Source organism: Anomalospiza imberbis, chromosome 20 (genome assembly GCF_031753505.1).
Source record: "Anomalospiza imberbis isolate Cuckoo-Finch-1a 21T00152 chromosome 20, ASM3175350v1, whole genome shotgun sequence".
NCBI lineage: Eukaryota > Metazoa > Chordata > Aves > Passeriformes > Viduidae > Anomalospiza > Anomalospiza imberbis.
In genome coordinates this window covers 4,318,415-4,606,772 of record NC_089700.1, presented here as the reverse complement: position 1 = coordinate 4,606,772, position 288,358 = coordinate 4,318,415, and the positions used below count along the sequence as shown (strand labels likewise).

The window sequence follows — 288,358 nt, the reverse complement described above, 5'->3', positions numbered from 1 at the left end:
GCCTCTGACCAGAACCCCATGGAGATTTCCATGACATTATCTGCAATAATTGATGAAAGTTAGTTGAAAATGTAAGATTCATGTACAATATTTCTTTCCTTTACCAAGGTGGTTTTCTATGGCAGTACCCTAGTGGGTCTGAGAACTTTTGCAATATGCAAAATGAGAGAGACAGTCCTTTGAGTAAGAACTTCCAAATTAATTAAAACACACGTGGATGTAGCAGTCAATCAGAAGGAACAGAGGGTTAAGAGTTGTCCTGATGGTTTTGAGGTTAACATCACCCAAAGAGCTTGGGAAGAACAGTCAGGGGATCATATCAGAAGTGACTCAAACAACAGAATAAATGTAGCCTGCTGCCAAATAGGGCAGATCAAACAGTAGTGAAATCACAGCCATGAAATACGAACTTCTGATACTCCAGAACCCATGAAATGTTGTATTTCCCACCACTATCTGTAACAATATCCTGCATACAAAATCTGCAGCTTGCCACCCTGTGTCCAGATCTACATTCCTTGGATGCTGGAAGCCAATTGGAGTTTGGGGCAAATTAGGAATGCAGTATCACACTCCAAAATGAAGATGAGAGAGAAATATTTTATTTTTCCTTGATGGAAAAGGTCAACCTTGTCCCCACCCCCACTGCACTGCTAACATTAGACAATTGTTTTAGTTCATCACCACAACAGAGCATAATGTTTACTTATTAGACCCGAGGGTAATGTTGATCATTACAGAACAAACCATTAAATCAATTCTGTGGATGTCTTGGAGGTTTAACTTCTATTCATATGCTTCCAAAATGTAGACATTTGAAGTTTTGAAATAATTTTTCTGTTGGCTCATGCAGCCATTTCAATGTGACAGTTAATGCTAATAAATAATATTTCTCTGTATTAAAAAATCCTGGAATGTTTCTCTGCAAAACCAGCCATGCTGACCTTTTAATCAGAACTTCATTTTTATGTTCATGGAGTTAACATCCTTCTGGGGATTTTTATGTCTCTTCCCTCTGCGTGTTTTCACCTCTAGTCTGGAAATGACTCACTTAGTCCATGTGATGGTAGCTGGGATGGAGACTTCTAACCTTTCCAGAAGCTCCAGGAGTTTATAACTTACTTCCAAATTCAATGACAGACTTTGTTTGTCTGCATCATTATACCACACATAAAACCCTTCCCACAGCATGATGTCAAAAAGAGAAAAAGCTCCCAGTCCCAATCTCAGCTGGTGTAAACTGGGGCAGTGTTTGGAAAAGTTGGATGATTCAGTCCCAAATGCCACTCATGGGGCAGAGTGAGTCAGGCCAACACCAACTGTGCCTAATGCTGAGGCCAATGAAACTTTTCAGATTTGGGCCAAATGAAAATGGACCCAGGGGGATGGAAGAGGTCCCAGGCATGCTGGACTTTGGAGGTGTTTGGCTGAGCTAGAGATGATTCTCCCCGTAGCTGTAGAGCTCTGCTCCTTCCCACTCACCTGGTTTCCTCCAAGACAGCACTGTAGAAAGGGCAAACCCAGAGGAAAACCAAAAATGTCCCAGAGATTTCACAGATAATTTTTAAAAAGGCTTTTAAAATATCAGAATCCAACAAGGTATTTGTAACTGTAGAAGAAAATGATGTGAGCCAGGACAAAGGATAACATTTAGACCCCTAAGTCAAGGCAAATGGATTTTTTTTGGGGGGGAGGGGATTTGGTTTGGTTTTTGGGGTATTTTTTGAGAAGAAAATAAGATTTCTAAAGAAAACAAGATACAAAAAGAAAAAAAGTGCATAATTTCTGGCTTTGGAAATGGTGAGTGTTTGTTTCCCTATAAAATAAATAATGGAAACTGTGCATAGATCCTTTAGTCTGTCCTTCTTCCTTGTGAGTGTGCCAGAGCCTACTGGGCTGTGCATCAGAAGATTATAATTAGATATTTGATCTTTTCTTTTCCCCTAAATACTTTAAGCATGTGAATAGAAGACACACAGTGCCCAGATCTCTTTTTAATTCAGGCTTGTTTGTGATGAAGTTTATTTGTGACTTCTGACAAAACTGCTGTAAGTGCTTCCTTCTATTCACCAAGCTCCTTCCTGGATCACACTTCCTATTTGCATTTGCTAATGCTGTTTGTCCAGGGCATATATATCCAATGATCAATTTATGCTGAGGGGAATCATCTCTCTCCTCTTGCACCCACTGATCATTTGAGAATTCGCCTTCAAAAATGCAGTCACATACCAAAAGGCCAGAGGAACAGAATAGAAACAGAAACTTGAGACAAAGAGATGAAGAAACTTTGCTAACTACAGAGAATGGTGATGTAACACAGGAAAAATATACCAAATAGCTTAAGCTCTGTCTGTTCCCAAAGCTTGCACAGATATTTTCACACTTGTCATTGTGGGTAAGATCCTTAGTTATTGCCCAGAAACCTCTGTTTTCAATTTTTCCCTTTCTGGGCACTTTATACCAACAAGAGCTGCAAAAGTGTATGTGCCCCTGCCACAAACTGGGATGTGTAGCTTTTTCCTGGAAAGAAATATTTTTTCAGAGCTGTGACTGCCACTGTAGCTTTGCCACCCAAACTGCACTTTGGTGTGGGGGGCTTTTCTCATGTACCGTGTATGGGAGCAGAAAGGGAGGATTTACTGCTTTGCCTGAACATCTACTCCCACAGTAGGTGAATTTTGCTCCCCTGGAAGTGTTCCTGTTCAGGCATGATTTCTATTATAAATAGTTTTAAATATTCCCTTTAAAAAGCAGAAAGGGCTTCTTCCAGAAGAGATGCCACTCTCACTCTCCCCACAACAAATTCTTCAAAAAAGCAGCTTTTTTTCTCAAATCTACAAACCAAACCAGATTTCTATATTTGCCTCAGCCTTCGTTTTTGTACAACACACTGCTCACCTGTTATCACAGCTTTACAGTTTGTTTTACTGCTCCAGAACTGTGTCTGATAAGGTATAAATACATTTGGTAGGGACAAAAGGAGACAACTCTGCCTCTTCAGCGTGAATGAAAACTGTGAGATTAATAAAGGAATTCTTCTACAGGAAGAGGAAATTATTGGTGTTATTGAAGGGATGTTTATGTGAATATAAGTGAGTTTATACTGGTGGATGTTGCAGCACATGGTGCATGTGCTGCCCTCAGTACAGGAGTAACTGGGGGAGGTATAAAGACATTTTATGTACAGGGGTTAGAATAGAAAAAAAAAAATCTTCCTGGCTTTTATATTCACCTCTAAACTTAGGTAAAAAAAAAATTACATGCTCAACTGCCTTCCTACAATGGGTTTAAAACAGAGGGTAAATCAGCTGAGAGCCTGCTCCCAAAATATTCTCTTTGATGTAATTGCACGGGATGCAGATTGTGTGTGGGATAAGCTCCGTGTTACCGTTCTGTGACTCCAGATCAAGACAGTGCACCGTGAAACACACCAGGGCTCATGCAGCTCCACAGCTCCTCTGGGAATGGCTGCATGCAAATCAAGGATTCTCGGGTGATGACTCGCAGTAGCGGCTGGAGTTCTCTTTCAAGTCCTCCTTCTCATTTCATGCTCTGTTCCTTTCATCCTCAGATTTTACAGAAAATATTCCTCTCTTTTGGTTTTGTTAAGTGATCCAAACTTTAAGCAGCAAGTGAGGAAACCTACCATATTAGGTTAAGATAAGCATACAAAATTGCTGTATTTCAATTACAGTAATAACCTTAAACAATTTTAAACCTCTATAAAATGTCACAAAAGAGAAATAAGTTGGCAGAGCGAGGCATTGACACTGATGGGTGCCCACAGAAAATCTCTTACAATATGATGTAAGGATTAACAGCTCTAATTTATGCAGTCACACAGATTTTCTTTCATGCAACTTCAGGAGGAATCTTGCCATCTGAATTGTCATGTGCCATTATCACCCTTTAATCAGGTTATTTCGTTTTATTTGAACAGCATCAAAGAAATGCTCATGACACAGGCAGACCGGTTCAGTCAAGAAGAGGTAAGGAACTTTATTTAAAACAGGAATCCAGCTCCTGTTCAGCAGTAAAGTCCTTGCCCCTCTTTAAATGCATGAATTTAGCTGAAGTCCAGACTGAGAGGAGGTTGATGCCAGCTCTGGCAATTAGAAACAATTCATGCGTCTCTTCTGAAGAGCTCCATGGCTAAATCAAAGTCAGATAGATTCTTTGGACTCCCATCCAAGTGCAAGTGTGGCCTATCTCGTGCTGTTCTTCCCCATGGGCAGCTGGGCAGTGGATTTACTGGAGTCCAAGTGGATTTGGGTGGGGACTGTGCTCTGGTTTCCATTTCTGTGAGTTACTTGGTTTGAAATCTGAAACGAGGGACTGACTTGGTGGTTTGTGTGAGACTGAGCATGGATTCTGCTGGTTGGGAGGAATTTAAGGGGATTTTATTATCAGAAGAGGAGATGGAGTGGAGTTGGACTGTGGAAAGAACAGAGTGGACAGTCTGTTCCAGTCAGAACAGAGACTGGACTGTACATTTATCAGCCAGGGCTTACCTGGCTTTCAGGGAGAGCTCTTTTCAACAGGGAACTTGTGGGATTCTAGCAGGACTTCATTAACCAGTCATGTTCCAATTCTGGTTTCAACTTTACCAAGCCCAAGGAAAACTTTTCCATGGTGGTTAAAGTAGCAGGGCAGCAGGGAGCTGAGCTGGGTGTAAAATGAAAAGCTGTTCATGCTGCTGTCCCACAGCCTGTGACACCTCTCTGTTTGCTTGGCAGATCAACCAGATGTTTGCTGCTTTCCCTCCAGATGTCTCTGGGAACCTTGACTATAAGAACCTGTGCTATGTTATCACCCATGGTGAGGAGAAAGACTGAGAGCAAAGAGAGGAGCTTCTCCTGTGCTGATGCACCCAGTTATTTCATGATGCTCTTGTGTACAAGACAAAGGGCTAAGCATCCAAGGATGTGAAGCCGTGTGGTCATTGGAAGAGAACCAATAAAATAATTGAAAATAGATTAAAGTTATTTAATGCTCCTATTTTTATAAAATATCAAAATACCAATTTTGTGAGGGTTTTTTCCCCATTTTTTTTTCTTGTCAGTGGTTTAAAATGGAATTTTCTTGATGAACTGGTGCTTTTGTGATTTATTGACAAACCTAATGTTCACCAGATGGTCCATTGGTCACTGCAGTCTTATTTAACCTCTTGTCTTTTATACATAAGCTCCATGTATTAATTGAGAATTCCTCTAGCTTATTGCACCAGGAAGAGTGTCTGGCAAACAGAATTATGTTCCATTCCACAGCCCCTAGCAATGGAAGTGTAAATAAAACAGTCTTAGGTTCTTGTGAATATGGAATATGCCCTCCCCATCTCAGTGATGTGGCCAGTTCCTGAAACCACTTGACTCATTTGCTCTGGTGCAAAAGAGCAGAAATAGTGGAATATTGCCTGTTTTTCTCATAGTGAAGTTCACCTAGGTGCACTGAGAATGCAGGAATAATGAATTTCCTCCTTCAGAGACATCTTTATGATGTGGAGGAGGTTGTCCAAGACACAAGGGTAACCCCTGGTCTGTCACCTTTGGCCATCATCCTTGGGTTACAGGTGAGACACACACGTCAAGGACATGTTTGGCCAAAGATCATCAAGTCTAGGGACAAAGAGGACAATTTGGGAACTGCAGCCCATGAAAGCAGATTACCTCTCACTTTTCTATTCCAAGAGCAGCCTGGTTTTTAAATGGGCTACAGTTTCTTGTATTTGGACTTCTAGGAATGGGACATACTCTGCCTATGTGGAATATTGCATGAACACTTCCTGCGTGGGAGGCAGAAGGATGCTGCAGCCAAGGGAAAACAAGTTTCTGCTGTTTTAACAGCTCATGAAAATGCTTTCCTTGTGCATCAGTGCTGCTGGAGCCACAGTCCCACAGACACTGAGAGGAAGCAACAAGCCACTTATTTTCTGTTTCCATCTTCCTAGGCTTTGTAGGAAGAGAACTTGAGGGCAATGTGCTGAATTCTGCCCTCATCAAGAGGGGCAGAAATTCCACGAGAAAGCTCTAACATCTGCATGACTCAGGGATGTGACATTCACCCCTACCTGCACTTTCTGTTGTTCCAGCAAAATCCTGTACTCTGTGCGCTTGAGTAATAGAGAACAACTTGAGTGAGAAGGCTCTTAGCCCACAGAAAATTCATAAAATAAACTTCCCCTTGCCCCTGCATGCAGAAGCTGTGTGCACCAGCACTGCTTTTCCAGTATAACAAGTTGATTCCCAATTGTATCCAGTAGGTATTATCTCTTTTAAATATATCAGTGGACACAGCTGGGGCAAAAATTAGCTCATTTCCTGAAGGAATCTTGCTGGATATGTGTCCAAGGCTTTAGGACTTCTTGCCCCCTGGTCCTGTAAGAATTGAAGCAACATCCAAAACTGTCCCTCCCAACACAATGAGCAGCCTCACTCGGCTTTGGTGACTCAGAAATCTTCTTGCAAAGCAAGAGTCCACATGACCTGTCCTTCCACCTCCTGAGCTTTCCTGGACAAGCCCAGCTTTTACCAATGTTTCCCACAAATGGGTTTTTTCTCCCCAGAATGTTTTTCCTCACAGGTCTATGACCACTGCCTGTGGGACGGGGTTGTAGATTGGCAGCGGGAAGTCACGGAGGTTGCGGATTTTCTGTTGGCACAGTCAAAAAGGTGATTTATGTATGAGCTTCTGCTTTAGGCTCTTCTGCAGACCCAAGAAGTGACAGCTCCTCTCAGCAAAGAACTGAGCTGCTCATGGGGTGGATGTTTCATTTGCAGACCTAATTTGGAAATTTTTTGAGAGGTGGGTCTGTGAAATGCTCTTGTGTGGCACAAACACATGTACAAAGTGTAATGCTATCTTGTATAAGCCTCACAAAATCACATTCCCCACCAAATGAGTACTGAGCTGAAGTCACTCAGGCATCAGATGTCAGACAGTGCTTATGGTTTTCACACTGTGTAAAGATTTCAGAATGAAGCTGAAGACGAGATGAAACAGCACACAGACTTACCTTTGGCCTTCAATCTAGAGAGATTTACTTTTCCTCATGCAAGCTGGTAGGCAAAAACTTGGAGGATAATGCTCTTGAAAGATGAGGTCACACTTCTCCATCAAAGCACAGTTTTTGATGAGTTCTTTTTCATCTGTAGCTGTTGCATGACTTCTTCCATTGCAACTTCTGTGACTTCTCAGGCTGATGGGAGTCTGGTCTGAGCAGTTCCATGTTCTCCCCTTCCCCTGGCTGCATCCCCTCCCTCCCTCCCTCTCTCCAGTCAGCACTGGGTTCAAACACACACAGCAGGTGCTGACTGAGAAGAAACCTCTTTGCTCCCTAAATTGCCTTCCTGGGCTCTGGGAGCTGACATCCCTCTTTAGTTCTGCCTTGTTTGGATCTTGCTGAGGTCACTTTACCTTGTCCTGCTGCAGGCTCCCTCACACCTGCAGATGGGGCAGGAGCACGGAGCTGTGGGGAGGATGGAAAGCAGGACCACCTGAGCATGGATTAAGTCGAGCCAGGCTTTATCATGAGGAAAGGTTTAGTTTGGATTGCAATTTTGAACCAAATCACTTGATTGCTTTTACTTACCTTGAGCAACCTGGGTAACTTTTGGAGGAAGCTAAACCAGAGGCTCAGCTTAGAATTCAGTCCAAATTCCCTTTGGTTCCTGGTGGGACCAAACCAGGGTGCAGCTGTGATGCCCTGCAGCACCAAACAGTGAAGCACCACCAGGGTGCTCCCAACCAGCAGAGCTCTGGAGACCCTCTGAAGTGGTTTGTGGCTGTGCAAAGCCCCAGGTTCCATCTGACCCTGTGTGCCTTCAGGCTTTTTGCAGTTCTGCTCCTTCCTTGTTGCTGCACTTTTATCTTGGTTCAAAACCCATTTCTCACTTTTTTTTTTTCTGTCTCTTACCCCAGAATTATGGCACTTCAAGGGCAGTGCAGCTGAGGAGCCTGTTGCAGATTGCTTGAGGAGATCTTTGGGTAGGACTATGCCACAAATTTGGTTGTACCTTGGACCCTTGGACCACCATGAAAGACAATTTGAGGTTGTCATGCTTCCCCTTCTATAAAGGGGAAGGACAAATGTTCAGATAAGCATCATGAAAATATTCGAGATTTCAAAACAAGCCTGTATCAACCCAAATTTCATTTCAATCTCCACTTTCATAGGGGGACATAGGACTGTGCTCATGAGGTTTGGAGGCAGATTCAAATAACCAAAGGGAACAAAGAGCTTCGATTAATTCCACAAAACAGATTTTCACCAGGCATCATTAAAACAATCAGATGGGAAGTGAACTTGCATAAACCCTGGCAGTTGCTCTTCAGTGTCAGCCCTTTCACAAACTACTGCCATTTGGATGAGAAAAAACAAAGAAGCAGGGTAGAATTGATAATGTATTTTATTAACTCTTGAAAGTTTAATCCCATAAACCTTTCTGAAACCTTGTGAAAGGGGAGAGCAGCCTTTGAAATAGACTGCAGAGAAAACAGTCTTCTCATGAGTACCCCCAGTTTGTTGTTCTGCTTAGAGGCAGGATTGTTGTTACAAACGTTTGTCTGAACTGTCTAAACTCTATAGGTAGCCTCAAGTCCAAAACTAGCCTTAGATTTATGCATTTTTTCCCCCTAACCTAAATCTTTCTGTCTGCAAATTAAGCCAATTTCATCCTTTGCATCCTCTCTGTAATGACGTTAGCACAGTGGAAGTCTGTTTAGTTTTCTTTTTTCAGTAGTCTTTTTCCAATTTTTCCTCCCAGTAATCTTTTCTCCACTCCTAATTTTTCTTGCTCTCTTTAGGATTACCTTAAATTTGTGCATATTTTGTTTTTAAACATTGTATGCCAACTTGGACACAAAATTCCAGCACCAGCAAGATTGGAATAATTATTTCAGAGGTTGGTTGTCTGTAAAAAGCCAAACAAACCAATCCCCCCCCCACTGTGATTCAGCAGCACTGAAGGTTATGAATGTTCCTAGGCAATGTGGGTAGAAGTTTGTTCCAGACCTCTCTTCCTTAATAACTGCTTGTTTCTGATCCCCCTGTAGCTTCTTCTGTCTATCCCAGAAAGTTCCTCAGATCTGATTCCCTCCGCCTCTGTTACCTTGGTAATGTGCCAGCAGGGGTTATCTGAGGACATACCTTGAATTTTCACAAATGTTAATGAGCTGTAGATTGTCTGGAGCCTCCCTTTTCTATTTGAAAACAATGCCAAAAGCATTTAATATTTTTATCAATGAGCTGGGTGATGGGACTGAGTACAGCAAATCCATGCTCTTCCCAGCAGTGTCCATGCACAGGATGAGAGGCAATGGACATTTTGGAATACAGGAAAGCCCCTTTAAACTTTTGGACTGTGAACGTGATCAGATCTCAGAAGAGCCTGGCCAGATAGGTTGTGGAGCTCCCAAAATTTGCTGGAGGTATCCCAAACCCAGCTGGATTTGGCCCTGGGAATCCTGATGCTGCTCTGAGCAGGAGGTTTGGTCTGGACAATCCCCTGTGGTGCTTTCCCACTGCAAACCCCTGAGATGCTGATGTTACAGGTGTCAGCACTGTTAGCACAGCCCAGAGGACACTGCCCTTGCTCTGGGGTGGCACCTGATCCATCTGTGCTGCACTTTGAACCCCAGATCCTCTCCTGACCAATTACTCCTTGACTTTTACTTTCTTCTCACATATAACAACCTGCACTGATCTTTAATTCCATCTCGTTGGCTTTCTAGCTCCCCTTCAATTTAAAGCTGTTCTGAATTCTATCCCAGTCCTCCAAACTCCACATAAGCTGCTTTAGCTTATAGCCCGTCATCCAAAAAAATTCTGTCTTCTCTGTTTAACCCTCCAAAATGTTAATATTGAACAGTATCTGACCCTGGGACAGTCTCATCCTCCTCCTTTTCCTTCTCCCTTGTCATCTTGAAATGATTTTATCAATGACAATTCATGTTGGACATGTTTTAACTGTACTCAGGGGCACTGGTCTTTAACCTGTCTGCAGCTACAGAGAAAGTTCTGCACCTTTGGGCCTCACCTCATTTCCTCCTCAGTCTGTTTGAATTCAGGTGGTCACCAGCAGGATGTCCACGAGCCACATCTCTCTGAGGTGGTGAGACAATGCTTGTGCCCAAGGAGTGGGGATTTCCCACTGTGAATGGGGAAAAACCAACTTCAGTCCAGCTGGGTTATAGCAAGAATAAATCCACTTGGATTCCTGGAGGGGAGCCCATGGCTTGTATCAGAAAATCTCCAAATCCCACAGATTGTGAACCCAGGACATGAGCTCCCAGCTGATGGAGGAACACTCCTGGGATGCTGGTGCTGTGCAGAGCTGTCTGTCCAGCTGCAGCAGCTGAGGGCCCTTCCCTGCTATGGAACCCGTTCCAAACTCAGGAGTTTGGGAGCCATAGGAAGGAGCCAGAATCTGGATCCTTGAAGCACACGTGGGACAGTATTTGAAACAAGAGTTTCCTGACATACAAATCTGGGAAATTTTATCAGAATTATGGAGTTTGGGGGATCCTCACGTGTATTGACTTCACTTTGGCCACTTGGGATGTAGTGTATATTCAAGGAGGTTCCTCTCTGCAGGAGTTCTGAGGCTGAAGGGAGAGAGGTCCTTGAACAGGCATTTTGTGGCACTTGAGCTCCTCTCTCCTCTGATTCAGCCCCTGCAAGCATCTGTCCAGCCCCACTGGATGTAAAGCAGGAGCCCAGGAATGCTAACTCAGGTATTTAGAGTCAAGCATGGCAATACCTCCTTGACTCCTTATCTGGTGAACTGTTGCCATTTGTTACTGTACCTTTCAGTTTAAATAATTGCTTAATGTGCCTGTTGACCTGAGAAACATAAATTTTTTGCAGAATACATGAGCAACCTTGTGTTTGGTCAGCTGCTTCAGCAGGAATACAGATCTCAGATGCCAGGCCAGGCAGGAATTTTTTTTTTTTAATAATGATTAAAAGACAGAAGCCGTCCTTTTCTGAGGTAAGAGGACTTATGTAAAAGTGAGGGGAGATCCAAACAGCCTTGTCCCTTTAAGGTGCTGCAGGTACCACCACAGCTGTGATAAGAAGAAAATTCTTGACCAGAGAGTAGGGTGGGATGGGGAGAGCCTTCCTCTAACAGGCCAGAAAGAGATAAATCTCCATTAATTTTAAACCCTTTAAGATATCAATGTAAAAAGGATGCAGATTAAATAGCAGCCAGAAAGGGTTGTTGTGGGGTTTTTTGTTTTTTTTTTGTTTTTTTTTTTTTTTTTTTTTTTTGTTTTTTTTTGTTTTTTTTTTTTAGAACAGGCATTAGCCAGTTTCAGCAAGGATCTCAAGCAGGCTGAGAGTGCAAAGGCTGTGACAGAACTTAATGCTTGGAAAAATAATACTGGTGTGAACCAAGTGCTGAAGCAAGTACAAGTATCTGTATTTTGTCTGGAATTGCAAAAAGCCTTATGGAAATACCAGTGATTTCTTTTAAAATTGGTGTTACAGTTCACCCAGGTTTGTACAAACAGGTAATGCTGAAATACTGTGTGTTACTGCCCTGGAAAATCCAGTTTTGTTCCAAGGTGAAACACATATGTGGCATGTGGGCAGAGCCCTGGGGCTGTCACAGCCTGGCTGCTGGCAGGGACCCCCAGTGTCCTCTCTGCTGTGGCACCAAATGCCACCAGCATTGGTTTTACCTTTCCACACCGAGCTGCAGCCACCAGCTGAGGGCTCTGGCCAGGGCCCCCCCCCCTGTGGTGAATGTGAGCTTTTTCACCCGCATTTTTACATTAAACTGCAGCCTCATGAGTCCATGTGAAATATTTTCAGGTTTGCCAAATTCAACTCCCGATTTGTTAAATACTGTAATGCCTTCGAGCTGCTGCTGAGCACGACTGGCAAGCATTTCATGCACCACCGTGTTTGAAACCTCTTCCTTAGCTCCAGTGTTTCTGTACCTTGGGAGACAACACACGGGGAGGCACCAGGAGCTGTCCCACTCCTGGAGCTCCTCCAGCCCCACAGGTTAATTACCAGGGGGCTGTTAATGCCAAGGGGCTGCCCTGCCCCAAGGCAGCTGCCAGAGAGGATGAGGAGGGCTCATCCCAGGGCTGCTCCGTGTCCTGCCCTGCTGTCCCCGCTCCTGCACAGCCCAGGTGGAGCTGAGGCCTCGGCGTGCCAAGGTAAGCCGGTGGTTTTTTCCAAGGAGGATTTTAATTAGGGGGTTGGAGGCCTTGGAACAGCCCTGGGGTTGTGCCTGGGGAGCAGGTTCTTTGGGGAGGAGGGACGGGAAGGTTGTGGGGGTTTTGTTGTTTTGTCTTCCCTTGGCTGTGAGTGACTTTCAGTGCCCTGTTTAGTCAGCTGTGGCTGATTATATAAAGTAACCCCCTGGCTTTTCATATAACACAGAAAGCTTATCACCTTTTCCAGCCACTACAACACTCATTAAAGTCCCTGGAAAAACAACCACCTGCTTTTACTGCTAGGGATCTCCTGTATTTTGTGCCTGCTGCGATGGGTGAAGCCCTGTGTCCTTATGGCAGGACCTGCCCAGGCTGCCTGACCATGTACCTGGCTGAAGAAGGAGGAAAAAAAAAAATCCTTATTTTTATTCCAGATGGATCCCTTTAGTTATGTTTAAATCTCCAGGTAAAACCAGTGCAAAAAAATGGAGCTGAGCTCCTCAAAGCTCTGCTGTCATTGGTTTTCCATGTTAGGACTGGGAGGAAAAGAAGAGGCCTGGGCCAGTTTAACTGCTGTGGGTATTGGTGGCATTTTGTGGAAGGGCTGATGTGAGGAACAGGATTTTTGGTGCTTTTGTTGCATTCAGTGTAGCAAGGGACAGACCAGAGGCCACTTCAGACCTCTGAGGTGATGTGCTGGGTCTGAACGACTTCCTTGAAGAGGTCACCCCTCCTCTCATGACCACCATGTTGGTGGCTAAAGTCACCAAATAACTCGGGAACATTGAACATGTCCAGTCATTCAAAACTCCTATGGCATCACTCAGTGCTCCTTGCAAGTACCAAGGCATAGTTCTTGAACTTTGGGTTAAAAATAAAGCCCCAGCACTGTGTGGGAGCATGGAGGGCTCTGAGGAAGTGTCTCTCAGCCTTCCCTGTGACCTCCCACCAGCCCTGCTGGCTCCCTGTGGGCAGACAGGGGCAGGAATGGATTTGGGAACAGCTGATGGAGAAATGGCTGAGGCACAGCTTCAGCTGCTCTCACCAAGACAAGAGCAGATGTTCCCAATAAAACACTGACTCCTCAGATGTGGGTGCCTGGCTGATAGCAAACAGCAGGAGGGCCCTGTGCTATTAGACCACAATGAAGGCTGGGGTGGATTCTCTTGTGTCTCATAAACACTTGAGTTTGGTGGAGCCCTCGAGTGCATCTTTGTCCTTTACCCAGCTGCCTGCACTGTGAAACCCACAGGAACTTCATATCTTTGAAACCTCTCCCACTCTGTCAGGCTTGGCTGAAGTTTGCATGTGGTTATTAGAGCAGAGGACAGGCAAGTGCATGTTTTATTGTTCTCCATCCCCCCCCAGTGTGCTTTTTCATGTGTGTGCATATATCCTGCCGCTCCCAAATCAATTTGCTGTTGAATCCTTGATTTAGTGTAATTTAACTGGCAGGGTTGGGAACTTGGAGGTTTGCTTTTCTTTTTCTTCTGAGTTGTTTCCGTCTACTGTTTTATGAATATTCCATTGCTCAATAATGGGAAGTGGAAAATGAAATCCCAAGATCATCTTTTAAAGGATGTTAATGACCATGAATGTAACCAATAGAGTTAATAACAGTCCAGACAGAGATGGAAGACCACTCCCTTCTTTTGAGTAAGGGCCAACACAGCTTTCTGATTATCCCTACTAGAGAGGGATCTGGATATTAAAGGATAAGTCATGCTAAGTATTTCCTTCTTAGACTCCTTATTTATGCCTACTGGTTTTTGTTATCTTTAAAGGTGTTGTTTAGCCTGGTTTGAATTACTTTAAACCAAAAAGTTTTAAAAGACAGCTCTTGAACCCATGGAGATGTTTGCTAAATCCTTTTATTAAAGGGATGGTGCTTTTCATCTTTAAGCAACATTTGGAAACAAAAGTAAGAATTATTCTTAATTTGAAGTGGGAAAGGGAGGGATGAAGACTTCAGATTTCAGAAAGCTCTTGGTGGAAGGGGTAGCATGTGTTTGGTTTTCTTGTGCTTTTCAGAGTTAAAGATTGGGACACTCAGCAATGATGTACCGTGTCATGGATCCCAGCATGGAATTCTTAGGGGGAAAAAGAAAAAAATAATTGTTTCCTTTTCATAAAGCAAAAACCTGTAGAACCCCCCATATTTTATCCCTGGAGCAATGAGAAGATAAGGAAGTATTGGGCAGAGGGAGAAACAGAGCCCTTTGGCTAAAGAGGCTGTTGCCTCCAGGTTTCTCTCAGCTCCACCTCTTTCCTTTGTCCCTGTATTCCTCAGTCTCCTCCTCCAGCCTAGCTGCCTCTTAACCTCATTAATACTTTGCTTTGATGGTCTTAAGTTCTTGACAATTTATTCCAGATGTTTGCTACTTTGAGTGAAATAGATTTCCCAAATTTCCTGTTTACTCTTAATGTCTTTTGTCTTTTTCTCCTTTGAAAGTGTGACATTTTTTTTAACCTCTTAGCAATCCAGACATGTTAGTTCACTGTTCAACCCCCTCTTCCTCCTGGCATCTCCTAAAGTTTGTGGTGCTTTCCACGGAATGCACACTCCTTTTTTGTTGTCTTCTTGTGGGGCAATCTTGATCTTTTTCACCTTCCTTAATTTTGCACACATGAAAGTCTGACTCAAAAGTTTCTTAGGTACGTTTGGTGTTGCCTTTTTTCCATATGTGTGCACACCCAGAGGAGAGCAAGAAAGTTATGGAGAGAGAAAATAAAAAATCCTACCTTTTGACAGGCTCCAGACCAAATGTCCCTCAAACATGGGTCTTGCTTGTTCCTTCAGGTGCTTTCCATAAGTTATCTGGAGAACTTTGAGTAGACAGAGTGGGCTGGCACTGCTCCTTGAGCTGCTCAAGGTGTAGAAGTTGTGGCCGCTGTTAACAGGGTTGGCACAATTCCCTGCCCCAGGAGTGCAGTTGGAGCAGCACAGGTGACCTGGGAATGGCTGTGCTGTTGGAAGTTCCCATTATAGCAATAAAAATGTGTCCATTTTAAAGTGGTTGTATGCCTTTAATTATTCTGTTGTTTTCTTTAAAAATAAAACCAAAAACGAAACAAATCTTTAATTGAACCAGGTTTCCACGTACAAAAGCTGTGCCTAGACCAGGCCTTAGGCCTCAGTCTTGCAGACACTTTCACAGGTGCTTAACTTTACCATTCTGAGTAATCCTATTGATTTTCAACAGCACTGCTGAGGCAATAAAGAGTGGATTTGTATGATCTGGGGCTTACCATGGGGTATATCAGAAGTCACTTTTCTGAAATTAATGATTACATGGGTGTAAGAGGAGTGTCCAGCCCAGGATTTAGTTAAAATTAGTAAGACTTTTGCTTGTAGGCTTCCTTTGAAGTATTTAGCTGTCCTGTCTGCTCCTTTGAGTGCTGTATCTTGAAGGCCAGACATTTTTTTACTTTTGTTATGATAACCTTCAGAATAAATATTCAGGTAGGACTTGGTGTACTGTGACTTTCTATCTCTTGGCTGCTTGTAACTTTCCATGGAGGCTCTTCCAAGTGTCAGTGCCTTTATAATGTCATTTTTGTAGCGTCTGACACTGGTTAAGCTCACTCTGCACATTTCCAGCCTCTGGATCTCTCTTTTCCATCCAGTTGCCTGTTTTCATGAAACTTGTGGCAACGTGACAGCTCTGAAACGCCTGTCTCGCTCTCAAATTGGGCTGAAAGCAACCAACTCATTCAAAAGTTATTAGAGATGCATGCTCATGCACACCATGATCATATATATGCAGTATTTTTGAAGGAAGTCAGGCAGAAAAAATAAAAAGTGATTTGATTAGGGATAGATTCATTATAACGTTTCATGAGCTTGAAAAAAAATTACTTTTCTGTATGGCTGGTCTTACAAATATGCTTTACCCCAACTTATCTCTTACCCCTCTTAACAAAAACAGGCATAGGGCTGCTATTTATGCAAAATATTAGGGAAAGATTTGCCCCTTGAGGGTGCTGGGCATTGCCCAGGCTCCCCAGGGAATGGGCACGGCCCTGAGGCTGCCAGAGCTCCAGGAGAGTTCGGAAAATGCTCTCAGGGATGCCCAGGGTGAGGTTGTTGTGGTGTCTGTGCAAGGCCAGGGGCTGGGCTGGATGATCCCGTGGGTCCCTTCCAGCTCAGGCCATTCAATGTTTCTGTGAAGTAGAGATGGACAAGTCTTCTTGGAAGCCACAGAAGGAAAATTCCCCTTTTCAGTATTTTTCAACAATATAAATGTAGGCTTGGCACCAGGGCTGAGAGGGCTGTGCCAGTTGCCAACACGGTGGGTGAGTCATTTCTGCTCAGGTGTTTGCTGGAGAAGGAAATCTTTGAGTTCTTAGAGAAATACTTGGGGGGAAATGGCCCTGTTGTGTTAAAGCACCAGGAATCTGACATCCCAGCCAGCTTTGTCCCAGCTGCCTGTGCAGCAAATCACCAAAGGGAACAGGGATTTGACTCCATCCAGCCTGCCCTCCCTTTTAAAAGCACAATTTTAATTTAAGGAGTTTCAAAATATGAAGAGAAAACCAACAAAAACCCCTCCCAGGTACTGAGATCAGGAAGAGAACATCCAGCTTCAGCTGGAGCGTGCAGGGAAGGAACGTTCAGTGTGAGAGGGTTTATTCTGAATGGCTGCAGTGCCCTGTGCTGCACAGCACTGAGTGTTGCAATCCCAGCTCCCCAGCTGTGAGTGTTGTTTGTGCTGCAGTTCTGCAGGGAATGCCACAGCTCTGCCTGGCAAGAACCTCAGCTGCAAATTTTGCAGAAATTGTGGTGAATTTCCATTGAGCTCAGCAGGAGCAGGTGAGCACAGGCTCGGCTGGACTGTGCCCTTTGGCACTGTGGGATGCACTGGGGAACCAGGTGAAGATTAAGTGTCCCAAATTTTGCCACTGGCACAGTAAACTCTTGAACAAGTTGCTTTTGCACTTGCCCATCTGATTTTCTTTGGAATAATTGTGGCACTTTGTTAGGATTCCTGGCACTGTGCAAGTGGGTGCTTTGCAGGAGCCTTCAAGACCCCCAAGAACTGCCAAGTAGACACTGATAACTTGCACATATCCATTATTTTCCTGGCCTGTGTGGAATTGCCTTATCCAAATCCAACCTGCATTTAAGTTCACAGGACAAATGTCAAACATTCAAGCTCTGAAAATGCTGCTTCTTTCCTGCTGTTCAGCAGCATTTGCTGTTGGTGTCGTTGTTCTGCCTCTGTTTTGGAGACATCTGTGGGGCTTTGGAAGGGCATAAAGGTTACAGTTGGTTTTTCTCCCTCCTGTAGGTTGTAAGACCAGACTCCTGAGTGCTACCAGGAATCCTGTACCTTCCCCAGGGAGAAGGATGGGATTTCTAGGTCTTGGACAGCCCCAGGGGCTGCTGCCATTGCTTTAATCCTTCTAAGTATTGTTCTTGGGGCACTGCCACTGCTACTGCCAGGACTTGAGGCTCCAGCTCAGCCCTGCTGCTGCTGTTGCTGGCTCAGGTGCCTTTTGTTGCAGCTCTCTGGTCACACAGTTGTTCACTGCAAACCTGGGGCATGGGAGATTGGGCACTACTTGTCTTTATTTCTTTTCTCCTCTTCATTGGCTGTTTACCATTTTGGAGATGAGTATAAAGGGACACACACTGTGCAGAAATAATGTTTATTTTGGGGATGATCCGTGAGGTATTCTTTCAGGCATAGCCTTTGTTTAGATTAGGACTGAATAGTGTGTCCATGTGAGACCAAACCAAAGAATTTGGGTTTGAAGGCACCAACATCCTGTCAGAAGATCTGGTGAAATTGGAGGTTGGGGTAGAAAACTATTGGGTTGTTGGAGCTATGCAGCTGTTCTAGGATTTTGCTGTTAGCCTAAAAAATAATTAATTCCTTTTCCATCTCCAAGATGGCCCCCAGGTCCTGCCTGCAAGGAGTAGGATCAGCCAACATTCTCCATGCAGGACCTTCCTCTGTCCTGTGTCATTTGGCAAAACAACACGGTAGAATCTCCAGTGCTGGTTACAAAATACTCACAGTGGGCATGGAAACACACTGAATTTGCTAATATGTCTCTTCATAACTTTTATGTCTAGAAGCCCCAGCTGTGATCATGGCCTTGTTGTGTGAGATGTTATGCAAATACATATTTTGTACAAACAGAATGATGAAATCACATGGAAAACTTCATAATCAAAGCAGAAAAAGAGCAGCAGGGGAAAGAAAAAGACCACATGGAGTTGCTTCTTCAGGGCCATGTGGTGGGCCACTGGCAAAGGCAGGAACAGCAGTGGGTCTCCTGGGTTCCAGGCTGGTCCTTATCTGCCATGGCATCCTGCCTCTTCCCAACCACCCCTGTGCTTTCCCAGTGCTCCTTTAAACTCTGCTGCAGAGCTGCAACACTGAGGGGGTTCAGATAATTCAATTTACCCCTGGTTTGTCCATCTGCTCCCCTCCCCAGAGCCCTGTGGCTGCTCTGTGCTGCTGGGAACTGAGCTGGGCTTGTTTGGTTTCCAGAGAGGAGACAGAGCAGAGCTGGGATGCTGCAATAAACTGTGGAGATGGCATCCCAAAAACAACTTGTGGTCACATGCCAGGCTACCTAGCTTTAAATTGTGTCCAACTGCTTGAGCCAGGCAACTAAATACTTCTGAAGCTTAATTTAATAAATTAACCGGTTAGACCAAGGCAAATATACAAGGTACACAGGCCAAAGAAAGCATTGTGAGTGTAACCTTTTGAAGGAGAATTATAGTTGCTGCTGATCAGGCTGTTACAGTAAATGTGGTGTCAGTATTTCCATATTGGTCTCTTTTTTTTTTCTTCTTTTTTTTTTTTCCCTTTCTTTTTTCCCTGTGTGAAAAGGTTTGCACCTCATGAAAAGGTTTTCATGTGCTGTGAAATGCAACGTGAAACCACTGGATCTTTGTTACCCACAGAACCTGATCTTTGTTACCCAAAGAATCTGTGCTGTTTACACAGGGAAGGAGCAGCCTTTAAAATTGGGGTTTGAACTGGGATTTGATGTTTGATGCCAGCCACCCAAATGTTTGGGGGAGCTCAGCTCCCACTTGATTCTCCCTGTTGTGAAAAGTATTCCCTTTGGTTGTTGTTCAGCACTGGAGAGGTGACAAATCCCTGGGTCAGGTACACCAGCTTCAGCTCTGGGGACACAAACAGCTTTGCAGTGTTTGTGATTTGTTCTTGGTGTGGGGTGGCTGGGATGAGGGCAGGATGCTGCTGCATCCCCACAAAGGGCTCTGTTACTGGGCAGGCTCTGTCTCAGCCCACACAAACGTGCAGCACTTGATTAATCACCTTCATTATGGTCATATTCTCACCCAGCCGGGAGCAGGCCACTGTGCAGAACCAGCCTCCCTTTGTTTCCCCTGGAACTGCCAACCTGTTTCCCCAGGCCACACCTCCTTTCTAATTTGAGTGACAAAATTAGGGAAAAACTGGTTTGCATCTTGCTCTTCCATCCGCCTGGGCATGTCTGGGAATCCCTAAGAATGACTGAATTCAGTGGTTTAAACTATTTTCTTTTTTTTATTACACACCTCCCACAATAACTCTGAAGTAGCTTCATAAAGGAAATGCTGACACGACTGGATCGCCTCAGCCCCGGGAGTGTGTTCCACCTTCTATTGTTTGCCTTGGCCTCTGTAAATTGTGTATTGCCTCAGTTTAATTGGTTAATTTAATAAACTTCTGCAGTGCTGTATCAGTTGCCTGGCTTAGCTTTTATCCACCAGGCTGATGAAGAAAGTATAAGTTTCAAAAGCTTTCCTGTATGAAGTTAATCAAATAAAAGGTATCTCCTACTATACTTTGCATGTATGTCTTGGAAAGATGGCTTGAATTGACACATTTTTACAATTAAAGCATTTAACAAAACCCTCTAAAAATCTTTGTGTAGCTTAAAAAAAGGGAATATAGCACTTAAGACTGTGCAATGCTTCAGAAGCCACATCTGAATGATACTGTGATAGATTAGTAATGTGATGGCTGACTCTCACAATTAAAAGGCAAATATCATAAACCTTTTAAATTTTTGGAAGTGAGCATAATTTCTCACAATACCTTAGGCCAAATGGTATTTTAGATGGACAATTGGGACTGCAGAGGGGGGAGAAAAGTGGGGAAAACAACAGAAATGGTCGGAAGGTATTATGGAATGGAAGTCTTGCACTCCAGCCATGTGTGAGGCTTGGGTGACCTGCACTCATTTTCTGGTTCTGGCTGAAGCTCCTCACAGCCACAAGCAGATCCTTTTAACACCTCTGTGCTTTGTTCCCAGTTTTTCCCATTCTGAGAGTCTCATCAATTCCAGTTTTGAGATTTGGGGCTCGCATGCTGCAGTGGGGCTTTTCCTTTCCTGAGCTGGATAAACGAGGAGTCAGGAAGCTCAGTACCTTCCCTGTGGGTGCAGCAAAGCCTCTTGCAGGGAGGCAGAGAGCCCTGGAGAGGCCCCATGGGAGGGAGTGTTTGTCTGTGCTCAGCAGAGCCACAGAGCCCAACGCACGTGTAACACGAGCCCATCTTTATCTCTTTTAATCCGCAGCTCCAGCATCCCAAGGTTTAGGGGTATTCATCTATCAAGAGTGATTTAGATATACTTGATCGTGCCTCAGGGCAGGGGGACAGCCTAGGTTACTTCTTGATATCCCTTCCAGCCCTGTTTTTTTTATGACTCTATTAGATCTGACAACAACAGAGTCGTATACTTTGTTCCAAAGGCTCCGTCCATTAATTAGTACTTTGTGGTGCACAGCTCCTCTTCCCTTGAGGAGCTCTAAGAGGTTGACAAGTGCTAATTAAGTCCTACAAGAACTGGTGTGTTGGGTAATTATTATTTTACAGGTAGAGAAACTGAGGTGCAAATGTAACCCACAGGAAGTTTTGGGACAGAGTCTCACTTCAATGCTTAGCATTTTAGCTGCTTAAAATTCTGGCTGAGCTGTGCCTCTGGGCTGCTGTCCATGGAGAATAAGGTGGTGCTTCCCTCCTCCTGCCCACATCTGAGCCAGTCAAGGCTGTAATGGGCTCACCAGCCACGTTTGGGCTGCATCAGCATCAGAGGGGCACTGCTGGTAAAATGAGTCTGGCCTGTGAGCCAAAAATAAGTTTATTTTTTCTCTATTCAATGCTTCCTGGACTTGCAGAATTACACTGACTCTAAAGGGGAGCTGCCCCAGAGCCTTGAATCAGGCCTCTTGTACGAGAGGGAGGTGACCTCTTGCAGTCCACGCTATTTGAGTGTAATTTTCAATCAAACATTTGCCAGTGTAATTAGTCTGCTTCAGAGTTTTCTGGTGTGGAGTGATGCAGCCAAGTGGCATTTGAGAACCCTTGAAGAGGAAATGGTCTAATTAGTTTCGCTCTGGGTCAACAGCACCTCAGGAGCCAGACTGGGACTCTACCTGGGTTGCTGCTGTTTGAAGTTCTCTGCTCAGTCAGCAGTGCCTGGCTGAAGGAGGGTCTCTGGTGGTGTGGCTGGAAGGGTTTCATTTGTCCTGGTCATGGTCATCACCCATTCCTGTCTTTCCATCTGTGATATTGCATCCCTAAGAGATGCAATGTCCAAGGGACATTCTGGGTTCCGACATCAGAGATGACATCTGCTGATTTTTCCATGCTGCTTTTCCTGTGTCTTCTGCATCTCGCAACACCTGTTTGCAAGGTTAGGTTTTGTGTAGGATTCCAGGAAAAATCACTGATTCCAAAAATAATATTTAGTGTCCTTAATCAAATTCTGTCCTGAAGACTCAGTGATTCCATTGACTTCTTTGGGTCTGTGAAGTCTGTGCATAGGGATATGAATTTGATCAGCTGTGGATTCTGATGAAGCAAATTTCATTCCACCACACCAACCCTCAAACGTCCCATTTGTAAATTTTCCAGCTGAATTCCCACCTTAGGTCTGAGCTCACAATTAAAGATCAATTTTAGAAAAGCCCTTCCTGGCTCCACCTGAAACACGCATTAAATGTTGGCAAACCAGGAATGCAGACCTGAGAGTACAAATTCCAGGGTGGTAGCAAATTTATCCTTGATGTGCTGCAGAGGGGCTGGTTAGACAAGTTAAACTCCAATTAGCAGCTTTCGTGTGATGGCAATTTTGTCTTGCTGCCTCTGTCCAGCCCTGTCACGCTGCTGCACATCAATTCCCTCCCCTCCTCCAGGGTGTGGTTCCCATTAACGTTTGCACGCTGCAATTTGTGGTGCTGCTCAGTTTAACAGGACCCCATTTGCCAGTCTGAGCCGTGCCTTGGTGAGAGGGTGAGGTGCCTATTGCAGCCAGGAGGGCTTTTTCCATTCACACGCGGTCTCCGGTAATCCCACAAGCCGGGGTGTGATGCAGCTTTGCAGGGCAGCACAGGCTGGGAGGGAATGGGCTGGTTTATCAGGAGGGCAGGAGGAGGTGTGGGAACGAGCCCCAGAGATGTTTCTGCCTCATTTGTTCTCCCTGATGAAGAGGTTTTCTTGACTAGGACTCCACATTAGGGCTTAGCAAGTAATCTTGTCCCAAACTGTGCTGGACATGTAGGTGTGCCCTGTGCTGTGTGAGCACCTACACCATGACTGGACAGATCACACCCACAGTGCTGCACACTCCCTGTGCAGTGCCCATTTTTGGGGAATTCTGCAATTCCCCAAAATAGGGTTGCAAACCTTAGAAAAACTCTTTGTGTGGTTGGGAACATCTCTCCCTGTATGGGATGTTTCAGAAATGGGGCTCCTTTTCTTTCAGTGGTGGCTCTGCAGAATGCAGAAAGGAGACAGGCATCTCCCAACTCTTTCCAAGGAAGCAATCCCATCCTGTTCTGCTGGAGAGGGATGGAGAGGCACTGGGAGCAAGTAACAGCCCATGTTTTTCCCATAATATCAGGACAAAAAGGCTTGTGAATGGACATTAGCAATGAATCTTCCCCCTTCTCCACTCACTGAGGGCCAAACCTCCTAAACCTGTCCCACTCTGTCGTGTGCCCAAATCTGGAGCCTATTCCCACCAGCACAGGCTGCATTTTATGGCTCTGCAGGAGGATGGGCCCACTAAGGGAAGGTTCGGTGTTCAAGGGCCTGACTGAGCAGACTGGGCAGTCCCCAGCTGCTAAGAGAGCAAATCAGTGAGCAGAAATGTCCTTGAGCATGGCCAAAATGGCCAATGGATCCATATCCATGTCCTAGCAGAGCTGGGCATTTCAGCCTGAGCATTCATGTGAACTCAGAGGTGAAGGACTGGCAGGGGACAGCAGCAAAGCAGTGCAGGGGATGTCAAACACCCCCTCTCACTGCAGCCAGCCCCTCTGAGCACGTCCATGTCCATCTGGCAGGTAATTAGCTGGAGCTCTGGTGGAAGCACCAGTGAAGGGATCCCTCTTGCCACATCTCCTCGTAAAGTGACTACTCTAATTTTTGTGACATCCAGCTGGAGGGGCCCTGTATCTGTCATTACAGACCATTAAACTCCTTCAGATCCATCTATATATTTTAAGTAGTTTCTGACCTCTGGGTGACAGTGGCTGAGTGGGTTCTGATTTTAAATTTTTTTTTTAAGGAACATTTTCTTGGATGGGATAAGTCAAAAAGTTTTTGGCTAAGGAGGGTGCATGTTCACAAGCTCCTGTCCCAGCAGACTGGGCATGGGCAAAATCTGCCTTCCACAGCAGCTTTGTATTTCTCAGAATAAAACAAAATCTGTTGGATTGTCCCTGATCTTACCAGCAAATGGGACAGTTTTGTCTCCAGCAAGAATTCTTCTGGTTTCTTAATTACAGTGGTCTTGATACTGGTAGGCACAAATTTTCCTGGAAAAGGCAGTAAGGAGTTGAAATGCTACAGGGAATAAATAGGCAGAGCAGTCTGCTCCAAAAAGCTGCAAGGAAAATGTTTCTTAAAAAGCTCCTTGGATTCTGGAGGGATGGTGATAGTACTGAAAGGACCAAAAAGGGGAATTGGTTCAGGTTGGATCAAATGCTGTTTGACTCAATACATAATGCTTCCTTTCATTAAAGTGCCTGCAGTATTTTCTTGTTAATTGAAATTAATGTATTAATTTCAGTTTGAAAATGTGTAAGCACTTTCATGCTGATGACTTTTATTTTTTCAGCTGAAGTGACAAATCCAACATAAATTTGCAATTTACATACCTGTTTTCTTTGGGCTGGGATAAAAGTTTGAGCTGAGAAACTCCGCCTGCTTCTGATCTGGACAACACCTTCTGCCTAAGGATGCTTTCATTCATGAATAAAGGGATAAATAAGAGGAATCAAAGCCCAGGGAAGCAGTAGATGCTCTCTGAGGACTGAGGAATTCACACAAAGAAATAAAAATGGAAATAATTCAGCAGTCCAGATATGTTGAACAAAGTTTAGTGTGCCTATGAAAGGTGGTGTTATGATTTCTGTGATGGTCCTGCATCCCGAAGTGTCTGTAACAGTGGTGAGCTTCTGTAAGTTACCTGAGCTGGAGATTTGCATAAATAATAATATATATTTAGCAAAGTGTGGGACAGCAGAGGAGTAGGAGACATGACCACTCCAAACCACCATTTCCAGGCCAGCTTCATCCTTCACCTTCTAACCAATGGTAGGAATGAGATCCCAGTTGCTTAATAAGGAGCCTTCAACCCCAAAAATAGTGCCCAGCCTATTTTTTTTTTTTTTAGCTGAAATAAAGAGTCATTTTTTGCCCTTGTAGAACCTGGGATGAAAAGGTGAAGTATTCTTTAGTTGTCCATAACAACAATATTTTCTTCTTGCAAAAGGACAAGAAAAGTTTCCAACACTAATTGTCATGGAAGCAATTTTCTAAAAAGGGGGGACTGGGCTCAGCTGTTTAAATGTTTACTTGCTGGTGCTTGATTAAAAGCTAATTAGAGAAGTATGATTTTATGTAGTTTCTAAATCTGTGAAATCTGGTGTCACTCAAGGATTGAGCTTGTAATTATATACCATGTGTGGGAAAAGTCCTACTGACAGTCCTCACTGATGTCCAAAAAAACAGCTGGAGCCAGTGTAAACATGGGACTCTGTGGGAAGGATAACTCACTGGGGGCCTGTAGCAATTTTCTCTAATACATATTAAAATTTTATATAATAAGTATAGTGTATCAATAGATCATATTTGTAAGTTGCTATATAAACAAGTCTATAAATATATATTACCTATATATTAATTTGATTTCATAAACTAAACTAATGAGCTGAAACTTGAATTCCTGCTTCCCGAACTGCTTTTTCTCTGCTAGAAATCTGGAGGCTTTGGGGTCTCTCCTGAGAGAGGCAGAACATTTTTCTGGAAGATGTTCAGAACTCAAATGTAGATAACCAAATAAAAGTTGGATTATCAACAGCGTGTGTCATGTTTAGTATTTAATAACGCTGAGACTTTTCTGGAAGCTGCTGTTGTGGGGTGTCCAAGTGCAAGCCCAGCTCCAGAGCTCCAGCTCTGGTGCCATCCTGAGTCCGTGCAGGGAAACGCTTTTCCCAAGGGCTCTCCATGCAAGCCGTGGTTTGGAGCCTCTCTCCACAAAGAACTTGTGTTGCAAAGCTTCAGAAATGACTGAATGTGCATTTCTGCCGTGCTTTAAGACACTTCCTCCTGTCTGGAAATCTGCCACTAAGCCCCTAAAGGCACAGAATAAAAAAGAAGGTAAAAATCACTTCATGCAGGATGGAAAGGGAAGGGCAGAGGAAATAATATTCTGTAGGAAATCAAAATGCTCCGACGTTCTACGAATCCAGAGCAGGAGAACAGTTTGCCAGTGACTACCTAGTTTGGGAGAGTGATGGTACAATCACCAAACCCATTTTGAAATACATTTCTAAATAAAAAAGCGTTTTGTGCAGTTGCAGTAATTACTGGTTGCTCTCTTGCAATAGCCTGGAGAAAAGTAACTCATGCGTTTGACAGCAAACATGAATATGCTTGTAAAAGTGAGGGGAATGGTTAGGCTTGTGTGAGCTTGAGCTCTTAAGAACAGCCCAGGAAGCTGAACAGGCAGCAAGTCACGACTTAGAGCCTCGACTGGAGTCGAGGGGAGTTTGTTGGGATTAAATCCTACCGAGGGAAGACCCAGCTCATTTCCAACTTCCCCACTGCATGTGCACGTTACACCTGAGACCCCAAAAAGCACAGGGATGTTTTGAAGGACAATTGTCACAGCAGAGCAGCTGTGGTTCTTGGAAAAAGTGGATCTTGCTGTGGAAGATGGTGATTTGAGATTGTTGTCCACCTCTCTGGTTTGGGTTTGCCTCTGACTTGCACGAGGGCAATTTCTGTCCCATCCTGGAATTCCTGTAGGAGGAAACATGATTTATTCATGAGGGTGAAAAGAGGGAGGATTGGGACAAATCGTGCAAATAGTAAAAATTTTTAAAAAGCAAACAAAAAGGTGATTCAGTTTGCTTCTCACTTTGCATGTGCTTACCCTGATTATTCCATCCAGTGAATTTGCAGGCATGAATTTTCAGGAGTATTTATTGGAAAGGCTTATAAGGAAATATGGCAAAGCTTGCACAGGGAGTGAATTAATTTCAAGAAACTCTGTGTGTTGCTGATTTTCTTTTATACACCTGAGTAAGGGACAGAGACACATCGCGTGACCACCCAAAGATTCTACTTTGGCGACTTAAATATTTTAGATTTTGTTTGGGCACTGGGAAGTTACAAATAGCAAATATCAGTTTACAAATTCTTCCTAAACTGTGGAAAAATTCCTCAAGTGAAAACTGGGGAAAGAAGCCCTACTGATTTGCTGGAAGTCTGTTGACCCAAGGGGAAGATAACATGCCGACTTGTTGAAGATGAGGTGTATGAAGTCTACTGAGAATTATAATTCATGCTATAGAAATTAAACATCTGATCTCTCCCCATTTTTCATTTGCATCACGAAGTGCAAAACACAGGATTTTACAGCTCAAATATCCCAAACTTCCTAATTACTGGTCAATTTTAAATTTTCTATTTACAGGATGAGTGTTTCACTCCAGTTCTGGAGGAACAAGCAGGTTTTGCTTGTGTTTACAAAGACAGAAGCTCTGCTGCCTGTTGGACCTAGCCAGGTAGATAGAGAAGGACAGTGGGAGTGATAAATGAGCTCTTTTCTCCCTAGCAGGGCTGAGCAAAATCCTTTTGGAGCAGGATTTTCATCTTCTTTGTGTTTGTGCTCTCTAATGTTATTTCTAGCTGCCTCCTGCACTGTGTAGGATTGCTCAGTCCCTGGCATTACCTCAGTTATTAATATGACAATTTCCTGATAGATTGTTTATCAAAGCAAATATTATGTCAATAATGTCTAAAAGCTGTAGCAACCCTGCTCCCAGCCCCAAGATGTAAATACTCTGTTATCTCATGGCACAGCCTTAAATGACGCCACACATCTTGAAATAACATGTTCCAATGTGTCAGAGGAAGAGATTGTTAAAGCCTTTGCCTTATATTACGTGCCTGCTAGCAAATGGGTGGTGAGAGACCCAGAGTTTAATTTTTTTCTTTTTTTTTTCTTTTTTTTTTTCTTTTTTAATGTCTATTAGGCAGATCATGCAACTATCTAAACACAGTTCTGGAAAACCTGTTTGCTGGCTTACTCACAGCCCCAAATGGCTTTGAGTTGCAAGAGTGTGGTGCCTAACCCTTCGGGGGAAAAGAAAAACACAGCAAACCCAACCCAGTGCACCTTCTAGAACAACATCTTCCGAATTTGTGAAGACTGGGGGGGGAGGAGGGAAGGGAAAAATGGTCTGTGTGTGAAACCACGAATTATATTATGTCTGCCAAACCCCTTTGAGAATTGGACCAACTGTCGGTTCAAATGATTTGTGCTTATCCAAACTTTACTCATCAAAGGTTTTTATGAGTTCACTTTGGCAATGGCTGTGTTTTTCCATGTGGTGAAATCATACACCTGGAAAACATGCAGCCAAAATGGTGTGGAGCCTGAATAACTCCCCTTGTTCTCCAAATGCTCTTGAGTTTTAAGCATCATGGTAGTTAAAGTGTTTGTGGTCCTATAAAATTTGTACAACTTTACAGTAAACCTGACTCTTGCATAACCCCCTTGGCCAGATGATTGGCAGCTCGGTTGTGATCTTGTAACACAAAAGGGAACAAATATTAGGCTTTAGTTTTTACTGTACAAAGGGAAGAAAGCTGAAAATCTTTACCTTGGTACAAGCTGTGCATGGTGGCATGGAAAACATCCTGCAAAGGTGCAGCCTAGGAGTAATCCTGCTTTATGGTGTGGTTCACTAACAGTGTACAGAGCCCTGTCCAAAAGCAGTTCTGGGGTGGACAACTGCCACCAAGATGATTGCTCTTCCCAGAAGTGATGGGGAGAGGCTGATGGAAGATACCAGCAAAAAATCCAAGAGAAAGGGAACATCAACAGCAGATTGATGTTGACCTTGAAGTCACCTTAAGCAATCTGTCTGTTGTTTCACACAGCCTGCAGCAAAGCCAGTTATGTTGCCCTCATCATTTGCAAATTGGGCCCTCCTGGGACTTGTTTTGAGGCCAGCCTGCCTTTCCCGTGGGCAGGAGGGAGCAGCAGAGCTGGGGAGGAGTGGTGAGGAGCGGGAATGGTGGGATTGTTGTGGGTTGGCTGCTGTGCCTCATGCCTGTGCTGGCTCCAGACGTGGTTCAGGAGAACACCAGGCTGTAGGACTGGCAGCAGAGGGGAGGTCTCTGACCTGTGACTGAGCAAAGGTTCTAAGATCTTGGTGGCTATTTGTGGCTTTGGCAACCTCAGGGTTAATCCCATTGGCATTTTGGGCACTGAGGAGGGTCTCTCAGCATGGATGAAGATGTGCAACTCTTTCTGTTTAACTGGAGGGCGTCCTTCCCCAGCAGTGTAATGGGTTTTTTTTCCAGATGTAATTAAGCTGGAGTTGTCTAAGAAAAAGGGTGCAGCATAATTCTCAAAATGGCATAATGAAACAAAAGATACATTAAGGTGATGTAACAAATCTAGTGAAGTTGCAAAGAATTCAGGCTACAGTGAGCATCAGTTTCTTGCCTGCAATGCCCAGTCACTTGTCTTTCTGTTTACACAACAAAATAGCCTGAAGAGAGTTAATATGTTTAGAAAACGGCACTTGTGTGTTTTTCTAAAGGGAGAGGAAACTCAGCAAATTGATGTGACTCAACAAATTGAGGATACAGAGCCGACCACAGCTCTGATTAGGCCATGTGCAGATTGGTTTGAAGGGCACTGGCCTCTGGCCAGGGAGCTCCTTCTCCCTTGCAGGGAGCACAGGACACTGAGCTGATGCCTCTGTGTTGTGCTGAGGGATGGTGATCCTGGGCATGGAGCCTCCACCACACCAGCACTGCAGAGCTCTGCCACAGGGGCCTCGGAAATGGCAGGGATTAAAAATAATAGGGGCAGCCTAAAAAGGAATTTAAAAGAATGCGAATGGCTTAATGCAAAAGCCATGAATAATGGTGCCTAAAACACCCGAGCATTAGTTCACTTCCCAGCAGTGAACCTGGGCACAAACCTGGGCTGCTCCTGCCTGCTGCAATATAAAGGTCTTTGTTCTTGCCTTGATATAACACGACACCACCTAATATCCAGGCAGCCTTGCGTGTTTTACACACACATCTAATTTAGTTGTTAAATATTGCTCCAAAACTCACACGTACACCAAAGGAACCGTGTATTGTCAAACTGGTTTGAAATCCATAAAGAAGCGGTGCTTGGGAAGGGTTGAAAGCTGAAGAATTAAAGAGCATTTCTTTTTATTTAGTGGCCTTGTAATATGTTAGGAGGAGAAAAGAATGAGCCTGGTGGCTCACTGGGGTTTTGTTGACCGGGGGTGGGTGGAGCACCATGGTGAAGGTGTCCCCAAGCCCTGGAAAGAAGACCCTTGGGGTTTAACTTTGGGACAGAGTTGTTGGGTTCACCATCCAGGCTGTTTTCTCCATTTCAAATACATATTAGTTCTTCTTCCCTTGAGGCTTTAACCTCACAACCCTGAGGAAACCCTTCCTTGAAGGGTCTCACTGCTATGAGGTGTGGGACCCTTCCCGTGGTGGCTTTGGGAGGGTCAGGGGTCCCAGGGGTGATCCAGGGAAAGGGTTGGAACAGCTGTGAATTACCACAGAATCTCAAGAAGGCCAAAACCCTTGGGATGTCAGAAACCCGAGGGATTTCATGAATATCAGTGCTGGAATTACGACTTTTTAATTCTTTTTTCTTAGTGTCTCCTATTGCATTAGGGCAGGAATCCACAAAGAAAACCCCAAAGGCCCAGCCCTGAGGAGCCAGCAGACAAAGTTAAACAGTTCACACATGAGCTGCCCTGAAAGCAGAGGGGAGGGGAAGATGCTTTTTCATTTTGTGATGAGTTGTTAACTGGGAGTCACTTTGCCATGTGCTTGTGGGAAAGCCCAAGGAGGAGGCTTTGAGGACAGCCCGTGGAGTTCCCAGTGCTCCCCCTCCTAACCAGTCTTCAGCATGGAAAGCTGATCCTGCTGTGAAAGCACCACATGTTGGAAGTCTGCCACATTTTATGGGGAATTCTGAGGATAAATGCTCAGTCTGTGCCCTCATGTCCCTCTGCACTGAGGGGACAGCCACCGCTTCCCTTCCACATGGGGGCTTTTCAGGGATTATTCTCATTATTTTTTTAATCATTATTATTATTTCCTAGGTGTTTGGGATGCTGGAGTGATGGGAAAACCTGCCCCAACCCTGGGTGATGGGTACAGTGGGTTTGGGGAGGTCTTCCCCAGTGAGCAGAGGTTTCTCTGCCTGCTGTGGGGGTGTTCAGAATTACAAACTGCAGCTGTGTGGCTGTGGCCACCCCTAGGCTGGTTTAGCTCCTGCTGAAGTTGTGCTCTGTTCCTCACCTCCACATCCTCTCGCTGCCCAGCCAATTCCCCACAGAGCTTTTCCCAGAGGCTGCAGAAAAGTTACTCTGCAGCTTCAGTTCTCAGGTGCCCATTACAGATATGTTAAATACATAAATTAAAAACATCCTCCCTGCTCCTGTCCTCCCCCACGTCGTCTGGAGCGCCCATCACATGACCTCCCGCTGGCTGGGGCTGATGATGCAAGGATAGGGATTACTGCTGCTTGCAGGAATTGCATGGCAGCTCCAGCCATGTATTATAATTTTGTGCTGGTTGGCGCCAACACAGTAATCTCTCTGATAGCCTTAGGAGCAGCTTTGCCATGAGATCTTAAGAATGATATGTTGTCTCCCTGTGAAAGTGCTGAATTAAAAAAGTATTTGCAAATTTTCATTAATGTGAAATTCCATTCTTCCCCAAACAAAACTGGGGAGCTTTCTTGAATCTGTGGAAATGACAGATGTGGAGAAATCCCGTGGCTAAAGAGTCTGCCCTTTTAAAACACCCTGCCCTCTGTTACTTTTGTTTTGCTGGGAGTGATAATAGTTATAAAAATTCCAGCATTATGGTTCAATATGTTCTGAGGAGAAAGAATCTGTAAATCTTCTGTTATGAACCCAGGAATTTTGTTCTGTAGCGTATTAAAGGGGAGCACCTGCCCTGTGTTTTACTGAATGAAGGAGGTGAAGTTTATTAAGCCTGTCTTGTTGTTGACTTTATGACTTTGATGTCACCCAAATTATCAAGTTCTTTGTATTAACATGATAATTTCTACCTGTATTGATAGACAATTATAAATGCAACTGCACTATATCACATGATGCTAAATATGTGATTCATCCTTTGTTTCTTGTGAAAACCTGGATCTCCTGCCTTCCCAGGCTGTCTCTAATTTAGGGACTACAAGCTTAAGGCATCAAAATCTGCTCTACTCTATCTGTGGTTGTCATAAGGAAGTGGATTCTTCACCCACTCAGGCCAGTGAGGGGAAGAGCCTCCCTCCAACCTGTAGCTCCATTGGAGAGGTGCCACAGCCAGTCCTCCTGTACCTTTGGCTCTTGTGAGGACAGTGGGTACATTCTTCCATTTAATGTGTATTTAGAGCAGTGCTGCCTTAAGATCAAAAGAATTACTCTGGATTTGTACCAGGGTAGCTAAACATGGAATCATACATAATTCCCAAGCACATTTGTCTTGCAAGAGCCACACCTGATCTGCCTCCGAGCTCTTATTTACATAAGACATCCTCACTGTGTTGGGAACATCTGGGGTGGGGCTGCTCTCTGCCAGGGTGGGCAGAGCCTGGACCCCACCTCTCTATGCCCGTGGATCCCAGCTGCTCCCAGCCCTTCCTCAGACAGCAGGAACATCCCTCTGCTGGGCTCGTGCATTTCTGTGGTCGTAGTGCTAACCTATTTTATCCCTGAACACAATGGGCTAAAATCCTCCGCCAAGAAAGACATGTCTTGGATGTTTCCAGGATGTGTACATCAGTGATGCATGTGTAGTTTCTAGCACGGAGAGGATTAGAATAAATGCATTCTTAGTAGATACTGTTTTAATCTTCCAAGCTAAACTTAGATCTCGGACACCTGTCTCTGCAGCAGTCTGTCTCTTGAGCTCATGAATTTTGTGCACAGCTGTCAGTGCTGTATGTGGGGTTCTCTCTTTTCAGCTGGCTCTATTCCCAGTTGGCTGAAAAGTAGGAGCCTGTCTTAGAAAGAGAATTTCCACTCCTGCAAACTTTGATGGAAACAAGAAGATATAAAACAAGATTTAATGACCTAAGTTTTTTTTGAACCATTTATTAGCTGTTCTGTACATACTCAGTCTCTGGGGAACTAAGTTACATATTATGATAAGTATAGAGTGCCTGTTCCCTATGGACTTTGTTTCATGATTTATGTGGATAAAATAAAGCATATAAACCACATAAATTACCTTGGATAGCTTACTTTGAAATAGGACTCCGGGAAGTGCCAGGAGGTGGCCAGATGAAATGCTGACCTGAATCATTGGTGTTAAAATGGGTTCACCATCTCCTGGCCCTGCCAAGCCCTTTCTGTAGCTCTGAGATTGAAAGTTACAAAAGGAGGAGAATGCTTGTTCTTGGGAAAAACATCCACCTGTGTTGCCTTCATTCCTTGGGGACTGATGAGATGGGATATGTCACAAATGGAATGGCTTCACCAGGACCTTAGTGCCGAGAGGTGTCTGCAGAGTTTTGCAGTGTGGTTGGCTGGAATTGGACTCCAGTGGGTCCCTTCCAACTCCTTCTACGGTTCCGTGACTGCCTCCTTTTTTTCTCGGAGAAAGGGCCACCTGAGACTTTAAACCCCACCCTGCTCTACTCACCCTCTTCAGATGGGAACAAAAGCAAAGCTGCCCAAAATGAAGAGTTGCCTGGTCAGATCTGCAGTTTGTGTGGGCCTTGCTCTTGTCTGCCTTGGGTACCTTCAGCCCTCCAGGCCGGGTCACTTCACGTGTAGCTCCAGACAAAAGTCCAATTCAGCCATCTTAAAAGCAGGAGTAATTGTGTGTTCCTGCTCAGAGGGAAATCTTGCTCTCAGATTGTCTGCAGAATTTAAGAAGCCCGGTGCTTTATGAGGGAATCGTAAAAGCCAGGCCTTGTCCTTTGTGGGCAGTAACGGGGATGCATTTCCAGGGGAAGGCATTTCCAGGGAGAGGCTCATGTGGAGATCAGGTTTGCAGAGGTGCAAATAACTGAGATTTTTTACTGACGAGTCATCCTGTGAGGAGTAACAGGGAAGTGGAATCAGGGCCCAAAAGGTCCATTGCCACTTTCTGCACAGCATGAGCCAGGCTTGGAGGACGTGGCAAAGCTGGAAGGGTCGGCAGGTTTAGCTGTGCTGGGCTGTCTCTGGAAACTGAGATTTCGGTGCTGAGAAGAGATAACTGTTTTTCTCTCTTCTCTTTGCATGTTTTCTGTGATAACACCGTGGGCACAGCAACCCTTTTGGGGAAGCAGAAAGCAGGGCCTGCCCTGGGTGAGCACAAGTCCAGCTCCACGGGGAAGGTGCCGGCTCCAGCCCCGTTTCCTCCCTGGAAAAGAGAAGCAGCAACTGGAGGAATTTGGCTCGTGTTAGATGATCCACCTACAGCAGCAGATAATGATTTGATCAATCGGCAGCCTTGTCAGATCAGACCCCAGATAGGGTGGCTGCGTGCCAGGAGCTGGATCAGAGAGACTTTGTTTGATGTTATCAGAGCACAATTAGGTTACACGCTTTGTACCATGGCACAGGCCAAGTGCTGGCAACCAGGAGGTGAATTTACCTGCCCTCGGAGGCCTGGGCACACCTGGCACCTCTGGTCACCCTCTGCCATGGCTGGGAGTTGCAGAAGGGGCAGCAGGAGGGCACCCTACAGTTCCTGCCCGGGTTTTGGTTCCTGTCAGCCAGCAGATGAGAGAACAAGTAGATTCAGTTTCAGGAGACCTCGGGGCTTAGTAAAAAAGAAAGCTCAAAGGAATTACTCTGTAGAAGAGTAAAATACCAGGTGTAACATGCAGCTAATTATGCCACTGGTTTACAGGATGGATTTTAAATGTTTCTTTCTGAAAAGCCTGAAAGGAAAAAAAAATCAAAGGGGAAAGATTGAAAAACAAGTATGAGAAGATATAAAACAAGATTTATATCTAAATAATTTCCTCTAATTGCTGTTAGAAGACATTAATTTTCCTTTTGATGCTCCACTTTACCTTAGGCTTTGCTGTACCTGCCAGTATGGCAGGGAGTCAAAGAGGATTAGCTCAGCAGCTCTTTGCCTTAGTAGCCTCTGTAAAAGATTTAGCAATGAGTAGAATATACAGGTTTTTTTAAAAAAATCCTAATTTAAACAGGCCAACGTCAACCTTCGTTTATCCCGTGCAATCATGATGACTTCACCTGCATCCTATGGGTACAAATGAGGTAGAACCTGGGTTCAGAGTGCCAGGGAGGTGTGTGTTGCTTTTTTAAAATACAGAAGTACCAGGTGTACCTGTGGCTGCAGAGGTGTCAGTGGTGGTTTCGAAATAATTTCAGGTGGGAAACATTTTGTCCATACCGACAGCCAGCCTAAAGACCAGCACCAATTAAAGTCTGCCTAAATCTTGGTCTGGAAAAGACTTAAATAATGTAAAGCTCAGGGATGAGCTATCCCTTTGTCAAGAGGGGACTCTGCATGGGGAGAATCCAGACAGAAGCAATATGATACTATTTAATTTGCCCAGATTTTTATAAGCTTTTTGTTCTGGTTTGCACATGTGTGGGCCATCTCTCTGTATCTAAGGTGGCATTTGGGCTGTGATTCCCCTGTTGTGGCTTTTCCTGTCTCCTCCATCTGAAGATTGCACAATTTTCTCAACAGAGACTGGGAGTGCAGAGGTTGCAGCTCGCCTCAGAGTTTGCTCGCTGAGGCTGAGCCTGGCATCGCTGCCAGCTGGGTGGGTCAGATGCTTTTTCTTTCACCTCTTGTCAGAAATTTTCAGTCTAAGGGCACTTCTTGATCTCTGAGTGCACCTGAAACGCAGCATTGCTTTTGGTGGTTGTGGCAGCCACTTCCCAGCTTGACTCAGAGGCCCTGACAGCCGCTCGGTTTGACGGGAGTGGGAAAGTCCACATTCCTCAGGCTGTGCTGAATATCTCAGCCTGGAAGTGTTGTTTATCAAAACTTCTCTTAGATGAACCTTGCGGTAATTCTCCATTAATTTATTTCCTCCAGTTATTACAATGAGTTCTGCTCAGGGGTATCCTAGAAAACCACTTGGAAGCACCAGAGGAGAGAAATGAAGTGCGGTTGGCTGGAAGGAGCACCCTATGCCACATCACAAGACTTGATCTCTTATTTTCCCACTGCTTTAATCTATTCTGTTCTCTGTGTAGGGCTTAAACAAAAGTTACCTAAGAAGATCCTGTCTCTTTGTTTTTATCCTGCATATCATTTTGTAGGAGGCAGCAATTCCTGAACACAGCTCACAGCTCAGCAGTGGTGCAGATGGGCCTTCTGGGTGAACAATAAAACCAGTGCAGAAATAATGAGACTCAAAAGCTGCTTTTAAATTTCAGGTTGAAGTTATGAATAAATCTCCTCCTTCAGATGGAAATATAGAAATATATAGTGTGTATTAACTGTCCAGTTCGCTAAGGTCATGGTTTTCAAGAGAGTCATTCTCATTTAAGCACTAATAAATAGCCAGGCTGTCCAAAGGAGTTTTAAGTGTGTTGAAGACAGACACTGGTTGCTGAGCTCTTCTAAAAATCTGGTCCCACTAAATCAAGAGCAGACAGTCTATCTTATTCATCTCCTTGTCTGGTGGTGGTTAAACAAATGCTTTTGAGTCTGAGGAACATTAAAATTCTGCAGCTTCCATAAATGACTTTGATTTCGAGATGAACAACGAGATGTTCCAATCAAAACCAAAACCACTGCAGAATGCAGCATTTGAAGGAAGCTGTGCTAATTTCTTCAGAAACAAATGTAGAAGTCAGTAACATGAAACAGCTGACCACGAGCCAGATGCTGCAGAGTGATAACAAGGAGTGCAGGAAGCCCCCAATAGCTTTGGCTTTCCAGAGAACTTGAAGATCCATATGTGTACCTTTAGGGCTAGAACTCCTTCACGAAATGCATTGGTGCTCCAGACACAAAAATAGGAGCAGACTTTGCTTGCAGACACCAGGGAGTGAGCATCTTCTCCCTGTGGGGAGTAGTACATTTGTCCCTTTGAATATCAAATTAGGAATTCAGTTATTTTGCACAAAAAGCAGCTACAGAGTACAGTTGATAATAAGTAAAATACTTTCATCTGCTTTGATATGTTTCATGAACTCCACTTGCCGTCATATTTAGAATAAGCTCGCAAACCCCTACCAAAATTACAAAATTACAAAGGAAACGTGCTGCATTTTCAATGCTGCATTCTTGCTCAAGAAACTATTCAGTGCCCCCAAATATGACTGTGGCCTCTATTAAATCCATTGCATCTTGCCTGTATTCTGACCCATTGCACACTCTTTAATCACAATTCGACCAAATTTGACACTGAGTAATGGTGCAGACTGTGAACCAAGTAACAGTGGTTGGAATCTTAAGCAATACCAGAGTTACTGTGACTTTCTCATATCAGACATGTTCTTCTAAAGACGTCCTGTTCTGCTGTCAGGCTTTTCATTTTCAAAACAACAGATGAGTGTTTGGGAGTTGAGAGAAAGAAAACCAGTCTGCTACAGGAGATAAGATCTGATATAGAGACCTTGGAAAGAAAATACAGCTAAATTTATGGTTGCTGGAGTGGCTGCTCTGTATCTTATTTATCATTTTTTTACATTTATGCCAATGTATATTTATTGTTTCTCAAACAATTTTGTGCCACTAAAAAAGTTCTTTCCAGTGAATTCAAAGAATGATTTAAATATTATAAGAAACGGGCAGAATCTCATAGAAGCCTCTACCTGAGGTTTTATCTGTTGAGGCAGATGCTTTAAGTTGGTGATCTGTGATATTGAGGTTTCATTGCACTGGAGGGTGGTGGCTGCAAATCCATCTCTTGAGGGGCCTTGTTCAGGATGGGGGCCTGTACAAAACAAAGGGGATCATATCCACGAGCCCCTGGGAACTCACGGGGGCAGTGTGCTCTTGTGTCATGCCTGGGTTCACACACAAAGCCCTGGGCAAGGCAAAGGGCAGGAATTTGCCATTTTCTAGGGCTGCTCCGTGTCCTGTCCAGCTGCATGATGCACGAGCAACACTGAAGAGGCTCTGCTCATCGCAGACATCCTGTGTGACAGTGTCCCCTTTGCTGGGGGAGGGAGGGGTGCTGGACTGGGAGCACTGGGAGGAAGACCTCACATTCCAGTGAGCACATGTTCCTTTTTATCTTTTTTTTTTTCTTCTTTTTTTTTTTCCCCAGGAGGGGCAGCTGTCAATCTTCCTCAAAGCAAAACTCTCTGCAGGACTCACCTTCCTTCTCAGTTTTGAACATTATAACTATTATTTAATCTTTCAAAATAACACTGTAGTTGAAATCCCCACTCTCAGTATGCACTGCTTCTCAGTCTTTATTCAGCCTGCAGTATGGATCTTTTTTCCATGTTTTTATACCATAAAAATGCTGCGCTATCTCCATGCCTTTGAGTCCTTCTCTTTCAGAAATTTACCCCAGCTCCCCTCAGCTGGTGACTTTATCCAGAGCCATGAACACTCATGACCTTTCAAAGTCAGTCCCAGGCTCTCTGAGTGACAAAAAACAAATTAGGGAGTGATTTGGTTTTATTTTTAAGTAGAGGTTTATTTACTTGCCTGGGAGCCTGGGGCATAGCCAGGGAGAGACCCGAAGGTGTTCACAGCCCTGGTTGTGCCAGCTGTGCTAGACAGTGCTGCTGCCTTATATTAGAAAAACTTGATGATTAAAAAGAAACAGCTAGATATATCTAATTTAATAAGATACAACCCATGTGGATCATAAAAGGGAGATCATAGCTGATTAAAACTGCATGAATTGTTTTAAGTGCATTCCTCAATTTTTAGACTAGAACAAAGGAGATGACCTGATTTATCCTGGAATATGGAGATAGATAAGAGCAACTACCTCGACTAGACTTTTCCTGTGCCAATTCAGGATTGTATATTTAAAAACTAGTCTGGACAAACACTAGCTGTGTGCCAAGGAGCAATGTTTCCATCACTTCTCTTGGAAGATTATTCCATACACTAATAGATCTTGTTGTCAGGAGGCTTTTTCTTACAGCCTTAATCATTCACCTCAAAGCATTAAGGAACTCAGGCAAGAGTCTAATGGGCTGGGGTTTTTCCCTTGTGCCTTGCTCCTCTCTAGTGTCTCCAGGCTGTAGGCATAGCACATGGAGCTGATCTGAGCTGGATTACCAAGAGTTTGGGAAGAGACTGTATGAAACAGGCTGCTCTGAAAGTCTAGCCCAGAAACTAGTAAAAAATTGGCTTTTGGATAGAAAATAGAGGATGTCGCAACCAGGAAACAGATCAGGATGGGGAGGTGTGGCAAGGTTCACTTTTAGCTACACTTTTGTTTCCTTTTTACATTAAAATGGTCTTCACCCATTTTGGAGCTTGAAACAAATTGCTGTTGAGGCAAAAGGAGACCAGAGAGGAGGTTTTTCAGTAATATCAATAAGGTGTCTGTCCTTACCCCCAGTCAGTCCCTGTTGTGGTGCAGGACCATCAGCCTTACCTGCTGTGGGTTATCTGTAAATAAATACAACCAGAGCAGAAGTAGTTTGAATAAGCTGCCCTAATGTATTGGTCTGATAACAGATTTATGGGACTGTTTCCACTCCTGTGAATTGGCCCAGCTCCACTGACCGAATTAGGGCTGTGCACATTTGCACCAGCCGAGGATGTGGCTCATTGCGTTTAATATACCAGGAACTCTGGGGCCAAAAATAGCCATGGATACCTTGAAAGGAAATGCCATGTGAAATGCTGACTGAGAACAAGGCTGTTGGGAGGAGGAGGAGGAGGAGGAAGAGGGGAATGTTGGGGTGACTAATACTCTGCGGCCATCTGCACAAATTGGCAGCTGTAAAATAAAGCAGCAAGGTTATTGCAGTATATATGTGTATATATATATATGTATAGATAGATACAGATATTGAAGCATTAAGTAGAAAGCGTGTAGATATTCTGTACGGAAGCATTCAGCATTAATCAGTGGGGAATGTGAAATAAAACACGTAGGCCATTGTGTGAGGGTTTAGTTCCCTCATTACGGGGAGCATGGTGCATGTTGGAGTGTGTGGTAGGGGCAGCACGGGGCAACCAAAGTCATTCAGGGATTTGGGGAATGAATTCTAAAGAAAGATTAGCTAGGCTTGTCCTCTATAACTCTGAAACAAGAATTGTTGAGTTGAGCAGCTTGCTCAGGCACGGTGATACTGAATTGGGAGCTCAGGGAAATTATTCTTTATCTGAGCTCTTTGACAGACTTGCTGGAAGAGGCACCATGAAAGATTTGGAGGGTGAAGCTCCATCTCCCTGTGCTGAGGCTGACCCTGAATCCATGCGTGGGATTTGAGTGCAGGGGTAGATGAGAGAGCAGGGGGAGTTTAGGCACCTGAATTTCGTTCCACTTTTGCAGTTACAGGATGCTTTTCTGGCAGAGGAACAGAAAGAAGGTGAGACCGTGGCCTTGCTGAGGTTTGGTGGTGCTGGCTTTTCACCAAGGCACTCCACATTCCTGATTTTGTACTGGAGTCTGTCATTGGCTTTTCAGGATTTAAAAAGGGTGACCTTCAGGCCTGGCATCAGGTGTGTTTTTATTTTCAGCACATTGTAGCTTTCGTTGTGGTATTTCCAGCTGGGTTTTCTGGAAAGCTTTTTGGAGAAGCCATCCTGGTTTAGCCTTTCCATATTGAGGACCTACTTTCAGCCTACCCTTATTATCCCTGGGAATCACACCAGGACATTTAACCTGCCCATGACATCTCAGATCCTGTCTATACAGTGAGAACAGAGATGGGGCTACAGTGCTGTGCTGATCTGGATATTTGTGACCATCTCCACACGTGTGGAATTTGTGGCATAATGAACATCTGAAAAGGGATTTGAGGTCCTTGGGTTAAAGGCCCATCTCCTGTAAAACACCACATTGTGGTTATTATGTTCCTCCTCAGTGATGAGTTGTCAGAGTCATAGAGTCAGTGCCATTTGGCTGATGAAATGGCAGAACACCAGTGCCAGCACCACTCCATGGAGCAGCTTCCAGGAATCCTGCTGGGCACGGCTCCAGGAAGGGCCTGGCACCAACACAGGCAGTGATGCTGCTCATCCCAAGGCTCCAGAAGTGCTCTGCCCATCACTGTGGGCTCCAGAGCCACTCAGGAAACTCCAGGAGATCCTCATCCACCTGGTGGGAGTTCTGTCCCTAAGGCTGTATGGACAAGGCCTCTGTGATTTATTTGGTTTCCTGATTTCCATCTTGGCCATGATGGAAAATGCTGCACTGGTGCAAAATGATTCCACACGAAAGCCCAAGGCTGTGTCTGTTTTTCTGGGTAATTCCCACCACCTCCAGCCCTCTGCTGTCCCATCCAGCCCTAGGAAAGGCTCTTGCAGAATTGTGTGGATGTTTTGGGGATCTGTAATTGCAGTAATTCCTGTACCACCCCATGGACAGGCAGGAATAAGTGTTTAATAATAATGGAAATACAGCAGAGTCTGCACATGAATCACAACTTACTGTTTCCAAGGCTGGTGGAAAGGAAGTTGATCTGAAATGGAGCCAGAACACACTGTTGGTGTTTTAGCTGGGGACTCTCTGAAAAATATGCTCCTTTCTCAGGGCTGAAGGCTCCTGAGGAGCAGAAAGTGTGCTGCTGGCAGAGCCAAGCAGGAGTGAGCATGGGAGATGGTTTGGCATGAGCTGTTTTTCCTGGTGTGCCACTGGAAAGGAATTGATGGAGGCGCTGCTCTGTTGTATCCCACGGTAGCCAGTCCCACCTCCCCTCTCAGGGTGTCTCTTGCTGGTTTTATGTAGGGGGATGCAGACCACCCCTGTTAAGGTTATTTTATTTATTTATTTTCTTTACCTCAGAGTGGCCATTTCTTAATTCAGCAAAGCTTCTCTGCAATAAAGGGAAGCCCAGACAAACTTTGGGTTCTTCCTGTGAGGGGCAACCAGCAAACCCATGCCATGATCTTCTGGGGTTAGCACTGCATGGTGAACTTCAGCTGGTCTTTACCTGGTGTTGAGGGTTTTTTTCTGCTTTGTTTTAGTTTTATACTTTTTTTTTTTTTTTTTCCTTTAACCTCAGAAGAGTTCAAATGTGTTAATTACGCCAAGGTAAAGAGACATCTTTTAATGTGAAGGCTACCCCTGCACATGTGAAATATTTAACACTTGGTATGCTGAGACTTGCTCTTCAAAGCATTTTCATTAGCTCCGGGGGTAAATAATGTTTGGCAAGGATGATTTAGCAGGCACCAGAGGGAAGGTGCCACCGAACAAGGAAATCACTCAGACACCCCTCCAGTTTTCAAACTAATTTCAATACACCCCATGCACCTTGTTGTACTGAGCTGCTAAAACCTGGAAGGTGCAAAGGAGGGGCACACACTGTGTCCGTGGCAGGAATCTCATTTCATATTGTAAATTTTATTAGCATCCTTTAATATGTACCAAATATTCTATTGGCATTTGCAGAAAGAAACCCACTAGATTAGATTGTAGAGGCGTGATTTGGGATGTGCATATGGTTAAATCCCTGATGTTTTCTTTACAAACTAATTCCTGGCCAATTTGGCTACTTGAGTCAAAGCCTTAAAAGGCTCCCCAGCATTGAAACTTTGTGGAAAATGTTAAGTCTCCTTGATGAAAGGCTGTATCCACAACACAGAGATCTTCTGAATCTCGGTATAAGTGCAATGCTGAAGAGTTTGTTTCTTGAAAAAAAAAAAGAAAGAAATAAAGAAAAAACCCTAGAATTAATGCCATAATAAAGCAGACAATTTAAATGCAAAGTAAAAGGAAATTAATTTTGGGGGGATTTTTTTTTGATCTGCTGTTCCCAAGAAAAGTGCTTCTTTTATGGTTCAGAAATTCAAATACTGAAAAACTCAGGGGTTTGGCCAAAAATACTTTTGTTTTTAGGTATTTGGTTTTTCAGGAAAAATAGGACAAAAATTTTCCACACAAACCAACACTTTTCACAACCTTTCATGTTTCCTTGGAAATTTTCCTTCCAATTTGTTTTTGTTGGAGAAGTCGGGCTCCACCCGCCCCCGGGGAAGGATCCGCAGCCTACCTGACTGGAGTCCTCAAAAGCAGGTTAATGCAAAGTTCCTGCACTTAGCTGAGCTCTGTGGGCAGAGCAGGGTTATCCTTAGCACAAGTCACGGATATTCCTGGGTGTCCTTAACCCTTCTTTTCCCAAGGCTTTGCTGTGGCACCCTCCCTGTTATCCCTGCACAGCTGCCAGACGGTGACTGTGGGCATCCCATGGCAGCTGTGCAGGGCTTGCAGGAGTGCTGGGGCTCCTGCTTGGGAGCTCTCTCCTTGGCTCAGGCTTGGAGGGGACCCCCAGGAATTCCCAGGGAGCCTCCCAGAGTGGTGCTTCTCTCAGTCCTGTGCCCCAGGGCAAGGCTGGCTCAGTCCCTGAGAGGCGACAGGGTCTCAGCACAGGAGCTTTGCATTTCTGGAAGCTGGAGGGGAAAGGAGGAGCCAGGAAGGAATGCAGAGAGGATTGTTCTTCTGCTGGGAAAAGGTGTTCTGCAGGCAAAAAAAAAAAAAAAAAAAAAAAGGCAGTCCCCAAAAGCTTTAAAGCTGTGGTTTTCCTGGAGGAGTTTTGGCTCTGAGGAGTTTCTGCTGTCACTTGCAGTGCACAGAAAGTGTCATGCATGGAGATGTGCAGAAGGCAGCCCGTCCCCATGTGGGTTTGGTGACTGGAGAAGGGCTGTGGGGGTTCCCAGGTGGACTTACCTGCGAGCTGGGCAGCAGGAAGGACAGCATGTCCCTCATCCTGTGCTGTGAGCCTGCCTACAAGTGCCCCTCTCTCCCTTGTTCTCCATCCTTGTTACCTGGCCCTAACACTCAGCTTTCCATGCCTGGATTCGCTCTGTGCTCCTTTGGCTTTATCCTGTCAGGCTCCAGTTTCCAAAGTGTGTTCAGATGTTTGTCAGAAGCACCAAGATGTGCTATTTTTACAGAAAATCAATGGGGTTTAGCTATTAAGTGCTTTCATCTGAGTCTTTTGAACATGTCCCCCATCAATAACAAAACAAAAGCAGAACCCCATGTGTGAGTGGACTGGGGGTTTGCACATTGGCTTCGTGCACAGGCCTGGCCCCAAGGAGCCAGGAGGGGCACGAGGACATGGCTGCAGCAGGAGCTGCATTAGCAGTGCAGGGAGTTCCACCCAGAAAAGTTCACTCTGCTCTTAAAACGTTTATTCTCACAAAGTGAGGGTGCTGCAGAAGCAAAACACTCATCCTTTTAATGTCTTGTATAATTAAGGACCACTTTATTTTCTCTTTTTATTAATGACTTACCTTTAATGTTAGCCCGATGACACAGTTGTGTAATTTAATGTGAAATGTATTATTCAGCTTGCTGCTGCCTTACAGAAAGGTTTTGACAGGCTGGAATGGGTTTGGTTTCAGGACAATAAAGCATCTTTTTATTCCTGTTGGGAAGAAACTTGAAGGAAGTGAGGTGGTTCTTTCAGAAGTTTGATGGGATTAATTTTTTTAAAAGAAAGTGTAGCTGAAGGAGAAAAATCCAGTAAAGGCCCTATCACAGCAAAGGCCAATTAGTTGTTCAGTCCCCAAATCAGAGAAAGCATTTAGGCATATGCTTAAGTCTCACTGGGGACTTGCCTCAATGAAGCTTATGCTCTCTTGACTAAACACTGAGTTTAAGCAATTATTTACCCTTTGCATAGTGAAATTTGGAGAAAGAGATATAACATCTTTTATTAAACCAGTGTTCTGTAAGGTACACCATCATGGCCTCTGTCTTTGGAAATGCCACTTGGAGGCAGCTGAAGATTAGCACTTGCCTCAAGTTAAACAAATATAGGAATGTTCCTGTGATTTTGTTGAACTGGGGGGCAGAAACATTAATAATTAAATGGGCTACATGAAGAGGCTTCCTGTGGGAGCAGGCGATTTGATTCAGTGACCCAGTCCTAAATTCCATTTGCTGAAGCAAAAAATCGTATAGGGAAAAATGAGAAAGTTTGTTGCAGTCTTGTGCTTTAGACTCCCTTCCAATTGAGTGAAAATGTGGAATCTTTTTTCTGATGCCATTTCTCTTAGGAAACAGAGCCAGTGCAGTCATCCTGTGCTGCTCAGTGACTCTGGATCTGATGGCTGATTTCTTCCAAACTGGATGGAGGTTTTGGCAGAAAGCTGGTTCCTGTGGGATGAGGTGCCTGGGGAAAGGAGAATTCCCAGATCCAGGTCACAGTCTGCCATGGGAATGTCAGCCCTGAGACACCAGAGCACACCTGGGGCACAGAGCAGAGGACACCAGGCCCAGGGTGAAGCCCTGGTGGGGAGGAGCACTCAGGCCATGGCACACACCCTTTGTGCAGGGGCTCTCCCAGTTCATTTCACTGGTTTCAGGCTGCCTCAGCTGCTGGTCTTGATCTCTGACTTCTGTACAGGCATCAGACTTATCTGTACCTATGCAAAATCCGATTATTTTATATATCCCTGCCTGCATGACAGGGGCAGATTCCTGAAAGAGAGTGCTTAGGAGCAGTTTAAATGCAGATTTCTGTCCAAAACCCAAGTCTTTGGTACTGCATTGTCAATTCCTCCAGCACCTCAGCCCGGATGAAGGTAATTTGTATTTCCCTATAAACCTGGTCCTAGAGTATCCATCCATCCCTGGAGTGTTTCCTACCTGCACAGAGTGTCCATCCACCCCTGGAGTCTTCCCTACCTGCATTCCAGCAGCCTCAGCCAAGGGGAGGATGCATTATTGCTCTCGTGGTCAGACTAAAGGAGTGACCAAAGGTGCACAGAGGGATCACCTGAACCGAAACACCCCCAGCAGGAGGTTAACACCTAAACCACGAGGGTTTTTCTTCCTTCCTCCCTGCAAAAAGCAGATAATTTGGAGTCAAACACATAAAGGAGGGAAGAGATGTCTGCACTTAGGGCAGTGTTTGCTGCTGCCCTGCAGCACTCCCAGGCCCCTCCTGGAGCTGGATGCAGGTACAGAGAGAGGCTGTGGAAAGGAGCTGGTCTCACGTCCCATCTGCATTAGGCAGCACTGATATGCTTAAATTATGATCTTGCAATTAAAAACTGTATTAAAATCTTCTGCTGGTTCTGGAGTGGGAAGCTGTAGTAAATCAGATAGCTACATGGAGACTCTTAGACAAGTTACAAATTATTCATAACCAATTATGTAAATTCCTCTGGAGCTGTAATAGTAAAAAACATCCCAGAGCCCTGTACAAAAAGTGGGTTGGTTTGGGTACCCCCAGAGAAGGAGCAGCACTATTATTGTTTAAGTCTACTCTGTAAATGTGTTAATGGATCCACTCTGAAGTATCTGAGGGGAGAAAGAACAGACACAACCTATTAACTGCCCATGTCCTAGTAATCATCGAATAAATTGACTTTTATTGTATCCAAAAGTAAGAAATCTTCTGGGATAAAAAACCTTTTGCTACTTGGCTGCTGATAATTGGAATCAACAACTCAAGGAATTAAGGAGGCTAGATCAGCTACATGCTTTTAAAATTATTTGTAGTTGATGTATTGCCAGTTATGCACTCCATGGGCTAATCTCTAATTGTATTTTCATGTATAGCTCTGGACTGAGTGGGTGATTTATTTGACACATGGTTTGATCTACTCATCACCAGCCCTTAACATACAGGGTTTGCCATTCCAGATTGAGCTCTTTGTCCAACAAGTCCCATGCCCTGCCTTCAGCACTGGCTAAAAACACTCTTGCATGGCAAAGGGCTTGGCTGCTGCAAGAAGGGCTGGTGGCAGGGATGGCTCCTGGTGGCCCCATGGCTCTTCTCACTGATCAGACACCCTCTTGGGGCCTGACCTCTGTGTGACAGAGACCAGAGGCACATTCCAAGGCTGCTTCAGAGCCAGGAGTTGTTGCCTTTGTCAGTGGCTTGGGAGCCAAGAGGCAGCAGCAGGACCCTCCTGAGTGAGGAACCTGTGTGGGTTAGGCACCAGTTCAGAGGGCAGGGAACTTGCCGAGGTCTGCTGTGGGAGATATTGAATCACTCACTCTCTCTCTCTGAACTTGTTTCCACCCACTCCTTCTCTTGCATAATTAGTCTATAAGCTCTCCAGGGCAGGGACCATCTTTTTATAACCTGTTTTGTGTAACACCTAACACACAATGGGGTGCCAGTCTCACCTCAGGCCTGCAGGCACCACGCTGCTGTGGATAATTAGTATTTTTTTAGGCACCACTGTAGTACAAATAACCAGGGTGTTTTGTTGTTGTTATTTATTCTTGGCCAAGGCCTGGTGAAGGCAGCAGATCACAGAGGACTGTGGACAGGCTGAGTTTAGAGAAGAGCAGACACGTGAGCTCGTGGTGAAGATGGAATGGCTCTGCAGACCTCTGCTTTATTCCCAGCTCAGCTGCTTCTCAAGTTACTTTTAACTGTCCACTTCATTACTTCTCACCAAAGTTTCCTTGCTATGAAAAGTATAATTAAGGACCAGCTCTTTTGTGAAGGTCTGTTAGAGGTTTGGCTAGAGCAGAAAGAGTAAGAAATTAGACATGGCAAATTCCATTTAATTGTTCCTTGCCCTTGCTGGACCAGAGGATGTTCTTACAGCACTTCTGCAACATGTTTTGCAGTGGGTGGGCAAAAGCTAGGAGAAATCACAGAAGATCAAGTGCCAAAGTGTGTGTGTGTGCTCATCTGACCAGCTGGATGTTCATCACGTGTGTGAGAAATGCCTCTTTTTTTTCTTTTAATTCACAGAACTGCTCTTTGTTTCCTTAATCTCACCGTGGATGGCTTCCTCTCTGCGTGCCCATGCTGTAATTCCCCCAGTAGACATCTGTCAGGAATACACAAAAACGAGCACAGCTTTGATGCAACAACAGAATCCTGGAAACTAATCAAGAAAAAAAAATTGCCCTTGTAAAACTGGGTCTGTAATTATTATGGGAGCCAAGATATCGAGATAATAAGGAGACAGCCCTAAATAACTTGGGGGAATTACAGAAGGTAATAATGTACTGCACCACTGCCAGACAGGGTTAGACAGACAGAGTAGCTTTGGGTTTTGGCCTGGGTTCTGCATTGTGTTAAGGCTGCTCCAGCACTGCCAGACCGAAGGAGGAGTGTGAGGAGAGGGGCTGTGCAGGCTCCTGCCTTGGCCTGAGCCTTCCTGGGCGCCACTGGGGGATCTGCAGCTCCTCACCCCCCTCATCCTGCAGCCTGGGGAGGCTCCAGCCCTGCCACACACCCCAGAGCTGCTGCAGAGAGGCCTGAAACCTGCTCAGTTTGGGGGGATCAGCTTTTCCTTCCTACGGCAGCTTGGCCTTGACATCTCCTACCCACGAGATGCTCCACTCTGTGCCAGCCAACCTGCCCTGAGCACAGGAATCTCTGCAGCTGCCCCCCTGCAGTGTGATACCAGAGATGCAAAATAGGCAAAGGGTTACCAAAACCAAAAAAAAACCCAAGCAAAACTGTTGCTGTCTCTGAGGGAGGGAGTGTCAGCTCGGCTTTGCTGGTTATGGTAAACTGTTGTACACAAGCTCCTATCCTCAAACAGGAATCTCTGTGCCAGAAAGTCCATGTAGTCTTGGAAAACAGATGGTGTGGGAGCGAGCTAATCAGGAGTGGTTGCCCTGCTGCATTTGTGTGTTGCCAGAAGAGTCAAGCCAAGCTCACGTTGCTTTTTCACAGCCACCTTCAGCAGGGCAGGAGCAGCCCAAATTCTCCTGCCGAGGAAATGCCGGCGCTGCCGGAGCGAGGCTGCTTCCAGGTCTGAGAGCTCTGGCTTGGGCAGCTCAGCACTGTGGTGGAGACATATCCTTTGGGTGTAATAACAATAGAAAGATGAGATATGTCCTTTTCAGAGGGTTTGGAGCAACAGGGTGTTAAGATAATACAGGCAATCAAGCTGAAAATATATCTGGTGGTGGTTTCTAACCCTGCTGGTATTTCTCCTCGGGGTTCAGTGTGTTAGAAGAGATCAGGGGTGTGTTTTAAAGTATGCAGAACCCACAACCAGGAGTAAAGACTTCCAAGGATCTTAACACTCATTTAGGCAAACAGAAATCACTCCGTGCTACAAAGCTGCTCTGCAAACTGGGGGGCTGAACTCGTTTGGAAATTCAGCTTTTAGGTGCCCTCAATTTACTAATCATCAAGACAAGATCTCCGCATCTTTTACAGCAAAGAAAATGCTATTTAAAGACACAAATCCACACTTATATTATTAAACTTAATGTTTCTGTTTTGCAAGGATATTCCAGCTCCAGGATGGGGATGTAGAGCTGTTACCCCTTCGGGCTGACTTCAGTCCTCAAAACTGAATCTTAAACAACAACCTCTTCACTTCTCCACTTAATCTTGGAGATGCACTAAAATATTCTGTGCCTTCCTTAAACAGAAGAAGAAACCCCATGAGTTTCAGGTGTGTGAGCACTGAAAATCCCAGTGAATTCCACTGAAGAGTCCCCTGTATAGCAGCACTTTCCAGGGACACTTCCTACCTCTTCTTTAATGTCCTCGTACTCAGTACCTGGAGGAGCATAACATACTACTGGCTAAGTGCTTTTAAATTAGGATTTTTAAAATTCTCCTGTGGTTGCCCCTGTTGATTACAAATCTGGGTTCCCCCCCCCCCCCTTCCCAAGACCCAGTGTTTTGGCTCCAGCACCCTCATCAGTTCTAATTACTGTGCCCTTTTACATGGAAAATGTGATCAACTTCAGCTCCTCTGAGCTGCTTCATCCACCTGCACCTGTGGCTATGGAGGGAATGGCTCATGCTGGAAATTCTGACTCTATCAGAATAGCAATTATTAATCCTAGGAACTGCATTAAAAATACCTCCCTTTTTATTAGCACTATTAAGAGAAGTCTTATTCTTGATGATCTGCTAATCGCTTGTCATGTTAATTCCAATGTAAAGTATAAAAGCCCTTCTTTAGTTTGAGTCAAAATCATGTGTTTAAAGACACAGGAATATAGTTGATGAATTAATGTGGCTGACTGAGGGTAAATACGGCCAGGGTAGATCTTTTCACTCCCTGCTCTCTTTGAACCCTGTTTCATTCACACAGCAAAATGGCCATACACATTTTGGATTTCAGTGGGCTGTGCTGAGCACAAATGGTCTTTGCAAATCAAGAGTTTGAGCTGAGCTTGATGGGGTGTGGTATGGCACTCTGCTGGTATCAGCCAACTCTGCCTGCTCTGCATCCTGCCACAGCTCACAGCAGGGCTGGGATTCTGCTGTGGCTTCAGGTTCAACAAAAATCTCTCCTGATGAGACCAGGAGGAGCAACTCCAAAAGTATCCTGGTTTAAATACCTGCTTTTGGTACTTCAAATAAACCAAGGGTGAAAGGACAAAAGTTCATGGTGTCTATGCACAAAGAGGAGGGGGAGACAGGAGCAGTTCCCAGGTCCTGCAGCAGCCCTGTAAGGCACTGCATGTTTGTCCTCTTCTGCAGCACCAGCTCCAGAACCAGAGCCAGCGTTCCCTGGCCTAAGCCCTATGCTCAGGTTAAACCTGGCCAGGGAGCTGGGATGTCCAGATCAAGCACCACTTGTGACCTTGTTTCCATTCCCACTGCCCTGCCGTTTTCTGCTGGGCTATCCCAAGTCCCTGTGTGTGTCCCATGTCCCTGAGCCTCCAAACTCTGCTCGCATGGAGCAGAGGTGGGGCACAACAGCCCCTTTTGCAACCACCAGTTTTCCTGCCTCTGCTCCTGCCTGGGTGGCTCAGCAACCACAGCTCTCATCATTAGCAGCCACTGGTGGGTCCCAGATTTAGCCCTGACACCACAAACCCTCTCTTTTACTCCAGCTTTAGCAAGTGGCAACTCCCTTAATTACACATTTTTCTCTTCTCCACCCCAGCTACTGCACCCGGGGCTGGGGGAAGGCAGGGGAGAGCAAAAAGAAGGAATCAGAGGGGGAAAGTTAAATGAAGACACTGTGGTCTGCCCTGCTGGCTACAGCATAAACTGTTCCCTGCAGCACGAGTTTAGCAGGAGCCCTGGCCAAGTGTGTTTTCCACTGGGGCTGCAGCTGAGGGCTGGATTTTGGGGCTTCCCCCACCTCTGTCCTTTTCTTCCTGCTCAGGGAGGTTCATAGTGTGACTCCCCTTCTCTGGCCTGGTTTGGGGTGAACCCAGCTTTGCCCTAAGCCCACCACCATCTCCTCAGGCATCCTCCAGCCCTGGCTTTCCAGGTCCCTTGTTCCTCTTGCTCCTCTTTCTCTTTCCTTTGCTGCCCTCTATCCCCCAGCCTTGCTCTGCTGCCTGGCACATAAACCTCGAATTTGCTGCATAGGCATAAAATCCTTTTGCACATGGATAGGTCAAAAAGAAGTGTAGCAATTTGCTTGAACATGTGCACGGGCAGTATTAATGCAGATCAGTTGCAAGAAATAACGTAATACAGATTTGCCAACGTATGTATTGCATAAATGCTGACAGGTGCTGACAGAAGTGTGTGCGTAAACATTTAATAGCACTGTTAATTCTTAGCACAACAGTTGCTGTTGGCATGGTTTGGAATTTATTATATTTTTCTATTTATTCCTAGTCAGCTTGTTGTCCATCATCCTCCCAGATGGCATGTCTGCCGCGATTCCTTCCTCCTCACATTTGCATGATGCTTTTCCTGCGAGGAAGGCAGGGTGCCTGAGAGCTCAAGTTGTGCTTGCAGGCTCCAAAGCCTCCTTTCTTGTTCAATATAAGCCCACTCAGTAACTGTGAAGAGTTCCCCTAATCTCTTTATATCTTAATTGCTCTCTGTGAATCGGGGGAAATAAATATTTCATTCCCTTATAGATGTGTTTGCCTATTCTGTTTTTCTTTTCTAATCTGTTCAGATCACCGTGGTGAAAACCCGGCCCCACTGAATGCAAAGGCAAAACCACCACTGATTTCAGTCCATCAAAGATTCACCTTAACTGACTCTGCCTAAAAGTCCAAGATAATCATCAAGGCTCCTTTTACACTCCCTGTTGAAAGACACTGGCACCTCCAGCATCAATCCACCCTCCCTGTCTCAGACAGATACCTTGGGAAGGGATGAATGGCCCTCCAGAGGTGCCAGTTTCCCTCTCCATTCACCACAGCAGAAAGTCCAAACTCAAACTAACTTGTAGGTGGCTGTTTTTCAGTTAGGAGTGGCAGGGATGAGTTCTTGCATTGTTGTAGTCCTTCCTCTCTCCCAGAGTTGGGATGTTCCCTGCTGCAAGTATTTATAGCTGTATTGACACTTGTGTGAGATTCGTCCCTCAGCTACCCCCGTGGGAACAACACCCAGGTGGCCTTGGACAGTGCCTGGCTCTGGCTGCAGGCTGGCACCCCTGTCTTCATCCATGGCAGTTTTCAGAAGCAGCAGGAGGAGGTGTATGGATACACTGAGCAGCCTTTAGCTGGGTATTGCCAAGGGAAAAACTGAACCAGCCCGTAGGTTTCACATTTGGCTTTTCTCAGTGGAAAAACTGGACAATATCAAATGACAGGAACAGCTTTCCAAAAACATTTTCTTTCCAGCAGTGAGTGAGAGGAGCTTTTTCACTATTAATCTCCAAAGGTACACAGTAATTGGTCGTGTTTCAGGTGTGAGGGGCAGTAAATGGGGTCTCTGTGGGTCTGCTCATGGTGGTCTTCAGAAACATGGGAATAATGAGTGGCCATGTGTGACAGCCTCTAGGACGTGTTCCTCATTGTTTTCCCCCAAATTCAGGATGCTGCTTAGGAGGTGGCAATAACAAGGACAGTTTGATGGGATTAATTCCTTTAATTTCACCAGGAGCCCATGGGAACTGCAGTGTGGCCTGGTTGTGGCAGGGAGTGGTGCTGCCAGGCCAGGGTGGCCATAGGTGCTGAATCCCAGCCCTGAAAGCTGCTGGGGTGTCCTGCTGACAAGTGAGAGGGAGAGAAGTTTCTTGGCTTCAACAGTCACCACACAGGAAAAGTCAACATGGAGAAGAAAATAAAGCCCTTGTTCCTCTGAATTGTGAAAATTGTTTCCTCTGTGGGTGTAAATGGATGGGGGATATTCTGATTTATCAGGTAAGGATCTGCTCTAACGTGCAGTAAAAGCTTCAAGTTCTGGCTGTAAGTCAGGGGTTAGTCCTTTGGGTAGTCACAGAGGAGGTTTTGCAGGGGGATCAGAAGGTAGAGCCCTTGGGAACCCCAGGAAAAATAAACATAGCCCAAAAAGCTGTGAGAGATTGTGTGACAGCCTCTGGTGAATGAGAAGTGACTGAACACCAGGTTTTTCTCTTTCACAGCCATAAACCCAGGCTAAGGAGCCTGTCCATTACATCTCTGCTGTGGTATCACTCCCCGTGTTTGACACTGCTCACATGATCTACGAACTGGGGCCTGGTTTTGATTTAGCACTGTTTATTAACTGAGCAGTGCTGACATATTTTAGTGCAACATATAAAATCTAAGGCTTTTTCTTAAGCTGAGGAAATGAGGTTATGTGACATTGATCCAAAATGGAGGGGAGTATTTTAGGTTTCATGTTAACAGACAAGGGAGCAGAGACAGGGGAAATGCAGTTTTTCTCCTGTCCTCCCTGCCAAGTCCTCTGCAAATGGGGCAGAAACACCAGGTTTCAGTAAAGTCTGGTACATATTTAAAACCAGCTGCAAATGGCTTTTGATCATTTTGTCATGTGTGTGAAAGATTGTAAGAATCAGTTTAAAACCTAAATTGAGACAATAAGAAATGCAAAATAACGTCTGTTTGAGTTATTCAGCTCTGAAAAGTTGGACACGAATGTCCCGTGGCTACAGTGAAGGTACAAGATGTGGTCCCCATTAAATGGAAGAGGAAACTGAGGCCAGAAATAGGGGAATGGTGATTCAGTGGGTCGAGAAGAGGTTGGTCCTTCAGATTATAGGACCTTATGGAATCCCACCAGCGCAAGGAATGTCGGCTAAGGATAACTGATTAAGGAAATCTAGAGCTTACTGGCACAAAATAGTGATCTGCAAACAGGCAATGACAGGCCATTAATAGGCCTGGTAATATGGATTTGCATTAACTTTTTGAGGTGTTTTGTAAGGCCCTTGGCTGCCTGTCAAAGCACTGAAGCTGGTGCATTGTTCCAGCACTGGAGTTGCTGCTGTTGGTGTGAGTCCAGAGCTGCTGTGGTTGTGCAACGCTCCCAAGTCCTTGCTTTTCTCCTGATTACCTCCTGAATGGAAGTCCTTTCCTTGGTTTTGATAACAGCTATTAAATTTGGCTGCACCCACTCAACATTGCTGTGCTTCTCGGAAATAGGCCAGCGGTTGTGTAACTTCCATTCATCTGTCCATGCAGAGCAGTTAATTTCCATTATTGAGGTTTCCCAACATCATAAGAGAGTTGCATTAATGGGGCTTATCTGTGATAACCAGTGCAAACTAGTGCAGGAAAATCTGTGAACAGAGCCAGCCCTGTTTAATTCAGCCTGGTGAGTGAACATTACACCATTACCCTCCACCAGCATCTCTCAGCTTCCTGCTCCTCCCCACACCTCTTCTGACCTCTGTCATGGTGCTTGGAAACCCACTGGCTCTACTTTGGTCCCTATTTCAGCTGGAGCTGCCTGTAAGAGGTTCCCACCATCAGTTACTCTGGGATGTGAGCAAGCTGTGCTGTCATTCCACCAAATTCCCTCAATTCCCTCCAGGAGTGTGGGGTTGCCCATTTTCCTCCTGCAGCCAGCCCAGATCTCACTGGTGCATCTCCCCTGTCCCATCACTTCAGTCACCCCAAGAAGAAGGGCTGAAGGAGCTCACACGTTGCCCCATGCAATCTCACTGCTAGCTGACATTTCTCCTCCTCCTCCACTCATTTATCCCAAATCCCTTCCTTTTCAGATCCCTTCATTTCCTCCTGCTCTCGGTTTTTAAGCCTTCTCTTATGTGACTTAGTGTCTAGAACAGTTTCCTTCTGTACTTCTCTCCCCTTTCAAATCCTTCCTTAAACCACAGCCACTTCAGCAAGTCCTCCTTTTCAGAGCAGTAATCCCCAGTTATGCCAGAGCCCACAAACATTATCTGGTGTCATGTCAAGCCTGTGCACAGCCTCTGAGGAAGGCTGGGCAGGTTTCTGAGAGGGAGCAGAGCTTCTAAATCCCTTTGAAATGGAACACAAATTAGGCACCCCGTTCTCTTTGGTGTCAAAGCCCCGTTCTTGTCCCAGGGCAGGGTGTGGGTGTGGATTTGGGGACAGGATGCAGCAGCACCATCCAGAGTGTGAGAGGTTTGTGTGGAACCACAAATCATTTGGATGTGTGAGTTGAGGGCATGTCCCCAGTGCTAAGATGGGCTGGTTTAGATGTGTCTCGTGGGGCTGGTTCTTGCTCAGTTGCTCATTTCCAGATGTGAATTTTGTGAGAGAGCTCACGAGTGCTATCTCCTTTTAGGGATCCCCCCCACAGTCAGTCCCCATCTCTGTGTGAGTAACTGGGATTGCTCCCAATGGGAGCAGCAGCAGCAGGACTGTGGAAGCTTTGCTTTTTGGTCACCATCTGTGTAACAGGTTTGCTACCAGGAGCATTCCCTCTGCTGTGAGAGTCCTGTACAAAAGGTGACATTGAGCATCGTGGAAATGTCAGGAATACTTAGCCTGCTGTGCTTCTCAAAGGGAAAGACAATGGAGCTGGGATTTAAGATAAGGGTAGTGTAGTCAAAAAAGGGTTTAGGACTAGGACTGGGCATGGGTGTGACTATGGGGCAGCCTGTTGGTTGTTGTCTAGAGGGCAGAGCAGAGAAGTAATTCAGGTGATGGAGAGTCTGCTCCTCCATCCCCGAAAAGCAGGGTGTTACAGAGGCCCAGCAGTCCTGCACTGGGCTTGTGAAAACCCTGTGGTACAACCTCTTTGAGGGGGTTCTCAGGTCTCAAGTCCTAAACATGTTGTGAGCAATTCCATTTGTTCCTCACGCTGTGATTTAATTCCCAGCATTGTTAGGAGCAGCCTGTGAGTGGATGGGACTCCTGTGGCTGCTCCTGGTGCAGCTCCCAGGGGACTCTGCCTGATCAAAAGTGCTGCCCAAGATCATGTGAACTGTCAGTCATAGTCAGGCCTTAATGAGTGCTGGATTCAGCTCAGTTAGAAACCCACTCTAGGGGAGAAAAACCCCTCCCATGGCCCTGTCTGTCCAGTGGAGTAAAACACAAGTGTTCTGGGAAGGGGCTGTGCTCCACAAGCTGACAGCAGATCCCACACTTATGGGATACATTCTCCTCCTTTAGAAAGATGAAAGGTAAAAGAAGGAGAAAAGGCTATTCCTGACCAATTGCCAAAATCATAAAATGCAGAGAGAGAGAGAGAGAGGAAGAAACCAGCTGTAAATGTAAAAACCAGCGAAAAATCCAGCGAGTCCATGGTGGGGACTAAACCCAAGTCTGGGGATTAAACCCAAGTCTGCAGACTGCAGTCAGTTCCCGTGCCATGAGGCCACTTTGCCTCGTGTGCTGGCTCCCTGTGGTGGGGTGGCCAAGCTGGGGCTGTCAGCAGTGCCCTGGGAGCAGTGCAGGTCCTGGCAGCCCTGGGGGACTGCAGGGTCACATCTCCTGCTGCCACGGGGACTGGGAGCACCTCCGAGCTCCCCACGGAATCCCTGCCCTGGGCTGGGGTGGTGCAGGAGGAGGAGGAGGATGAGTGACTGGAGAGGATGAACACTGAGTGGGGACAGGTTTCCCATTCCAGCAGCTCTGGATTTATTTCTGTTCATTCACTGCAAGTCACAATCCATTCTCTTCATTTTCATTCTTCCATGCTGTGACACCCTTAAAATCCGTGGTACATTTAGCTTTTTATTTCCATTTAATGCCTCTTAAAGTGATCTAATGCAGACAGATTACAGACAGTGAGGGTTACTGTCCTTTGGTGGAAATACCATGTTTAATAAAATATTGAGAGACAGACTGGCCCCTCCATGCATTAAAAAAGAAAGATATACTACATTTAGATGCTGTGGTAGTAAAACTTTATAGACTTATCAATTTTGGACAGTCATATTCTCCTGAAGTTTTCAAATCACCTTGCAAAGGCAGCCAGCTCTCCTGGTTTGGAAATCAGAACCAGTTGTTTTTGCAGTTTGCAGTATTTAATGTAGATCTATGTAAATTGCTAGGGGAGGGGGAGGAGAAGAGTTTGATCTTGAAATATAATTTGGATTGTTCTCATCTTTTCTTGTAAAGGCTGTTTTGATCATTTGTTGCCACCTCCCAGTTTTCAAACATCTCAGTCTCAAAAAGTTCTGTTACTTTTAAAGATAAGGATCAAAATTTATGTATTTTGTCTCTTAGTTCTCATGCCTTTGACATTCAGGTTTGCAAACCTCCCCTATCAAAGGACTTTAACATCTTTCCTTTTCCTTTCCTTTTTTTTTTATTAATTTTAAATGAAAATTGACATTCTCATTTAATAATGTGACTCTAGGTGCCAAGATTTTCAGAAAAAATGCCAAATACCACAATACCTACGGGAATTTGCAACCGTATTATTAGGAATGGGCACCTCTTGCTTCTCTTCAAGCCTCCTGAGATTTTCTTGTTTCATCTAAATCTGCCCAAATTCTGTGATCTTTTAAAGCAGGAAGAGTGGAAAAGTACCTCCTCAAGAGAGGAACTGATTACAAAGCATGGATCTAATTTCCAGTTTGAAGCTCTTTAAACATCAAATATTTTCAGGTGTTGGTTGCCTGAAATGTTGTTTTTTCCCCACTTTTGTTTTTGCTTTGCTGGTAGAATGAAGGATTTGATTTAACGTTATATGCCTGGAAAAAATAAAGCATTTAATTTACATTTTACAAGGCAGTTATTGCAGGTTAATTAAATATCAATTGAGTGTTATAGGCCATATTAAGATTTATTAATAACCCAGCAGATAAATCTCCTTGGAATTCAATTAAATGAAAATCACATAAAAATATATGTGCAATTTTATTCATATAATACATAAAACTTGTGAATTATTGTGCAGCATTGTACAGTAAGTTGATTAATGGGAATTAATTGCTGAAATGGAGAAAAATCAATTTAAACTTCCTGTAGCAGCTATAAAAATCTTGGTATTCTTGTCCCACACCCTTGGCAAGCTGAGTGTGTCTGCACTTAGACTCTACCATAGGATGAGTCCTGGAATAAATGTGCTTCCTCTCCTCTCACCTGCTTTAGCTCAGCATTTTGGGCTCGGAGAAAGGACTTAGTCACTGTTGCCAGTGTGTTCTGTGGAGTTAATTGTGCCACTGGAGCTTTGAGGGGTGACAAAAGGAGCAGGAAGGTGACACTGGTGGGTGTCCCTGGCACTGAGAGCACCCCTGGGCTCGCTCCCCTAGTGTCACAGGCAGGTCCCTGCTGGCCCCCAGGAGCATGGGGAGCTCTGGGGCTGTTTGGGCCAGCAGATGTGGGAGCTTTTTGCCCTTTAGACGCTGTTCCCACTCTGTCCCAGAGCTCCCAAGACAGTTCTGCCAGCCAGGCTCTGGGCTCTGGGCAGAGCAGCCTGTGGGGCTTAAACCAGTCCCAAGCTGCGTCAAGGGAAATATGGGTTGGATATTAGGAAAAAGTTTTTTACAGAAAGGGTGATAAAGTGATAAAGTGCTGGCATGGTCTGCCCGGGGAGGTGGAGTCACCATCCCTGGACTGGATGTGGCGCTCGGTGCCAGGGTTCAGTTGAGGTGTTGGGGCTGGGCTGGACTCGATGATCTTGAAGGTCTCTTCCAACCCAGGGATTCTGTGATTCTGTGAATTCTGTGAACCAGGATTAGTGAGGGTCTCAAGGCCCTTCTGGGAAGCAAAGCTTCCAACATCTCAGATGAGGTCCAGGAGCTTGTGAGAAATGATACTCTCAAAAATTTAAAAGGTTTATTAAAACCTTATCAAAAATACAACCAAAGACTGAATAGAGAAAATATTACGGTGCTGGGAGCAGAGGATTTTTCCCACCATGTGCTCATCCACACAATGGAGGTTTTGCCTTTTAACCCTCTAGTCCCTCCCAAAGTTCTGTCCATGGACTCCTCCTTCACTGTCCAGTGGTGGAGATCACTTCCTTAAATCTTGACTGGAGGTCAGGTGCTGTCATAGTAACAAACTGACCCTCCCAAATGTCCCAAACCCAGGGCACCTCTGATAATGCAAGGGGGGTAAAACATAACTATAAATCCATAAAACTTCTCTTAACATATATACATGATATTTGCCATTTAATTGTGAGAGTCACCCTTCCCATTACTCATCTGTCACAAACTGGACTTGGAAAATATCTTTCCAATCCTCACAGGCCGATGGGGCCTGGCCTGGTGCCATCTGCTCCCTGTGCATCCTGAGTGAAACACTGTCAATATGAGATTATGTTCCAATTACAGGACCAGACCGACTGGTTTAACTCCTACCATGAATCTATTTTGCTTTATTACCATGCCCTGACTCTGTGACTGATGTACCAGACACCAAAAGAGATGGGCTCTGCCCAGAGGGCTTTGTCTCACAGGAACACGCCGGGAGAAGACCGAACGTGGCAGAAAATGCAGATGAATGAGTAACTCAGTTGAGATTTTCTTTTGAATTTGGGGATTCTTTGCTTGGTTTTGTGTTTGGCTTGAGTTTTAATATTGCTACATTTGCTTCCTTCAGACGTTGCACAAGAACAGAGACTTCCAGAGAAACTCAAACAGGGTTAGGCATGTGGCTCTTTGAAGTGTGCGTGTTGGGGGGTGAACACTCCTGAGCATGGAAAACGAAGGGACAACCTGCTCCAGCTCACACAACAGCTCCAGCTGAGCCATGGCCCGTCCTGGGGAAGTTTAGCCATGTTGAAAATACAAGCAGGTGTCAGTCCTTGCTCATCCTCCCTGCTCCTGCAGCAGAGACTGCCTGCATCTGTCTCCTCTGTGCTTCAGCTCTGCTTCTCCCTGCAATAGTTGTCAGGGATATTAGCATTAAATACTTACTGCCTGGCTTAACTAAGGGGTAAGATAGGATTTAATTTGTATGGCTGAAATCCAATTATATAATGGAGCCCCTGGGGGAAGCAGTTATACCTGCTGAATCTCTTGGATGAGTAATTGTGCACAAAGGCTCCTCTCCAGAAGTAGAAACAGATCTGAAATATTTTTTTTCTCTTTTTTTGCTGCTGCTGTTACATAATAAGGCTGAGACCCTGAAAAGAAAAGCCAATGACAACCCAATGCAGTAGAAAGAATTAAAGCATTGCCAGGGGAAAACAAGTTATAATCTGATAAAATCAAGGCTCTAACAGGAAGTCTGCAGCAGCATTAGCTTGGAGGAGCCAAAAGGCAGGGCAGCCAAAGGAAGCTTACTCATCTTTCTGGAAAATAGCACAGAGGCTTTGCTGTCTTTTCCCCCTATTTCTACCATGACCAGGGAAAGGGAATCCTCTGGTTGCTTTTGTCAAATCTTGGGAGGTGAGTAGGTATTAAAAAAGCTGAGCAGCCAGTTAATTCAGATACTTTTGAAAAATCCAGCACTTAACCACCTTTGAAAATCCCTTCTGCTTATCCTGCATGTCATCTGCACCCTGATAAGCATCAGAATCATAGGTGATGATGAGCAGGACAGGAACAAAAGCATGATGAAGTTCCCAGCAAGGTTTATGAAAGCAGGCAAGCTTGTAAGGCATTAATCTCTGGGGTAGTACTGGGGCTTGACAACTCTCCCATCTGATATCTGCAGCAGCTCCAAATCCCACAAAGGAATTACTGAGGGGCTGGGACTGAAGGCATCAGCCTGTTGTGCTTGTGCAAGGCTCCTCAGAGGTCATAGCACCAAAATTCATTCTATTTTTAAAAACAAAAAGCAAACTTTTATTCTTTTCTAATGAGCTCTGAGTGGAAAAAAATAATTTCCTCAGTGTCTTTGATTCCAGGGCTACATACAGATAAAATTGTGACTACTTCCAGCCAGGGGAGGGAAGGCCAGAATTCCCAGTGCCACAGACTGAGGACAGAGCCTCCAGCCTCGCTGCCTGGGCAGGGATTTCAGTCCTTGCAGAATGCAGCTAAATCCTGGTGAGGCTCCACGAGCAGGGACCTGTTCCCAGCCTCGCAGCTCCACCCAGTGGCTCTTTTTTGGCAGGATAAATCCATAATTTCAGGGGCACCAAAACCTGTTGAGGCCAACACTGATGCACTGTGGAGATGCTCTGGGATATGCATGAGGAATTGAGGGTGTGTTTGTTTGTCACATTCTTTGAGTTGTCAGCTGCCATTTGGATAATGGCAAAAAAAAAACAAAACTGCAAAGAGACTTGTAATGAATATAGAAAAATCAGAAATCTTATTATCCCCTTTCTTAACCCCTCCCAGCACAAGTGGAAGGGGGGAAATAGTAGGGAACTGGTAATTTACACACTTCACCTTTTCAAATTCTCTGTGAGCAGATTGCAACAGTTTGGGCCAAACTTATTGTTATATGAACCACCAAAACAACTGATTTCTGATCTGAAAGCTCATTTTGAAAAAGAATTCTCTTGTGAGTGTGAATTTAACTTGGCAGCTCTCACTGTATTGCTCCACTTTCCTTCCTGGGTAATTACCAGGACTAACAGGAAGCAAATTTTCATCATTTCTATCAAGGATGCCATGCTGAAACTTGCTGTTTCTAGGAGTATCAGGGCACTTGTAATTAAAATAAGCTTCTATTTGTGCATGTGCACACTTCTAATCCAAGAACAGTCAAGAGATGGGTACAGATTCACAGAGTACAGAAGTGTGATATTAACAGAGTTAATTTTTGATTTGAGCCAGTATTGTAAAAATATCCCATTCCTCCAAGCTCAAGTGAAAACTGACATCTCAGTTGTGCATAATGTAGATTTACCAGCCTCTCTGCAAGTCTTAAAAATAGAGAAGCTGATAAACTGATAGAAACCACAGTTTTGCTGTGAATCTCCTGGAAGTGCATGCCCCATCTGTGTGAGGAAAATATAATCTGTGAAATGCTGCTCCCAGATGGGCTGTGCAGATCCAGTGCCATGGAAGGAGTTGAAATGACCTCTTCTTCCTGGAGTTCAAACATTATTTAGCATAAATTCAGCCCCTAAGGCCTTCACTTGAAGTTGCTTTCTGCCAGCACAGCAGCTGAACATGGGCTTTAATCTGCTTTGTTTTGCCACTGGAGTGCTCTGTGGTAAGAGATTTGGAGTTACAAACTATGTGAATCCCACCTTTAAGCTTGTAGACATTAGCTCTCCCTCCATACAATTAAAGCTAAATCAGCCTGTGCCTTGTTAGGACATAAGATCAGAGGTTTTCCTTTTAGAGGGATAATATTTCAAAATAGATATTCAGTATTCCACATGTAAAAATAACAGGAAGCATCTTGCAAAAGGCAGTTTTGGAAAAGGGATTTTTTTTTTTCTTTTTATTAAAACCTAAATCAGAGCAAGAACCTGCTGGGTTTTACTTGTCCTCCCCAAAACCATCACTGAAGAGCCTTTCAGTGTCTGAGCCAGGTACAGCCACCCCACCAAATCTCCAAGACCATGGCTCCCAGGCTGTGGAACAAAACTGGTTCACTGATTTTACCGCAAAGGCATTTTCTGGGCACCAACTCCCAGCTGAGCTTGTTCTCTTTTGTTGCCACAAGTCACCTGTGCAGTGGTGGCACCATGGCAATAAGGGAGGCCACCAAGCCCCGTGTGTGTGCAGGGAAGGTTTCAAGTACCCATGGGACACAAAATAGCTGAGATTTTGGTGTGGCAAGGGTATCACAATTCTTTCTCCTTCTCTGCTTCTGTACCAGGATTCTGTGTTTGCAAAGCTCTTACCAAAGGTCTGTGCAGGTTGTGAAGCTCAGATGAAACCTGCTGCTGTGATAAGCAACCTCCTTACCCCAAAAGTGCTGTTCAGTTCTTCTTTTCATGCAGCTGGGGGGGTCTCAGGCTCCCTGCAGCTGCTTTCAGCCAGTGTGCAGTCCTGAGCCTGCCCTCCTTCCACGTAAATAGGGGCTGTGGCCTCCAGAAAGGGGACAGGATGACCCTGATGATCCTGTGCAGTTGTATCATCAACCACATCTTCCAGTAGGGGATGTGAGAGCCCAGCCTCACCGAGGGGTCTGCGCTGGACAGCAGCTGGTGCCTGACCAGGAAGCCCTTCCTGCTTGGGGCATCATCATAGCAATAATACACCCGTCCTGCCAGCAGGTCTGCCTTCAGCTGCAAGGACATGCATCCATGCCACATTCCCTGGAGAAATAAGAGAGGGAGAGAAACAGGCATTCCGGAGGAGCTCAGTTTCCCTGTTTACCATAGAATGAGTCCATTGGATCTGCCAGCTTCAGTGCTGGGAAGCAGGGAGGCACTCCTGTGTGCTCAGCTGTGCTGCAGAGAGACTGAGTAGTTAATCCAGGCCTCCAAGATCCTTCAAACCTTTGGTTTCCCCTTTGAGCTGGACAATTAATGTGCCTTGTGATCCTGGTTCACGTGAAGTGAAAGGGCAGTGTTTTGTAGAGAGAGCAGGATGAATAGGAGGCAGTGCTCCAGGGTTTTATCCCTGCCTCTGCTGTGAGCCTTTGAAGGAGTCACTTGATTTATCTGGGCTTGATTCTTCTCTAACAGCATTTTCAAAATCTGCACTTTTGGAAAAAGACATCTAAGTGTGCTGCACAGAAATCGCTGAATGTCTGTGTCATCTAATGGTGAATTACACCCCCCTGAAAGGCACCAAAACAAACTCTTCCTAAAGGTTTTGTGAGTAATTTCTTGTGCTTGCTAAAACTGGTTATGTAGTGCAGCCTTTTCTGTAAAGAACTTGACAGTAGTGGTAGTTTTATTATTTTTTCTAATGAAGAAGTGTCTTTTCCTAGCAAAAACATTTTAAAAACACAGCCAGAATTTCTCTCTGCCCCCCATATATCCCTGAAACACTTCTCAAAGGGAATAAAGAAACCCTTCCCAGGTAAATAGTAGTAATAAGCAACTGCTTTTAAAATCCTTTAGCCAGTCTAAGTTTTGTGGTTCCAAACCCATTTGTGCTCATTCACCATACTCATCTCTCTGTCTAGGGAGATTATGGCTAAGCTGACGTGTAAAATCCCCTGTGACTAAAGCTGGTAGCACCCATGCAAGGAGCTCAGCCCTCCACTCACCCACGTAGGTGTGATTCCGCTCGGTGTCTTCAGGCTCCAGGTAGTTGAGAACACCATTCCTGGCTCTGGCAAGCACATACAGCTCCTGCAGGAACGCTGCCTTCTCCCCATGCACGGTGTTGGCACGGAGGACACAGGTTCTGAGTGTGCCACCATTGCTCAGCTGTAAAATCAGGGAGGGACGTCAGTGGATGGATCCAGTTCAGATGGATCCAGAGATGGAATCGTCCACAGTGACACTGGCTTTCCCAGATAAACCCAAACCCTGGGAATTCTGGTCTAGAGGAGTCAACAGTTGCAGAGAGGGTACCTCAACATCTGCATGCTTGGTACCTGTTTTGGGTCCCTAAAAACACAAAGAGGTGCCCAGTTTGATTTTATTTATTTTTTTCACTGAACACCTGCACCCACGTGGTGCTCCTTGAGAGGTGCTGGCTGGAGAGTCCTGGTGGCATGAACTCTTCTGCAGTTTGGTGTATAAAAGAGGATTTGCAACAACCAAAACTAGGTACCACAGCAAGCCAGCCCAACTGGCTGGCATCAAACTGCGACTGGGGGAGAGATGCTCCAGGCAGTGGCTTAGAGCACAAGTCTCATTTTCACATTCTCCTTCATTGTCTAGAAGAACTCATATGTCTGCTGACTGCATTGCCAGCCTAAAACACTGAACAGCTACCTTGGGTAGGGAGCTGGCTCTGGGTACACCAATATTTTTAATTCTTAAGTCACTCTGGAAAGCCTGGAAATTTCACTTTTTTTCAGTATGAACTAGGTGAACCTGGTTCCTTCAGCCCTAATTTAGCACAGCCCTTTCCAAAGTCACACTCCTGCTGGAGCTGAAGCACAGGCTCGAAGGGAAGCACCCTGTGATCTTGGGAGATTCTGGCAGCTTCCTGCTGATGTGGGAGTATCAGGCTTTGGGAGGCTTAGGACAATGCGGTTTATGCACCAAATCCAGGCAGAGGTTGGATACACACTTAGGAACTGTGGGGTCTTTCCAACCATCTCCCACTTTCCCCTGCCCTGTGCTGTAATTCCAGGGGTGCTACCACTGTATTTTGTACCTTTGTTCCGTTGGCTTCAAGCACAATTTTTTCTGCCATGGCTTTTGTCTTCCTGTGGGGCAGTTCCACTTCCCTGCCGTACCGTGTCCTCATTTCCTCTGGAACAGACTGTGGGAGACAGGGAGTGACCGTGGGGCAGAGCCCAGGGCTGGGGGACATCTGTCCCAGCCTGGTTTGCTCTGCATTGCCTGCTCCCAGGGCTTTCTGCTGCCTGGCAGCTATGGGAATCTCAGCTCCTCGCTGCACTTTGGGAGGAATAAAGCCCCAAGGAACACCAGCTGCTTCGGGGTGTTCACAGGCAGGTTTGCATGGGGCAGTGGTTTCTCAGAGCTGGATTTAGTTTTGTCTAATAGCATGATTGAAATAACATTCCATCAGGTAAATTAGAAGGCAGCAGAGTGACATTTTTAAGCAACTCACAGCAAGGTAAAAAGAGCACAAGAAGATGAGGGCAAGAAAATGAGAACAATTCTACTTCATTTTTTTCCTCGGGGCAGAGAAAAGCCTCTCATGAGCCATAAACTAAAAGGAGAAACTGCTACTTAATTTTCTCACAGAGTTGATTAAAGTTGGGAGGCATTTGCTGGGGATGTGGTGGAGCTGCTGGAGATCTCCTGGAAGCCTTGCAATCAGCAGGGTTGTGCTGGGATTGCTCCTTCATCTCCCCTCACAAATTACTCTTGAGGGGAAGGAGAAGCAGAGGACCCATGGCCAAGGACAAGCAGAGAACACTGGGCTGTGACTGTGGAAGACAACCTGCTCCTCAGGCTGCCACCTTACAGCTGCCAAGGGGAAAGCCTGTGGCATCTCACATGGAACTGGCCTCACAGGGCCTGGAATAATTCCAAGGAGAAAGCAGAAAGCAGCTCTATTCCCCACAGGGCGTCAGTGTCTTGTCCCAGTGGTTTTAGATCAGCCTGAGGCCATCGTGGGATTTGATTAAACATCTCCAGTGGGCTCTGGAGTGAAGAAACCTGGCTTGCAGCATAGGGAAGGAGCATCCACTTGCTCCCGTGCTCCCCTGAGTAGAATAGATGTGCTCTCTCTCCCTCCCTCCCTCCATGTGCTGCTGGAGACTTTCTTCCGGCTTTTAAACTAATTTACTCTATATTTTGCTGTTCAAGAGAAATCCACCCTGGCAAACCAGGACCTGCCAGGCATGGGGTGCCCCACACAGGGCAAAGAGGAATCCTCACCCTCCTGGGCTCAGATCTATCTCCTGGCAGGGTTCAGTGGCCCGTGAGGATTTCACCCAGCAAATCTGAGCAGAGGTGTTTTTGTCAAACACTGGGCCTTGGGAGAGTCGGCTCTGACTCAGGCTCCCGCTTTGACCTTGGCAAGTTGTTTTCCCTTTTCTGTGCTCAGATCTCCCTGTGTAAAACGTGGCTGATGCTGTTGCCTGGCCCTTGCCTGTTCAGCAGTCTGGCATGTTGTGTGTCAGATATCCCAGCTGAGATCAGGCTCTCCTTGCACTACAGCAACAGAAATAAATTAGGAGCATGAGAAATGCAGACTCCTCACACACCCTGGGCTTCTATCACAAAACCCTCCTCCCCTCCCCTTGTTTACAGGGCACGAACAAGAGACAAACCAAAAAACAAGCAAGACAAAAGATTGATTGTGCAAGGTTTGTTGCAAGCCCAGGAGAGGCCCAAGACAATTAGTGGGGGGTTATCTAGAAGTTCTAGTTTTAATTGCTTTCTCTCCTTTTTTAATCAATTTTTTTGGGTTTTGGGTTTTTTTTTTTTTTTCGTTTTTTTTTTTTTCCCTGCAAAGCTTTTAAAAAGCAGCAGCCTCACAAAGGGACAAACCTGCCTGCTGTTCCTGGGCTCTGCTGTGTTTGTGCCTTCCCCCACCCCTCTGAAGCTTGGTAGTAACAAAGAGCTCAGCATAATGCTCTTGCTTTTCAAAACGATCCCAGATAAGTGAACGCTAATCAGACTGGAGCAGCATTGTCAGAAGGTATCTCAGCAGTGCCTGTCTCCCAGGGATTGAGACTGACAGAGGCATTTTCTATTCTTGTCGGATGCTGAGGTGTGAGCATTATCCCAGCGCCCATCACCCCGGCCAGAGACTCCTCCTGCTTTGTCTCTGCCAATTCCCCAGCACGTAAAAGGGAGGTAAATAAATTCTATGAGCAGTGATGGAGAAGGGGCACAGAGGAAAAGGAAAAGTCAGGCAGGATCCTGGACTGTGAGGGAGAGGGCAGAACAGATGGGGTGGGGATGGAGAGCTGGGAAGAGGAGGAAGGAGAAAGGCATCACCTGTGCCTTCAGTCTGCAAAGCAGAGCCATGTTATGCTGCTCCCAGTCATCCCTGGGCTCCCTGTTGAGACGGGTGGGGTAAGTTTTCACTGGGAGGCTGGTACTTCTCATTATCTAATTCCCTTCATTTAAAATCAAAATAATTGGAGAAGAAAGACCCCTCTCTAGGGCTTCCTCTCAGGATAATGGGAGAATCTGAGTGTGTTCTGCAAACTAAGTGAAAGACTCCAGGTGTGGTTTTGTTTGTATTTGTGGTGGGGAAGGCTGTTCATAGCTCCGTGAGCATCAGCCTGGGTGGGTTTTCTTGCCCCTGTTGGTGCCACCATTACAAGCCAAAGCACTGTGATCAGGCAAGATCTGAGGCTGATTTTTTCAAGACATCTGTTCACATCTCTCTCTTAAGTCCCAGGACTAAAATACTGGCAAGGATGTGCCTGTACCTACATGAATTCTTAGGAATTATTTGTATTTGCTAGTGACCAAATTCCATAGCTTTGCAGTGACACAATCTCCAGTGCTTGTGGTCCCAAGTGGATTGAGTTGCTCTCATGGAGTTTTTCATAAGCCAGACATTTATTCTACAAATTTGAGTGCTTAGATGCTTTTCAAAAGAAGAGGCTTATGCCTTGACTTACTTGTGAGCATGAAATTTAGGCTTGTAAAGCCTAAATTTTAAGTTATGTCTTTTCAAGCTGGGCTCAAATTTTAAGTTATGTCTTTTCTAGCTGGGCTCAAATTTCTAGATTTTTAGTTAAAGTTTAGTTAAAGTCTTTTCTAGCTGGGCTCAAATTTCTAGAACCAAGTGACTGAAGGCAGCTGTGTCCAGCCTGGCTGCCTATGGAGACACCACTTGACTTGGAGCCAGCTCCCCTGGCACACAAGTTTCCAGGGGCTGAGCAGTTTGTGTGGCTACAACCAGGCTTGAAATCAGGAAGGAGACTTCCAATAGTACACATCAGACTGACCTCAAATTTAACCTAAAACTTCAGCCCCTGAAGTTTTTGAAGATACTTCTTCAGAAATATCAGCCCTGCTCTTAAGGTGCATGTGCTGTTGCCCCAGGAATACAAAATTATTCACAAATCCTGATGCTGAGCCCTGAGCAGGAGTGTCAGCTGATTGTCAAAGTCACTTCTGGAGATCAAAGAAAAAAAAACCTCAAAATTGGTTTTTTGACCACTGTCTTTGTATTGGTCCAAATTCCACCTTTGCCACAGAGCATTTTCTAAAGCTCTGCTGCTGTTTCTGGGTCTGTGGGTCAATCTTGTGGGAGCCACAAACAGAGGAGAAGGGTTGAGCATAATGCCCTGAAGCCCAAGAGAAAGACCCCATGAGCATGTAGCCAGGAAGAAGGATTTTGAGGGACAGAAGGGTACAATTTACAGGTCAGAATCTGGTAACAGAAGGATGTGACTAACCTGAATCCTGCAGGGCAGGTTCACAGCAGTGCATCTGTCCCCTAAGACTTCATGGGCAATTACTTTTTTCCGGGATAATGCTACATGAAATTTGCCCACATTTGATAACAGAAGATGGGCACGTTGCCAGCAGTTCCCTGTGGGGCTGGGAGGAGGAGGGGCAGTGGGGCATCACCTGCCCTTTGGGTTGACTCATTGTGAAGAAGAGCAAAACCTCTGACCCAACAGCAGGATGTAATGTGGCCATATCCCAAATTCCAAGCATGTGAAACCTTATCTGAAAATGATCTTAGGGCTCAGAGGAGCAGGGCTGTAGATCCAGGGACAGCCTGGCAGTGCGGCTGGGCCACACAGCTCTCACCTTGGGGTATGACTGGCCAGGCTTAGGTTGGGAAGAGCCATGGTTCTTAAATGGGCAGAGCAGCAAGGAAGGGTTTTCAGGAAAGAGAAGAGGAACAGACAGGAAGGAGAACACAAATCTTCTCCTTGGTAGCCACAGCTCAAATCTCCATCTGGCTGCAGTTGCATTGCTGTTTGGCTGGACAAACAGAGCGATGGAGAGGATTTGCTGAGCCTCACCTAAGCAAGGGCTCACAGGAGCTGTTGGGTCCAACGGCAGCGATGGAGCTGGTGTAGAGCAGGTATGGGATGTTCAGGACACATTTACCTTACCACATTTTCAGTACCTGTGGGGCAGGATGGGAAGGACAAACATCAACCACCTTGCCTTGATTCCTGTTGTGCAAATCAAAACAGATTCCCAGGCTTTTTTCCGACTTGGAACTAACCCATTTTTTTTATGGCTGAAAATATGTAAACCCCCAGGTCAGAGCTGCATTTCCTCAGGAGGGGATGGTTTATAACATGAGTAGCAGTCACATCCATAGCTGTGATGTGGCTGAACCTCCATGGCCATTGGCAACTGATTTAACTTGGACTTTAGAGCTGCTAGCAAAGGGAAGTTGAGGGCTTGGCAGAGCAAAACTCCATCTTTTTTCATTTGTGGGCAGACTGTTGGTGAACTGCAGCCTTCTGGCAAATGATCAGTGAATTAGTTGCATGTGTTGCTCTATAGAAGCTCTGCAGGGTGCTACAGGGTGAAATCACTCCATCAGACTCCTGATAGCTGCAGAATTTAAATAAAATAATGAGGGCAGCTTACAAGGCCACGTGAAATCCAGGCAAATCCAAAACATGGTTTGCTTTAAGGAAGGTTGTTCTGGCTGAACTTGTTGGTCAGTGTGTGTGGTTTAGTGTGGTTATTTTGGAGTATTTTGGTGCATTCAAACAATTTATGACTGTTGCAGGGGTGATTTTTGCCTTCATTGGGATTTTGATCCAAGTTGATCCTGTGAGAACCTCAATGACAAGGACTGAGGGCCTTCAAACCTGATAAGGCAGATCTGAAAGGAAGCAGCTCGTAGGGTTGGCTTCCAGAAACCTCCACACTATTTGTGCCTGGCTAAGCAGGCTCTGCCCTGAGCCTGTCTGCAGATCTAGTGTGGGAGGGCTTGTGATTTCTCTTCTCTTTGCTATTAAAGACATAATCTGAAATTACGAAGGAAATCCTGAGTTTAGGATAATTTCCAAGCACACAAATCCATCTAAAATCCCAGTGGAAAAGAAATCAATGTGCTTCTCCATGAGCCTATCACAATATGTAAAGTTAACTGAGACCCCCTGGTGAGAAACATCACTGGAAACAGCTGAGTTAAAATCCATTCAGCTTAACAAAAAGCAGATTAAAAAGTCTTTAAGTGACTAGATGGAAAAAATAATTCTTGTAGAAGAGAACTCTTCAATTCAGTCAACAAGGCTATAACAGGATTCAGCAGCCAGTGGTTGAAACAGAGAAGGGAATCAAAGCAGAAGATGTAAATTTTGGCCAGAAATTATAATTAACCATAGCCACACCACCTCTCCTCAGCATTGTTATGGCTTGCTGAAAGCCATGATAGATAGCCCATTAACTTGCACCCTTAATTTGAGGGCAACAAGTGTGTTGAAAAGGAATGGTCCAATTTAGCCACAAATTGTTGGGCTTAGAGCAGTATTTGGATGAATTTCTTTGGCCTGAGCTGCACAGAGGAGTTAGCTGGGGGATTATATACTTGACCTCTCCTGACCCTACCTTTTTCCATGAAGTCTACAGCAGGTATCAAATTCCATTTTTATTCTTTTATCTGCCATGATTTTAATAGAGAACTTCAGGCTCTTCTCTGAATTCAGGATTTTGAGGAGCCCTGGTGAGGGCAGCAGCCCCGTTTTGGGGAGTTCCATGTGGAGCCATCCAAGGGGAGGCAGGAACACAGGACAGGCTCCTGTTAAGTCATCCCAGACCATGCTCCTCAAAGAGTCACTCGGTGACACTGGAAAATCCTTGCGCGTGTGGTTTCCTGGGAATGCCACCAACATCTGCAAGACGTTTGGTTTGCTGAGGAGGGGACTTGCCCCGTGTTCAGTGCTCTCTGTAAATCCTCCCTGAGCTGAAGCACTGAGCTCACAGCAACAGTGAGGGGGAAGAGCTCACAAAGCCGCTAAAAAGCAGCAGGAACCCTCGGGCTCTGAATATTCTGAGAACACAGAGAGCACAACACAGGCTCTTAAAAGCATTGAGTTTTGAAAACAACTACAGCAATGAAAAGAAGGCTTGAATTTAAATGTTACCCTTGAATGTATCAGCAAATAGTCGAAGCCCTAAGCAGTAATCGAGTTGGAGATGTATATATATATAAAAAAAATAAAATTCCTTCCTTTTGGTTAACGACTATTTTAGTAGCTAACAGCCTGAGGTACCACTGGAATTGCTGCTGTAATAGGGATTTCATTATTTTTATAGCCTGTGCTTATTTCCTAGATTTATGAACAAATTTTCTCTTAGCAGATCTTGCACCAAACATGAAATTGGCTCTTGGTGGTAGGAGGACAGGGCTGTGGAGCTCTCAGTTACACATGGCCTGTCGATACATGATAGCTGGGAACTCTGACTAATTAAACAGCATCACTCTGCTAATTAAAACAGAATCACTCCCTTCTGGTGGGTGCAGCTCAACTCATACAGCCTTGTGCTGGTATAGACAGGGCAAAATCCCTGGGAAAGCTATGAGCTATCCAAAACAGGGTTTAAGTTTAATTGTCGGCCTTGTCACACACAGAACCGTTTCAGACCACTGTAGGTGTGTCCTGAAGCACCTCAGTGCCACCAGGGGAAGTTCTGCCCTGCCAGAACCCCTGTGCCAAAACTGAGCCCAGATTTGATGAGCAGTGGAGAGGAGCAGCCCTGAGCAAGGACAGAGGGGCAAAGGGAGAAACCTCCCCGCTGGAAAGGTTCTGGGCACCTTTCCCATCCCTGGGTGAGCTGGAATCCTGGATGCTGAGAATTTTAAACTTGCTGTGCTTAAAGGCACAGACACCCAAGAGAACATTGCATTTGAGGTCGTGGAACAGGCTTTTAAAATTGATTAATAGCACTGGGATTAGGGGTGTGTAGTTGGTTAGAAGTGTGTAACATCACGGGGTGGAAAACTTAGTTTGGGGTTTTAGAACAGAAATAAATATGAAGCAAGATGAAGGTTTAAGGGCAGAGGCAGGTTGCTCTTCCTTCTTCTTCATGGGTTTGAGTGATATTTTGTGATTGGACAGAAAAGTCTGAATTGTGGGCTTTGGGGGATCAGTTATTGGGTGAAAAGGGAAAATAATCTAGGTGTCCTTTCTTAATTGGTTAGTTTAGTTTTAAAAGACCTTGTACCAAGAGTCAGTTAGCCATTTTGTGCCTTGCTAATGAAAAAGCTGCCGAACTCACGGTAGCGAGACTGTAACATAGATAAGGGATAAGAAACACCTGAGTCCAAACATGAAACACCATCTCAAGTGCCTTCAATCCCCACCTGGAGAAACCGATCTGGGCGTGTGGGATTGGGGCAGAGGAGCACTCAGTGTGGGTGGATGTGATGCTGGAGCATCATCTCAAGTGCCTTCAATCCCCACCTGGAGAAACCGATCTGGGCGTGTGGGATTGGGGCAGAGGAGCACTCAGTGTGGGTGGATGTGATGCTGGAGCATCATCTCAAGTGCCTTCAATCCCCACCTGGAGAAACCGATCTGGGCGTGTGGGATTCGGGCAGAGGGAGCACTCAGTGTGGGTGGATGTGATGCTGGAGCATCATCTCAAGTGCCTTCAATCCCCACCTGGAGAAACCGATCTGGGCGTGTGGGATTGGGGCAGAGGAGCACTCAGTGTGGGTGGATGTGATGCTGGAGCATCATCTCAAGTGCCATCAATCCCCACCTGGAGAAACCGATCTGGGCGTGTGGGATTGGGGCAGAGGAGCACTCAGTGTGGGTGGATGTGATGCTGGAGCATCATCTCAAGTGCCTTCAATCCCCACCTGGAGAAACCGATCTGGGCGTGTGGGATTGGGGCAGAGGAGCACTCAGTGTGGGTGGATGTGATGCTGGAGCATCATCTCAAGTGCCTTCAATCCCCACCTGGAGAAACCGATCTGGGCGTGTGGGATTGGGGCAGAGGAGCACTCAGTGTGGGTGGATGTGATGCTGGAGCCGCTTGTGTCCCTGCAGGGTGTGGGAGAGGCCCGGGCTGTGTCCAGGGCCGGGTTTGGGCTCGTCCCCGACGTTGACGGCTCTCATCTCCCAGGAGGGCCCCGTGCTGCCCGCACCGTGCGTGAAGCGCCGCGGGCGCTCCCCGCGTGGCCGCCGATGTCTCCTCCCGTCAGTGCCACACGCGGGCGGGCTGCGGGAAAATAATGCAGAGATGCAGGGGGGAAAAAGGAGCGCAAATCAGCATTTGGACTTTCGGCAAAGAAGGAAAAATGTATAAATTTAAAGTAAAAATATTTGTTTAAATAAAATAAATGACATTTAGTAATTATTTGTTAATACATAATTAACTGTTTATTAATTATTAGATTAATTAACAATTTTAAATTACATAAAGAAATTTATTTCAATAAATAAAAAATTATTTTTATAAATTAAAAAATAAGTCAAATCAGCATTTGTACTTTCTGCAATGTACAAAAAAGTAGAAATTAAAAATTATTTTAATTAAATGAATAAAATTTAATAATTATTTATTAATAGTTTATTATTTATTAAATTAATTAACAACTATTTTAAATGACATCAAGGAATTTATTTTAATAAATAAATTTTAAATTTATAAACCAAACAAAAATTTATAAATAAAAAAAAGTCAAATCAGCATTTGTACTTTCTGCAAAGTACAAAAAATTAGAAATTAAAAATTATTTCTTTTAATTAAATGAATAAAATTTAATAATTATTTATTAATGAATAACTATTTATTAATTATTACATTAATTAACAATTCCAGTTAAATAAATTTATTTTAATATATAAATAAATTATAAATCAAATAAAAATTTATAAATAAAAATTATAAATCGAATCAGCATATGTACTTTCTGCCAAGTACAAAATATTATAAATTTTTAAAAATAATTTATTTATTTTAATAAAATTTTAATTAAGTGAATCAATTTTAATATTCATTAATTATTAATTAATAAATAATTTATTAATTATGAATCAAATAATAAACAACAATTTTAGTTAAATTAATGAAGGAAAAATTTATAAATCAAACAAAAATTTATAAATAAAAAAATTATAAATCAAATCAGCATTTGTACTTTCTGCAAAGTATGAAAAATTTATAAATAAAAAATTATTTATTTTAATTATATTTAATTAAATCAATAAAATTTAATAATTAATCCTTAACTAACAAGTAATTAATTAGGAATTCATAATTTAAGAAATAATGCATTCAATTAAATCGATCGATTTTAATTTATAAATCAAAAAATTATCAATAAAAAATTATAATTAAAAAACATTTATGCATCCAATCAGCATTTGCACTTTCTGCAACGTACAAAAAATCGATACCTTCCTGCAAAGCGTGGGCTGTCCTCTCTGCAGGGCAAGGCCAAGCACTCTCTGATAGTGACTGTGCCGTTTAAATCCAGCACACCAGGGCAAAATTCCCTTTTTTTTTTTTTGTTTGAACTCCAAGAAGCCAGGTTTGCATCTGGTTTTAATTGAACAATCGAACACGTGCCGCGGAGCAGCCGCGGAGCAGCCGCGGAGCAGATGCGGAGCAGACGCGGAGCAGCCGCGGAGCAGACGTGGAGCAGACGCGGAGCAGACGCGGAGCAGCCGCGGAGCAGACGTGGAGCAGACGCGGAGCAGACGCGGAGCAGCCGCGGAGCAGACGCGGAGCAGACGCGGAGCAGCCGCGGAGCAGCCGCGGAGCAGACGTGGAGCAGACGTGGAGCAGACGCGGAGCAGCCGCGGAGCAGCCGCGGAGCAGACGTGGAGCAGACGCGGAGCAGACGCGGAGCAGACATGGAGCAGACGCGGAGCAGACGCGGAGCAGACGCGGAGCAGAAGCACCGTGTCCGTCCCTGCAGAGCCCCACTGGCAGCAGGACACCCTTGGCCCAGGGCTGGAGCTGCTCCAGCCCCGGGGATCAGGGAAGCTGTGCTGGACTCTTCCCTTCAGACACAAAATTTTAGGGCTTGCGGGAACAACACCTGGTGATTTCAAGAGACATCGCACAGAGCTTTTTTTAAATTGCATATACTGGAGATTAAGCAGGAGAAGAATTTTCCTTAAGTCATCCCATACCATGCTTCTCAAAGAGTCACTCGGTGACACTGGAAAATCCTTGCGTGTGTGGTTTTCTGGGGATATCACCAACATCTGCATGAGGTTTGGTTTGCTGAGGCGGGCACTTGCTCCATGTTCAGTGCTCTCTGTAAATCCTCCCTTTAAAAAGTTTCATAGGAAATTCCTCCCTTAGAGCCACTCAGAATTTTCCCCCTATTCCCTTTTACCTCCTCTTTCCTCAGAGTAGCTGTTCCTTACATGGCTACTCTTGGCATCTACTACTCATTTTCTTGCTTTGAGACAGTGTTGTAACATGTCAGTAGGATTTTTCCCTTTTTCCTTTCCTGTAGTTGGGAATGGAACCAGGAGAAGCTGGGATGAGCAGCCTGCACTCCTCAGGGATTTGCAAGAAGCCACTCACGGGGTTGCTCTGGGAAGGAGATGGAGATGTCTCCTCTGCCCTGGACAGAGAGCCCCACACATGCTGGGCTCAGGGTCGGAACTCCTGGGGGATCCCACAAATGAGTAGCTCGGGGAAGGGTCTGTGGCTCCAGCTGTGGGGCTGTTACGGTGTGGAAACCCTCAGAGAGGATCCACCAGGGCAGGATGGGCAGAGGATTCTTCCTCAGGGCCCAAAAGGAGGGGTGGAATCCAAGCCAGCAGATGGAGTGGCGGAGTGTTCTCTGAGCAGCCTGGGATGGAGGAGGAGACAGAAATGTTACCAAAGGGTCCAGCTGCTTTCTTCATTAGCATAGCCAGCAATCAGTGGACTCGCTCTGAGGAGTTTTAATATTAAATTAATTCACACTGAGCATGGATATTAATTTAGTAGTAAAGCACAGCGTCGATTCAGTGAGAACAGAGGGTGAAAAGAAAGGAGCTGTCCATGAAGCAGAGGCAAAACCTTGCCTGGAGGACCAGAGTGCAGAGAAGGATGCTCCTGCTGAGAGGCAGAGCAGGGTATCAGCAGGCTCCGGGGGGGTTTTCTGCTACTCTGTTGTTTGGGAAAGCCTAAAACCCATCATGCTGAAGTGCTAAATAGCCTTTTCCACACCACCTGTGTTAAGGCGGCTGGTGTAAAGCAACCATGAGGAATTTTCAAACTGACAAGGCCTGATGAGCTCTTCCCAAGGCTCCTGAAGAGGTGAGGGGTGTAACTGCCGCTTGTAGTGTGTTATCAGCTACTTTGGAGAACTTCTGAAGGCACTGGGAGAGTTCAGCCGAGCAAATGAAACACTTGTGCCTGGAAGGGAAGTAAAGGAGAGGCAGGAAATTGCAGAACATTTTGGTTTTAACCCCAGGAAATTCAGGAGCACACAGTCAAACACGTGTGTGTGAGCACCTGTGGGATAATGGGGAGCATGGAAGGAGCTGACATGGATTTGTCAAGAACAAATCAAGCCAGATAAACCTCCTTTGTTCTTATGACAAGGTAGCAGGCTGCAGGGATATTGTGGAACAGGTTGATGTCATCTATCTTGATTTTTCAAGGGCTTTGGAAACTCAGCGTCATTCTCACAAGGAGTCAGTAAAACACGGGCTAAATAAGCCCCATTAAGGAGAGCACAAAGCTGGTGGAATTACAGTTCCCAGGGAATTGCCAGCTGTGGTAGGTGGCTGCCCTGGGGCTCTCCAGGGCTTATTGCTGTATTTGAGTCTTTTTGATTGTTTTCATCAGGAATCTGGCAGATTTGTTCATTAAATCAGCAGATAGCATCAGACTGGGAGGGACCATGCTGGAGGATTTGAGTATGAGCTGAATAGAATTAACAGAGTCTGGAGGGGAATAAAAAAGTGAAATTTGATAGGAGCAAAGAGAAGTTTTTGGGTTTAGCAGGGAAGAGGCAGCTGATCTTCATGAAGGGATTAAATTGGGCCAGGGCAGCTCAGGAGCTGTTGCTTGTTGTCAACTGAAAAAGGCACAGTTGTAGTGACAGGTAAAACAGGAGGATAAATTGCAGGATGGATGAGAGAAATCCTTCAGTGTTTTGCAGCAATGGGAAGGCCACAGCCCAAAATTCAATGCCCCCCTTGCAGACAGGAGCAATGGCAGTGCTGGATGGAGCAGAGGAGGAGGCAGGAGTGTGTGAGAGCTGCTTCAGCCTAAAGCAGAAACCAGTATGGAGTGGAAGGATGTGGTTTGCAGATGGTGGAGATTGTTGTTAAAAAAAAAAAAAAAACTACATTAATCCTGTAATACCTCTTCTACCTGTAAGTTTAGATGGGAAATCAAGGACCCAGAGTGTACCCATTGCCTGGTGGGGTAGAGATAAATGGGCTGCTCGGGTGGCCTGGGGACAGAACAAACATCTGTGGTGGAGCTGAGTCTGCCTGGGGCAGAGGATGGGGTTGGGATGGCCCCTCAGGCTGCTCCTGCCTCCTTGCCTGTGGTTTGCTGGGGTGTCAGGCCACAGACCCCTCCTGGAGCATGGATTTGGCACCTCCCTAATGTTTAAACAGCTTTTTCTTCAATTATGGGTGCTTTTAAGGTAATTGGCTCCCTGAAAGCTGGGGAAACCAGTCTGCTGAGTTCAGCTGCCAGGGAGGTTTCTGACAGTGATATTTCCCTGGGAGTCTTGACTTGCTGTGGGTGCATCCCCTTTCTGTCCATATCTCCCCACAGGATCTCCCTCAGCATTTTTTGCCTCTCTTAAAGCAGGCTGAAGGGTTGGGCAGTCAGAGACAGGGAACCCAGCCCAGCATTAGCTGAGCAGAGCACCCTGAGCTGCCTTGGCTTGTTTTGCATGGGTATTCCTAAATCCAGTAATACAGGTTGTTTTTCCCCAACAAATCTCACTGTACTCAACCCTGCATGAGGGCAGCACTCAGGATTTGATCAAATTAATGAATTCAGTATCTCTGAGTGTTTAGTGAGACTTACCTCCTCCTTTTTTAAGGCTGCTATAGGTTTCTCTCAATTATTTCCATCATTTATTTCACAATGCCTGCAGTAGGTGCTCAGATTGATTCTGTTGCTGTCAGGATTTTTAGTTATTTCCCTCGGAAGCAGTGGCTGGTTGGAGCAGCTCAGGAGGATGTTGGTTTAGCCCTTTTGTGTCAGACTGGCTGAGCAGAAGCAGCTGGGCAGCCAAAGTTCCCATGTCACAGCCTCTGTGTGCACGTGGCACCTCACAACTGATCCTTGCCTGGGGCCTCAGAGCCTCACTGGGAGACTTCTCTTGGGTGAGCCATCCCTAGGGGTCTTTTTTCTTTGATTTAGTGCTGTGCTGTAAAACTTCTGAGCTGGAAGTTGTTCCTCACCCAGTCTGTTTATCCAGGTTCCTGCCCCATGCCTGTAACTGCGGCATCTCCAGTGCTATCCCAGCTGCCAGGAAAGGGAGGGTTATGGGCAATAAATAGATGTTGATGGCCTTCTCTTACCTGTGCTGAGTTTTTCTACTTCTTCTCTTGCAACTGAATCAAAATCTCTGACTTCTTTGATGTAGTCTTGTTGAGAGAGGAGCTCTACGATCCTCTCCCCCACAAACCCACATCCTCCTGTCACCAGGTAGACCCAGGCTCCATCCATTGCTGAAGGTGTTTTTGTGGTTGAGGAGCAGAGAGAAGGAGGCTGCCAGGATCTTATCGTGCACTCAGCCAGTGTTTTCTGAGCTCAGTCTAAAGTTTAGCTGTCACAGAATGCTGCTGGGTGAACATTAACTGCAGCTGGTTACACATAAATCAGGTTTTCCTTGGCACAGTCCCACAGTGCTGCCACAGGCCCCTTCTGGGCTCTCTGACTCAGCCTTTCCCTGCTCCCATGGTAGCCCGTGGCCAGTGGGGCACATCTGGCTTGCCTTGGTGTGTGTCCAGTCTCAAGCCAAAGTCTGGATGCCAGAATTTTTGCACCCTGGACAGTCCCTTGCCACAGGCAGGTTTATCAGCTGTTGGAGCTCAGGGCAGCTGCTGCCAGTGGGAGGCTGCAAGGACCCTGCTCCCATGCCCTGGTGGTTTGTAGAGAGGCTTTCCAGCAGCAAATCCTTCCAGTGCTGAGCTGTGTCAGGAATGGCCAGCTGGGGTTTGGTGGTCACCAATTCCACCAGTCTGAGCATCTGGCTCAGCTCATCTCCTGGATGGATGTGCCTTGAGTTGAATACATCACACACCCCTCTCTGATTTATACATATATATACATATATATATATATAGGAGGAGAAAGAGGTCTCATAATTTGAAAACCATATTGGAGCGCAAACTCTACCACATCCTTTGGCAAAGTGTTCCAGCAATTAATTCTCATCACTGATACAAGTTTCATCTTGGCTGACACACCTTTCCCTGCTATGCTCTACAGTGTGTGCTGTTTCATTTCCCACTGGAGTCCAAAAATGGTATCAGCTTTGTCCAAGGGTGCTTGATCCTGTCCTGAAAGTGGCATGTGGCAGGGGCAAGACCTGTCCTGTTTCTCCCTGCCTCTCCCAAGAAGGCTCAGAGATAACAAAGTCAGGCCTGATCAGCTCCCAGGCTCTCCTTGATGCCAAGCAAACGACATCCCTCAGTCTGGAATGGTCACAATTTTCCAACCCATCTTTGAAGCAGCTTGTCACTGTTGTTGGTGAGCTGTTCTGAGAGGGTAAATAAGGTAATATAGTCTCCCTGCTTATTTTTCCTTTACACAGTGTAGTAGTTGTTTTTCTGTGGTGTCGCTTGGGAAGTTTAGGGTGAGTTTGTTCCTGTTTCAGGTTCACTGCTTTCCCCATCCCCAGGCTGGAATGTGGAGACAATTCCAACTGCATTCATGGTCAGAGCCATTTTTACCACAGTGCCAGTGCCTGGCTGGCTAAAGAGCCACTTGGTGCTGAGCATGAGGTTAATGAAGAGTTAAGGCAGTGAGCTCCAAGAGTAGCTGTGTTTTGTTTGTGAATAAATAGTTTTCTTTTAATCAGCTCCTGCTACAAGTTCAGCGTGCTCCCCTCTGCCATTGATTTTCCTGGGCTGCGTTAAGCTCAGGAGAAGTTAGCTCCCTTTGCTGTGATTACAATCAGTGGCCATAATGGCCCAGAGACCAACATGGGCCTGATGCTAATTTGGTGCCTGGCAGACCAGCGCAGCCACAAATGTCCCAAGAAATTAATTTAGCCTTTTATCCAGCAACTCCCAATCTGTACAGTGGTGATTAGCACAACTGCCTTCCCTCAGAGGACTTTTTGCAAGGATAAATACATCGGAGTTGGAGGTGTTAGGACTCAAAAACTGAGATAAATACACCCTGAGAGACCCAGACAAGTGCTGCATGGGAATGTCTGGCATGAAGTAACCTTGAGCATGTCCTCATCAGTGATGCAGAAAGCCCTGTGAAGCAGGGACCTCGACTGTGTGGACATTTCCCAGTGTTTACAAGGCTCAGCCTTCACTGCACTTTTGGTATCTGCATCTCTGCAGAGTAGTCTGATCAGGAGGGGAAAAAAACTGGCTGGGATTTACATAACTCTTGTTTTCATTGGGATATTAAAAACAAGTTCAGAGCCCAGAGCTGTGACATCTGTGACAGAAACAGCCCAGGCCCTCCCCTCCAGCCTCCCCTGGCTAACAGAGGTGTTGCATCTCTGGGGGCAGCTGTTTCCAGAGTAGGAAGGTTAGAAGAAGGGCTTTACCCACATCCTCTTCTGGCAGTTTGAATTGCCACAGGAGATGACTCTGGGGGTCTCCATAAGCCCAGAGGCACACTCAGAGAGCACCCAAAGGCTCCTGGATGGGGCAGATGCCCAGGAGGTACCAGGGAGGGGGTCTGGGCAGCCCTTGCTATCTCAGCTGAACCAACTCAACCTCCTTGTACTGGGAGGAAACTTTTGGGGAAGTGAGGTACACTGCAAATACCAGCAGATTTTAATTTACACTGCTGGGCAGAGCACAGTTCTCTGTCTGGCTTGTTCCCCCCTCCCAGTCTGCTGCAGCCACCCATCCTCTGAGTGCCCTCACTGAGCCCAGGCAGAGCTGGGATCCCTGGGTCTGCCCTGACACAAAATTCCTGCAGGAACTGGAGGAGGGATCTGCCAAGTCTGGGCAGAGCCTCACTCTGCAATTCACAGCAAGGTGCTCAAAGGTGACCTGAGAGGCTGCCTGAGGAGCTCCCCATGAGGGCATGATGTGTCCCTGTGCTTGGGATGTGTCCCTGTGCTTGGGATCTGTCCCTGTGTTTGGGATCTGTCCCTGTGCTTGGGATCTGTCCCTGTGTTTGGGATGTGTCCCTGTGTTTGGGATCTGTCCCTGTGCTTGGGATCTGTCCCTTTGTTTGGGATCTGTCCATTTGTTTGGGATCTGTCCCTGTGCTTGGGATCTGTCCCTGTGTTTGGGATCTGTCCCTGTGCTTGGGATCTGTCCCTTTGTTTGGGATCTGTCCATTTGTTTGGGATCTGTCCCTGTGCTTGGGATCTGTCCCTGTGTTTGGGATGTGTCCCTGTGTTTGGCTCTGGTGGCTGGGAATGTTGAGGGGTGACTCTGTTTGTCCTGCAGACAGCTCTCTCTATCCAACTCCTGCAGAAGAGTCAGTGCCACCAAGGGCAGGGAGCTCAGCTCTGGTTTTAGGCAAGAAGGGCCCTTTTTGCCCCTCCAGCCCACAGCAGGGCCTTCATGCACATCTTGTTTTTAAGAGCCCTGCAAAGGAGCTTTCCCAAAGAGAAGGCTGAGATGTCAGGAAGGAAAAGCAGCTGCCATGATATTCATTTACAGTAAGTTTATTTCTCAGTGCATTACATGAAAGGTCTTTGGTATTTGTGGGTCCTTGAATACTGTTCCCACTCTGCTCTGTAAGAAAATGCTGAATACAAAACATTCCATATACAGTAACAAACCCCATAGCAAATAAAGAGAAATAGATATTTTGAACAATAACATAGCAATATGAAAACAGATAAGTAACCATGCAAGAGGTGGAACAAACAGGTTGTGTTTACAACAAACATTAAAGCCTGCCATAAATGAGTTCATCCTGTCAGACGAGATTTATTCTTGCTCTAAGTTAAGAAATTACACATGATTGGAAGATACTGCCTATGGCTGCCCTATAAAAGACCAAATGGTTGTAAAGCTGATCCCCAGGAGAGAAGCCAGGACCATTGGCACACATACGAAACACACTGCTATAAATAAAAAAGGTACTGTGTAAAATGACTGCTGAAGAAGTTACCATTTCCTTCTGTGGCTGGGAATGTGCCTCGTGAACAATTATAGCACCTTTCAATCCCTTGGTTTCACAGGAAACCAAGAAATCACAGAGACTCTGAGTAGTTTAACCCCTACACCCCCGGTGTAATGTCATCTTGAGTCAGACAGAAGGTGTAAACGTGGAGGAGGATGGGTTTCCAATCATTGCATCAGGAGGGAATTCCAGAAGCTGATTGTCTTTGGCAGCCTTTGTCACAGTGCTCAGGGTCCCACATGACAACAGCTCATGGCAGACACTGGAGCAGAGCTGCTCCAGGGCTGGGTCTGATTTGTAAGGCCTGTTCCTTTGAAAGTTGATGACAAAATGACCGTGGAGTTTGGTGGGAGCAGGTGAGGGCTCTTCTCTCTACTTAATTCCTATTTCCCTGGGTTGCTATCAAATCCTTACAATAAGTGCAAATTAGACCCTCTGGAGAGGAGCATTCCCTGTCTCCCAGGAGTTCCAGGTTGCTGGTGAACATGAGGGTGCATGACTTGCAAAGGGTTTTGGTTGTGCAATGTGCTGCTTCTGGTTAGCTCAGGGCAAGGAAAACACTACTACTACTAGAGCTGAGCCAAGTCAGAAAACACACTGGAGCTCAAACAAACATCAAGAACTTCAAAAAAGTCTTAGGAGAAAAAAAAAAAAAAAAAGAAAGAACACACTATGGTATTGCACAGTATGTATGTAAGATAAAGCACTAAACATTTCAATTAAAATATATTTCTAAATGAGCACGCATTCAAAATAAATCCCCTAAGTTACATAGACATGGCAAGAAGCATTATATGCCCTGGCTGAAATGAACCTCAGGATCCTGCCCATGATGCAGAATGTGGTGGGAGTGGTTTGCTTGGTCATCAATATCATCAATGTCAGTGTGTGAGGCTGTGCTCACCTTTAAATGTAATTAAACTGGGGTGGCACAACAGTGTGGTCCAGACCTCGTGTGATTGGAAAGGAATGAAACCCCAGCAGAGAGAGAAAGTCCATCTGGTGTAAACCTGCTGTCCCCCATTTAAAGATACAGTACCTCATCAGAGAGATGGGGCTAAACAAAGCAAGGAGAAAAAGTTACATAGCTCATAGTATCAATAATTAAAGTGGTTTCAACCCAAACCTGAACAGCCTTCTGACAATTGACTTGGCAGGATTAATTGCAAACAACTTCCATTAAATTTTCCTTTCATCTTGTCAGTAATTTGTGGTAAATAATATAAAATTCCAAATCTGTGTCAGTATGAATGCCTCAGCAATGTGAGTGACTAAAGCATTAGCACTCACCAAGCTCATGCAATAGCTTTGAATTCAGAAGACAAACTTGGAGAAAGATTTCTCTTCCAGTTCAGTGTGAAGCCTCTGAAATGCCAGGGAAGTAAAAATAGCCTCATTGTATTCCCTCTTCCCCAAATTCAACCCTGTAGCTACAGGACCAGTGAAACTGAATTTCCCTATTTCCCTTTTTAAAGATTGCTTTGGTTGGGTTTGGTTCCTGAAGCTGCCATGAGGACAGATTGTTCCTGTGGCCTCAACTACAGCTGGCACCAGCCTGCCCAGTGCACGAGTTTAGACTGAACTGAGATTTCTCCTCACTCCTCAAGCCTGATTTTCCAACACCAACTGGCTGATTTATCTCCTGGAAGCCACCAGTGGGGTCTTGGAGTCTCCATGTGATCCAGACCAAGATGGTCCCAATTCACCACAGAAGTATCCAAGTACTTCTGAATTCCTGCACAGGAATCAGCCTGCATACAAGGAAACATCTTTTTTTTTGACATTTAATTCTTAGATGGAATGATTATTCCAAGAATGTTCCCATGGCTGAACCTTGCTTGGCTGGCCACAAACAGAGCTCTTGCCCTGCCAGTAGTGGAAGGAGGGACTTGGGCTCTTAGAGCACCACAGACATCCTCAGAGTTAATGCTGGGTTTAGAGTTAGTGCTGGGGGTAAAACTAAGATGCATTCAGAGAGGCTTTATTTCCTTCTGCCACAGGGATAGCAAATACAGGATGGCTCCTTGAGCTCAGGAACCTGCTGGACTTGAGTTTTACTCATTTTCTTGTCTCTCTACACCACAGTCCAGCTGTAACTCAGAGTGCAGCCAGGCACCTCCCCAGACTCCTGCAAAGCTCTGGGCTTGTTTATTGGAAAATTCAATCATTCAGAAGCACAACCTGAACCAGGTGAGCTGAACGAGCCCCACAGCTGGCACTGGCCAAGCAGGGGGAGGATGCAAAAGCAGGGCAGGGACTTGCATCCCTGCTGCCTCCAGCACAGCTGGTTGTTATTCAGCTGCCCAGCAGTAAAAGCAAGGTTCTGGTGCTTGCTCAGCATCAGCTTATGCCATTTCACCTGGCTGGGGATGGCTGGATTCCTGAAGAGCAGGGCCAAGTAAGGCATGGTGGGTTCAGCCATCCTGAAGGAGCCTGTAACCTGCTCATTTGTGGAAATGCCAGGCTCTTCAGAGGAAGAACTGGGATTGGTGATCTCTGTTGGCAGCACTGCCATGTTTACAGTGTATATGGCCAGTCAATTTAATGTGTGGCTAATGCTGGGCTGGCAGAGCTCCTCTAGTTTTAGCCTCATTTCCAGAGGTCTTTGCCTTGGGAAGATCACTTGGGGTGCTGAACACAGGGACTGCAGAGTGTTTCCTTTGGAAAGCTTCTGACAGAAACACTGCAGCAGTGCAGCCCAGCCTGCTCACACAGCTGTGTTCTGCACAGGAACCAGACACAGAGGGGCCATAACACAAGTCAGTTTGCTCACTTTTGTCCTGGGCTGAATTTGAGAACTGTCAGAATGTGGGAATTAAAAAGTAAAACATAGTCCAGTCAGTTTTGTTGATTAAATTCCCCCTTCTAACAAAAATCACTGTCTACATGAATGACATCAGCTTGTCTGACCTGGTTAGCACAGCAGGTGGAGTGATGCATTTGTCACTGAAGGGCAGGTTCAACTTCTTAAACCTGGAAGCTGGTACTTCCCCTAAAATAACCAGTTACTGCAAAAAGTAAAATGACTCTTTACTTAACTCCCAGTGCAAGATAAGGTCTTGACAAGACTCTAATTCCCTAGGCTGTGGTTTGCTCCTACACTGTCTCCAGATCCAAATGGTGAAGAGTTACTCACAAGATTAAAACAAAACACTGTGAAAACATTTTTCCTGATTGCTGTAGGATTAATAAACTATTGCAAAATATCCTTTTCTGTGAATAGCTACTGCCACCACTTAAACTAATTATCTCTGGATGTATGCACAAGCTGAACACAGTATGGGAAAATTCTTGCGCAATTCCATCATATCTCAAGTAAAATGCTCTATGTTTTCACAGAAATAGTCTAAACTCTCTGACCCAATGTTTCCATGAACATTTGCATCAAAAGTCCTTGTTTAGCCAACCACAAATAATGTCCCTCATATGCAATTAGCAACATGAAAAGCCAGAGTTTTGTTGCTAAAGTCCAGAGAGCCACCTGAATTTTAAGACTAATACTTTTAAATGTACTTTGTATTCTAATTTGTTCTTTGCTTAAAAGAAATCCTTGCAGGTCATGCTTTCATGGCCTGTGGAAGTTGCACCTGGAAGTCAGTGCGACATCAACACAGGAAATAAAAGCAGATGCCTCCAACTGCAGCAATGGACAAGGCTGAGGCTTGGCTTTGGCTCTGGGTGGGATGGATGGGCTTGGCCAGTTAAGCAGAGCTGTACTGAGTGACTGTCAAGGTCAGTGAGAGAACAAGGGCAGGGTTAAACCCTCGAGGCACAGCCAGGGGGTGTCACTCCTGTAGGCAGCTGCTGAGACACCTGACAACTGCTATTCCAGAGGCAAAACAACAAAATCAAGGAAAACATTCTCAAAACCCTCTCTGAGCTATGGATAAGTCATTCCCTGCAACCAGGGCTCAGTATTGGCCAGGGAAGGAAACCCAGCCACCAACACTGCAGCCTCCCACCCACTTCATCTGCAGGGTGCAATTAAGCACTGGGTACTGTATCTTTAACTGCAGAACAGGCAGGGAGGACACAGAGATGCTCCTACTTCATCCGGTGGCTTCTCCTTCTGGCTTCACCATCATCCAGCAGGGAAGAGAGGATCTGGTGGGCCTGGGGCTGCCGGGGTCCTCCTCGCTTGATCTTGATGCTGGTTCTCAGGGGGGAGCCCGTGATCACATCCTGTCCAGAGCCTGGCTCAATGGAAGACAAAGAGTCTGTAAGGAGAGAAAGTCATGGGAGAGCACTATTTAAAAGGGGAGGCTGAGGAAGACACTCATGGGCCCTTCCGAGTGGTTCCTCTTCTGGGAGCAGTGTGCTCCCTCCTGTTTGCTCTCCTGGCAGGAAGCAGCTTTGGAGCTACAGCTTTGCTGCCATCACACTTCTCCTGCATTAGATGTTTCCCCTCTGCTCTGCCTGAGCTCTTTGGGGTAAGTGCTCCTACTGCAGGGCCTGTTCTCCTATGTAGTTCCATTTCTAAAGTGCTGTTCTTTTATTAATTATGAACTTACTTGGGCTGCAGCAACTACTCAGCACTGCCCACAGACTCCTGGTGTTGGAGGATGAGCTGGTGGGCGGTGGGCAGTGATGCTTTTAGGGTTTAAGTACCATTTCACTCCTAGTAAAGGACATTTGGAGGCACTGAAAGGGTTGAATGGAAGGATTGACCCACCCTGTGCTGCAGCCAAATCAGCAGTAATGCTGGGGATGGATGGTGGCTGTCCCTGCTCCCAGAGCACCTCCAGGTAACAACCACCTGCTCTTCCTTCAGCTAAACAAATTAAATATGCACTGCTCTGGGCCACTCTGCAGCAGCAGATGCTGGTGGCTTGATCTGCCTCATCATTTCCAATGCCCCAGTTTCTCCTTCCTTCTGCCTCCAGAGCTGGATGTTTGTGTTTCCCTGCTGGGAGCCCAATGTGCCACCCTTAGTTTGATCCCACCAGGCAGCGTTTCTGTTTCCACTGAGATTTTGGCTGCTGGAGGATTTGGGCTCTGTCTGCTGGCACCAAACCCTGCCAAACAGTTTGGGCTTTGCTGTGTCCTGCTGGGCTGCTCTCTGCAGCTTCCAAGCCAGGTCAGCTCCAGCTGCCCTCCCAGTGCAGAGGAGAGGTTTGTTTGCTGGGATGTTTTGCCTTGTTGCTTGGGTGGCTGTGGTTTTGGAAACCATGCTCAGTGGGAAGTTTCTTGGGAAAATGAGAGCATGGGATTGGCATTTCTGAGTGGGGTTTTAAACTGGGCTGCCCCAGGACCTGTGGTCAAATCCTTAACACCTACACTGGGAACATGACCAGACAGTTGGTGCTGGGTGATTTAAACCTCTGTGGTGCCTTCCAGTCCAGGGAGGTCTGTGCTCAAGGAAAATATTTTTTGTCATTTAATGTCTTTTTCTCTTTGTTTGTTGGGGCCTTGTTAACCATATACACGAAGATGAACATAATTGCACAAGAAAAATAGGCCTTACTTTCCAAGTTCCCTTTCTAAACAGTATTTTTTTAGGGCCTAAAATATGTGTGAAGTGAAAGAATGGAACTATTTCAAAAGCCCAGAGTAGGAATACAATTATCAACACTTATGGGACAAAAAAAACCCTAAAGTCATACAATATAGGTGTTTAAATATGACCTAACCACAGTGCACAATTAAAAAACATCCATTTTTGCTGATGCAGTTACACTGGTATAGAAGTACAGATGAGTGTAAATAACTCATCTCCATCCCAGGCAGTAACAGATCAATACAAATGGCTTGCTGAAATGACTGTTTCAAAATAACACCAGCACATGCCTTGTCGCTGCTGTATTTCCAAAGAGAATGTGAAAAATAGCTAAGTCAGGCAGTTCTGCTGGGGCAAGGCTGTGTGAACCCCAGTCCCAGGGTCTACAGAAGACTCCCAAGAATGTGGCTTTTTGCTTTATACCACTATAAATGAAGGTACAAAGTAAAAGCCAAAGGAGGCCCAGAGCCTGGCTCTTGTAAATACCCTGTTCTACTGGACTCATCCAGGGAACCTCCCTTTCCCTCTTCCCTGGAGATCATCCCAGCTGGCATGGGCTGCTGCCTAGGAAATCAAGTAGGCATCTCCCTGGTACCTCCAGGGTACCTGCTCAAAGCAAAGCAGCATAAAAAATATATATATATTTCTACCCTTGAAATGAAAATGAGAGGCGAAGCAGGATTAGTGCAGAGGTAAGGTCAGGGTGAGTGTGGTTGAATCATGGGGTTGTGATTCAGGGTTTCCCAAAAATCTTATGCTGTTGCTGCTTATTGCTTTTGGAAATAGCATTGAGGCCTCCAAGGACACGAGGCCACTGAGCAGAGCAGGCTCCAGGCCAGGCCAGCCATGCCCTGGCACTGCAAGGGTCCAGCAGCAATTCCATCCCAGCACTGCTGGCTCCAGACAGGGCTGGGATCCCAAGGTGCTGCCTGAAGTGCTTTATTACTGTGTAGTGAGGCACTGTCAGGACTGCTGGGCATTTTAGCTACTCAGCATTTCCATAGCTTAAATCAATATCCAAAGGCCACATCCCAATAAAAGTGGATGCTGATCTGAGGGGAGGTGTGAGCTGGGCTCACAAGCAAGGCCAGGAATGAGGTTCCACGTGTCCAGGATGGGAAAGTGCTCTGGGACTTGCTCAGTGCCATGGAACGGGTTTGCAGCTCACAGGCTGGGAGAGCAGAGCCAAACATTTTGCCTCTAACTGTGTTTCTGAAAGGGGAGAAACTGGCACAGCAGGCTTTGGCAGCTGTGAGAGAATTGATCCTCAGCTAGCCCAGAAGGAGCAGTCTGGCAATAACCAACTCCTGTGACAATAACCAACACCATCCTGTGGTTAAGGGAAGAGAACATTCTTTAAGGGATGATGTACACACTGTGCCAGTGATGGGAGAGCCAACAGCCTCGAGATCACAAAAATCTATCTGAATGTAAAACATTTAAAGTCTGTTTAAATCTGACTGTGAAACTAGGTTACATGTAAGTTATGATCACAAAATGTTCAGGGAACACTGATTTTCAGGGTGACATGGCAGCACTGTCTGGGCTTTCTCTGCAAACCTGGTGCTGCACAAAGCAAGGGCCTCAGTGGTGTTCAAGTCACTTGGAAGATGCTGTTAGCAGGATTAAATGATCTGGCCTACAGACTTGAACAAGCAGCTCTGTGGGAAGCTGGTGGATGATCTGTGCCACATGGCTTGAGCTGCTGCTCATGACTTGGCTGCCTGAACTGTAACAAAAATCACTGTAAGGATCATTTCACCTGCTACTGGAAAGCCAGAGGAAGTAGTACAGCTGCTGGAACTCAACAGTTCTAAGCACCCCTAAGTCATGGTACCTAGTTTTGAAAATGGGGCTTGAACAGACACCAGAGAGCTCAGGAGAGTGGGAGGATGTTTGACCATCAAGCCTGAGCAGAGCCCCTGGTTCCCTAGAGAAGAAAACCTTAGCAGTGCTTACCATGAATTCCTATCATGTGCTCAAGGATTAATACTCTCTCAGCTAAAATCTTCAGAGCCTCTCGAAGCTGTTGGACACCTTCCCCCTGCAAGAAAGACAACAAAACTAACATTGGAATGTGTGGCAGAATAGGCTTCTTGTCCATAATGTCACTTTCATAGCACCAAACCCTGCATTGTGGATGTGTAAAAATGAAAAGATGCAAAAGAGGAGATAACCTAAGTAGGAGTGCAGGAGAAATCCCTGTTCAAAGAGCTCCTCATGTACACTCAGGCTGTAGTTCGTTGTCCTTGTCGCCTTAGGTGTGAGCTTGAAGGGCCAAAGAGATGTTGGGAAGTATCTCAGGGACTGAGAGCAGAGATGTGAGAACTCCAGTGCTCTGCACATGCAGTTTGATCTCTTCTGGGAGTCTGTCCCTCAGCAGCTGGGAGGGACAATAGGGAAGTCATTCCCAACCAGCTCCATGTGACACAACAACCTCTGGGGACTGAGGTGTTCAAGAACATGGTGACAACATGGCCAAGGAAACCTCACAGACCAGGATTTCTGGCACATATTCAATTCAAACCCAAGGCACACTTGCTCTGCACATTTAACTGTGGGCTCAGCCTCTGGCCCCCCAAACCCACCTGTCAAAGGGAATATGGTTGAAGGACAGCAAAGTGACAAAATCAAAAGTAAAACAGTAGAAATACATCCTTACATCAGCACCTTTGTCACCTTCCTCACCCTTCTTGCCTGGTTCACCCTAAAACAAAGGAAGGAAACTTGGTTACGTGTGGCTGAGGAGCCTTCCAGGACCCCTTGGATCCCTCCCCACCAGAGGAGCAAATTAAAGAAGCATTTCACCAGCAGAAAACATGTGGACCTTCATGCCAAGGGCCAAAGTGCTCTCCTGAGCTTTGCCCTGGCTCCTGTCAGCTTCCCAGGAGGTCACCCCCACTTCTAACACAAATGAACTTGTCCAGGAGTGGCCAAGCTGCAGGAGGAGCCACCTGCCATGGCCTGGGTCCCAGCAAGGCCATAAACATCTCATTGGGCTCTCAATGAACAACACTGTATGCTAAACCACAGATAAATTGCTCCTTTCTCCCAAACATGCACGTTTTCATATTGATACAGAACAGAAAACCCCTCCACTCTGCTTTCATTAATTAGTCACATCACTTTCTGCCTCTGAAGATGCTCATTAAGCTTTTCTTCAACAAAGATCTCTCTGTGCTGTGAACACTGCTCTCATGTTTCCCCCCCAACCAGGAGATTCATGCACTTTCTGAAGAGCAGATGACAAGGAGAGATTAAACCACTCTAAGCTAAACAAAAAACAAAACTAACAATCTAAAATAGAGTGGAAAGGCTTGGGCTCCTCAAACTTGTTGGACATCCCTGAGACATTTGCAAAGCAGAGGTAAGCACAGGAGGAAGGACCAAAGAAAAAGCTGTGTGAATTTTATGAAATGATGAGGTAGAACCAAGGAAGAGTGATGAGACCCCTCCCAGAGGCTCTGGGGCTTCTCTGGAAAAGAAAAAAACACCAATTTTCTCCTCTAGATCTCTGTCAGCCAACCTTCATCACCACTGGTTTGTTTTCACTGGCCATATGTGCCAGTGCAGACATCTCCTCTGTGCACCTGTCCAGGTATTGCCAAAAAATCATTTGGAGACATCTCTTAATCTCATTACAGGGTTTCCAGCTCAGCTTGGCCAGCTGAGGTGCAGGAGGGAGTTGAGAGCAGCTGATGGACGTTGAGCTGTTTAACTGTGCCCACCTTTGGGCTCTGGTGGTGCCAGGAGCTCCTGTGTGTGCCCAGCTCTGGCCAGAGGGATCTGCAGGCTCAGCACAGCTCCCCTGATGCCCCCTGCTCACATCAGCACTGTGCTTTACACCAGGGCATGTTTCATTTGCAGAGGGATTCATTAAGATGAGAGTATCCACAGAACAAACATCTGAGCTGGAGCCAGCAGAGCTCAGCTCTGAAGCAGCTCCAGGCCACCAGTGGCACCTACAGTGCCAGGTACCAACCCCACCTGAGCCTGGCACCCACCCAGGAGTGCAGCACTTACAGGCAGTCCCTTAATGCCCCTCTCTCCAGGCAGACCTGCTTGCCCCTGTTGGAAATAAAGGCAGTGTCATTAGGAGATCCTTTGCCACTTGACAAGAGCACAGTGTAATTTTTACTAGTGGAATTAAGATGGCTTAATGAAAAAACCTTACACTTGGGATAATGTGTAAAAAAAATTCCTCTCCCTTGACATTATCACTTAGAGACAGCAAAAGGGGGCTATGGTTTTCTGTCAAGTATCAGCTCCAAATCCCATCAGGCTCTGGAGGAGCTGGGTGGGATACAGAGCTCCTGAGCTCAGTGCCCTCTCTGTAAGAAGATTAGCAGGTTTTTTGAACTTTCCAGCAGTCAGTTACATTATACCAGGAAGGAATTTGCCTGGAGATTTGTTCCTTACAAAGACACTGTATTCTTCTCCCTGGTAGAAGTGATGGGCTGCTGCTGCCCCAGCCAGAAGAGAGCCCAGGACTCCCACCAAGCACTGATTTAATCTGCTCCTGCTCCACACACCCCACAGCTACTGATCAAAACACAGGTACAATATTTTGGTTGGTTTGTTTCTTTCTCCTGCTGTGCTAATTTTCACATTGTTCTCAGTGAGGGGTTTTTGTTCTGTTTTTGAAATTAATTTATTTTTTTCTTTAAGAGAAACAGTTTGAACTAGTATGTGTTGGTTTGGGGCAGGATGAAATGCTGTTGAACTGAACATCTTTTTTTCCCCTGTTTTCCTCCAGTGTTCCCACGCTGGAGCAGCTGGGGCAGGGCAGAATCCCTGACCAGGAGAGCAGTTACAGGTTGTTTAGTGAGAAAGCAGGAGCTTGGGAAGAAGAGGCAAAATGTAAAAGCATTTCTAGAAATCCATTAATGAAATAGCCACATATTTCCCCTGGCTCTTCTCCTGTAGACATACACTGCAACAAACCCATCCTTTTTCCCCCCCAAAAAACCCACATATATGGTGACAGATTTCTGCAGTGGAAGGGGAGAGCTGCTGGGTTTGTGTCCATCAAATTTGTATAAAACCAAGGAGCACCTACAGAACATTCCCATGGAATGAATTCCTATGGAATGCCTTGCCAGCAGCAGGAAAAGGCCCCTATGGACAGGGAGAGCTTTGGGAGAAAGGCCCAGTCTGTCGGGTGCTCCCAGTATCTTCAAAGGGAAATACTTGGATTCTGCAAGCTCATGAAAAAGGACAGGCAGGAGGAAGAATCTCAGAGAGGAGCACAACAGCAGACTGAAAACACATAAACAGCCTGTAGTCCACGTCTAGGAGGAACAGAAAGGATGTTATCAGCTTAAAGGGGATCAAAGGATATTTAGGTTGGATGTTGGCAATATCTTTTATCCCAGGCCTCCCTGGCTGTTGCTCTGAAGAGTGCCTGGAGATGCTGGGGAGCCTCCCTGGCTGGCAGTGCTTGGGATGAGCAGAGGCTGAGCGTGAGCAGCACACAGAGCTGAGCCATCCAGGGGCTCTGCTCTGACTGCTGCAGGTCTCTCCCACATCTGCTCTCTCCAAGATTAAGCAGGAAGAATGTATAATAACATTTTCTCAAATCTCAGTAGATGTTGTAAAACCTCCCCCTCTCTGCTTTTCTTTGCAGCTGCACAGCTCCTCTGCTCAAGCCATTTTTATCCACCAAACCCAAAATTGCAGCACATAGTTGTCAAAACCAGCCTTCAAAGCCACACTCACAAAAGACAAAAAGCACACAGAGAATCCTACAGAAATTCCGACAGAAAAAGCTGTCAGCTTCCCTTTCCACACTAACAGGAAATACAGGGTCTTTTTCTATTTATCAAGACATTTTGATATTTGAAAATCTCATTTGTCCCAAACCTAAGAGGAGAATTACAATTCTAAATCCTTAGCAAGGAGGGAAAAAAAACAAATTCTAAGGGATCTATGAGGAGTGAATGGACACAATGGAACAAGATTTTGTTTCAAAATAAGTGTAGTAGTAATGTGGTATGTTAGTACTGATATTACTAATTTGGTCAACCACAAACTACAGCAAAATGTGAAATAAATCATTGAGGAAGAGTTTTATCAGTTTCCTGGATGGAAATGTGACACTTTGCCACACACCATGCCCTTCTATTTATTTTTTTAAGCTGAAAATAAAGATTGAATGGCAATGAGATGCAGTTGGTAATCTGTGCATCCATCTCATCAGTTCAGGTTCTGCTCCCTACCAGAATCTTGAATTCTAGTCCCAGAACTCCAGCTGTCTTCAATCTATTTGTAAAGCCAAGTCATGCCCAAATTGGCTGAGCTGCACAAGGAAAGTGTTACAAAAAATGACCAACAGTCACTCTGTCTTTCAGGAAGTGCAAGTGATTTTTTACATAAGAACAGGACCAAGCACCCAAAACTAAACTGTAACAGAGATTTCCAAAGGCAGATGTGCCCCACCCTCAGATATCTGCTGCTCCTGACCCCTCAGGAGGGGTGAAACAAGCACCTTGCACAGTCTGGACAGAGGAGCAGTTTGTCTGCTGTCCTGGTTATTCCCAGGAGTTTGAGAAGTCAGCACACTGGAGTTCACTGATCTGCATTTCTCTGTCCTGGCTCTTTCAGGCATCCCTCTGGTCTGCTGGATTGGAAGGGGAGCGGGAATGCAGAGGAGGTTCTGTCATGGGGGAATCACACACCTGCAGCCCCCATTCACCCCCATCTGTGGCACGGGAAAATGGCACTTGGAAGGAAAGGGAGCTTGTCTCCCACAGCTGTGGCACAGCAGCCACCGCTGCAGACATCCATCACTGCAGAGCTACCAACCAATCTTTTCCTCCTTGTCTTCGTCCCCTCCTTTGGCTCTCTCTACAATGGGGTCTCAGTGGCTCTCCACAGCCCATGGTGCCCATTTCAGACCTAAGGGCTGATGATCCTCTTCCACCCACTCCACTCCCAAGTGATTTCGTGCTCCTAGACTCACCCAGAGATCTCAAAGACCATGACCTTTTGGTAATTCAGCTGGACAGAAGCAGCCAAAGGCCCAAATGCCCCTTTCAAACCCTTCCCAGTGCTTGAATGCTGGGCTAGGAATCTGACACATTTATACCCTTGTTAGATATTTCTCTGGTAGTTCCTAAACTTCACCAGTTTGGAAATAACATTCATACAGACTTTTTGTTCTCTGTTTAGTTATCAGCACTGGGCAGCCCACGAAGAACTGAGGCACATAAACATTAAGAACATGACTTCAGTATTCCAAATATGTTAAGAACATCATTAGACCTAGGGAATAACTTTGGTTCAGGAAAATCTGGTGAGTTTTTAAAGCCTTAGTGCCACAGAAGGAAGAGTTCAGTCAGACCTCTCAAAACACTCCACACTAAACAGCTTTGGCTGGTGGAGGAAAGTTGGTCTCCACAGCCTTTTTACACCATGTCTTTGCTACTTCTTTGGGGTAGCAAATCTAAGTTAGCAAATCTGCTAATCTCTTTGGGAAATACCTGGATTTGCAAGGAATTCAACTCTTTCTCTGCACAGGAAACCTCATCTTGGTTCCTGCAGAAGCCCCAGAAACTCTGCATTTAAAGTTGGTGGGGGCTGTAGCCCCACTTTATCTGTGAGACCTGTGCTGTGTATAATTCCACAGCCCCCAAATGCTGTGGGAATCTCCCTGTGCCTGCAAAACCTTACTCTCTCTCCTCGGTCTCCTTTGGATCCTTTTGGTCCAGGCTGTCCTGGAGATCCTGGCAAGCCCTAGAAGAGATGCAGAATGAGAAGGAATTAATTTCTACTGTGCAACCTTTGTGTAGGTGTAGTGAATACATTTCCCAGTGATCCTCGACTCCTGAAAACCTCATGCACCCATTAAGCAATTGGGCTGGATTCTCTTTTTCCCCTCAAGCAAATACAACAGGAGCTCTGTTTGCAGATATCCCAAGCCCTGTACTTTCTGCAGATCCCTCTATTTGGGTCTTTTAATGCACTGCAGGCCCCTGATGTAACATTTTTTCAGGGTCAGTATGACAGGACAGTTCTTGTTCTCAGTTACCAAGAAGAAATTAATACACAGGTAGTATGTTTAGCCTAAAAATCCCCACTGCTTCCCCCTACTTAATTGCCTCAGTGGGTGGCAGGAGCAAGCACACATACCTGAAAATTAATTGGATTGTGTAGTGGAAATTATTTTGAAGCTATTCACTCACCCTAATAAACAATTTTGAAATTAAGCCCAATCTCTGCTAATAATTTTACTCCCTGGGTTGAACAAATCTATAAAGCAGTCACCAATGGCTAAGAAGGGCACAGTCTCCAGATTTCTACTAATTGAACTGCTATGCAGAAATCGATCCAAATTCTTAACTTATCCACCCAGAGAAGCCACAGTTATTAACCAGACCAAGAGAGAACAATATTGTTTGTTTATATTCAGCCTGTCAGCTCTCCTTCTCCCCACAGCCACGTACAAGATGCTTTTTTTCCACCTCAAGTGACTTGCACGTTGTCTTGGAGGCTGCAGAAGTGAGTCTGCAGCTCCCCTCCAGGCCACTGGGGATTTAAGCCAGCCTGGTTAGGACTGGTTAGCCCTGGTTTAGGGCTAAGCCAGGTTGGTTTAGCCCCCCCCAAATTCCCACATCAGCACCCAGAGAAATGTGTTTTCTAGGCCCAGAGAAAGGAGCATTGCTGTGAGGAGCTCAGTGTCTGTGAAGTGGCCCAGGGAGGTGGCACATGTGATTTAAGGGTGCAGATGAGGAGCCCTCTCCCATTTCAGCTGGGAGCCAGCAGTGCTGCTCACCAGCAGCACATTGCTCCCTGCCTGCAGCCAGCCCCACCAGTTCAGCTGAGCTCCCCACCAAGGATTCAGAGACTTAGGCCTGGCTTCGGAGGTTCCCTGGGGCTGCCAAACCCTGAGGCAGGGCACAGACCAGGCTTGGCTCTATATCAAACATGCAGCATGGATGAAGCCCAAGTGTCCATAAGCATGCTTTGCTCCTGACAGCTCTCAGCAGTGTGTGCTGAGAGAGGGATGCTCAAGAACACTGAATTCCACAGTGCAAAAATAAAAGACTTACAGTGTGTGCTGCGTGTCAAAAAGCCAGACTCTGCTGCAGAACCCACTTATGAATTGTGAATTACCTTATATTTAATGATGTTAAACTGCATCTGTCATTTGGCTGCCAAATCTCTCACTGTGTTTGTATCTATCTGGAGTTTCTCATTGTTCTCCAGAGTATTTCCTAATTGAAAGGATTCTGCTACACTGGCAAACTTTCCCTAACCTGTTGTTCATTGCTTCTTCAAAGTGGTTAATAAACACATAGGGAAAATCTGCTCTCTCTATTTTCAGTTCCAAATCTCCTCTTATCAGATCTGAGTTACATCCCTCTATAAAGTTACTTAACCTTTATCTGTACTCTCCAGTCATGTGGGATTCCTTTGAAAAATTTGATGCTGCTGCTTTACCTCCACATTAAGCAATGTTCTTCCCAAAACTGAGTCCCTTTGTATCAGCCAACCGCAGTTTGGAGTAGTTTGGCAGTTCCCTATTCATGACTTCACTTCTTTCCATTTAATCAGATTTTTCCATCCATGTGAGTACTGTGCCCTTCTTCTACCATAAATTCTTTGCAGTGAGTTTTTCCCACTCCATTATTATCTCCCCCTTCCACAATGTTTGTATCAATAAATAATCAAACTGATGGGAATTCGTGATATTTTTCTTGAATAGAAAGTGCTGTGTCTGGAAAAGTAGGCTTAACATGTTCAGTCTGGTGAATTAGTGAATTCCCATTGATGCATTTTGTTCTTTTTATGTGTTCTACAGGAAATGCAGAGTTTTTCTATCACTGTGTTAGTAAAGCCCATGTCAGATCCTTTGCATTAACTCAGGCCACAGTGAAATGTTTTGACACAGCAGCAGCACGATGTGTTGTTATGATTAAGGGAAACTCTGGAAGGCACAACCATTTCAACCTCCTAATCCAGAATGAGAAAAAGGAATTCAATCACAGAAAAACAAATTAAATCACAGAATTTCACAGGGAACAAAACAGCAGATCTAAGATTACTCTCCCTCCTTGTGCATGGGATGATGTTTCACCCTGACCCCCCCTCTGCCCTTCACTCCAAAGCACCAAAGCACCTTACTTGTGATCCAGGGGCTCCAATGGGTCCTGGGGGCCCTTTGGGTCCTGAAGCACCCGGTGGCCCTGGTGGGAATCATAATTGGAGACAATGTTAAGGAGACTTAGAAGGAAGAACCCTATATTCCAAAGGCATGCACTTCCTTTCATGTTCTGCTGAGTCTCCCAGTAAGTGAGAACCCTTCATCAAACACTGGATTACTGGACACCCACATCCTGACAGAACACATCCCCATACCCTAAGGGGGATGTTAGAGCTCTGGGAGGAAAAAATGGTGAAAATAGGCAGGAAGGATGTCAGTAACATCCACATTTCCATTCCTTAAAATGCAGCTTTTGAGGAAACTTAAACTAGATCCATGGAACAGCTCCATGAGAGCAAGACACTGCAGGTGCTGGTCCTGAAACAGGCTCAGGTGGCAAGGGAAGCCCCAGGGCTGCTGCACTTGGTCTCTCTGGGGTGTCAGAAAGCTGATGATGAACATGAAGGAGATGGGAGTCTGGCCAGAGATAGGAGAGGCTGAGTGGGGCAAGGCAAACCTCTCTCTTGGTCTTCACTCACTGCAGTGCCAATAAATTAATTTGAAATCAGTACCACAGGAGAGCTGCTTCCTGGGTGAATTAAGCACCATCTAAACAGGTCAACTTGTCTCACACAGTCACTTACAGATTCATTCCTTTTGAAAAAATAATTATATCTCAACAGTAGCTGTTAAATTATACCTGCAGATGGGAGACAGGATATTTGCTTATCCTGAACTTAGCAATATTCCTCTCTGCTTTAGTTGTCACAACCCTTGAGATGAAACAATGTGGACATTATACACAAAGTACAGCTGAATCAGCCTCAATCATTAATGCACCATACAAATGCTTAAGTCAAAGAATAAAGGAATTGAAGGATAAATGAAAGGCCCTCATAATGAAAGGAGAAGCCTTTTCTGCTACTAATGGGAGTTGACTCCTAAATATGCATCATACAGGGAAGTGCTGACGTTTGCAGGAATATTATCATTTAAGCCACCCATCAGCACAGAGAGAAAGACGGCTTGTCACTGAATTTCAGTGACAGATTCTGGTGAATCTCAGAATTCATCTCAGATTCTGATTTCAGTTATACTGGTGAAAATCTGGAATTGCTCAAACTGGCTCTTCAGAGACATCACAGAGCATATCTGGCCAGACTCTGCTTGGTGGAGCTGTGCAGGGTCAGGACAGGTTTGCAGCAGGGGAGAAGAACTCTGCTCTCAGGAAGGAATCACTGGGCTGCCCACTCTTAAAGACAGCTTTTAATTAGCCCCTTTCTCAAGATGTAAAGGTAAAACAATCAGCCACCACAGATAAAAACCCAGTTACTTCTTGGCACCCTTCCAGTGAGGACCCTTCCCCTCCACTGCAGGCACCCAGGGACCATCCACAGTCCACGGGCTGTGCCCATCCTCCCGCCCTGCCAGCCCTGCCAGCCCTGCAGCCCAGCCCTGGCTGTCACCTGGTGGCCCCACGGGCCCCGGGGCTCCCCTCGGTCCGGGCAGTCCTGCCATGATGGTGTCGATGACGGTGGAGGCCAGCTGGGCTTCTCCATCTGTGGACAGAGCACAGTTAGTGTCCAGCCTAGCCGGGATCTCAGTTAGTGTCCAGCCCAGCCGGGATCTCAGTAAGTGTCCAGCCCAGCCGGGATCTCAGTTAGTGTCCAGCCCAGCCGGGATCTCAGTTAGTGTCCAGCCCAGCCAGGATCTCAGTTAGTGTCCAGCCCAGCCAGGATCTCAGTTAGTGTCCAGCCCAGCCAGGATCACAGTTAGTGTCCAGCCCAGCCAGGATCTCAGTTAGTGTCCAGCCCAGCCAGGATCACAGTTAGTGTCCAGCCCAGCCAGGATCTCAGTTAGTGTCCAGCCTAGCCAGGATCTCAGTTAGTGTCCAGCCCAGCCAGGATCACAGTTAGTGTCCAGCCCAGCCGGGATCACAGTTAGTGTCCAGCCTAGCCAGGATCTCAGTTAGTGTCCAGCCCAGCCGGGATCTCAGTTAGTGTCCAGCCTAGCCAGGATCTCAGTTAGTGTCCAGCCTAGCCAGGATCACAGTTAGACTCCAGCCCAGCCAGGATCTCAGTTAGTGTCCAGCCTAGCCGGGATCTCAGAAGTGTCCAGCCTAGCCGGGATCACAGTTAGACTCGAGCCCAGCCAGGATCACAGTTAGACTCCAGCCTAGCCGGATCTCTCCAAAATCCTCTGGCGCCCGTTGCTGGCCAAGGGCCGGCGGTGCTGCAGGATGCCAAATCTGGGCTCCTGGAGCATCTGCCCTTTGCTCTCAAAGAGCTGTTGTGGAAGATGTTTTACAGCGACTTCTGTGAGCCAGAAAGAAGGTTGATAAGAGGATCCATGTTTGATAAGAGGATCCAGGTTTACCCCTGAAAGAATTTTCTACCGAGGTCATTGACACAGAAACCAAGAAAGAAAGGATAAATAAGAGAAACCTGCAGCTGCCTATTCCAATGAGCACTTTGCTTGTCTCTCGTGACCAATGAGTGAAGTGCAAATTTATGAGTTTTGCAAGAACATATAAAATGCATGCATGCTATAATAAACACAGGTTTCAAGCCTTCTGAAAATGGAGTGTGGCTTTGTGTTGTCTCTGTCTCAACTACAACAGGCTGTGACCCCTCATCCTGCAGAGCTGCTCCTCTCACCCCTGAGAACCCCAGACAAGCTGTGCTTTCTCTCAAAACCTTGATGTTCTATCCACCTGTACAATCCTGCCTTGGAATGACTGACCCCAAATTCGCCATCCTCACCACACACCTGGCTGGTGGCTGCCTGGCAAGTGAAGCAGGGCTGTGGGGCTCCCTCCTGCCTGGCAGCAGGACCTGCTGAGCCTCCCTGGCAGCACAGCCCCCAGGCCAGCCAGTTCACCTGGGCAGGTGCTGCTGGGAGGGGCCCCGAGGTCCAAGGATGCAGGAAAGCCCAGGGATGGGTGTGCTCTGCCTCCTCCCTGTGCTCAGGAAACTTCCCTGCCATTGAGGATTATTTTAGGTGTTCAGTTGGGCAGGTTCACTGAGCTCTGGGAAATGGAGAGAAATGGGAGTGGAGCAGGGAAGGGAAAGCCAGCAGCAGGAACTGGAGGAGTTTTGTGCTTTTGCACATCTTTCTCAGTTCTCTCCAGTCAGGACTAAAACCCAGCAGCCTGTAGCTGTCCATATCTTCCCTCAGCCTGGAGCCAATAGGTTTCTATTCAGTTGGCAGATGAATAGAAACCCCACAACTATAAACAAAAAAGCAACCTTCAGTATTTAATGTGATGCCAAAACCATATTCAACAACCCTGTTCCCTGTGGACCTGTACTGTGGCACACCTGTAATCTGGGGGGGTACCTGTATGGCAGCACCTTTCATCTGAGCACCCCACAACACTTTGGGACAGTTGTGGAAACCTGGGGCAAAAATTCAATGAACAAGCAAGACAACAAGGCCACAAAATAAGCAAGGAAACCCCACATCCTGGTGCGACCAAGGCTTTCTGTCCTGACCCTTTGCTGAAGGACCAACTATAAATCTTCTGTTTAACTTGGATGAAGATGTTGGCTCCTGGTCACTAGGATGGCAAACCTTCTGAAAATCCCACATTTTCCACAGCTGGAGGCTGCCATAAAGGAATAATGTCCACCTCCTCCTGCCCATGACCTCAAGCTTACTCAAGTTTCCTTCCACCCACCCCTGTAAGTCATCACAGTAAAATTCAGGGGAACCCTGGGCAGGAAAAGGCTGGGAATGTCTCACTGCAAATGCCAAGTGACACCAGGAAGGTCAGAAGGGTGTTTGCTTACTCTGCAGAGTCCAGCCCAAAGGTCAGAAGGTGAACTCTCCAGAAATTTTAGCAGCCATGCTGCAAAGCCTTCCCAGCTTCTGGAGTGTTGGCAATGATAGAATTTCCAAGGCAGGTGTTTGAAAGCAGTTCCCAGGGGAAACTGCAATGGCTTTGACTGCCAAGGATGACAGGATACCTCTGCAATGCCTTCCTGGCAGCAGGACAGCACAAGATCCAACCCAGATCCCTCTAAGAACCACATTTTGTGCCTAAACATGAATGCAAACAGGTATTTATTTGACTGCTGCTTCTAAACCCATTCATCTCCCCACTCCTCACAGCCCTGAAACAAAACAACTGAAACTCTCCTCATGTTCAGGAGGAAAGGTACCCCAGTGAAGTGTGTAATCCAATTAATTTGAGTTTTATTTGACCATGTCAAAATCCATCACAGCTTGGGAGTAAGATGAAATTGGGAAATGAGCATCAAAGAGCAGTGAAGGCATTAACAGTTGCAGAGCCTTTTGTTTTTGAAGTGATCAACAAAATCAACTGCACATCCACTGAGAGGGGCAGAGGATGGACTGCAAACAACCAGCGTTTAATTTCTGCTGGAGGTAAGCCAGGGACAAAGATTTGGGTTACAAAACATTCCAGCTAAATGGCACATTATTACAATGACAGTTACTCCCACAAATCCACCCATCCTGACATTTGACTCAACATTATTTAATGAAAGGTGATTCCATGATTGTGACACAGAAGAGAGCTCTGATCAACAACCCCTGGGCTCAGCAGCTCCTGCCTGGCCTGGGCAGCACAGGACTGTGCCAGTTCCTTCCTGGCCAGGCAGGACTCACTCAGAGCCAGGTTTCCTTCCAGGATCAGCTCTGAATGAAACACACTGGGAATGAAATGGGACTGAAGTGTGTTAAAACACAACCCTCGTATGTTTTCAAGGGATTGCCTCCATATTCTCGTAAAGCAGCAGGAAGAACTTGTATCTCCTTATAAACTCCCTTATAAATGGGGACATTCTGGGGCTCTCTGCAGCTGGAGACTGTTAGAGCAGTCACAAAATAGCATCAAATGGTAGCAGCAATCTTCCCTTCTCAGCCACCTCCTGCACTGACCCAGGCTCAAGAGCTGCATTCTGTTTCAGTGCTCCTGGATACCCCGAAGCAGCAGACAATGCTTCATTTGAGAAGATACTGAATTTGCTCCAGGAGCTTTCCAACCCCTATCCAAGCCAAGAGGGAGAGTGAAACCAGTGTGGCCTGGTCAGGTAGGAGCACCTGTGTTCTCTGGAAGGGACCAGAGACACCCTGAAACAGCCCAGAAATGCCCTGGAGGACCCAGTGAAAGCTGCCCAGCCAGAGCAGCAAAGGCAGCTCAGGGCACACTTGGAAAGGACTCGGTTTTCTCAATTCCTTTCCTTCTCTCCTTCCCCTTCCCTTCCTCTGCTCTGCTCTCCTTCTTCAGGAAGGGTCTTGCTGGCAGCTGGGATGCTGATGCACAGACCCCTCTCCCTCATCACTACTGACATGCTGGGCACACCATCAGCTGCTCTGCCTCAGTTTCCCCTTGCTCTCCCCTCAGGCTGCCCCGAGGAGTGGTAAAGTCACCATCCCTGGAAGTGTTAAAAAATGTGTGGCTGTGGCCCTTGAGGACATGGTTTAGTGGTGCTGGGTTGATGGCTGGACTTGATCTTGAGGTCTTTTCTAACAGTGATGATCCTATGAAAACAGGTTAATTTTATTTCATGAGTCCTTGGCAGATCTTTGAGCTGGAAGGAAACAGCCCTCAAGAGTGAGAGTTGCATTCTCTATTCCCTAGAAATCACCAATGTTAGCACAAGGAATAGGTCTGAGCTGGCTCTAGACCATGTACCTGATCACTCATTTTTAAGTGGCAGGGGAAATGAGAGATCCCAGTAGCAGCAGCCCCAGCAGTGGGGAACAGCAGCTTCTGGCCAAGGGCTAAGGTTTCTGACTAAGGGATAAATTCCCCATTATAGCCTTGATTTGTTGAGACAGCATGGAAATGAAGTAATCCTGTCTTAATTTTTTTCTGCTACCTGATCTGGAGGGAAAAAATGGGACCATTTCTTTTACCACAGCACAGGGAAACTGAAAAATATTTGTCTCCCCATTTCTGGCTTCTGCCTGCAGATAAATATTGCCAACAGGAACTTGTTGCAATTAATAAAGGCACAGGCATTAACCATGTTCAGGCAGATCCAAACTCTGTATAATAACAATAACCTGATACAGCCCTCACATCTCATTCCCATTAGCAGGAATATGCTTCCCTCTGCTGTCAGCAGCTGGAATTTTGTATTTATAGTTTTCAGATGTGCTCCTTTCAAAACAACTAAATACATTTTTAAAAAGCTAAACAGAATTTACAAGGCTAAGTTTTACTGGTGGCAGAAGATCAGCTTTCCACCAGCCTGTAGGAGGCAAAATCAGCCAACAGAGAGGAAAAAATGGTAAGAAAATAAACTTGATACTGCCAGAACATTGTCATGGTGACATAGATACTTGCAGCTGGATTTGTATTAAGAAAAAGTGTCATAAAGTTTTGGGCTACTCCTTCTGCAAACCAAGAAATGCACAGGCATGGAGGGAGGAATGCCAAGGGATGCCCAGGGATGTAAATGGAGCAGTCACCATCTCCTCACTGTTCTCAAGTCCTTGTGGCTGCCCAGTGCTGGCAGAGGTAACAGAAATAATTATCCACCATTTATCCTCTTCCTATTTGGGCACAACACTGAGTTCACCCTCCTCACACATCAGCTGGGGAGGCCGTGCAATCAAAACCTTTATTCACTTTTTAATTTTTCCACCGATCAGAAGGAAGAGTTAAATTCAAAGGGTGGTTGGAGAAGGGGGAAGCAGCAGCACCTAAACCATCCTTAGGGATCACTTGGAATAAAAGGCAGAATGTGTGACCCTGAGAGGAGTGAGACAACTGTAATGCAAAACTTGTTCTCAGGCTGATGAATGCAGCATGTTGATGTGTATTTTGTGAAAATCTTAGTTTTGAACCTCAGTTATTCATCCTGCCCGTACACCCCAAGTAGCTGAATACAAAATCAAGCTGTTAAAATTCTCCCTAAATTAAAAATACATCTGTTCACTTTTGGGAAAAGGAGTCTGGAGAGCAGAGTGGTGGGAAGGGAAGGGAAGGGAAGGGAAGGGAAGGGAAGGGAAGGGAAGGGAAGGGAAGGGAAGGGAAGGGAAGGGAAGGGAAGGGAAGGGAAGGGAAGGGAAGGGAAGGGAAGGGAAGGGAAGGGAAGGGAAGGGAAGGGAAGGGAAGGGAAGGGAAGGGAAGGGAAGGGAAGGGAAGGGAAGGGAAGGGAAGGGAAGGGAAGGGAAGGGAAGGGAAGGGAAGGGAAGGGAAGGGAAGGGAAGGGAAGGGAAGGGAAGGGAAGGGAAGGGAAGGGAAGGGAAGGGAGAGCTTGAGATAACTGTCAGACATGGGGACACTTAGTAATCCTTGGCTGTAACTAAGACAACTGAGCTTTGAAGCTGGACAGGAGCAGCAGAGCTGGGGAGGAGGCACAGCTGAGGTCTGGGGGAGTGGAGGTGGGAGACCCAACGGAGCTGGGGCTCCAGGAGTTTACAGACCAAGGGCAGGCACAGCTGAGCTCTGCTCCCTCATTACCTGCCAGCTCCACAGGGCTGGACCAGGAGAATCAAGCCCAAATCTGAGAACATTCCCATCCAAGTGCAGGATGTGCCTTTCCTAGAAAGCCTTTCTTTTCTTGCTCTGCACAGCACAAATCAAATTAATCTATTTTAAAAATCAGCATAAGCATAAAAAAACCCTGGCCCTCCTGTTACAGGGAAGGGATAAATCATGGTGTCAATCTGGACTTTCCAGTCCATAATTCTGTGTTTTGTGTGGATGTGGGATAGTGTGGATGCACCAGAAACACAGGTGGAAGAAGCATCTGCAGGGGCAGGGAAGGAGACACATTTAACAGATGTCCTTGTTATAATTCAAAATCTCTGCAAATCTCTGGTCCTTGCTGATTCCTGAGCAACCCTGACACTCCAACACCACAACCGTGGCACCAAGAGGGCTCCAACCCCACAGCTTTGGTGCACCAGCACCTAATCTGCCACTCTGGATTCCTCTGGCCCTTTCTCTCAGGTGATGCTACCTGAGCTCTGTCATTTCACCAGAGACTCTCTTCCCACTCCTGACGGAAGCTTACAGGACACCAAATTGCCTCCCCAAAGCTGTGATGAACCTAAAAAAACAGGCACAGAGAACAAAATCCTCCAAACCCTGCTCTCAATGACAGTTTAGGAGAGCAGGGACTTTGTTCTTCATTTTGGAGAGGTGAGCCCCCTGTAGCTCCCAAGATGTTCCATCTTGAACAGGAGCTTCCAAGAGACCCACACAATGCTGGGAGTGTCCAGCTGCTCCCAGGGCCTGGCAGAGCCTGGCAAGGAGGGGGAGCAGAGCTGAGCTGCCCCGTGCCTGCCCACTCTGCTGATGCCACAGGAGAACATGGCAACTGAGGAGGGAACTTACTGTCTTTTTCAGCTGCGGGCTGCAGTGAGTAGAGAACCCCTTGCTGGAAGGTGAGAGGGAGGCTTGGGGTGGCTGGTGGCCCTGGAGGACCTGGGGGACCTGGGATCCCGGTTTCTCCTGGAAGTCCTCTTGGTCCTTGAGGTCCCAACATCCCTGTGCAGAGGCAGGAGAGGATGTGTTAATGCCTTTGGGGATGTGCTAATGATGCTATCATGTGAAAAGGCACCAAGAAGACAAAGGATTTCTGTCCTGAACTGCAGCTGTGGGAATCAGAGGGGTGGGGAATATAGAAACAGCTTCCCAATTTTCCCTTTTTTTTTGGGTTTTTTTTGTTTTGTTTTGCTTTTGTTTAGCATCTTCCTCTGCAAAGAAAAGAGCTTGACTTGGCTCAGAGGTGCTGTTTCGAGCAGCCCAATTGCTGGAAGAGTGAAATCTCCCCTCTCCCTGAGGCTGAGTGAGAAACTACAGGCAGCGAAGTGTGAAATCAAATCCTCTTTCCCTCCAGGTACACCTGTGTCACCTCCCTGCCAGGAAGCAGAGTCAGTCCAGGAGCAGACAGATCACATGTCCTGTGGGGCTGGAAGGCTCTCGTTGCAAACTGAGAAACCAAAAAAAAAGCAGACACATCCTTGGCCAGACCTTGGCCACTGACAGCTTGCCAGAAAGTGCCAAAAAGTGTTCAGGGCTGCTCTCAGATTTAAGGCACTCTCAGAGTTTTAAATCTTACCCGAGCTCAGGCTCACAAGGCACAGCCTTTCAGATGCAGAGAACACAGAGCCTGAGGTCTGGCACCTATTGTGCAGTATCACCTTCATCAAAACACTCAGGAACGTTTGGGGAATGAAGAAAGACTCCTAGCTCAGGAATGGAGTGATCTCTGAAAGAATGGCCTCATAACCTTTTCCCTTAACATACAAAAGCATCATTAGTTTGACATCCTGGCATCTGACAGCTTGACACAAGTGGTGGGGAAAAAAGGGAGTTAAAACAGGCACCCAGGGAGAGGGTTAAACAGGGAATGCTCTGCTCCAAAGGCTGACAGGCTCTTTCTTACAGCTCCGGAGCAGGATGGGGAAACATGATCCTGCTCTGCAGCTTTCTGGGCCAGGCTCTCTCCAGCTCCACAGGAAATCCCAGGGTCAGTCATTGTTCCTGCAGGTGGTTGCCTGCCCTGGGAGCTCCTGGCTGATCCCAGCTCCCAGGGACTCACTGGAATGGATTTGATACCAACTGAAGATGCTCAAATCTTGTGTGTCTGGCCTTGTCTGAGCTGCTTTCACAGACCATTTGTATGATGTGAAACATCTCCTGTCACAGCAGCACTGCCCTTCTCCAGGACTCACCTGGTGGCCCTGCTGGGCCCCTCTCCCCGGGCTGTCCCTTCTCTCCTTTGGGCCCTGGTGGTCCTGGGAGCCCAGTGGGTCCAACGGGGCCCGGGGGACCAACCTGTCCTGGAATCCCTGGAAATGTTCAGAAAGGAAATTAGCTGCAAGTTAGGGCACTGCTGAGGTCAGAAAGGCTTCAGCAACCTCGAACCAGAGGAGAGGGACTCAGTGATGCAAAGGGGAGAAATGAAGCAGGGCACAGACAGGGTGGCACTGCTGGCAGGAGCTGTCTGGCAGGTAAGCCAGACAAGCCAGACTGGACTTTGCTTCTCCTCTTCTTCCTTCAATCCTGTAAGGAAAAAGCACATCCCCATGCACAAGACCATCCCCAAAAAGTCAGCAGGATGTGCATCTCCAGCTGGGATGTGCTGGGCAGAGTTACACTGAGCCCACAATGTCCCCTTCCCAAGGCCTGAATGGCTTTGGCAGGTTCTGGATGTCCTTTGCTGGGTTCATCCAGACATACATAAACTCCTGGGCCATCCCAATGTACCAAAATACACAAAATAGATTTGCCAAAGAACATCAAACCCTGTCTCCCACTTGCTCTATTCACACCACCCAGAGGTTCTGTATCAATGATGTTTCCCTGGTTTCTCCTGTGTTCATTCATCTCTCAGGGCTCTGTGCTGTGCATGTGTTTTTTCATCCCAAAGTGACATTAATGCCCCCCAACTTGTGCAGGAACTGGCTGTCAGTAATGAATATCACTGAGCAGGGTGCTGAGCAGGGTTCCAGAGCAACACCAGGAGCAGTGATTGCAGCCCAGTGGGATGTTTCTTGGCAAGCCCACTCAGACCCCCAGTAAGCCCAGGAGAGGTGCAGAGGCAGCATTAGAGATCTGAAAGTCACCACTTCTGGTGACACTAAATAAAACCTTAATGTTGTTTTCCTCAGACTATCAAAATAACAACAACACTTGGAAATTTGTTGGTGTTGTTCAGAAGAACACCGCTGATTTTGGGCTCCCATGGAGAGACATTTAAACGCTGTGCAAACAGCACTGCAGCTTTAATGCCCTGGAGGGGTGGGCGAGTGGGTCTGTCTGCTCAGAGTAAGTGGTTAATGGTTACAATAAAGGCATTAACTGCCAGAGCCAAGAGAGTCAGAGGTTCCTGGTTTCTGGGCTACCAAAGGGCTCAGAGGATTTGAAAGCAGTGGCAGATGCAAGCTCCAAAGCCAGAGGGAGATAGGGATGAGTCCAAAGTTCAGTGCACTCAGATTTCAGATTTTAGTCCATGTGTTACATGTGACCACAACACAGCACAGCAATTTAAGGGTTGATCAACTCTTAAGGAGTGTCCTTCTCCTTCCCAGGTATCAGGAGAGGTACTGGATCCCCCCAAACCATTGCCAGCAGAATATGCTGCATATGGGAGTGGAGAGCATGGATGGGAATGGAGGGAGAGAAGGAGAAATGGAAGGAAGCTGGATAGCACCTTCCCAGCTGCTACCAGGGAACAGGGCTGCACAATCACATCAAGGCTCACAGGATGTGCAGTTCCCACGTTTGGGTACAATTCCCACTCTAGATGTGGGAGAGCTCACCTGGAGTACAAAACCTTGTCACCCCAGACATTCATCCAAACTCCTCATTTCTCAGAACAAAGCAATAATCCCCAATATTAGACCCCCCCACCCTGGAAAGGTTCCCCTTCCTCTCTTCTTTTTTCCATTTTGCAGAGATGTCCAAACTGATTTTTCTTACAAAAATGAAATCTCTCCTCCTTTAATCCACAATGAAAGTGGGCAGACTGAGGAAATGACATTTCTCAATGGCTTTGAGTGGGAGTGTGAGCCTGTACTTTTGTTGCATTCAGTCATCAATAAAGACCTGATTTAATCTGAGTATTGAATAAGGAATTAAGGCCAGATTTTAATTTGGATCAATTTGCTTATCCACAAAATGCAGCCTTTTCTATGGATAGAAGGATGGATCTCCCCTGGCAGGGGATGCTGTCCTGGGAAGCCCAGGCAGGTGATCAGGAGCCCTTTTATGGAAACAGCTTCTACCCCTAAAAAAACCCCAGCAGACCTGAAATTTCACTGCAGCAAACTGCAGCACAGAGGGAAGAACAGCAGAAACTGTTTTGCAAGCACGACACGCTGTGCTGCTGTGGGTCAGAACATTCCCTCACTTGTGTCAATCACCCTCAATCCTGCAGTCCAACCTTGTAACTCAATCCCATGAAGTCCTGCAGACCAGGAGCAATCATTTCCTGCAGCATCCTCAGTGCCACTGCTGCAGCAGAGCTTTAGAGAAGCTGGCACTTCCTTCCCTGGAGGGGGAGGCACTGAAGGAAAGGCTGGAGAAGCAGCACTGGGTAATGAGTGAGGCAAGTGCTCATACTGGTGACAAATGGTGTTACCAGCCTAAAAGAGACAAGGGCAACAGGGGAAAGAAAGAGGGAAAGATTCAGGGAAAAGGGGGGAGGCCAAATCTTCAGCTGGCATAAATCAGCTCTGCTGCAGTGGCATTGCTTCCAGAGAGCTGAAGCCCCTGGTGAGTGTTTATCCTCCAAACAATATGAGGCAAAAGGCCACGGGAAGAATATTTTTTAAAAGGCAGAGGGTGAGTAATCTTCTGCTGGAAACCAAATCAGATGTGCAGAGACCTGGATTTTCTTCCTGGCTCTGTCATCAACCTGCAACACACCATCTGCTGCCCTCCTTCCCCAGGGTTTTCCCTGCACAGGAGCTGCTCTGTTTATATGGAGCACAGGAAAGTGATGCCCTGAGCATCCCCAGAGGCTCCTGGTGCCCCTGGCAGGTAACAGCAGCTAGAGAAGAGTTTTCTGCCATCACTCAGGACATGCCCTGCTGGCTCTGGCCACATGTGTTTCCATGATCTGCCTCTCCATCAGACACTGCTGTCCATCCCTTGTGTGCTGGGGAATGAATGTCTCAAAGGTGGTAAAACTGGTGTTTGGCCTCTCCAACCAAAGCAGCCTGTGATCAGATAAAACCCAAAGAACAAACTCAGCCTCTCCATCGGTGAGGCTCCAAAGAGTTTCTGGCCACAGGGCCCTTCTGCTTTTTGGGACATAAGTACAGGACTGGGCACAACAAGAGTTTGTGCTTTGAAAGAGAAACAGCAGAAACTATGAACTTACCCTGTGGAATCAGCTGTTCCTCTGCACCTCTGTGTCCTTTAGGCTCTGCTCAAGAAGGACATAGTGAAAAAAAAATTAAAAAGAATAGGAGAAAAATAGAGAGATGAAAAATTAGGTCTCTTGCTGCCAACTGGCTCAGCCAGAGTATATATATTTTCTTAATACTTAGAAAATGTATTCTGTTGATTAACAAGCTGATCAGAAAGGCCAGTGCTGCAGCTGTCTCAACAGCACTGATTGCTTTTAAATGATTGTCTGTTCTCAGCCCTGTCACTCACAGAAGGAATAACCACCCTCATGAACAGTAGCAAGTTTTCCTGGACCTCTGCCTGGAGAGACATCAGCCAACCCAGAGCTACAGGGTCATCCAGAAACCCTTCCAGAACTCACAGCATCCTGTCCATGTCACCCACCTTTGTGTCAGGCCCCAGCATCCTGCCCTTGGTGGATCCAGCTGCATGGCAAGCAAGGATGGGCTGGGATTTGTTTTGGCTGAACACCCAGCAGCAGGGCAAAGTAGGGAATGTTCTCAAAAGGCTCAGGGGAAGGGGTGGGAGGGACAGAGGGTTAGCTTTCCACAGCCCCAGATCACCTAGGATGCTCAGGCTTGACTTCCACCTTCTCCAACATCCCACATGATGAAAGATCTCCTGAGATCTCTGGAAAAGAACCTGGGGGCAGCTTGGAGCAACAAGTCAGGGCATGGTGGTGAAATCATGCAAAATGGGCAGCTCCCCTCCATCTTAAATTGTGTGTGTGGAGTTCCCTTCACTCCACCAAAATCCATGCTGAGTTTTTTTGGCTGGCTTTGAATCGTGGACACAGACTGGTTTGGGGAGGGAAGGAGGCCAAATATAGACCCAGATCCATGAAATATCCCCACAGCTCTTCAGCAAAGCAAGTGTTTGAAGCCCACAGAGGCTGGGCAGGGGCTCCAGCAGTGTCAATGAGCAACCGAAGTGATTATTTCTCATTGCTGAAAGACACTGGCCTGGCTCCAAATGCTCCAGTGCATTCCTGATTCCTTTATTACACCACAGTTATTATTCCACACCAGGTTAAATAAATCAAGGCCAGAAAAACAAAGGGTAACAGTGAGCAAGGACTACACCTGGTAGCACACACACAGCCTGGAATCTGGCTGACACGACAGGCTCACCCACAGCTCAGACATCACCACCTCCATCAGGAGGTGACCACCAGTGACCACCTGGCCTTGCTGCAGGGCTGGAAGGTGCTGCCCCTGGACCATGGGCTGATCCAAGTGCTGCAGGGAAGCTGCTCTGCTTGGCAGCACTGCCAGAAGCCGGGGGGAGAGGCAGCCACTGCTCTGTGGCCAGCAGGACATGACCACGTGTGAGGAGCCTCCACGAGCACAGGACTTGGTGTGGAAGACCCAGAGTCAGCAGCATTTTGCTGGACTGCCTTTGGTGCAGCAAAGTGCAGAGACACTGCCACAGCAAAAATAAATGACATGGAAAAGGCAGAATGAGCATATAATGGACACTGGGGAAACTGCTCTAATTCAGTTCCTGGCAGCTGTGGCTGTGGTTCTGAGAATACTTTGCAGAATATATTGTTAGTGAGGCTCCCTCCATGTTGTGGCATCATGACAAATCATAAGCAGGGACAACATCTGGACTGTTTTGGTCGCTCCAAGTCTGCTGCAGTCAGGAAGGGCTGCCATAATAAACTGCTCAGGCCAAAAAAATGAAAAAAAAAAAAAAGAAAAAGAAGAAGAAAAAAGCAAAGTAGGCCCTAAAGAATAAAGGACTGCTCTGGGAGCAAGCAAAGCAACAGACAGACAGGGCTTTGGAAGCAGAGAGCAGGGATCTTGAAAAAAGATGCCAAGGTCAAGAAAATTCAATGTGTGGGGATCTGTCTGGCCAAGTGGGCTCAGAGGGAGACTTTCTTATAAGTGTATTTTTTTTTCATGCCACAAGAGGGATCATAAAACAGCCCATTGTGTTTATGGCAAATTTAGAAAATATAAAGCAGACTGCAACTGATGCTGCTATTCATGGGAAAGTTTTTTGTCCTAATAAAACCAAGAATGACCTATGCAGCCCATTCCTCTACCCCCCAGCACTGCTCCCAGATTGGGAAATGTTGCTTTTGGTGCTCAGTAGGTAAGCAGGAACTGTCCCACTGTGATCCTGATGGCTCTCTGGAGTTTCCTCAGGAATGTTTCCATGTGTCCAAGCCTCAAAATCCACAACCTTTGGACTTGTAAAACAAGCCCACTGAAACACACAGTGGCCCTGCTGGGGTTAACAGAACTCGAACAGACCCAAATTCAGCTCCCAGCAGATGTTTGTGCCAACAGAATTTGCGGCTGCCACAGGCCACCACGGCTGGCAAAATGCAGCTTCAATGGATTTCTGCCAAGGACATCCCTGCTCTGCTGTGGCTGAACTCAGGGAAGGGCAGAGACCTCCCAACCCCTCTCCTCTGCAGCTCCCAAGGATAGAGCAGACCCAGACTCCTTTTCAGCCCCCCCAAAGGCGTGGTGTCTGTAGGATGGGTGATTTGGTGGAGAGCAGGCCAGGCTTACCAGCAGATCCCACGGTTTTCCTGAGGACAGTGCCGGGGTTCAGCAGGGGAAAGGCGTCGGGCAGCAGCTCCTCGTACCACGTGGCCGTGGTGCCCGTGATGGGCAGGTTGTTCTCCAGGGCTGGGCTCCTCTCTGCAGCCTCCAGCAGCAGGATCTGCACAGGGACATGGGCAACACACACGGGTCAGCTGGCTCTCACAGCAAGGGGCTCACAAGCACAGAGCTCTGGGTCATCTTAGGCTGGAAATGGGGGTGTGTATTCTATCCCCATCTGTCAGAGGAGGGGCAGTTCTCTGCTGATCACTGGGCAGTTTTCTTTATCTCTCCCACAACCAATCCTCCCTCCAGGAGATCTCTTCTGTTCATGGCCAGTGAGTGTCCCTGCATGGCTGAGAAAATTCCATCAACCATGGGGAGAGGCTCCACCCAGGGGTGGAGCCACGTTGAAGAGGTTTTACAGCGACTTCTGTGAGCCAGAAAGAAGGTTGATAAGAGGATCCATGTTTGATAAGAGGATCCAGGTTTACCCCTGAAAGAATTTTCTACCAAGGTCATTGACACAGAAACCAAGAAAGAAAGGATAAATAAGAGAAACCTGCAGCTGCCTATTCCAATGAGCACTTTGCTTGTCTCTCGTGACCAATGAGTGAAGTCTAAACTTATGAGTTTTGTAAGAACGTATAAAAAGCATACATGCTATAATAAACATGGGTTTCAAGCCTTCTGAAAATGGAGTGTGGCTTTGTATTGTCTCTGTCTCAATTAAAACAGAGCCAAGCATTCCTACCTGGATACAATCTGACCTTGGAACACCACAGCAGCCTTTGCCCACTGCATTCCCAGAGGAGCAGCTTTCTTCCCCACTGCATTCCCAGAGGAAGCCCAGGCCCATCCACACCAGCCCTGGAGGAAAACTCCCCCCTTGTGCAGGATCCCTGCTCCAGCAGAAGCACAGCTGGCACTGCAGGAGGGCTGAGCCACCATGGGATGGGACTGCTGCCACCACCCTGACACACAGGGGGTCAGGGCCTGTTCTCACTCTGGCAGTGGTTTGTTTTCTTTTGTACTATTGCATTTGTATTTTTAATTTTCCTAGTAAAGAACTGTTATTCCTATTTCCATATCTTTGCCTGAGAGCCCCTTAATTTCAAAATTATAATAATTCAGAGGTGGGGGTTTATATTTTCCATTTCAAGGGAGGCTCCTGCCTTCCTTAGCAAACACCTGTCTTTTCAAACCAAGACATGGGTCCAGCCCCCACATGGGCCCTTCACTTAAGAGTTGGACTGGATGGTCCTTGTGGGTCCCTTCCAACTCAGAATATTCCATGATCTGTGACCTGGATGGTTTCAGAAACAGTCTCAGTTCCTGAGGAGGTCCTAAAACTCCTCATCTTGCCAGACAGGGCTGAGGACAACTCTGCTCAGAGACCATGGGATTTTGGCATAAAAACTTGAATGGTTTTAGGAAATCAGCATCAATTAGCTAGGAAGCTGCTGTGTTGTGTGTCCCACACACACCCTCCTTGAGGAGGACTCCACTGCCTCCAGAGGGACTCGGCCTCACGTGGGATTGTGGCCCTGGTGAGAAACATGAGACCAGGGGCTGAAGCTGCTGTCAGGGCCACAGCATTTCCGTGGTGTTCAAACCAGAGCCAGAAAATCAGAAATTACTGACAGCTGGGATGAGGTGAAGGGCTGTACCTGAAAGCCCAGGGTAGCAAACCAAGGACAAGTACTGGTTGTAAAAGCACAAATATCAACCGAATTAAAGATGATGGAGAAGATGAAGCTTTTAAAGAGTTGAAGTACTTTAACTTTGAAGCAAATTAAAAAAAAAAAGTATTTACTCAAGCAGCTCTGCTTAGAAGCAATAGGATATTATTAAATCTCACAGCTGTTTCTAGGTCCTGCAAACTCACAACCTTCAGACAAACCCACATCCCAACAGGCATCCCTGAGGTGTTTGGGACATTTACAACCTTCTCTCATTGGCAAAGTGACCCCACATTCCCCATGTGATCCAGGCTGTCCATCAGGCTCTGCTCCCTGCCCACTGGTAGCCTCTATGAAACTGGGAGTTGGTCTCTAACATGGGAACATTTTTCTAGGCATGTAACACTGAGGTTTGTTACAGCATCATCTTTTCCTGTTTGAAAACCACCTAAGCAATACTAATTTAGGGATAAGGGAAATAAAAGGGAATATGGCTCAAACTTTCCATTAAATCCCTAGAAGTTTCAGCCTTTACACACTGTGTTGTCTTTACATAATGAAGTCACACTGCAATTATAAATGAGAGTGACTTGGCTCCACTTGTTTGTTTTTAACTTGCAATTATTACAAGGTTTATCACTTCTTTATTGCAAGGCCTGGTGAGAGCCAGCACTGCAGCAGTGCCAGGAATGATGAACTTCCTGCAGAATGTACTGGCCTGATGGGGGTGAATCAGAAACTAATTAAACTGGGAGCTGGGTTAAGTGCAAGGGAACTGAACCTCACTCTTGCAAACAAGCAAAATTCTTACTTTATTGCAAAGATCTTTATGTACAGATCCAGAGTCCTGCTTTCTGAGTACAGCAAAAAGAGTAAGGTCATAATGCTTTTCTTCACCAGGCTTGACTGATGCCAGGCAGGAAGGAATCAGTTCCATCTGCCTCTTGCACTCTGTGCTCCTACCCAATGATTTATTCATCAGACTTTCCAGGAAACGTGTTATCAGTTCAACAAACACTTTAGCATGTGCCTTACCATAACTGTGCTTAACTCCCACTGCCATGGGACTCAAGTGTGAGCTTAAGACCTTTTCTACATCACTTTATATTATTTATTATATCATCCTCTTACTTCCCCAGCAAACATCTGGATGCTGCCAAAATGTGCTCGGGTAGAGAGGCAGAGTAACCCTGGAGGTGGCAAATTAGAGGGGCTGCAGCCAGGGCAGGGCTGGGATGCTCCTGCTGTGAGGAAGGGGCACACAGGGGCTGTCTTGGCCAGTGTTCTGCAGAGCTGTGGGAACAGGGGTATGAAATCACTGCAGCCATGGTCAGGGCCCAGCAAACCCCAGGGGCCTGTGGTCCTCGCGGGCGGCGCGAGCACGGCTCTGCCCAAGGTCGCATCTGGAGTGCAACGGCTCCAAATCATTTTTATGGGTGATAATAAAAATGTGTTACCACATAATCAACACAAAACAGTGGCAACGGTATCCTTTTCATTAAAACAACATGTTTTAAATGAGCACTCTGCTGATAAATGCTGTAAAAGCTGTAAAGCCATGCACAGGATAATCCAGCATGCAGTTATAAATTGACTATATATACTTTGCAGTCATTAAGGCTCAAACCATAGTAACAAGTTTATTTTCCCTGGGCACGAAATGATACAGGTCAGGAAGTCTCCAGACTTGAAATTGCTGAGAAATTCTAGTTTTTATGATTAGGACTGAAGAAATGCCCAAATGAAATAAAACAGAAAGAGGAGAGCTCTCACATCCGTGAGATCCACAGAGCCAAGCTAAAGAAGGAGAAGCACAAGGGATTTAGTCACTTTCAAAAATCTCAAACTACACACAGCTCTTTCAACAAGGAGTGTCCTCTCACAGCTCACACAGCACAGAGCACAAACGGGCTCCTTACACATTATTGCAATAGCACTGGAGCCATTCATCCACTTTCTGTCACGTTCTGTTTTTCTTAAGGCTGCCATTGCTGTAGTCAGGGGACTCAAGGAGAATTCCCACTTTCATTAAACAAAAAAAAGAAAGTTTTGAGCCCTCTGAGTAAACTGCTGGAAAATGATACCACAGAGGCTCACAGCCAGAAAGAAAATTAGCAAAATGTGCAGTGTATTAAAGTCTCACTACTAAAATCTTGGGATTTTCTAGTCAATAGGGTTGAGGTAGAGAGAGGGATAACATCAAGGGAAGAATGTGTGGTTTTCACACGGAATCCTCATTGCAAGCAGTGCCCACCTGTGCTGCTGCTACAACTTCCAGCACAATAGTTCTGCCTCCATGAAGAATGGAGGCAGAAAACATGCTCATGCCACCAGATAAATGAAGTATGTCTTGCAGCCCTGGATGATGTCACTCACCAGCCAACCAGGGAAGGCAGAGAGGAGGGCAATGGTTGCTGCCTGTGGTGCCAGGACAGCAGATCCCTGCAGGACACAAAAAAACCTCTCCTCCCCACCTTGCAATGTGCAGTCTGAGTTGAAGGACAGCCTCAACTCAGCAAAACACTCAAACGTTTGTATTTCTGCACGTATGGAAGAAAAAACTCAAATCAGCCTAAATGGCCGTGCTGAACTGGAGCCTCTGGCAAGAGAGGGTTTGTCTCTGGCTCAGACCCCATGGTCAGACAGAGTTGAGCTGGGTCAGGAGGGTGGAAAGGACTGAAACGGGGTCACCTCTGCTGCCAACAGCAGCCTCAGGAGCCGCTCAGAACGTGGGGACCATCCTGCCCTGGGCAAGGCTCAGGGCCAGCACCAGAGGCTGTAGGGTCACCCTGGGGCTCCCAGACCCGCCAGGCTCCCAGGGCAGGCTCTGGCTCCTGCTCCACTCCCAGGACTCCAAGCCTGGCTGTGGATCCCGCTCTGCTCCCGGCCCTCCGTTGTGTGCCTGGAGCTCAGTCCCAGCTTACTCAACCCACCTCCTCCTTTTCCATTTGCCAGCATAAACTTTCTCAACTTCAGACAAATACCTCATTTCTTGCGTCAGATCAAAAGCTCAGGCCAGGGACAATGGAAATGGGAGGACGGTTTTCATCTTCTTGAGATGTTCAGTGTCAGAGGACGTTTTTTGGCTTTCCAGAACCCTGTTTTTGTTGTTCCCACTCATCAAAAAAAGATTTCACAAAGGCAGCCTCCTCCCATCATCTGTCCTCTGCTCACATTCCTGATGTCCTGTAACTAGGTAGGTGTTAGAAACAAGGGAAGAGCAGCTAGGCTTCCAAAGATTTAAAAGTTGATATGACAGGGCTCAGGATGCTTTTTTCTTTGGATACAAATCCAGATGGATATTATTAATTAATAAATAGGGGATATTTGGTCTCTTGAAGCATCGGTGGAATGAACTCCCTTCCATCCTTTTCTAAAGAGGAGGAAAAGAAACTGCATGAATCCAGCTCATCAGCTAAAAATTCCAGTGTAAATTAAGATTCCCTTGATCTTGTAGAGACACAAGCTGATTAATAATGGTAAATCACATAACTTGTTGGACAGATCTTTCTTCATAGCAAATTATTTGGCAATCCAAGAGTTTTTTAATCCATTATCAAGACAGATCTAAATAGGGAGTTTGACAAAATGTGATGGGGAAGGTCTCTCTCTCATAGCAATGTGAACACAAGGCACCAGCACAGACACAAGTGCTTGGTTTCAAAAGCCAAAAGACATCCAGTAAATGTCCACCAACATCTGAGGAACTGGGTGCCCAGAGAATCTGGGTGACTTCAAACTTACATCATCTTAGAGGCTTTGGCCAAAGGGACAAGATAATTAGTGCATGGAAGAGTTGTTGTTGCATTGATAAATCATGGGGGGAGCACTAGCTGATGTCAGTGCAGAGTAAAAGCGACTCAGTGCAGAGTAAAAGGTGAGGTTTGTGTCATCAGATAATGCATGGAAGACAGAAACATGGACCAAAGGCTTCTATCAGGTACTTCTATCAGAACTTCTATCACAGTTCTTGTTCCTTCTACAAAGAGAACTACCAGATTTCCAAAATCAGGATGGAAAATGCAACTCTTTCCTCAGCAGGTACCTTCTGGAGGGGAATCAGGGCAGAAAGACACAAAAGCCCAGCTGCCCTCCTAGTTCAGATGAAACACAGGCACTGTTCAGCAGCTCCTCAGACCCTCGAGGCTTTGCTTGAGAGAAGAGCTGGAGGGAAGAATTGGCTGTGCTCCTGCGAGCACTGGGGAGCTCCTCTGAATGTGGTCCCCAGTGGGTTTTACTCTGCTGCTGAGACCCCCAGCCTGCCACAGCTGGCACCCCAAGGAGCCAGATGTGGAGAGGATCCAGCAATGCCCAGTACACAAAGCACACAAGGGAGCTCAGAGTGAAATCAGATTTGCTGTTCCTGTAAAACACCAGATAAAAAAATACATGGGAGCTATAACCTTCCACCCTCAAAATCAAATAATTCCTCTGTCCCAGGTATTCCTGAGGCCTGCTGGGGATGTAGGAGTGCCAGGGATGTGAGCCCACACCAGCCTGAGGTGAATTTAGTCTTGAGCAAGTACCTCCTGTGCTCAGCAAAGCCTTTGGGATCAACTCTGCTTCCCCCAGGTGAGGAGGGATCAGCTCAGGGATTCTTCTCAACCAGGCTCAGATGCCTCGTGTGTTATTCTCCTCCACAGAGCTCTAAAAGCTGCTGGGAGAGAGCAGAATGAGGGAAAAGATGAGGATATTGGGCCTTTTCTGGCTCACCTCGGTGCAAGTTGAAAGAAAAAGGACCCAAAGTCATTTTTATCTCACAGTGGTACTTTACTTAGGAAGCTCCCATAGAATTTCTGATAACAATCAAGTGGAAATTCAAATGTTTGGACACCAAATTACAAAAGGATCTGAGCACATCCCTTGGGCTCCTCACACACCTCCCTTGATGAAACCTACTGTTTGTCCTCAAACGTATTTATCTTAAAAAAATCAAAGCTTGTAGCCAGTGTTCCCAGGTATTAAACACACCAAAAGTATCTCCTCATGCAGACACAGGATTTGTTTGACAAACTTGAGTTGTGTGTCAGGAAAAGAGAATTTTGCAAAGTTATTTTATGAAAATATTAAATCCATTTGACTAAAAATGCCAAACTTGTAACTAAAAGACTTTGTGGGAGGGAATGGTGGATGAGGAGGCCTTTGCAGTCTTTTTGTTGTTCTGGCAAACGATTTACAGCATTGGCCAAACACATGGAACAGTCTTGGGGGACAGACTGCTCCTTCAATCCAACAGTGATAAGAAATAAGGTCCAAAAATTGCTAGACTTTAGGAGGAAAGGATTTCAACCATCATTCTGAAAGACAGCAGGATGCCCAAATGAGAAAAGGGTCCGTATCCAAACTGCCTCATCTTCAGGATTATTGCAGAGCAGCTAAAAAGCAAGAGATGGATGCAAAGTTACACAAAAGTTAGTTTGCCCACACAGTTTTTATTCATGGCTCCTCCTTGTAAGAATCAGTTAGGAGGTTGCATTTTATTCTTAGGGACATTTGAGTCATTGACTGACCGACAGAAACTCAGCGTTAAATTAGAAATTTTACAGGGATTGATTCCACGTTGTTACTGCTACCAGAAAGCAGCCAGTTTTTATATAGGTACCTGTGAAACAGCCCAAATTCTCCTTAAATTCAATGTACTGCTGGAGCTGGAGAAACAGATTCTGCACAGAGCCATTAGGAAACCTTAGGGATTAATAATAATAATAATAATAATAATAATAATAATAATAATAATAATTGTTATTGTTATTGTTATTGTTATTGTTATTGTTCTAAACTATACTAATAATACCAATACTAATACTACTAATAATAATTTTTTTAAAAATAGTAATAATAACTAGGACACCCTCCTGTTCAGAAAGGAAAGGAAATACCTGCTCATAGCTATCACATACAGAACACGGAAAATCCATGGAAGTCCTTGAAGTATCAAGCAACTGCTCATGTCCACCCTGCAGAGCCAGCAGCAGCCTCACAGCCAAGCAGTTCTGGTTCCCCTCCCAATCTCTCTGCCATGTCACAGCACCATGAAACATTTGTTATCTTCCAAATATTTCTCCCCTACAGCAGGGAATTGTTTTATTGTCTATCAGAGAAAGACCAAACCCATAAAACATCCCAGACAGCTGCCAGTATTTCATGTAACTGCCTGGGAGAAGAGGGAAATACAAAGACATTTCATACAATGATCACATTAAAACTCCAAGCAATGATGTTTTACCATCCAAAAACATGGGTAGTGAAGGTGCTGTTGGTAATCTCTCCTAAATAAATGGGCTGATTTCAGAAAAATAGCAATGAATCGATCAAATTCTGTGCACTGCACAAAGATTTTCTTTAAAACCTTTCCGACTCTTCTGTGTGGGGAATCACATTACAGGGGCTGTTTTCATGCAAAAACTATGCATGCCATTTATCAATCACACAATGAATCAATCAGACACTGGATATGTAATGCTATCTCCAGGCATTAAAGCTGTAAGTGAAATGCCACGAGCTTCACAAGAGCTGTGTCAGGAGATAAGGCTGGCTTAGATCAGCTCAGATCAAGCACTGCACTCCAACTCCAGCCCAAACCTGGGATTAATACTGTGCTGCCCAGAGCTCTGTGGTGGTGCTTACTTAGAGAAACTGGGCCAGAAAAATGAGCAGGAATTTGTGTGCAGCTGCCTGCAGCCCTGCCAGCCCTGCCTGCAAATCTGCCAGCCCCACTTGCAGCCCTGCCTGCAGCCCTGCCAGCCTTCCTGAGGTTGGTCTGGGCTCAGTCCTGTGACACAGGAGGGCAGCACCAGGCTCAGGAAATTCAGGAAGGGCTGAACACACTTCCCACTAAGGGGCTGTGCTGGCTAGTGAAACCTTTGCTATGAAATAAATGCAGGGTTTGCTCTTTGTGAAACGTTTGCTAGGAAATAAATGCAGGGTTTGCTCTGCTGTCCCACTAATGAGGCTCCCATGGGGTCAGGGGTATTGTGGGGGTGTAAACGAAGATGTCACAGGAGAGAAAAAAGGGTTGGCACGTTGGGGCTTGGGGAGGGGGTACTTTTCTTCCAGTCCACACCATTTCTTGTCCTGGAGCTCAGGATGGTCACCATCCTCCCTGGCATAGGTCCTGTGCTCTGTAGATTTCCAGCTCAGCACCATCAATCGAGCTCTCAGACCTCTGGCACTCTGTGGGTCTGGTGAGCACATCAACTCCATCCTGGGGAGACAGTGTGGTAGCTGGAAACAGGAGATGAGGATGGAACCTGATTCCATCTGCCTTCACCTCCCTCCCTGCAGAAACACCTCCTACAGGCACAAGGACATCCTAGAGCAGCACAGGAAGGTGTGAGGCACGTGAAGAGTTGGTTCTGCTGCAGCTGAGCCATGGCTCAGCCTCCCTCCTCCCCAAGGGCAATAAAAGCTCTGGTCCCTAATGAGTCATTTTTCATTCCATTTGCTCTGTGTTTATTTTTGCTTCTCACCTTCTGATCCAACTCTCATATTACTAAAATCAGAGAGTTACTTTTATTACCTCATTTGGACACTGATCTTACAGTTTGGATGAACCAGCTCACCCTTGTAATAGGAAAGATGAGACCATTGCTGGTTATATCACTATTTTTAGGGGGCTGCTATAAGCTGAAGAGGAGGGGGGAAAGGAGAAACCTCAGGCTGGTCTTTCCCCTTGCCATCCCCTGAGCTCACCTTGGTCATTCTGGGCTGAAATTCAAAAGAGCAAAAGCAGCAAAGTGCCTCAACTTCAGCTCCCTCCAGAGGGAGCAGCACTGTGGCAGGAAAATCCAGCTCTGCTCGTGGGGAAGATGAAATTCCACATCTGCCTTTGCAAAACAAACCTGCAAAAATCTGGTGGGAAACAGCCTCTGGCACTGGCAGAGATGTGTGTGCCCATCCCATCCTTCCTGTGCTCCTCAAAACAGCTCCAGGTTGTTGTGGTGAAATGAGACATTACAAGAAGGACAGCTAAGAGACAACTTCACATCCAGATCATCCAGCAAAACGGGGATATGCCTCCAAAATCCAGAGCAGGAATTCAGGCACCACCAAACAAACATAAGCACCTTTTAAATGATGCTGGCTATTGTTAAATAATAACAGCTGAGTTCATTAGATTGCTACAGAGATCAAACTGAACTTAAATTAACCTTGAGAAAAGGGGGAATCAGCATATTTCTCCTGTGTACAGCACCAGCAGTCGTGTACTGTTGCTTCACTCTCTGTTTCATTACTACAGTCAATTTTTGCAAAGCACCCACAGCTTTTTAAACAAAGTGGAAGCCAAAAGATTGATAAGGACCTTGCTGGGCTGTGTTGCAGAAGGTCTCCTTGCAGACACATGGTCTTTAGTACTTCACAAAGGAAAGCAGTAACTCATTTTTCTCTGTAAAAGTGAACCCTTTTGATGAGCCTTGCTCCCAGCTTGGGTCTGTGTGGGAGCAGAGGGAAGTCAGGAGGAAAACCATCACAGCAACAGCACCAACTGCCTGACTGCAGCACTAAATCAGACACAGCACGCTCTGCCTGACTTCCCAAAGGGGCTTGGGCAGGTGGAACCTCCTTCCCCCTCCCCAAAGTCCTGCCAGGCCCCAGCTGAGGCTGCCATCAGTCTTTACACCTTGTTACCCACACAAGAGCTGAGCAGCCCGAGCCAGCAGAGTGGGGAGTGATGTCAGGGCAGTCTCTGCTTGTCCTTTTCCAGGGAGCCAGACAGGGAAAATCCTGGCCAGCGAAGAAAGGTACAGCTGGCCACAGCCCGGGAGGGAAGGGCTGATGCACATCTCCCTGAGGCCAGGCCTGTGGCTCACTTGCATTCAGGACTGCACACACAGGGGTCACTCAGCAGCCCCTCTGTCCTGCCCTGCCAGAGGACCCCCACTGCCAGCCCCTGCTGCTCCGACAAACAGCCCAGCTCCCTTTTGTCCTTTGCACTACACCAGTTGTTTCCACTGGAACAATCCTGATCCCCAGAACTTCATTCCCCCCACCCCTTCATTTTCCTGTAGTGAAATAAAACTGTGAAGGCTTTGAGGAGGCTCCAGACTTCATTTCAGCACAAACAATTCCCAAATTACCATAATGTCACGTACTGGCCTCAAAAACACCACACAACCACCACCTCCCTCCACAAAGGTTTCTCCCTAAATTCTTTTATGTCATTGATAAGCATCAGTTAATGAATAATAACAGCAGTAAATGCCTTAAAGGGACCAAAGCATGATAAGTAGCAGCCAGGAGTGGGCTGTCACAGGAGGGACCACAGATCAAAGGGGAATGCTGACTCAGCTGCTTTGTTGCTAGACTGGAACAATTTATCTGAATCCCAGTAGGTAGAAATTAAAACTATTTGTAGGAAAAAACCAAACCTCCACAATGTGAAGGTCTCCCCCTTATATTTGCCTCCACTAAACTATGCATGAGAGCCTCCCATCCTTCAGAAAAGGGATAAAAAAGCAGGACAAGATTTCACTTGAGGAAATACAGCAGAGCTGAGGGAGGGCAGGTGTGACAGGCAAACAGTGACAAATAAACATGATGGTCATACTTGGCAAGGTATTTCTGAGGTCTGAGCATTATTTTGGAGGAGCTGGGCTGAGGCAGGGATGCAGCCACATGGGAAGGGGAAGGGAAGGAGCAGGGCCAGAGGCAAACAGTGCCTCATTTTCTGGGGCAGAGCCACTGCCATGGAGAGAGGAAGAGGCACCTGATCTCTCCAGGCCTGCCAACTCGATGTAAAAAAAAAAAAAAAAAACTTCACCAGAAACTCTTGGAAATTTTGGTGGAACAGGAGAATAAAGGCAGCTCCTTACCTTGGCCTCCAGCGTGTTCAGCCTCTCAGTCATGTCAGCGAGCCTGGTGCAGTTCATGCATTCTAGAGAGAACAAAACACAGTGATGTCACACTGCCAGCTGCTCTGTGGCTCACCCACGGCTTCAGGCTGATCCCTTTGATCCAAGGCACATCGAAAAGTGAGTCAAGATCAGTTATGGAGCAAAATAAATATTCAAATCCACTGCACAGGTCACCAGCCACAGCCACGTTACATGAACCTGGTTTGGGGATGTTTAGTGGGGCAGAGTGTGAAAATAAGTTCCCAAAATGCAGAAGGCAGATGAAATAAAAATCAGTTTTAAGACTTTTCATGCTGGCAACCAGCATGACCTGCTGTCACAGGCAGAGAACTTGTCCTGCCACCGGTGCAGGCTGGCGTGGCACCTGCTCCCACCTCACAAGACACCAGGCTGCACAACCTCCACTCCCTTTAATGCTCTCCCCTCTACTCTTTTCCCGCTAAGATACCAATGAAAGCAATGCATACACAAAATGCCCATGGCTGTGGAGTCCTGCTCCATCCCTGGGCTCACAGGGATGTTTCCACTCCCAGACAAATGGGACACAGCATCCATCTCAGTGACAGCCTCAAAACAGCCTCAAAATCCAAGGCAGATCCGAGGGCTGATGCAGCCCAGAGCTGCAGCACGAAGTGGTTTCCATCCCACTTTGCTGCAGGGGAGCAGCAGACGGTGAGCAGCCACCAAAGGAGTCCCGACAGGAGACCTCAGAACAAACAGTGCTGAAGGAGCTCTGAGTGCCGCTTAAAGTGATTGCTCCCTCCAAAGGACATTCCTTGTCTAAACACAAGGCCTGCTGCTTTACCTCTGGTTTCATCTCAGCAATTTTGAAGTGAGTGAAGGAGGATAGAGCCCTGAACAGAGATTTAATCAACAAGGTGCTTTCCCAGTGCTTTGCAGCAGTGTGGAACTGCCCACTCCCAGCTCTCAGAGAAGCTTTCAATGCTGGACCCCTCACCTCTCATGACTTCTGAAGCCCAGCAGCTGTCAAAAAGGGAAAATGATTTACAGCGTGGAACATTTCAGAGGATAAACCATCCATATTCAAGTGATGAATCACAGCTCACGTCCCATAGAGCAGAAACACATCTCTGTGTGGGTTTTGTGCTCCTTAAGGGCCTGTTTGCATTGACTGGCCATGGAAGTATTGAGCTCTGGTGCTTCCACAGGGCTGGGAATGTTGTCCTGTAGTTCCTGAGCCCCTAACAGACTGCTCTGGTGCAGCTGAGGCTGCAATGAGGCAGAGGATGGTGGGGAAACCTAAAGCTTCCCTATGGCAAGGAATGGGTGACCACGGATTTTGGCCTGAGTGAACACCCCAACACCTGGGCTCTGCTGTCCCCCCTAACAAGCTTTGTCCCCTGTTGCCCAAGGCCCCCCAAGGGACCTCTGCAGTCTCCAGCCCCAGACACTTGCTGGCTTTGTGGAGCACACTGCATGCCCTGGTGGCTCTCAGCCACACAAAGATTTCAGTACATGGCTTGGAAGAACAGGAAGCTGGGCTGTTCCAGCCTGGTGATTTACAGGCTAAAAAGATTGTTTGAATGCTAACAGCAACCCACTGCATCCACTTTCCAAAGGAATTCTCACATTGGCCCTCTATGAGGAGCTGTGTAGCTTCCTAAAGGAGCCAGACATAGATTTTCCACCTCATAATACACAACATTTTGCAGAAAAAGCATCTGATGCTTCAGGAACACTCAGATGGAGGGATTTCCTCAAAGGTCAATACTGACATGGACTTTCTTTTACCCAACAGCAAATAACATTTGTTTATTTTTATTTTCTGCAATAGATCTTGGGCAATTTCCTTTGGCTTGAATCGACCCATGAACATGCAAGTGCCATAAGTGCACTGTCCTGTGGGGAAGGAAATGGGTGAGGCTTGTTTGGTCTGGATCTGCTTGTGGTGTGTGAAACAGGGAATTGGTTTCTGTATGTATCTGGCTTCAGGCTTTTGATCTTGCTCATCCCCACAGAAAGATAAGACTGAATAAATCCAGTGCTCCCAGGAGCCAAAAGACACAGCAGATGTGTTACAGAGCAAATAAAATACAGAGTCCTATTCTCACTTCTGCTGGCTTGCACATATTAGTAACTCCCACAGGTTCAGAGAGACTGACTTGAACTGCCTGAAAACCATCTCTGCATCTCTGAGATGGATTGACCACTTCAGGTCCCTCTGGAGAGCTCAGCTCATTAATAAAAGGTTTGTACCACCCCTGAGCACAGGGGTGAATCAACCAGCTCCCCAGGGGAAGGACAGGGTTCAGGGACAGCACCAGTCCAGCAGCTCTCTCTGCTCTTGAAGAGTGTCTCAAAGAGCCCTCTCAGGTGCACTTGCAACAGAAAAGGTTTGATTTAAATGGACAAAGTGACAGAAGAGGAGAGAAGCCAGCAGTGTCACTGCATGTGATATTTGTACTAATATGATCTTCATGTCAGTGATGTTGAAACAGGCAGAAAACACAGCCTGGGTTAGAAAGAGAACTACTTAAGTTCAGGCTGGATTTGATCTCTGATCCCTTCTGTTGTGAAATGCCTGGAAACCCAGATCCACACCCAAGGTACTTAGACTGGGCCCAAAAGACATTTAAATAATCCAGAAAGTGGATATCCTAATGCAAAAGACCTTACTAAGGCGAGAGTCCTGCCAACAAATCCATGTGACATTTATTTATCTGAGCAACAGGCAGACAAGGCTTCCAAAGGCAGAGATGAATGCTCAGGGCTGCAGTGTCAGACACTCCACTCAAAGCTCCCTCACAACACACCAGGGACTGTCCAGGGGCTGGGCTCCACAGCTGTCCTTGCAGAGACTCAGAATGGTGGTGACAAATCAAGCTAATAAATATCTTCCCTAACCACGATGCAGTGAAGTATTTAGTGTCTAATCTTGATGGTTGGTGGTTCCAAGGCCTGGGACTGTGAAGCTGAATTTTCTGGTCACGGTGGAAGCAATCTGTGTTATTTAGAAGAGCTTGAGAATCTCACATCATTATTTCTCATGGAACAAATGTAACACTGGGGCAAATGCACACACTCTTTGACCTGGGACTGCAGAGCAGACGCTTTCCATATCTGCAGAAATCCATCACTTGTTGCTACACAGAACCACAGTTTATTTCTCTTCTATTCCTAGTTGGCAGATTTGTATTTTTCCAGCTAAACTCTGAGAAAGGAGTTGTGATTTCACTCTATGAATCCCAACCTCAAAACACATGGTGGGATTTGTTTTAGAAATATTCCAGCAGGGAGGATAAATAATTGAGATAATGAACAAGAGACAGTACCAGCATATCCCGTGACACCCAGTCTGTCTCCACGACGTCTCACAGTTACTGTCCCATCTCTCCCTTCCCATTCCTCCTTTCAGCTGGAATGCAAATGGAAGGACAGAAAATTCTAATGCAGAGGAGAGGTGCAAGACTTCACATGCTAGAAAATTACAACCCAGGTACTCTGTACCAGCTGTGACCTCCTTAACCCTGACACAAAGGTTGATAGGTTCAACCCATCTTTGATTAAAGATCAGCCTCCAGTGCTGCAGCTTTGCCAACAGGTATCAGATCTGTGCCTGAGCTTCCAGTCTGAACACACCCCTGTGAGTGTCCTAAAGCAGTGAATGATGACTTCAGGTCCCTTGTTAATCTGGCATTCCTGCTTTGTATAATTTCATTATTAAATAGTTGCACACTTCAGCTTCTCAAGCCTGAAAGCCCCACAAGTCTTCAAACTCCTCACTCAAATCCTAACAAGAACAGTGTGGTAACAGCCTGATACCAACAGGGCTCTAATGATTTCAGCACAGTTATCACAGTGGCACTGAGGGCAGTAAAAGAAGAACCAGCCCAGCTTTCACCATGGGGCCACAGGTCAGTTTTGTGTGAAAAGGCAAAGAAACCTCTTGGCACCTCTGCCCCATTTCTCAGCTCTGACAGCCCACACTCATTTGTACACCCAGAGTCTCTGCAGAATATTAAAAGAGCTTTTGGTTTCCCTACAGCCAGATGCTCAGTAGATATAAATTGCACAGCTCAACTGAAGTCAAGGGATCAAGGCTCTGTCTCTCTTTTTCTTGATGGATTGCTCCAAAATTTGTGTTTCAGAGGGGAGGCGGAGGAGGTGGTTTATAGCATAGGAAAGGGGAGAGAATTCTGGAATCACAAAGCCTTTGTTTAAACAAATAAAGTCTTTGCAGCCAGTTTTTTTCAAGACCATATTTTGCTATTACAAGAAACTTCAACCTTGCAATGAAATGGGGCATAGCACACAGGCAGGCTCGGGGACATGAGAATCACATCTGCAGCTCATGCTTCAACCTGCTCAGACTCCAAACAACACACTTCCCTCCTCCCAGGATCATTTTCCTTTCATCCATTGTTAGCTTAACGTAAAGGAGCTGTAAAGGATCCAGGGTCAAAGGATGAAAAAGGACCAAATGTAACATATATGCAGAGAAACAAATGAAATACTTGATTTTTGCGACACAACTTGCTTGGTAGTTCTTCCCTCTCTCCATCTGATCTAGTCCAGCCCTTCCATTGCATGGCCATGCACAAAGAGGACAGGCTGGGTGATCCCCAGGGCAGGGGAGCAAACCAGAGCTGCAAACAGCTCATGTTGGAGCACTGGGAAGGCAACAGCAGCAGCACAGAACTCAAAACAGCTCTGACTGTGCAGCAACTGCAGCATCAGCTCCTGCACCACCACAGCCACTGCCCTGATAAATCAGTGACACACAGCTCGAGAAGGTCCAGCTGGAAGAACATTTTGTCTGTCAAAGTAAGCAGGAGACCAGCTTTTCTCAGCAGATACCTTCCCCTGGACAAGTTCAGAGCAGTTTCTGAGCAAATCTGGAAGAACTCAGCTAAATTCACCCAGTCAACCATGTTTCTTTGCAAAGAGAGAAGGATGAACTCAAAACTCCCAAGGGAAATAGGAAGCACCTTTAACTCAGTGAGCACCCAGGATCTCATGCACTAATGTTTGATTTGACACTCTTGAGAGAAACCACCAGACCACTGACGCCTCCATCCCCTTACTGCCACACACATATGCACACTTTAGCCAGAAAAAGAACAGTGGCACAGGAGGAATTTCAAGTCAAATTCCACAGCAGAAATATGAACACGGATCTTCTGTGCCTACCTAGGTGGCCCTCAGCTGGGGGACAGCCAGCCTGGGCTTGCATCTCCACCTCTCTTTAATTTGTCTGATTTGACCCTTCCAGCCTTTTTACATGGTTACTGAGTTTCCTTAAGTAGTTTATGGTTCTGGCCCTTTGCAAAATCTTTCGCCAGTGCTTGTGAAGGATAGCAGGCCCAAACCATAAATCACAGCCAACCTGGGATCTGTTTTTTCAACACATTTCCTCTAATGAGAGTCAGATGTTGGCTAGATAGGCTTTATTAATTGTGCTTGTTTAGAACGGGCCATGTGTGACCAGGGTTTGAGCATGTGAAAGGCAGAGGGCTGACAGCAGGCAGGGAGGGGATGGACACCTCTGTCACCCAGTAGCCTCTGGCCTGAGGAGCAAAGGCTCAGGAATCAAAGGGAGGGAAGGGCTCCGACTCTGGCCACAGCTCCAGTCCCAGTAAAGCCAGAGCAGGAGCTGTTTCTGCAAGGGGAAGCTCTGAGTTTTGTTTAGTGTAGGATCATTAAGACTCCACTGCTCTGTTTACTGCCCTGATATTTACCTGCTGTGTGCATTGTAAACCACAGAATATCCTGAGCTGGAAGGGACTCAAAATTATCCAGCTCAACCCCTGGCCCTGCACAGACATCCCAACAATCCCACCCTGTGCACCCCTGGCAGCGCTGTCCAAACTCTCCTGGAGCTCTGGCAGCCTTGGGGCTGTTGCCACTCCCTGGGGAGCCTGGGCAGTGCCCAGCACCCTCTGGGAGAAGACCCTTTCCCTGATCTCCCCGACACAGCTCCAGCTGTTCCCTCAGATCCTGTCACTGGTCACCAGAGAGGAGAGAGCAGTGTTTGCCCCTCCTATTCCCCTTTTGACAAAGACAGTGGCATGGGAAGGGCCCCACTGGGCAGGGGCTGTCAGAGCCCTGGTGTTGGGACAGAAAGGCCAAGTCACCCAACCCAAGGAAGAGCTGTGCACTCAGTGCCTCTTCTTCCCAACACTTCCCATGTCCAGCTGCACCAAATCTGTGCTCTGGCCCACCTGCAAACATTGCAGGCTCCAGCCTGGCCACAGCCTCAAGGTGAGGCATTTACACCCCACGTGCCCTTCTGTTCACTCAGGAGTGGAACTCGGTGATCCTTTGGGGTCCCTCCCTGCTCAGACCATTCTGTGATCCCGGTTCCACTCGGGGACTGGCAGAGCCCCACAGCATCTCAGTCATCCTGGTCAGCAGCACAATTAAAACATCTCACACATCAGGAACCTGGAGCTCAGAGAAACTTAAAGATGGTCTCTTTGATCATAGAGGGTTTGTTCTTTCCCACAGTTTTCACATCAGGATTTTGCAGGCTGGAATGTTTTATCTTCACCTGGAAATTGTGAGTTATTAGGTTGCCTATCAATATGAAACAGAACACCTCCAGAATATTTTTGCCTTTTTACCTTCATTCCAGATAATTCACCATCTCTGCTACAAGACCCCAATCACTGCCAAAATCCCCCTATTTATAATGTCTCTCATATCTCTATTATAACAACCCTTACCCTTAACTTTACTGGCTATCTTTAAAAAGCAGCTCAGATTTCCTTTCTTATGAGAACTGCTATCTGATCCTTTTCCGCTTGTAAAGTGTTCATACTTCATTTTCATGTCTACTTTCTTCTTTTCCTTCTTAAAGAGGAAAAGGCTTTTTTTTTCCATAAACAAACAATACATGTTTTTTCATTATCATGATATTCTGTGATTTTGAAATGTCTGCAAGAAAAACCTCAGCAAAACTGAGTGAGAAGAAAGTTTACCACAAAATGCAAGTTACTCCAAGTTGTTGTAGTAAAAACTACTACTCAAGAAGCTACACAAAATTTGGTACATTGTTTCAAGTAAAAAAAAAAATAGGTGCAATTTTTAAAAGTTTCGCAATATTATCTCTAGAGGTTTTTTCTTAAATGATTTTTCATACCCTCTGAATTAAATGTTTCAGCCTTAAGTTTTGAATAGCGTTTTTTTCAAATCTCACTTAAATTAAAAATAAATAAGGAAATTAAATAATCTTAAGTGAAAGTAAATTGTTTCATTTGGATCAAAAGAAACAATTCTGGTTGACCCAAACCCATATTTTAGTTATTACACTGTGTCAAAACCTTAAAACTTTCCATTTCAAATTCTCCCAAATAATTTTGCTTTCTGTTTTTTTTTTGATTTGGCAAATCAAGCAAAAACCCCTCCATTATACCCAGGTCTATTTTTAAACAGCTCACATCACTCACGTTGTTTTATTTAAGATTTCACACATGCACACCCCCACCCCAGTCACTAATTTTATCCACAATTCCTCTCAGCCTGGGGATTTGTGCTCTTCCCCATCCTGCTGGTGAGGCTGGTGCTCCATCAGCATTTGGAATTTGATCAGGATCATTCATTCACATGCAGCCATCAGCTGTGAGATCCATGTTCTATCCATCTCTGTCTGCCAGAGGAAAGTTTAGCAGGGAATGGCTGGGTTTTGATGCAATATTTTTGGATAGAAATGCATCATCTTTATTTTTGCAAGCACCAAGGACATTTCACTACCACAGCCTGACTGAAGTTACCCTGAAAACAAAGATTTTACCTGTCCAGCATGAGTTTACTAAAGCCTTGCTGACTGGGGCTGCTGATCCTGGAGCTCCAAGTGATGCTGGTGGCACTGGGGCTACTCAATAATTTTGATATTGCACCAAACAAACCCTCCCCTGGTTCACAGCTGTAGCAGGGCATGGCAGCAAAGCAGACAAAGAAAATAAAAGGACAGAAACTAAAGAAACACAGGTAGGAGGAACTATATGTATCTAGAAACCTCTCACAGCAAGACCAATCTAAGCTAGATTAAAAGTCTCCAAATTTAAAGGGGGATTCCACACGCTTTCCAGCAAAGGAAGCTGAGGGCACGATGTCCACATGTATCTAGAAACCTCTCACAGCAAGACCAATCTAAACTAGATTAAAAGTCTCCAAATTTAAAGAGGGATTCCACATGCTTTCCAGCCAAGGAAGCTGAGGGCACAATGTCCACAGGGCCTGGGGCTTCTTCCCAGGGAAAACACTACAGTGAGTCCAGTCCTCACAGTGCCAAAATCCCATGTCTGATCCCACCATCGTTAAGCTAAATTAATTTCTCCCTCAATCCCTGCTCTATGACACGGAGAGACACTTCATGGGACCTGACCCCAGTGAAGAGCACACGGAAACTCCACTCAAAACTTCACCTCACATTGAGATGGCTTCACATCCCTTACAAACCAGACTGCTTCTCCCTGCTGGGAGAAGCAATCAGGAGGAAAATGCAGTCAGAATCTGGTGCAGTGTAACATGAAATAAGGAAGCAGACAGGACAAAAGGAAACATTTGAATCAGGCTCACCGTGAAGTCTACAGGGACTCTCACAATATTGGTTCTGCACCTGTGTAACACAGGTCAGGGAATCTCCCACAGTCCGGAGCCAAACAACGCGTGCTGGGCTGGGGTTTGTGTTTCATAAAGACACTCCAGAGCCAGACAACCAAGGTTTCCTTAGTGAACTGCCTCCAAAGTTAACCACTGGATAGCAAATATGCATCTTGTGTCCAGCTGGGATTTCTGACCTCAAATTCTATCTCTGCTTTGAGTTTTATTACTTGGGCCTGCAAAGCTGTAGGGCAGCTCTAGGGTTGGACACCTCCTCTCTGCTCAAAGTCCCTGTAACCCACAAACATGTGACATTCAGAATGTTCAGTCCAGCCCTAGTTGCTCCTCATCCAGGACATTTAACACTGGCTTCCTTTAGCCAAGACAAAAAAGAAGTTGAAAGACCAATAAGGAAAAAAAAACTCTTCAAGCCACTGAAAAGGGTGGTCAGAATTCAGAAGAATTTGGCTCCCTGAACATCAAAATACTATGTTTACACATTCTTTCTCCAGCAAATGCCCAGTGATGATGATGATTGTTAACTATTACTGTTACCAGGGGCATTTTTGCAAAGGTTTGATTTCCCATGTCAGCATTTCAGCCTCAGGTTCACCACACCATGGTTTGTCCATTCTCCCCCACTCCCTCCCTCCCTGGGGGCTCTGAAGGGCCCCCACAGCCCTCACCCAACACCCCTGCCCTGCCACAAGGCCAGTGACCACCAGTGAGCACTTGGAGCTGGGCTGAAATGGCTCACAGGTCCAGGACATCCCTCAAGGAGCCTCACTCTGCCTAATGCTGCTCATTACCCCTTGCTGGCCTTTATCTAAATCCCCCTGAGCTCTGCAGTGCTCCTTACAGAGCTGAGCAGCAGGAAGAGGAATCCTTTCCACACTTCTCTGCAGCTGTGATTTTGTTCTCCAGGACACCCAGGGACACTGGGGTTTCAGGAGACCCAGCAAATCCCTCACATCCTCTGGTCTCCATAATGTGAGGAACAAGGTAACATTTGCATCCCATTACTGGTGAGCACAGAGCTGTGCAAAGGACTTTTTTTTGGGATTTGTTTTCTGTTGTTGCCTTGTTAACTTCTGGGTAAAGAAAAATAGTAGAGGAAATATCTGCTTGGGCTTAGCCAGGCACATTTCAGCTTCAGATTTTTAACTTTTCTAAAGCTACACCTCCAACTCATTTTAGATTGAAAAATCAAAGGATATTAATAATCAAAATGTTTTTTTGGGATTTTTTCATTCTGTTGTTTTAATCAAAAACTCACTAAACACTTCCCAAATGTGGGGATCTATTCACTTTCTGATGGGACCAAGCCTTTAATCACCATTTGCCTATTTGCACTTTCTGTGACCTGTGACATGGGCCCAACAACAGCAGCACAGCACATCCCCTAGGAGCCCTCTTACTGGTGGCAGTTTGAGAAGCCTCATCTTGAGGTTCTAGATTATTCCATCTTGAAATTCTCCTTAAAAATGCCTTAAATGGCAAGTTTAGACCCATGAATGAAGGCCTAGCATCTGGGGAGATTTCTCCTGGAACATGGCAAGCACTGGGTAAGGCTGGGTGTCAGCCAATCTCCTCTCCCACACTCTGCCTCAATATTATGTTACTCTTACAGCTGTGGAGGTTCTGACAATGAATTTTGACCCTCCCTCTGAGCACTGATGAGGAACAGGGAGAAGAGCCAGCGAGTCCAAAATGGACAAACCCAGAATGGTGCAATTTGCCTGCAATACACTAAGAAGGAACTGGATACCTCCAGAGACACCTCCATCCCTCCAACCCCACACCATTAATAGTCACTTCTGAGCACCAGGCAACAATAATAAGCTCCAAGCAGGGCTTTAAAATGACCCAGCTCGAGCTTTAGAGGCCAATGCACAGTCACTGGTGCCTGCTGCCATGTGATGCTGCTGGCAGCAGGGGTGATTTTGGCACTTTTAAACAAGCACGGGGCCAGATTGCAATAGGAAGCAACAACCATAATTTTCCAGCAGTCAGAGAGCTCCTAGGTTTTGTACCCACTGAGAGTTCAGCCCCAACAGCACAATACAGAAACTCGAGGGCACTTAATCAAATCAAAGCTCTTAACTGTTTAAGTTCATCTTTCTCCATGAAATGTGTCTGCAAGACACTTGCAGGCACTTCACCAGAGTTAATTGCCTGAACCCAAACCATCACAGCCCACAAATCCTTTAAACTTTGAGAACTGACTTAATGCTGAACAGCTGCCAGGCTCTCACTCGCCTGCAGCCATGGGAACAGCTTTTCTTATCAATAAATGGGGATTCCTGGGTGTGCAGCACCCAGGAATAGCACTGCAAATGCCTCTGCTTGGAGATTAGGAAATGCCAGCAAAAATGTGCTAAGTGCAGCTGGAGGCCAAGCAAGATGCACATTCCCACCAAAGCAGGGGCCAGTCCCTTTCCAGAGGTGTGGAATGAGGGCACAGGGGGTGCTGGAAACACGGTGGTGTTTGCTGTGAATTGCTGTGCTTCCAAAGGCAAGGCACTGCAGCTCTCCTCAGCTCAAAGGGAAGCACTGGGCTACCTCCAAGAACCACTGGTAAATGAGGACTTTAATGGTGACAATTGCATCAGTACAAAAGCAATCTCCTGTTTTAGTCCAATTAGTGCTGTGCTAAATCATCAGCCTGGGCCTTGCCTTTCGCAGTGGAAGGAGACATCTGTGGGCTCCTCTGCTGCATGTGGTTTGTATTATCCTCTAGCACAATATGCATAAACTAATGCTGTTCTACACTTACACAGCACCTCATCTGGAAATCTGAAAGCGATTTATGAATGGTGGGCATCTGTGACATCTTACAGATGGAAATCGAGGCACAGAGGGATTCAGTAATTAGCCCCAGACTTGCACAATGAGTCAGCTGCAGAGCAGTGCCCATTATTTGTTCTTTAGTAACATCTAGTGTCCAAATACAGAGGGAGAAAAGTCTTTTTCCCCAAAAAGTGTACAAGCACACCCAAAAATACCTCCCATGGCTGTGTTCAGACCAAGACTGTTGAGGAACAGTCAGAGTGAATGCACACCCTAAAGCACAGCCTCCCCTGGCACACAGGTCTCTTCATTCTTGCAATACAAACACAGGCAAGCAGAGGGGTTAATATGCCTGAAAGTTTGTCTGCTTTTTCCACATCAGTTGATCTAATAAAAAAGATTGATTCTCCCCACAAATCTGGCCTCACTTTAACAAATCATTTGAGTTGACACAAAGGACTATATTCAGATAGTTTAAATTCCACTTCACTCCCTGAAACTAAAGTTTCTAATGGGCTGAAGCCTCAGAAACAGCCAATAGCAAAGGCCAGGCAGAGACACCCACCTTGGGAAGGGCTGGAAGTGCCTGAGTGCAGCCAGAAGCATCTGCAGAGCTCTCTGTACTGCATGCTCAGGAGCCCAGGAGGAACGCTGCAGTGTGAAAGAAAACACACAGACCTTCCTGTACCTTAGAGAAACAAAGCAACAGCTCACACTTCTGAAAGCCTCCCAGTGGTAAACATAACACTCTTGTTACCTGCCCACCTTGCCTGAAGTGACAATCTCAAAATGTTGGGATGCAGATCACCAGGGTGTAGAAGCAGCCCATAACCATGTCCAAGCAATACTGTCTCTGCCTTGCTGTCTGGCCCCACACTTCCAAAGGGTTTAGCCCACATTCTAAAATCAAAGTATCATTTGGAAGCCGAATGACTAAAATTAAATCATGGAAGGAAACATTCAAACATCAGGCAACAAGAGGAATCCCAGGCCAGATTGCCAAAATGAAGGATTCCTTCCACAGTCAGAAAAACCCTAAAAATCCAACCAACCTATAAATCATAGAAAGATAGAATGGTTTGTGTTGGAAGAGAACTTGAAGATTATCCAGTTCCACTCCCTTGCCATGGGCAGGGACACCTTCCACTATCCCAGGTGGCTCCAAGCCCTGTCCAGCCTGGCCTTGGACACTTCCAGGGATGCAGGGGCAGCCACAGCTGCTCTGGGCACCCTGTGCCAGGGCCTGCCCACCCTCACTGGGAACAATTTCTTCCTACCATCTAAGCTAAACCTCCCCTCTATGAGTATAAAACCATTGCCCCTTGTTCTGTCACTATCTGCCTGTATAAAAAGTCTCTCTCCTTCCTTTCTACAAGCCCTGTTTAAGCACTGGAAGGGGCTCTAAGGTCTCCTTGGAGTCTTCTCTTCTCCAGGCTGAACAACCCCAGCTCTCTAAGCCTGTATTGGTAGGAGAGGTGTTCAGAGCATCCTAAACACCCATCACAACCATCATCAACACCCAGCCCATATTCTCTAACCTGCTGTCACATTAGCAGAATAACAGCATCACTAGATTTTGCCTGGATGAAACCTTAAAAGGGCGTGAAATGCACAGTGGAGTAAACCTTATTTTAAAATTATTTCATATCTTGCCCCCTCTGAGGGCTGTGGTGTGCAAGGGCAGGACTCTTGGTGCTCTCCCTGAATACCCAACAGGACAGATGTTGAAAAGGGCACCAAGGGAGAAACTGAAGCACAACGTTTCAGGCCAAGGAAACAAATCACCACTTTAAAAAGACAATCCAGAACTAAGAGTGGTCTGTGGCAGGACCAATAATAAGGACTGCAGAAAATGTAGATATCACCTCTGCTGACACAGTTACTTTCCCATGTGTCCTTGGACATGTCATCAGTTCCTGCCCATGGCAGCTCCAACACCAGGGTCACTGTGGTAAGAAGTGCATTTGTCTGCCAGGATATGCCCAAGTTGAAGAGGGGAGTCAGCAACAGCATCCCAAACCATGGCAGACAGTAGGAAAGGGAATGAGGATAGAAACAAGACCTGAAGGATCCTTCCCTCTCAGAAGGATTTGGGCTGGTTTCTCTACTCAGACATTGATTTTTTTTTCCCCTGATACAGTAAGAACTAAGAATTTCAAGGAAGCTGTTACACACTCCAAATGTCCTCTGGTCTCTATAGTGCCCACTGGGAATAGTGCTGGGCATCTTCAGGGTCCCAAGGGATTGGACACAAATCCTTCCCAGGCTGCCCTCTCTGCCCTGCTTGGCTGTTTCCCACTCCTCCAGCTGTGCCTGGCACTCAGGGCCAATTCCAGCCTGAACAACCATCCCTTGAGGAATCTGTGACAGCCCTGGGCAGAGCACACAGAGATGAACTGCAGCTACAGCAAGAAGCACAACCCCACAGAGGGTGGGCGACAAGACTGGCGCTTGTCCTAATCTGAGGCTTCATACGAGGTTCTGGGCTGTGGGACACAGATTTTCTGCTGAATGTGTGTCCAGCGAGGAGAGCAGAGAGGCAGAGTGGTGAGAGCTCCTCATGCCCTGTCACACCACTGCCCTCACAACCCAGCATGTGCTGCTTCAGAGCTGCCACGATTTTCACCTTCCACAAAACCTCCCTGTGGCCATCAGGCACAAAGACTCCCATGGAAATTCCTGCTTCTCATTGATTAGCCATCACTGGAGACATATTTTAGAATTTAAAACCTTGGCTGGGCTTTTGCATCTGTACCAGAGAACTTTGAAGCAAATTTTTAACTTTGTTTTGGAGACACACAGCTCATGCACCAGCAAGCAATAAATCAGCTTTCATTCACTTCCAACCTTTAAATCCAGTTTGGTTTTCTCAGGGAGGTTGTTCCAACACACTCAGACAGGAGGAGACACCAGGCTGCTGGATGCCAGTGGCTGAAGAACCTCAAGGGAGAGCCTGCAACTGCAAATGAGGCCACAGCCACCGTCCCTCTGAGTACTCAGCTCCAGTAAACCCATTCCTGGCTCTTCTCAGCATCCCACCCCAAAAGATTGATGAGAAGCAGGTTGGGGAAAACAGAGGCATGAGTTTTAATGGCAAGGACAGCACAACAGGTACCCTGAGACAGCCCCAGGAGCCTGGTGTCCTCTCTCAGACAGTGAGCCAGGCAAGGAGGAGGAAAGTGAAAGCAGGATGGCCCTTCCCAGGTGCTCATCAGGCACCACCTGGGCAGCTCCCAGAGAGAAGCAGGCCATCCCCAGCTCCCTTTTCCAGATCCTCGAGGGAAACTGAGGCAAAGAGCAGGCAGAGACTCACAGACCCCCCCCCCTCCCAGAAGCAAAGGGCACCCCTGGCTGGCACAGCCCCCCTCCCCCAGGAGCTGCTCTGCCCGTGGTGCCCACTTACGGTCCTGGCTGGGAAAGGAGCCGTGCTGGCGGCCAGAGGAACCTGCAGGGGGGAGACAAGGAATTATCACTGCTCGGGTCAGAGCCTCGCCCTGCACGGCGCTGCCCCAGCAGAGGGAAGCTCCCTCAGCTGGGGGAGAAAGCCTGGGTGAGGAACAGGAGCACCTCCATTGCCCTGTGCCAGCAGCAGCCCTGGCATGCACGGCACACACCGCCCTCCCGACGGCTGCAACAGCCCCAAAACTGCCCCAAAACTCCTCTGGAGATGATGCTTCCAGTGTGGATGTGACAGCCTGGTCAGAGAGAGAAAGTTGGGTAAGTTTTCCCATGAATCGGCCTGGGAAGCTTTAGGGAGCTGGAGATACACTATGATAGTCAAATATGAAAACAATCTGCAGGTGGTGTTTTTTTACCAATCTGTTTTGCTGATTTTCTCATCAAGGTGTCTTGTTAATTAGCCAATCATGTGAAATGTATTGATTAAATGACCAATCAGGTCCACCTGTAGCGAGCTAAGGTATAAAAAGAAGAGAGGCTCAACTAAATGGCTTTTGCCATTTGCCTTCTGATGTGACTCTGTGTCATCTCTGGCTCAATGGTGACACTTCCAGGAAATACAGCCTCAGCCAAACCTCCTGGAGGGAACAGGCTGCAGCATCCACTCTGGCTCGGTGGAAAAGGGGCAGGGGTTGGGTTTGGGGTGGTTTTCTGGGGTGACATCAGTCACTGTTCCATCACAGACAATGGGGAAAAATGGTCTCAGTGCAAGGAGGGAGAGGAGCTGCTGTTGTTTTGGGTGAGCCATGGGGACAAGAATCCAGCACCTTTCCAGCTGCTGGTGCATGGGCTAGAAATGATGTTTGTGCCAAGAAGAGATGGAATCAAGGTGGGGGGAAGGCCTTTAGCAGGATGGGCACAGCAACATCTCCTAATGCTTAGACAAACAGAGTACACTTCAGAGGGGATGTCTGCCCCCAGCTCTGCTTCTCAGCTGGTTTGGTCACCTTCCCTCTACAGACTTTTTCTGTTTCCAAGTGTAAAGCCAGAGATGATGACTCCAACTGCCTTTATAACCAGTCTGAGGTCTGTGAAGACCTAATTATTTAAGTCTGTGAGTCACAAAGCACTTTCATCTGGAAATATATGAGCAAATCTGTATCTGTGTTTTGTGAATAAAAGGGTAATAAAAGGAAAAAGAAAAAATGCTAAACAAGCTGAGAAAATAATTGTCTTAGTAGGAAAAATTTCCCCCAGCAGTAGAGGGTGATGGTTCTACTGAAGTGATGGATATTAATCATAATCACACACATAAAACCATCTTGAAGATACTAACTGCAAACAACTGTTACAAGAGTTTACAAGAGTGTGTTTGTTGTACCAGTGTCTAGAAACATCACATTAAAACCAACCAAACAAGATCAGATAATTGCTTTGAATGTGGTTTTTGTTAGTTTGGGGTCCTGGATGGTTTTGTGCAAAGGCCTGGGAAGCTGAGCAGCCAGCTTGCTCACAGTCCTCCTCCTCATCCTCACTGGCAGGAACAGGAGATGCTGGTGCAGTTACACCAGTGCCAATCTGGACAATGTCTGGAGCCCCTTAGGACCCTCACAGAGTCACTAAAGCCCACACACATTTGTTTGCAGGATGATGTTTTAACTTTCCTCCAGCTCTGCTGTGTCACTCAACCTTTAAAGCACACAAGCAGTGATAATGGGCCCAGGCCAGTCCCACAGTCAGTGTTACATTTCCTCTAAAACCATTATTTGAGGAAAATAAATAGAGACTTGGCTGCTGGTGTGACTCCCAGCAGATGTTTTCATAATGTTGGGCAAATGTGGGACATGTGGATGAACAGAAAATTGCCCAGAATGAACTCCAGCACTACCTTATTCCCTTTCCCTTAAAAGAAATCCTGTCTCAGCAGGACCTGACCCCAAGACCCTCACAGAACTGCCAGTGTGGGGAATCTTTTCAGCTAGTTTAATCCAAGATTTGGGATTCAGTGATGCTCATTCAGCAAGGACATGGCAAATCAGATCCCTGAGGGGATGTTGCCATAAATTCCTACCATGGTTTCTCTCCTACGAGCAGCAGGCTGTGCTGCACTGCTCACAACACTTCTCCTCCCACCAACCCGAGCAGTGGGAGCCAGGCAGCAGAATTTGCCTCTAGGAAATCCTGCAGGGCCAAGGTGATTGCCATTCTGCAGCCTTTCCTGCATCCCCAGTGCCAGGGGGCTCCAAGCTGTGCCAGCTCCTGCTGCAAGCCCATCTCTGGATGCACAGGAGAGAGGGCAGGAGGGGTCTGGGACACAGCCTGAGGCAGGGCAGCCTGGCTGGATCGCAGGGCCACTTAAGTGCAAACATAGAAAACATGGCATTTATTGAGTGAGCCCTTCCTGTTGCAGGGCCAGGACCACTTTTGCAGCAGGAACCAAGCAGGGCAGTCCCACAGAAACCTCCCTCCAGATACCCCAGCTTCCAATCCTGTCAGATTGTACGGGATCTCTTCGTGTCTCATCTTTGTGTCTAAATCTCTTTCCTGTTTTTACAGGTATGCCTTAAGACTGCAGCAAGCCACAATACTGCCTTGCTTCACAGAAAACCAGTCCCACCCACCCTGCTCCCTGCCTTGGCTACAGCAGGATTGCAGCTGAGGGCTGGGATGCAGCTCCAGCACCTTCTCCACCTCCCAGGACAGTCAGCAGGGCAGACTTGTATCCTTCTCCTCATATCCTTCTCCTCTCCTCCCTTATCCATCACAGCCAAGTCCCAGAGAACCTATAATCTGGTTACCCTTGGCCACAACAGCTGCCCTGCATGCCAGGGAAGGACACATCAGCTGCAAGAGGAGTGCAGAGAAACAAGAATTGAGCTTCATATTTTAACCCCAAGTCTGGCAGAAGCCTCCCCTCTGCTCTGACACCGTCAGTGCAGCCTGAGGAGCTGCATCAAGGCAGCACTTGGACCCTGAGTGAAGGGGAAGAAAATTAATCTTGTCTTTCATGTTTGAGGACTTAACACAAGATCAACCAAGCACATCCTGCATGAGATTTTTGGGAATGGGTGGTCACAGAAAATGGCAAGTCTCTTTGGTGCTGGAAGCCCTGCACCACTACAGAGCATCCACATTACCTGCAAGCCATAACAAAATGCTCAAAACCATATGGTTTTGCACTCTTATCCCAATAATAGAATAATCACTATGCAATACATTTTCTTTCATCATTCAACCATTAACAGCAACTTCAAACCACCGAGTTCTGCTTCTACTCTGAGAAGCAGAGAAAGATTCCAGTTTAGTCTTTTCCAGATGAAATTAGATAAATGTTTAATGCCTTCTGCAAGATCTGCAGAGTCAACAAAAATACTAAAGGCCAAATCCAGAGGGATCCTGTTAACTAACTCAAGATCCATCTAGAGTTAAACAGCATCCACAGTCAGAACAGAAAGTTTCTCCCTTTGCACAACAGTGTCAGGTCAAGATCAATGACATTAAAAAAATGTTTACTAGGTCTTTTCTGTAACAGCAACAAGAAAGAAAAAACTAAGTCTCAAGAATTGTAACAGAAAGGCCAGTCAAAGGTAGAAATGTATTCCACAGCCCTGTGCAGAGAATCCATTTCTGGACATCTGCCTAAAACTCTGCATCCGCCTTGTGCTGGCTCAACCCCCACTGCTCTTGGCAGGTGAGATAGAAAATTGGTTATAAAATGAGCTCTATATTTTATAAGTTTCATAAACATTTTTTTTTGAAAAAAAACCCTGGAATATGAGGTATTCTCAGAGATTCTGTGCCAGAGAGTAATGTGGTCTAACTTGGAAACAGAGTTACCACCTGTTCATGGCAACTGCTCTTTTAATCTTCATTTCTGTTTTATGACCTGACCAACACTATTTTATTAGCTGACAATTAGTTTAGGTTGATTTAATTAAGCAAAATTGAGTACAATCCCTCTTTCTTCCAGGGCAAACGTTCTGCAGGATTAGGGTTATGAGCAACTTGGAACCTGTATCAATAAAGCTAAATTCCAGATCTTTTTGTCAAAAACAATCACATGACTGTCCAGGTAAGTATATGTCAGTGGACACAGAGATGTTCCAGGTGTTCTAAGAGAAAAAGAGGTGTTCTAAGGAAAAAAATAAAAATGTTATAAGAGGAAAAGAGATGTCCTAAGAGAAAAAGAGATGTCCTAAGAGAAAAAGAGATGTCCTAAGAGAAAAAGGCAGGCTCTGGCTGCCTGGGGAAAACCAGAGGTGATAGTTTGACACCAGCACTTGTGCTAAAATTTAACTGGTTTGAGTTACCACCTTTGCTTTTAGAATGAGTGTTTGCAGCTCATGGAAAGACATTGCCAGATAAGAAGGAGAAAGATTAAAAATAAGCCAATCTGGAAATAGTAATTGATTGTTTTTCAAGGGGATCAATTCCTTAAACCACGAGGCTGTTGCACATGTGGCAGTGGGACAGAAAGGGCAGAGCAGGGTGGGAAGAGGAGCAGGCACATGGAGGGGGGATTGGAGCTGGACCTGGGAAGGGGCTCATTGAACTCATGCAGGGATGAGGACATAGTCATTGTCAGGCTGCTCCCCCAGTTACTGCTCCATCTAAAGCTTGAAGCTGGATGACCAAAATCTGTCCATATCAGCAGAAGGTCGTCTGCATCTCGAACAGATGCCTCCAAAACGATGTAGCACAGGAGGCAAGGATCAGTGTTTGCTTTTTTCTGCCACTGTTTGCTCTCCTGTGAGCAAATACCCTCATGCACCAGCATTTGAGCTGAAGAAACACGTTTCTGCAAAGTACTGCATTAGACAGCATGGGGTGGATACCTCAGCTTTAATGTCTTTGGGTTTGGCTTTGCTTCTTGTTGTAACTGTTTTCTTCTTTATTTTTTCCCTTGAATATTTTGTATAACATTTGCAGAGCTGTACCAAGAAGGGATTCCCACCTGGGCAAATATCTCTGGTTTAGCACAAACTCAAGCTTACACACAGGAGCTTGAGCTGCAAGTCAGGCTGAGAGGATTTAGCCTTCCTCAGACAGGTTGTACAGATGTTTCTTCTTGGCTCATTTTAAAGATTCAAAGCAATAACTGACCAAAATCAGCAGCCTTTTGAGTACCAGCCTTCACCAAGGTAAGCTTGAGTGGAATACTCAAGGATGAACTTCCTCATGTCACAATTTCTTGAGTCCCATCTTGCAACAAGGCAGAACCCAGTGGTTAATTCTATGTGCAGAGCTTGCAGCGAAGGTTGTAGCCACAACTCAGCCCTAGAGGACTGATAAAAATGACTGTAGCAGTAGTAGAGGCTTGGGTGCAGTTCAGTGCAGACAATTTTGCAGTCAAATGGCTCTTCTGTAAGATATATGTTGCCTTTGACTCTTACTGAGCCTTGAAAAGTGAGCCACCACCATTAGTTATAACTCCCTGGCAAGGAAAGCACTAATAATTCTGACTAATTGCCATGGAAAGTTACCCTGATTGCAAATTTGACAGTTATAAAAATCCAATTTTGGAATTCCAAACAGGCCAGGAACATAATTAGGCTCTACATTTTAACACCCTCTTGATCAATGGTGGGGTAATGGAGACCCTTCCAAGGGCTTTGTTTTGAAATGAATGGCGCCATATTGATGAAACAGCTTGGACCCAAACCAGAAATTAAATTGAAAGTTTAAACAATGCAGCTGTATTTTATCATCCTGTATTGTCAAGCTTTAACGAAAATAGCTCCTAAACAGAGCCACATGTTTTGCCTGTTGCCCAAAAACTGAAGGTGAATTTTAAAACCCTTTCCTAAGCTGCAGGATGCCAAGATTTTTCAGCTAGAAGTTATTATTAGGACACAACAGTATTTCATATAAGCCCTGACAATGATTTTGTATGGTTTCTGTAAAAGCAACTTCATTTTTTACACAGGAGATGGCTCAGATGAGTGACACTTCAAAAAAATGGAACCTCTGCTATGTATTTCTTCTTTTCCATGTACATGTGATAAAGGCAAAAATAAAACCACATTTCAATCATCACAACAACCAATACAGGGAGTGTAAGCTGGATTTCCCCCTCATCCTACGTATCATTAATGAAAATTGTCAGCTGCCTTCTGATCCCTGAACCTGGAGAGATTTAGTGAGGGTCTATCAGGTATTTCAGTGTCACTGGGAAACCTGCAGGCAGTTCTTACTCTGAGAGTTATCTCCTGCCTTTAAGGATTAAGATATGATTAAAAAAACACTTGTTACTTACACCATTCCAAGAACCAGATCTTTGATTTTTCTAGCAAATTGGTCACGATAGAGGAGACAGAGAATGTATAATGAGACTTAGTCTTTTTAATATCCAAGGATGGATTTGCACAGCTGGAAAATTAGGGAAAAACTCTGGGGTTTGGTTTGTAATCTGTTCAAATAGCCTAGAGGATTTTAGGGGGTGCAACTCATACAAATTAAATGGGATTCTACTGCATTTATTTATTGGAGTATAGTATTGCAGCAAGATGGCAAAACTCAGTTCCACATTGAGCAAAGAATCTGCTGATTCCAAAGAGCACATTAAGTTCTACCAGCTTTTCCCATAAAAGTTTAAGTGTTCAATCTCAGTTTTGAGTATCCATAATCCCAGAAACAAGACAAAAAAAGCTCCAGGACTGTAACCCTCCAGTGGAATAGGTTCAATGGCTCAACCCTCCCATATGCTCCAAGGATGAGGTATTTCAATTGGATCTCTGAGGAAGCTTGCAGAGGGGTGCACACAACTTTCATCTCTGTCCACTGGGGGAAGGAAGGGAGATGAGACATGAAGAGATAAAAAAGCTGAGAACAAAGAGGTCTGTGCAGTGCCTCCAGCCTCCCTCATGCTGGATAAACATGTCTGTCAGAGCCTGAGGTCAGGCCAAAGCCTCTGACAACGCTGCTCTGCAAGTCTGACTGTCTTTTATCTCCCTGTGCAACTCAGGCTTCCCAACAGCACGAGGACCAGCTTATCCAGAAGGTTTTCACGGAGTGTCACCCATTTCCCTCCTGCTGGAAGAGCTGTGAGCTGGAAACTGGGTGCCAGCCCTGACAATCAGCAGCACAGCAAGGGCTGTGGGAGCTGCTGTCCTGGCACAACACCAGGGATCCCCAGCAGCAGCTCCTGTGCCCAGCCCAGCAGGACAGGCCAGGGACAGTGCCCTGCTGGAAGGCAGAACTCCCCTGGGACTGAATTTAGGCAATTTCTCCACGAGGGATGGTGCTGACACAGGGACAGGGCAGCCATCCCACGCTCCCTGAGCACCACTAACACCATGTGGTGACACTGCAACCTCTGGTGTACTTGCCAGGCATGCAAATCAGGCAGGGATGCTCAGCCTTTGGAAGTATCCCTCCTTCTCCCTCCTCCAAGGGGAGCCCAGGTGACTGGTGAAAAGGAGACAGGCAGACAGATGAACTTCAGTGATATAAATGCCTTTCTTCACGTTTTAGGTCTAATAAATATGGATGTGGTCCATCTTTTCCTTGCATATATCAGGGCTAGGAAGGGTGTTACAGAGGCTGAGTGACTCACAGTCATATCAGAGGTCACACGTGCTCCTTGGGCACACCATGAGAAATGCTATTTTTATTCATCTTTTCACCCAACATTTTACTGCACTGCATTCTCAAGTGCTACCTAAATGTCAGGATGAGGAGATGATTTTTAATGAGGTTGCTACTCCCATTCATCGGCCACTGTGCAAAATCTCATGGGCATTTTTATCTCTCTTAGCAGACTAACAAGACTATGAAAGAGGCAAGATAAACACCAGCCAAATAACTTGGATATTGTAGCCTGGTATGTGAACATGGGCGTCTAAAGAGCACCCAACAGGCAGCCACTGAGGTGGCTAAGGAAGGAGAAGCACCAACCTGTCCTGTGGCAAGTTTTCTCTACAGTCCTTTCATGGCTAATGAACATCCAACAATGCTTGATAAAAACAGTGTCTGCTACTGATCAAGTGCTGGTTGCTTTGTATCACACTTGAATCTAACAGGAAGAAATGTCCAAGAAGATGTATTGTCTAAGTTCAGTGTTTTATCAAAACCAGATGAGCACACATAGCCTGAGGTGCTGGGCAAAAGCCAAAACATACAAGCAGGAAACTGCAAGCGGGTAAAATGTGACACTTGAATTAAAAGAGAGGTGCTTACCTCTGTGCCAAAATCACTTTTACCATGATGGTACTGTGTATCTGGAACACCTCTGCCTCCCCATAGAGAACACTGTAGTTGCTACAAAGCCTCCCCACATCAGGCTCTGCTGAGTGGAAATCCCAGCTCAGACCACCTCTGGATGATGCACTCCAGTGCCTTTCCTTTTATACATTCATTTACACAGACATGTCCATGTGCACATACCCAGAGGAAAACGGCTTCCATCACAGCAATTTCTACACTCTGCAATACTACTGAGCAGCTTTCTGAATGATTTCCTTCATGCTATGGCCTGCAGTGAGGAACCTTGCCCAGTGCTCTCCTCAAAGACACGGTGTTATGGTGGAGAATAAGCAAGACAGAACTGCCAGAGGTTTAGCCCTGACTTTCCCCTGACCACCCATATCCCTCCACCTATGCCTTGCTCCACTCTCTGCCTGTTTCAGTCTAAGTCCCTTTGGAGCTCACTGAGGCCAGGTTTGGAGTCACTGGGATGTGGAGATGTGTGTTTAAGCTGGAATGGACGTGTCTTCTCTGATGTAAAGCCCCACCATGGAGTTTCACAGCTCCAGCTGCTGAGGAAGCACAGTTCAGTGGTGCTTACTGAGCCCACCATTAACTCCCAGGACAGCCAACACCAAGGACCAGCTGGCTTTTGGAATTCTGAAACCTGCCATGTGTGCTTAAGCACAGATCCTAAACTCTCTGGGACAAGAAAACAAGGGGAGTAGAAGGCACTAAACCATTCAGCAAGCAATGCTTGCACCTTTTTTTTTTTTTTTTTATGTGCTAAATCATTGTTTTCAATTTACTTCCAGCATGGAAAACATATATGGAGTAGGTTTGTCACATTCCTGGTAAAGCACAATCCACCACTGCCCATTGAAAAAGCTGCAGGGTAACAGGAAATGTCTCAAATGCCCCCAAATTCCTCACTCCACAACACCATCCCAGTGGTACCCCTGAGAAACCTGGCTACACTTTACACCATGAAAATTAGTAGCAGAAGAGGCATTCTAGCCCCTGGACATTTTAAGTTTTCTGTCCAGCCAAGTCCATGGAAAAGGCACTGCCACAGATGCAATGGCCACAGTTCCCTCAGTAACGTCCCCCTCCTCTTCCACTGCTGAAAAGTAACATATCTGTTGGAAAGAACTGCAAAATAGTTTTTAGGGTTCATTAAAATATTTCAAAAAGTCACTTTGATTTAAAAATCCACCTTAATAAAGACATATTTATAGTTTCTTTCCACAGTCTTCATCCATTTATACAGCTGCAGTTCCTCTAGAAGACAGTTCAAAGAAATGTAGCTCCAGGCACCCAGTCAGAGCCTAAAAATCCACTGCTGAGTTGCCCACGATTTTGCTAATAAAATTTGTCTTCAGTGATATAAATTGAAAAGTCAAAGCAGCAACCTGCTCACAATCTACTGCAGAGAGGTTTTCAACCTGCAGCTCAATTCCATGAAAAAAGGTGTTCCACATGACTTATGATTGCTGGAGGGAGATAAGGAAAGAAACAGAATAAGTAGGTGTTGAAACTTCTTAGGAATCTGACCATATCCTGGGGTATTTTCACCTGCTCAGAGAAACAGGCACTTCATTTCTGATCTGGGATCACAGCAGCCACCTGATGACTTCTAGAACAGGCCACCTGCTTTCACAGCCTCTGCAAAAGGACATTCTCCCAGCTCAAGCTCCCACACAAGAACCCTCTTTTCCCAATGAAAAGATATTTCCATTCCATCTCCCTGAGGTCCAAGATACCCCAAGGAGAGGCACCAACTGCAGGAGCACATCGACAGCTGTTTTCAAGATGCTGCTAGATTCAGCTTAGCTGGAAAAAAAGCACAAATAAATTTCCTACCAGTGTCTAGGTACAGCCTTCCTGCTCCACCCAGTAAGATACAGGTCACAATTCCAGACTAGGAACAAATTTGGAACAGCTGAACTAATCTAAGAACCAAAAGCAATGGGAGTTTTATGCTGTGCAAGAATTACACAATATCAAAATTAGGATAGTATCAAAATGTACTCAGAAAAGCTAAAAGTTATTTGTTTTCCAACATTGCTGCCCTTGAGCTGTGGCATCTACCTATGCAGCATTTCTTCAGAGTCTCCATTATTCCCATGCAACAAAAGGGAATGTTTGGGGCTGCAGAAGCTGCCACCTGGCAGGTCCTGCTGTAGCTGTGAGGTTGTTCCATACCCACAGAGGGCTCTGCTCTGAGTGGTCTCTTGGTGCTCCTGCAGCATTGCTGTTAAATGAGAGAGCAATATTGAACTTGCAAAGTCAATTAATGCACAAGCAAGGCTGGGGTTATGTTTGCTTTAAAAAAAAAAAAAAGAGAAAAATACACATAAGCTTATTGAAGAGCCAACAGATAACAAACAGGATGAGAGTCAAGTGTGTTATCAGTGAATGGGGACAACCAGACCATTTTGAGCTGGAGCTGTAAGATGTTGACTGAGAAAGGCTGGACCTGGAGTGCACAGCAACTGCCTGTAACACCAGCAAGGTTAATGAGAACAGCAGGACAGGGATCCCTGCAACAGCCAGACTCTACATCTTAAAATTCTTTCACTTCAGTTACTATGAAATTCCACTGCTGCTCTGATAACATCTAGAAGACAAACGTTACCACAGCACAATCTCTGTGGAAGCAAATTTTAAAATTGAAATGACCTCTGAAATATTTGCCTCCGTCACTTTTGCCAAGAAACTTGGGGCAGTTTCATCTTTCATCACTGCTGATTCTCAGCTTTTGACAAACAGCAAACATTAGGTTATTATTAGTAGCGATACCTTAAATTAGTGCCCAAGAATCCATTTACCCTTTGGTATTGAAAGAATTTCAAAGGAAAAAATTACTTGAAAACAAATAAACAAACATAAAAACTCCTACCACTCAGAAATTCAGCTTAGCTAGCATGCCTGGATTCAATCTATAGCTCCTCAGAAATCACAAACCAGTGGAAGATTAACTGAAAATCATGGGATGGAAATGCATCTGGAATTCTCGTTGTGGAGGGTAGATGACATGTTTTTAAGCACGAAGCTTGGTTGATATTTCAGGTAGTGAAATACCTGCCCAGCCACCTCTTGCCCATGTTTGGTGGGCTCCACTCACATCACCCTTGAGTAAGACACAGTGTCTCGCCCCCTCACAGGGCAGCTAGGAGGATCCCTTACCTCAATGCCAACGCTCTCCATACTTTTCCAAGGAGAAGGCATCTTTCCTGCTACATTCTCTGGACAAAATATATTACTGACAGGGTTACAGCTCCCTGGGGACACAGACAATTGCTTTCGTATTTCACACCCCTTGGATATATGCATCTAACTCCAGATGTCCATGGAATATTTCATTCTCTAGCAGGCTACCAATTTCCCTCACCGTTTTCCAATTAATGAGCGATTATGAGAATTAACGAGCACTGGCCAAGGCATGGCAGGTTGTGAGCTCACTGAATGTCAGAAGCAGAGTTCTACCATAAAGTCACACGTCATACAGAACCATTGACAGGAACTCTAAAACCAGCCACTGTTCAGGAGGGTTTTGTGAAGATTTTCCCCCACACAAAGCAAGACAACCTCAGATCATTTCATGGTCAGACAAACCATGGAATGCTGCTCAGGCCATGCCTGCTCTGCTCACAGGACATGATGTAGCCCTCCCCCAGATAACTTGGCCGTGCCTGTGCTAATCCAGCTGTTTTATTTTGTGAATTGGAGTTTAATGCACAGGCAGGAGAGTCACAAGTTCGGATTCGCTGGTGCACAGGGGGGATTTTCTCTGATAATCCCACTCGTCATTACGGAAGCTTGATGTGCGAACGATGAGCCGCTAATATCTCCCGGGAGAGCCCAGCCTCAGACCCGGCTCATTCAGGGGCTGCATCTGGATCTCCCAAACATGATTAAGTGCCTCAGCTAGAGGGAACTGCTTTTTCTTTATTCCCTTTTAATGAATAGCTCAGAGTTCAGAACATAGGGAAGAGAAAAGGTGCCTGAAAATGGTCAACAGTGCATCAATAGGATCTGGAAACTTCATCTTGAGTGTCTTCAGGCTCCTTGCATCCTACAACCAAATTGATATCCCCTCTCTTGTATCTTAACCAGAAAGGCTAAGGGGAAAAGGTCACACTAATCTCAGAGAACTGAGGATCTGCTGGTCTGGACAAAACTACACTAAAGGCCAGCAAATACTTTGACATGTCAAAGTGGAACCATGTCATTTTATACCAGGCAGAATCCACCCCTTTTACCAGCAGCTCAACAAACAAGTCTCCCACTGTGAGCATTTAATGTTTTATATTAAGTGAGTTAATGGCCAGTAACTCTTCCCTTCTGACTTTCAGTTATTTCCCCGTGTTTTTCACAGGACATAAATTGCAAGTTCTGATAACCAGCAGTGGTAACTGTGTGGCATTTTCTCCTGTTCTTTCCCCCTTTCACTTTTTCTCTTCCCATAATCAGTTTTAGTTACATGAAAAAGTTCTATTGATTGTGACTGTATGCAAAATGTCTATCAATCAACTCCCTGCAGAGGTTAGGTACTGTAAGCTGCCAGTGCTTGCAGCTCTGTTTGCCTTGGGACACTCTTGCATGTGCAGTTTCTGTCCCACAACCTTTTGAGACATTCAGGACTGACAAATCACAGACCAAAGTTCAGAGCAAGGAGCACTCTGATGGAGGGCTCTGATACAAAGAATGTGAAAGATCAAGCAGAAAACCTGCTTTCAAATTATTTTAGCTGGTGTTGAAGGACAAATCTCAGTAAAGTTGAGACAAGAGGCAACCAACAGCTCAGCTTCTGAAAAAAGTCACCAGTTATGTCAATCTGGCTCAGTTCTCAGTAAAACATCCAGCTCAAAGGAGCAAGTTGCTTGAATTTCTCTCTCTCATGGCTTACATTAATTAAGTACTACTTAATGCAGTATGATGTTTTCATCATTGTATTCTAAAAGAAAGTCAAGCAACACTGAAACTGTTCTCATGGCAAAGTTACTTGGCTGCATTACATCTCCTACAGATGTCATCACACAGGTTTCACACGTGGGTCATTCTATCTGCGCAAATCGGGACAAACTCAGAGGAGTCAGCAGGATTCTGCTGCCGTGCAGCCATGGGAGATGAGAAATGGGGCTGCTGCCTCCATCCCTCAGCTATCCTGGAACACTGGAATATGCAGTGGAGGAGGCACTTCCAAAGAGGGGAAGAGGTGAGAGGGAAAAGCAGTGTGAAAGCATGGAGTAGTTCACATTTCTGGACTTTGGACTCATTGCCCACTTGCCTGAGCTACAGAAGTTGCTTGAGCTACAGGAGTCACTTCAGACATGCTGGATTTAGAGAGGGTTTTTCCTCCTACACTTTGACCTTATGGAAGTGAGAAGGAGTTAGAGAAATGGTGTGGCCTCTGCCAGCCCCACCAGCATCTGCTGTATTCCCCTCTTGTGCTTTCCTCTTTTTTCTAGCTAAAGAGTCTACAGCACGTAGCATAATTCCTGTTACAGGAAGGAGAAGTTAATGCTGAATCTGGAGAAGCCAGGGGAGTATCAAGAGATTTCCAACAGCTGACGGCTGCTCTGGAGGAAAATCCAGCTGCTCCTTTCCATGCAGTGACCTGTTAAAGTTGGAACAGCAAATTTCCAAACCAGTCTGTAGCCATGCCTGGAACAATGAAGCATAAATAAATTAAATTCTTATCTCGGAAAAGCTTATGAGTGTCTCACTCTTTATGCAAGCTTTTCAGGAAATGGGGAAGAGGGAGAAAACCTTCCAAAATTTTTGCACTAAAATAATTTATACTTTTTGCAGTCAGAGAAAGGAGAAAATGGATAAGAGAATAGCAACTTTTTGTGGGATGGAACAAGCAATGCTATCTATGGGAGAGCAGGAAAAGTTGTTTTAGATTCTGGCACTCACTCTTCATTAAAGGCAGCAGGAATTCGACCACACACATGTACAGCTGAGACTGGCACAGCTTTCTGCTGGATTCCCCCACAGAAAACCCCCCTGAAGAGTAACTGGGTCTGCTGGTTGCAGCACACAGTCAGCATGTAGGGCCTCAAAACGACACAGGCACAAAGTAATGGCAGCTCCAGCCCCAAAAAATGGCATTCCCACCAGCCAAGGGATGAGGCCAGCAGGAAACAGGGCAGGGAGGTGACCAGCAGTGCCCTATTTAAAAGGATAAAAAAGATCCTATTTAAAAGGATACAACCTATAAATGAGTGTTAATTCATGGAAGATCTTTCACACTATTCCACACTTTGCATTGACACTGATCAGTGGCAGCAGCTCCAAAACTTTGCCCCAATGGTTATGGAAAGGGAACATTCAAGAAGACTCTCAGTGATATCAGGCAGCTCCACTTGTCAGGCAAAGAGTACAAAATAATGAACACCCGAATTAAAACCTTTAAGGACTACTGAAAATTGCCTATAATGACTGTTGGGAAGTGATCTTCTTGCTGACCAGCACAAACCCAAGCTCAGCCTGCTGCTGTTCCCTGTGGATCAATTGTACCATGTGAAAACAGTGCCGGGTATGTAGATAAAGAGCAGTCATGACATGAAACAAATGTCTCCTCAATTCAGTCATTTCCCACAGGGAGCAAAAGTTAACCACAAATCCTAAAGACCAGGCAACTGCATTTAAAAGTAATGATGCAAACCATTCTTGAAAATTATTTGCCTGTCCTTAGATTTTGACATTAAGACTATTATTTCAGTTTGACCTTTATGTCACCTAAGACAGAACAAAATAATCCTCACTATCATAAAACAATACTGCTGGAGATACTTGTACATGTATTTTATGGTTTTATGAAAATATTTCTCCCAAGAATGCTGTTAAATATCTAGTGTTTTCTTAACTAATCAGGGGTTCTCAGCAAAAAGAAAGACCATAACTTGCAATCTGAAATTCTTAGTTCTGGACTAAGTTTTCACATGAAAACTACAAAGACTTTGGTCGGGGAAAAAAATAATGGCAATTAAATCACTTTTTAACTTAGACTAAATGTCAGCTCTCTTCCCTAAAAACGTCAAAGGCAAATGTTCAAACATCCTCCCTAATGCTAATTTTATTAATACTGTCAGCAATTCTCAGTATCTCAATCTAAGACAGTGAGTCAGGCAGCAAATCAATCCAATTGCCAAATCTCCAGAGGGAAAGAAACAACAGAGGAAGCAGGCCAAAGAGATTGCTGATAATGGATATTTAGTCTTTATGTGGGACAAATACTTTGCTACTTCCTCACACTCCTTTTGCTCACTTACACTGGGGGCACTCAGTGAGTTGTGGCTCAAATGCCTAAATATAGCAATTTGGATTACACTGCCTGGAATTTCTGTATGGGAAGAATTCCTGACTTCCCAAGAGCATCCACAGCTGACTCACAGGACACCTCACCAAAGCTGGGGTCTGTGGCTTTCCAGGGTGGTGTGGCAGGCACATTCTTCTCTCTCTCAGGATTTTTTCATAGAGGAACACAGAGAGAAGAGAGAGAAAACAATTTATATTTCTGCTCCTTGTTTTTTCCATGTGGAATGTCTTTGGAGAATTGTTTACCTGGGGTGATTGCTTGATTGGATTCTGGTGAGGATTGTTTGAGCCTGGTGGCCAATCCAACCTACCGGTGTCTGGACTCCGGCGAGAGGGTCACGAGTTGTTGTTAGTTAGATATGGTAGTTAGAAAGTAGGTTTGTAGTTTTAGTATCTCCTTTAAATAGTATATTAATGTATTATAGCATAGTTATAATAAACAAATCATTCAGCCTTCTGAACTGGAGTCAGACATCAGCATTTCTTCCCACCGAGTTCACCTGCATTTACAATAGGTGGGACAAGTGACACTGCGTGGGGAGTAAACCCAGCGGCTGGCTCAGGTGACTGTGCTGCTTGACTCTTTTGTCCTGCAGCCCATGGGACACAAGGACACCTTGATGACCACACCTGCAGGTCTCCTGTTAGCACAGAGCCATTCCACACACATCAAAATTCAGCAATTTCTGACAGAATGGCACTGGGGATGATTACAGCTGAGCCCATGGGGTCTGCTTGTTGAACAAGCTACTGAAACAATTTGGTTGTGCAAACTGGGTTGCTCTTGTTTGTAGAAAAGGAACCAGACACTGGGGTCAATGTCCAGGACAAATAGAACATGGGGCTTTTGGAGCCACCCCTGACAGTTTGAGTTTCACCAGCATGGCAGGACATGATGGCATTTCCTGCCACTGTATTCCCTCAGACTGATCTGTTCCCCCTGAAGCACCACTATCTGCAAGAGTCCCTGCCTACATTGCAAGTGTGGGATACACCTGCCCTAAGTTAGGCCCCTGAAAGTGAGACATTGAAGCCCAAGGTGGTCACCTATAGCAAAATGCTGTGCCCGACAGGGAAAAATGATGCATAGAACTCCATGGTCTCAGAAGGCTAATTAATTACTTTATTATACTATATTATACTAAAACTATATTACACTATATTACTAACTAACGAGAACTATCAGTAAGTAACTAACTAGAAAATCATGACTCTGCCAAGAGTCCCGACACAGCTGTGACCTAATTGGTCAGTCAATCCAAAACACCATCACCAGAATCCAATTAAGGAATCACCTTGGGTAAACAGTCTCCAGAACACATTCCACATGTGCACAAACACAGGAGTAGCAAGTGGGTTAAGAATTGTTTTTATTCTCTTTTCTCTGCTTCTCTCAGGAGAAATCCTGAGAAAGCTAAGTCTCTCTCTGTTCAGAGGACACGTGAATGGCACGGTCACCCTGGCCTCTCTTCATGCTCAGAGGCAAAGGGTGGGTGGCTCACATCCCCCAGTGACCGACCTCCAAGACAGTTCATCCACTCTGGAGGAACCTGTTTCTGCACTGTCTGTGTGGGGAGCTTTCAGCTTTCCACCCAAGTTGCTCACAACCATGTCAACTTTTCCCTTTTATGTTCTGTGGTGTAAACTTTTTATTCCTGCCTCCAGCATACAGAAGATTTTCAGCTCCTAAAACAAGCAGGCAGCCAGGGTTTCCAGTGCAGCATTAATGAAAAACCAGCACTGAAGGGTTTGAGACCTGCTGGGCACCGAATGGCCAATAAACACAGCTGTATTTCCTTGCCAGCATTATTTTTCCTGCTTGGTTGTATTTAAGCTGAGGGACTAAGGAGAAGCTTCTCCACATGCCTGCACGTGGCGGTTTTATTTCCTTTTCATGTGGGAATGGGGCTCACGTTTGATTTGCACTGACCCTTCTTCCCACGCAATGCCAGATCTCTATCGCCTTGGCCGTGGGCCACACGCTGTGGTTTGAAACCTGCTCCCTCAGGTAATTATCTGAGGAACATGTACATGGAAATTGATGGTACAAACTCACAGCTGTCAGCCTAGGCTCTGAGTTTGGCTGAGCCAGAAAGGGATTCAAGGAAAACAGTCAGCTTCTAAATATAAATTAAGGGTTGGGGAATTTTTTTCTTCTTCCTTATGGATTTTTAAGAGGCAGAAGTGAGGGAAAGGTGAAAAGTAGTTCTTCTTGATGAGCAAACCTTAGATCCCTCAAGATGTCTTAAAATTTCGGTCAAATTACTTGCGCCTTCAGCTGTTCTGCTGCAGGACTGGGCACTCTGTCAAAGGGAAATTGCTCAGAGACTGAAGCACACGCTCACTGGCACGAGAGATCAAGTCATCTGCTAAAAGTATTTGGGCTTCTTTGAGAAAGTTAAAACATTTTACACCACTTATTGTGTTAAAGCACTACAGCTAAAAGAATCTGGTAAACCCAAACACAAAGTGCAAAATTAATAGGTGGGATATCCGCTGCTTCCCTGCCTTATTTCTCTGTTGGGCCTGCACTACATAAACCCCCAGGGCTTTCTCTTGCCATACTTGGGTTGACTTCAATCAGTCCTTAAGATCCTTTTTCCAGTTTCCCAACTTCTTTTATACTTTCTTCTCTGGGTGTGAGGGGAATCCACATTCAGACTCATCCAGTTGGGAAGTTGAGTTTCTGGGCATGAGCAAAGTAGTGCACAAAGTTTAAAAATGAAAAGTTTTACAATATGTCTCTCACAAACATAGCATCCAAAGGAAAAAACCTTGCTAATTATTGAATTATTGACTTATCAGGGCAATTCTGAAGTTTCTGATTATGTGAGCCACAGTATCTTGAGAGCACTTAGAGAGTGTTCTGGTGAGTGACTGGTGAACATGTTCAAGAATTTCTGGAGGCCATCCTGTGATCCTGTGGGCAGAAGGGCAGGATGATACTGATTGTTAAAAATGGAGAACAGAAGCCAACCATTTTTACATAAATACCCAGAAAAAAAATGAAGCAGTAAATAAAGAGACTATTTATAAGCACCCGGAAGGTAACAATCAAATCACTTTACAGTCAACATACATCTGTCCAGAACAAATCATGTCAGACTAATCTAATTCCCTTCTGTGATGAAATACCAGGCCCCTTGAGGAAAGCGTCACAAAAGTAGTTTGCACATATCTTGATTTTGGTCTGGGTTTATTCTTATTTTTTAGTGCCTTTCTCTGGGTGAACTCAGAATGCAAAAGTGGTTCTGGAGCAGAACAGGGAGTGCTGGATGCCACAAGCTGATGTCACCCTTACGCCTTGCTGCAGGCTGGAGAAGCACGGGCAGGAATCTCACCAGCCTGCACATCCCAAAGGAAACCCCATCAGTGCAGAGCTTCCTAACAGCTCCCAGCCTCTCTCTGGAATGTGTTTAATTTAAAAGAGAAAAAAGAGAGAAAGAGGTGGGAGCAGGAGGAGAAGAAAGGAAGAAAGATTCCAGGCCTAAGATTTATGGAGAGCCAGGTCAGTGGGAAGGGAGAATTAATAACTAAGGGTTGTGGGGTTTTGTGTGTGGATGATGATAACTGGAAATTCACAAGATATAACTGGCAATGGGGGATGAACACCAAGCAACCAAACCCATCTGTGTGGCTGGAGCCAAAACTGATGCTTGCTGCTACACCAGTGCATATATATTCCTTTTCCCTGTTTCTTTTTCCAGAAAGAGGTGATTTTGAGGTCGTTTGGGGGTTGGGGGTGTAATTGCTTCTTCCAAATTTTCCAGTGGCAGATCTGGGAAGAGGCAGAGCCTACTCCTGGTTGCACATGAATTGTTAATTGTTTAAGTACGAAAACTGAAGCAATAGCTTCCAATAACTTAATGTTATGCACTAACAGCAATAAAGAAAAATCCATATCACCTTTATTTCCATATTCTCAAATCCTCATCTCAAACAGGAGCAAGAGCCAGGGTGAACCTCTCCCCCCCCCCCCCCGTCAGTGCAGTAGTTTTGGGCTAGATGAACACAGAGCTGCAAAGAAGCCTTCCTGTCCCTTGCAGTGATGCCTCCATGGCTGCAGCTCCCAGCCCTGGCCAGAGCTGCTCCATCTCTGCAGTGTCAGAGCTCTCAGGCTGCAGGCACTCACTTCTGTTCTCTCATCACCCCCTTTCCCACCACACAGCCAACACCTTCTAAAACAATCTCAAACACCAGAGGATTGCAAGTCCAGGGATTTTTAACAGCTTTAAACCCACATTGCAGCCAGGCTAAAGCCTCCACTGCAGCTCAGGGGGTGAACTTCCAGACCTCTATAAATTGCTCATGAGGAATGCAGGGGCTTTACAGTCACTGATTGACTATAAATCAATTAGATGATCTAATTTCTGCCACACATGTGGAGTTCCATGAAGTTACAAATGGAAAGGTGCAGGAATGATTTCTCATTTTTAGAGAACAGAAGACATGGATAAATCAGCCTTTTCAGGGTTTCTGCTCTGCATGAACAAAGCAAACAAGGCAACAGTTTCATGTTTCATAGCACAAAATACACTCAATTCAACCATTTCACAGGTGTCACCCACCCTGAAGAACATTCCACCTACCAGGACAGACCTGACACCAAGGAGAATTTATTCCTCTCCTCTTTCTTCCCTCCTTTCTGGAGATAAGCATTTCAGCCCAAGCCAGTCACAGTGAGGAGACAGTCAGACTCTTTAATCAGGAAAACACCAGACTCTCCTTAAACTCTGCTATGGAGGGGTCTTGTGTTTCAAAGTGACAAGGACTGCAAATTCCTGCTGAACCTGTGAACTCTTTAACTCTGCAGTGCTTTTGAATGATATCCCATTCCAGGTACAATTGCATCCTGTATCTTGGAGTGTAACACTGGAAAACCCACATTAAGAGCATGTCCAGCACAAATATGAGGCATAATAAGGAAAGCAGAGATATGCATATGCTTTTTTCTTTAAGAGAGAGAGAAACCAAATTTAAAACAATTGAAAGAAAGCATGGTTTTATGGCTTGGGCTGTTGGATGTCAGAAAGGAATCAGATGAAGACCAAATTGCTTAATTTAGTATGTATGTTTCTATAAATTTCTCAGCCCTTGTATCTAAACAACCTCTAAATATTATCCTCCCAATTCCCTGTGAAACAGAAATACATAATCCCCATTTTACATACAGGGAAACAAAATGCCTTGACCAAGATCACCGAGTTTGTGGCAGAAAACTGCTCTTCCACACTGCAGGCAGTGAAGCTGGGTACCTGCTTGCCAGGAACCTTGCACTGTAACATCATCCCAAGGACACTGCCCTTGAGCAAATTTTTCACAGGTTCACAAAAGGATTGGAGGAAGCTACAGAAAAACCCACTGAGAGCTAAAAAGAGGAATAAAATCAGCTGACAGCTAAGGACATGCCTAAGCCATAGCTTGCTGGATTCAGGCCTGCAGAGTAGTCAGAAGTATTATTACACACTTGCCTTTTTACTCACACTTTTCCACAGCCATCACTGGCCACTGTCAGAGACAAGACCAGGGGACAGATGGATATTTGATGTGATCCAACGTGACCAATATGATCTCTGTGCCTTCTTTCTCCATCTGCTTTCCCTGGCTTCAAAGATCAGGGTACTTGATAAGGAATTTCTGTTCTTTATCTCAAACTTTTGAAGAACAGAAATCTTTGACATAGTTCTTGTTTAACCCACCTAGGATTCTCTCTTATGGAAATCAGAGCCTGGAAGTTGACAGCACAAAGAGAGAGGGATATGATGGGTCCTTATCCCATCAAAAAGCAGCAGTTGCATCTCACCACCAACCTCTTGGACCATCACAGAAGAGTTGCTAAAATATGCAGCTTTTGAGGAGACAGCTGCTCAGGATTTTGCAGCAAGCAAATCCCATTTTAATTCTATCATGATTTTCCTGCTCTTTGGGATAAAGAAGACAGACAGAGGGATTAAGGCAAGAGTACCTGGAAAGTGTCTGCTCTAGCAGGATAAGCCTCTCATGCTTTTTCTAGCCCATAATGCTGGGGCTGAATGCCAAGTGGCACCATGTCAAATCCTCATTGTAGGCACCTGGTGGAAGGTCCACAAGCAGCTGCTCCAGGAGGATGGGCTCGAAGACCATAAGGGATTGGGACTGTGGCCAAACCTTAACATCACAGTGCTCCCTTTGATGTGTTTAGACAGTGCTTTCTAGACAGCAGATGATGCTGGAACAGAGCTCTCTCTGCCTATGCACAAAGTGACCCAATCCCAGAATTTATACACACATCCTGCAGGGATCCAGTTGAGGGGGAGACACCCAGGGTTTAGCATCCAGGGAAAAAAAAAAAAAAAAAAAAAAAACTTGCTGTAAGACTGAGGGATGAACCTGCTCAGGAAGGAAATGTGGAAACACTGCAGACATGAGTTCCTGAAGGAAGAACAGAGGCTGCACTCAGTGAACAAGGACAGCATCTCCTGAGCAAAGGGAGGACAGCTGCAGGGAGAAGGGTCAGAGTGAGCACTGGAGGTCAGACACAGCTGCTGGAATCTTTCAGCTGCTGCACAGAGTCAGGCTGAGGCACTGTAATGCTAAATAGTGCTGTGTAAGGAAACTGCAGCTTAGCTGAATAAAACAGTTTGTGGATGGCCAAAAGTGCCCACAAGTAAATACTCATTTGCTCCAAGAGCTCTTTATACAGCAGGGGTACATCACCAACTCCAGACTTGGGATGAACCAAGACATGTGGTTCACCTAATATATAAATATGGCTTTTAATATGAGTTTGAACACTTGTGGCACTTAAAGGAAGACACCACTAACAAACCTCTGGTAGTTTCTGGGCTGCTCCACAGCACTGTTGTGGAGCCTTGCTGCTTCCCAGATTGCCTCAGGAAAGGAAACAGTGGCATCTCAGCATTCCCAATGAGACACAGCCAAGGACTTTGCTGACTGCAGCTGCAATCACAAGTATTTTGGACACTGGTGGCACCCTCCACTTAGCACAGGCCACGAGGGGAAGTGAAGCAGAAGGATCTGCCACAGGTTGCTCACGCTCGCTGCTCCCACCTCCCAGGTCTGCTTTCCCTGCTCCAGCTCTGCTCTCAGCAGGCAGCAGCAGCATCCAGCTCAGCTGGGTTCCAGTCATTAGTGACACACTGATTGATTGATTGATTGATTGATTGATGAGCTTCCCTGCACGGTACCTCGGGAGACACTGCAGAGCCTGGCAGCAATTCCTGTGCACAAAGCCAGCGCTGGGGACAAATGCTCAGCTCACTGCAACTACATTGTACAGCAGCAGCACTGCCCAAATCAGCACACACACACTGGCAAACTGCTCTGGGACCTGCCTGAAAGCAGTTTGGTTATGAATTTGAAAATGATCTGGGCAAATGCAGATGAAGGTTGCTACAGGAAGGTTCCTTGTTCAATTACAAAAGTTACAGGCAGCAACAGTGGAGCCAACTTCAAGCCAAGCACAAGAAGCTGCTACAGAGAACAAGGCTTGTTCTCTGGCTGCTACAGAGAACAAGGCTTTCAAAGACATCAGTAGCTTTAACAACTTCTGGATGACCCCATGAGTTATTAGGCTAACCCATACTCTTTCCTAAACTGGTAAGAAAAAGAAAAGAAGCCCAGCAAGGAAGGCTTGAAGGTTTGTTTGAGGGAAAACACATTAGAGTTTGCTGCAGGTAAGGGGTTACCAGTCTTTCTGGGAGGCCTCATGGGATTTCCAGACAATTTTTCCTGTAGCAGCAAGAAATGATCCAGTTTCAGTAGGAAAGGCTACAGGGAAGATTGATCCTGCATGTGTTTAGTCTTCAAAGGTTCAGTAATTTCAGCCACTTGGCTAGGCTTCCCTGCTCGTGTTGTTTATCTTCAGTGATTGTTTGGAGATGCATTCAAAACAAAAAAATCAGAACCAGATAGGGTGGGTCGAGCACAGACATCTCAGAAAGGCTTTCTGTCCTCCCTGAGCAAGCTGTAAAATTATTCTTCCTTCAGTATTACATTAGGGAAGGACTCCTTTTTGACAGGACTCTGGTTTAGGAGTTGGCTTCTGGGGACTGCAGAGCTCAGCAGATTAGCCAGAGACTCCTTGCCTCCAAGAAACACAGATTTTTTTTCTTCCTTCCTTTCTTTTTCCCTTCCCTGTTTCTTTATGCTCTCAGCCTCTGTTAGTGGTTTCCAGAGGAGCAGCAATCACATCAAGGATCGCATGTAGTGTCCTTGATAAATGACAGAGCTGGTGAGCAGCTTCAGCAGACAGGGCTTGGAAGATGAAATTTAATCCAACACTGTCTCAAATTATTGAATAAACGAGGCAGCCTGGGAAACAAGCACTGTGGATGGGCTTAGCTCATAAAGAACATTTTTTTCCTTAGTGCCCAGGAGTCAAAACTCTTACAGCTGCTTTGAAAATGCTGGCTTGTCTCTGAAATGTTCCGGACTCGCCCACAGTACGTGCCAACCCCCAGAAGTGGTTGCTGACATCATATAAAATTAAAAATATAAACCATGTTCCCAGCAGCATTGAAAGATCATTAGTTAGACATCAGCTCATTTCTTTCAGATATTAATAACTGTATTTTTTTTTTTAATTCCAGATTCAGAAATCTGTACAGGAGACACTCTTTTTTTTTTCAGGAATGCCAGCATGCAAATTTATCCTGGTTTTGAATTAGCATTGAAAGACAGACTAATTTGGAGTTTAGGGGGGCTTTAACATGACAATCAACTGAACAAGGATTCCCATACCACATTCACTGTTATAATCTATTTGACAGGAACACTCAAATACCCATTAATACTCCAGACCTGGAGCTCAGCGACCATCTCAGGATGCCTCTCTTTGCAGGAGGATCCACAGCCCCATCCCTGCATCCACACCCCCATCCCTGCATCCGTAGCCCCATCCCTGCATCCACACCCCCATCCCTGCATCCACATCCCCATCCCTGCATCCACACCCCCATCCCTGCATCCACACCCCCATCCCTGCATCCACACCCCCATCCCTACATCCACATCCCCATCCCTGCATCCACAGCCCCATCCCTGCATCCACATCCCCATCCCTGCATCCACAGCCCCATCCCTGCATCCACAGCCCCATCCCTGCATCCACAGCCCCATCCCTGCATCCACACCCCCATCCCTGCATCTATAGCCCCATCCCTGCATCCACATCCCCATCCCTGCATCCACAGCCCCATCCCTGCATCCACATCCCCATCCCTGCATCTATAGCCCCATCCCTGCATCCACAGCCCCATCCCTGCATCCACATCCCCATCCCTGCATCCACAGCCCCATCCCTGCATCCACAGCCCCATCCCTGCATCCACAGCCCCATCCCTGCATCCACACCCCCATCCCTGCATCTATAGCCCCATCCCTGCATCCACACCCCCATCCCTGCATCCACACCCCCATCCCTGCATCCACACCCCCATCCCTGCATCCGTAGCCCCATCCCTGCATCCACACCCCCATCCCTGCATCCACAGCCCCATCCCTGCATCCACAGCCCCATCCCAGTTCTCCAGTTGAGAGCTGGCTCTGTGGGGCACCCACATCCCACACCTGCAGCCCATTTCCAAGCGGAAAAGCTTCTTCCTGGGCCTCCTCCTGTGGTGTCCATGGCTGAGCAGACATTCACTCTTCCTCCTCCATCACAGGTGGCTATTCCCTGGGTTTAGAGGGAACTCTTCTCCATCCCAACAGTGAGACAAAGATGAAAGAAAATAAGTGTCCCACGATTTTATCTTCTCCCACTGCCTCTCACCAAGGTAGGTCAGCAGTGGCCTAGGGTGAGGACACAAGCTAAAAATCCAAAACTATAAGAAATAAATAAACAAAGCACTGAGAACAATACCAAAAAAAAAATACAAAGAGCATCTTGCATTTGTTGATCTTTCCTAAGGTTCATTGACTTCAGAGTTTCCTGCATGTAGGTTGAAAATACCATGATTTTTGTAATTTATCTTAGTCACTCAGCATAGGGCTTTTACTTCAAATCTGTTCAGCAATGTATACCACATGAGTCAACTGTGTGGAGTAGCAGGCACTTCCCTGGAGAGCCTGAGTGTGTGTTTTGGGCTAAGAGTCACCAGGATATTTAAATAACTTGGTAAGTATGCACAAACATCAGTAATTCTAGTGCAGCCATAAAAACTGCACAGTATGGAAACATACAGAAAATGAAAATTGGTACCTTAGACAGCCATAAAACTTTGAACTAGCCACAAGTTTGACTTTAGGAGACCAAAGATCTCTCTAAAAAACCCCATTAGCTTGTTGGAATAAACTTTGCTACTAACCACAGGGGAATGTTACAGCTCAAGTCTTACCCTATGATTTCTATTTTAATGCTGAGTTAGACCAGGTATAACCTTCCCTAAATTATTAAAGAACTGCTCACCAAGTGCTCCTGTATTGGTTTCCTATAATTCCCTTTTTCAATTTTATGTTTTACCCCTCTCCTTTCACATAACATGTCCTGGCTATGCAGCCTGTACTGCCTATAGATCACCAAGTTCCTTTTGTACAGATCATTTATCTGCACTGACTTTTAAAAATAGCACATTTTAGAGAACCATCAAAACTATTACTTCAGAGTTGCAACTCTAAAATTCAGCTGCTTCTATATTCACAACACCAGCTGCTGGAGCACACCCCTTTCTTCGCAAGCCAAATTAAAACCCCAACAAGAGCAATTTTAATGCTGGTCAGATGGTTGAAGCCTTGTGAAAAGACCTTGCTCTTGCTGTGTTGCCACAACATCTTTGAAAACAAGACTGCAGAAAGAAAACATGTTTGCAGGCTTTAGTCTCAAAGTGTCATCTCTCAGTAAAGTCTAACCCAAACCCACCCCTCCACAGCTCTGACCCTCTCCCAAATCTAAGCTGGAGGTGGCCATGGCCTTTTTATAGAGCTTTCAAATTCTGACTCCATCCTGCCCCATTTTGTTTCTCCAGGCTGGGAACAGGAGGTCACACACAAAAAGAACTTGTGACTGGTGGCAACTTAAAAGTTTATAAATTCAGGGTTACACTCAGCACTTGGAAGTGCCAACTCTAAGATCCTTCTCAAAAATTCCTTTGCTAAATGGAGCTGTGGGGGAAGTTTGGGATGGGCAGCATTTCATGTCATGAGAGCGTCTGGCTAAGACCAACATCAAAGCTGACCATTTTGCCAAAAGCATTGGGAAGACTAAGTTACTGCAAAAATAAAGATGAAATCTCAGACTTAATCTTGAGGTGAGAAATGAAACCTCTGCATGGCACCAGTCAGTGACCCAGACTTGTGAGGAGAAGTTGTCTCACCCCAGCCCGTTCCCCCCCGGTGTGGCTGACAGAACATTTCCCTGTTTTGGGCTGGGAATGCTGTGTGTGCCAGGCAGGGGCCCAAGCTCTGCCGTGCCTTCAGACCCAAATCCCTCACTGGCAGACCCAAATCCCAGAGAACCCAGTGCTGGAATGCCACTTCAGAGAGGGAGGCAGTGGGAAAGGACCCTTCACCAATTCCCAAGAACAGGAAAGTCCTTGAGCAGATTTCACTGCCTCCGTTCAAAGCTCACTTTCTAGTGCTGGCTGCTGTAGGAAGAAGCTCCATAAGGAAAATTCCACATCACATTTCTCCTGAACACCTTCCTTCCTGCCCAGGCACAGGAACAGGGCTGCCCCAAAAGCAGGTTTTCTCCTCAGCTCCATCTGACCTGCTCTACCACCAGGGCTTTCTGAGCCACCTTTTTGTAAATGCAGGACAGGAAGAACAATGCCATCCTTTGCAGGAAAGCACTTCACACAAAATATTAGGCACAAATTAGGTATTTTTAGCATAATTCAGACCTGCTGACAAAGACTGCACTTCTACCATGATGGATGCATGGTTGGGTGTGTGGTGCAGACATTCTTAAGCAAGCCACTTGCAAAGTCCACAAACCCATCTGCATCCAATTTGATGCTTACACTTATCCAAGACTATTTATACATCATGGCATTCTTAACCTCAGTGGCTTTGCAGCTCCCCACATCTTTCAATCACATAATTGAAATGATGAAATGGTCCCTGCTGTACTTATTTCATGATACCATTATCGTGACTGCACAATGCAAATACCTGATGTTGGTGGAGCTTTGAAAAGTGACCTGTGAACACCAGGCAGCAGCAATGCTCCAACCAAAGTCATCTTTTGTTGCCATTCACACTCTGAATGACAAATGCTCCAAGCCATGAATGAGGTGCACAGCAAATTCGACTCAATTAAAGGCAAAGAGCTCTGCAATAGCTTTTCAGTGCTGACAGCCTGGTGATAATGAAGCTTAGTTATTCATTGCACTGTGAAATGCAAAGCAGAACATGCAACCTGGAGGAGGGAAAGGATAATGTTTGTCTAATTTATCATGTTTCCAACTGACAAATAACTGCAGCCCATAAAAATGAAAAGGAAGTGAAACTTTAATCCTCTCTCCCTTCCTGCTCGGTGGAACACTTTTAAAGCATGCATTTGCATTCTGGACCACAGATCCCTGATCCTCCTAAAGGCTGCTGTGTATTAGTGGTTTCACACACTGCCCCAGTCCTATTCCAACAGATTCCAGCCATTAGGCAAGAAGAAATGGGCATTTGGGAGGAAGGGAGACGCAGGAAATACTCTTGAAAGCAAGAGAGACTGAGATTTTATCCCACTTCATAATGTAGCAGAGAAAGGAATTAAACACACTGACCACATAATCAAGAGGAGTTTAAAACACCCCACCTCTTAAGCAAGAGCATTTGTATCACATAACCCTGGGACACAGCCGACATGTCTGTGTTTGGTCTGGTCTCCCTGGGTTGCCTGTGATCAATGGACAGAGGAGTGAAATCACCTTCTGGATCTTTATCAGCTCCTGTTCTGAGCAGACCCCTGAGGACTCCTTTCCTCCAGCTCTGATTAGAAGGGGAGCCTTGCTAGACAAGGCTGGGCTCTCAGGAATCCTGGGGAGAGGGGCCAGGAGTGCCCCTGCAGAAGATGAAAGGCTGGGACAGGCATCCACAGCTTCCAGCAGGGCAGCAGGGCACACAAGGGTTTGAGCTGCTGGGGTTTGAGCTCACTCTCCAGGCTGAGGAGCCCAGAGGGGCAGCAAGGGGACCCAAAGGTGGCAATCACTGCCACCAGCAGTGGCAATGGCAGTGCTCACTCAGCACCAACATCCATCTTTTCTAGGGTTCAGCACAAGAAACTGTTCACATCTGAGCTCCTGGATCCTTCCACAATGGCAACACTGCCCTGAAAACACAGATCAGATCTGAGCTCCTGGATCCTTCCACAATGGCAACACTGCCCTGGAAACACAGATCAGATCTGAGCTCCTGGACCCTTCCCTCAATGGCAACACTGCCCTGGAAACACAGATCAGATCTGAGCTCCTGGACCCTTCCCTCAATGGCAACACTGCCCTGGAAACACAGATCAGATCTGAGCTCCTGGACCCTTCCTCAATGGCAACACTGCCCTGAAAACACAGATCAGATCTGAGCTCCTGGACCCTTCCTCAATGGCAACACTGCCCTGGAAACAGAAATCCCTGCTGTTAACCCACAAACAAGAATCATTCCTCGATCTCCTACAATGTCTCGTGTGCTTCACATTGGGAATTCAAAGCATTTCTTTCTTGTTTGCAGTAGGCTTTTAGGGTGTGAATTCCTGTAAACTAAAACCACTGCTTCTCTCATTTTAACAGCTACACTAAAAGGAAAGGGAGGAACCTAAACCTATGTGTAAACAATGGGATTGTCCCCAAACACATACACTGAAACCAACTTCTCTTTCAAAGTTTGCAGGTAGCCTACTGTGATCTGTGCAGGATCTCAAGGATAACTGAATTCGTGTCCTCAAACCACGACAGAGAAGATTAACTCACATACATCAACTGTGTATTTTCACTTACTTATTTTTCTGTTAAATTATTAGAGAGTGTCTGCCACTCACTCAACAGCTGGTTCCAACCTTGCCATGTGAAAATGGCTAAATAAAGTCAGACACATAATTGTGAACTCTGTGTCTAAACAGAGCAGAGATTTTCCACAACCATGTGAGACGAGTGATCTCTCCCATCTTCATCATCACAGACCAGCAAATGCTGCAGAGAATCTTTTAGGAGGCACAAGGCACAGCTTGAGACCAACCACTGGCTCTTCTGAGACACCATCTACCAGCTTAACCCAAAAAGTTGAACCAGACAGTGGATTTGTTCAAGTAACCTCTGCAGAGTCAGAAGTGATGACCTACAAACAAACACTACAAGCCCACAGGCGCAAAAGGCAGCTTAAAATCTCACACAACCTCCAGCAATACTGGATTCTCCTGGCTGACCCATTCAGTGGCCTCACCTAGGAGAAAAAACACTGCAAATTGCATGGAAAAAGGGCCACAGTCTGTGCTGCAGCCTTCAGCTCTGCCAGACAGTGGTCAGAGGAAATTAAAAGAGCTTAAATTAGTAACCATCCCCCAGGTTGCTCACACCGCTGAGGCCAGAACGGAAATTTTCATGAGCCTGCAGAGGGTGGGGAATGAGGATTCACAACTGGAACAACACAGGGGAAGAGATGAAATTCAAGCCTGATCTCAGTCAGGATACATCTAGTCCAGAAAATGCCACTAGGACTTCCTCCAGAAATGAAAGGCAAGGGGGAAGAACTGCTAGGAGTGGAACATTATTAAATCATTTTTGGCAGCATTTTGGAAAGAATTACTTGAATGTTGGCACTTTTCTACCTCTGCTCACGATTCTGGTAGAGGTTTTTGGAGCCCACGGGCTCTATCTGGAGCCTATTGCTTCTGTCGCTTGACGTTTCCTCAGTCAGGAGCCAGCTGGAAGGTGGGCACATCCACCCACACTCTTAATCTGAAGTGACTTTACCTTACTGGTGAAACATTTGCCCAATTTTCTCTCTCTGCAAGAGCAAGACTTGTTAGAGGGATTTGTACAGCTCCCTCTGCTCTCGCTCCTTATCAACAGGACAGGCTCTTCATGAACACTGTTAGCTGAACTAAGATCTAACCAACTTCCCTTCTGTGTTAATGCTGATCTGACTTCTGAACTCTTCAAGGCTCTTTAAGTATGAAGAAAAAAAATTTTTCTTAAAAAGAATATTCAACCTCCATGTCTGAGAAGCCACACATAGCCTTCCTTTTGCAGCATGACAGTGATGTAGGGCATCCATAGCCAGAGCTATAACTCAGGATGGACTGAAAATACTGCAGTGAAGGAGGTCACTCCCAGCACCCCCAGCATCCAGAGCAGATGTGCTGCTTGTCCTACCTGCAGTCCAGGTGCCATAGGACACATATGAGACACAGGTGTTAGAGAGAAGAGGGATTGTCTAGACAAAAAAAAAAACACTGAGGAAAAAGAGTAACAGGTCTGGGATCACCCCACCAGAAGACAGTGACCTTCCTGAAGCTACAGGCCCCATCCCAGCCCCTTCCCACGGCTGGAAGCAGCAGGTCAGCAGCCACAGCCCCTGTGAGAGCAGAAAGGAGGAGGTGGGAGATGACAGTCATCTCCCTCACGTCCACCGTGGGGCTGGGCACGTGTGTGGGTGGGTCCCAGGTCAACCCAATGACATCAACTTCTTCTCCAGCCCCTGCTGGCCCCGTTCCCTGCAGCTGGAGCTGGCGCTGGCTAGCAGCTCCCTCCCAGCACACTCCACTGCCAGTCCCACGGCCCCACCAGCCACTGCCACAGCGTTTGGGACACGTTTGGGACAATTTGGGACGTGTGTGGCTGGGACACCACGAGTGGGCTGCACCTGGGCACCAGGCAGGTCCTGCTGGGGCAGCTCTCAGAGCAAGCTCCCCACTCCCAACCCAAAATGCGACTGTAGGCAAGGCTGGGAGCAAGGCAGGGGAGTAAAGGGAAAGAAACCACACATACCTATCACCTATTTAGCAACTGCTGAATAAGCTGTTCTGTACACATTGCCCAACAGAGAGGAATAGAGGCTCTTCTGAGTGTAACTCAATAAATTTGAAGGGAGGGAATGCCAACACACACTTCCAACTCCAACCGCTAAATAAGGAAACATACGTGGAAATTACAGATGAACAAATTCTAAACAGACCTAGGGGAGTTTTCTCCTTTTCATCCAAAAAGCAATAAATGTCACAGAACTGAGCAGCAAATCATTCAAAACAATGTAGCTTACCAAGCACGCTGTCAAAGCAAAAAAATCTGAGTCACTTAAACAACTGGATGCTATTTCAGGAGGGTTTTTTTTTAAAGGCTCATGAAGTGCAAGTGGCTCAAATTCTCTTTTTGTACTTGCTAACAATGGGCGTGTTTCTTGGCCAGAGCTGATCTGCAGAGGTCTGATTTTTGTGTTTTATTTCGTTCTGAAATGCCTCTCTCACCTCCAGCCGTGGGGCCAGGACCTCGGGAGGCCATCTGCCCAGCCTCTCATCCCAAAGCAGGATCAGCTCAGCTCTTATCATTCCTGACATGTTTGCCTAAGTGGTTCTTAAAGACTTCCAACACTGGAGGCTCCACAACCACTTCAGGCAATCTTGTGTGTGTTTTATATAAATCAGCAGCTCATCTCAAATTGAATGCTACATTTAATTTTGCTCACTTAGGTCCAAAAAAAACGTCTGAAACATGCATGCTAATGTTGAAAGATTGGAGAGCATGCGGCCACAAGTGCTCGCTGCCTACGCTGCTGTCCCAGCAGCATTCCCAGCACATCCCAGGAATGCACAAGCACTTGCACCCACTGCTGCAAACCAACAAACCCAGCCCAAGCACCCTGAGATGTCTGCAGAGCAGGCAGATACACAGAGTTATTGAAAGCACTTTTAGGTTAGTGATTGGAAACCATTCAGAGGTTTAAGCATCCAAAGCCACAGTTATACAGCAATTTTCCCTTCTCCTGAGGAGGACCACCACTGCAGGGGGGTACCAACCTTCCCCGAAGGTTTTATCTCATTCCACAGAAATGTTCACATTTTTACCACACTGAGAACATAAATTATAGTCTGCAGTTTGAGCTGGGATCTTGTAAATATTCCATCAGCTTGCTTTGCACTGGGATTCATACATCCATTGAACCAGGTCCTTAAACATGTAATTCCTTTATCTGCATGGTTCATCAGCTGTTTTTTCAGGATTTCCAGTTATCAATCAGGTCATTGACAAGGCAGTGGCTTCCTTTACTTCTTGCAGTTTTCTTTTGATCCCTGTGGTTCAGTCCCTATGGATCAGCACCTTTCCATTCCCATCTCCAGAGCCCTGGGGAGACTTCCCTGGATTCTGGACCCTCCCACCTCAGGCTGGATCTGCTAAAGAGATTTTTTTCTCTCATTATATTTCTTTAAAGAGAGCTACACTAGTATGTGGATTTAGCCATTTTTCTCCCAACTTTTTATTATTATCTGCTGTTTCTATCTAACTCAAACTCTTTCTTTCTGTCAAAGTCTAATTAAATTTAATCAATTTCCTTTGAAGCATATAATTTCTGTTGTTTTATGCATTTGGTCAAAACATACAGAGCATATAATTAAAACAAACACAGCAACTGGAATTATGGGAAGCACTTCCAGACCCACCATGTCAGAAGTTCTAAACACTCTGTAGAAAGAACTTTTCACCAGCTGGGTTTTTTTTCCCTAAATTCTTAATATATTTGACAATTTATTTTAATGTTATTCCTTACCACCTTGATTATGTTTTTTTTTTTGTTTTTATTTGGTTTACCTTGTATTTGGATTATATTCAATTACACACACAATATATTTTGGGCAACTCAGTGGATGGATTTACAGATATTTCAGTTTGTCCTCATTGGTTTATTCAGTTGCTTCCACCATAACCCCAGCTCGAGTTCCAATCTGACAGCATATTTTTTCTATTTAATGTAATATACCATTTGAAGTGAACACTTTTTTCTAATTGTAAAAACACGTTCTCATGGTTAAAGTAACAGTTGTGATAAACTAGAACCTCTTGGCTGACAAATTAATTCTGTAAGTTTCTATTTACATCCTTTCGAAGAGTTTGCTGATTTATAACTTCCAGCCAGGAATGAAATGTGCTTGTAACTAAAAGTGTTGATTAAATCATTGCCTGATATTAATCAAAAGAAAATGCAGTGTGAGGTGCAAGTCATTTAAAGGATGACATAAATCTGCCACTTATTAAAGTTTAATTCCTCCAGTGATCCAGTAAGATGAGCTTAAGTTGAGCGAGGAAGGTGTGACTTCCAGGAGTCCTCAGTCTCTGTATCCCAGTGAATTTGGGCAGAGCTGCATATGCTCAGCAATCTCTGAAAAGTCAGGCAATGAACCAGAAACAATGAAAACCACTGAATTTCATGCCAAAGGGGGACTCATCCTTTCCTGGAAAGTTCTGCTGTTCTCAATTTGGGACCAAATTATGGATTGCAAATGACTTCTCTTCCACACCCCCTTAAAGAAAAAAAAAAAAAAAAAGTAAAATCTTTGTCTCTTTCTGAAAAAGAGCTCAATGAAGCAGGAAAGCACCGCCTGCCAAGTCTCAGATGAAAGAGGAACTGCACATCCAAGAGCGACCCAGGCAGACGATCCAGGAGGGAATAAATGATGGCTGTTCTTCCATGCAAGGCAGTTCCATGGTGTATTGCACTTCCAGCTGCTCCCAGAGGCTGTGGCGGGGTGCACCAGGCTGTCACTTCCCAGCTGGCTTCCGATCCATCTGCGCGGGAATGAGGGAGCTGGCACAGGGCAGGATGGATCCTGTTCTTCTGCAGACATTACACACAGCTGTGATGGTAATTTAAAGCCTTTCCACAAAGAGCTGTGATGGGAAGGTAACTGCTTTTCCTTCCATGCCAGATGAAAATCTAAGCTTCCTCTGAAACCTGCTGAGTCAAAGTGGAATAAGAGAAAGGAGCCATAGAAGGGCCAGACTTGCACAGGGGATTTCCTTGTCCTTGGACATGCAGAGGGAACTGGCAGCACAGCCCTCCTGAGCAGCTTCCACGTGGGCTGTATTTGTTTCAGGCATGTGGGCTTGTGGGATGTACGCTCAGACACAGGGCAAGGACAGCTTGAAAAGAAAGGTGCTAAAAAAAAAAGACCAATGATCCAATCCAGTGTGATGGGGGGGAAAATTATGGCATGGAAAAAATACACCCTACTCCCACCTGAACTACATCTCCTGGATTAGGCTTTGAATATCCTTGTGACTGAGAGTACTTGATCTGGGTCTGCCTCAAATCACAATGAGGACACTCAGGAGTTTGTAACATTTCTATCAAGCAGCTGCTACTCAATGGCTCCTCCAGCACATGGCCGCTCTCTTTTGTCATACAACACCTAAGCCAGCACTGTTTTGCTTAAAAATATGTAAGTAATACTTGGTAAGGCCCAAAATTTAGGACTTCGGGTTACCTAAGGTCACACAAATTTCCTTCTGCATGAGAATATGACAATCTTGTTATAATGGGCTAAAGAAGAGAACAAGAGAGAACCTATAATGGTTCCTAGGGAAGAGAAAGAGTTAAAATGAGATAGAGGAGGCAAACACTGTCAAAGTATCACACACAAAGAAGTCCTGCCTGAAAAGTAGAAATTGAAAAGTAGAAAGTTTGAAATCTGTACTCAGAAAGGCACTGGGGACCAGCAACCCCCTTAGTTTGGTCTGGTTTACCTCATGAATGAAGGAAGGAAGGGTTCAGATAAAGCCCAGGAGCTGTGCTGAGGCTGCTTAGGTGGACTGAGGGGATGGCAGGGAAGAGGCAACAGCTCATGTTGTCACCTGCTACACAAGATGCCAGTCACAGTAAATAACAGAATCTCGTCTCTTCCACACAAAGAACTTGACACATAAAATACCACTGTAGGAATTCAGTCAGACCCATGTGCCAGGTTCCCTGGGACCCCAGCTTCCATAGCAGCCAACAGGTGCTGTGTGTGGAAGTGTACAGGACAAGCACAAAGCAATACTAGACCTGGAAACCCTCCCCAACTGCAGTGGTTTGTGGTTCAGCAGCTTCCCTGGACTGTGCTCAGCAGCACAGAGTAGCCTGTCCTCCCACCCAAGCACCTGCTCCCAGTTCTCTGCAGAGACAAGAGCATTCTTCTGCCCTGGTTACACTTCATTCTCTCCTTGACAGCACTTTCAATCAAAGCAACTAAATGTCTTGTGGAATTTTTAATGGAAAATCAATGTTTGCAGCCTGAGATGGCAGATGGGAAGCACCAGCCTGCCAGGTGCCTGGCTCCATCCTCTAAAGAGGTGGCAACAACACAGCATTCCCTCCTCAGTCCAACCTTAGCATTGCAGAGACTCTCTGGAGGAGGAGGGAGAGCAAATGGCTCTTGCTGGAGAGACAGATGGGAAAACAGATCCCAGAGAGGAAAGGAAACCGCTTAAAAATTTTTCATCTGACGATTTTTTGGGCAGAGATTCAGGATACTAAATTTGGGCTATGGATTAGGGATGTTGCTACACATCTTTAAAAAAAAAAGAAAAAAAGTCAAACCCTGAGGCAGAAGCCAGGAGTCCAATCACTCCAAAATTCCAATGACTCAGACACTGGTTGAGATGACACTAAGGCACAGCAAGGCAGGGGTGAACATGTGTCAGGAGAGGAGGAACTCCCTGGTGTGATTTGCTGAGCAGCCAACACTATCAAGCACTGTGGTGTTCCTAATCTTCACAATTCAGAATCATGCTGGCCATAATTACATCCATCAGATGTTTGGGAGCATTCTGATCTTATCAGCAGATCTGAGGAGCTCTTGAGGAGACTGTAAGGACGCGAGAAAGAAATGTACAGATTTTTCTCCCTTTGAGCACTAGATTGAAAATGCCCTGGAGAACGTCAGTGAGGACTCTTATAGCATGTCTTGGAAATTAATCACCAAAAAAAGTGGGAAATACTTAAGGAACAGCTAGAGCAATTAAAACTGAAAGCCAGGCAGGTTTAGGAGTCAATATGAAAGCAGAACTCCACCAGACTAAATGGATGCAGAGGAATAATGCATGTTTATACAGATCACACATGTCCACCTTACTGGAGGTATCTACATCCAGGCTTATCACAGGAGCAAAAGAGAGTTCTGAGGGAAGGGAGGCAATGGCCAAGAACAAAAGCTACAGCCCTGGGCATTGAACACTTGTACTGCAGCAGCAGAGCCTCTGGAGAGTCTGTTTGCTTGGAGTCCATGATCTCAGAGGTCTTTTCCAACCTTAACATTTCTACAAGGGAAGCCAGTCAACAACTGAGGCAGAGATCAGCTGCAGGGCCAGGCAGAAGTTTGGTGCCTGGGAAATAAACCCAAGGAAATGAAGAATTTGTGCTTACTTGGTTTGCTTGGGAGTGTGCAGAGAGAGCATTGACCAGGAGAAGAATCACCAAGAACTGAAAGACAACCAAGACACTTCCAGCTCTGCTGAATTGAGGGGAGAGCCCAGCCCCACAGGGTGAGAAATGGCTCAGTTTCTACTGACATCTATTGACTGCTCAGTTCAAGTTCTCACAGGCTCTGGATCACACCCCACACACAGCAAATCACTTGACACCTTCAAGGAAGGATGTTTGATACAGAAATCCAGCAGTGCGAGGAGAAACAGGTGCCTCACCCCCATGAAAACTCTTTAAGGAAGACACTGAAGAGCTAAACCAGCCTCTACTCCCACACTGCACTCATCCCTAGCACCAGAGCACCCTTCAGTAGCAGTTTCAGTGGCAGGAGTGTCCCTGACTTGCTTTGGTTTTGTTACTCTACTCCCAAGCAAGAGGAAAGTGGTGATTAGTGACTGCACTCAACACTGTGACCCCCACTTCACATTCCCTCATTTCTGGGTTCCCAAGCGATTCTCCCTCAGGCACTGAGAAATGCCAAAGGAGCACTGGTTTGCTCCCATTTGTGATTTCCTTGTGCACCAAGGAGTGCAAAGCTCCCCTGTGACCTTTCCCAGTCCCTAAGTTCTCCCCAGTACAGATGATCCAGCCAGGGAAGGCAGAGCAGTGCATGGCCCCTGGGCTGGCATTGCACCCTGGCCTCGCCAAGTCTTCTAAACCTCCAAGAAGTTTTATAAATGCTAAAACCAGAGGTGATCTCATGGACAAAGGAGATCATCTAATTGAGTTTGAGACCAACAGGCATGCTTCTGAATAATCAGGGGATGTGATGTGAAAGCAGCCAGAAGACTCTTAGCTAAAATTACGATGTATGGAACTTATCGAGCCAAGTACCTTTTTACTAATAATTTTCCCCTATCTTAATTCATGCTGATAATTTGCAATTACAGTTGTAAAGGGCTCCAAGTGAAAAGCCCTTTTATCAGATGTTTCTGTTGTTAGTCGACTTTGCAAGAGGGAATCAGATCCAGATGAAGGATCAGAAAAGTCCAAATCAATCAGCCTTTGACAAGAGTTGCAGCCCTCCAGCAAATCCAAATAAAGCATCTTGATTTAGGAAGACATGAATGCAATTAACTGAGGAATCCACATTAATTTATTTCCCTTTGTAAATATTGTTTATTTCCTTAACAGGTTACAAAAATGGTGACATACTGAAAACTCAACAACTCTAATCACTGGGCTAACAAGAACTAAGTGATTCCAGGTCCCCCAAAGGGAACTCAGCTACTCTCAGATACCCAAGTACTGATTGTCTCTGTCAGAGGAGTATTGGCTAACATTTGTTAACCCATAAAAACCACTGTCTGAAAGGGGCATTGAAAGTAAAATCCTTGGCCCTCTAAAGTTTACATTTTTCCTGTGTGAAGCATGCTGACTCTTTGATTAGCAGCCAAGAGAATGGACTCAACTCCATTCCAACTCTTAAAAAATAGTATGAAACAAAACATTAGTGAAGTGATTTTCCCTTGTTTTAATGTGGTTTTCAACATTAGGTTTATTGTTTTGTGGTTTTCTGCATGGAAAGCATATGCTTGCAATATGTTTACAATATTCCGGGGGTTTAAAGCTACAGCATAGTCATTTAAAGAAAAAAAAAATAAAGAGAAAACCCTGCAAATTGAGGAATACTCTAATGAAGCAACACCTGATGTTTTCACTTGCTTAGCCCCTTTGGAAAAGGTACAGAATAGGTAAAACAGATTCAGTGTTTCTGGCTAATGAATCAAATTATCTCAGACACTATTTTTGACATCATATTGCAGAAGTGCTCTGGCTCTCCCACAGTTTGCAGTGTTCACTGGTCCACCTGCTAGAAGGTGCCATCCTTTTAGATCTCAGTTTATTCAATTAAATACCCAAGTCATTGCTCTTTAAATGCCCAGACTGCAGAAGTGCCCTTTAGGGCCGAGATGATCCCAGCAGCAGTGGAAGATACTCAGCACATCACCAAACCCAGCCCCAGAGCCTCACTCCAAAGTGTCAGGGTGGTAACAAAGGGAAAAATATCCAGTGACTGAAGTACTTTGGGGCACAGACAGAATCAACCACTGGCCCACAAGAAGAGGCAGGTTGGAGGGGCAGGAAGGAGGAATAATCCAGTAATTCTTACTCCTCCTTACTCAGAAGGAGGAGTAAGCCAATAATTCCTGAAATACTGACTCCAGAGGTGAAGGAAGGAGAACAGCCCTGGAGGAGCAGGTAGCTGCTCTTAGCACCACAGTGTGGTGGCAATCACAGGGAGGTTGGGAGGCTCACAGGAGGAGCAGATGACACCTGTCCATCCGTAGGGGGGGTGCTCCAGGCAGGCTGAGGTGGCCACAGCCTGTGTCCATGGTCTGCCAAAGGAGGTGGCTGTGCTCAGGGTTATCTGCTAAAGCCAGACACCCAAACCCACGGTACTAAGCTGGTGCCTGTCTGGGAAATTTGGCTGCAGGCAGCCCAAAATCTGCCAGGAGAGCAGTGTTAAGTGGGTCTTAAACACAAAACAGAGGTGGTCACACAAAATGGATGTAGCACTTGATCCACCAAACCCGGGCAAAGCTATGGAGTGAGAGCCAACCCCCTCTCCAACATGAGCATGTGAAGCAGAGTAAGAGGGTTCCTCGACATCTTAATGTCCTGCAAGCTCTGATGTGAGAGAAGCAGAGGAGAAACTGCTGACATGACTCTTTGTGTACAGTCACACACCCTTCCCTCACACCTCCCCCAGACAGCCTGTCTCCAAGGACTAACGTCAGAAGGGGAAAGAAGCATTTAATTTTATAATTCCTACTTAAATGATTCACGAGGTGCTTTTGCAAATTGTAGGAGAACACCCTATGAATCAGTCAGTGACAGAAATAAACTGCATTAATCCATAGTAGTAATACGCTCAGAGTGCTAGTGTTTCAGTAGGAATGAGCTCATTTGTTAAGCTCCCCACTCCGAGCATGTAGGATGGCTTTGTGCCCTAACATTGTCCCACAAGACAAAGGCCCACTTTCCTGCTGGAAGGGACCCCAACTTGCACACCAGATCATTGTCTTCCATTTCAGACATTGCTGAGTGGCATCCTATCCTTCCACTGCCTTCTCTCATCTTCTGCGTGCCAACATCCATCTCTCACCTACTAATTGTGGCCTCCTCACATCACAAACACTGAATTAGTCAGCAGAAATGGGCTGAGATCCAAACTCCATCTCCAAAAGCAGTGGCCACGGCTACACAGGGAACTCAGCCACCTCAGGATGAAAAGAACCAAGTCAGCGCCTCTAAAGGTGAGGGTGAACTCTTCTAACGGCAATGCAAAATTCAACAGCAAGACAAATGACAATAAACATCAGAGAAATCTGAAATCTGGGGCTCTGTGCACACAGATTGATTGAAATGCTCCTCAGGCAGCATCACTTTGCTTCACTGCCCTCATCCCAAGAGCTGAGCCCAAAAACTCTGCAAGGCAAGAGCTGCACACACAGCCATGCCATGGATACTGAGGAGCCTGGTCCATCATCTTTGTTTCAAACAAATCCCATCAACTCCAAGTGATTAAAAAAAGTAACCTATCCATTCCACCAGAAAATCTGGAACTAGAAGGGAAAGAAAACACCCACAAACACTTTTACAATGTTAATAAAGGTGCAAGAAATCCTGATGCTGTGCCTTTAGCCTTGCTAGCCCATTTCCATTTTAATAAGATTTCCTGTGAAGACACTGGTACCTGTGAAAAGCTACACTGGCAACCTGGATAAAAATGCTGCTTCCAAATCCTCCTGAAGCAGGACTTGACACTGAACAACTTGCACCTTTATTTCCAACAGTAGCTTCATTTTAGAGAACTGCTGGAAAATTTGTGATCAGGTCCATGAAAAGTTACAGTAATTGTTATGAACACATTCCCAAATGAAATGATGGGCTCAGGCCAGTTTCACAGTCCTCTCCTCTGCCATCACTGCACATTAGGGATGGGGCAGCCAGTCTCTTTCTACTATATTTTCTCTATCTGCTGCAGCTGGATAAGCACAGGATGACCTGAATTTTCTCCCTGCCAGTTTGTTGTGGGGATTGTCACAGCCTAATCACATATAAAAACCCAGAACTGTCCTTTCAGGTACCCAACTTCTGATGCTCTGAGTATTCTGTAGTCACTGCTCCGATAAAATCTGGTTTTAGAGAAGCAGACAACAAAATGCAGGGAAGAATACATACAACTAAGTGGTCATACAATGCTCTTTTGTGAGGACTAACTTGCAATTTAAAGAAAATAGCACTGTTTTATGAACTGTTTGGGACAGTGCACCATAAACTGGGAGTGGTTCCCCTTTTCCCTGGTGTCTCCACAGCATCAGGTCTGTATTAGAGCAGGGAGCCGGGGGCCAGGTGGGATGTGCAGCCTCTGCATCCTGCACACCACAGCTGGGCTCAAAAACTGCCTCCTAGCAGAAAGAACATCACTTTGACAACTGAAATCAACACTTCAAGCAATGATTTGGATCCACTCACATTATTAAAATGAAGAATTTGAAATATTTTCCTCTTTCCACGTTTTTCACACTGTATGGTTTCAGAACTCTCTTCCCTTGTGTGTTCTGGGTGACAGCTCCCATCCTGTCTCACTGAACTGGTTCTTGGTGTGCTGGGAAAACGTGGGAGTGCTGGGGATGTAAAGGATACCACGTTCTATATTACACACACACATCTTGGTGGAGAGAAAACATTTCTCTTGGTAGAACATTTTTCAGAGAAAAAAAAATGTTCTATGAAGTCCAAGTCTGAGAGAAATGTTGCATGATGTTTTCTTGAGAACACAGACCCTAAATTTGGGGTGAAATCTGACCTTAGATTCTTCCTTTGTGTCTGCATTTTCTTTTGACTGGGTGAACTATTTTCACCCTTTTGCTGGGCAAGGAATTTTCAGATAGATTTTCAAATGTTGCTCAGCATTTAACATTAAAATGCCAAAGAATCCAGCATTTCTTCAGTAAAGCAATTCAACACAAAGAGATCAGGTTTACAAACTGAGAACAACTTCTGAAATGTGTTAATTCCAGATAAAAGCTGTGGCTAAAAGTCTGATCCTTAGACCACTAGAGGTCCACAGAGCTGTTTCTGCTAAAGCAGCAAAAAATGCACAATAGTTTTTATTCCTCTGACCTTGAAAGTTTCGAGTGTCTCGTTTCAAGGGTTGAACTTCCCTCCACACATTTGGTTAACTGGATTATTGCAGGTCAAGGCTGAAAAAGCCTCTTCCTTTTTTGAGTGTATCATTGGTATAAACTCAGCCATGAACAAGTTTGCTGCTGACACCTAGAGCAATAAAACTGAGGAAGATAAAGCAAACTGGAAGTTAATCAGCAAATATTACAAAAGGCAACTGAGCCAGATTTCCTTGGTCGTTGGCCGAGCAAAATTTCTTCTCAAATAAAGGCAAATTTAGCACTATTTGGTACCAAAATATTCAAGTTTCCAAGATGAAAGGGGATGCTAATATCCATAAAAGCATCTAAACCAAGAAATCAAAACAACAGCCCCAAGACAAAATGGGATGGAAGCAATCAAGGACCTGTAGCCACTTCAGTGAAGAGATTTTTTGTTGTTGTTGTTGTTCTGGCTGCCCTAAAAATTCCACTATTATTTTAACCAAGCCCTACAGTTTAGCATGAAAGAGATAAGGGGATAAGCAGGTGGGGAGGGGGAGAAGAGCTATGCCCAAAAAGGTGGTTCAGGGCAAAGCCATGCTTCAAAGAGAAACTCTAAAGCACACTGGGGATTTAGAGGTTGTCAACAGTTTTCCCAAAACAGACCCTTTACTATTATTATAGGCACTGCTGAAGAAAATCTCAGGACTCAAACCCACAGGACTGATGCAACGTCAGGGCTGTCCTGACATTTCTGTTTTGCAGGGTATTTGCAGGAAAGGATTCTCCAGTTTTCAGAGATCCTCCCCCTTGTGTGTCCTTCCCACCTGGAGCATCCCCACACTGCTCAAGCTGTCCCAGTGGGTTGCTACGGGTGGGATTCCACAGTGCCACAAATCATTATCTTGACTCCAGGTGCAGAACAAACAGCAGGAGCAGATAAACTCCTACAGAACAAAGATCTTCTTGTCAACCAGTCAGCAATGGAGAAAGCAGAAAGAGAAATGAGAACCTGCCTGCCGGAAGAATGTTTCCATCTCTGTTAAATGAACAAGGACATGCACAACACTCCATCCATCATCTGTATTGCTGTTACAGCTAAGACAAAGTAGAGTTAATATGTGAACCTGTGCACAGCTCGTAAAATGGAGCAAGGAAGATGAAATAGGTTTAATTTGTATGGGACTGGGCAAGAGTGAAGGGAGACACAGACACACACATACACACAGATATCTTCTGCTGCTGCCCTTCTGCCACAGACCCTTCAGAGATATTCCTTTTTTCTTACTGAAATATTATCACCCACTTACTCTTATCCTGCCTACATAACATCTGCATTTAGAGTCAAAAATAATAAGAAAATCTCCAATAGCAAGGACCAGCTTTCACACTCACAAAGCATCTCTCAGCTATCAGAAGAGTTAATTTTATTCCTCTTTACCTTCAGTAAGAAACCAGAATGTTTTCTGCAGTTACATTGGCTGTAAAGCCACTACAGGCAATGCACTAATCTTTTATGTCTCCAGCACCTTTGCAGTCACTATTATAATTAAAGAGAAGATAGTGAAGTCTGTCTTCAATCATATGTTTTCCACAGGTGAGTTTTTACTGTTGTTCTGAAATTCCAAAGCTGTAACTCCTGGTGACATGTTCTGCTGGATTTTAAAAAATCAGCAATATTTGCTTGAAAAAGCAAAGATCTCAGGACTGTCCTGGAGCATGAAAAGTGAAAAGAAAACAACAGAAATAAAGAAAATATCTGATCCCTTGCAGCCTTCCCACACATAACTTCTCTCGATGGAAGTGAAAAGCAGTGCTCACTGTAAGATCTGGCTAAAATAAGAATATTTTTCATTGTCCAGCTGAGAAACACAAATGGCAGCAAACAAAATCGATGGCAAAACCACAATTGTTAAAAACCAAGACCCCTCCCTATGTTACAAAATAACCTTGGCTTATTAAAAGCAGAGACTTCTAATTCCTTGTTTTCAATACAAAGCTTCTGACACCATCCCTTTTAAGAAGGAAAAAATGTTCATCTGCTACCTAGAGCAGCAGCAATGTCTGCTGGATAAAGCTATTCCTTCTAAGGGAGAGGTGAACGACAGCACCTGAAATGCAGTAATCATACAATCTAAAAATTTGGCTTCAAGCATGAAGGATAAATGGCAGGAAACTGGAGGAAGAAGAGTTTTAGCCAAAACTGGATGACTGAAGACCAAAAATACTACCGTAAATAATTCACAAAGGAACACAGCCAGGGTATAACTATGCAAAAGCTTAGATCTTTTGCAGGATAATAAATTTAATGGAGATGCCTGATAGCATGAGCAGCACAGATCACTAACTGCACGTGTTTGAGAGGAGCCTGAGCACTGAAACATAAGCATGTGGTTGGAAGGGTGGTCTGAGGAGCACAGCAAAGGTCTCAGTTTCCATTCCCAACTCTAAGACCAATAACTTTGGCAGACCAATAAGAAAACCTCTTAATTTATCTTACTTATAGACAGATGTTATGTGATAGACAGATGTTCCTCACCTGGCTGTCTGGGCTCTGAGCAGGCCCAGTATTTGGAGAAGCTTTGAGAGTGATAAAATTCCAGAAATTGTCACTGTAATTTAGTTTTATTTATTCAAAATTAAGATGAAAAAGAAAAAAGCAAAAAGCATGCTTGTTCAAGGATCTAAGCCTCCTGAGAACCCTCAAGACACAAATCATGCACTAAAACTCAGCTGCTCAGGCAGCTGAACTCCCAACAATTTAATCAAGCAACCAGACAACAGAAAAACACCCCTGTGCTTCCCAGAGGCTCTCACTCTTCCCACCCAAAGCCTGAAGGGCTGGATCTGTCCTGCACCACACCAAGAGCAATTAAGATAATGCTACTGCATATCAAGGTATAGGATAAATCCCAATATCAAAGGTCTATGCCAGCAAACCATTTTAAAAACAAGATGGCCTTCAGTGTATCCACAATTGATTGACCTGGAAAGCACAAAACTGCATCACTGCAACACCACCCTGCAGAGCTTTTTCTTCATGGTGCTTCAAGGGCACAACTCAGCTTTTTTCCAGATGTCACTGCCAAATCCCAAGGGCACCTTTCCAGCAGGGCAGCATCCAGCTATGTCAGTGCTGGGATTACCTCTAAAAACCCTGGTACTCACCAAAATTTAAAGCAGGTGTGCAGACTGGGGGGATGCAGACTCTGTGCATGCCCCCATCACAATTCTGGCCAAGAATTGACTGAGGGTCTGGATGGGAAATGAGAAAAGAGGGTATTTAGAGGTACCTGAGGCAACCTGGGCTAGTGGAAGGTATCCCTGGCCGTGGCAGGGTGTGGAACAAGATGAGCCTTAAGGTCCCCTCCAACCCAAACCATTCTGGGATTCAATGATTAATCTAAGTCAGGTGAACCATTTCCTAGCACACTCAGTTTTTTTTAGCCAACAGATTGTCCTTTGTGTCACAATATGCAGAGGGCACAGAATGGCAGCAGCCTGCTAAACTGATGTCCGGACACTCATCAACCTGCAGTGAGCACAGCACATACCCATCCCTGCTCCTAATGCAACCTAAAATAAGCATTTCTTCATGGGATTTGCACTAAAAGTAGCAGACTAACAAAGCAATTTTGAGTTAAATATCTGCATGTGGATATCATCTAAATTTGGGAGGGGACAAGCAGCTCCTTCTCCCTGCTAGAACAATGCTTTTAATGACTATAAGCTGATTTGCCCAAACAACAAACTTACCTGGCCAAGTTACCTGTATCAAGCATTAGATCTCTAAGAATGTTTCCTCTGGCATCTCTAAGTGACATGAACAGCCTCATCTCCTCAATCAGTACGAGCAAGAATGGTTATTTCCAGTTAATGCATGAGAGAAAATCAATTTGTGAACTCTCCCAGTGATTTTAACCTGAATTAGGTGAACTGCTACACAACTGGTACAACCCTCTCCTGTCACAGACACAATCCCTAATCCAAGGCCAGGGGATCTAACCCAGATCTCCACTGCTTTAAGATTTCCTTTGCTTGACCCCATGAGCTTCCATGGTGCCTTGCAAGCTTCCCCTGCAGTTCTGCAGTAGCAGGAGATGGATGGGCCCTGCTGTCCCCTAAAATCCCACAGGATATCACTCAAAGCAACCTTTCCCATCATGTCCCGAGGGATAAACAGGAAAAAATCACAGCTCAGAGTAAATAACCCAGATACAGCTTCTCAGTACAACAAACAAGCACAGTCCTCAAGTATGCAATTAAAGATTTTAAGAATAAATTACTGTAATGAAAGTGGCAAGGCAGGACATTGATGAGAATCAGGTATTATGAAGTATATTCAGGCATTATGAAGTATATTCAGGTATTATGAGTTATGTGCAGAACAAAGGCACAGATTGGACAGAAGGGGAAGAGAGAGCTCACTGAGAAAGGCAAGTTTATTTGGGTTGCAATGGAAAGTACAATTTTGATTCTGAATTATTTCAAGACCAAAGATAATTTGAAAAGGAGAAGTCCAAGAAAGCTCGGAGGAAGTGTCCTCCTGCTTTTTCCTTCCTTTTTTTTTCTTTGTTATACTGTATTGGGGGTTTCCAGTATTAAATCTATGGCAGGTCCAATTATGAGGAGGGATTTTAAGGGAAAAGGAGAAAGAAGAAACCATAGAAGAAAGTTATATCTGATCACTCAGCCTGGAAATTATTTTGTCTGCACTGCCTTGTTTCAAACCCAATTATTATAAAACCTTTGGGGAACATTATTTTCAAAGTGAAATCTTCTCTGTCAAAACTTTCATTAATAAGTTCTATTTCTTAGTAGGGTATCATTTTACACAGAGTGCCCAGAGATCCTGCAATGTGGGAAGATTCTTTTTAGATGAAGTACAGTAATTTGCTTTAGGATCGTGGTAGCTCAACATTTTATTTGTGCTTTTGAACCAGAAAGGTTCTCAAACTTTACACACATATATATGATAAATTATTTCTCTTGGACAAACATACTAACAGCTTTTGGTGGTGCTGTTAAGACAGGAGAGGGGAGAGCAGATATGAAAATTCACAGAATAACAGGAAAACAGCCATAGGTCCAGGGCATGTTCATCAGGGGACACAAATGTAGCTGATTGATCGCAATTAATTTTAATTGTTGAGATGTGCTGTGGTCCAGGGTAATTTCCACACTATGCTGCAAATCCAACAGCACCAGAGCAAAGCATATGAAAGGCTGGGACAGAAAACCCTCAGTTGCAGCAGTGAAGCTGTGGAATAAACATCCAGAAGAGAGGAAGGGAATCAGGAGTATTGGGGTGTAGACCCACAAGAGAGCCTTTTATCAAAACCAGTGCTTCTGCAAAGTTTCCTAAAGCTTTCCAGCCACAGAGTAGGAAAGGTTCTTTATTACCTTAAATATAAAACCGTTAGCTGGGCATTCCTCTGAAACTCAACACACACAGGTTTTATGCACAAAAATATAAAGAGATTTCTAGCTATAATTAACCTGCATCCAGGAAAAAGGCTGGAAACCTTCATGGCATTGAAGCCTTGCAGAATACGGCTGCATATTTATCCCGAAGCAAGGAGTATATTTATGCATCTCTGGGCCAGTGAATGAAACATCCATATCCAAAAAATGGGTCCATTTTAGCCTGCATTTGAAAGTCTTATTTATGATTCCACAAGGTTGCCCCAAAGTGTCTCTTAGAATATAGAGCAGGCAGGTTTGCTTTGGATCAGGAAGCTGATGTGTCTCCCAAGGGCACCAATCTGTGCAGTAGTTGCTATGGTAGTGCAAGTATTTTTGTTTGTTAAACAGTAGATTAAATAGTCACATAAAACGATTAGACTGGACATTGGATCATTCCCTGGGAAGGATTAAGTTACAAACTGGCTTTCTGGGGAAATTATTTAAGCTTTTCACTTAAAAAAAAAAAAAATGTTTTTTGAATCTTAGGCTGCTGTGTTTAAGAGACTCTACTCCTTACTCTGATTTAAACTTATTTGTGTAGGCAGGTAATATTTTTAGGCACTTTTACACCTATTAAAAATGTGTTTGTAACTGTTGGCTTCATGCAGTGAGTGCTTTAATAGCACCTGTTTTATCATCACTATCCTGAATGGTCAGGGCCTGGATTACAATTCTTTTGGAAAAGGAATGGATGCCTTGCCTTGGGTGGTAACAGTGATGCGGGAGTTAAAGATTAATTGTTAGTCTGAATTTCCAGACTGAACAACAAATTTCCCTTAAAAGGCCAAGTGCTCTGTCTCCAAAATCAGCTTGTTTGGTTACAAAAGTTACAGGGGGGATTTGAGAACTTTTAGGTTTACGTATTTCATTTACCTGCCTTGGCATCTGTACCACAGTCCCTTCATTAGGTCCAGGCACTGTGATGAAGGAGATCCAAAAATAAGTATAAATATTCCATGGCTGATGAATGAGCCTTGGACTAATTGCTCAGATGACTTAACAGCCTCAGGAGCAGATGGTGACTGAGCGTAAGGCACAAACATCACATGTGACAATGATACAAATGGAGAAACTGTCCTGCTGGCTCGTGCTGCCCAAAAATTCCTATTTTTTCCTAGAACCTACCCAAGGAGCCAATCTGGGTGGCAGAGCAGTGCCAGATTAAAAATAAGGTGTTGTATCTTATCCAACCCACCAGTGGAGAGCATCCAACATGTGAAACCACAACAGCTCCTTTCCTGCTGATGGCTTCCACCAGAATGGGACTTTAGAAAACACAGAGTATTAGAAACCAATCCCAATGCAGTAAAAGTGAATCATACACAAAGATACCAACACAGATAATTCTAGTTGCTGAACAAAGATGCCTGATTTCAGAGAACTCCAATTTTTTAACAAAAGCTTCTCTACAGAAAGGTCCAGCTAAGCAAAATAATTATTAACATTAAACAAGTACAGCTGTAGATATCAGATAAGAGCAGTTCTCAGGATAATATTTGGCATATATTACACTTCTTCATCTGTTTTTCCTGTACCCCCATAAATGAGGACAGGACTCTTCTCTGCAAGAGTTCCCACAGCCAAAGGCATTGATCACTGGAGCTTCCAAAAGAAAGGCACAAGGAGCAAATACTGGCTCCAAAGAAAACAAAATGTGTACCAAACTTGCAAGGAAGAAGTCCTAAAATTCCCATCAAAAATGCCAGTAGGACTGAAGCAGATCAACTGCAGACAGACCTGGAAAGTTTAGTGCTGAATCCCCTTCTCGAGCAGGGGTGTAACAGAGCAGTTGCTGAACAGCTAAAATTACAGCACCAAACACTCTGCCCTCAGGCAGGAGGAGACATGAACAGCCCCTGCCTTTAGCACAGCAGCAAATGCAAATAAAAAAATGCCCATTTAATAGACTCTAAAAGCTTTCAGCCTCATTTCAGAAACCTGGGGCCCACAGCCACCATTCAAACCCCCAAAGCTACAGCTTTGCCGTGTCCTCCTGGGGTTGCTGCTTTGGAGTGATCTCGAATCAGCATTTTCTAGGGATGAACACCATCCTGCTCAAATCCAATACTCTCCATACAGCTTGCCCTGGGAACTAGGCTGTTCCAGATGACCACACGGGTGTGGAAAATAAACTGGAGAATGGGAACACCCATGTTCAGAGAGGACAAGACTCGCAGGAGCCTGAAAAGAAATGCTCTGAATTAGTTCAAAACAGAGACTTACACGGCATCTGAGCCTCCCATAGAGACAGGGCCAATATGAAAGCCTTGCCACCACATTTGTAAAGGTTGCTTCACAACTGTTCCCTTTGAGGAAGCTAACTTATTTTTTATCCTTACATCAGCTATCAGGTATAAGCAATTGGTTGTAAAATTGTTATTTTACAGATGAAGAAACAGACAAAGACGAAAGTCAACATTTTCTGGCATGGAAAGAGGACTTGGGAACTGGAGACTTCAGATGTCTTAAGCTGGGATGTCTGAGCAGCAGCAGCAGGGGTTGTTTGTTTGTTTAAGGCTCTGCCTACCCTGAACCACCAACAGAAGCCAGTAGAAGCTGCTTGGATTTGGAAACTCCCAAACCAGACAGCCCAAAAATTATTGACTGCCTTTGAAAAGTTGGCCTGAGTACTTTGGTCCCCATCACACGCAGGAGTTGGTGGTGGAGCCACAAAGCACAGCTCGGGGCCCCTGTACCATAGCTCGCCGTGCTGGGCCAAGGGTGCTCCCAAAAACACACAAGTTCATTTCTGGATGCCTTCTGAGCAACTCCAAGAGTGAGCAGCAACATTAACCTCGATTTCAAGCTGGACCCTTTCCCTTCTCTTCCATTTTTCTTTTTGAAAAGAGGAATTCCTCCATTTAGTTTTAATCCTATTTCTCTCTCTCGAAGCTGCCAAAAAATCAAGGCCAGCTCACATCAGACAGCAGTTTATTTCCTTGGGGTGCTCCCCAGAGAACACACAGTGCCCTGGGGCTCCTCCTGCCCCTGCTCTGGGGCCATGCCAGCAGGACCTGGGGTGCTGGGACGTGTCCCCTGCCCCGAGCGACGGCCGCAGGCCCCGCCAGGCCCCGGGTGTCCATCAGACCTCGAATCCATCAGAGCTGGCCCGGAGGCGGCTGCAGCCCCAGAGCCAGCACAAAGAGCAGCCCAGCAGAGGTTTTATTTACAGCCTGCTGACAACAGAGTGGAAATTGATAGAAGCTGCAGGCAGCGAGTGACTCCCTGTCTGTCAGCACCAAATGGCAGCTCCTGCCATTACTCCCTGGACAGGAGCTCTTTAACTCTTTCTATCTCAGCCCGGGATTCACAGGGGTGCTACAGGTCTCCACCATGTTTCTGTTCATGCCATCTTTATCAAAAATGCTCTTCCTTTGGCTGTGTTGTTTCCAATTCCAAGCAGTGAGAATGGCCCAGGACCTCCAGAGTTACACGTTTACTGTACCCAAGTGTTGCTGGGCAGACACTGCTCCTTCAGCCTCCTGCAGTGCCAGGTGTCATCACAGAGCATGTTTGAATAATTTGTCCTCTTTTTATTTCTCAATCTCTCTGAAGCTGAATTCACAGCGAGCCCATATCAAGGTCATTAAGATTTGCAGGAAGCTCAGAACCTTTTCAGAACCCACAAAAGCTCTTTGTGAGCCCTGGGATTCACTCCTGGGATGCATCACTTTGGAGCCAGCATAACTTCCCAAACCAATTCCCATCCTCCAGCCTCCCAACCTAAACCCAAAGTGACTGAAAACACAAGATAGGACCCAAGAATGTTAAACTGGAATCATTCTTTAAAAAAATAGTTTTCTGTAAGCTTTTGCCTTCCACAGCTGTCTGCTGTGAGATAAGCAGGTACAGCCACAAAGGCACCATCATCCCAGTGAGCAGACAGAGAATGATAAAGGAAAATGAGATAAACTCCAGATTCTTCAGCTGGCATCCACCTCTGCTCACTGAAAGGGCAAACACTGAAGGGCATCACAAGTGCCTTAAACATTTTTGTGGAAGAATCTGTGGCAATTTCTGTCTCAATCAAAAGCAAATCCAACAGCTTTGATCCAGTTCACTCAGACATCTAAAGGCATAAACAAAATCACGTGGTCCCCAATAAAACCACCAAAAGCGCTCTATGATTACACTGGTCCAACACTATGTGAGAAATGCAAAAAGTCCCTTGTAAAAACACCTCCTCCTGTTTCACCAGACTTTTCCAGATCACAGAAGAGTTGGTCAGATTTAAGCAAAGATGTGAGAAGATCTTCTGTGAGTCTGGCTTGTAATTCTCAAGATGCCCATCAGAGCAGACAAACTCACTCTTGATTTCTGGATCTTGTGTTAAATCTGTGGCAGCCCGTGACACACTCACACTGAACAGAGGGCACACAACCCCAGACTGAGAGCAGCACATCAGCCCAGCTGAACCAGGAGAGAGTAAAGCTCTGTGTACCACTGGAAAAAGAACCCAGTACAACCAAACAGTTAAAAACATTTACAGAGCAAACATAAACTTTCCATCAGGCAGCTGGTTCTTGCTTGGGGAAAATATATACGTTGCTAATAGGAATTATATCCTGTTTCCTTTCTACTGCTTAAAACATACAAACAAATTATATTTCAGACTAATGACATATTATTCATGGATCTTTTACTTCACTGGAATTTATACTTCAATTCCAAACCTGTAATTTTAAATGTTGGCTGTTTTTCTAAGTAATTTACCAGAAGGAGGTCCCAGGTCCCCTTCCTTCTCCTGCTGGCAAGGAAAAAAAACCCTGCCAACTTCTACATAAATTGGTGTATATCACAAGCTACTCCACTTAAATGCTCAGACAGGGCTTTTCACATCAGAGCTAAAGTGAAAAAAAATACAGACACGCACACTTTATTACATAGAGCCTTTCTTCTCTGAGGGTCACACAGCTGGTGTTAAACTGGTGGCAGCAGAGCTCTGAGACCCAGAGAAATAAATGCAGCATTTAGGAAGGCAAAATATCACTAAAAATGCAGTGTTCAAACAGAAGGAAAACTGCTACCAATCTCTTGCTGCACAAACCCACTGCTGAGTAGGGCTGGGCTGAGGGAGCATCTTTAAGGACAGTCAGGGGAGCGGTCACCAAGGCAGGTGTCCTGAGCACGGACCTGCTCCCCACCAGCCCAGCTCCCCTGGTCACTCCCATGTCACAGGCAAGGCCTGGGGCACGGCAGGGATGGAGCAGAGCACTGACACGTGGGACTGGGGGCTCCCTGCCAACTCACAGGGATTCTGGCTGGGAAAACTGCAGGCTGCCTCTATCCAACCATGCAAGAGGGTCTATAGGAGCAGGCTGGCACCTCAGTTCTGGAACACGTGTTCCAGCCACCTGTAGGTCACATACCAGAAGGCTAAATGTTAAATTTTGGCTGGGTAAGTCCCCCACATCACACACAGCTCTGGAGGAGACCTGTACCCCAAGTATAAGGATTAGCATGTCCCCACAGGGATTACAAACTGAGTTGTGCCCAGCACAGGGCAGAACTTCCCCTGTTGGGGTAGAAGGAGAGGTGGCTGCCATTATTACCTACCTGTCCTGCAGGAAAGGCACAGAGCAAGCCACAAACCATGTCAGCTACACATACAGAGACCTTCCAGTTGAAATAAGTGACAATGGAGAAGAGTGTGACATTTTGGGAGTCCAGAAGGACCCTGGGACCCCACACCCCTAAGAATGGTCCCTGCAGAGCTCACAGTGCTTCCTGACCCCAGCACTGTTTCCCAGACCAGTTTCTCTCCCTGAGCAGGTAATGGGAGCAGGCACATGAAGATGGGACTTGATCTAAGATGTTTCTTTGTCAGAAGCTACTCTGCAGTCCAGGGGAGTATTTTGTTCTCACCCCCTTAAGTCACAGGGGCTGCTTTCTTGCTCTGCATTATGTCAGATTATTTTATAGCAAGAAAGGGTGGAAATAAATGCCATCAAACTGGCCTTGCCTTTCCTCCACCATGTTCCACTTTCCTCCCCCATGTTCCACTCAAGAAAATCCCTCAATCTCCACAAAACAAGCTAAAGCTTATGCCAAACCTAACAGAGCTCATACAGACATTGTTATCTTTTGAAATGACACCTTCAATTTAATTATCTCCAAGATTAAATCATCTCCAAACTATTAAGGAAAATAACTCGGTCGTGCCAAAACACTGCATCACACCATGATTTCTCCTTTTTTTTTCTAACCCCCTTAAGCCCCCTCTCTCACTAATTCACAGAATGGCAGAAGCACATAGATGTGCACCTGGCCCCTGCAAAGGCCATCCTGCCTGCACGGCTCGCCAAGTTTCCCATCTGCTTTAACCCCAACCTCAGCTCTGCTGGGGTAAATTCAGACCAGTTCCAGGGCCTTCAGGGGCAGGAAGGAATCAAATTTAACCTGCTGGACCACGTGTTGTGCAAGTAAAAAAGTACCTGAAAGTGCACCAGCTGCACCTGAGAAAGTGCATGTGGAAAACCAACCACCTCCAAGGTATTTTAAGCATCGTCAGTGTTGCTTTGCCTACAGTTCCCACACAGCCATCCCACTCCCTCGCTGCATTTGCCTGTACAGCTCTGTAGGCTGGTGCTTGCTGTGCTTAATTGGGCACAGGATTCTTTACCCACTCCCCCAGTGGTCTGGGAAGTCGTGGCACCAGCACATGGCACTGACCAGCCTGCACCACCATGGCAACAGCACATTCCTAGCGCTTGGTGAGCTGCAGGCACTGGCTCAACAGCCAAAACTGAAGTATTTCCTTCCCTTTCCAACAGGAATGGACACCTGCCTCGGCAGGGACAGGGCTGAGAGAGCAGCATCACCACCCCACTGCAGAAGATAAAGATGATTCTCTTGGTCTCACTGCACAGCTTCAAGTCAGGGGAAGTATTTGCCAAGAAGGAATGATTATTCCAGCCAAGCTTGTTAGAACTGCAGTGTCCTTTACCATATGAAGGCATGTGGAGCAGCATAATGAAGGCTGAAAGAGCAAGGAAATAATTGCAACCTTCTGGCTGCAGGGCCCAGACAGGAGCACGCACGGCCTAGGAGTGGCTCCCTTGGCATTATAAGCCACGAAACCACAGTGTGGCTCTAAAGAGGATTTTAGAGCAGCTGATGGACCAAGGACTGGATGAGGACCACAAGCCAGTTTTACCTGGACCCCAGGAAAGCCAGTTTTCTCAGAGGTCAAGTGTTTGGGGCACCACATCCTCCAACAAGCCATGCTGGGGGCCAGGCAGCTGCAGGGCAGGGGGGTTTCATCAGACTCTGAGCAGTGCTACACAAAGTGGGCTTGGTCTAGGAGAAAAAGGACAGGGGTAGAATTTTACATGATCCAGGCAGCTTCTATCACTCAAATATTTGTCATTTCTGTTCCAGGGAGAGAAAATGCAAACTGGATTGAGGCACAGAGCTGAGAAGCACCAACATCTTCTACAGAGCACTGTTTGTTAACCACGGGAAAGACACTTCAGTGTCCCAACCTGCACAGCACCTAAGTGTGCTGTTAATTCCTCCTCTGTGTACAGGCACACACCATTCCTCCTAAGGAGCTCTTAAATTCATGGTGGTAGGACAAAATGCCATCTAGGCCTCAACAGCAACTACCTGCCATAGGTACCAACAAGGTAAATGCCAGTAGGAAGTGCCAGGAAGAACAGCCCTCTTGAAAAGGGCTGACATCAAGGAAAGCATAAAGGACCATACATCAGACAGTTAGCAGAAAAACTTATTCTTCCTTAAGGTTCTTCTCAAGCACCACAATTTCCTAGCTGGGCTGTGCTCTGGGAGGTTTATCTGCTCTGATGCACCCAGAAGAGATCTCAATAGCAGTAAAAAGTTCTGAACCACACAGAAATTTCAGCTGTGTTCATGTACTGTGACACTGAGATCTGGAGACCATTCATATGCAAGCACACAATTTCACAACTGCCTTAATTTTGTGATCTTTTAACTAAAGCAGACAGTGCAGACAGGAAGAGCTTTCAGTTTGAGACTCTATTCTGTGTTTGTAGCACAATACAGACCTACAGCTGTTATTCACAACATAACTCCACCTTCTCCACTCCTTCCCATCCTCCAGTATTCCTATGCCTTGGCAGGAGAATTAGACACTTGACTGGTGTCTGTGCTGTTTGTTATTTCATATTCTATCTCCCCTTGCACAGGAATGGTGCTGAGCTGTGTGGAGAGGAATAAGAGTTCCCTATTTCTACAACAGTTTGCCTTTTAAAAAGTTTGAACATTTGGTTCTCTGGAGACCTGGAAACAAGGTCCTGGCACAGGAGATCTGTGTGCTCATGGCATGACACCATATTGGATTTAGCTGAACTCTCTCACTGTGAATGACAGTGCCTGCAAGTGAGAGGCAGAGAGGCAGGGCAGGAGGGAGGAAAGGAGAAAAACATGATGTCAAGCCTGAGAACTCACCCGTCTGAGTTATCAGATTGCTCAGAGTCAGCAATTTATTTAATTAACATTATTCCCTCTGGTCTTAGGTCTCTGTTACCCCAGCAACCCTTCCCAGACTCCCTGTACTATCCCTATGCTTAAAAGCAGCACAAAATAAAGAAAAAGGTCTGATGGAGCAAGAACTCAGGGCCATTATTACCTTCCAGTCCTCCAGCCTCAGGATTGAGGCATCAGAAGCCAGACACACACAGACAGAATGGGGTCCACAGCAGGGAAACTGGGACAGTGCAAGACAAATTGTCTCCTGTGAGATCTTTTGATGAAAGAAAGAGAATAACAAAACTAACTAACTAACAAAACAAAAAACAAATAAACAACAACAAAAAAGGGATGTATTTTATCATGCCAAAATATTTTATCTTTAAAAACCTTTCCACAAGTTGACAACAACTGACCTAAAACTCAAAGGTTCTGCTCATGGTGATCCTGCCTCTGTGCAGAAGCTGATTTGAAATCCTGTGCTGTCCCTTTGGACTTGTCTCTTGCTCAAGTGTCCAACTCCACCACAAAGTGAACATCTGGCACAGGCCAAAGCTGACACTGGGATATTGCAGTGGGGAGGGGAATGTAGGACTGGGATTCCATCATTCTGGGTGGGATTTTAATTCATGACAAAGACAAGCAAAAGGAACAGACTCCTGCAGAAGCTATCAGGCAAGTGGCCACTGCCAATTCCTCCCCAGATGATCATTCCACAAGAAAATTACCACCAAACTCCCCAATTTTCAGCAGGTCTTGTGTCCCTGCTTCCCTCATCACCTGTAAATGTCATCTGCTTCTCAAACCCCATTAACACCACCAAGCAGGGAAAAAGACAGTGAGGTGGTTTTCATTTTTTCACCTATGGTTGGCACAGAGTTTTGATATAGTCAGATAAAGAGCAGCTCTCAATTTTCACAAAAAAAAAGGAGATAAACAGCTTCCCCTTCACTGGTTCCTTTTCAAGGTGGAATCCCACTGAAACTATCAGGGTCTTACACAAGCAGTCATGGATGGGCTCTTAAGCTGGACTACCACTTCCCTTTCCAGCTTTTTAAATAAATCAAGGGTGTAAGAGTTATACCCTGCCATGCCAGCATTCAGAGCTCTTCATGGTCCTTCAGCTCGCCTTAGACTAAGAATAAATTGCTTTCCTTCCTACTAGTTTTCCAGCTCTTTCTATCCATCAGTTGTGCAAAGACCTGTGAGCACAACACACTGAAGGTTTTCAGAAAAGTTCAGGATACATTGTGTGGTGTCCAGTTCCAAAATGGCATAAATTATATCCTGGAACACATTATGTCCTGCTATGTTAGACAAGAGGAAATGTGGTATACAATGAAATAAAAGACATCCTGGAACCCATTACATACTCAAAAGACAAAAGAAAGGACATTATAGGATCGATGTGGCTAATAAATGATGTGTTGGCATCTCTTTTCTACCAAGATGTGGATTAACAACAGATGTATTACACTAATGTCTATTTGTACACTAATCTAAAACAACTGCATTGCTGTTGCAGACAGGAATTTGATAAATGCAGCCCCTATTCCAGCTCCATGAGTGCTGCTGAGCTTTAGGAAAGGTGGGGAGGGAGGTGAGCCACTCCCAGAGTTTTGCTTTGCAGAGTTCAGGCACTTGCTCTCACCTCCTTTTCTTGCTGGGTTGTTCCCTGATGATTTCTTGCCTGCACAGCTGGGATCCTATGGATGCAGAGAAGCAAATGGGCTGCCTTGCACATCCCAGAATGCTCAGCTCAGTTGCAGGACACTTGGGAAGCAAGGGCTAACTCAGCATATTGAAGCAGTCCCTGCTTGGGAACTCCAGAGGCTAAAGAGTTAAATCCTGGAGCCTGGTAATTTCCAAAGTATCATTTTCCTTCTCACAAGCCAACAGCCCTCCTGCATTTCCATCAGGGAAGCCCTCCAGGGAAGGCAGCTGCACAAAGCAGGCACAGGAGATACCTTCCTCAGGTAGCTGAGGAACAGGAGAGACGCTCCTGCTGGATTCACCCTCTGGTTCCTTTCCAGGAGGAGCAGCTGCAGAGGAGTTAGAGGCAGGGCCTGCACACCCTGTGCAGTCATAGCTTGAGAGCTGTGACAGTTCACTCACCTTCCTCAGCCTGAGGAGCCGAGCACAGGAGAGCAGCCTTTGCCATTCTGAAAACCCATGGCAAGGTGGGGACATGCTTTACCAACCCTCTTGGCACAGGAGTGAAATTCAGTTTAGTACCAGTTGCAGAGAGGCTTCCCCAGGCATTGCTGCTCTGAGAACAAATTTTTGTCCACAACATCCGAGGTTTGGGGTGCTTTATAGCAGGGAGATGAAGAAACAATTGCCTCCTGTTCCTTTTCCCACATCTGAAGCTTCACTGATGTGATTATTCCCCATTAACAGCACAGAAGAAGGGACCTTGTACTTGTAGAGTACAGGCAGAGGAGTTTGGAATACCTGGCCCTGTGAAGCCAGCAGAAATTGTGGATGATGGCACTGGTGGGAGCTGCTGTGAGCCACCAAGGACTGGGCACAGGAGAGCAGTTGGGGCTGGGAATTGGGAGCCCACCTCAGCCCAGCACCCCAAAACTGCTCTGTGGCTGTTCCAGACTCCAGCTGTGTCTCAACCTCTGGAAGAGAACAAGAACAATGGGTCTTGGGGGGAAACAAAAGAAACAGAAGCCTGGGAGAAGGAGGGAAAGGAATGTGAAGCTGGCTAGATGAGAAAGCCTAGGTGAATATATCTGATCCTTCCTCCCCAGCCAGCAGAGGCTTGCTCTGTGAAAAAGATTTTCTCTGAAATAATTTGCATTTGCTTCCAAACGTAGAGCAGATCTGTCACCAGTCACTCAAAGCTCCACTTCAGGAACTAGCTGAGATTATAGAAAAATGTGATGGAGTCTGTCCTCACAATGTTCACAGCCTGGCTTGTTGGTGTGGCCAAGAGCACTACTTGGAAAATGGATAGACTGAGAGTCCTGCAATTACATGGCACAAAATGGCCATGTGGGTTGTCAGCCAGAGGAAAACATGGAAATCTGTGAGCAAAGATGCTTCTTTTCAGTACATCCACAGATGCACACACATTTTTTATGTTTATTTAGAACTTATATAAAGGGAAATTGGTATTTTGTGTTAAACAACACAACATCTATTCAGAATCAGCATCACAGCAGGTTTCACACTACACTCCATCCACTGCTTCATTTCTAACAGGCATGTTCAGTTCCCAGCAGCATTGACCTAACTACAGTGTATGAAAAGCTAGTTCCACTGTTAACCAAACTTTAACCTCCTACAAGTCAAAATTCCTATTAAAATTTAAAAATTCTATTAAAATTGCTTCATATTAAGAGCTTATCTATCCACACACACTTGCTAAAGGCCATCTCTGAGTAGAAAGCTGCAGAATAGGTGTGTTCTTCCCAGAGATCATATCTCTTCCCTTTCCCATAAAAATCCTATAAAATCTGGAGCAAAAGGGAGTCTCATACACAGGCCGTGATCTCTGCCTAAGCAGCTCTGGTTTACATTTTCATTTCTTGCATTTCTGCTCCTTTCCCTTCTCTGGATGTATGTCAATGCCCTTAAGGTGCTGAAAAAGCTAAGTTACTCCACATGGAGCAGAAGTGGGAAAATTCTCCAACATCCACATAGTTCAATATTCCAGTGCAGTCTGAAGTTTTGCTTCCTGCAACACTTCAACACTTTGGAGAAAGTTAATTTTTCCTGGGACAATAGGATTTGCAAACTTGCATATGACATTTGTTTGAAAGATGGCTCACATTGACCCTGGCAAAGTTACATGGTGATCATTCCACAGGAGAAACACACACAGTGGTCCATTGGATAATTCTTTCTGTTGGCACAAAGTCAGGACATGGCCAAAACTCCTTACAACCGAGGTAATGCAGTGACCAGGGGCTCAAAACCAGACACACACACCCCGAGGCAAGATGGCCCATTAGTGACAATTTCTATGCTAACTACTGCTTCTGTTTTGTGGCTATTTGAAGTAAAGGAACAGCAGAAGCTGGCATTCACAATGCACACTCAGCAGCAGGACTAGAATCCTTTATCCAGAGAAGCTGTTCTTCCATTGGAGAGCACTTCCTAAACGCCATAAAACAGAAGAGGGTGCCAAGACAACTCTTCCATGAAACACCAATTGTTTCTCCATAACTTTCAGCTCCATCAGATCATCAGCTCCATCAGATCATCAGCCAGGAATTGCATAACCTGGGGCAGGATGCTGTAGGTTCCTCCATGTGTTGTCCTTTACTATTCCTCCATCTTTACCTCTCCCTCACCTCCCCTTTTGTCCTGTCTTTCCAAGGCTCTTGTTTGCCCAGGTAGCTTCCTGTCCTTGGACTCAGCCAGGAGAGGAACACCTCAGTATTCTGGGAAAGGAAGACAGCTCCACCTGGGCAAACAAGAGCCTTGGAAAGACAGGACAAAAGGGGAGGTGAGGGAGAGGTAAAGATGGAGGAATAGTAAAGGACAACACATGGAGGAACCTACAGCATCCTGCCCCAGGTTATGCAATTCCTGGCTGTAGCCCCGTCCCTGAGCACCAAACACTTCAGATGAGTTAAGACCCTGGCCTGGGTGCTGCTATGGAGCTGGATCTCTGCTGCTTTCCATCTGTTTGTACTTGAGCTGATCAAGAGTCTCATGAAAGAAAAAGAACCTCTTAAAAGCCATGAATAGGGAAAACTGGGACAACTGCAAGTGGATATCCTAGAAGCAGAAGTGAGGACAAACTTTGGCTGACAGCACTTAGCGCTGTAATAACACTCTCCTCCTATGTTTAATAGCCATTAAAGAAAAAAAAAAAGACATCCATGTACAAAAACAATCACTCAATCAAAAGCTGAAAAGGGGCCCTAAGGCCACCTCAGCTTGTGCAAGACATTGGAAGGGTGCAGTGGGAGTTTTAATTTCTTCAGTGCTCTTAAAACAACAAAGTATTCCAGTGGCAGCATCCACTCCGTGGCTTTGCTTCAACAATCACTTTATTTGAGGATCTCTGAAAATGTTATAGTAATTTGTGCCTTCATAAATACCTCAAGGTTTGTGCCCCCTGCACAGAGCATTAACCCCTCAGAGGACACTGGGCACCTGGCAGGATGCACAATGTTCACCTTCCACACACTGCCCTGCAGACAGCAGCAAAGCAGGGGGCAAACACTGAGAAACAATGCAACAAAAAGGTCATTCCTGGCTGATGGGACAAAGAGGCCAGGAGAAACAATGGATACAAATGCATCCAAATGAAAACAGGTCTTGCAGTGATCCTGAAAAGCAGGACAGCAAGAAGGACCTGTGGAGCTTTGTACAAATCGACCTTTGTACAAACATTTGGTCAGGACAAGAAAGCCACACTTCCAGAACAGATCTGACGTGTATATGGCACAGGGACAGTTGACCTGATTGCTGTTCTACAAAAAAACAGTTGTTGAGAGTGAACCAAGGCCTAGAGCCTTCTCTCCCTGAGTTCATAGATACCAAAGAAAAGTCTTCCACACCAGTTGCCAGTGTGGACGCTTCAATTTCATGAGACTGCAGAAACATGTGCCCCTTTGGAATTGAGAACACTGCTGCATAAGCTGAAAATAGTGAAACTGTTCTTCAGTGTATTCCAAAACTGTCCCCATGGCAACAAGAGCAGAACAACTTCTCTAGAATCAATTGCCATCTCTGCTTGCTGAACATTAATAGTTGTCTCCAGAGACCTGCAGCATAGAGAGCTTCCAGGAAACAAACTGATGTGATTATGGGTTTAAAAAGACCATGAATTGCCCAGGTATGACAAGAGCTAGATCCTTGCTCTCAAGAGGACACACAGATGGCAAACCAGGTGTCTGGGGACAGCAAGGTGCTTCTCAGGTAAGAGCTATCGTATTTGGACCTGGCAGCAAAATCCACAATAGGCTTCTACACAGAGAAATTCTAGATGGCAGTTTGTTCTAATGGAGATGACTGAGAAAAAGCTTACTAAGAGAACTTGAGACCAAACACCAGTAAAAACGGAAGAATGTTCTTGCCAAATTCCTTCACTTGAGGATTGTGTAATTAGGCCAGGAAAAGCACAACAGAATACACTATGGAGAATAGCCCTGCACTGGCTTGCTAACCCAACAGGCCTCCTCCACCTCCAAAGCCTGCCTTTCATTGCAGCTACCTGGAGGTTTAGATTACACCAGGTGCTAAGCCAACCATTCCCATCTCATGGGGAAATTCAGCCCAGGCCAAGCCTGGGGAGCTGCATTTTGACACAAGTCAGAGTAGCCAGGTCCTGTCAGCAGGGGAACCCTTCCCATGCAGCTGTGGAGTTCTGCCCAAGTTGCTGGTGGTGGGCAGGACGCTGATTTGCACATGCTGCTCACTGATGTGCACGTGCTGTTCCCCAGCACCTGTGACAGCCACCCCTCCTCTGAGCCTGCAGGACTCGAGTCCCCAGGTGTGAGACTGCCCATCAGCTGTGCCCACCATTCCCTTCAGGGCTGCAGCAGTGACTCCAGACAGAAATCCGCCCCACACAACCACAGGGATGAGGCTGCTGTAAATGGGGTCCACCTTCCCCTGAAATGTAAGGCCCATGCAGCCTCCCTGGGATGTTGCCGAGACTCCAGATTCTGCGTATTTGGAAAATCAGGCACCTGGGCACTACAGTAGAGTTCTCTTTCCCCTACTAACCCATAAAACAAAGCTACCCAAAATAGAAAGCCAAAATTTTGGAAAGGTTGCTGTACATCACCCCTTATGTGACCTTGCCTGAGTCATGACTGGACCCAAGAGTCTTCTTCTCCAGCTCTGGACTCTGAGTAGATGGCTACACAGCTTCCCTTGAGACCCAGCGAGGCAGAAATAGGAAATGAAATGGAGAACAGGGAGGAAATTCCATCTCCCAACACAAAAAAATTAAGAGGCAGTCACAGAATTCTCCTGGTAAGAGGTAAAGAAATACGTATGCAAGAGCGAAGGCTAGAGACACAGAAATATCTTGTTAAATTTTTACAGTTTAACCACTGAACAAGCTACTTTCTCTCCATAATTTATACCTGAATTGTGTGTCTAGACATGACATCATTTTAAGGTATGCCTTGTGTTCTGTGGTAAGTTTACAATAACCAGAACTTATAATTGCTGTGGTTCAGGTCAGCAAAGGCGGAAAAAATATTCCAAGCCCCTTCTAAGCAGCTGTTCTTGGTAATGGCTTTAGTCTGTTGTTTTCTGTCAAGGAGACAAGGCCTAGCAAATGCTAAAAGCCAACACTGAACCAACTCCCCTTCCTACAACTGACGAATACCACAGATAATCTTCCATCCTCAGTCAGCTTTATTTGGTATGGTTCATATTAAAAGAGTGAGGGATAGCCAGATAAGCGAGGGCAATAAAAACATCTACTGTGCCTGTGGAGATTGATGGCTACAGGCACCCAGATCCTGCTATTTGCCCATTATCCAAATGTTCTGTGGGGCTCAGGTGGGATCACAACAAATCCCAGCATATTCTCACTACTGAGGCAGAAATCCCAAGGCTATGAAATCTGGAACCCCAGTGTGGTTAACGTGCACCAGCCTCTCTTACTGGAGGAATGAACCCTGCTGTGATAAGGGCTGCTGGCCAAGTGACTTTAATCACATGAGGAGTTGCAATCACTGCCCTGGAGAACATGGCCTGAAGCATCCTATTGCATCAATTAAGTGGAATTTAGTCATTGGAATGAGGGAGAAGGCTGTGCAATCTGAACACTTATTGATGTTTGGGGGCTTTGGGGTTGGTCTGTTTGCACAGGCAAGCTGGATACCTCAGGAGCTGGAGCTGGGAGCAGAGCACTCAGGAAGATGCTTCAGGGCACATCAAAACTGTCTATGGCAGCAAACCCAGAGAAGCACCCATGCTGTTCTCTCTACAGCTCCTGAAAGGTGGCTGTAGTCAGGTGGGGTTGGTCTCTTTCATCAGGCAGCACTGACAGAACCAGAGGACACAGTCTCAAGCTGTGCCAGGGAAATATAGGTTGGATATTAAAAGAAGTTTTTCATGGAAAGAGTGATAAAGTTCTGGAATGGCCTGCCCAGGGAGGTGGTGGAGTCACCATCCCTGAGTGTGTTCAAAAAAACACTGGATGTGCCATGGTTTAGTTGAGGTGTTGGGGCTGGGTTGGACTCGGTGATCTTGAAGGTCTCTTCCAACCCAGTCAATTCTGTGAATTCTGTGAATCCAAAGCAACTCCAACGTCCCAAAGAGAAACCTGGATGTGCAGGTGCATTGGATGGAACTCGGCCCAGAGCTTGCATGTCAAAAGGCACAGGTATGTCACACACAGGGAAATTGTTTTCAAAAACAATCCCTGTTGGAAGGGACCTACAACAATCACCTGGTCCAAGTGCTAACTGGCTTTTTTGACAGTAGCATTAACGTTGCTGAGAAGGAAATACACATGAAGGTTGCACACACTGCTCCTTCCTGTTATATCAGAGGGCAGACAAACAGCGGCCAAAATAAGGTCAAAGACAACAGGCAGAAGCCCTAAGTATTACTGACAGTGAAGTAAGCAAACTGCTAAGTCAAAAGGTAACATCACAACTATTGCTGATATCTAGAAGGCAAGAAAGGCTCTTCAAAGTCCAGCTTCCTGCAACAGCCTGGAAAGATTCAGAAGACAGAGGATATGACAACCACTGTCCCTTTTTGTCCATGTCCCACAAGTTATCCAATCCAGACCACACAAGTGCTCACAAGAATGTGAGTGGTAGAATCAACATATTGATGTGTTTTGAAATAAAATCACTTCCCTTTTCTATACAGGTGCCACAGAGTTTTGTTATATAAACATCAGTGGTCCAACTGTCCTCTGTCATCTGTAGTAATCAGAAAAATCTTGATGATTGTTTCTTAGCTCTTCCAACACCCTCTCAGAAACTGGGAACCATTTCAGCTAACAGCAAATGGGAGAGACCCCATACTACTGCACCAGCAGAGGCTGATTATTGCACCCAAACTGAAGTTAGCTTCTATTCAGCTGGTTAATGCAGACCCAGACCTAGCTCAACCCTGCCTGCTCCAATCCACATGGATGGGACATCAAGCTGCACAGGGATTTGTGCCAGAACAAGGGATTTAACACACGTTTCAAATCAGCTGCACACCTGGACCAGCAAATCTGGCTCACTGTTGTAGTGCAGCATTTGTGCAGAGCTACAGGATGATTCCCAGGGAGCTGTTCAGGGCCATGGGGAGAGCTGGGGAGCAAAGGAAAACAATGACAGATGCTGGCAAGGACTGCCCCAACATGACTGGTGCCCAGGAGCAGTGGTGAAAAGGAGAAGTGCCAGCTGCTGTTCAGTGCCAAAGCAAAAGCAGCCCTGAGAACACCATTTCTCAATGGATCCCCTGGGAGGAAGCACATTCCTGCCCAAATGGTGCAGCTGACCCACTACATCCTCTGTCCCAACCTGGGTGTACATTAGGGCCTACAGCTGGCTCATAATGAAAGTCTGAAGTCATCAGAGCTGTTCTGGCTTCAGTCCTTGTTAAAGATGTTGAACATCAGCCCAGGTTTGGTCAAAAGGTTACACAGGTTTTCAAATTGTTCCAGCTTGCAGTGACCAAGGGTTGATTTAGGTTTTGCTGTCACAGCATATTCACATTTACTGTTCTACAAGCTGCCATAAAAAGCCAGGTGAAGATCAGAGTTTCTGCTGATTTGAGATATAAATAAGGTACAAAACAATGTGGATAGGAAAAAAGATGCCCATTTACTCTGCAATCATCCAATTTCAAGAAGAAAGGACTGATAAATAATCAGCTTTTGATCTACTTCAGGAAAACCATCCTCTCTTATTCCTGACCACTTCAAATGTGTTTGAGGCATGGAATTTACTTTTGCTGTCTCTTCTGCATCATTCAGCAAAGACCAAAGCTTGGCAGATGAACCTGTAGCAGAACACAGATTCCAGGGTGAAGATTTATATTCTAGTGTGTACAACATTCACATTTGTTCAGGTATAGGAGTGTCAAAGGACTCAGAAAAAAAAAAAGTGCCCACTAGGCATTAATGGAGCCATGTAAATGCTCATTCACTTTCCCCATGAAGGGTGTGAGGGGTCTGGTTACACTGCTCTGTAAGGAGCTTACAGTTTTATGGTTGGTATCCCAACTACCACTGCTGGTTCCAGTTCCCTAAAATAAGGGCAGAATGCAAAGCAAGAATGACCCCTTTGTACAGACACATCACACTGTGGGTGAAGGAGCTCTTTGCAAGGAGCATGGACTGTTTTCCTGGGTAGCTAATAAAGAGCTGTGCCTTGCTGTGAGTGCTAATATTGAGACAAAAGCAAGAATCTTCAAGTTTAGGTTAAACATAAACCAATACCCATCCTCTGCATCCCACCCAGACAGACCAGATGCAACAGAAATAACTGCTTATTTATGTTCCCACAAGGACCAGAGAGTACACAGCACAAGGACAGTGCTCAAGGCATCTCTGGCAGATCACACTGCGAGATGTGTTTAGCAGATCACACAACTGGAGAATGCTTGAAAAGACACTGTTTGCTTAATCACTTGAGGCTAAGCTAGAAAAGATCAAACAAGCCAAGTTTAGGAGTAGCTTGCTCCCCTCCTTGAATGGGCTGTAACTTTTTACAGTGCAGATCCCTGCAGCAACACAGCAGAGTCATCCCTACACAAGTACTCTAAGCCACATGGGTTTAACAAGTCTCCACACCAGTAAAGAGAAAACCAGAACCTTTGTTACTTAGCACAGGCCTCTGCCACTGAGGCTAAAACACTGGCTGACAACAGCAACAGGTTTGTATCTCCATCCAAATTGGCCGCTGAAGAACTAATTAACCAAGATATTCCACAGTTTCTGTTGGTGTCTCAGGGGTACCACAGCACTTTCTACAGCTCATGCTGCAGGAAACTCACTTTCCAGAGCAAGACCTGACACCTTCAACAGAAAGCTCTAGTGCTTGATCTGGGGAGACACATTTGACAGTCACTGGCAAGCAGGACATAGTCTAATTAAAGCCCATCTGCCATGGGTGTCCCTCAAGGTTTTTAGAATGAAGGACCACCTAGCAATGAACACAGGCCCTGCACTTCCCACAGTGGATACATGCCAAAACTTCTTTAGCATTACTGCTACAAAAGTCATTATGTGCACACAAATGAAACATCAAACCGAATCCTGACTTGGTCTGCCTTCTCCTCTTTTAGGCTCGAGTGTATTTCATTTACAGGAAAAGAAGAAAAAAATGCAGTTTTTTCATTTCTTATCTCCACAAGCAGGTGAAGGCTAGAACATCTTCTAGCCTCATATTTCTTTAATGATTCTGACTTTATTAGAATTGCTGCCCCAATTAATTTCTGCCACTGCTTCTCTGTTACCTTAATGCCCTTCTCTTGGATCTGCCTGCAGGGGAGGCATCAGCCATACCTGGCACTGCATGGCTAAAGGAGCAGCAATAAAAGGTCCAAGCATTATTAGCCTTTGAGTCCTCGTTTGATGGGATTAGCAACCAGAAAACCGCAAATGCTGCAAGAATTTTCCTGTCAAGAACGAACACATGTGAGATGTGGTTGCATCTGTAGCATGACCCTGCTGTTGCCTCTCTTTTATGCTGCACCCATTGCTGTGCATCTTGAAACATCTGTGCCTTCCCAGTGACTGATTACCCAGAGACACGCAACAGAGCTCGGTATCTGTGCGAGGCCGGGGACTGAACCCTGAGTTTATTACAGAACAGAGCTGGAGGGAGCTGCTTGCCAGAGATCCAAACTCTAGCCAACAAGTCCCTCCAGGCTCACTTGGAAAGGTCTTGTAACCTCACTGCTGTATGCCTGCTGGGCTCAAAATGAAATGCAAACTTGCATGTTACTTGTGGATTTGGATGCACTATCTAAGGAGACACAAATCAGGAGCCCGAACAAGAAGCATATGTTACGAGTCCAGAATAAAGTTCATCAGTCCTTAATGAACTTCATGATAGGGGATTTGCACAGAGCCATTGCTCTGGTGTATTTCTTGCTTTGATGGTTGAGGGACCTAATACAACTTGGTTAAAAGGTGATGTTTCACTTGCATTTTGGTGAAGACTTTTATTAAATGTTGTTTGAAATCTGATGGCACATAAAAGCAAAGCTCATTTCTCCAGTAAGTTTTTCCCAGCCTTCATTTAGTTAGGAATGGTAAAGTTGCTAAAGAACCATCCAACAAGATTTCTCAACAAGATTGCAGTGACCATCAAGCTATCTTGCAGTGATACATTCATAGGAAATATTTAATCAGTTCCTAACTTTCTGTAATCATGAGCATGTCATCATTAGAATGAGTCTATTCAACTAATTCTTGTCCAGTTTCTGAAAACAATGAGTTAGCCTAAATGACCAGCAGTCATGGTATATTTAGAACAGTTTGTTTGTGCTGATGCTATTTTCAGCTGTGTATAACACACACCTACTGACTCCTCCAAAGTTAAGCAGTCTAATTATTTAACTGTACAACATAATCACACAGCATCTACCATGAAAGGCACATTCCTTTCTGAGTCACTTTCCTTCACAGATGCAACACATCCCTTTACAGTATTTAAGGTCCCGGGGCTCAGATGTGCAGCACAATTAAGACTGGCTTACACATGAGTTTAGCAGTTAAAAGGCTGAAGTTCCAGTCAATGCTGAAACCTGACCTCTCTGAGAACCACCAACACAAACACATGCAGGTACCACAGTCCATGAAAGTTTTACTTGTTGTGTGTCAAGCAGTGCCATGGATTATTTAGTAGTAAATGTTACACCTGGTCAGGGTATCTGTAGCATCAAACTCCAACATGGCATTTCTTCTCCTGACTTTAGAGCAACACTTGATTCTGACATCTTCCACACTCTCCATTCCCACCCCTGGGATCCCACTACCTTCAGAATCTCTTATTTAAGTCTGTGCATTTAATTATCCCTGCCTCTGTGGCTGTCCTTGATTGAATCTCACTTCTTGCCCAACTCTACCATTCAATCAAGATTTAACAGCATTTTAATCCTAGGCTACCACATATTCCCAGTACTGCCCAGCCTCCAACACACACAGAGGGCTCTCCATTCCTTACACTAACTTGGAAATGGAATAACAAGCCATGCTGAGCTGAGCACAGTCCTTGGTACAACTCCATTTGCCACCTCTGCCCAAACAGGCACAGTCTGAACCCTCACTAATGACAGCACAGAGGATTTTGTTAGTGAGCTGTGTGTTTTGCAGTTGCATATTTCTGTAGCTTCCCAAATGGAGCTGTACTAACTTTGCTGCCTTTGTCCTTCAAAGGGGCTCACATAGAGAAGACAACATTGAAGTGCATGGAATGTGCTTTTGCCTAGCACTTCATGTTAAATTGAAATTAAACGCCACCAGAAATTATAATTTGGAGGAACACTTTTGGTTCCCCATTTGATAACAAGGAATGGAGTAAGAATAAAGTCTAGGATTCAGCAACATGGGAATTCAATGCTTACCTCTTGCTTTCAGCTTGAAGTCTACAAAACATGAAACCAACCTCAAATTTCTCTGGAAAATCCATCTTTGTTCCTATTCCTGGGCTTGAAAATCCCAATTCTACCTGGATCCCAATTCCTTGCAATCCTATTTCCACATGGCGAAGTGTCCCAGGGTTGTTGTAATGGGGATTTTGGTATCTAGTAAATCTCTTCTTCCTGAAGAAAGTTTGTGTGGATGAGGCTTACCCTGCTCACATCCTGCCCTTGTATAAACTCTTCTTGTGTTGATGTTTTTGAGCAGACCACAACTGGAATTAGTTACCACAGAAAGCACAAGGATTATTGTACCAATCACATTAACTTGTTTAATGAAAAACCTACATAAGGAAAGGGGGAGAGACAAGAACATACTTTACACTACACAAGTCCCTAAGACATAAATAGGAATGTGTCCATCTGCTTCACTCCCAAATCTTGGCTCCTGTTCAGCTTACTACCAACTGCACCACCCCATGTACTCTGTGGCCTCCTCCAACCTCTCCCCTTCGTCTCACACCCCCTCAGACACATCCTGCCACTCACACATGCAAAAAGCTTGCACTGTCAGCAGCTTGGCTTAAACTTATTTTAAAAAGGTACTTTTTTGCCAGAGTACCTTGGCCTGTCCATCTGCTCTCTGTGGAAAGCTGGTGATGAAGTCTCCCATCTTCAGGACCCTCCTTTATTCTCATGTCTTTAAATCTCAGGAGTACAAGATATTTTTTTCCATCACTCACACAAAGTGACAACTCATTATTTGATCAGTTCTGCACAGGTCTCTTAGAACTTGTGTAGTGTAAAGTATGTTCTTGTCTCTCCCCCAGTATTTGACAAGACAGAAATAAGAGATGGCAGCAGAATTCTGAACACAGAGTCACACCTAAGTGAAAGTCCTGAAACCTGGAACTTTGTCCTTCGTCTTTCCCTTATCCTCCCCAACATTCACATCTGCTCAAGTCTCCCCTGCTTCTAGAGTCAGATATCAAAGATAAATAAAAGTAAATAAATTACTGCACCAAAAAGAAATGGCACTCTGCAAATCAGGCCACTCAAGTATTCTTCTGCAAGAAATTCACTAAGTTCTTCCTCAAGGAGCCATCCCATTCAGCACTGTTTGACAGCAACATTAAATCCACACATTTCATAACTAAGCCCTTGAAAAGTGATGGGGAGGGAGCTGAAATTTCGTAAGTGCTCAAAAATTAAACACAAACCAGCTGGTTAAGTGGGTAATAGCCTTGCAAAGTGACTGAAAGAAAGAGACTCCTCATTGCCATCCCTTCCAACTGTGGAATTTCATATCAAAGGCCTAAACCTCATTTCCTATTCCTGATTAAAAAAAAAAAAATCAGTGCAGCAGCCAGGATATTTGGAAACAGCATCAGCAGGTGGGTTTAATTCTTCTTCCATTGTTATCTCTAATTCACTTGAAAAACATCAAACTGATCAGTGGCCACCAATTAGAAACTATTCCTCTCATTTAGCTCTTCCCTATGCAAATGGGAGTGTACACTCCAAAAAGTACTAACTTCTGGTATAAACACAGCTCCACCCTTTCCCCACCACCTCCAAGGGAATGGCTGTGGAAAAGAGACAGGGTGGAGTTTTTTGGGAGAATGTTTTTCCTGACTACATTTGCAGGATTCGCAGCCTAACATGTCACATGTCCCTTTTTCCAGAGGACACTACACTGTCAGCAACTCCCAAAGGCTCTAACAATGAGAGACTCACAGAGGGGAAAAAAAACAACTCCCTTCTAACAGCCTCAAGCAAATAAAATTTCATCATTGTAAGGATGAATGGGAAACAAGTGATTATTTGGGGGAAAACAAGAGCTCTGAAGGACCAGCTACATGAGAAAGTAGCTTGTTAAAAGCTCAGGGTTGAAGGAGGCAGTAAGGATTATGAAAGAAAATGTCAAGAGGTTGGATGGGCTCTTCAGAACCCACACCTCCCAGTTTCTATTCTAAAGTAATTCAGGAGCTCCCTTGGGTGCAAAACTTTCAATACCTAACTAATCTACCAGTAGAGATGTCTGTGAGCTTATACAAGTCTAAAACAAGCACAGAATGGTTTGGGTAGGAAGGGACCTTAAAGTTCATCTCATTCCACCCCTGCCATGGGCAGGGACACCCTCCACCAGCCAAGGTTGCTCCAAGCCCTGTCCAGCCCTACCCAGGGGACGATTATGCTCACTCCTGATTAGAAATAAAGCAAATTCATAGGAAAGTCATTCACTATGAACAGGTGGGTCCTTCACTTGTGAATTAAGACATACATAGTAAAAAACATCCCATGTGTTTGGGAAAGCCAATAGCTTAGGAAAATACAAAAGATTCTCTACATACCACAGTAATTTGATGAGAGCTAAAAAATTTGGGACAGTGTAATGGTACAGAATACAGCTTTCCCACTCATGTTAAGATAACATCTGCAGATATTTAGCACTTCAGATATTTCGACATTAGGTGCTCCATAAAATTCTCCCTGTTCAGATTAGAAATGTCCAAAAAAATGAAACTACTCAGATGCTGGAATGCAGTGTCAAAATATTTGGAAATCTAACAGGGATTTTTTTTTTTAATCTACGTATTGAAAAGGAAGATGAACATTTAGAAATTGTTCAAGTAGTCACAGAGTGCTGATGCCAGAAAGTGCTCTCAGCAGGCTGTAGATATTCCAAGAGTGACCACACGCTCCAGGAACTCCTCAGAAAATTTATCCATTTGATCAGGGGTGACACACGTTCTGCCTGAAGCCAGATGTTGCTGAGTGGACAGCATGGTGATGGGAGCAGACAGCAAGTGGGTGACACATTGTAGGGTGGTTTGGGCAACTTCTGGTGGCTCTTGTATTGAAGAGGCCACCAGAAGCACAAGCAGGAGGTGGGACACTGGAGCAGCAGGAGGTGTATCCTATGGAAGAAAATAGTGGGGTAGGTACTGTCCAACACCTGGGACCTACATTACAAACATCAGTGCTCAGGAAGCCACTTCCATGTGTCAGCAATTTCATCACAGTGATTCACATGTTTTGATATTTTTTCATAAAATACTTTTGAAGGTAGATTTACAGAGATAGTTACCACATTTTGCCTCCTACTTAAAAAACTATAATTAATTCACATTCCACTTAACAGTCTATAACATGTATTCACATAATTCACTTACTGTATCTAACAAACAAACTTTGGCATGAAAATATATTTTCAGAAAAATTTGCTGTGTGGAATCAAATGTTGTACTTGGTTTCAAAGGTCTCAAATGAGAGCTAAGCCACATTTCTCTAAAGGAATTACTGAACCAGTCTCTAGTAGAGAACTACATCCCTGTTAGATCCAAACTTGAAGGGAAGGAACCTCAGTCTGCCATGTCTGCAGCACAGAACTGCCCAGCCAGTCAGAGGGCACTGAGAAAACCACCCTGGGGAGAATTTCACTGTTCACGTGGAAGCTTTTGTTTTATGACGGGAGCTGGACTCAGTTGCAGTGGGCAAACATCACTGAACCAGGATTCAGCAGGAACAGGAACAGGCACTGCAGTGGCTCTGACTCCCACTGCTTTCTCTTACACTTCCTCAGTTTCTAAGGGAAGATTTAAAAGGTCAATGGCAGCAGAAGGCTCTGCTGAGGAAGGAACTGAGGGACTTGAGAAAAGGAGAACACACAAGCTCAACTCCTGGAGAGAATTGCTGTGATACTACAGGAAATGTTACTTCATAATCTCTGAGTTGTATTTTCACATCATGGACAGTTCTGTCTTTTAATGGTTCATGGGTAAGAAGGACAAGGCTTGGAGAAGTGAGGTCCCATTAACACCACTTTGAATTCCCTTCCCTTCAGAGCATTTCAATGGGCTTTCAAACTTTCAGGTCTCTTGTTTTGATGCCCTTTCTTACAGTCTCATCAAATTTTGTCTCATAATTGCATTTGCTCATTTAAGATTTTCCTGGCAGTGTTGTTCTGCATCTCTCCTCCTGGGACCAAGAAATTTTGTAAACCAGCAGTAAAAATGCAAAGGGTTTTTCCACTCTATCATACCAAGATGAAAGTTCTCATTTTCTTATGCTGCTTTGAAAACTGCAAACACATGGGAATCTTAAGAGGTTTAAAAAAATATCAGGATGACAAGAAAAATGCAACCAATAGTTATTAGAAGTAGATCAGAATATTCCAAGAACTGAAATGAGGAGGGGGAGACATTAAAAAAAAAAAAAAGGAAGTTCTCCAATTAAGCCATTACTTGAACAAGGCTGTTCAAATTTCCTATCTTACTTGCATTCTTAGGAAAGAAAAAGTAAGCTTGGAATCACAATAGCATCACTTTATAGGTGCTGAGGTTCCTCTGAGAGCTGTTTCTTGCCCAAACAGCTAAGCTGTCTGCCATCAATCTGCTTCTGGGGTAAATAGGATACTGGCTACTGTCCCAAACTCAAGCAGTACAAACAAACAAGGAAGAAAGCTATGCTATATTTGTAAAGTAAAATAAGACCTCGCCTGGCTGGAGAGCTCCAGGGCAGTGCTGAGCCCCTGAACTTGCTGGGGACACTTCTCCTCTCCCAAGAGGCTGCACTTGCCTTTGAACTTTCAGCCATATAGGAAAAAAAGGCTGAGTTGAAATGTCAGCATCATCTTGGATTCAAATCAATCAGCTTGATGCATGATTGCAACGGCTAAACCACTTCACCCCTGCACTGCCCTCATCCATATGTTCTTTATATCAGCAGTCAGCAGACTGGGTGGCTCAGTGCATTCATTTCCTGTCCTGGGCTTGGGCTCCACTTTAAACAAAACAAAAACCCCCCTGAAACTGGAAAATAAAAGTTAGTATCTAGTGACAGTTATATTCACCAGACCGCTTTGCATCAAGTCTTTTTCTCCATCCAAGGAAGTTGCAAGAAACCCTTTGGGAAGGCCTGGTACAACTGGTGATTTTTGACTATCAACTCAATGAGCAGGTCACAGTTCTACAAAACCAGTGAAGGAACTGGAGATCTTTCAAATACTGACGTACCTTGGACTGAGTAGAAAGCAAGGAAAGGAAGGGGAGAAAGCCCCAGGCAGTGTCAGCTTGAATTAGGAAATTTACCTCAGTAAAGTAATGGCCCACTGAGAGCAAAATCTCCATCCACCTCTAGAGCTGGGCTTCCTCCAGACAATGCTGCTCTTTATCAGCTTCAATGCAGGATAGTTAGATTCCCAGGATAATTTAAATCCAAAATTGTGCAGCTTTCAGTGTTAATGTAGGTGCCTGTCAGCTGGTGACACTGAAGTGGTGACTGTCTCAAGCTAAACTTACCAGCTGAGGATGGATTTAATTGCATTTAACAGCTTGCTCTAGCAGAGGGGAGTTTTTCCACTGAAGGTGTGTTACAGCAAACCAGTCTCATCAGCAGTTTGTCATACTCTGGGGCTAGACACCCACACTGAGCTGCTGCTTTTTCAAAAGAAAAGCTGACCTGACATTTGGGAGATCACAACAAGTTATGGTATCAGAAATAGCTGCAGCCTCTGAATGGCTTCAAATTCTTTGACTTCTTTCCTTGGTTCACCCTCTCCCTGTCCTGTCTTCCCTCATAAAATGCTAAAAGAAATAAATTTTAAAAGAGCAAGGAAGGCTTGATGTAAGGACAGCTAGTAAAAATAATCTATCCTCCAGATATGCTACAGTGGTTCCCCCAAAGACACTGCTTCAGAACAGCACAAAAAAGGAGCAAATATTAACTCTGCTCACTGGGGGTTAAAGAAGGAATCAATAGATCTTATAGGCAGATTTATATCATCAGGATGCAAAGAGCACCATCAGCCATGCCCCGGCACACACAACTCCCAGAACTCTTCTGTGTGCTTCATCAATCCATGCTCTGCTGGCTTAATCCATCCCACTGAGGGAAACAAACCCTGACAGTTCCAAGACCCATTGGGAAAGGAAGAGTTTCTCTTCAGTCTCTGGAACCAGGAGATGTTGCATGGAAGCTCAGAGCCACTGAAGCTGCCAGTGGCTGCCAACGAATGGGAGGATTTGCAACACAGCAAGAAAGCAAGTCCAAAATAATGCAGGTCCAGGCTGCCTCCAGCCATACCTACCTCACATCAACTTCTAAAGCACCAGCTGCACATACAAGTGAAATGAAATATTGAGGAGGAATCTAACTACCAAAGAAAGATGAAAGCATTTTGAAGTACTGCCCTGCTAATTCACTGTGGCTTCATCACTTCACTGTTTTTGTTTTGCTTCAGTTTAGTTTTCTTTTTCCTTTTGTCTGCTGTTTCCAGGAAGAACTGACACAGATAAGCATCCCACCCTCTCAGAGGAACCAAACTTGCAGTAGAGGAGAGTACAGAAAGGAAAGAGCACAAAAGGCCTCATATTGGGTTGCCAAAAACCCTAAACCAGCCTATTTTTAGCCTTTTTTACTTTGATTTCCAAGTGACACTAACATTAAGAATTAACATAAGGAGTAAGTAAATATTTCCATTTTAAAATTGACAGCTTGAAGGGCCATGCAGACCAGTAGCACCAGTATTTACACTAAAAACTAAGTGGCCCAACCCTGCTGCACTGGAAAGGGGTCTTTTTTATTTTCCTCTTTCATTCAAGGATATGGGACTGTCAGTAGCACCAGATGTTTTAAGGAAAGGAAAAAAAAAAGGTAAAAAGAATCTCACACATGAAAGTAAGGGCTTACTACTGGCTTTCTTCTCACACTCCACAGACCATACCCAGGCCCAAAAGAACAGTTCCACCTTGAAAAGTAACTGTATAAAATTGTCACCTCGTTGCACAGACCTGCTCCCGCGAGATCGCTGCGGCTTTCTCAAACAAGCTCATGTTGGCTTTTTATTTCCACTGAACTGCTGAGACAGATCTGGCACTGCAGGGGGGAGCTGGAATCTCTCCTTTGCACCAGCAGCACCACTAAGCTGCAATAACTCACACCTGTCCAAACCTACAGGCACAAACAGGCTGCACACAGGTGCTCCTGAGGTCACCAGGCACATCCTCAGCTTTGCCACCATCCTCAGCTCCCCTTTCCTTGCAGGGACAGCTGAAAACTCAAGCTGCACAAAGCAGCTTCTCTCTCAAGGCTCACTTCTTTTAGCATTATGTTCAAATGTAAAGCTCTCTCCTGCAGACTGCAGCTTTGGGTAGTTTTGCCACTTTGTAAGAGTCTTCTGGAGCTTCTGGGAAGCTATTGTTTCCTCAGCAGCCTGGAGCCAGCTGCTGTCTGCAGCCATCACTCTTTGGGACTGTAATGAGACAACTTCCTAGTCAGAGATTTGCCTGAATTGTGTGATTGGTATTAAGATACCACAGCACAATGAAAATGAGCACAAACAGCAGACTCAGAGATGTTGGACACCCCCAATGACCCTTCAGCAGCCAGAGACAGGCTGTGTTGACCTGATGCAAATGAACAGAAAACTCCAGGCTCAGTTTCTCCCATTCATAAGCTGTGAATTCTCAAGTCAGGTTCAGCAGATGCCTTAATGCCTAAACCTGATACTCAGTGGAGAAGCAGAACTTGTTTCAAATCCCCAGAAGTGACAGTTAAAGTAGAAAATGTTGGGAAGGAAAATGTAAAACATGCCCTATTGTGATAAAAAAAGGAAAATACTTTTTTCCTTCTGCTCTGGAAAGAGCCCAGTGTTTTCCTCTGAGTGGAGAGAACTATTGTGCAACATGAATGTTACACCAGTAAGTCAAGGAGCAGGTAGAAAGGGGAACCAAAGGTATTGATTCAAAGCTCTCTGGGAGCACACATTATTTATGTCCAGATCTTACAGGCATAAAATATTCAGAGGCAGCTTCCAGGGACCAGCTTTTATTGGATACAGCAACTGATGGTGACAACAGGGACAGGGAGAAGATAACACATGAAAAGCCAAAAGCACATTTTCTGAATACAACAGGGATGCCAAGCATGAGCAAATCTCTGAACAGGTCATCCCTAATTCCCTTTTCTTTATTTCTTTCCCCCTCCCTGTTCAGGCCTGTTTGCAGGCATTCAGAATGATCTGTTTTCCAAGACCACCTTTCAGAGCTCGTGTGTGATGTTCAGATAACAATGGGGAAGGGAACAGGTGACTTGTTCCTGTGTTTAAGAGTTGTAGGGCATATTAAGGAACAAACCCCAGCTCAAGGCAGCTAGTCCATCCTTGCTGCTCCATAAGGACAGAGGCATTGCTGGATAACTCACCCTCCTCACAGTTGCTCCCTGTGAAGCCAGGACAGCACCTCCACTCCAGCGTGGTCACAGTTCTGTAGGACATTTTGTACGTGGGCCTGATGAGAGTCCTGTAACTAACACAAACAAGGAGTCAGCAGAATACAGTGACCTACTCCAACTGCTGCTGCTAATTCACAGCACATCTTCCCACCTGGATATATCCCAGAGCACCCAGCCAACCCCAGCTACAGAAAAAGGAGTCATACAATATATCAGCAAGGATTTATTAGAGTGTGGATGTGATTTAACAGCTTTTATTTTCCTCCTTAAGCCCTCATGCTCTACTGGCTCTTCCCCACACCTCTCCTCCTGCAGGTACCACCAGCAGCTTTGTGGAGATCTCACCACTGCAAAGCCCTGCAAGCAGCAGAGATGATGACTTGTTTCCCACACTCTCCCTTCATGTGAGCTTCTGTGACATTGAACAGAGGCTGGCAATAGCCTTTGCTCACTCAGCAGTATTAGTTTCCTATCTCCCAGGTTCCCTTTCCCCACCACTCTGACCTGGGAGGTACCAACACACCAACATGACAACTACATCAGGGACCTTCATGGAGCCTGTTCCCAGCTACCTGACCCGTGCCTCAATTCTCCCCCCATCTGAAATAGGGTCACACTCTTCTGGACCACAGCCAAGGTTCTGCAGGACAGGTTTGGGAGCTCTGTGAGCAGCACAGCATCCCCAGGGTCCCAGTAACAGCATGGGCACTGCCATGCCCCTCTGGGAACTGAAGGGTGACCTGCAGACCCAGCAGGGCTGTGCAAGGCACCAGTGATTCTGAAGTCAACACAAAACAGACAGTTGCATAAGTGACAACTTCTCCTTTAAAACAGCAGCTTGTCAAAGCTGGCAACTCAGAGTTTTCCCAGTATACAGCCAAACAAGTCACTGCTGCTATTCATGAAGCTCAAAGCAAACACAGAAGTTGTACTCTACAAGCTCCCCTCGAAATTCCTACCCTTATTTAACAGCCAAAAGAATTTGGCACACACAAGGAGAGTCTGAAGCTTTGGGATTACAGTGTTGCAGGCTGCAGTTTATGCTTGTGTCTCCAAGCCAGGCAGACAAGCCCTGAGCACCCTGTCCCTGCTGAGAGCCAGAGGAGACAGAGACAGCACTGGGCTCAGCTGGGCACAGGGGGAAACGGAGCTGGAGGTTGCATGAATCTTATCCAAAACTGCTCAGGGGGAGGCAGGTGTACACCCAGGACAGTGCTGCAGTGCCTGGTAGCTACTCAAAAGAGCAGTAACAAAAGCTTGCCAGGAGAGGCTGCCCATGTGTGTCTTGGAAAGAAGGGAGCAGCTCAGTCGTGGTTAGCAGAGTCTTTGGGAAGCTAATTTCTCAGGAAGCTGTTTGCTGATGATTTGTGCCAGCTGCCAAACACAGAAACTAAGTTCTCCTATAGCCACTGGAGAGGGTAGGCTGCACAAGCTTCCTCCTGAGCACGGGGCTGCCTGCCCTGGGAACAGCCTCACCCAGAGACAGGAGAGCACACTGTCCTCTGAGAACAGGATGTCCTCACCCTTGGAGCTGCCAAAAAGCACACCAGCCACAGTTAATACCCACTTGTCTGGTATGGGCTGCACAGAGCCAGCTCATCCCACCTATTTCTTTGCTCTTCTGCATCCAGTGGTGTTCAGGTGTCCAAGTCGTGAGAGTTTGAGGACTTGGAGCACACTGATGTAGGTAGACCTTCAGTGCTTTTTCACAAAGGACCTAAGGCACAAAGACTGTAAGTGTCTTGCTGAGGGTCTCTCAGAATAGCTCTGGCAAAGCCCAGGAATTGAACCCAGGTCTCCCAACTCCCAGTCCTGGCGCTGGACTCCAGACACATTTCCACACGTAAGCCCCAAAGCATCAGTCAGAAGTTCATGACTTTGTCACTAACACCACAGCTGGATTTGACCTTCAGATGAAAGTCTCCAGCCTTGTTACCAGTGTCCAGAGCCAGCGTGTCTCCAACCACACCGTGATTTTAAAACCATGTTTCTGCCAACACCAAGATGTTAAAACTCTTTCAAACTTCATTATGAAGTGTGGAGAGTGGCTTGAGCCAGACTGGAATTTTGGCAGCAGTTCTGTGTCGGGGAAGTAGCTCTAGTTTAATTCTCAAATGAGGGAGGACTTCTCAGGGCATGACAAGCTTGGAGCTCAGCTGTCACAGTCTACCACCCACCCCGAATTCCCTGGAAGTGCCCTGACGTGTGCAGCTCTGTTCAGCATCGTTCACTCAGGCATCTGAAGTGGGCCCAGCTTGCAAATCCAATTTGTTCTGAAGTTGCTCTGTTCTTCATAGCATCATTTTTCCTCTATTTTGTGACATGGCACCAAGGTCTGCTGTGACCTATGACATCACATCATGCAGATTTATGATGCTGTTCCAGGAGGGAAGCACAGAAAGCACCTTTAGCAGAGCATCACCACCACCTGGCACTTGTAGTGTTGCAACTGAAGGAGACGAAAAAAATATATGGAAAAGGAGAGGGAAGGAGGATACCTGTTAAAGATCAGAAGCCCCTGAATGAAAATGTGTGGAAAACACAAGAGGCAGAAAAAAGGATTGGTAGCAAAATAGGGAAGCCTTTCCCTTGGATTTCCCTCAAGCCACAAACACTGGCACAGGAATCTGCCAAAGCAGAGCGGAAGAAGTTTGGAAGAGCCACAACCTTGCACTGCTTTGCTCCTCAGGGAGCCAAGGCTGTGCTCAGCACACAGCTCCCTTCAGCAGGAGAACTCCAAACACTTCATGGAGGAGCAAACTACCAGGGTCTGCCACTCCACTGCAAGAGTCAGGAGTCAATTCCAGGGATTTTGCTGAGGCTTCACAACAATGTCCCAGGGAGTGGGGCAGCTCCCAGAGAAGAGCCCAGAAAGCTCAAGCAGCAGCCACTGCTGCTCCTAGACCAGAGCCAACACATGGCTGTCCTTGGAGCTGCCTGACCCCTGTAGGATGAGCTACACGAGCTTGTCCACATGCAGTTATTATTTGGGAAATAGCATTTCCTGCTTGTGGCTCTAAGTGACTGCCAAGGAAGTGGTAGTTTGGGGAAGGAGCCTGAGCTGACTGATGAACTGATTTGGGAGTACGAAGCTCTAAGTACTGGAGAGGTCAGGACACACCAAGGGGTGGCAGCCAACAAGTCTCACTCCTCAGCACAGAAGGATGTGTCCCCCTTGTTTTCAAGGAAGTGTCACTGAACACAAGAGGCAGAGGTGACAGAAGAAAGGGGAAGAGTGTCACATTCCTGGATCAAAGCCTCAAAAATCAGGTCAAAAGAGACAGGGTGATCTCTGCCATGACCCAAGCAGGAGAGCCTGTCACACACAGGAAATACCTTCACCCCTTCTGGATTTCCCCTGCCCTTTGACACTCACAAACAAAGCTATTTGTGCACAAAGACCACAGAGAAGGAAGGCGTGAAACTCGTTTCCACATCACATGAGAAGGTTTTGTTACTCTGATTCATTCAACCATTGCAGTTTGTGCCCAAGGAGACCTCAGTGACCCTCAGAGGCTTCTACTGATTTTTATTCAAGCCCCAGGTTGAAATTTTCACCATCACTTACAGATGGGTTTCAGGATCACAAGATGAATGAACTTGCCTTTTTGACTGGCAAAGAATCCATAAACCAAGGAATCCAAGCTCTGGTTTGCCTACTTCTCTCATGGCACTGAAGTCAGGTAACCCAGTGGGTCCAACCCCATCCATATAACTGCCATATTGTCTTCCAGGGACCCTCATCTTCATTCCAACAAGTGCATCAAAAGGCATTCAGGACAAAGCTTGTGGTAGTTCCTCTAACTCTTGGTACCAATGCCCTGATTTACAATCATGCCAAAACCCTGCAATTCCCTATCAGAGTGTTCCGAAATCAGATTTCAAATCCATCAAGTTAAGTAACTGTATCTCAAAGCACTTGGAAAGAAGGGAGTTTAAGAGCTCAGAGAAGCTATCAAATATATATTTGGTTGCCAACACCACCATGCCCACACAGACCACATAACCATCCTCTCCAAGCCTACCAGACACTGATTACACCAGGCAGCTCCTCTGTGTAACACAGACGAGACAATTTCACCTCAAACCAGTGCCACAGCTGATGCAGGGACAAGAAGCACCTCTGCCATCACATTTGCACTCACAGGCATGGAAGAGACCATCACTGTGAATCAGAGCTGTGCTCTTTTTTCCTGCAGCCCCAGCTCTTCCAGTTTCCCTGCCACAAACACAGTAGTTCCCCAGGGAACAACGTAACCAGAGGAGCTCCAAATATGCTCCTGCAGACACCAGATTAAAAAACAAACACCAACCTGCAGCTGCAGGAGTGTTGGAGCTCATTGTGTCTTCTGCCTTTGCCAATGGGGAGGAAGAATACATTGTTTAGCTCTGAACACATCTGGTTCAAACAACTTAGCAAAAGACTAAACCCAGGAAACAAACTTATCTACCTGCCATGCCCTGCTGTCCAGAGCAATTCTTGACAGTCTCTCAGTCCCAAGAAAAAAGGCCAAGGACACAGAGACAGATGTTTGTATGCCACCACAGACTAATCATCAGCTCCTGCCTTTATTAACAATCAGATGTCAGTGCTGTTGCAGGGCAGCACTGCAGCAGGGAGGAGGAGTGCTCAGAGAATGTCTGAGCAAGATCAAAAGGCCTCAATCAGCAGCCTGAGCACAACCCCTGGAACAGGTGACCCTCCACCTGTGCCCAGCCAGCACCACACAGCCATTGTTCAAAGCTGAGAATGCCCCTTTGTGCTACAGCTCTGATCCTACACATCCAGAGCCCCTGACTGTCCTGTTGCAGGAGCACTGTTCATCCTGCATTTACATCCCATGTGTGCTTCAGGGAGCAGATGCCTTTTCCAAGCACATTTCTCTCCAAGATGTGGAGTCGTAAGGGAATTAAACACATAAAAGAGTTTATGTGTAACAGGACTTCAAATAGCAATCCTAATGCACTGGAATAAGCTCTGGGATTTATTATTCAATTGACTGGAAAGCAAGAAAGAGAGAAGGATTTCCCTGTGGCATTATTAGTTCTGAAACTGAGGGGAAACATCATCTACAGGCCAATCTCCTGGGTGACAGATCCCCAACTTCTCCTACTCACCCTGTAGCAACAGTTTTCAAAAGCACAGAAGACCAAATTGGATGAGCCTGCAGAATTCCTTCTTTGTTATTCCACAAACTAGCTTGTAAAATCCCTCCGGGAGCACTAATGTGTTCAATTTAAATGAAAATAAGAAAAAAAAAAAAAACAGCATTCAAAAACACCAAACAAGAATGATCCATGCAAGATGTGTAGCCTGCTTACATGAAATGCACAGAGTATTTCTGATAAGCCAAACCAGCTACAACACTGAATTAAAAAACCAGGCAGTGACAGGCAGCTGGAAAGGGCATCACAGTCCAGATTTGCTGTGTTGTAGGAACACTCTTCCTGCCATCTCTCCCATCTCTGAGTGAAGTTTAAAGCCAACAGATGAATAACCTAATGTTTGGAGTTTCAATGACTAAACAAAGTAAGAGACCAGGTAAACCCATCCCTGTACAAGCCAGCTGTGGGTTTCCTGGAAAATCTTCAAAGTCTCTGAAGGCAGAAAATGCTGCAGAGACAGAAGACTCAAGAGCTAAAGTGAGACAGCTCTGTGACCACAGAGTACAGCAAAGCATAATAAAAATTCACACAGCCTTGCTGGGAACATTCATTTTCAAGGCTGGGACAAGTAGGAGAGGAGCTGGAATATCCCACTACAAATGAAGAACATTTCCAGAGATGAGATGGGGATTTCCCAGACATGAGATGGGGATTTTCAAGGCAACAACAGTTTGAAGCAGAAAGTGTTTGTCTTGTGAAGGCTATAACAGCACATGATCTGCCAAGGCCATTCATCCCATCCATTTACCTCCCAAGACACTACTTTACTGGCCACATCATACACAAACATTCTAATCAAAAGCAGGCTGATTTTGGCCAGTTAGAGTATAGCAAGAAGCTGCCCTATTGTGTCATAAAACACAGTAAGACCAAAGCAGCACTGTTTTCATCTTACAGGTGAGGTAGCATTGCTGGCCTGAAGGCACAGGAGGTCACAGAAGCTCCAACAACTGAATGTAAGTCTCAAATCCTTGCCTGGCCTTCAAAAATCACCCTTCTGAGTGAGCCTTGAGGAGTGCAGTGTCCCAAGCAGGGCAGGACTGGGCACCACCCTGCAGCTGCTGCAGCAAAAGGATTGCTGAGGAGAAGGGTTACAATTTGGATGCCTGGGTTTACCAGGCTGGGGACAACCATCCAGGCAGCAGAGAACCAGAGATTAGGTTCCCATTGAAACCCCAAGGTAGGGACTTTGTCCCTTTCTTCAGACAGACCACTGGCACGTCAGATTGAAGCAGCCCAGGAGCTTCAGCCAGGCTGCTGCAGAGCTGCCCGTGCACCCCGAGCGTGACACGGCAAGAGCACAGCCTGTGGCACACAGGAGCTGAAGCCTTCACTGCACAAATGGAGAGCTCAAGAACAGATTTGCTGAGGGAAATCCTCCAGCCAAGACTGCTCCACAGCAACTCAGCACCCAAGCTAAATAAAGAGCCTGAGGCAGAGGGCAAGAACAGAGCAGCTCATCCCAGCCCAGCCAAGATGATGGCACTCCTGCTAAAGCAGCTCTGCTGCAGCTTCCCAGGAGCAAGTGAATGGACAGCCAGGACATCCCACAGCCAGGGCTGCAAGGCTGGGATCTCACAGATCCTCCTCTGGCAAAGGCTTGACCCTGAGCTGCAGTTTGTGCAGTAAGGGAAAGAAACCCAACACGAATGAATGGGAGACAGGAAAGGGATTAAATCCTGTCTGGCCCCAGCGAAGTCTGCTCGTAAGCGGAGTCTCTGTAGCAGAGAGCCCCTCTCAGCTGTCACCACGAGCCTGAGAGATGCCTTTTTCCTTGGCTGACATCCCTTTTGCTAATGAGCAGCCTGATAAGGGGTGCTGGCAGAATGAAAGCTCTCCCAGATATGGCTGACTCCTGTAAACAAGGAGATGAAAACAGTTTGTTTCAAATCACAGCTGGGAGAAACACTGTAAAGCCAAAATGGTGCCAATGGCTTGGTGACACGTTGCATCGCTTACAGTCACACAGAACACTCTGTGCCCTTCAATTCAAGCTCAGGCACCACAAATCTCCCTGGAGAAGAATAGGGGAAGGCCAAAAGACAATTTAAATTTACTTTTGTAGCAAAAGAAAAGCAGATATATTTATATTACCTGAACAACTGCAGGGATATAGAGAGCAAGAATATTTTTAGCCACTACCAGATATGGAACGAGCCTGACCTTGCCTGAAGCTAGACTTCCAGAAATCCCAAAAAGAGACTGGTACAGACAAGGTAAGGAGGAAATAGAAATAAGTAGGGCAGCCAGGCTGAGTTTTGTGCTCTGTTCATCTTCTGCAGGATTTTCAGAGACCTGTCAAAGGAAGTTGTACAGCTTGGTGGCTGATAAACTCTTACAAGCCCCTTTGAAGCCAGTTTCTTAACAGGAAAGGCACTACACTGCCTTGTGACTTTGGGAACTGTTTTTCTGATTTTTATCCTTTATACACAAGGAATTTTCATCTCAAAACAGGAGGTGGGGTTTACCTGAATTAGGAGAGAGATTGGTTTCCTAAAAAGACAATACTCATTTTGGCGAGAGAGGAGGAAAAGGTATTTCCTTTTTTTTTTAAAGTAGTTTTAGTCCTTCAGCTTGACTTCAAGAACAAAGAAAGCCACTTCAGGCATCCCTGTGGGCTGGCAACAAAACAGTACTAGGCTGCTGTGTGCTCAGAAAACAACACCTCAGCCACACAGCCTGGCTCAGGGTACCAAACATGTCCACAGCAGTCACGTCGCAAGAGTCATCATTTTCAGCAGCTGTTTTTCCTTCTCTTATCAAAGTCAGGTGCATTGCTGAAAACGAACAAGCACTTATAAAAGATGTCTTGGCTGGGGATAACTTATCCAACAGCCCATTCAACTCTCAGGATCTCAGATCCCACCTCTGTTGTTACTCTTTCTTGGGATTCTCCCTTTCAGACGGTGGCAGTAGGGGAAATTATCAAGGACCTGTTTTGCCTCTGATGACAAGTGGATGAGCTCCAAAATTTTGTCAGCAGCTTTCTGAGAGGTCCTTGGGAAAGATGTGCAGGGTCTTTCTCTAGTTTATGCAAGAATGTCATACAATATGTGCCTAGAGGCATACAGGCATTTCCCTGGAAGGGTTCCATCCTCTTGTCCTGCATTTCCTCCCAGCCCAAAGGGAACAGAGCATTGATGTCCTCCCATCTCTTCAGGAAGGTTTCTCCATGGTGATCATCTTCCAAAAATGCAGCTCCTGTTAGCTGAGCTTTCACCAGCTGAGATCTTGAATATTTAATAACCCCAGCGTCTTTCCATGATATTTTCACACAGAAAGAAAAATTGAGATGTCTTCTGCTGTTGTGCATTGTCTCCAAACAATTGGACTCATCAGGCAAACAAACCAAACTACATTTGAAACTGAAAATGTTCCATGAACAATGTCATAACAGCACACACTACTCCTAAAGTCTCTGGGTTAATGTAAGAATCAATGGCATCAATCAACTGCAGGGGCCCACAAAAAGAATTTTTACTAATAACATGATCAAATGTTTGGTTCTTATGAAATTCCAGCTGTGTTAAAAACAAAAAAGAAGATTTTTGGCAAGGTTAGGAGACAAGGTGAAAGCTCACAAGTTTCTAATGACAATTATGTGCCTAAAAAGCCTGGGAAATTAAAAAGCTTCAACAGAAGTTTGGCCATGACAGTGTAAAATATGAAGTGTTTCAACCACAGCCTTGCATAAAGACAAAAGAGACACCAAAGCAGATATATTACAAGTGAAAAAACTGAGACTGACCCCTGGCCAAGTGGAAACTGGAGAACCAACAATGGGAACAGCCCCATGCAAGATGTGAGTTCTAGATGAAGTGTCACAAGAACAGGGATGTGGGGCTCAGCCTGCCATCACTTTCTGGCCAGGTTATCAACTACAGGAGGACCTCAACCAGTGCCCTGTGAGTGAATTGGTAACAATAACAATAAAATGACTGAGCTCTGTGAGCTAAGTTATGGCTTGTCTACTTGGAAATTGTTTTAGAAGCTAGGTGCAAATTTAGAGCACAATGGCTTTTTTGCCCCAATTCCCAGATGGGTGGGTAACACTATTCTGCTCTGAGAATGCCTTTCAGAGAAGGCAAAGCACAACAATGCAGACATTTTACTGAAAGGTGGTAGCTGGGGACAGCTCTTTCAGACTTTTTTTTTCCTTCTTACATGTAGGTTCCAAGACTATAAATGATCAAAAGGCAAAGCAGGCTCAGGGCAAGTTTTTGACACTTAGCTGTTTTTAAGCTTTGTTTCTTGTCTGAGGAGAAGACATTATGTTTTGACGTGTCTTTAAAGGGTACTGAAATCCAGGAAGTCTAAAGAAATTCCACCCTGAAAGATAGAGGACACATCACCTTTGTCCCCCATTGCCTGTAAGGGATTTCCAGTGTACCACTACAGCTTTCCAGTGTACCACTACAGCCCTGAGTATGGGGACTTGATACCAACAAATCCCACGGAACCACTGACCCAGCATCCCTGCTCACCTGTCCACTCACCCTGAACATTTATCTGCTTTCATGCCTGACCAGCAGCAGCCTCCTGTGTGGAGAAGCACAAACTGGCACTACAGCTGGAGCTAAACTGTTCCACATAACCTGTCCTAATACTGATGTCTTTGAATTGAAATATCTGTCCCCAGGCTGAATTTTCTCCCCTTTTGTGAATAATTGATGTTGTCACATAACTCCTACAATAGAAGTTGCTTAATTAAAGAAAAGAACTTTATGTTTCAAGCATTTTGTGTAAGATTATATCACCCAAATAAATAGGCATTAGGTAGGTGGAGAATGTGTATTAGCCAGGGGGTTCATGTAAACATTGCTGTATAAAAGATGTAATATTTTACACCTCGGTGTGCTTGATTTGTGGGAACTTCCACCTTGCACAGAATAAACCATGTCTCCTTTCTAAATTAGACCCTGTCTGTGTTTGGAGAGCTCCTAAAACTGGAAACAATGCTGCACTTACCTTCACCTGTGATTTCCCTGCAGTTATCACCAGTGGTGTTCTTCAGTCACAGCACCCCAAGGCAGGCCATCCCACCTGACCCTCTGACCTCAGCCCTCTCTGCAGCACTCACCAGCCAACCAAGCAAAGGGGAAGGGCAGGAGGATTGGGCAGCATGAGACACGAAGATTTTTACCTCACTAAGTTGGCACAAGGTCCTGGCCAGCGGCAGCTCTGATAAACTCTCTGGATCACCGTTTCTGACCCGTTCTGCACCTGGCAGGAGACTGTCCTTGTGACTGTGTAGTGACACCAGTGCCTGCAGAGAAAGAGGACACACGTTAGTGAGCCCCAGTGAGACATCCAGGGAACCAACACACACCAGACTGCAGGAAAAACAGACCAAGGATCTGGGGGTGGGGTGGTTTCTTCTGCCAGCCATAGCCAGGCTAACTTGCAGTCTTCACTTCTCACCCCACCCTCTCCTTCCAATAGCTGCAGAAAGATTCCCAGCTCCTGCCAACCTGAACCACAGATCCAGTGATGCCTCTTGCTTGGTTGTCAGAGGCCAGAATTTCACAGTGCATAATTTAGTTCTGTGACTTATCAGAAACAATAGGACTTGGGGGAAAAAAAAAAAAGACTTGTTCCAAATCTCCTGATAGTCAGCTCTCATTGTACTGGTCTTAATTCCACCCTGCTTGTTACGGTATCATTCCCCAGCCTCCCACCATTCTGAACAACAGCAGAGTAGGAAAATTCTGCTTTTTGGTGTGGTGGAGTTCTCTATCAGCAGGGCTTGAACAAGCTGGGTGCTGAGTAAGCCCTGTTGTTGTCCTGCTGAGGTTGCTGCCTAAAAACGGGCAAGAGAAAATGCTGAGGAGGGAGGGAGGAGTGTCTCACACTGTCTCAAGAGAGAGACAGACCCCTCACTGCAAGGTGTATGAGACAAAAGGAACTGCAGAGTCAGCACAGAGAATTTGGACCTAAAGACCCTTCAGGGACCTTCTCTGGAAAAAAAAAAAAAAATTACGTTCCAGTGACATGCTTGAGGGGGTACAAAAAATGTCCCCCTTGCAAGCATTGCTCATCTTTGCCAAATACTGGTTCATGTTTTTGTGAATATTTTGGTGTGGAATATTTTGTAATGCTTTTGTACATCAAGGTAGTTAACAGGTTTGAGAGTCACTTTCCTACTGACTGGGGATCAGAACTGGGGTCACTGTGGGACATGGAGACACCAGCTTGTGCTCCAAAACACACCCAGTGCTTGTGTAAGCATCCCCTGCTGAACCAGAGCCAGAGTCCTGGCTCCTCATCTATCTTAAAGCAAGAGCCCTCAATAGAGCTGATCCCTTCAAGCACCACAGTGACTCCCCAACCTTACACACCAAAAATCAAACTGGAAATGCACTGCACATCCCCTTCTCCTTTCCTAAACCACCTCCTCTATGTCAGTTTGATTTCCCCAGAACATACCATTTACAGCATTTGCTGCTTTTTTCCCCTTTGTGCATTCCCCTCCCATCTCCACAGGAATCCCTGCTCTCTGCATAGCTCCAATTCCATGAATAGGAGGCACACATGCCAGGACCACATGGGGCCAGCGGGCTGCTCGCTGACCCTTGGGCTACAGCCGGCCGGGAAGGCTGGGACACCCAGGGAGGGGTGGCTCTGTGCCCAGTGCCACGAGCCCAGCAGCAGGGACAAGGCTCAGCCCTGCAGCCTTCCCTGAGACACTGCTCCTGCTCACCATAAACCCCCCTGTGATTCCTCAGCAGGGAGTGTGGACTGTGGGCACACCTGAGGTGACCCCGGGTGGGCAGAGAGGTCTTTCAGAAGCACTTATCTCAGATTTGTCAGGGATCTGTGGTGTGTAAATAATGATCAGGCACCGGGGCACTCAAATGTCTCTACTGACATCTGCAGCATCAAAACAAGGGGGGAAAGATAAAGTTAATGAAGGTTCAGCTCACATGAAGACATCAGATCCTCTAACAGGCTCAACAGAATTTCCATACAAAGTTTAGGGAGCAGGACCAGGAGAAACAACAGGAGCTAAAGGCTGAAAATGTGAAGTAAAGTTTTCTTTTATATTTCACTTGCATACTTGGTGCAATCAGCTATTTGGTCTCTCCAAGCCTTAGTCATGGGGTTTGTCCAGACAGGGGTAATATCTCCTCATGCCATGGGAACAGCCAGATGAGCACAGAAGGAAAAGCAGCCAGGAGAAAGAGTGAGAATGAGATGGGTTGGGAAAATCACAGCCCTGCATTCACAGAATTCACAGAATCACTGGGTTGGAAGAGATCTTCAAGATCATCAAGTCCAACCCAGCCCCAACACCTCAACTGAACCATGGCAGCCAGTGCCACATCCAGGCTTTGTTAAACACACCCAGGGATGGTGACTCCACCACCACCCCGGGGAGGCCATTCCAGAACTTTATCACTCTTTCTGTGAAAATTTTTTTCCTAATATCCAACCTCTGTGTCCCTTGACGCAGCTTGAGTCTGTGTCCTCTGGTGCTGTCAGTGCTGCTGGAGAAAGAGCCCAACCCCACCTGACTACAGCCACCTTTCAGAAAGTTACAGAGAGTGATAAGGTCACCTCTGAGTCTCCTTTTCTCCAGGCTGAACACCCCCAGCTCCCTCAGTGGTTCCTCATCAATCACTAGAGGAAGTGAGAAGCTCCCCGAGGCTCTCCATGCATTGCCGTCCTTGCCTGAAGCCATCACCTGGGTTTGCCAGGCTGAACAGGACTGGCAGCTCATGGCAGGGTAACAGATCCTTCACTCAAATCCAGGGACAACCTTTCACCTTCCTGAGCAGGAGCACAGAGAGAGCAGTGACAGTGATAAAGTACCACACTTATCACCTCATCTCTAAAGCAGAAACACCAGTGTGGGCATAAAAAAAAAAGGGGGCAGACCCCAAAGATACTCACCTAATCAAATGTGAACACAGATTTCTCCAACTTCTCTCTTTACCAACAGAAGAGAGGGTCTGGTTACAAAGGTACTCACAGCCAGGAGTGAAAGGTACATCACACTCTTGGCTTCCCATAAATAGCATAATTTTCCTACAAATACAGCTTTTAGGGGTTTTTACTGTGGCACACAGGCAGGTGAGACAAAAGCAGGAACACAGGATGCATTAGGCCATCCAGCTTGGAACTCACTGCAGATAAAATAGCACAGTGATTACAACAGAAAGAAGACAGACAGACAAAACCATCCCAAGACTTCTCTTTGCAAGCCAAAAGTCAGCAAGAACAGCCTCCAGAATGCAAGCAGGCTTCAGACAACGTGATGAAAGGCCCCATCATGGCTTACAGAGATTATAAATGACCCTTTATATTATACACAGATGCTAGGAAGGAAGGTTTAGGACTTCTACTGGCATGCATCCAGGATGGCAGAGAATATATTGCTGCTTATTCAAAAAGAATATTCCAACCAAGCAAACAAAATGATCCAAACAGCAGCTCCTTTAGGATCTCATGCATGCTCATCACCAGCATATTTAGGGTGATATTCTGCAGCATCCCAAGGAACTGGTCCTTGCTCAGAGAGAAGAGTTTTCACTTGGTCCATTTCCTCCAGCTGTTTCCAAAGAAACACCCCCTCCTCTCACACTCTATTTAATTCTTGGAAGACTTTCACAGACAACAGAGGATCTGCAGATCATGGCCTGCAAGCTGCTGATTTAGACAGTTTCCTTCTGGGGCTACAGACCCAGATCTCACGTCTTGATCACAGCTGACAACGTGTTTTTCCAGAGGGAATAGGGGTGTTGATGCCAGCAGATATCTAATCACATTCACTGTGTAGGTTCAGGATGTTACTGTGGACCCTTCAGGCTAAATGGAACAACAAAATCAATAGTTTGCTTCCATTTGGAGATAGTCTGCAAACTCCTGCTTGGAGCTTGAACAGACCCATCCCTCAGCAGATGCTGAGAGGTGCCTGCTCTCTGCTGACCCAGCAAAAGCAGTGATGGTTTCAGACACCTGGACACTGGAGGACACAAGAAATCCTAACCTTCCAGAGCACATGGGGAACAGCCTGAGAGGATCTCACAGGGCATCCAGGCTTACTCAGAAAGCTGGAGGTGCAGTTTGCTTCCATAGGCAGACACCAGACAAAGCCATACCTGCACCCCACTGGCTTTCTGAACCTCCTGCACCCCTCAGCAGAAGCTTATTTGGACTCACAGTTCACCCTTGGAGATTCTGGATGTTTTTACAGCCTGGCATCCAACAGTGAGAGAGAAAAGGGACTGCAGAGGGTGGAGAAGTGTAAGGTAACATACAACCCAGCTAAAATAGGTTCCAGAAGAGCCAGACACTCACATATCAAAGCTTAATTCCTGGATAGCGTAGTTAGAGCAATAATTTCATGGATGGGAAGACACTGACAGGAAACTTCATCTTCCCTCCCTTCTCACCACTGGGATTTGTACAGTGTTCCCTAAGCCCATAGGGTGCATAATGGACCTCTTCATCCATCCATCCATCCATCCATCCCTCCATCCATCCATCCATCCATCCCTCCATCCATCCATCCATCCATCCATCCATCCATCCCTCCATCCATCCATCCATCCATCCATCCATCCATCATCCATCCATCATCCATCCATCCATCATCCATCCATCATCCATCCATCATCCATCCATCCATCCATCCCTTCATCCATCCATCATCCATCCATCCCTCCATCCATCCCTCCATCCATCCATCCATCCATCCATCCATCCATCCCTCCATCCATCCCTCCATCCATCCATCCCTCCATCCATCCATCCATCCATCCATCCATCCATCCATCCATCCATCCCTCCATCCATCCATCCCTCCATCCATCCCTCCATCCATCCATCCATCCATCCCTCCATCCATCCATCCCTCCATCCATCCCTCCATCCATCCATCCATCCATCCATCCATCCATCCATCCATCCATCCCTCCATCCATCCATCCCTCCATCCATCCCTCCATCCATCCATCCATCCATCCATCCATCCATCCCTCCATCCATCCATCCCTCCATCCATCCCTCCATCCATCCATCCCTCCATCCATCCATCCATCCATCCATCCATCCATCCATCCCTCCATCCATCCATCCATCCATCCATCCATCCCTTCATCCATCCATCATCCATCCATCATCCATCCATCCATCATCCATCCATCATCCATCCATCCATCCATCCATCCATCCATCCATCCCTTCATCCATCCATCATCCATCCATCATCCATCCATCCATCATCCATCCATCCATCCATCCATCCATCCATCCATCCATCCCTCCATCCATCCATCCATCCATCCATCCATCCATCCCTCCATCCATCCCTCCATCCATCCATCCATCCCTTCATCCATCCATCATCCATCCATCCATCCATCCATCCATCCATCCATCCCTCCATCCATCCATCCATCCATCCATCCATCCATCCATCCATCCTTCCATCCCCTGTAAATGCTTAGGAACATTCACACCACAACACACAGAGCCATCCCCAAAAGCAGTGTTTACTTCTTTCCTAGTCCAAGTTGCTCACTTTTTCCAAGCTTCTCTGTGTCCTGGGAGTCCCTGGAGGACATTCCAGGTGGTTCACAAGAGAAAAGCCACCTGGCAGTTAGCTGGCACCATTTCACTGGAGAAGGGGTCAGTGTCAGAACCACTGGGCTGAACTCATCAGGACCCAGCAAGGGCCGGTGAATCGGGATTTTGCAGCTCAGGAATGAAAGTGGCTGCATTCCTGCCTAATCACCTCTTTCAGAAGGGTGACAGCTCAGCACCACACACAAACCCAGGGCTGCCTGCCCTGCTAGGGACAGACCTACAGCAGGCACCACCTGCCCCACAGGAGCTGTGGGCTGATGCTGTCACTGGACTGAAAGACACGGCTCCAGCTCCTGAAATCCGTGGTCTCCGAGCACACCACGCTCCCACCAGCTCAGAACTGCTTCCAGCAGAAGCAATCCTCCCAGCTGGGCTCTGCACAAAGCCATTTGTAGAGCTGAGTAAAATGGAGATTTGGTGTGGGTTTGGTACAGAGTTAACTGGACAAGCCAGAAGGAAGAGAATTCTTTCTGGGAGTGGGATAACACTTAATATGCAGGATAGTTTCACCAGCACCTGTTCCATGTGTTTGGGCACAAACTGACCCTCCCCACTCTCAATAAATTTCACAGAAGTCTCACAGGAAGGTTGGCATTTCTGATGCTTGTGATTTGCCCTAAAGCTTTGTCCTGTGTAAACAACTGCTCTGAATTATCTTTTTGTTTCCATAAGGATAACACACTGTGTGTTATACTTAGCAGAGATCAACATTTAGGGCACAGAAAACAGTAGGAGTGTTTTGATAGCTAGGTAGATTTCCCCAAGTTTCCTCATAACATTTTTCACTGGAGCTATCAATTTCCCTGCAATCCTAGTGAGGAATTTCACTAAAATCAGAAGGTCACTGACTTTCACTGGGAAAAAGTTGCTGTTCTGACTCAATGAAAGCAAACTGTGCCCTTTTCTCTATGTCAATAGTACAGCATCCCATTTGCTCTGCCAGAACAGCAATCCATACACTGTGTGCTGGAGCCCAGCATTAGGAGGGGTTAGTTATTTATATATTCCCTTGAGGCCAGGAGCAGAAGATGCCCTCTACATGCCAAGAAATCCAGATTCAAAGGCTGCCAGGCTCTCTAGGGCATCTCTTCCTGAACCATCCACTTCTATGAAACTACATTATTTCTTTCTTATTCACAAATACACACCTCCCTGAATGAGCTTTGACTCTCATCTGGATCAAGTTTACCAGCTAATTCAGTTGGCTGTGACCAGGTGACTCTTTACTGCTGTGACCTGGCTAAAGAGGAAACTATCCCATCACATGTTACTGGAAAGCTCAGATAAAAGCCAAGTTGGGCTTAAGTTTCTCCTGTTCTTGGCTGTATCCATGCTCTCCCCAGGTAACTAGGTTTTAGGATCAAGGCTGTCATCCAGCTCGTTGTCCAGCTACAAAATTCAATTGTAACCAGCAGTCTCCACAATAATGGAATGTTCAGCATTGATGGATTGATTCAGGTTTGCCTGTAGATAGATGGACCTTTGCTAAGGAATCCATGAAAGACCACCTGGCAGGGGTGAGGGGCTGGCTGTACACAAGCTTATCATGGCAAGGTTCAGTTCAAAGCAGATTCTGCTCCTCCACTACAAAGTTTTAAGAGGCCTGCAAGTCAGAAGCCACAACAAGCCACAGTAATCTTGTTGTCAATATTGATGTTTTACACATGCCTTACTCCCACTGAGCACTTCATAGTCACTAATAGAGGTTACCCTGACTCCTGCAAAAAAGGGAGAAAAATCTCTGTAACAGCCCATTCATTTTGGGAAAGGAATAAAACTGGAAGGCTGCTGGTGTTTCTGAAGCCAGACAGCAGCAGCCATTTGAAGCAGCAGAGAGCCAGAGGCACGAACAAGAATAAGACAAGTTCCAGGTCTCCCACTCCGCTCTGTTGGTCAGACAAAGATTGGAAGGAACTCCAATCTCTCTGCACACACCACCACTCCACCCCCACAACAAGAGTCTGAACAAAGTGGCCATAAAAATAAGTTCTGGCTAGCAGAGTAAGATGGGACAATTTATCTAGGAACCTCCCAATAGCATAACCCTTCCCCAGGGGGGAAATATGTTCTGTGCTTAGTGCACTTCAAATATTCACAGCCTTAGGTTTTCCCACACAAAGTGTATTATCAGAGCCTGCTGGAGGGAGTTTAGTCCTAGAGGAATCTTTTCCTGAGGAGGAAAATACAGTTCAGTCTGCACAACAGCTTCAGTCTTCAGCAAGTTCTGCAGCCAAGCACATTTAACTGTGCTTTCCTTGCTTTGTTTTATGCAGGGATCACCCTCCAAAAAGCACTACCTTGAGGGCTGAGCTTTCTTCAATCCATAGGAAACTGCACAAGATTTTACCTTATCCTCCTGCAGCCACTGAAGTTACAGGGGCTAAGGGAAAACCTCTCCCTATTGGAATTATTAAACACCTAGAAGCAGCATAGCTAAATACCAAGGAACATGTGTGCAACTCTTCTTCAGAGACAAGGAGAGATGGCTCCCTCAGCCATGAGAACATTCCTCTTCTAACTTTCAAACTCCTTCACATGGCACCTGCCAGCTGCTGCAGCTACTGCGGGAGTGGCTCTGAAGATAAGACACTCACCTTGATCCACTTGCAGAGCATCAGCACTGATATTAATGAAGGACAGAACAGAGGGAGATGAAGATTTAAGTGTTGATCAGGCAGGCATCAGAAGCAAAGTGATCACATTCAAAACATGTCCCTCTGAGCCTAAATACCTGTTTGTGTGTGTGTGAGGGCAGAGGGCACAAGGAATATTCCTCCAGCATAAAGTCTGATTCATACCTAGTACCCATCTCCTCTCAGCTTGCCAGTGACATGTTCCAACTGAATCAAGCCATAAATATGGTTGACCTGAACCATAATTCCCTTCAACAGTGAAATGAAAGAAGTTAGTCCATGACTGAGCGCTCAGAAAGAAAAGGGGGCTTCACCCCTTTGAAGTTCTTTGCTTTTACAGACATTCTTTTACACACTGCAATGTTTTGCTGCTCCCTCCCATGAGCTTATCACAATCAATGAGAAGACAGTAGTTTCCAGTGTTCACAGAGGGAGGAAAGAGGAAATGTACAAAAATATCCATGGAATCTGTCTTTGTTAAATTAGACTGACTTGATGGAATTTGGCATTTGATATCCATGCAGCGTGGAAATCATGCACAATTACAACCAAGTATGTCATTTTTGCAACATTAAAAACTGCTTGAATCGGAGCCTTTCAAAAGAAGAACCTGAGTCTAAACATTTTTGCACAGCTGGATAACGTGGTTGTAGATAGGTCTAACACCTCCATACTGTGAATACATCCATAGAACTCGTTTGTTCATTCCTAAAAAGCCTGACCTTGAAAAGAGGGGTGGGATCACAGGAAAAAAAATCCTTAAGACCTTGATTGAAAGTAGAGAGCTGGGATTTGGCACACCAACTATTTGTCTGAAACAGATCCCTGTGGTCAAATCTACATTTGGTACTTGTGTGTGTCCTCTGAGGGTCTGATCTAGAACTGGCTAAGCTGAGGACAGTGACCCTGATCCTCATTAATAGCACCAGACTAACTTTGTTAAAAGTCAGTACATCTGAGTTTAGAAAAATTCATTCAGATTTAAACTCTAGATTTGTTTTAGCAAGAAGTAGAGTGTGAATTTTAAGCAGAAGAACAGGGCACTGACACACACCTGCTTGTCCTCAAAACCTTTTCAGAAAATAAAACATTAAGAAAAGCAGTGTAAGGAGTCACTGACCCTGTCAGAGCATCCTGTGCTTTACTACTGCTCCTGTTGTGGCTACAGCTGCTCCTCCACCATCCACAAAGGCAGTGCCCATGGCTGTCTTTAATTCCCCTTGTAACAAAACACTTTGCATAATTCAGTCCTCCAAAAGGGACAAATCAGGCTCCTGCTGGTTTCAGCATCTCCTTAAATCCCACCCTTTGCCCTACAGAGCCTGTATCTGCATCACCAGCCAATCTGCAGGGATTGGACAGGGCCTGCTCCCAAATTTGTTTTGTTTTTTTGCTTATAGAGCTCTGTACAGACAACAGAGCATCTTTGTACCTCCCATTCAGCCCTCTGGTGCCAAACTCCCAGCACTTACCAGCAGCAATGAATGCCACATGCATGACAGGAACACAGGCACTTGGCCTAAATGAAGCAGTGTTTTTCATTAACATTATACTGGCACCAAAAACCACAAACTACATCAAGAACAAAAGGCAATGTCAAAAGGACAGTGCTGAGTGTATAAAAAAAAAATTAAGATGGCACAATCAAGCTTCCTACTATTGCATGACGTTAATCTGCTCATGTAACATGCATGTTTTGGGTTTTTCCTGGAGCTGAACAGTTGGGATATTGCTGCCACTGCAGACAGGTACATCCTTTTGATAGCTAGAAAGAAAAAAAATATGTATTGAAAGAGATTCCACAGACATCACATTGCTTTCTCTTTAAGGCAATACAGATGTGTTTTCCTTATATTTTCAACTATCAGAGCAGTCAGCCCCAAAACGTATCAAAAACCAGATTAAAGTTTTAGCTTCAGATTCACAGGTCTTAGGATGCAACTGGAAATAGCTGCACAAACAGCTGTGTGAGGTAAACTGAACCCACAACTCTTCTAGCAGCACCTCTTCCACTTGCTCATTTCTCTTTTCCTGTGGCACATTACAATTTTTTCAGTCTAGGTCTTCAGTTTGGTCAGCAGCTTGTAAAGGAATCTGTGGGCTCTGGTGTACAAGGGACCATACAGCAGACATTTCTAAGTAGTGACCTACCACGTGGTTGCCCATCCCTGTTGGGAACAGGATTTCAAGAGCCAGAGGCACCTCTTCCAGAGTGAAGCTGCAGCAGGTGTGCAGGCTCAGCTGTGCTGCACAGCACTCCTGGTTCAGGTGGCTGCCAAAGAGCCAGACGTGACAACAACACCACTGAAACCACCAAGGAAACAGCCTTTCCTCAAGTGCAAGAAAACCCTGCCGTTTTCTAATGTTTCCTGTGCTGGAGGAGGTGATTAGAAACAATAGGCAAGTCTAGACAAATCCATCTTCTTATTTTGCTTCGAGAGCAACAATTTCTCTTCTTCCTTTTAGATGTCTCAGCCACTTGTGTTCAGTGAGGCAGCTGAAGCTCAGGTACCTGTGAGCCAGCATTTGCACCAGGCCTGAGACAAGACTCCTGCTGGTGCTCCAGGAAGATTCTTTTGGGGACAGCTGTACCCCACGAACACATCAGCACTGCAAGAGCAAAGCACTTTTCTCCAGTAACTGCTCTACCAATTGCCAGGTCATCTGAACACCACTCTGGGCTGTGTGCAATAGAAAAATCAGGCAGTTACCCCCAGCCCAGCTCAAATATTCCCAAGATGAGCCACATAAGACCCAGTTCAGTGAAAACAAAGCCTTGGAAAACCTTTCTGCCTGGGTATTCAAAGTGTTAATCAGCCTAAAAAACAAACCCCAAAGTCTGTGTGTTAATTTGCTATTTAAATTGAAAACTTTTTATTCCATGTCTGCCATGTCTGGCACAAGGCTGTCCTGGGCGTTACTACAATAAAAAATAATTTGGAAAATAATCCTATTGTTCCAGTCACACCCATGGGAGTTTCGTGTGTAGGGAAGTAGGAACATCAGAACTGAGGTCTGTCCTCTCATCAGAGAGCTGAGTTTGCCCTTTACAATAGCCAGTTTTGATCCAAGGGCATATTGAGAGCAAGATCAGAAGCTGAGCTAAGGCAGGAGGATGTATCAATAGCTTTAAGCTTAATAAATTCCAACTTGCTCAGGCTAAAACTCTTAAAAACCACCATTAGCGTAGCAAACCAGCAATAGCCTTTACAAACACATGTTCACATCCATGGGGGTTAGTTTATCACATCTTTCTCTTCCTTGCCTGCCTCTCAAGCCAGTCCTTCCCAGTGCCCATGTAACTGAAGTGAATTGCTCTAAAACACCTCCCGGTTGCCAGTGACCAGCTCTTCTAAAGAGCCTCCTCTGCACTAAGTAGAGGCCTCATTGAAACCTCCCTGCAGCTATAGCATGGCTTGGATGAGGCAGTTCCAGGCACAACAATCTGCTGTACCAGCAGCCTCCTTTTCACCTCCCTCCAGACTCCCACTCTTAGACTCTCCTGACTGCACCCGTCCAATGCCATAAAAAATAACCCCACATTGTTTGCTGTAGCTCAACTCTTTGCACACAGAAGTCCCAAACCCCTGCTAGTGAGCACCCAGTGCTGCCTCACCAAGTTCTAAACTCACTCTTCAGCAGATGGTGTGTTTTAATCACACAGAACCCACTGCACTTTGATATCTGTCTACAGACATACTGTAAAGAGACAGCAAGAAACTAAGTGCTCTACCTAACTATTTTCAGTGTAAAAGGTTTGTTCTGCTTTTAACACAGCTTCCTAAGCTTTCACTGGTTCTGGAAGCAGTCACCATACCTCATTTCTAGCCAAGAACAATTATTTGTATTCTCCTTTTAAACCCTGCTGCAACCCAGTTTGTTCATTAGAAATAAAAAGAGTTTAAAAAAAAGAAAGCCCTTCTGTTGTGAACGGAAACACTAACACCTTTCTCTATTATTAAAAAATTCTTGAGCAATCTACGAAACTGCTTTAGTGCCTCAGTGCTTTGGAAGCCTCTGTTAGGAAGGGAGGAGATCTACATTTCAGTATCCAGGTGGAAAATGGGTTTGAATTGGCCAAGTAATAACAGCTGAAAAAAACCCCTCCATAGCCTGTGCATGCACAGTAGATTCCTTAGGAATGATAACACTGCCTTGAAACATTCCCGAGGAGACACGTGGGAAACCGGATGGGGAGAAAGCAGCACTGAGCAAGAGAGGGGACAGCAGGAGGTCTGAAGGAGAGATACAGGCATTCGGTCAGAAAAATTCCTGCCCAGTTCTGTGCAGAACTGTACAGCAAACTCCACTAGATGGGGGTTTGCAGGGTGTCTTTGGTGCTGGTTTAAGTTAAAAGTTGCCTGCCAATGTAAAAGGACAGGGCAACCTAACTGTGCCACCATGGCAAAGTGCATAACTCCACAACATAAAACATTTTAACCACAAATTGATGAAAATGCAAACTGATGCTCACAAGTGAACCAAACTCCTAAAGCAAATGTTTCACAGGCATCCCTCATCCTTCTGCTGGGAATGGGAATGCCTGGAGTTACTGGTGAGAAGGTCTCAGTCTATATGTGCAAAGGTGTGGCTGACACTAAATACATGAAACACACACAAGGCAAAACCATTAAAGGGAGATTAACTTTTTTTCCTCTTCTCCTATTTACATCCATTTCTTGAATGAAGAGTGACCCAAATAGCATGCAAGATAAAAGTTTGATTAAAACAAGAGGTTATGACCTGAATTTATCAATGGGTGACATTTATTCTGTATTTCTGGTACCTTTTACATCGTTTGGGAACATCTTAATGTTGTTTTACTGGCTGAGGGCAAACCAGCAAACCTGTGAGTGACACACAGCAACGATCTGTGTTTATTATTGCACTAAGTATGTACACAAACATCCTTCACACATAACAGCTCAAACTTGTTTGTGGTTTTTCCTCCCTCATACAAACATACATGAGAGTTTTCCTGTACACCTTTCACTACAATTTGGAGAAATTTTTCCATGCATGGTCTCAGCAAAGGATAGTGCCAGATTGAGCCACCCTGGAAGCAAAGTCAGCAGCTGCCATTGCCACAGCACTTGTTTGAGCCATTTCTAAGGAGGTATAGAGTGATATATGAACACTGCAGTGCTGAACGTCACGTTAAATGGCTGTGACAGACTCACATCACAGCAGAAAAAATGCTTTGAGTTTCACTAGAAACCACTCTCATTCACAAATCAAAAAGGTTGGTAGAACCTCAGAGCACAGAGTGACAGAACAATTCTTGAACTGGTTCCCCTTGCTGGAGGTACGTCCCTGGGAACAGCCTGCTCACCTATCCAGCTGTTACTGGCAACACTTGAGCCACAAGCCCATGGGAAGTGTGTGATTCCAGTCAAATGCTTGTATGGGGTTTGGTGTTGGTCTTTGTGGTGGTGGTTTTTGGGTGGTTGGTTAAAAAAATCCAACCAAACAACCACAAAAAAAAACCCAAACCACCCCCACATATGAAGTGTGCCCTGCAAAGCCAGCCATGCTTCCACAGGGATGCTGAGATCCAGTGCATCACCCAGACACAGGCAGCACAAGATGACTCCCAGGCTCAGCCAGGACACCAGCTGAAATGCCCAACACAAATCAACCCTGTTTCTAACTCCATTCAAGAGACAAACTGGGATGACTCCTATAATTTTCACATTCCCATTTTTCTCCTCCCTCTTCCCAGCTACTGTACAGATACACAGCTTCACCCTAACCTTCCTAAAAGTTATGCAGCAACTTCTCCAAATGGTACCTGGGAGCTGCAAGTTTACCTTCAGCAAAATTCCACAGTCATTTGCAGAAGTTACTTTGAAAACCTTCTAGTTCAGACGCCAAGAACCACTTGGCAAGGCCTGACAGACATAATTAGAGAGCTTGATTGTTTCAAAGGACACTACCCAAGAAAATTAGTATGTTGCTGCGGTTCTTGAAATAAATTTACAATGGGTTTGGTTGCAGAGGTCTTGCAAGGGTTTTAGCAGACTTTTAATTACAGTATCAGGCCTCAAGTATTTTTCTAGTGCTTGGCAATATGAGATCCTATTATTTCTGCTTGCAATGCACTCTCATTCAAAGCTTATCCACAGGCCGACAGCCTAAGAATTCCTACCACTCTGTAATCCAAAATTTTTGTATCATTTGTGATATACATTAGTGACTTCCAGTAACAGCTGCCCCAGAGACAGCATTTTACTGTGTGATAGTTTAAACCCTTTGGCTCAGTGCTGTATCCTGAAATACACTGCAGGGAGGCTGTAGCTTTTGCTGCAGGTTATTCTGATTTACAGCAGCATTAAGCCAAGCACTGTAACATCCTACAAAGCCAATTTGCCTTTTTGCTCTCTGCTGTACTTCAGATGGGAACAGGGGAAGTTTGCAGTATCACAGCCCAGAGCTGCCTTTGCTCCTGGCAGGTGATCTTGGGTCACACCCGTGGCCACAGGCATTTGTGCCCTGAGCACAAAGCAGTGCTGCTTCTAAAGGTATGTCCCACAGGCAGGCTCCCAAAATCCACCCTGGGGACAGGAAAGCCCTTCAGCCTGTGCCATCACCCAGCCCTCTGCTACTGGTCAGTCCAGCCTGCCCTGCTCAGCATCTCCCTCTCCCACCCCTCAGCATTCCCTTCAAACTAATCCTTCTCTGCAGCGCTCAGCAAAGACTTACTCCCAAAGACAAATTTCAGTCATTCAGACTCAGAGAGGTGCAGTAAACAGGGAGCACGATGACCTCTATTCTGTAAGAGTGGAAGTTTATACAAGAGCCAAGTATTATCATTCATAGATTTATTATAAACTTCGGCATAAATTCATATACAGCACTTTGGATTTTGTAGCTTTCCCTCTAAGATATAACCACACCCTCGTGAAATACTCCCCAGAGCCTTCCTTTACATGAAGGGAAGTATTACTATTCCCATTTTATTTAGGGGAAAGAAAAGAGAGAGAGAACTTGCAAGTCTCAGTTCCCAGACTGTGCTGCTCTATAGAATATATATTGAGCATTTAAGGAAACAGTCTTTGTCTTGGGAAAGAGGGTGGAAAACAAAGCCTTATGAATCAGCCAGCTAATAATTAAAAGCAACTAAATCCAGATCACTTTAAGCTGTACATGAGAATCTGAACTTCTCAGATGCTGAATTCCTCTGCCGACCAGAAAAGCCAGGGTCACTTGCCCAGCTGGTCACTATTGTTCTGTCCAATAAAGTTCTGGCAGGAATGCATGTTTAACAAAATACAGAGATTAGGCATAGCAAAGAATGCAGCTCCCCCCTCAGTGTTTAGGTTAGCAGGGTTTGCCATGTTGAAATACTGAAGCTTAAGCATATCAGATTTTCTCTGTCCTGTACTGCTGGTGCCAATGACAGACACAAGCTGACAGCTCAGTTCTCAGGGGCACTGCCATTTTAGCTCTAAGTTTATTAAAAGCTGCATTAAAAGTTCACCTCAAATCTGCAGTGACCACTAATTAAATCAATGTTTTCTTGGAGATGTAGAATCACGATTGAGAAAAGCTCTCTCTACCTCCCCACATGCCAGAAACTTTTGAAGGGCAATTTAAATCAAGCCACAGACTCGAGGGACCAGATTTTGAGAATCTTGCAACAAGGTAGTTCATCTTCAAGTGTTTTAGGATAGCCTAAATTTCCAAAAGGAAACTTAGCAGCCAGTGACTAAATACAGCATCAGAATGGCAATGACCTCCCTAACATCTGCCATAGCCTGGTTCTGTCTAGCTGTCTGTCAAGAGCTCTTTAGCTCAATTTACAGCATGGGACAGCACAAGACTAGAGCGAGACACAAATGTCACAAGAAAAGTCCCACAGATGATGTGACAGAGACCATCAGAGATCTTGCAGGAACACAGCTTTTACTAAGCCAATGCTATGCACAAAGTAGCTCTGATACCTCAAATGGGCCAAGAATTTCTCAGCTCAAAGTAGAATTATATTAAATGGACAGATATTTGAGACTCGTAAGTAGATTTGCAATGGATATAGTCCTTGGAGAACTGCAAACAAAGAGGTTATAAATAGCCTGGATTTACCTCAAAGTTAATGGGTTATATTCAGAGATACCAAGGATTCCTAAGGTCCCCCACAGGGGTACAGTAGCTCATGCTGGGTGAAGTTGTGGTTCATAGGTAGGAAGCATCCAAGATCCTGTTACCATGGCAGTCTCTGCTCTCTTTCTCCCTCCACAGAGAGCTGAAATATAATTTTCTGTCAGAGGCACACAGTAAATCTGGAACAGGTACAGCAGAGATCCAGACCTGCTGACAGGTAAATCTAGGTGGTTCTTCTAGGAGAGCCTTTTTGACTCATCCTAGCACAGCAACAGAAACCTTATTTTAGCTGGTATTGCTTTCACTGACACCAAAAATGCAAACAACTCAACATTTAACAAGATACAGCGATGAGACAAGCAGCCAGACAACCAACATTGGGCAGGGCTGCAGAAACCAGACAGGTTCTGGGGAAGCACAAGACACAATCAGGCAAGAAGAAAGCCAGGAAGCCAAGCAACCCGAGGCAGGCACAGGAGAAGTGGCATCAGATGAAAAAGTCTTTTTCTTTAGGGAAAACACAGGCAGAATCTCCCTCGGGTTGAAGTGTTAAATTCATGTGGGGAGAGCTGTCACCCATTGCTGCCTCAAACGAGGATTTGCAAAAGCTCCCTGTGCTCTGCTGTGTTTACAGCAATAATGAGAGCCCGGAGGAAAGGGGTTAGAAACATCTGAGTTTAATAAGGGCTAAGCAGCACACAGCAAAAAAGAAATGTCTGCCCTTCCGTTCAGGGCTACCACACCCCAGCAAGCACCGCCACCGCGGGCCAACAGGAGCCCAGCGTGGAGACGTTATGTCATCCATCCATCCATCCATCCATCCAGCCCCTCTGCCCCTGCCCTTCCCCAGGAGCAGCAGCTCCAGCCAAGCTGAGAGCTCCCAGCACCACACTCCTGAACAACTAAGCAATGGTCTCTAGGGAAAAAGCAGATTTGATTGACCCCAGGCACAAAACAAGAAGGGAAGTTTTTGTGTAGTGCCTTAACTGAGCAGCTCCATCTCAGGAGGTCATCCCAACAGGGCAAAAGGAGTATTTAGCTCATTTAGCACCTATGCAGCTGCCTTTTGTTAATCCTAAACAGCTCTAACATCCAACATGCACAGGGTGAGGGGCATCCTGTTCCCATTTCTCACACAGAAGACCAAGAACCTTAGTACTCAGGTCCTGCAACCGAATTTGCTGTGCCCCCTTCCTCACAGTGCACCCCCAAAACTGTCCTTGCATGAAACAAGCATCTTTCATGAAACACCTTGTCCTATACTACCTTTATACGGCTCGCTCTTTCCACATACTTGGTCTTTTTATTCCATTAAAAAGTGGAAATCGTGAATCAAGAGTCTTGTCCAACAAACACACCTCCTCTTCACAGTGCACATACATGCACAGAAGAGGCAGGGGGACATCCAGAAGAAACAGAACTGGACCTGTTCTTAACTCTACAGACTCTGTCTAACTTGGTTACACAACCACATCCAGGGAATACTCCCCTGCCTCATGATTTCACTGCACTGGCATTTCTGAGATGCTCTGAGCAAACACATGCCTGTATGCAGCACAAATGCTGCAAAGAATATCACTTCCACCCAGTTCCTAGGGGCAGAAAAAGTGGAATTTATTAAAAATCCATCTGACTGCATAACCTGATGTCAATATTGGACATGAATTGGTCCCTTCTATGCAGTGGTACCTCACTTTAATGTTTTGACAGATGGTTTGTTTGCTCAGCACAAAGGCAGGTGACTGGATAAGAACAGCCTTACTCAGCTCTGGGAGGATGGACAGGAGACACAAAACCACAGAGGTAAAGGGAAGAGTCCTAAGTAAGAGAATCTCACAGATACTGTCTCTTCTCAGTTTCAAAATCAGCTATTATGATTTTGAGTGGCAGATTCTCTTTCCCAGATAAACTACATCAATATGGAAGAAGAGAATGAAGAGGTCTGTATCTCTGTTCCAAACATGAAACATTGTGAAGCTGCCTTCAACTTTTGTCTCAGAGGCATCCACTGTGTGGGTCTCTGGGTGAAAGCCATTTCTAGACAGATAGAAGAGGCTTCTTTCTTTGCCAGAAATATGATTGTCCAGCTTTAGAAGCTGAAAAGGAGTCTGAAATCTGAAATAGCTTCCTATTTGTTGGTCCACCCCAAAATATTCAGTGATTTTCAAACAGCGAGGCCTAAACATTATAGGTAATACTTTCACCCAGGCATACTCTTCACTTCACTCTTGTTCAATTCCAAGAGGAGGAAAACATTACTTGTCAAAAGCAGCCAAAGCACCTGAATCATGTAATAAATTACACACCAACAAACAACCATTTCTCCAAAATAAAAGGAGGCAAGGAACAAAACCAACAAGGAACAATATCACACTTCCTACTCTTGCTGGTTTCTGCAGTATTAAGGACTCTAATTCAGATGAGTGCTACACTGTGCACATTTACACTAAGCAAGAGACTTAGTATTATTCAGCTATATAAAAAGATGAAAACTATAGGACAGTAACCAAATCAGTAGCATCTGCCTTTTTTTCCAATTTCCAGCTATTTTTCTCAACAGAATCCTTGTGATATCTAAGTTGGCACAGGCTGGCTGTATGCTCAAAGATTCAAAATAAACATTATGCCTCAGTGGAAGTAAATCTAAGCACTGTCTAGATCTGCCTAATTAAAAGTGAGCCGAGAGCTTTGTGTATATTTCAGAAATGCCATTGGATTAATTTTTGTATTATCCTACAGGAAAGGCATCTATGCTTTCTAAATCAGTAAAATTTCCAGACATGCTGAAGGTCTGATGCAGGAAAGGCTCCATTACTCTGACCCAGATGACCTAAAGTACTGTATGCTTTTAATTCTTAATCGTTATCTCAAAGCCATTCTTCATTTCCCCCACCTTTATCAAGACACAGCCCAACAAAACTAAGATGTGAGTAAATATTCTATGATCCCAGTGTCACAGAACCACTCCCCAGGCAAAGCTGTGACATTTCTAACCTGACCTATTTCCACCAGCACTTTAGCACCCTAACAAGCTCAACTTTGAGAAAACTAAAAAATAAGGATTATTGAAAGAAACATTTGTTAATTTATCCAAGGGAAGAACAAGTTCACTGGCACCCATTGTTTTGCCTTTCTGCTCCCTTTGTTTTTCCCCCTTGAGCTGGTAAATGAAACCTACCTAAGGGGAAATTATTCACACAAGAAGCTGGAAAGGCAGGACAGTAGATTTCCTACAGAATACAATTTACTGCAGTAGCTACAATCACATCTGGTATTTCAAAGCCATTCCAGTGTCACCAGACCCTTACCCTACCATTGGCTCCACTGCTAATTACATTGCAGAGGTACAGCCCTGAACCTCATGAGTCAGATGAAGATCATATGGCTGCAGAGTCCAGGGAACAAACACCAGACAGTTCCAGGGTCTGGTGATGAGCTCAAGACCTTCTGACCTCTTGGTTACCTGGGTCGGGCACTTCAAAGTGGAACTGGAGCAGAGGACTCAGCGTGACACAAATCCCAGTTTGTTTGCTTGACATCCTCACAGTCCATAGCAAACCAGGGACCTCAGACAATGAGCAGACAATTAGGTGATGGAGAGAATGACTCAGAGAGAAAGATCCTGTCACTAAAAGGAGAGAGAACCACATTTGGCCAATATGTATAGTTTTATATTCCACACCCACTTAAGAGTCACGAGAGGTTCAGAATTTGAGGGCGAAATAAGGTTCAAGTCATCTGTCTCTAGTGAAGAGAGAATTAATAAAAATCCATCAGGAAAACTCCAGATACGCATTCTGAAAGCATTCTGACAGACTACATAAATAGGGATACTTATTCATAGATGACCTTTTAATATTAAGAACAGGCTTCTATCACATAAAGAGACTCACAGTTACTTAAAAGAACTAAAACCTCACCTAAGAGGCTGGAGGTTGCTACATTTCAGTGCAGTTGTGCTGGGGAGGGTCATTTCCAGCCCAGCACAGATGTAGCTGTAGGGCCAGGCACAACACAGGCAGTTATTCTGGACATAACACATCTACCTACAAGAGGTCCACACAGACATCTTGATCTTGAGAGCCAGACATCCAAATGACCTGTTAGGAAACTGGTAGCCTCAAGGAATAATTGACAACATATTTCAAGCACCAACACTTTGGGTTTCTCAGGGAAGCAAGACAAGCTGCAGTACTGGAAAGCTTATGTCTGTTTAAGTATCATTCCCACATCAAAGCAGCTCACAGAGCTTGTTTAACTATTCCATGGAATCCATGGCAAAGTGATTTGCCCCCTGATAAGGAGTAAATCATTGGTAGAGGAGCAACTGGAACCCAGGTCTCACTCTCCTGGGCTGTGCTCAGAGTCACAACATGAAATGACCAAAGGCCACCTGGCCTTCCATGTCAAAGCCTCTGGCAACCAAATATTGCACTCACAGCTATCAGATATTACTTTCCTCTCCATATCCATCCTCAAGACACTTCACTGCTGTAGGAATCACTGGGAATTACTGTGACCAAATGTGCAATTACCAGTAGAATGTGGATAAGAATACCTATTTGTACAGCCCTGTTATTTGTAACATCATGGTTCTAATGTTCATTAACAGGAAGAAGTTTTTCGACTGAAGAATGTTTTGAAGACCTAACTGCCACAGCTGGACTTGCAGGCGCCCCAGAGGGCTTTTGTGATGGTACTGTAATGATCCCAGTGAAAAAATTATCATCCAACATTGCTTTTGGGTTCATGTTTTGGGATTTTCCATCAGCCAGCTCCACTTCTCATCCAAAGAGGTTTCCAGTCTAAGCCCTGCATCTATTCTCAGAAGTTTCTGTCTCCCACAATTAAGTTCACAAGGACTCAATGCATGACTAATTAGAAAGTATAGGAAAATAGAATGAGGAGTTGGGAGAACACCAACCCCCAAGACACTAACACAGAGGCAGGCGTTCCTTGACAACTGAGCTACTTCCAGCATGGGAACAAGCTTCCCTTAACTCAGTTAGCAAAGCTTCTCAGAGCTTGGAGGAAGATTTCTCCTTGGCAGGCAGCCCCTCCATTCTTATACTTCCAGTAAGGCCCACTTCCCATTCATCACCTTAACACAGCAGCAAGTTCAAAATGCATGCACTGAATGGGAATTTCAAGCTAAATTGTGAGGCTGTTGCAGCCTACACAATGCCAACAGACACTGCTGCCTGGATTTCAGTAGCACTTGCACATCAGAAGTTCAATTCAAGCACATGCAAAGATAGACTGCAAGTGTCTTCGGTCTAATAACCAGGACCTGTCAACTGAAGCCAACCAGAAGCTAGAATATTCTTTAAATAAATAAATAAATACATAAAGGAATCAAAGAACACATCATTCCTCCAGAACAAGTATCCATGGCTTCACTTTGAAGAATGTGAATAACTGCATTTTTTCCTCCAAATTTCCCTTCACGACCACCCCAATCTTTTTTACAGTGCTCAGTGCCTTATTTTTCTGGCAGGAAACATGGTCAGCAGTCCTCAGAGCCTCAGGAGCCCACCTCTGAGCCAGCCTGCGACCTAGATACCAAGGGCTGTACCAGCACAAAGGACTCCAGAAACTTCTCTCCCTGGAGAAATACAATTCTTATGACAAGTTAATTTTTAGAAATTTGATAGCAGATTCCCAAACACTTGTTGACCAAAGACAGGAAAAGACAACTGCAAAAACATGGTATGTCCTGTATCAAGGAAACCTGTCAACTCTACAGCATCCCATCAGTATGTGCTGCAATGTACCAACACCTGGAGCTGCAGCAGGAACTTTCAAGACTCTGTCCCTGCTTATTTTTGACTCAGAAAAGTGCCAGAAGTCACTGGACAAAGCACACACTGGGAAGGTTGAAGAAGAGAAAGTGAGAATGGCCATATAGTGCCATTAATAGCAATCACCTTCCCACCATCTTGTCTCCTCCCCAGCCTCTCCAGGGCAGAGGCCAGAAAGCTTCATTGTGATGGAGCTGCTGTTGCTTCACATAATTCAGGCGCTATCAAGGTCCCCTGTTTCAATGGCAAAAGGGACACTGAACAACATAAAAACCCATCTATACCAGTCTGATTCAGTCCTTGAAAAAAGGCTTTGCACCCATATATATCAATGTCAAACTCAGAGCAAAAAGCCTCTCTCCCATCATGGACTATATTAAATCCAGAAAAGTCCAGCTATCCCAACCTGAAGCTGCACCCAGCAGGAGACTTCCCTCAGAAGTCCAACACTGTGGCTGGGGAAAGTTTTCCCACACAGATTTTCCCAGAAAGTGAAGCTGTTAGACATTTGCCAACAACAAAACTTCACCACTCAAGGGGAAATTAAAACATACAAAGATTGCTTCAACGTGTGATATTTGACTGAGCACTTGAATTTTTCTTTCACAGCATCCACTGGTGATTTTTTCCTCCCTTCAGTTTTTTACTTCCCCCTCTGTATTAAACTAGAATGGAAGATTCTCCCAGGGCAAAGTTCCATCGGACATAAAAAAATAAATCTAAAAAATCTACCAGCTTTCCCCAGCATCATTGTTTAAATCAGGTTTATGTGGTTTTACACAACACTTTATAGACTTGGAGAGTCTGACAAAGCATCAGCTATCCAAACCATTGAGGCATGGGAAAGCTGTGCAAGAGTGTGAACTGGGGAAGGTCTTTGGTGAGCAGAGTCCACACTCATGTAAGCGTGGTAGCTCTGAACAAAGATCTGCAGGCTAATAGATATGTAAGACAAATGACATGTGGTTCTCATTGCAGCTCATGCTTTGGGAAGGGGGTACCTTGGAAGAGATCCAGCTGGGATAGGTTTATCCCATTACTCTCCTACAATTTTCTGCCGTTTCAAACCCTTTGACAGTTGCTGTAGTTTAACATCACACCCCCTGCAGCCCCAGGCCCGTCTGACAGCGCAGCGGACAAAGCCACCTCCCCCCGGGGGGAAATCCGCACCATATGCGAGCCCCGTGCAAGGCACAGGGCTGGTGCCAGCCCCTGCACCTCCGACACGGAAATCCACGGAGTCCGTGCCTTTCCCAGTCCCCAGCCCAAGGGAGCCGTGCTAACAGAAGCCCTCCTCCACAGCAGCACAACTCACGCCGAGTAGGTATTAGCAAGGGAGGAGGAAAAGAGGTAGAGACGGGATGGACGAGCCCTGAATATTAAATCTCAAGTCCCCACTTAAGGGAATGACAGGAAAAAAAAAAAAAAAAAAAAAAAAAAAAAAAAAAAAAAAAAAAAGTGAAATTCAAGAACAACTGGAATCAGGTTAAGCCACTCTCTTGCTTTATACAGTGCAGCTCATTCATCTGAACAGCTGTTTCACCTCTAGAGAAATACCCAGAGAAAACAGAGGGGAGGGAGAGAAGCCTAAATTGTTTGCTCTACTGAAGCAGTAAGATACAGTAAATCAAACCTGATTTATATTAAGTTTATAAGAAATTGGGTTGGGGAGAGGGGAGAGAAGAGTGGGAGGTTTGGTTTTAAACAGCTACTTGGAAGTTGCAGCTCTTGAAGAAAGATCTGTAATTAAGGGCTTTCCTTTGTTGAGCTGAACAAGTTTCTCCTCGCAGCCGAGGGCTGTAACAGTTCCCTCTGCCGGCATCCCCAGCGTCCCGGCTCAGGAGGCTTTCCTGCTCCGGCTGCGCACTGCGCAGAGACGCGCAGCCCGGCAAAGCCCCTTCCCCTCCCCGACGGGCTGGGCGCGGCAGGGGGAGGCTTTGCGGGTGTCATTTACCCAAGCTCAGCTCCTCGATCCCCCAGCCGCTCCCTGCCCCAGGAGGCGGACACTGCTGCGGGCAGGTAGGGAGCGTCCCGCACCCCACGGAGGATGCGGGCAGCCCGGCCCGGCTCGCCGAGGGGCAGCAGCCCAGCACGCCCCTGCATCCTCCGAGGGACCGCTGCCCGCGGCTTTGCCGTGCCCGTTTGCCCCCCGGAGCCACCGGCGGGGCGCAGCCTCCTCGCCCGGAGGCGGACCCGCTCTTACTCACCGGCGACTGGCGAAGCCGCTGCCCGGCGAGCCGGAGCTCTGCTCTGGGTAGTTGTGCTGCAGGGTTGATGCTGGGAATTGATAGAGGAAGCCAGTGCCCAGCGCGCATCCATGCAGGCAGCAGCACCAGGACAAGAAAAGAGCGAGCTGCATTTTTGCAAGAACGGGGTTTTTCTACCGCCTCCCCCTATCCCTCTTACACTGCACGGCAGGCGCAGGGCCACACCGCGCTCCCCCGGCCGGGGTCACGGCGGGATCCCGCGGCACGGAGGAGCCCCGGGAACGGGGAGCACGGGGCAGGGGTGCCGGGCACAGGGGATGGCTGCTCCGGCTGCCAAAGGGAAGCCCCGACCCTCGGCAAGCCGAGCCCCGGCGGCTGCGCTGCTGCCCGCGCAGGGGGTCCGGGGCCAGCGCGGCTCAATGCTCCCAGGGCGCACACTCAGCCCCGGATGCCTTTTCAAATTTGGCGAGGTTGGCCCGACTCCGTCAAAGGGGGCGTGGGGCTTCGGCGTTAACCCTTGCCAGGCCTCGCGGCAGACCCCGCTGCGGAGGGGCTCCGTCGGGGCAGGCGGCGGCCCGGGCCAGACGAGCCGCGCTCCCGCAGGACACGGAACCCGCGGCGCTGCGCCTTGCCCCGGGCACAGCCGGCAGCACCCCGCGGGCAGGGAGCGCCCGGGGAGACCCAGTCCCACCAAACCCAGGCATCACCGATACACAGCAGAAGTACATGTGTCTCCCCAATTCACCGAGGGCCAGGTCGAAGGGAACTCAGTGCTCAGCAGTGCAGCCCAAATACCCCAAAGCTGGTGCCTGCTGCCACGTTCACAGATAACTTCTGCTGCAGAAGTTACACAGGTAAAATAGGAAACAGATAATTTTAAGACACTTCATTCACATGGTAAGCAGTGAGAAAGTGATCTCTCTGCTTTCCCCATGTGAATCCTGCTCATTCTAGCATCACTCAGATGGGAACATGGGTTTGTGGTGAACATGACAGTGTGAGGTTGACTGTTGGACTCAGTGATCTTAGAGATCATTTCCAACCTTCATGAGCCTATGATTCACACACAAGCACTCCCTTTGCCACCACCTCCTACAGATCTCCTTGGTTTATCACCCAGGATGGCCCTGAGCTTGAAGAATTGCACAGTGAACCCCAGGCAGGAGGAGCATTTCACCAGTTGTAGGAGGATGTGGGTGTTTTGAACAGTAACACACCAAGAAGGAAGGCAGCAGCAAGGCTCCCTCTCAGTACAGCAGCTGAATCTATGTTTAAAACCCTTGTATATCCCCCATTTGGCAACAATGTCAAGACCCCTTTTGCTGGCACAGTGTCCCCTTCCTCGCTCCAGAGGAACCTGGGCGGTTGCTGCTCACTGACTAGGCAAGCAACTTCTCTGCATCAAACACCTCAAGAAGAGATTTAATTTTTAAGATGACACAACTGTCTTTCTAAATTTTTTTACCTTCAGATCCTGCAGCTCTCTCTGCACCTTCCCTGTTTGTGCAGTCAGCCAAAGACAGCCCTGATGTACCACTGAAAGTAGGTCTCTTGCTGGGATATTCTAGGGGCCCAGGGCCTCCCCCTGGGGCTCTGCAAAAGGAGAGATCCTCTTCTCTCGAGGGCAATACAATCCCTGCAAGATGCTGCAGCTGAAAAAATGTTCCCTACAGGACACTGGGAAAATCCAGTATCTTGTATCTGGCATTTGCCCCCAGGCACAGGTGAGCAGCTACCCCTTCCCCCATGGTGCCCACCTCCAGAGCCTGCACAAGGAGATAAATAGCCCCTGGCTGGAGCCTGTAACCAGACAAGTTTAGACTGCAAATGAGGCACCAGGTTTTTGAACAGCCTCTGCCATTAATCACTGAAGCAAATCACACAAGGAGGCAGAGATGCAGTTTGCACTGCAGCTCAGCACAGCCTCCCCGGGCTGCCCCAGACCCAGAGCTGGGGCAGGCAGTGCACCAGCACTCTCTGAGCCCAAAGGGACCTGAAAGTTCTGTTCCAGCAACACTGGATGCCAAGCCCACTCAGAAACAGACACTATATATCTACAAAAAGCCCTCAGTGCCTGGAGCTGGGCTATAACAGGGGCCTCAATCGCCAGGCCTGCAGCCTGAGCACTCTTCCCTTTATATTTCCCTCACCTCCAGCAAGGGAACATTTTCCCTTCCCTTCTCTCACCCCCAAGAAGGCTCAGCTCTCAGAAATTCACCCTAGTATGTTCAGCCTTTCAGACATGCTGCTCAGAGTCCATCCTCAGGAAACCTCTGCTCAGCCTGACAGGGCAACAAAAGAGCAGACCTACAAGCTGGACTACAGACCACTCCAAATTCAGCCTTCACCCAGGAAAGGAGTCAGGAACAGCAAAACACTGAGCAGTTCTCTAAGACCCCCCTTCCCCTCAACCTGTGTGCTTATCCTCAGCTCTCTGTGCACAAAGTGTGTGCAGCTGGACCTCCACCCCAGCAGTTCCTTGCAGCACCAGACTGAGAGTTGAGGGCAGGGTTCAGCCTTTTGTCCCAATCACACCTCTTTCTCCTGACAGGCTCAGACAGATCATTTATCAATATTTAACAACACTGAACAGCACCAGTGGCTTTCTGACCCATTCTCCTGGCCTGGGTTAGATCCTTCAGAAGCTCTTCGTAGTCTTCAAGTCTTAACTTTCCAAAAGCATTTTATTTTCGGCAGCATGGAAAATTTGCTGCTTCAGCCTTCACTGATTTTGCAAGACCCTAGGAGATATTAAACACAGGTGATTAGACAAGACATGATTCTGGCAAATTATTGGAGACATCTGTAGGAAGCAAATGGTCTTCCTATTTCAGGAACTGAGAGAGTGGAGACCAGAGGTCAAATGACTTTGCTCAAGACTGAAAAGAGCTGAAGGCAGAGCCAGAAACAGAGCTCAGATCTCCAGACTCCCATTACTTCTGCCATGTCCCTAACGCACACTTGCTTCTATTCTGTATGGCTGATTTAAAATGAAAATGAAGAATTGACTTCCAAGCTGTTTCTGGAAAGAGAGCAGAAAGGGTGATATTGTCTACTGTAAGGGGAGAATTAAAGATGACATTTCATTTTAGTCCCTTGGATATGCGTAATATAATCAAACACAATAGCAGTAATAAATGAATATTTTTTCTCCCCACGGTGCTTACGAGTGCAACATATTCTAACAATTTCTCAAAACTATGTTGATAAATTGGAAACACAGTGATGGAGGTAACAAAGACAGCCAACAAAAACATAATCCCTTCAATTTATCAGAGGGACTGGCTTTGAGAAGAAAACCCTTGAAATCTGAACAATCCTGTTCTTATAAACCAAACGTAATATATTTAAAATAGAAAGCCACACTTTTTATGCCTGTTAATTAAAGATTTGCCCAGGCAAGCAGGGCTAAATAAATTATTTGGATGCATTTCACCAATTTAGTTCAAGATAGAAGGGGCAGATGCACACTGGAAAGCCATGATGCCAAGCAGCACCGGGGGAAATAAGTAAAAATGTAAGGGGCAGGTTTTTATTTACCAACCCTGTGAACTCTGGTGTCATAAAGAAGAAATCCTTGGAGGATTGTCCTCCTGCACTCTGCTCACCAGCTATGCAAATGCCAGCCTTACACTTGCATGTTAGAAGGATAATCCATTGGACATAAATCATGTGGGCACATGGACTGTGTTTCAGCTTCCCAGTCCACTGGGTAAACCTGAGCCTTAAGACATCAGAAACTGTTCTGAGAAAATATCTGTGATTTCTTCAACCATACACACCCTGCATGCAAGCCAACCAATAAATGAAGTGGTGGAAAATAGAGACAATAAAAGGAATAATCAGCGTTTAGTCTGATCTTTGTTCAGTTGAAAGGGAAAAACTGAAATGATACAGCAAATGAGGGATCTGTGGCACAGAAAGGTAGAAAAGCATTGTTGTATCTGTAAGCATTCTGCAGCTCCACAACAGAAATTCTATCTCAACTCTCCAGCACCACTTTTATTCCAAAAGCCAGTAATTAGCTGAAAAAGAAAAGTCACAATGTTGTTAGAATCATGGCAAACAAATTTTAAAAGGCCAGTCCCTAGGATTTTTCAAGTGCACTTTTTATGTGGATACTATGAAGAGACCAAAGGAAAAGCAGCTTTGTTCTGGTTGATAAAACCTTGAGGAGCTTTAGAATTATGAAGTGTCCTTTTGAAGCTAGAATGAAGTCATTGATAAGATCATCTAAACCCAAAAATAATTTAGATAAACTCCTTCTAGCTTCCCAAAATGCCTAGATCATTGTGATATACAAAGCATTCAAGAAACCTTAGAAAATTGAAAGAGATGGATAAGAGGTTAGTAACAGTAAGAGTTCAAGACCTCTATTATAAATTAAATTATAAGATTACTAAGGTTATTGTAACATGCCTATTACTGGGGAGTCAAACCAAACCTAAGCCAGACTGAAAATTTTATGGGACTGTGGAGTATTTTTTTTTCTAAGCTAGTAGATAGCTACTGTGTGGATATTTCTTACATTTGACCAGGAATAAATTAATCACAACTCAGAATGGAATAGAATTGAAAAAAGTCTCACACAAGCAGTTTAGCGTACAGCTAACATGGTAGACAGTGTTATTGTGTGAAGCATGAGAAATGAGTCAGAAGTCATGAATGGCAAAATTCATTGACCATAGATGAGAACTTTGCCTGAGTGAAGCACTTGTGTGGGTATTATAAAGTATTACAAGGGATAAAATAACTCAGATTGAAGCATAATTCAGTAGATGGAAAATGTGATGACTCAACTGATCAGCAAGACAATGCTTATGTCCGGCGGAATTATCCATACTCTGAGCATTATTGTGTCCTGGGAAAAAAGATTTATGTCACCTTTGATGTCAGGCATTGATCTGCACAGGCACAGGGAGTTTGTGGACACACCCTTGATCCATCAGAATCATCAAGAATCAGCAGAGCAGGGGTGCACACAGGTGTGATAAAGACAAGGCAGAATTAGCATCAAGGCTGTTGGACTCAGACCTGCCAGAGTAGAAACACATCCAGAAGTAGCCAGGAAGGACTATAAGAGTTACCTAATCCTTTCTCCTTCTCCCAGTAAGAAGGAAAGATCTGCTATACACAGATTATTGTTGGCCCAAATTTTTCTGCCTTGTTCTGAAAGACCTCAAGACAGAAAGTCTCCATGGTCATCTGAAAATAAATTTCAATGTTTGTGCTCGGTTCTGTTAGTTTTTCTTAGCATCCAGCCTCATTCTGATTTACTGTAATTTAAGCTCTTAATGTCTTACGTTCTTCATTATGGATGTAGAAAACTATTTCTCCTCTCATTGAAGAGACTTTTAATTCCTCAACATACTTTAATAAATGTTTTAATAGCATTCCTTGTCTTTTAGAAACAAAACAAAGGCAGTTTCTTCAGGTCATGTTAGATAGTTCTGCCTCTTTTTGATATTCTCTGTATTTTCCAAGTGGTCTGCATCTATTTTATGATACCCATGACTTATATTTCAGTGGAATACCACTGCCCTGCTGAGGATTTGCCTTTTTGACATCTGTACATCATTGTTAATCCCTGTTCAGTTTGGATTCTCTACCTTTTCCACAGGACTGCTAGCCTGCCATTCCCTCATCCTGTACTTGCTAGTTAAAATTATTCCTGCCAAAGCAAAGTGCCCTGCAGTTGTCCTTAATGAGTTTCATCTAATTTTATTCAGATTATATCACCAATTTGTCAAGATCACTTGAAATTTTAATCCTGCCTTCCAGTACTCTTGCATTCAGTTCCAGCTTTGCTTCATCTACAGATTTAATAAGTATGTTCTCTCTTCCATCACTGAGATCACTAAAGAAAACATTGGGAGGTCTGTCTCCATGTCTGTATCCCCAAACCATGATCCTGTTCATTAACTGTTCATTAAAAATCATTCAGTCACTGAGGGCTGCCTGCTTGCTTGATGCTGTACAGGACATAAACACTGATATTATAAATCCTCCAGACCATGGAGAATCTTGAACTTCTACAACAAAACAAAGTACTTTGTAGCATATAGTGGGAGCAGCTACCAGCGACTAGGCTGCAATTTTTATTGGAGTCACTGACTATAGGATATCCAGATTCAGTGGGCTTAGCTAATTTAAAAACCTGTCCTGAGTCATGGACTCTCTGAATCACAGAGAAGGAAGGACTTTCATAAACAAAGAATGTCTCAGTTTTGTACTCTGTCTCTTAAATCCTCCTACTTCTCCTAATTTCCCCATGGATAAAGTTGCTTGACTTGAGGAACCCAGTATGAGTGGGAGTCTGAGTTCCCCTTCTGTATTGTGCAAGTCACAGAAGAGAGAGTGGGCTCACTCCCTTCCTCGCAAAACAAACAAGTAAATGCACACAAAACACAAACTTAAGGAGTTATGGAAGTAAGCACCCTCATCCCAGCTCCTGCACACATGAGGCACTGCCACCTGCCCTGTGGAACCAACCAGTGGGGATGCAAGTGGGGATTTTTACAGCTTTTTTTGATTTTTTTTTTTTTAATCTCGTAGGAACTTTCTCCATGGGCCATTAAAACAAAGACTAACCACAATAGTCTGCTTTTCTTAACTATCTTTCACAGGGCCCCTAGAAGTTGGCTTTGGTGCTTCAAAAATGTGTGGGCTGCAAGCTGAAACTTGCTGCACTTGGTCCCATTGTATATGGACCACCACGTCCACAGCAAGATCCTGCCCAGCTAAGAGCTGAAATTGCCTCCAGTATTTTCACCTTAGGTGTCTGAAGTTCAGGTGGATTAACAGCAGCCATGTGCTTTCTCCCTCTTCTCTCTCCTGCCTTGTTCCACAAGCTGCTTACCTGTCAGCCTCTGTCTTCACACTGCAAACTGTTTGTCAGTCAGTGCCTCCCTGCAGCATCCTTGCCCATGTTGGACCTACCACCCAGGCTGCAGGACCTTCCTTTTGCTCCTTGCTGCAGGTGTTTCCCAGAGCCTGCTCCAGCGTGGCTTCCACTGCCTGTGTGTTACTGGCCAACAGTCACAATGCCACTGTCACTCTCCTATTTTCCTTACAGTTCTAGCTTCACCTTACCCTGCACATCCAGATTCACAGGACTCCTCTGATAACTGATATCACATATTTATTGGAGCATTCACATGAACCTCTCCCTTCTCTGTCTTCATTCTTTTCCCAAGATCCTATTTTCCAATTTAACTCTTCTTGTTTTCATAGACTTTGTCTGTTTCAATGTGATTAATCTCCTTCATTATTTTAAAATCATTTAAAATCACTGCAAGATCTCTTTTTAAACAAGATAATACCAAAGCTCTTCAGTCTTGCTTTATAACTCAAAGCTGAGAGGCACAGTATTGCTGTCATTTTCCTTGCTTTATCCCTTAATCATATCCTCCTTAGGTAGAGTGAGCAGTACTGAAAAGAGCACTCTCAACATGAACTCACCAGTGGTTTAGGTAATAACAATAACACCTTTTTGATATATATTCTGTTCTTACTATAATGCAGCCTAACATCCTGTTCAGTTGTTGGAGTCCCTTTTTTTTTTTCCTACAGCTGTGTGTTAGGCTGGGAGCTCTGTGGATTATTTAAAGAGACTATTTTCCAGATTTATCAATTTACCTTTATGAACAATTTGGTCTCCTTGTTCCAAGGGGAGAAATCATCCAAGCCAGCACTATTCAGTGGCACTGTCCTGCTCTTTAGCTGGCTCTCTACCCAATCTCCTCTCTCGAACCTGACAGATTCCTCCATGGAAGCAATAAAAAGGCAGCTAAGGTGCTAAATACGAAAGATTGCAGGCATTAAAGGATAAAGTCACTGCAAAGCAACAGGTTCCAAGTATTTCTTGGCCAAGCACATGTACACTAATGCTAGCTTAGGTGTTCACAGTATACTCCATTGTCAGCAACGTATTCCACACCTCATGGGCTTGGTTTCCAAAATCCATCCCTCTTCCAGGGCCTCGCTTCCATTTTCAAATGACTCAAGCTGGAGCTACTAAATTGTATTTTACTTATATCCAGCTCCACACACAGAACACAAATTTATTTTACCACAAGAAATGCTCTCCATCTCTCTGTTTTCTCTTCTGCCTAAGGGAGATCAATCTCTCTACAAATGCAAATCCAATCCCCAAATAATCCTCTGGGATTACACTGGCTCACAGCCCCTCATGCCAGGAGGGTCTCAGGCAGGAAGGATACATGGGCTGTCAGTCTACACCCAGAAAGAATCTGGTTGAACTCCCTGACCTACCAGAGCCATCAGGAAATCTCTCAGTGCCTCCCTTTGTAACACAGGGTTCAGTGCTCTGTTATGTATCATGGCTATTGTTGAGGATAACAGGAATGGAATAAAAATGACATGGTATAAATAGTAACAACAATGAAAGAAGAGAAATAAAAATAAAAGAAGCAAGATGAGATGTAATCTAAAAAGATATATAAATTGGTTTTTGGCAGAAAGGAAATTTTAAAGTCTGCAAGATACTATGAAATGTTTAAACTGATTGTTGCCCAAAAAAAGAAATAAAAGCCTTTGACCAGACTAAGGAGATTTTTGGTATGTGATGGAATGGTAGGACAAGACTATCAGCCTTGCATTGTGCCTGGAAAGAAGTGTCTCCCAGCATTTTTTGGCTCAATTCAGAGTATTTAACTCTCAGATTGTTGTGAGAAACCCAGTGCAGTGCCCCAGTGGAGGGTGATGCCCTGTTCTGCATTGAAAACAGGTGTTCAGCTGGCTGCAGTCTAGTGGAGAAGGAGATTTGTCCCAGATTTTCTGGACATGATCTCTAGGTAATACTTGCCCTTGTTTTCAGATGTTTCAGTAAAATCAGATAACAATTGTTCATGTACTGAGCCTTCCCTGAATGGACTGACAGTGGATTTACAGAGCTGAGCTGTAGGTAGGGCAGAGGGGATCCTGGCCAGTGTACCTGGGAGGTGAGTGGACTTTGGTGCTGCAGTTCTGGAGCATTTCTGGTTTGTTGGGACTGGGACACTCCAGCTGGGCCTGTGACCACAGAGGTGCAGTCCCTGATAACCCAACCATTCATTTCCTTAATTTTGAAGCTGTGTTAGGTGAAGAACTACATTAACAAAAACTCTCCACTGTGTTTATTCATTTTAAATGGCTTTGAGATACAATTTCTTCAAAAGCTCCTATACAATCAATCTCCATTGTTCTGTATATATTTGCAGAAGATAACAGCTTCATTAAAATATGGTGTGCTATTAACTGCAGTAAATATATAGCCTTAAACCTTAAAATGTAATGTAATTAAATAAGAAATATGAACCTAAGGAGGTTAAGTGCAATCAACCACTGACATACACATTTGATTTTAATTAAAAAACACACACAGAGGGAAATAAAGGGCCTCCGTACATACTTGTATAACAGGAAATCCCCTGGACATAAAAATAGTGAATTTAAGAATGGAGAATATAAAGGTCTAGTTCAAATTTTAGATTTTATGACTGAGGACTCCATTAAATCTTTGAACACTTACAGTAAAGAGTTTGGAATGGTTCCAGTCCAATTCTTTATGTTCTCACAAGTGACAGATTATACTTCTGAACTTCTATGGCAAAAGAAAGAAAGAGTGATTGTATTAATCCATCTAAATCTGCAGCTTGCTAATTAAGATGAAAACTATAACAATCTGTGCTTAGGTGAAGCACAGTATTTTTATAACCCAGCTCAGGACAGCATCACTAGCCAAGCCAAAAGTAGAAGATTTAAGCTCTCAAATTATTGAAGAACAATAAAATAATGAACCACTTAATACTAAATGATCAACAATCTGTATTAAATATGATCTCTTTCACAGCATCCAGTCTACTCTCCTTTTTATATTTCCAAGATATTCCTCATGGTGTTTAAAATACAGAAAACAACACAGTGCTTCAAGCCCCACCTGCTGCAGTGGAAGGAGGTTCAGTCGGGTTTAAACTGATTGTTGCCAAAAAAAAGAAATTCCTCTGACAAATTCCTGCAGTGGCAGCCCCCTTTCAGAGGGCCAGTCTAACACAGGGGTTTTTGTAGCCCAGAGATATTAAGGACGGAATTTCAAATGAGGAGTTTGCAAGTGAGCCAACCATTGGAAACTACTTTTATTGGGTTTTAAAGGGAATTGAGGCAAAATTATCAAGAATAAATATTTTAAAGTTTAGGATATAGAGTTAAGAATTCATCACTGTACCTAAGCAAAGGAGCAAGGATTTTATTCCAAGCTTCTCAAAACGTACTAATTACTGGTATAAATCTGTTGTCACTGGTGGCATATTGCCAACAGGTAATTGAGCCTTAAATGAAAATGAATGTGAGACATGTGAAAAGACAGCTGATCAGACCCAGGATGTCAGCAGAAACATAATGTCTGGAAGGATCATGAGGTTAAGGAACTCCCGTGTTTGGCCATAAACTGCAAAGTAATACATGAGTCAAAACAGAGAATGAAATTGAGAGAAAACAACATCTTCCTGTCAGTAGGCTCTCCTCTCCTATAGGGTCCATGGCAGTCCCTCTAAAGACACTACACACTGCTTTCCTTTCTTTCTAAGAAGCCATTGAGGTCTGGCTTGAGTGAATAACCAGAACAGACAATGTTAATGTATGCTGTCTCTTCCCAGACCAACACGGGTGGCAAACACCACAGCTGCCACTGAGAAACAAAGCTGACTTTGAAATTCTGTATTCAAAACAAAAAGCATAAGGGTCTAATAGAAAAGGATCCAAGAGTCCTTGTGAATCACAAATAACAATTAGCCTGTGATTGTCTTCTTTCAGTACTTTCAGGTCTGCCACCTCTGACAGCATTTTTACCAAACATTAAGGAAGATCTTTCACCAAGCCTAACAAGGCTGCCACACTCCTTCTTCTAAGAGTAAAGGTTGCCCAACACATCCCAGCACAATATTCCTCATTTCTCACCATCAGGATGTGCTTCTCTTTGCCTTCCCTCACAAACAGGTATTGGGAACACCAGATTTAGGAGGTCTGACTAATGATATGTATATATGCATGCCTTAATTCCATGTATATCTCCACAGCAGCTAAAAGGTCCCATCCTTGTCTCACTTGCCCATGTTCCCACTAGTCCTCATTGCCTTCCTTCTGTTGCACCAGGCTTTTGTGCAGTTTTCCAGTAAATGGGTTCATAGAGCTGATTATTTTATTTTTTTTATCACAGAGGAATCAGGCTAGTTTTCAATTTAATCTGTTCCATCTAAACAGGTAATTGGGAGGAAGCTGGATGAAGAACTGGGGATGTGAAGGGAGGCAAATACTATTCTTTGAGTGGTGATACAGATTGATGTCATATGTAAAAGAGCATATATCCACAGTGTAAATTAGAGTTCAGGCTCTGTCAGCAGGCAGTGAAGACTCTCCTAAACAGATGCTTCCAATGGTAATTCAGAATACCTAAACCAGAAGCCTAAAATTAAACAGCATGAATATGGCAAACCCAGAGTGTCTCAGTACTGTAATTCCCACAAAGAGTTGAGGTTCTATTTACAAATGCAAATGATCTGGGCTTAAGCAGAAATACTTTTGCTTAATGTTTTTTTTTTCCATGGAAAAATTGAAACCTTCCCCTGTGAGGGGCAGTGAAGACCCTCTGAAGGGCTCTCCTGCTAACACAATAAACATCTGTGGGTTCTTTCCTCCCTAATGCTGTTTTTCTAGGGGTCCCTCTCTGATGAATTAGCAGTCCCAGTAGATTGTGGCAAACAATCCCACACACCACATTTTAGGAAATGGTACTTCTTGGAACTGATTGGTTTGGTCTGCCTTAATGCAGGCAAGTTAACACCACATTATCAAATGGACTGAGGTCACCAACCTCCACCAGATGATCTGCTTGATCCTTTTCAGGCCAAAAAAAAAAAAAAAAAAGAAAAGAAAAGAAAAAAAAAAAAAAAGAAAAGAAAATGAAAAAGCTTGGATTCCTTACAGAAATCTGAGTGCTCCAAGCTGGAAGCAGTAGACTTGGTCACTCACAGCCCACCCACCTACAGATCAAGATGGACTGGAACAACCTCCTCTATAAGCCAGAAAAGTTAAGGGGGTTGGGAGGTGGGAGGAAGAGTTTCATATTTCATCTACCACTTTTAATAGAAAACAGAATGTGGTGGGAGGTTGAAAGAAAATAGCAAATCCCTGGAGATCCTAAGTGTTGGCCTTGCAAGTCAAAGCTGTCAATCACACCGTATGCTCTCCAACTCTACTTCTTGAAAGGAGGGAAAGAAAGGAGGATCAGACTGGCACATTCAGCCACTAGGTGTTAGTGTTGCTCCACGGACTTTAGAATAAGGAAAACATCTATCAGAGGCATCATCTGCAGCTGCACCTGAAGATTTAAACCACAGAAACTATCTCCAAGTTCTGGATTCACGTACTGCAACTCAAAAATCAGAACACTTTGGTGTCTTTTCTTAGGGCGGCCATAGAGGCAGACAGGTTCCTTGGGTTTGTTTTTATATCTCTGCTTTGTTTCTCCATCTATATAATGGAAATAAAGATCCTTATCTCCCCTGGGAAGGACTTAGAGGCCACAGATCAGTAAGAGCTGAAGTCCTTGACACTCTGTTGGCATGAATAAAGCAATAAGGTTTTGCATGAGCTGTTCCAGTTGATTCCAGAATAGGTTTCTTGAGAGAGACTGAACTGAGTGTTACCCCACAGACTCATGACAAAGAGCAAGGCTGCACTGCACCCCTGTCAATGCACCTTAATGTCCTGTTTCCCTTTGGTCTCTTGCCATAGCTCCACCCAAAGATTTTTCCAGAGAGCAGCCACACTTCATCCAAACCATCATTTACTTAATCAGCTAGGCTTTGAGCCCCAGAGACATATCCCTGCCCTGAGCTGCTTAACCAACAAGATTTGAGATTACAAAATTGATTTTCTCCTTAATTTTTAATAACAGCCTACAATGTTCAAAAATAGGTGTTCCTTCCTCTCAATTCCTGTATTCCATGCCTTGCCTCCAGGTGAACCAGTATAAATAAATGGCCTATGTAATGCAGGTCCCTGGCTGCACCCACTGAAGAGCTGTTTCTGCACACACACGATAAATGTCATGCAACACACAGCAACCAGGCAGAGCCTGCCCTTCATGGTGAGCTGTGCCATGTGGTTGTACTTCTAACCCAGGCAGCATTTTCACACACAACTGGAGTGCTCCAGGGCGTGTTTCCCAAAGTTTGGAAACATTGCTACAGTACATTAAACAAAGCACCAATACCGAGCCACAAAAGCTTATGAAATTTTTTTTTTTGAGTTGTTTTCATAGGAAAATTTTTATGTGCCACATTAAACGAAATACAATGTAAACTTAAAATACTGAAAGGCTGAATAAATGAAATACAATGTAAACTTAAAATACTGAAAGGCTGAATGGTTTGCAAGTGCTCAAGTATTATCTGAAAGCTGACTGGCAATACATTTTACTGCTGCTTCCAATAAAACCAGAGGGTCTCTACCTTGGAGGCAAATATCCTCTGATCTGCAATTCAGGCAAAAAGCATCACTTGTCCTCATACACCAATCACTGCATCTCTCACTCAAGTTCTCACTGGCATTTCTAGAGCAAAGAACAACTTTATTCTTAATATCAACAAATATTATTGATACCTTGCAGTGGCTTTTGGCTTTTGAGGGAAGAAGGAGGACTTCACAAGGAAAATCACCTGAAGATGATAATTTTTGCTTGCTACCAAAACATTATGGTGGAAAACCTGCCATCTAATGCAAGACATAAAGACCATTACCAGCATTGTCTGGAAGTAGTTCACTTACTGCTGGGGTTTCCTCTCTGCTGCAGTCTGACAAAGAGTTTTAAATCAGTAAAGGAAAATGATTCACACACAAGTGCTCTCAGCAAGCAGTACACCAGGCACTAACATAGTTTTACCCATATGCCTCAGGCAGATGCTGATAACATCAAATGTACTTGACTTAGATGCCTTTGAAAACAGTCACCCTAAGTGGCTTGAAAGCTTAATTCCCACTTTCTAAAGTGACTTCAAACCCTAAATCACATGGATAAATCCAAAAATTGCACCCTTAGTCAGCTGTGCTCTCCTTACTCTTCAGTGGCTAATATAAACACACAAAAACCCTATCTGACACTCCATCTAAAAATTAATCCTAATTGCTTTCTGGGCAGCTGCACAAACAGCCAGTTTTACCCAGTTTCAGTTACCTCTTATGCTTTTTTCCTTCCTCTTCTGTGCTGGTGTCCACAATAGGACCCATTATAACACATTTTTCTTCATGTGCTAGTGTCAGCTAATACCATATGCCAGCTGAGGCTGTGCTGGTTCTTCTCTCTGGGCCACCCTTTCTGTCTTTCCTTTGGAAGTCACGGGTCTGAAATGTGGAAAACAACAAAGCTGTGGAAAGAATTAACTATGAGTTGTCCCAGCTCATTGTGAATTTGGTCCTGAATCACGCAGAACGCAAACAGAAAGCACACATCCAGTCTCTTACTGCAGAATCAAATCCATGGGTAGTTGCAGCTACGGCCTTTTCATTGTCTTAGTCCCACTAACCTGAAAAGAAAGGGCTTTGTGATATTTAAAATACTGTGTGAATTTTGGGATGCCATTGCCACACTGAAGCACTGTAAACTATCCCTAAACAAGGAGTAAAACAACAAATGAGTCTCCACTGTGATAGAGAAGACTGTACCCCCTCAGTGAGAGCAGAGCATTTCTGGTTCACATTTATTAGCAGTACTGGTAATAAACATTTACATTGTGGTAGCGCCTAGAGGCCCTCTTTGAAAGCTTGTCTAGAAGTGCTATTGTACCTGGGCACTAAACAGCTCTGAAGCAGCACATCTGTCAGCCAGATGTTTTATTTCCTTAGAAGCTGCTATTTCAAAAAGTCTCTTGCCTCTCCTAACAAGCCTTAATAAGAATCTTCAAGATGTTGGCTTCGTCATCCTTCCAAGGAGAATCTGCAGTTAAAATTGCAAAGAAACAAGGAAGGAGAGCACTGCTGGAGCTAGTGAGGGACACCAGAGCAGTGCAGAATGGTCTGAAGACCACACTGACAGAAGGTTCTGGAAGAGGGCACTGACCTCTGCCTGTTTCATCCCTCCAGGGCTGCCTACCAGGGCACTGGGGCCAATGCAGCATTGCATGGATGTGGCCAGCAATGGGGTGCAGCAGTGGGCTTGGTGGTCTCTATTCCATCTTTCATTGACTTTTGGACCCTGAAAGGTCACACAGGAGTCATGGGCTTTATCTTCTCATGGTTCAAAGATTGGTATCTAGGGGCAGAAAAACAGTCTGAGAGGGACTTTCCACTTTCTCCCACTTCTGCCCTCAAAAGTCATCAGCTGTTCCTGCTCTGGCCAGTGCTCAGGGGTCACACAGCTCAGTGGCTGGAAATCCTGTCTCCTGCTGAAAGGAGCAGCTGGGAAGTGACAGGAGGATTTCCCCCTTACCAAGGCTGCCCTGGGCCACAGCAGCACATTCATTGTGAAGGATCCCTTTGCTCTTTTGCTGTGACACCACATCTGTTCCAGCAGACCAAGAGCAGGCCGGGCAGAGCAGAGGAACAGCGAGGGGACAGTGGGGAGAAAGCACACAGAATTCACAGACAGAATCCCTGGGTTGGAAGAGACCTTTAAGATCATCGAGTCCAACCCAGCCCCAGCACCTCAACTGAACCCTGGCACCCAGCGCCACATCCAGTCCGGGGATGGTGACTCCACCTCCCCGGGCAGACCATGCCAGCACTTTATCACTCTTTCAGTAAAACACTTTTTCCTAACAGCCAACCTAAATTCCCTTGGCGCAGCCTAAGACTGCTTGCTCTGGTTCTGTTAAAGCACGGACACTGCGGGGACAGAGCAGGGACACAGTGAGGCAACAGCAGGGACGCCGCGGGCACAGCCCGGGGACACGATGGGGACACAGCACGGACGCTGCGGGGACGGAGCGGGGACACTGAGAGGACGGCGAGGCGACATGAAGGGGACAGAGCAGTAAGGAGAGCGCGGAAGGAGCGGTAACAGAGCGGGGACACGAAGCGGGCACAGCACGGACACGAAGCGGGCACAGCACGGGCACGAAGCGGGCACAGCACGGACACGGACACAGCGCGCACAGCCCAGAGCGCCGCAGCCGCCGCCTCACGCCGCGCCCCGCCCCTCCCGTCACGTGACGGCGGCAGAGCCAATGGCCGCGCGTTGCCGGGCAGCGGCGGCGCGAGGGGCGCCGTGCCCGCCCGCCATGCTGAGGGCCAAGGTGCTGCTGGTGGGGCCCCGTGAGGTGAGCGCGGCCGGAGCCCCGGGAGCGGCCGAGCGGCACCGCCGAGCCCGCGGGGCCACTGCGGCGGAGAGAGGGAGGGAGGGGAGGCAGGAGGAAGCGGGACCAGGCCTGCACGCACCGGGGCTGAGCGGGAGGGATGGCGCGGGGGACTTGGGTGAGCGCCGACGTTGTGGCTGTGGCACATTCAATTCTTATGTGTGTCTTTCACCCCCGCGTTGTGCCAGTCTGGAAAGTCGGTGCTGGCAAACTTCGTGTCCGAGAGCACGGAAGGGATCTGCAGCTACAGCCCCACGCAGGGGGTCAGGTGAGCGAGAGCCCCGAGAGCCCCGCGCTCCGCTGTGCCGCTGGGTGCCATCACATCCCACTGCGTGTCCATCCATCCCATCCCACTGCGTGTCCATCCATCCCATCCCACTGCGTGTCCGTCCATCCCATCCCACTGCGTGTCCGTCCATCCCATCCCACTGCGTGTCCGTCCATCCCATCCCACTGCGTGTCCGTCCATCACATCCCACTGCGTGTCCGTCCATCCCATCCCACTGCGTGTCCGTCCATCCCATCCCACTGCGTGTCCGTCCATCCCATCCCACTGCGTGTCCGTCCATCCCATCCCACTGCGTGTCCGTCCATCCCATCCCACTGCGTGTCCGTCCATCCCATCCCACTGCGTGTCCGTCCATCCCATCCCACTGCGTGTCCGTCCATCCCATCCCACTGCGTGTCCGTCCATCCCATCCCACTGCGTGTCCGTCCATCCCATCCCACTGCGTGTCCGTCCATCCCATCCCACTGCGTGTCCGTCCATCCCATCCCACTGCGTGTCCGTCCATCCCATCCCACTGCGTGTCCGTCCATCACATCCCACTGCGTGTCCATCCATCCCATCCCACTGCGTGTCCATCCATCCCATCCCACTGCGTGTCCGTCCATCCCATCCCACTGCGTGTCCGTCCATCCCATCCCACTGCGTGTCCGTCCATCCCATCCCACTGCGTGTCCGTCCATCCCATCCCACTGCGTGTCCGTCCATCCCATCCCACTGCGTGTCCATCCATCCCATCCCACTGCGTGTCCGTCCATTCCATCCCACTGCGTGTCCGTCCATCCCATCCCACTGCGTGTCCATCCATCCCATCCCACTGCGTGTCCGTCCATCCCATCCCACTGCGTGTCCGTCCATCCCATCCCACTGCGTGTCCATCCTCTCCACAGGATCCTGGAGTATGAGAAGCCAAACCTCAGTGGGAACAAGGGAGCTGGCTGTCGATTCGAGCTCTGGGATTGCAGTGGTGATCAAAAGTAAGCCAGCATTGTTACATCCTCCAGGTTACTGAACTCCTGATAGATCTGTTTACAAGATATTCTTAAGGCTCAAGCAAATGATCTGTTTGACATGAGGACCATTCCTGACTCTTTCACCCAAAATATTTTTATAATTTCTGTTGTAAAGCATCCAACACTAGGAACAGTCTGCCACGATCACCCCTGAACTCTGTTTTGGATAAGGACTGACTCAAACAGAAAAGTCCACAACTCCTGGAGTGAGGTTACAGGTACAGGAGACAGAGGCCCACTCTGTAATTGCCTTCATCTCCATTAAATTATGTGAGTGGACTTCAAACAATGTATGCATATGATTGAGGCCTTAATTTCTAAAAGATGGAATTGTGAATGATCCATTCTTAGGGCAATGTTTAATTAAGTTTCTATGAGCATTTGACCAAATTCTACATTGTCAGAAAATCGTCAAATTAGAAAATCATGGGATCGACTATCACAATAGATAAGTCAAAATACTTGGAGTATGATATATAACTGGCATGGTTACTGATGTTATAGTTAAAAAAGTACTTAACGTGTTCTTGAGAAGGGGAAAAAACTTGAGGAAATTTGAGTGCATGTTTCGCTCTACAGCTCTCAGTCTTTCAGTTTTCTGTGTTTTTCAAGGTTTGAAGCATGCTGGCCAGCTCTGATGAAGGACTCTCATGGTGTAATAATAATCTTCAACCCTGAGCTGCCCAGCCACCTGAAAGAAATCGAGATGTGGTACTCATGCTTCGTGCAGCAGCAGCCACTGCTTGACAGTCAGTGTCTCCTGGTGGCACATCACAAGCCAGGCAGTGCAGCGGACACAGAAAACCTGTCCTTGGGTAAGGAGAAGGAAAACTCCATTAGTAGCTCAGAGTTTTCATTGATCTTTGTGTCTTTAAAATTGTTAATACCTCATGGCTTGCATTTTTCATCTAAATCTGTTGATTAAAGAACACCAAAGTGCTTTGAAAAAAACAGAAATAATGGATTTCAAAGGTGAGCAATATTCCTGTTTCTGGGAATGGGGAAGGGGAAGGGAATGTTTCAGTGGCTTCTCCAAGTGTATATGCAGCTGAACCAGAAATTAGAACTCCTGCCATATTTCCTCATGAGTCATAGTTTGGTTCTTACACTGGATTTTTTTTTTTTTTTGTAACAAACACTTTTTAGGGCATTTAAGTCTGTATTTTGCCAGCCAAAAGAACATGAGCACTTTGAAATAAAAGGCTAATGAGCTGCATCTTAAAATTAGCAATAGGTACCTTAGATACTGCAAAATTATTTGTATCTATTTATGGCTGTGAAAAAACACGCTCCCATCTGGCCAACTTGTTCCAGTGTTTAATCAAGCACATGTTTGCTATAAGCATTAATATATTAATACATATTTAATACAACAATATCATTCCATAATTTTGAAGTAATCAAAATTATATCACTTAAATAATAAAATCACAGTTCAGTGCTCTGTTTGTTTAATTCTGCTTAACTGAATATGAAACCAAAACCAGACTTTATACTTCCATAATAATAAACTTTCAAGAGTTTAATCTGGCAATAGGCTGTATTTGTTTGCAGCACTGACAAACTCTGCTGCATTTCTCCTTGCCCTGCTCTGTGTTACCTGGGGTGTCAAACGTTGTGTACCACTGAATTCCAGCTGAGCTGTCTCATGATTGTGACTATTTCTTTTATAAGAGGAATATACCTAATTATTCTTATTTATTTTCAAAGCTTATCCACTGAACAAGCTAAAATTGATACATTCCAACTTAGAGGAAGATCCTGAAGATGTTCGGATGGAATTTATCAAGTACTTCAGAAGCATTATCACCATAATAAATGAGAGCAGAGAGAGGGAAGAAATGTCAATTATCTCATAACATTAAAAAATATACTGAACAAGGAAGAAAAAATATGATTTTCCCTTTGTAAGCTATACTAGCCTGTGAACAGACCCTCCCAAGGAGAATTTACCAGGCTACAAATACTTCAGTCTGTGAAGAAGGGCTGACATCAAGTGAACTGTGGTGCCAAGGAGATGGCACCACATCCAGGAATCTGAATGCAGCTTTGTAGCTGCACTTTGGCATCAGGGGCACAGGAAGGTGTCACCATGTTGGTGTGGCCCAAAATACAAAGGTATGGGTCATGTCTCCAGAATTCCTCTGTGCAGGGCTGCTTGGAGAAGAAAGCCTGACAGAACATAAGACACTGGAGTTCTGCCAAAGCATCTGGGCAAGGTGCTCATGTTAGCTGGAGAAGGCTTGTCTTTGGAAGTACAAACTGACTGGAATAGAGATCTGAGAGGTCATGGTGTAGAATCCATGGTCTTATGTTCCAAGTTGTCCTTGTCTTTCCCTTGAGGAGAGCACATTGCACAGCCATTGCCTTGGCAGGACAGAGCAGGTTGCAGTCTTTCTCAAGACTAAGTTTTTCTTCTATTCCAACAAAATGAACATGTTGTGAGGACACTGTTTATGTCTCTCTGGGAGGAAGGAATTGAAATCTTGGTTTAATGCAATATTCTGACTTTTATCAGGAGCTCAAATAAGTTCTGGATTCTCCAGGGGAGGAAAAGCTGTTTCAAAACTTTACTGTTCCCTGTTGCATTGAAATAAATGGTTTCATAGATAATTTATTTTCTGATTTGTTTGGTTTGCACTCATTCCTGTTCTTTGTGTGTTTTGCTGCAGAAGACATTTTTTTTGTATCATGTGTTATGAAGGCAATAAAAACATTTTAAAAATGCATCCTCTTTGTTCTCAAAGGGGAAGTTAATTATGGGTTTGTGGAATTCTTAGCAACTTGTTTCATTTTTAGTAAGGAAAATAGTGATTAAGTTGTATATATTTCAGCCTACAACACAAGACATTTACAAAAACTTGGACCCAAGTAGCCAAAGAAATGACACCACATTGACACTATCTTTTAGTAAATATCCTTTAGAGAAAGTTTGTTATAAGCCAGGAAGTACTTCATGTATTTTAGTGCAAGACAACAGAAGTAAGAGATTCTTGGGTTTTTTGGTGATCCAGCCTAATAAATTGACTATTTTTTCCTATTTTCACAGTTCTTCTCTAAGCAGTGAGTAGCCTGCCCTTGTGCAAGTGGCATGTGAGGTGAAAGATTAAAAGATCTCTGAACAGTTCCTGTTCTGCCATTAAAGCTAAAAGCTACAGTTGGTTCTGAGAGGCAAAGAGGGTGGTACTGAAGGAAAACATCAGTATATTGAGAGAAAGGATACCAGGAAATAAGCAAGTGAAATAAGCAGAAAAAGATGAAAAGAATGGGTTGGAGGTGAATTGTGGGAGGTTGGCTTTTCAACATCTACGTGTTATTTGCATGACTTTTGAACAATCAGGCTTTCCATGCTGGCAATCGGTGTCATGGGGTGGTCTGTTGGAGGCAGTTATTAAAAATACACAGTCTAACTAGAGAACAGTTTTTTACATGCTGCCTTAGATTACTTTTTCCTTGTTTCCAGCTGTGTGGTGCTGGAGCCAATTTTTAAAATATACTGCCTTAATAAATTCAGTTTTTCCCAACAGCAACATAGTGATATTCACTGGTAAAAGACTGGTGTGAAACCTATCAAATATTTTACTTGGAATGCAAAACTGTTTGGGTGATTCCAGGGTTTAAAAGTCAATGAAGTCTCTTGCTTACCACCTTGCTTCTTATAAAATGTTAATCATGATCTTACTTTAAACTCAAAAAATGTTGTAAATTACAGGTTTCTATAGACTGCAACACACTGTTCATCAGAGAAGAAAAATAGTGTCAGAACCAAAGACAGATGCCTAGACTCAACTTCGTATCATCCAAAAAGGTCATAATACACAATAAATATGGAACATCATTCATAAAATCTTGCCAAGAAATGAATTTGTGTCACTGCTGAAGAACAGTAAAGGCATAGACTCATGCAAAATTAATCTTTAGTACTGGAGATGATAACAGAGAAAGTATTTATTCGGAAGTATCTTTCATTAATGATTTACAAAGGCCATCAGGGACACCAAGCGAGGAGAGAGGTGTGGGAATGCCAAGGAACACCCGTGGGGTCTCTGTCTCTGCCTTTCTGAGCTCTCAGAGCCTGCAGAGCCCCAGGAGATGCCACATCCTGGTGTTACTCAGACTGTGGGGGCAGTTGTGTCTCTGTGCCTGAAGCCAGGTGGTTCATGAGGGGTGGTTGTTCTCTGCTCTGTCCTATTTCTGCTTGGGAGGCCAAGGAAGTGCCAGACAAGTGTAAAAGAAACTGGGAGCATGTGGCAATCAGCCACAAATCAGCTGGCAAGCTGTGTGCTTGGGAGTAGGAACAGTCTAGGAGCAGAGGAGAACAGCAGCTTTGCAGCAAGAGCACTCTTATTTTATTCTTCCATGCTAAGGACCTCACCACCATGCTTGGAAGTTTGCAAAGGCTTTTTGGAATGGCTGTTCCAAGAAGAGAAAGGCAGTGAAGTCTGTCAGCTCCTCCAAAATGTAGCCTTCTCCAGGTGTCCTCAGTCTCTTAAAGTGGACAGGTCATGTCCCCTTCTCATCCTGTCAGCAGCCATGAACTCCAAACTCTGGTTTTGTATCAGCTGTGCACAAATTGGGAGTCTCCAAGTTCCCTATCTCTTTCTGTGGATCCCTGTCTATACTGGAATTCAGTGGGTATTTTTTGCAGTGGTTTTTCTCTCATGGTTTTGGGAACTGAGGCTGGAATCAGGAGCATTGAACATTTTAAATATTAATTAATCCAAATAAATTCAGCCTCCAGAGTGTAGAATCCAAAGTTTCTAGGATATGCCAGCTGTGCAGTGAGAAAACAACCTGTCACTTCAACAGAATTTATTCAGGTGCAACATTATTTTGGCACAGAATAATGGTAATTCTGACAGCTTATTTCATTTTGTTTATGATGTACAGAAATGGTTTTCAAAGTTTTATTGCTGTATAGCTACAAAACCCTTTATAGCAGTTCCTGAGTCCTACTCAAGCTCACACTCACCTCAAAAGCAGTTAGTACATCATTGCTCTGGGCAGCTGACCTGTCTGAACAAAGAGTCAGCATGGGAATTTGATAGGGAGCAATCAGAATCAGAGGAACTCTGCAGGGCTAAAATGCAGAATTTCAAGACTTCAGCGTTATATCCATAAAGTTAAAGACTGTGGCTACTTTGCAGGCTGGTCATTGAAGATATTTAAGCTCTTCACTTGTAAGAGTTTGCTCAGGTTACCTCTTACAAGCTGTTTTCTGCACACACAGAACATTGTGAAGCCAGTAGTTCCTGATGAGGATGAAGAAATTTACAGGCAGTGCTACCCAGATGTGTGACTTTTTTTACAACTAAGCTTTGGGAGTAGCAGCAAAGCTGAATGAAATACATTTGGACCTTACCAAAAAATGCAGCTTTCTTTTCAAGTCATATATTTTGAAGGCCAGGCCTTTGGTCTCTGTTGCTCTCAGCAGTATTGTTCTAACGGACACAATAGACATAAGAAATCCCATGTTCCTATTTCTATTATTGTGTTGCCAAGTGACTAAAGGGAGTCATGTAGGCCTGCTCATGAAAAGTGCCCATCCATGCTGGGGTTTTGCATGCTCACTTTAAAATATCTAGGGTGCTAACACGCAGATGCTTTAAGAAACAACTTCTAGAAGGTATCCAGGACCTCTTAAACTCACATCTTAAACAACTCAACTTTTCAACAGAAGTATCTTGCTCTGGAGGTCACTTGCATTTCCTCTTAATCACTTCTCCAGAATTCTCCACTGGTGGAATACTTGGTGCAGCAAAGATCTGCCAAATACCAATTTACCTTGTTGAGAAGTTGTCTTCCCCAAGACTCTGGAAACACTGCAGGAGTAATTCCCCAGCTTCAGTCAGTGCTCTGTGTGCACACATGGACACCATGGCACCCAGGAGTACCAGACACCACGTGCTGCTACCCCGAGCAGTGCAGGGCTTAACTCCCGTGTACAAAGCAAACCTTTTGTCACTTCAGTGTGCATTTTTGCATTGATCCATACAGATTATTTACTTAGGACAAGTTTCCCCTTGGGTGACTGAGCTTTGCATAACTAGACACTTTGGAAAGGCACCTGCTTAGAATTTGCTGAGAATTCATCCTGGGAAAATTCTTCCTAAACTAAAGTAGGAGCCTCTCACCTCATGCTGGAATCACCCCTATGATGGAACTGGCTTGTTCAGGTTTGGCCACCGATGCTCAAAAAGATACACTAAATCAGGAAAAGGCCACTGAATGGCTAAAGAAGAAACAAACAATTGTATAAGAAGTGTTGTTTTTTCCACTCTAGCGACATAGCAAGGGGAAATCCTTGATGTCTGCAAATAAATCACACAGAAAGAGATCCACTGCAATTACTTGGACATATGGTAACAGGAGCAATCAGAAGAGCAGAAATGTTGTTGAAAAAGGGTTGGGCCATTGTAACTATGGTACACAAACCTAACTATAAAGCTCTCACTTACCATGTCTTCCTTTTGCTTATTCTCCCCCTGCCCTTAAATTGCATGTGGAAATAATTTGACCTTGAACACAAGTTTTGTTTTTTGGTTTTTTTTGTTTGTTTGTTTGTTTTTTTCTGAAAGACACAAAAAACAGAGGAAATCTAATGCATTCTGTTTGTGTAATAATCTAAACTAAAAGGCAGCTTTGGCACAATACTAAATGTGAACAAGCTAGTCAGCCAATAACTCTAGTCTGGAAGTTAAAGAAGGTTTCTAACAGAGTGGGAAAAACCTGGTTCTGTAACAGTGTTTAATCAGCAGTTTGTGATAAATTGTCACTGGACTTGATCCTTCTAGTCTATCTCTTGTGAAAACAAGAGGCTGCTTTTTTTATTAGTCATGCAGGTATTCTTCTGCAGAGGTGGCACTGAACCAGAACATCAGCTCCAAACTTCCTTGAACTTTGAGAAACTTGGATTCTGATTTGTGCTCCCCAGCTGGAGATCAGCTGAAGACATAGGTTGTATTTACACATATGCAGAGGAAATGAAGCAGTTTTATCAACTCACACCAGAAGAAAGATAACACAAATTTTCTCACAAAAGTCTCACTTTAGAGAGTACTGCCTGAAGATGGGCACTGGGTTTTGCTTGCATAACTTTCAGACAGAAACAAAAAAATGCCACATTTTGCTGAGTTCTATTGTCTCTCCCTCCTTTTGTAAGGAAATTAAAGCCTAATTCTCTCCTAGTTCCATGAAATCTATCTGAATCCTGGTAACAAGTCTCTGAGAAATTGCTCAGAGGGAATAACAGACAAGGGTACACCCTCCACTGCTATGTTACTGCTCCATGAGTTCCAGACAAAAGCATTTCTTGTGGTTTGGCAGCAAGCATCTATTCCTAAAACCCTGGGATTGCATTGTTCTTTACATGTCAAAAGTTGATTTAGTACCCACAGGCACAGATTGCAGGGTCCCTCTTTTTAGGAGGGATCTTCAGGTTTTGTAGACTGCTGGGGTCACCTCTCACAGCCAGTGACACCATTTGGGACAGTCACACCCAAGTGGACTGTAAAGAACAGGCCCTCAGGTCTGCCCTGCAATGAATATTCCAGGATTTTTATCCTGACCTAGGTTAAATGGTAATACTCCAGAAACTGAGCAACTGACTGCCAGGCCCATAATAACAACTCTGAATCATTAAATAAAGATACATCTTCAGGATAAATTACTGTTAAGGCTCCAAAATAGTTCTGCTGTGTTTGGAATTCTAATAATGGTAGGCAAGCTTGACTGGAACCTCTAATGATACAAAGATCTTGCATTCTTGCTTATCTGTAGCTAAGTTAATGAGCCTGGGACCCAAACACAGCCATTATGAGGCCCTTCTGCTCAGAATGGTGTATCTTTACTTTTAAAGCAGATCATTAAAAGTAATACCTAATGAAAACTCCATCTGTTTTCCATTGAGCGTACACTTTGCTTTTTTCTTTTTTATTCTCTAAGGCTCCATGAAGCTTTGCAGCACACAGGGCTGACACTGTCACATGGTAACAGGACAAGCCAGCCCTTGTTGCAATTCCTTCATCCAGGGAAGTTAAATATTGGGTATATCTGGACCTATTAACATAAAGGTAACCTTTTGGACCTTTAATGTCTTTCATATCCAGGAATTGGAGAGAGATGCACAAATATGAAGTGGTGTAATAAATTCTAAATCACACAGACCTGCACAGAACCAAATCTACAGGCCATAAATGTTATTTTACATTAAAGCATTAGCAATAAAAGCTGAGACTTGCCACTCTATTCTCTCTCTTCTACCCAGCTAAAAGGGACTTTCTGAGCCCTGTTAAGACATAGGGTATAAGACACAAAGTTGTGCAGTTGTGATCCCTACAGACACTCTTAGAGTTTTCTATCACGTGGACCTACAGAAGCCAAACACATGCACATGCAGTTTCCATTACTAAATAATTCATTTGCCAGTCCCAGAAAAACCTGGTAGTATCAGATACACAAACACTTTATGCTAAGTGCTGTTAAAGCCTAGTTTCCAACAGACTTAAGTCTCAAGGATTTACCCAAGTGAAGATTTTCCATCCTCTTATAAGAGTTTTCTTCCCTTATTCCCTATACAGACACGGCTACCTGCAGTAATTAATTTTTTAGGAATTTCACAGAACAAGAGAAACATGCCTAAATTGACCATGGAAATTAAAAGGTTTCTTTCCCATCAAAAGAAGGAAATTCTGGAACAGACACCAAATAAAGTGGGAAACTGAGAGAATAGGAGAGACAACAAGGAGGAAAGAGCATATTTTTGAATAGCACCAAGGTGTTTATTAAAAAGATGGAGACTTGGCTCACTACAGGAGCAGAAAACTGGACTCAGCAATCCAAAAGATAATTTTAATTCTACATTTCCTTCACCAGAACTGGTGATAGAATAGATAATTTTTCCTTTTGAGTTAGTTTTCTCTGCACTTGCCTGTGCAAACATGTAAGTTAAAATGCATGTTACCTCTTTCCCATGCCCCAGCAAGGACAGTAAAAAGAGAATGTGACCTCTTGTGTGGCCAATAGCAAGCATAAATTAATGATGACTTAATATGCATTCAATGTGGAAAAAAGTCCCATATTTCATACAGCTTTATAAATAAAGCATACCTTCTATGGTTGATCACAAATAAACCAGAAGAGAATCAAGCAGGTAATGTGGAAATACAAAGTAATAAAGATTGAGTCTTACCTTTTGCTTTTGTAAGAAAATGAGACTCATGTTTATGTTTGTTTATATGAATTGGCCCCAAATAGTGTTGGAACTGGTTCATAATTACCACTCAGATTTTCAGAACTTACAATATTTAATTCCTGCAAGTTCTGTGAAAATAGACAGCCAAGTCAAGACAGATTATTAATTTCTCATTGAAGAAACAGGCTAAAATGAATTAAATCCCCATTAGACATCAGAGAATCCATGCCTAAACACAATCCAAGATATAAATCCATAGGAAAAAAATATTCACTGTTTGCAGAACTACTTGTATTGAATGAGATCACAGGGATATAACATCACTATGACAGAATCTAATCACCACTCAACAAACATTTTGGAAACAAGTCAGCAACCACATCTGCTTCACCAGAACCACAGCCTCATGTGACAGGAAGCTTATTAGAGACCCTGTCTCTCATTATTTTGTTTTTGCTTATAACTTCTCAGCATGAATATTCAATATTGCAAAATCAAGCAGCTTCCTTTACAGACCATCCAGAAAGGAGAAAAAAATTGTGTCAAACATTCCAGATCCTGAAGAAATTGATGCCTGTGGAGCTATGGATTTCTACCAGCAAAACATCTGGCACAAAACAACATTAAACATGAATAACTTGCTTCTCTTTCCCCTTACCATTGGTGTGAGGCAATAATAACTCCTCTGAAGTTTTCTTGATGTATCAAGTCTGAAAACAAGACAAAAGAGAAGAAATCCAGCCTTTTAAACGTAGCAAGACATCTTAAAGGAATGTAACTCAAAACACCTTATTTTCTTAGTAGAAGAGAATGTTACATGGTGAGACATTTTTCTTGGTTACTATACATAAAACAGTTTGTTTACAATACTCTGAGTGCAATTTAGGAATTCCCATTTGGTGCTCTTTCAAAGCTTTGGTCATAGATCCAGGAGTCAGAGCTTCTGAGCAGGTAAATTTAGTAAAATTTACAGGGGAAAACACCATTCATAGGAAAATCTGTCCAAGAGTGAAGCCAAATGTCCAAAGTCTCAGCCAGAGTGACAGTAGCTCTGTGTACTCAGCCTTCCTTAGCTGAAACACTTCCTAAAGTGAAAGGATTCATCTCAAACATTTCTAATTTGGGTGGTTCATATGCACCAGCCCTTGACTCACCTCTGCAGTCACAGCTGGTGATGTGAGAGCCTGCACACTCACTGTGCCCAACAGTGGGATGCTTTTTGGGAAGAACAGGGCTGTAAAATGTTGTGTAACTGCAGTATGGGCACCTCCATCCATCGAGGGGCATCAGCCCTATGACACATAGCAGGTCCTGTTTTCACATTCCTCAGCTCTGCAGGAATTTTCCTGACACATAAGGCTGGGCTAGCAGTGGCATTTGGAAGTGCTGAGCTGTGGGGTAGCAGTCACCTTCCCTGGCAGGCAGGTGTTGCATGGATATATCCCCACTAGGGCCTTGTGGTGGGCACGCACTTTTTACACAGACAAAAGCTCTCAAAGAGAGTCCCACTCTGCAGACACATCAGACAATATCTTCCCAAAACCTCTGGATAACCTTTCTTTCTTCTTTCTGCATCACCTTGTGGACAGATAAAAATCCTTTCAGGGAGATCTTAGGCCAGTGTTGCCATTTCAACCCCGCAGATGTCAAAGTGATTTTTACACTCTTTCTGCTCAGCTAATTGCCAAGCCTCAACAAAGGGACTTTAATGGGCTGCACCAGGCAATAAACCATCATCTATTGGCTCTAGTAACAAGGAAGGAAGAGTGGGAATGCAAAGCTGGAACAAAGCACAGACTCAGAGCAGGTCCAAATGCTTGCAGAAACTGATTTATCCAAATATTTGATACCAGATGTTCTATTCAGACAACTTTAACAGAGCTCCACAGAACACTAAATGCTTCTCGTGTTTTCAGTATCCAGCCCACTCCATCTGGGCACTTCTGCCACAGGGCACAAACAAAACTCTGCTTAATATTAATCAAAGAAGTGAGTTTTGCTCTCTTTGCGCTTTGCAAGTTCAATATAAAAAAAGTAAGAGCAAACATATGCTAAGCTGTTCCTGGAACACTGAACACAACAGAGGAGCTGTCTTGGATTACAGCATTTCCAAATTATGCCCAAAGTCTTGTTTTGGGGAGGGTATATTAGTGATGTTACCACAAATATTGTGCTAAACTGGAGCTCTCTTCATCTCTGATTAATAAATATCTGGTTCACGATATACCAAATTCATATTTCCTTGTTTACCCAGAGTTTCCACAGATTATTGCATAGCTCCTACTCCACAGAAAACTTGCATCCTTTTTCTTGGACTTCTATTTGGGTATCACTTCTTTAGAGAAAACATTATTTTTTGTCTGTGCCCATTTTTAGCCCCATGGACTCCTTGTTCCCCTGTTAATTCCTTCTCTCTAGCCCATTAACAGCCTGTAGCCATATGTACTAAAAATTACTACTTAGTGCACATATCTGTGCAAAACCTTTCTCCAAGTTATTTTAATTTTTGAAATTCAGGACTACCTACATTTGTCAAACAGCACCAGGCTGTTGAGACTGTGCAGTGGCAGCTGAGGTCACTTCTCCTTTATTTTCTCAGCTACCAGTGCAGCCTCCTAGTCTCTTTCTGCTGATTCAACTCTGCAAAGGGTTGACAACAGGATCAGTATCTGGCCCAGTTTTCTCTCTCTGCAGTAGCTCCTCTCCATCATGGATTTAATTCACCTACTTTTCTTAACTGGCCCCATCTATTGCCACCTCCACTTCCTCCTTCCTTATATCTCTTGCTCCCTCAGCCAGTAACTCAGAATACAGCTGCTCTTTAAAAGATGTGACCTTCTCGGTTGTCTCCTGCCCTCCTGAGAGGCTGACAGCTCTGCCGGCCTTCCCTCCTAAGTTCCTTCTCTAACTGGCTGTAGTCTCTTCCTATGAACTCCTCGTGCATCCCAGTAGGTGCAGCTGGACCATGGGATGAGCAGAGCTGCCTCTGTACCAACGCCACCGAGTTCTTGTGTGTTTACTCAGCTCAAGCACTGGATGGTGCTCTTGGCACTTCCATGCTGCAAAAGCGCTTTCCAACTCTTCCACTTCTCCCGAGAGCTGTAAAATTTCCCCAGGGTCATATACAGTTGCACGTCTAAGCCTCTAAATCCCAAGAAGAGCATGTTTTGACTACACAGAATGTAGCTGAGGTTGCAGTGGAAGAAGCTCAGCTAGGTAAGGACAAATGCCAAATGAAATGTCACTGCCTATCACACACAAATCCACTGAGCAGCGGCTATCACATTCGGCCTCACATATTTTATTTGCTAATTGGTTCCTTATCAGTGTTCCCCATAGCAACAAGGAGATGTAAGTGGCATCAAGTGGGCTGAGTGACATTATGTCTGCATGTAAATGTGACTGGGATTGTGCATGGAGGGGATGATCTGAGGGAGGTTAACAACACAATGAAACCTCCTGTGGTCTCAGAGGAGAAAGGAGCTTCTTAATGGTGCCTGAGTGAGGTAGGGAAGCTATCTCATCACCTTTTTGAGAGAATCAGATGGATTCTATAGAAAATGAGTTTGTTTAATCTTTTTGCCTACTAAGAAATATTGATTTTGCACCAGATGTTTGTCTTTGGTTATTTTTCATAAGAAGGTCAGAAGATTTTTGGCACTTTTAAAGGTGTCATGAATAAGCAAAGGAAATATACTTTATGGCAAAAAAAAAAAAGAAAAAAAAAAAAGAAAAAAGTTTTAAAAAAAGGAAAAAAAAGCTATAGGAAGATAGGAGTTAAATGTTCAGAGTTTTTTTCCTATCTTTTGCTGATTTTTGTTCATTCCCAAGCAAATCAGGCTGTCTCTTTGAAGTTGCTCAGCCTTGTATATTGGAGATAATTCCATCTCTTCCAGCTCTTCTAAAAGGCTCTTTCTTCAATGGAAGGTGCAATAGAAGTACAAAATATTTTGTGTGTCTGCATCTAAGGAACATAGGTCTGGGAAAGGCACTCTAGCAAAATAAAGAAGCAAATAGAGAGATTGCTGTAGCATTTGGGAGAAATCAGGGAAAAAGGGAATAAAAGGACTCATAAGGATGGGGTGGCATTGATGAGAAACATCTGGACTAGCTGGATGTACCCACTGACCTAAGATGTGGTATTTAAACCTGTATTGATAAATATTTGGATTGGACCACCTCTGTCTATACAGATATCAGCACAGCCCCAGAAAAGACTCAGGAATCACTGAAGAATCCCACCTGGAGGAAGGCCTTGAATTACACTTTCCAGCAATCCTACCTGGATTAAGCATTTCACAGGGTAGGCTAGTTCATCCGAAGGACTTGCACAGATTTGGTGATCTCCTGAAAGCCTGTGGCAACTCTTCAGCTGCCTAGCCCACTGTTCACACAAAGACTGCTCTATCTTCTTGGGTATCCTCCTTCTAAATGTCTCCAAAGACGGCTCTGAAAGGGACAAACTGAGGGTTAACAGCACTTGGATGAATAAAACACTCCAAACTGAGCACTGCTGTTGAAGCTTTAACACGGAAATCTTTTGGCTGCACCATTTAATACGACACACACGGGACAAAGAATTTTACAGTACTTGCAACACTCCCTCCTTCTCCTGGCAAGTGGGCATTGCAAACCATTAGAATTTATGGGATAACTGAGCTGCTTGTGCCTCAGAGGAAGAAAATAGGATAAATGGCCCAGTGCTGCAGAGGTGACATGACTCATCCCATCGAGGTTAACAAACCAGCCGTCTCAAGATTCAGGAGCGGAGTGCAAGAGATGCTACTGCTCACACGGGCTGCTGCTTAGAGAACTGCTACTACAGGCAATACTTGAGTGTAAGACAGCCTCGGGAAGCAGAAACACTGTTGTTATTTTAGGTTTTTTAAAAGAAAAGTGCAATCTCATGCAGAGAGTGAAAAACAAGAGAGTTCTCTCTGGTGTCCCACTGCCCTTGCTGTCCCCACTTGCAGGACCACATTGGGTGTGCTCGGCGAGCTCTGAGAAATGTGTGGTGACTTGCTGGAACCCTGGTTACTGATAATTTCAGACTTTCTGTGTTGACAGGCACTGACCCCCAAGAGAACACTGCATTTGACCTGAGGCCGTGGAGAAGACTTCCAAAATTGAATTATAGAACTGGGATTACAGGGGTGTAGTTTAAATGGAAGTGTGTAATATCACATAGTAGAAAACTTAAGGGTTTTAAAATATAGTAATATATATAAAACAAGACAGAAGTTTTAAAACAGAAGCTAGTCCTTCTTCTTCACCTTCTTCTTCATAAGTTTAAATAGTATTATATAATTAGATTAAAAAGCCCACATTACAAACCACAGGTAATTAGTTATGAAGTTAAAAATAAAATAATTTAAGTGTCATTTCTTAATTAAACAGTTTATCCTTAAAAACCTTGTAAAAAATGAAATAAGACTCCATTTTTAGTTTATTAAAATAAAATGCTATGAAACTCACCGTTTATAAAACTATAATATAAATAAAAACTAATAAACATCTAAATCCAAACAAAAAATACCATCGCACACATTTAATCCCAACCCTAAAAAAAAAAAATCTCCACAGTGACTGACATGGGCTTTGCTTGTGCCTCTCCACTCTGTTGTGACATCCTGCTGCAATAACAGAGCTGCCAGGAGGGAGCCTTTGTCCAAGTCTGCCTTCAGCAGACACTCAAGTAGAGATGCTGGTATTGCAGTAGTTGCATGTGTGCAGGTAACTTTGCAATGCAGCTTTAGTGAGTCTGAGTGGGGTATGGCATATTTTCAGATCTTCTCAGGAAGGAGTGTGTAAGCACAAAGCAGAGTTGTGCCTCCCTGCAATGGCAATTCTGGTGTACTGCTGAACAAGGTTACCCAAAAGACTGTGTTCTTAATGTGCCCTTCGTTACTCACACAGACTGAATTTCTGATTTCTTGGTTATTTTGCAGTAAGAAAACTTATTTAGTTTCATGGTATATCACAACATTCATTGAGCTTGTCCTTTGGGAACACCAAGAGCTTTCAGATCTTAATATAGACATCTTTCAAATGAGGTCATTAATGTGTATATATCTGGATTTAGAGCCAATGCAAGCACTTCTATTTTTTGCCTGCCAAATTTTCTTTTTTTGGCTCCATTTTCTTCCCATATATTCAAAGAACAGCACCACATGGAATCCTTTAAACAATAGATGGGATAACATAATTTTTCAATTGCTCTCGAAAAGGTTTTTAACCACATAAACTATTCCAGGGTTCGTTAAGAAGTTACTATTGCAAATAATGTAATTGTTCCAGACTAAATTCCTTGCATTCCAGAAGAACTTTTGAAGCAAAGAGCATGACTGATTTGGGATTTTTAACCTGCCTCTTTATGGTAATACTTAGATGAATGTAAATTTTCTCCAAAAGCTTTGCTTTAAAAAGAAAGGACCAAAGTCCAGAAACACTCCTAGCTGCAGAACTAATATTTAATTGATCTCAGCTGAAGGAAAATAAACATTTAAAAATCAGGAAACTGAACACTTTATTTTAAACAATAAAAAAAAAGTGAGAAAAACAGTAGACAAAATCTGCTGAACCCAGAAATATATAAAGTGCAAGCAATAAATTTTGGTTTTCCTCTTCTCTTGTGAGCAGGACAAGGCTGTTACTTGCCTTTGGAATGAAGTCAAGACTTGCTGTCCTGCACCACTGAGTCTCTCCTTAAAGATCTGTGTGACTTCTGCTTCCCGGGACTTCACCTGGAATTTAAAACACAGGTTTTTTTCTGGTAGCATGTTTACTCTTATCATCTGAAACATTCTTGTTGCATTCCTCCAAAGGCGATGTCATTGCATGGTTTGGCCAATGGAGACTGTTACCCAACTCTCCGCTGCGTAACACCTCCAGGTAGAGTAGTGGGGGAGATGAAATCTCCTACTTACTGAGGCAGAGGGCCCAAGTCCTGCAATTCTCATCCCCTGGGGGTGCACTGGAGTTTAGCCTTAACAACACACAAAGCCACTTCCCAAACCCACCTCGTTACTGAGCTTTCTTGGATGAATGGAATCAAGCAGTGGGTGGTTTAGGAGATGAGCTACACTGGGAGCAGGGCCTGTGTTCACTGCAAACCCCCCCACCATACAGGGCACAATGGAATCCAACTTCTTCGTGGTCAGTAAAGCAGCAGACATGGGGAGCAGCACTTTAGAGGGCCTTTTGGATCTCCATTCTGATTCTGTGCCAGCTTCTCAGTTCCCACACACCAGCCTGTTTCCACTGGATTCACACCAGATGCAGATTTGGCCTTGCAAATCCAGAAATTCAGTTTATCTTTTTAAAGATTCTGGGTTTTGTAGAATTGGCTTAGCTGTTGTATTAAACAATAGTATCTTGTATCACTTAAAACAAAAGGTATTAGCTGTGTATTTATTAGCCAAACTTCCTGTGAATACAAAGCTTTTGGGAATCATACTCTTCCCCAGTGTGATGACAGCCCTGCCCCTTTAATCATCCACAAGGAGGGACTTGCTGGAGCTGCAGGGACTCCCCCAAAGCTGTGCACTTTGTGGCAAGTACAATGTATGTAACTGGGTCATGTCCTGACACGGAGCTGGGATACAGCTAGGGTAACTCAACCAGCCTCAGGATCTGGGACTAGTGTCACCGATAAGGACAGTGATAATTACATTCTTCAAAGCCTCGTGAAAATAGATGCCTCAGTTGAGGTTAAAGTGCCCCAAGTAAAGGGAAAAAAAAAATAAAGGCAAAGTTAAAGACACAGAAAGAGAAAAATCTTTCTACATGATCAAAAAAATAAGCAGGGAAAGTTTCAGTTGAATTTGTGTACTCATAAGCACAGAAGTCAATCAACCATAAGACCTATTTGGAAAACAAGCTCTTTCTCCACTTATTTGTTTTATTTTCCTCAAGGAAGATGAAAATACTTCTTTTTTCCTAGATATGTTATGTGAATTGTTTCACTGTTCTCTTTGCAACCAAACAATCCCAGCCCCCCTCAGTTTCCTCCTGGTCTCCAGCAACCACTGTGTGTTCACACTCACTGCTTGCCCCTGGCTGTTACTGTTCAAACAAAACCTGCAAACTTCTTTTTTTTTTTTTTTTTTTCAATGAGCCTGCAGGATTACATTTCAGGCAGAGTGCAAGGTGACAGCTGCTCCTCCACCTGTACTGACACAGCACACACTCTCCAGGAAGATGCATCTTCCATTCACACGTGTCTGCTGCTTGTGGTGCTGATGCTCAAAATGCCCACGTTAGGCTTTTAGACCAAATAAATTTGATAAAAAATCATGGGATTTTGGGAGCATTATTTCTGGCGAAGCTTATTCCAGAAATAGTCTCTGCTCACCTGCGTCACTGATTCCTTAGCACTGCACTTGTCTAAAATTCACATCACCAGGACTGGAATTCAGGACTTCTGGTCTCTGCTGGTTCTCTCTGCTGCAAGACCTTTTCCTCTGACTGAAAACTGCTGCTAAACTTCCTTTACTTCTTTTAAGATTTAGCTGAGTCATGCTGGCAAATCCTTTGAGATCAAGGCTATAAGAACGACAAGTGAGTAGAATTAAATGGGACATTTTTGGAGGCACAGAGGAAGTTACTCAATTGTTTCAGGTTAGAAGACATTCTATTAGATACTACATAAACCTTCACCTCTGTCAAGTCCAATTACTGTCCAGAAAAGAAAGATTAAGTATGAACCACACCTATAAAGCTAATACAGTTCTAAACTGAAGAACAAGAAAGGAAAATAAAAGCACAAACCCCTTGAGAGCTCTTATATTTTTCAAACTACATATAAAACCCATTCAGAATGTAAGCTCAGGAGTTCAGATAGAGACTTGGAAATGTTGCAAAGCCAATAGTCAATATCCCATCATCCTGTCTATGAAAATTATGAAAGTGAAATTATATTAATCCCTTAATAAGCCCTTGTGGGTACAGCAGATACCAAGCTTGTTATTATCTTACTTGCTTTTTGCAGCAGGAGTGATGCTGCACTGAGTTTGATCCTTGACCGACCAGAATGTGTCAGAGTTTTGCCTCAACATGAACAAGATGAAATTAGCTGCTAATATGGGTGCTCAGAGGTACCCATATGAACACACACTTGGGTGGAGTTTCAAGAGCTCAGTTCCTACATTCAGGACTAGATTTTTAGGGAGATTCATGCACTGAATGCTTGTAACATCCAGCTACTTATAAAAAAGCCTAAGAAGGAGCTAAGAAACAACCACCAACCCATTGCAGGCTGTCCAGTCTGGTCTTTGTTAGCAACTTCTGCTAAAGAAACCTCTTGGAAAAAGTGGCAATCAGAGTGTTCCCTTCCCGTTGTCAAGCTTTGATGCCTCTCCTCCATGGAGGTGGTTTTGTGTCTTCTAGCTCAGGCTGTAGTGCAGGTAGGAGGGGCTTTAACCAGGCCAGAAGGGCAACAGTGGAACAACAGCTGCCCTTTCAAACTCATGTGGCCACTTGGGGTCCCCTGAAGTGAAACATGGGCCTGTGTGTGTATTCCAGCGCCGAGTGGGCGGCAGGAACAAAGACTGTTGCTCCACTGCCAAGGCTGTGGGAAGAAGCAGAAGCGTCAAAACTTCATTTTAGGTCTAGCCCTGATGGACTCTTCCTCTTTCTTCCCCTCAAATCATCA

The 288,358-nt window shown here is 45.3% G+C and overlaps 4 protein-coding genes and 3 long non-coding RNA genes across 17 annotated transcripts in view; 3 read left to right on the top strand and 4 right to left on the bottom strand.

Moving 5' to 3' along the window:
- The window catches only part of MYL10 (myosin light chain 10), a 49,201-nt gene extending 44,220 nt beyond the window's left edge, over positions 1-4,981 (top strand). For all 8 annotated transcript variants that reach the window (XM_068210290.1, XM_068210286.1, XM_068210288.1 and 5 more), the window contains 2 exons: positions 3,941-3,989; positions 4,737-4,981. In XM_068210290.1, the coding sequence (XP_068066391.1) occupies positions 3,941-3,989; positions 4,737-4,835 (148 nt within the window). In that variant the 3' untranslated portion in view covers positions 4,836-4,981. The remainder of the gene's footprint in view (positions 1-3,940; positions 3,990-4,736) is intronic.
- Positions 4,982-11,636: 6,655 nt separating this feature from the next.
- Positions 11,637-20,205, top strand: LOC137485640 (uncharacterized). The gene is made up of 3 exons (XR_011005409.1): positions 11,637-12,168; positions 16,887-16,981; positions 18,064-20,205. It is a non-coding gene; the product is annotated as an uncharacterized lncRNA (long non-coding RNA).
- Positions 20,206-62,519: 42,314 nt separating this feature from the next.
- Positions 62,520-78,915, bottom strand: LOC137485978 (3 beta-hydroxysteroid dehydrogenase type 7-like). Its single transcript, XM_068210828.1, is given in 9 exon segments — positions 62,520-62,882; positions 62,884-62,905; positions 63,808-63,970; positions 64,872-64,953; positions 64,955-64,969; positions 69,133-69,220; positions 73,164-73,303; positions 76,854-76,983; positions 78,589-78,915. Coding segments are annotated over 9 exon segments (1,104 nt in total). The 5' UTR covers positions 78,737-78,915; the 3' UTR covers positions 62,520-62,566.
- Positions 78,916-83,761: 4,846 nt separating this feature from the next.
- On the bottom strand, positions 83,762-252,296 carry COL26A1 (collagen type XXVI alpha 1 chain). The gene is made up of 16 exons (XM_068210229.1): positions 251,866-252,296; positions 227,678-227,800; positions 217,339-217,436; positions 124,886-124,947; positions 113,359-113,512; positions 110,805-110,849; positions 107,650-107,766; positions 106,307-106,459; positions 99,453-99,545; positions 97,968-98,029; positions 95,514-95,576; positions 91,866-91,910; positions 90,505-90,549; positions 89,802-89,886; positions 85,956-86,562; positions 83,762-85,907 (listed from the first exon to the last, which is right to left on the bottom strand). The coding sequence occupies exons 1-15, from the start codon at positions 252,015-252,017 to the stop codon at positions 86,390-86,392; spliced, it is 1,470 nt and encodes a 489-aa protein (XP_068066330.1). The 5' UTR covers positions 252,018-252,296; the 3' UTR covers positions 83,762-85,907; positions 85,956-86,389.
- A 6,530-nt stretch (positions 252,297-258,826) lies between these two features.
- On the bottom strand, positions 258,827-267,408 carry LOC137485637 (uncharacterized). Of its 2 annotated transcripts, XR_011005408.1 has the most exons (4): positions 266,708-267,408; positions 266,099-266,265; positions 261,398-261,469; positions 258,827-259,662 (listed from the first exon to the last, which is right to left on the bottom strand). It is a non-coding gene; the product is annotated as an uncharacterized lncRNA (long non-coding RNA). The 2 variants fall into 2 exon arrangements; XR_011005407.1 differs by lacking the exons at positions 258,827-259,662; positions 261,398-261,469 and adding an exon at positions 261,887-264,241.
- A 692-nt stretch (positions 267,409-268,100) lies between these two features.
- IFT22 (intraflagellar transport 22) lies at positions 268,101-272,242 on the top strand. Of its 2 annotated transcripts, none has more exons than XM_068210227.1 (5): positions 268,101-268,178; positions 268,403-268,482; positions 269,391-269,477; positions 270,126-270,328; positions 271,224-272,242. In XM_068210227.1, the coding sequence occupies exons 1-5, from the start codon at positions 268,140-268,142 to the stop codon at positions 271,370-271,372; spliced, it is 558 nt and encodes a 185-aa protein (XP_068066328.1). In that variant the 5' UTR covers positions 268,101-268,139; the 3' UTR covers positions 271,373-272,242. The 2 variants fall into 2 exon arrangements, with proteins under 2 accessions (XP_068066328.1, XP_068066329.1); XM_068210228.1 differs by having other exon boundaries at positions 268,125-268,154.
- LOC137485636 (uncharacterized) lies at positions 271,823-283,535 on the bottom strand. 2 transcript variants are annotated; one of them, XR_011005406.1, is made up of 6 exons: positions 282,989-283,535; positions 281,234-281,346; positions 280,116-280,284; positions 276,103-279,416; positions 274,482-275,960; positions 271,823-274,193 (listed from the first exon to the last, which is right to left on the bottom strand). It is a non-coding gene; the product is annotated as an uncharacterized lncRNA (long non-coding RNA). The 2 variants fall into 2 exon arrangements; XR_011005405.1 differs by lacking the exon at positions 281,234-281,346.
- Between the last annotated feature and the right edge of the window lie 4,823 nt (positions 283,536-288,358).

Coding starts and splice junctions, on each gene's coding strand:
- COL26A1 (XM_068210229.1), bottom strand. CDS start 252,017: ATGCAGCTCGCTCTTTTCTTGTCCTGGTGCTGCTGCCTGCATGGATGC. Junction 98,030..99,452: donor GGGGCCCGTGGGGCCACCAG/GTGACAGCCAGG, acceptor GATTCCCACCAG/GGCCACCGGGTGCTTCAGGA. Junction 90,550..91,865: donor GGGGCATTAAGGGACTGCCT/GTAAGTGCTGCA, acceptor CCTTTGTTTTAG/GGTGAACCAGGCAAGAAGGG.
- IFT22 (XM_068210227.1), top strand. CDS start 268,140: ATGCTGAGGGCCAAGGTGCTGCTGGTGGGGCCCCGTGAG. Junction 268,179..268,402: donor TGCTGGTGGGGCCCCGTGAG/GTGAGCGCGGCC, acceptor GCGTTGTGCCAG/TCTGGAAAGTCGGTGCTGGC. Junction 269,478..270,125: donor GATTGCAGTGGTGATCAAAA/GTAAGCCAGCAT, acceptor GTGTTTTTCAAG/GTTTGAAGCATGCTGGCCAG.